The sequence below is a fragment of the Caloenas nicobarica genome, chromosome 1 (genome assembly GCF_036013445.1).
Source record: "Caloenas nicobarica isolate bCalNic1 chromosome 1, bCalNic1.hap1, whole genome shotgun sequence".
NCBI classification, from domain to species: Eukaryota; Metazoa; Chordata; class Aves; order Columbiformes; family Columbidae; genus Caloenas; species Caloenas nicobarica.
In genome coordinates, this window is record NC_088245.1 from 47,327,298 (window position 1) to 47,615,655 (window position 288,358).

General features: G+C 40.8%; 5 protein-coding genes across 13 annotated transcripts; 3 read left to right on the forward strand and 2 right to left on the reverse strand.

Annotated features, from left to right (window-relative positions):
* Positions 1-24,931: 24,931 nt before the first annotated feature.
* Positions 24,932-93,539, reverse strand: VEZT (vezatin, adherens junctions transmembrane protein). Of its 4 annotated transcripts, none has more exons than XM_065627956.1 (12): positions 93,441-93,538; positions 78,338-78,472; positions 70,472-70,561; positions 67,198-67,373; positions 64,727-65,002; positions 59,499-59,648; positions 51,261-51,408; positions 47,833-48,164; positions 47,004-47,197; positions 42,232-42,332; positions 40,851-41,058; positions 24,932-36,896 (listed from the first exon to the last, which is right to left on the reverse strand). In XM_065627956.1, the coding sequence occupies exons 1-12, from the start codon at positions 93,474-93,476 to the stop codon at positions 36,325-36,327; spliced, it is 2,418 nt and encodes an 805-aa protein (XP_065484028.1). In that variant the 5' UTR covers positions 93,477-93,538; the 3' UTR covers positions 24,932-36,324. The 4 variants fall into 4 exon arrangements, with proteins under 4 accessions (XP_065484028.1, XP_065484035.1, XP_065484052.1 ...); XM_065627963.1 differs by having other exon boundaries at positions 59,499-59,636; positions 93,441-93,537; XM_065627980.1 differs by lacking the exon at positions 24,932-36,896 and adding an exon at positions 37,423-37,704 and having other exon boundaries at positions 59,499-59,636; positions 93,441-93,539.
* Positions 93,540-93,841: 302 nt separating this feature from the next.
* On the forward strand, positions 93,842-169,701 carry FGD6 (FYVE, RhoGEF and PH domain containing 6). 2 transcript variants are annotated; one of them, XM_065657026.1, is made up of 21 exons: positions 93,842-93,911; positions 104,063-106,481; positions 119,816-119,963; positions 123,872-123,939; positions 124,032-124,062; positions 132,556-132,707; positions 133,358-133,514; positions 134,732-134,819; positions 141,101-141,151; positions 143,654-143,712; positions 143,818-143,889; positions 148,294-148,362; positions 150,034-150,117; positions 151,286-151,365; positions 156,366-156,468; positions 156,984-157,130; positions 157,976-158,078; positions 160,000-160,127; positions 160,840-160,968; positions 163,071-163,219; positions 166,626-169,701. In XM_065657026.1, the coding sequence occupies exons 1-21, from the start codon at positions 93,899-93,901 to the stop codon at positions 166,660-166,662; spliced, it is 4,287 nt and encodes a 1,428-aa protein (XP_065513098.1). In that variant the 5' UTR covers positions 93,842-93,898; the 3' UTR covers positions 166,663-169,701. The 2 variants fall into 2 exon arrangements, with proteins under 2 accessions (XP_065513098.1, XP_065513106.1); XM_065657034.1 differs by lacking the exon at positions 163,071-163,219.
* Positions 169,702-172,973: 3,272 nt separating this feature from the next.
* On the forward strand, positions 172,974-231,687 carry NR2C1 (nuclear receptor subfamily 2 group C member 1). Of its 5 annotated transcripts, none has more exons than XM_065645788.1 (15): positions 173,005-173,064; positions 189,353-189,428; positions 193,904-194,011; positions 198,939-199,169; positions 202,401-202,482; positions 206,337-206,516; positions 208,981-209,128; positions 209,209-209,299; positions 210,610-210,794; positions 214,627-214,789; positions 216,294-216,415; positions 219,663-219,802; positions 221,299-221,436; positions 225,137-225,242; positions 225,778-231,687. In XM_065645788.1, exons 2-15 carry the CDS (start codon positions 189,375-189,377, stop codon positions 225,950-225,952), a joined length of 1,923 nt encoding a protein of 640 aa, XP_065501860.1. In that variant the 5' UTR covers positions 173,005-173,064; positions 189,353-189,374; the 3' UTR covers positions 225,953-231,687. The 5 variants fall into 5 exon arrangements, with proteins under 5 accessions (XP_065501879.1, XP_065501860.1, XP_065501896.1 ...); XM_065645798.1 differs by lacking the exon at positions 173,005-173,064 and adding an exon at positions 186,221-186,290; XM_065645807.1 differs by lacking the exon at positions 189,353-189,428 and having other exon boundaries at positions 172,974-173,064.
* A 6,530-nt stretch (positions 231,688-238,217) lies between these two features.
* On the forward strand, positions 238,218-253,075 carry NDUFA12 (NADH:ubiquinone oxidoreductase subunit A12). The gene is made up of 4 exons (XM_065626913.1): positions 238,218-238,368; positions 241,445-241,527; positions 242,522-242,609; positions 252,830-253,075. The coding sequence occupies exons 1-4, from the start codon at positions 238,280-238,282 to the stop codon at positions 253,008-253,010; spliced, it is 441 nt and encodes a 146-aa protein (XP_065482985.1). The 5' UTR covers positions 238,218-238,279; the 3' UTR covers positions 253,011-253,075.
* Positions 253,076-257,724: 4,649 nt separating this feature from the next.
* LOC135986284 (ankyrin repeat domain-containing protein 26-like) lies at positions 257,725-265,860 on the reverse strand. Its single transcript, XM_065630253.1, has 16 exons — positions 265,670-265,860; positions 265,251-265,424; positions 265,056-265,162; positions 264,436-264,570; positions 263,750-263,898; positions 263,526-263,602; positions 263,160-263,262; positions 261,540-261,601; positions 261,330-261,407; positions 260,337-260,489; positions 260,019-260,188; positions 259,725-259,818; positions 258,931-259,043; positions 258,372-258,513; positions 257,969-258,017; positions 257,725-257,894 (listed from the first exon to the last, which is right to left on the reverse strand). Exons 1-16 carry the CDS (start codon positions 265,799-265,801, stop codon positions 257,725-257,727), a joined length of 1,908 nt encoding a protein of 635 aa, XP_065486325.1. The 5' UTR covers positions 265,802-265,860.
* Between the last annotated feature and the right edge of the window lie 22,498 nt (positions 265,861-288,358).

Genomic DNA, 288,358 nt, shown 5'->3' on the forward strand with positions numbered 1-288,358 from the left:
TGTTCTGAGTGACTACAAGGAAACAGGGAGAATTGGTATAGCAGGAATAAGTCTTCTGGCTCCTTCACACCATTGAGTAAGTGCTTAGAATTTATACAATTCTCAGTTCAGACCTGCTTCTTTACACACAAACCCTTCCTTGACACAGCAGTGAGGTGGAGAATTTGACTCCAAGAGGATTTGTCTTTAAATGGCTAACCTAGCAAATTCCACCTGGAAAAAATATAGAAAATATATGGCAGATAGCTAAGGTCTGAGTCAGAGAGAACCCGTGTCTTCACTCACTCTACTGGCACGAGAGTGTGTCATTAAAAACCTATGAAGAAGATATGACCAGAAGATTTTATTGAGTCGTTTTAGTTTGATTATGGGTCTGTGCTCTCTAAGACTCCACATTGACTCATTAAGAGATACCCCAGCAACACACACCAGATGTACATGGTAATCTGCAATCTTATTGTCCTCCCTTCTCAAAGCAGATTTGCATCATTTTAAACACTACTGGTCAAAAAAACCCAATTATTTTGAAAGGTCAGACTTTTTTGAAAATGGATATGAAAAGGTGGCATTTGCTTTCATCAGAATACCAGCTGTAGTTAGTGGCATTTTAAATACTTGGATTGGGTTTTTCATTATAGATTAACTGACAACACCAAAAATGGTCTAAACTTTAAGGTACATTAGCATTTGTATTTGTACTTTGCCCTTTGTTTCTTACTAATGAATATTATCTTTCCTCTGAATTTTAAACAGTGCTCCTTACAGTCAGCAAGAATCTCTGTCTCTCAAATAATCTTTTTCTTCCAAAAATCAAATAATCTCCTTTCATAGCAATTAAAATAGCTCTAATTTGTTTTCAGTTGTCAGCAACCCAAATAATTAAAGACACTGCAGTGTAAAACAACATAAAACAACAAATATTTAAATGCCACACAACGAAAACTGTGAATCATTATAGCAGAAGTGATGAATACTCTCTTTAAAGCCAGTTAAAGCATACTGGGCATCTTTCTTCAAGTGGTAGATTCTAAGACTAATACAATTATTTTTGGAGTCCTGTTAGCCTCTGCCTTCATGTCAGTCTATGCTCTCTATGAAGGTTCTTTACCCGAAGCCTCTCCTGCATTAGGCATGGTCACCATTATGAGGAGTTGGACAACAGACAACATAATCCACGTCCTGCTGTTGGCTACACCTTCAGAAACCAGTTAATCTTTTCTGCTCTTTCTGCATTAAGTAAGAACAGCATAATCAGAGATCATTAAAACCAGATATCTTGGACCACCCGTCATTTAGCTGTTCCCTTGCATCTGTATTTTCCACCAGCAGAAAATTATTTTCTTCAAAGCTGAGATAATTTGGACAAACTATTGGAAATTTAGAGGAGATTAGAGTTAATCCTGAGAAAATTCTTCTGATTCTCATCTCTCTGGCCATCAGATATGTTTAGCTACAGAGGCTTGGTATTAGTTTCTTCTGAAAGGGCTACATAAGATCTAATTTGCAGGAACAAATCTGAAAGAGAATGAGGAGATTTAAATTAATAGTCACACTGTGGCCTGGTAGAATCTGCAACATTTTTAGAGAATACAGAATGTTAGCATGCAAACAAAGATTTTGTTAAAAAAAATTTAAAATAGTTACATTAATCTTCAGTGAGTAAGACAATAAATTGCAAGTAAAGAAGCAGGTATTGGGCTGATTTTGATTCATGAAAGAAATTAAGACTAAAATCTGCATAGAATATAAAATACACTTAAATCTTAACTGGAGAGAATCCTACAGCTCTGGAGAAGAGTGGATTATCTGGTTTCTACTCCAATTTAAAGAATTAGAGAAACAAAAATAAAACCACAGTAATCCTGCCCTACCTACCTTTTGTCTGAAAAAGAATCTCAAGGGGCACAATATTAAAAATGTTTATTTTTAATTTAAGGGTATTTTATTTGAGGTATGAAGTAGAGATTCTGTGTGGAATTAACTTTATATTAATTTGAGGTTACATTAATATTTTTCAGAGGAGCCTAAATGTCTTAGTTGTTAATTTTCATTTTCTGTACTTATCAAGGGCTCTTTCAAACGTACACTGATGTATGACTTACTGTTTGTAAAATATTATTACACATATCACACTGTTACTATGTATGTTCAGAACAAATTAAAGGTGGAACGTTTGTTTGGAATGTGAAGATTTAAAAGGTTCTCAGTTCAGTGAAAAATCTACCAGTCGTGTCTGCTTTATGCCTTTTTTTTTTTTTTTTTTGGTATAGTGCGAAGTGCTATTTTCTTTGGCCACTGGAGTTTTTATGAGCCCAGCCATCTGCCATCATCTGCTCTGCTTTTCAGTAATTACAGTTTCCTTTGTCCAGGCTAGAAGGGGGCAGGATTCACTATTACAACTATTCTCCAGCAATGGTTGAATTGGCTAAAAAAGTTACACCTCGTTCTATCAATAACTTGTGCTCAGAAGGTGTTTGTATCTCTGAGGCATTTAATAGTGTTATGCCTGTGTCAGCACCATTAAACACCAGATGGAATCATGAAGTTCTTCAATTTGTTTTTCCATTGTTATCTTTTAAAGCCAAAGTTGACAGAGCAGTTGATGAAAAATGAAGTTCCAGAGGCAACTGTGAGCCGCACAGATGACTTCATTGCAGCCAGAGACCTGAGGAATTTGCAGAGGAAGATCCGGAGCATTGTGGGTGCCTGGATGCGGTATTATCGCACAGCCCTAGGTCAGGCACACCAGAAAGCAGCTGGGGATGTGGTTTTATGAGCTTGTTTCTATATCAGCCTGACACTGCTGGCTTGAACGCTGGACTAGAAAGGAAGCCAATGGGCAACCTGTTACTCAAATTGGTGAGAAAGTACTTGGGGTACATGGTTCCTCTGGGCTCCACAGATATGTCCGTGCTGAGTGTTTCCATACAGCCAGGCAAGTGCTGAAGAAGCCCACTCCACAACGGAGAGCAGCAGAGCTGCAGCAGCGCCACTGCCTTCAAACTGATCAGTCCCACAGGGGTCGGGCCATTTAGCACAGACGGAGCAGCACGTTGATGTGTTGTACTGTTCCCAGTGCCAGGGTGACACCTCTGCCAGGTACTGCACCGAGCCAGGCACGTTGACATGGCCAGGGATCGCTGCAGTGAGGTGCATTGCACAGTACCGACATGCCTCAAATGAGGCCTTAAATGGCCTCAAGTTGCACCAGGGAAGGTTTAGAGTGGATATTAGGAAAAATTTCTGCATGGAAAGGGTTGTCAGGCATTGGAACAGGCTGCCCAGGGAAGTGGTGGAGTCACCATCCCTGGAGGTGTTTAAAAGACATGTGGATGAGGTTCTTAGGGACATGGTTTAGTGCTAGAGTTAGGTTAGGTTATGACTGGACTCGATGATCCTGAGGGTCTCTTCCAACTGAAATGATTCTATGATTCCATGATTCTATGCCCTGTCTAGATCCTTGAGATATATTTGGGCTGAACAGACAGTGGATTCTGGTCCTGTACTGAGGAAACTACTGGGGACGATGGGACAGGTGGTGACCTCTCTGATTCCCGACTTCCCTGGTAGTGCAGCTTTTGTTAATATATGACTGTGGAGATGGAGGAATAAAGTTTTGGAAAAGAAAAGGAAAAAAAGGTGTGTAGTAACTACTAACCCTTTTTGAAGACCGTTGCTCTACATGCATTAGCTATAACGTTTAAATGGACTATCTGATAACATAATCCACTGTGAGTTCATATAACTCCTGACAGTATGAAAGCCAAGCCTGAGCAGAAGGCTAATATAAACTTGATTTCAGCCTTGAATTGAGTGAAATTGATTTAGAGAGCTCATGCTGGTGTATGACATGCTGTGGGAATCATCCTGCGCATGCTTGATACATAAAAGTTTCCTTAATAACACAAACAAAAGCTGTAAGAGCACACTCTAATTGTCACTGCCCGAATTCTATATCTTTACTGGTAAAATTAGCAAAATATATATTCGATACATTGGAGTCCTCCTATGGGGAAGACAGACTGAGCGTCGCAATGTTCCTTTGGCAGGATTCGTTTTCCCTCTTCTACCTTGTCAACACCATTGTCAACACTAATAATTTTTTTCTTGTGGATTGCAATCTAGCCACCAGAAAAACTTCCAACCTGCCAATTATTTATACTTAATCAACAGTAGATAACTGGTTCTGGGCAGGAAGAGGGAGGTATAAAAGGGTGAGGATCAAATTTAACATCTACCACCTGAGTTTAGACTTTGGTCAAGTGAGGTGATCCTTCTGCCCCACTTAGCACTAATGAGGCCATAGCTGGAGTACTGTGTACAGTTCTGGGCTCCCCAGTACAAGACATGGATATACTAGAGACAGTCCAGTGAAGGGACATGAAGATGATTAAGGGACTGGAGCATCTCTCCTATGAGGAAAGGCTGAGAGATCTGGGACTGTTCAGCCTGGAGGTGAGAAAGCTTGGGGGGAATCTCTTCAGTTTATGTAAATACTTGAAGGGAAGATACATAGAGGATGGAGCCAGGCTCTTTTCACTGGTGCCCATTGACAGGACCAGAGGCAATGGGTACAACCTGAAACACAAGAGGTTCCCTCTGAACATCAGGAAACACTTTAAACTGTGAGAGTGACCAAGTACTGGCACAGGTTGCTTGGAGATGTTGTGGAGTCTCCATCCTTGGAGATATTCAAAAGCCATCTGGACATGGTCCTGGGCAACCAGCTCGATGTAACCGTGCTTGAGCAGGGGGTTAGACCAGATGACTTCCAGAGGTACCTTCCAACCTCAACCATTCTGTGATTTTGTAATTCTATGATAAACTTTCAGTATTACCTTTCCAGTTTGGATCACACAGCACAAGCTACATTTGTAAGTGCAAAACCACTGTTACCAAATCAGGGCCTACTTTGTCACCGATTTCAGCAGTGGTGGTATATTTCAGGGATTGACTGCATACGCCTTCAGAAAATGTCTGACCTTCCTCTGCAACCCTTAAGGAAGGGCATAACTCAGTCTGCAGATGCTCTCCCAGTGACCTTGGACTTGCAGAGATCTCAAGGGAAGAGGAAAGAGAACAGCCGAGTTCCCAAGTTGGAAACTCCTCTCCTTCTAGATCAAGTGCAGTCGGCTCCTCCTTGCAGCATGCAGCAGGAACCATACTCTCATCCTTTCAGGTAAATAAGGGGGACGAGGGGAGAAGATGAAAGAAATACTTTCCCTCCAAGTCACAAGTCACTAAATGGTTCTTTTATGATCACTTACATATACCACACAGTAAGAATTTACATCCTTTTTCCATGAGATGTTATTATCAGTACCTCAGAGCCTTTATATATCCCTGTATAATACTCTAAAAGCAGCAACAACAATGAAGCAGCAGTTGAGAAAGTTTGGAAAAATGCCTATAGAAGATCTTTAAGTACTACTTCAGGAAATAAGATTAACTCTATTGTTATTATTATTATTATTATTATTATTATTATTAGTCACATTTGTGACAGTAACATCCAAAATACTCTGGGAGCAATGCCTCCCTACACCAGCATTTATGAAGATTCGAACCCCACGTGTCATACACTTGACTGATGCTCTGCTCTTCCAAGTGCCACCATCTGCCAATTATACAGAAAATCTGAGCTTCAGACTTGCTTTCTAAGAGTTTGTGTAGAGTCATAGTCACACTACTTTGTTTCACTTCTTAAAAATACAAGAGAAGTCACAGAAATTGAGGGAATATTGTTTTCAGCATCTTTCCTAAGTCCTTGCCTTTTCAAGTACAAAACATTCTGTATTTGATTTCAGATTACCTGTTAGTCTCAGACAAATGTCTTTTTTTTTTTTTTCAATCCATTAAGGCAAAGAGATTTGCAATAGCCTGAGCATTTATCTGAAACCTGACTTCATCCATCCATGGCACGTCTTCCTAATGCAAGATGCTTGCCTGTTTTGTTTTGACATTAAACACTCACTTACTTGCTGTTATTTTCCCATACAGGGCTCGTGTTTTACTGAATAGCAAAACCAAATCAGAGAAGCTGCATATGACTCGGTTCAATTTAAATACAAGAAGGAATGTACCAGATGTCATTAATTCATGGTAAGGAAATCAAAGCTAAGATTGGACAATGACAGCTCCAGTGTAAACATTGATGGTGGTAGTTTACTAGCAGTTCATTTCTGGATGTGATTAAGTAGTTCACCTACGCCTACAAGCCATTACACCATTGCACAGGATGCATTGCATGCGGATCAAAAGCATTAGTAACTTTACAAGCCTAAGTAATCCACAACTGCCATTCATGCTGTGCCTGCAGTACCTCATAACAGGAAAACAAGGTGACACGATTTCTCACTGTATTTTTGGTGGCTTAGGGCTTTGGATGCCCTTGTATCTTTGAGGCAAGTTTGCTTTTGGTGATTCCTTTCGTACAGGTGAATGCTTTTCAGTGCTTTTTTACAAACTCAGCAGTGACTGAAAACAAGCAAAATTAGAGGAACTAACTACTTTTAATTTCATATGACTAGTCTGTAGCTCAACTAATAAAGTAAAAGTACCATAAAGCTGAAGTATTTTATAATTGCTCCTAGTATGCTGAAATTGTAATCTTATTTTACATATACGTGAAGCTGAAAAAACAAAATTTTGCCCATCCTCCTGCTGTATGTGACATTACTTCTGGTCTTTTTTCCCTGATCTATTTATTTTAGATTTCTTTCCTTTTTCCTTGTGCTCCCACCAGCACAATATGGCCCCAGAAAACATCTAATTCAGGCCAGTGCTCCTCATAGCTCTCTCTGTTTTAATGCTTTTCTCTTGAAATGGCCATTTAGGGATTGATCCAACATCCTCAAATACAGCAACAGTCTTTCCATTAGCTTCAGAAGGCCATGAGGGAGGCTGGTGGCCTTTAGAGTCTCTCTCTTTTTTTTTTTTTTGTTTTCTGGTCCAAACCTCTCATAGGATTTGTTTTCACTATGAGGAAGTTGTGTTCAAAAGATCCCATCGCTTAGAGCTGTGTGGAAGGATCTTATTGACGACATTATGTCATCACTGGAAGTGCGAAAGATAAGGCTCTGGAACCTGGCACTTCTGCTGCCTGCTTTATGTGACCAAACAACCTACAGATCCCCCCTAAAATGTCAAAGGACTTCTCAAACACATTAGTCTTCAGCGCACTTGTGAAAGACAACACCAAAACAAGTACATACACGTGAATATAAAACGAGTATACTACAATCAGCCACCAGGCATAAGAGGTGCCAATGAGACCTTCACATAATTAGGGAGTTTGCCTTTGAAGTTTGCCTTTGGCTGCTACCAAAGCCTGCCTGGCTTGCTCAGCTGGTTAGAGTGCATCCCTCTTTCTCCTCTGGGTGCTGGGGGCTGTGTTTTGGCAGAATCCAGGAGCTCCACAACACTCATGGTTGCATCAGACCTTAAGAAATACCTGAAACACTTAGATGACTGCACACCTCAGATAACAGGGGACGACTAGGCCTAGGCCTGTCATTTCTAGAGATGATTTGAAATGGTTCTTCAATCTGTACTTGATTTGTTTTGGCAGTCTAACTTGCTATCACTTTCCCCTGTATTTTCTCTTCCTCGTGACAGGGACAAGTTGTGGGGCACATCCCAGGCTGCTTGTCCTGCTGTGCTTCGAAGGGTTATGATGGGGGAGGAAGGGAAGACATGCAAGTGTAGTAATCATCGGATTCCCTATGTGTCAGACCTGGAGTATGATCAACTCATTAACAATAAGATGTCCTCTAACGAGCAGATTATTGTGGTCTGTGTCTCGTCTTCACAAACAAACAGGGATCAAAGTGAAGACAAGATAGAGCAGCTGTATGAAAGAAAGAACAAGAACAGAAGCATGCCTTGTGCTCAGGTGGGTTTTCTCAGACAATAGATAGTTTTTCCAACACATGGATGAAAACTTTACAGTCTTTTTGGAATTATATTCTGTTTATCTGGTTGCTAAAGTATCCGAAAAGTTGTCTCACCAGAAATGTCTAACTGGCACCAATTCCAAATATGTGTTCTACAGGAAATTTAACGTTAAAAAAATACTTCCAAAGAAGGAAAAATGTCTAGAAATGTTAGAGTTTCCTACAAAAGGGGTATTTCAAAACAGATTGTTTCTGAAAACTAAATATTACTTGAATCTGTATCTTTGAAGATGGAGTAAATCTCTATTCCCAACCTAGAGGAATTCCTAACTTTTTTTTTTTTTTTTTTTTTTTTTAAGTGGAATAGTTGAGGGAGTAACCCTGAATAATCCATTGGTGTAGAGCAAGAAACTCAAACCTTGATTAAAAATCCCAAGAACTGAGTCTTGGGGACCTTTCTAGCTCTGTGGCACAGTACCAGGAAACCTGGAGGCAGCCTTTGTGTGTGTGGCTACTGTGGCGTTGCAGGCCCCAAGGATTAGTAACCACAACAATCTGTTGCATCAGTTGAGCAGAAATCTGTGATTTGGTAGCAGTGTGACAAAGTTTCTTTTGTTGTTGAAACATTTTGGCTTCTAGGAATCAGCACTTTCTAGTAAATGTGAATGAAAAAAATTCCATGCAAAAGCATGCTGATAGAAAATTTCAAACCAGCTCATTTTATTTACAGTATAAACTTAATGAGTAGTGATTTAATACAAACTTTGTCCTTACATTCATGTAGCCAAGCACTAAGGCAACAGACAGCACAAAGTATCTTTGTGTAAGTCTGCATTTAGAAGGACTGGAAATATGAGTAAGTTAAAGTTTAGAAGGGCAAAAAAGCAAACGACAGGTGATATGATAAACACTTTAAAACAAGGAATATTTTTTTTTTTTTCAATTTGCCCTGGACATTGTCTATTCTTACAATTACCTGAAAATTTCTGAGTAAAGCTAACAGTGGAAGTGGTAGTAGAGACTCAAGGGCCATTTTTGTCATCTTGACACAGTGGGCACAACAGTAAACATCAGTGAGTGCTGTATTCAAAATCTTCCTCTTTCAGTGGACATTAGTGGAGCTGCACTGAAATGAAAAAGTTAAGAGGATTTGAGTCTGCATAGATGCAGCTTCAGTACCAATTAAGGCATTAAAATGACTTCTTTCACTATGTCTTTTTTATCCATTCCTTGAGAAACTGGTCACACAGCAACTATAATTTCTGATTTACATTTGAAAAAGTTAGCATAGGAGGGGTCAAATTCTGCTCTTCATGAAGTCTTTGGAAAAACTCCCATGCATTTCAGCACCATCAGGGTTTTTTAGTCCAAGAAGCAAAGGCTAAATCTGAATTAAATACCTACATTTTATATAAAGAGAAGAGGAAGAAAGGGTCTTTCCAGACCTAAATTTTCATCTTGTTTCTTCCTGGAAGCCTGACCCAAAAACCTGTTTGGTAAATCAGTGGAAAAAAGGTTTGTGTGTTGTCTCCTTGTCACACAGTGTGGTCCTGTAGTTGGCCCCTGTCCACTAATGGCAGGAGCACAAGACTTTTGGAAGCCAGGATTCCAGAGGATTTTGACAAATCCACGAGGAGGTTGCACAGTGAGTATCTGCCACCACTGTTCTTGCAACTATGATGTCTAGTTTTATATATCAGAGGAGCTGTTTCTTTTAAGAAGAGAGAAGTATGCCCACAAAGAGAAATTGAGAAATTTAGAAGCCTGTGTCATCAGACTTACAGTGTAAAGAACATTTGCTGCCTGGTCTGAAAGATAATTCAGCTGAGTTCATAGGAACTTGTTTAGAAGGAATTTTACTAGTTCGATTGGTCAGGAAAAAATTACCAGCTATTTAATTATATAATTGTATTTCCCTTTTTGCTTCAGGGTTGTCTGGATTCCTTTCGCCTCCTCAGATATGACATCACTTCTGCAGATGCATTTACAGATCATAAAGGTTCCTTACTGGAAAAGAGACATAATGTAGCTCCTGGCGTGTTTTTGGTATGTTAAAACTCTTCCAGTCAATTATTTAACTCTTAATGCTATTACTGTGATCTTCTTACAAATGAGTGACTTTGGGATTGCCAAAAGTCGTGAGTATTTGCACCATCAGGAGAGCGGAATGCTCGTCTTCTTCAGGAGTACCAACTAGTGTCCCAGCAGCCCCAACTCTTCTTTATCTATTAGCAGTGCAGGATTTACAATGGTCAGGTCATTCTCATTCCTTCTGCAAAGGGCAAGAAGAACAGGCTAGTTGCCACAGCATCAGAAAAGGAGTATGATTTCTTCCTTTGGGCTTCATAGGTTAGATCTAGCCATCTGTGTATGCACTTTACCCCACTCCTGCTTAATCTGTGGCAAAAAGTCTTGGAGCACTTCACACAACAGCATGTTTCAGGCTTCAGAAAAAGACAAAAACTTCTGTTTTCCAACATTCTGAGCAGTACTCTTTGCAAATCAGGAAAACGTCTCAGATGAAACATGCACTTGTGTCAGTTTTAAGTACTTACATAGGTTTCATATGTAGTCTGGAAACACAGAATTTCTTGTAAGGGATTAATTCGTAGTGATTTATTCTATTGACACTTTGCATGCAAAGCACACATTAAATGTTTTGAAATACATTACTGTTGTAACACTGTGAAGAGAGGATTCTCCAGGTCTTGTTCACCTCCATTGACAAGCTGTTATTAGACTAAGAAAACTCAATCTTGTATTGAATCACACAGAACTGCATTATAACTGGATTTTAATAATCCTCTCATCTTTCCATAAAAAACAGCACAAACACTGTTTTGCTTGGTTATTTTAGTTACTTTCTCCCAGTAGGAGAGAGTGCTGACTAATTATTGTTTGGTTATTCTTTGTCTACTTCCCAATAACAGTGAGGAACAAGTACTGCTTCCTGTGTTTGCTCTGCATATTTTTAGTAGCGCCCATGGCACTAGAACAGAGGACCTTTCAAATATCATCTCATCTTAACTACTGTAAAATTAAGGCTATTTTTGTCAGTTAGGGACGAGCTGTTCCTGCAGAGCGAAAACCTTCTCTACATGACATGCACCTGTGATCAACTTTTCTGTCCACTGGGTGACACCAGCAGCCTACCCGACATTGCTTAGCTGTGTATTCTAGTACCACAGAACACATGTCCTGAAGAACATTAAATTTGTAACCACACGGCTTCTTTTTTCTTGGTAATATTAATAACATTTTCTTTCCTTTCTGGTGGAAAAGTGATATAAATAAATAGGAAAAAAAAATGCAGAAAACCCGAAACTTCTTCCGAACCTGCTACATGTAATTTACAAAGCTGAAGGAGACAAAGCAGAAAAATACTCTGTAAAATATGCAACAAACTGAGGGTCTGTTGTAGAAAAAGATGGAGATGACATGTTTTAGTGTGAATGACCCACAGTTGATGAAAATGATGGTTAACAGCTCTGAATAATCCAGGTAATCAATTTCAGAGATGCAGTTTGATTCTCTTCCTCTTTTTGCATTCCCACATGGAAATTATGCATTGTTTTTGAAACAAAAATCAGGATAAAAGCTTTTTTTGTGTGACTGATGAACTGATTAGTCCTTAAAACAGCTCACAAACTACTTTTGTTTTTAAAATAATTTAAAGACATTCTAAGGTATGTGTGCAACATTTAGTTTTGATTTTCCTTGGAGGTTTTTGGTTTGTTTACCTGTAATTTACTGCTACAAAGATTAGCCACCGGTACAAGCTCAGTTTCAGTCATTACCCAGATACAGATGGACAGACAGAAAAGATGCATGAGGAGTAAAATCTGAAATCTCATTAGCCTGTCAGCATGGTCTTAATTACTGTTTTTAAAAACTGAAGGGTAAAGGCAAGGTGGCTAGTTCTTTTGCTTGAACAAGAAACTAGCCATTGTTTAAGGAAGAATGGAGTTTCTTTTTAGAAGGAATGTGTTAACAGTCCTTTCTATCAATACTCCTAATGTCTCTCAGCTGACAAGTAATCAGTCCAAGCAAACAGCAAGTCCAGAAGGTATGAGCCTATTTCACCTTGTTACAAGCCCTACACCCTTCAAGTGAGACACTGAACATCCTATACAGATGGAGCCTTCTTCGCTGTTCCTAGAGAGGTATTCAGCCCACCCTCAAGCAATTCCCAGTCAGACTCGCTCAGCTGTTACCATGCTGAGGCAGAGCGGTTTCATCTACCAACAGGGGCAGCAGCAATTCAGAACAGTTTCCCTGGTCTGGTTTTGAAGGGCAAGACTTGAACAGCGCCGTATGCATCCTCTGTGGACAGGGGGTCACTAAGGAAACCTGCCAGAGGTAGCAGCTCCAGCTCTCCTTATATTATCTGCATACACTGGTCACTTGCAAAGCCCAGGAGAAAGAGAAGAAGCCTTCAAATGCAACTCTACCAGAAGTCACAAATTGGAAAGGGCCATTATAATTTCCAGGGCAGCTCAAAAGCAAAAGAATAAATAATGTTCAGAAGTTCTGGAACCTAAAATAGGCTGTGGTTATTTTCCTTTGGACAACAGCACAACCTCTGCTGAAGAACTGGGATTGGCCTGATTGCACTTTAGAAGTAATAAGCATTAAGAATGAAGTGACTACATTTAGGGTAGAATACAACTCTCATCTTTTTGTAGTTCTGAAAAATCTGTCATGTGTGAGAGATGATGAAATTCCAGGTCGCATGGATGTTCTGGAATGTTCAAAGCTGATCACAGAGAGTTCCAGAGGGATTGTGCAATGCTCAGTAACTGATAATCAGTTGGTGTATGAAATTCACTATCAATAGGTGGAGATTCATTCACATAGGGGGAAAGAATCGTAATTATTTATACAGATGCAAAGATGGACACAATAGCTCTTCACAGTGAAGTAAGAGGTGTAAGACTTGTTCGTTGACATACTCCTGAAAACTTCTGACCAGTGCTCAGCAATGGTCATAATGCAAGCAGAATGTTAGTTAAAGGGTAAATAAAACATTCCTGAGATTCTGGTACACAGCACGTGACTGTCCTCACCACATCTCAAAAAAGGATATAATGTGGAATGGCTGTTTGTATAAGGAAGGACTAAACAACAGAGTGGTTTACAAAAGAGACTAAGGCGAGATACAAGAAAGCTTTATAAAGCAAAAGTGGTGTGGCAAAGGAATAAGAAATAATTATTCATTGTTTCTTGAAACAGGAACGGTCAGGCACCAATGAAGAGATAAGCAGCAGCTTTAAAACAAAAGGAACTTCTTTTTCTCACAGCACATCATTAAATTGTGGAACTCTTTGCCACAGGATGTTGTGGAGGCCAAAAGCATAAGTGTGTCCAAAATGGAATGAGATACATTCCTGCAGGGTAGCTCCACTGGCAGATATCAAATGTGGTGGCCCAGGCACAGCTTTTGGTTGAGGAAATCCCTGAATTTCTGACTGCTTATGGCTGCGATGGGTCAGAAAGAATAGGATTTTCTTATAAATGCTCTTCCACTCCTTCCACAGCCTCCAGCCACTCGCAGGGACAGGATACTGGACGGGTTAGAGCAGCCTTTGGTATAATCCTGCACAGCTGCTTTTACACCAGTACCTGCAAGGTTGTTGCTTTAATTTGGGTAAAACTTTAATAAAAGGATTAGGGGGGAAAAATACACAGAGTTCATGAGAAGAAGGTTCTTTGCCTCTGAAATCATCCTCAGCTAAATATATTGAAGAATTTTATATATATTTTAATTTGTAAAGCTTCAATAAAGCAAAAGTAATGTTCCCAGGAAGGGAAAGTCTCTCTCGAACTGTGTAAAAATAGGATTAAAAGTTTCCTTAATTTTACATGCTTTCTTCTTGAGGCAGATAACTGATTTCCTCTGGTCCTTGGGAATTTCCTCAGATGATCAGGAAAAAAACTTCATAATGAAACACAATTGGCCCCTGTGTCTAATGAATCAAAGGGCTACCCTTAGTAAGCTTAGGAGGAGAGAGCCCATCCTTAATTTCCTACTAAAATAACTGCTGTTCAGCTAAATAAATACAAGTGAGTTTAAGAGAAGGAATTCATGGCTTCAAAGAAAAAGAATTAAGTTCAAGTTTTAATGAATGTATTAGGCAAGAAGGAAATGTTGTAAGATATTAAACATTTGCTTTTAGACAGCTTTCTATATAGTCTTTTAGATGCCTCGAGGAAATGGTTTTACAGAAGCATTACAATAATGCAGTTGCTCCCAGGGGCAGTTGCTTCTCTCTGATCATGGCATGTATTTCCTGCCATGCCGACAATCCCTCTCTCTTCCCCTGCGCCCTATCTAAAGATCTTCAGCCAGGACTTAATTCCTGTGCCTTCAAAATGGTGTTTGAGGGGCAGGAGGCAGAAGGGAAACAAGATTTTTTTTTTCTTTCCCAGAAGTGGCTTTTCAAAAGTGTTGTGCTGTGTTAAAAACAAAACAAAAACCAAACTGAAACAAAAAACAAACAAAACCACCAACCACCAAACATTCCTGCTCTTTTCTTTCCCATAGGATTTTCATTCCTCTTTTTTCGAAAGTAGATGCCTTTTCTGTTACAAATTTATAATCATACATTATTTGTGAAGAAACTACTAGGATAACAAACGTGAACCTAACAATAACAAAGCAGGGTGTGCTTACATACCCACATGCACTGATGGAAGACCATCACATTCCAGTATAAGAATGAATTTAAGCCAATATACTTACTTTCATCCTTCAGTGCTGTACTCCATGGAAAGATGGTTAAATATCATGAGAGATAGCTGAGCGAAACTGCCATTGAATGATTAAATATCTAGATTTATAATAATCTCTGGATGTGACTGAGTGCTAGCAGCACCATTCTTAAAGATTGCATTGTCCAATTTCTGAAGCATGTCAGACTGACACTGATGCAATTGTTGTCCCAAGAAACAGGGTTCTGTCACCCAGTGTGCAAAAAAAAGCCAAATCGTAGCACACTGAGACAAGATATTGTTTATTACAGAGTTGCGCAAGTCTGGATGCTGGAATAAAGCCAGCACACCAGCAAAAAAAGTAACAGCCATTATATATAAAGTCTTATCACTACATTCACACCCTAAAGAGCCAGTTGGTTACACATGGGCACATTGGTTACATAATCATTTTAGTGTATAACGTTCAGCTGAAGGACACTTTATCCAACAGTCTTGAGACAGGCATTAAAAGAAAACTCAAGTAATTGTACAGGCGTCCAAATGTCTACAGCTGCAAGGTCAGGAGTGTGTGTAGTTTCTGATGAGGTGTTTTGCAAGTCACTGTTAGAGGAGCAGACTGACCTAAAACTGAGAGCATTTACGTATCTTTAGGTTAGCAATTGCTGACAGGATTCATTCTTTTAAGTGGTAATGACTACACAATGGAAAGGAGAAGGCTACTTGAGGTCAAAACCAGGTCCAGGGGCCTGGAAATGTGTTCCTGTGCTTGAAGAATGCAACATGGGCTGTGAAAGTTACTTATGTTCACTTAACTCTCAGTTGCAGTGTGGCCATGTGGGCACAGATGGAAGGCAGCAGCTTTAGATTTCAATCCATTGGTCCGGATTCCGTGTTTATCCCAAACAACAAAGGTGATTGGCTTCCCCGGCAAGCAGCTGTGTGCCCAGTTTGTGCTACTGGTAAACTTCTGCTAAGTGCGAAGCACAGATAGAAGTCTCCCAAGCACGCGAGGAAGATAGAACAGGAAAAATAAAAAGGAAACAAAGCAGGAAGGGGACAAAGCTTGCCCTCAGAATACCTGCTGCATTTGCCATTGGTGTTGAAATTCATACACATTTATAAACAGACCTCTGTGGAGAGATAGGCCATCAAGGCATACATGGGAGGCCTAGGAGGAAAAGCAGGAGAACCCACATTTTTTTCCGCCCAAGATGTGAATATGTACAAGATTTCCAGCAAAGGTCTGGTGAAACTCCAGTCTGACTTCAACCTATTCCAAACTTCCCCAGCCAGCGTTCTAGCCTGCAGGTTTGAGATGGGAAATGTAACAAAGATTTCATTAAACCCTCCAGTGACTTTATTGCCATTTCCAGACTACTACCAGTTGAAAGTATTGAGGCAGCATAGTGGTAAGGGGTGGTACACACTTATAACTGGTTGTGCAGGTCAAGTTAAACTTCATATGAGAAACTTCACAGATGAGGTTTTCATGATTCTTCTCCCTTGATCAATAGAGTACCGCCCTGAAAAATGTGAGGGAAAGTCACACCAATCCATTTAATTCCAGCTGACCTCAAGATCCAAAACATTTTAAAGGAAAGCTGGGTTCTCTAATTGCATTTGCCTTGCGGTTGACTAAAGCCTTGCCAGCTTCTTAAGTGCACTCATTACAATACAGGCTGGACGTTTCAAGCTGATTCTGCATCTTATCAACAGCATAGAAGGAATTTGTGCTATATCAGGCCATTCGGTGAGTTTGAACTTCTCTGGATTCAAGAGCTGAATGGAAGTCTTCTGGGAATATAATTCAAAATAGTTTCTGCCATTTTCTGCTGCAGATAATCAAGATGACATTGGTTTCAGTCATTTTTCTCGAGTAAAAATAATGCTTATGAATTAAGCCCAGGATGTGGAAGCCTCTATTTATACATGGAACGTGACAACACACCCAGCAACTGTTTGTACAGTTTTCTGTTTCACAAAAGCTACTCTAGAAAGCCCATAGTCAGGAATTTACAGGATAATCAGTCTCTATACATCTTCTATTCTTGACTTCTTTAAGAGCGCTGGTTTGCTCATTGTGTGGTGATGATGAATTGTGCACTTATTAACAATTAAATTATTCATTATCTCATTCCAAATTATTCAGCCAAGCGGCCATGAAACAATAATACATTTCTGTTACTCTCATCCTACTGAACAGGCAACTCTTGTTTTCAGTTAGTCCTTCAGTTAGGCAAACCTTCTGCAATGACAGCTCATCATAGTCCAGAAACAACCTGAAGAGATCATCTAGCCTCGCCATTATCACCAGTACAAAATCAACTATGTCAGAGCTTTAGACATACACGAAACAGACCTTTAGACCTGAACTGGTTTTCTAGAGTCTTTCACAGCCTCTGAAAAAAACCAGGCACTTCCACAGCGTAATTCATAGAATCAAAGAATAATTTGGGTTGGAAGGGACCTTCAAAGCTCATCTAGTCCAACCCCCTGCAATGAGCAGGGACATCTGCAACTAGATCAGGTTGCTCAGAGCCCCGTCCAGCCTGGCCTGGGATGTCTCCAGGGATGGGGCATCTACCACCTCTCTGGGCAACCTGGGCCAGTGTTTCACCACCCTCAGTGTAAAAAATTTCTTCCTCATGTCCAGCCTGAATCTCCCCTCCTTTAGTTTAAAACCATCACCCCTTGTCCTGTCGTAACAGGCCCTGCTAAAAGTCTGTCCACATCATCTCCTTCCAATGTATAATGGAAGTGGGTCAAGTGAATCACATGCTGGAAATGCCTGTTTCTCTCTCGTGGGATTCAGTGTAGGTGAGGTGAATTCTACTCCTGCTGCTTAACCTGTTCATAAAGATTCGGTGATAGAGAAGCCATAATATCCTCACAAAAGTATATCTGAATTCTTTATACTCATATTGCTTGATAGCTTTTCCTATTTAATTTTCCTTCCTGTAGTTAAAGCCCATTATTTCTTGCTTTCTTCATCATAGACATGGCAAACAGACCGTTCTCTTTCTTTCTGTAGCAGGTCATCTCTTTCACTTCCCTTCTGTCTCCCATAACTATAAACCCCCACTCAGTCTTCACGTCTGTATACTAAACAAACACAGGTTACGCAACCTTCCTTCATAGGTCATATTTTCTGGAGCTCTGGTCAATCCCCTTGCTTTCCTGCAGATTCTTGCTGGTCGATGTGCATGTGGCCACTCCAGCCCTGCTGAGCTTACAAGTTATACTTCGTATTTCACAGGTTAGATTCCTATTTGCACAACCCACAATGATTAGAAGTTGTATGTCATCATCACCACAAATAATCTATAAGATGAAAAGGACAGCTCAGCCATTTTGTTTGTACATTACCAGCCCAAGAACAGTGGTTCTACGAAACCCAAACAGATTAAAAAAGCTTTCATTAAATGTATTTCAACTCTGATGATTCAATTTAAATGAACTTTAGTGTTTTTACTTGAACATCTGAATGCGCATGCACATATACACATGGATTCATCAAGTGGCTTTTCTAAGGGGCAGTTTGAATCAATAGAATTTTTTCTATAATATGAATATGTGAAATTTGTTAATCTGTATGAAATATTCCTAGGCAGAAGAAAATTAACCTCGAGAATGACCATCTCAGTTCAAAAAGCTAGGCAAAGAGAACTTGTGATAAATTTAAGACAGCCCCATTTTACTCCTTTAGTCATCTGGAAAGAGGCAGAAGGGCACATAAAGGGAAAAGCATGGGCTGAACTCCCAAAACTCCTACTGTGGATTGCTTAATGTCTGTGTTAAATATCTAAAAGTTCCCCTTGTCCCAAAGGTTAAAAGGAATCAAGACAGAGATATATATGCTTATAAAACCAACCTACTGTTGCCAATAATAAAACATTTTTTATTTTGACTTTTTTTTTAATGTTCTGACATATTACTGCTCTGAAGTTCAGAGTTTCATTAGTATTAAAGTTCATCTTTGACCTTTCACCTTTTTATGTGGAAGAATTAGTCAGGGAGAAAAAACATTCCTCTTTGCCCTGGCTTGCTTATTATGACTCCCTCAAGAATTTCAGTCTGAGGCCATTTGCCAGAACTGTGTTTAGCTCTGAGAGAAGAAAGAATCTCCCTCCACTTCAAAATGCCACCATCGAAATTTATCTCTTGGCTTTCACTAAAGACTTCGGTTTTAAACCACTCCCAATTAAATTTACCCCAGTAGGGGTAAAAGAGATTTGCTATGCGAGTTTACACCTACCGAGAAAAGCTGACCTTCAGAGCTACTTGCTAATGAGCCTTCTTATTCTATACATTCCTGGTGTTTTAGGAGTGAACCAAGCCAGAAAGATACCCCGTAGAAGATAAAATTCTTATGCCATAAAATACCAGCCTGTGAAAGTCTCATGCTACAGAAAGCCATACCAAGAGTGACAGGAATTAGCAAAACACTGGAAAACTGGTAACATTTATATATTATGCAAGCAAAGCAAAGCGTCAAGCATACTTGAATTTCATGCTTGAAGGCATAAACTGATTGCTTGTGGTGGAAGGAATAATGAAATTCCTGTGTCATACTATTAGAGTCAACCAGGTGAATTGTAATGGAAAGGGCTACATTCCTCTGACAGCGAGGGTGATTGGCAGAGGCAGCCTTTTCGTTTGTATTCACTTAGAAAAGTTTCAGTGCATTGTGTACTCATGCATCAGATCATCTTTGGAGTAGATTTATCTACCTCTTCTATCAGCCTCTTCATTTTGTACAATCACAGAACACGTGTACCGGAGAATAGCGGTGTTATTTTCAGAGCATTCTGTAGACAAGTCCCACAGTGGCAAAAGGTTCCTTCCGTCTCAGCTTGTGATATGTTTTCATCATTAACCACGACAAAACAAGAGTCAGAGTTCTAAGCGGAATAACAAAACTGGTATGCGCCCCGCCACATTTTGGCAGTCGGACAATGCCGGTGGTTAATCAAAGCCAATGTGAGAGGCGTGTTGTGTGTTGTTTCCTCATCCATGTGGCAGTGAAAGGCACTTCAGTTGGACAACATGACACGTCAGGGCTTGCAGCAGCAAGAGGCAGCTAATTCAGATTATCTGTACCAGGAACCCAAAGGCTGGAACAGACCAGGGAGTGGTGACCAAACCAAAGCACAAATTCCTGGCACGTGGAGCAGAGGCAGTAAGCTGGGCTGTAAATGGCTGGACGTTTCTTCTCTTATTCTCTGTGCTCGCATCACAAGCAAGGAAAGAACGTGCAGTATTGAGGGAGAACAATAATAGAGATATAGAGAGAGACTGGCTGTCAGATCAGAAGGATCTGTGTAATGAGAAATACGATAGGGAAGGGGAATTAAGACCAGTTATGGGAAGCAAGATGAGGCACCGATTATGAAAAAAAGTAGGAAGCAGGGAAAGAAACCTAGGTGTAACTAAAGTATGAGGAAGAAACTGGAATGAGAATAGGAAAATCGAGAGGGAGTCAGAACAAATTCAGAACAAATGAATGCAAAGAGTTTGCCTCAAGGGGAAAACACACAGATATAAAGGGGTATACATAGCCAGAAAATCAGTAGCTGAGGCCAAATGTTGCTATCACTTCCATCTGCTGACATACACTCAAAACTGTACCCCAAGAAGAGCTTACAGGATCCCTTTGTTGTGATGCCAACGCTGCTCACAACATTGGATGTAAGCAAGGGAGCGGGGAAATGAGGACCCGTGTCACAGTGTAACATGCATTAAACTGGTCATCGCTTCCAAATCCGCACTGCGTTGAGTGCTCCTCTCACGCTCAGGCAAACAGAACTCTTCACAGTAGTGAGACAAGGTACTTGTGACACTGACAAGAAAAATGTTTCAGAGTTGAATAAAACAGTGCTATCATAACTTCTGCCGTGATAGAAAATGGTTTTTTTCCCTCTCCATTACCCACAGGCAAAAGCAGCGTTCTACGTCATGTTCATTAGTGGTTCTATTACAGAGGAATACATATTGGTGTGAGCACAAGATGAAGACAATTCAGTGGTCCTCTGGATTTCCTTCTAGTGAATGCATCCATTGTTACTCAAATATGCATTACCCTGAAGTATTCGGAGAGTCTTGACTTGGAGTTCTACATGCTGAGAGCTTCCATGAAATAAGCCAGATGTTTCCAGTTGTGTAACACTGGGAACATCCCACAACACAAGCAGCTTAAATGATTCTTACAGTTTTAAATTCAATTAAGCCATTTTTCACTTAAACAAAGGCTTCTTTACACTCCCAGAACAATGACACAGGCTTTCATGTCAGTGAGAATCTGGCCCAACCATGTCACTATTTCTTTACTGACCAAGAAAAGGCTGATGCTCTCACATTAATTCTTTTTATATCTAATATTTCAACAGGCTTTTCTTCAAGCCCTAATTCTGAGATCATCCATATGTTATAGTTGTGTGGAACAGTCTTTGCAACATGTTGAAAAATTATTTATCTTTGCTTGAACTTGCTCTGGGAATTTTGAGTCTGGGGACATTAAAAACAAAAGGCCCAACCCAACAAACTGATCCAACCCCAAAAGAAATGCTCTAAAAATGCAGAAGGCTGCCTCCTTTCAGTTGCTGAGATCTTACTACAAAATGCATCATTAATGTGACTTGTTTAAGAATTCTAAGTTCTAGCACAAAACAGAATTTGGCTTTTAACTCATCTGTTTTGTTGAGGATGTCATGATAAGATAATCATCTACAAATGCCAACTTCAGGAAACATGCAAATGATTGAGACCTCATGAAATACACTTCAGAATCAAAAGCAAGTTCGAAACTGTGGAAACAGAGTTTGAAAATGTTTCTGGATCTTTCTGAACAGCTCTGAATTAGCTTTAATCCCCTGGTTTACTTTTCCAAGGAGATAAAATTACTAATGTTTCAGAATTTGCCCACATTTTGAATCTTTATGGCTTTAAACATCAGGCATCACCTTTCTTCTATAGAAAACTGTTTCCAATGAGATACAGTATTTAAACAGGAAAGTTCATTGCTATTTATAAAAGTGTAGAAGTAGGATACTCCTTCTTAGTAAAAAAAAAAAAACACCCAGAAAAAAACAATCAAAATATTTAGTTAACATAAGCAAAACAAAAAAACCCAAACAAACAAACAGCTGTTTTTTCCTATGCCTAACATACGTGCCTGTGTTCATCTTCAAATATGTCATCTTATACCTAAACTGAAATATTACGGGGACGGATGGTGGCGGGCTTTGGCAGTCCATGCAGCAGCACGCAAAATGTTGTTTTATACACTCTGGTATGCAGTGTGTCTTGGAGGAACTAGAAAAATATGAGTTTTATTTTTTTAAATTTCTTGAATGAAATAAAATATTTTCTATAACAAAGTCATGAAGATGAAAGCTGTAAGCCGTCTGTGTAAGTCAAGCTACCTAACAACTTAGTTTCTCAGCCTGTCATCTTCATTTAGAATAAGAGGTTGCTTTTCCCAGCTCTGCATTTTTTTGTTCTCTTCTTTGGCAGATGTACATTCAAGGAAAGCTACTCTTTGCCAACCGTATCTTCAATGGGTACAGCAAGTCAACTAAAGACCTTCAAAAACAAATAGCTAAGACAAGGAGTGATTATCGCATGGGTTACTGTCTTCCAACTGATTTCAAGTTCAGGTATTTTCCTTTCCATCATCATGGGTTTTAATCTCTTCATTCTGAGACCTTTGGCTTCCTTGTTCACTTTCTTAAATATAAAGCAGTGTGACTCAGAGCAGCAAGTACAGCAGTCTCAATATCAATGCATTTGCACCTTTTTAATGTGATTTCAAGTTCTCCATCTTGTATATTCCTTCCTGTCCCATTCAGCAGTTAGGACTGTCTAACCCTAATTGCTGAGCTACAGAATAATTTTAAGCCAATCCTGCCAGGTACCGGCAATAAGAAATAAGAAAACAGAGGTGAAGGTCCTGGGCATGTGCCCCGTTTCTTTTGTGCATGTCTGACTAAAACTTACTTGTTTCCTGTGGGGTTATATTTATTTTGGCACTATCCGTAAAAAAATAATGGCAGTTATAGGACCAATTACTTTAGCTAGGTGTCTTCCAGCAACTAGCTTCTTCATTTAATTAATAGTTGCAGGGAAGCTTTGAAAGCATAACCTGGAGAAATTGCAGCAGATGGTGAAATACTTCAGAGCTGCGTATTGAGCATTCAGCTCACAGAGGGAGCATTCCCAGGAGCCAAAGCGTACACTGCAACAGTTTGCTCTCTTGTAGAAGTTTCCAAAGCAGAAACAGAGACAGGCAGAAAGGGGAAATAATCACCACTTTTGCAGTGTATTTCTTACATAGCTTTTGGGAACCATATCATTATTTGTAATTTAGTGGTGCTGCAATCCAGCAATCAAACCAGAACTTCAGAGTACCTGGTATGAATGAGAAGTCCACTGCATTCCACTACGGATTTAACCAATATATCTTGCAGGGTGTGCTGATTATGATCATCTATTAAACTCCTGTTAATAGCTGAGAAGCAGCTGACAGCAGTGACAGCAAAGAAGAACACAGGATATAGCCCAAAATGAAGTGTGCCATCTTTTGCTGAGCTGCTCTTAGCTGGCTTTGACAGGTCACAGAAAGTCTGTTCCTTTCTTATATTTCTTTTTACCTTAACAAAACAATGTATTTCACTGATATTGAACCACAGCAGAAAACAGCACATTTTATGGCTGTAGGCCATTCTTCTCTGAAGGAAGCTTGTCACTTCACATGTGTACACAAAACAATTACTGGAGTAGTAAAGTCAGGGATTAAATATGACAGGTAGTTAACAGTAGCATTTTCAAATGCATTAATTACCTACCATGCTTTCCCTCTAAGTCGCTAGGGAGCTTTCTTGATTGCAGTCAGGACAGATTGGCTTTAGGCTGGTGGTGTTGCAAACGCTGCTCCAAGTGACTGGAAAGGCTGCACTGGCCTGTGGAATTCCCTGTGCTGGTTCTTCTCTACACCAGAATTTTCCTAAATATTTCCCACTGTGGTCTCATCCCTAAACGCAACTTCAGAAGCAAATGTATGCAGTTGCATAGACAGGCATTTACCTAACCTAAATCGAAGAATAACTGATGACATGTGGTCAGAACAAGCATGGTTATTCTACATGGGCGTTTCTGCTCCTTGCTGCCGCAGCACCATGACAAGAAATCCTTCGGTGTTACCATGGGGACATTCCACAGGGTTCTTTCATGCACGGGTTGTGAGCACATGAGCAGGTGCAAGTAGGGGTGCAAAAACAGTCTTAATGAAGGAGAGGGTGGTGAGGAGTCTGAGAGAAAACCACGGCCAGGTGACATAGCTATTTCCATATACACTACTATAATTATACAGGTGGTGCTCAAGGTGTGATTAATTTCATCCTTAAGTGTCTAATTACAGATGAAACAGCAGGTTCTCCAAAAGCAGATGCTCCTGGTATTTTCCCTCTTGCCAGCTGATCTCCTGACCTCAAAAACTGCCAAATACTCTACACAAAGGTGCACATGCATGTTCTGTTCACTTTATTTCAGTACCTTGGGTCCACTGGGATGGACCTTGGAACTGTTTCCTCCTGCATACCATGCTGTGGAACAGATACTATTGGGAGTACAGCTGTAGGTCAAGGAGGATTCTGTGCTGCTAAAAAGAGATTAGCATCAGTGAAACATTGAAAATCTTGCTTTTCACTAGGAGAACCAAAGCAGCACTATCATTTCTCTGTCTGTTCAGGGAGTGGTTTCTTGACAGACGGTGTTTTCTTGTTTATAAATCTAATGGAAGTAAGCAAACAGGTCCTACCCTCTGTTCATTTCTTCCTCTTCACCTAGCTGGAAGATGAGTTAAGCATGGAGACAGCATAGAGAACTCACTGACTTAAGTTGAAGGACACATTTCTAGAAAATAAGTGCCCTTAGATTCCTCTCCCAGATCTCTCCTCAAAACCTGCTACAGTCTGGAAGACCACAGGTTTCTTACAATATGTCAGCAGAAACAATCATCCACAAGATGTACAGACTTCATCTCTCAGTACATTTTTTGTGGCTTGTTCCTTTGTTTATACCACAGGCATTGCATTCTAGGTTTCTTCTTCACTATCTTACAAAAGTACGGACTGTGCTGCAAAAAAACCCTAGGGAAGCTTAATACAGTAGAGCTGATCACATGTTGGCATCAGTGGAACAATCTAAGTCTGAATGACTGCCTTTTTAGGACTGGTCTGGTTCCACCTCAGCCAGACCCATTACACTAGGCCAGGTTACCTGATATGGTGTGAGTATTTCCAATATGAAGCAGCACAGTAAAAGGATGAGAAGAACAGGTTTTAATGAGAGAAAGGAGAAATACAGCGGTACAGCTGATACAAAAAAGTACACAATATAACACAAGTGTCTAATAAATTAGCAGAGAACTTGAGAAACAGGAAGAAAGTTTCAGATGGTTGAAGAAAGAGGCTTGCTCAAAAAGATACAATCTTAAGTCTTCATAGATATATATACATTCTTGGCAGTATAGGAAACGTACAGTTCTTACATAGAAAATATTGACTGTCTGAAGTGGTAGTATCAATTCCTGAAGAATATTTGCATATGGTACATTATGAAGAATACACACAGGCAATTTAGCATTCAAAAAATCTCCAAGAAAAGGAAAACATTACAGACCCCTCTTGGTAGACAGGCTTCTCCTTTTATAATAACAGCAGCCATTAGATCTGTTCGGTATTCCATAGGAAAACAAACAAACAAAACAACCTGAAAATAGCAAAGAATACGCAAGATCTTTTGTACTGCACAACAAACTATGCACTGATTAGGCAGCAAGATTCAATACATAAGAATAAATACTCCTGCCTCACCAAGCTTCTTCCTGCCTTTCGAGATCAAATTATATCGCTTCTTCCCCAGTCACCTCTCAGCTTTCCTTCCTGGGGTTGTGAATTAGGTGAGAGTGAGTCATACCTAAGTGAGAAGAGCGGTCAGTAGCTGTTAACCTTAAAACCAATACAGGGAAAGTTTACAGAAAGAGGTGTGCGCCAGCCACAGCTCCTAACATCAGCAGAACACAGCCTTTGCTCTGATAATAAAGTCTATTATTTATGAGGGAGCCACAAAGCTTCAGATAAAAGGAGCCAGTCTGTTCTGTTGCCACTATTTCGGCACTTTTGAAGTGTACAGAGAAAGTCTGTTTCTTAGAGTCATACAGCTGGACAAGCAGAAGATACCTGCAGAGCACCTAAGCCTGGCTCCTAGGTTAAAGATCTACTTGCTGCTAGTTCTCCTCGACTGACACATTATTGTCTCCCTAAAGCCCCCCCTAGCTAGCCATTTATGTGATGCTAAAAGGGATTTTACTAATAGTTGTCACATGATTGCACAGCATACAGGTGTCTGAAAGATGATGGGAAGGTGCAACTGAAAGTTTATGACACAAAGAAAAACATCTTTTGTTCAGTCACCACTTATTTAGACAAGAGTAGCCAGTGTTCATTACTAAAGTGCTTGTACTAAGGAGCCAGCAAAATATACTGCAGGAACTAACTATTGCCAGGATTGCTTAAAATTAATTTCATCTTCAGGATGAAAGAGGAATTATAAATAAACTCCTGTCCAACGAAGTGCTGATACAGTCTTTATGTGTCCCTGTAAAAGCATTCCCTATTCCATCCAATCATTACTAATTGAAGGATGGATAAGCCACATCCACACCACCTAGGCGGCTGTCAGGAATACAGGATAAGGAGAAAAGGCAATATATGCAGTCACAAGGCAGAATTTTACTGCAGATGCTGAAGAAATGAAAGCAACCAAAAAGACTTTGAAAGCGATTAGCATTACAACTGAGAAAACTACTTCTGAAACGGGGGAAACCCATCCAGTTTTTTTTTTTTTAAATAGTCCTGGTGATGCACATCATCAAATATGTAAAAAAGACTTTAGGTCCTCATTCATATCCATGGGGAAAAGGAAGGAGGTAAAGCGGGAAAGTAAGAAAAAGAGCAACAAAAGAGTTTGGGTGAGAAACTCCACCACAAAGAAAGGGCAGAACCCAGGAATGTCATCCTGCTCCTGCCTACATCCAACCCAGAACTTTAGTTCTTGGAGCCTTCACACAGCCAGCCAGGCCCAGGCTTCATTCCTGCTTTAAGGACCTGCTGAGGCTGATCTCATCACCTGTGTTTAAAGCAGAACCAGCAACCGGCAGGGCAGGTGCAGAAGAGGCTCCCACTGGAGCCAAACCACACGGGTTCCCAGTGCAGTCATAGGAAAGAGACTGACGTCAGACAGAGCTTAGAGGAAAAGATATGGAGATGGATTTACATACAGCTTGATACACCAGCACAGCAGGACCGAGTCGTCCTGTGGAAGTGAAATGTAGATAAAACCAGTTTTTTTTAAGAGCCTCTGAAGACTGCCAGTCTGGTGAATGTTTCCTGTCTCCACACTGAAGAGAAATTGCGGATCCTTCCCAGTGCCTGCAAACTTCAGAGTGTATCACATGTGATTTCCCTCTGTAGCCCTGCCAGACATCTCTTGCTGCAGCTTATTCTTTTAAACATTTCCTCTTATATTTTAGCTCTCGTTTATTAACCATTTAAACAGCAGCTTATCAAGTTTCTTTTCTTTCCCTTCCCTGTGGTTTCCTTGGCAATCTGTGCTGCCCTTAGGCCCTGTTTTAGGAAACACTAAGACTTAGCAGGCAGGAAATGCTGAGGAACGTGTATTTATTCACGTTTAAGACAGGGCAGATGGGCATACGGGCACTCACAACAGCTCTGGTGCAAGCCTTGGTAAGAGAAAAAAAGTTAAATAGCTTTTCTAATTAAAGGTGTAAAATCAGTGTGCATTTAAAATACCTCCACACAGCCTGCTTGGTAGAACAGAATTCTGTTCTTTTGCCATTAGATACTATAGCAGGAATTAAGATTTTGTTTACCTTCTGAGTAATTAACTGGAAAGTTTGATATGAGGAAAATACCACCTCTTTGCTAGACAAGCCTTTCAACGTGATGCCTGGCAATACACATGTACAATATGAAGTGTGTGTTTGTGTGTATATATGTATATATACATATATGTATATCCATATATATATGTATAAAACTCACACAAACCCCTCAAATTAGGAAACAATCCAGCAATGCTGCTCAAGAAAAATTCAAAATGGTTCAATTTGGGGGAGATTGAGTAGTAAATGTGTTCTGAAAACACGTGCTCTTTGACAGTGGGAAAGGTTTAAGCACAACTGCTAGAACCCAGAGCTTCCAGAGCTAAGTGGAACACAAGACGCTCCACTTAAATATGAGAAGAAACTTCTTCTCAGTGAGGGTGCCAGAGCACTGGAACAGGCTGCCCAGGGAGGTTGTGGAGTCTCCTTCTCTGGAGACATTCAAAACCCGCCTGGACGCCTTCCTGTGTAACCTCATCTGGGTGTTCCTGCTCCGGCGGGGGGATTGGACTAGATGATCTTTCGAGGTCCCTTCCAATCCCTAACATTCTGTGATTCTGTGATTCAAGGCCAGGCAGCTGTGGAGCCAAAGCACAATGGCACAGCAGCAGGAGTGCACGTCTCCAACCTCTCCTGCAGGAACAAGCAAGCTTGTTTAGGGGAATGCAGACTCAGCCATAATTCTGCCATCCTTCTGTTGGAAAGAACAAGTAAAGCTCACGTAACGAGGAACGTGTGTTGAAGGATCGGTCTTGCTGGGGAGACACTACCATCTTCTGATCAATAAGGAGAGAGATTTCTGGAAGTCAATGTTCTGAAGTCCAGGAAAGAATAGGAGGGCCAGGTTGAAATGTAGGTCAAAGTGCTCTGGAAGGAAAGTCAGGACAGACAAGTTACCAGCCCTAAGTATCCTCCTGTTTATGAGTTTATGACCAGGAATGCACAGCAGCACCTTGGTGTGAATTCCCCCTAACCTGCCATTTCATAAAGTTTAGACAACAGGTTCAGAAATGAAGGGAAAAAGCACCCAAGTTCCCATAGAGTTGGCAGCAGAATGCTGGAGAAAAGCTGAAGACTGCTAAGAGAGAGACCACCAGAGGAAAGAAGGGGCCTGGCAGAAACTGGAGCTTTAAAAGATTCCTGCAGAGTCATGGAGCCTTAGTCAGCACCCCCAGAGTCAATCACCCCAGAACAACCCTTCCCAGAAATGGGCAAACCAGAAGAGAATCTCCAGCATCTGTGTGCCCAGGCTCCGCCTTTTGCAGTGTGGCCATTGACGTCTAAGCTTCTATTGGAAATATATTACCTGGTGCATTATAGGTTAGTAACCTAGGTGAGAAGTGAACAAAAAAATCCCTCCACAATTGGTTTGTGTAGTCTGTGAAGAGGAAAGCTGAGAAGGAAAAAGATAATGAGTGGGATCGCACATGGCATGGATGCTGCAACACACCAAAACAGAGACAATAAACCCAAAATGCATGTGGAGCATCCCACTCACGTGCAGGTTTCACTCAGCACTGTTCCCTGATCTCCACAAGCTTTGCAGAGCTTGAGCACACAGGTGCATGTGGGTTGTCTGTGAACACTCACGTTAGGACATTAAAAACCTTGAGTACAGTGTCATACTGAGCAGTGCAGGAACAGTCAACGTGAACTTGTTTAAATTCAACCAGCTGTGGCTTTGGATAAAAGATCTGCAGGACGATTCACAGGTTTCTGGCTTTTATCCCATAGTACATTTAAAGCCCATTGTTATTATTATTTTAGAAACACAGAAATCAAACATTATCAACAGTCCTCATTTATGGTGCTTCCACTGAGATCAAATGCATGATTCTCTATTAGTCATGACTACTGAAGATATTAAACACTGACTTTTCTCTTTTTGTTTATTTAGGAATGGACCTCTTTTTAATAGCACAAAGTAACGGAAAGCATTGGTCACTTTCTATTTGGAAATTGGAGATTATTTTCAGCTCTCATCCATGCAGCTGGAGAAGGTCAGGAAGCAATCTTTGAATATTAAGATTAGAGCACAAATCAAGCCAACTAATGACACTTACTTTGAGACCTTGTACTAGAACAGCAGTTATTTCTAAAACACAACTGGGGTTTTTCAGTAAGCCAGAATTACTTATAAAAGCCAACATACACCACGAGTGTGGTATACATTTGAGCTGCTATACATTATCGGTTCTGTTTTGACTGTAGTACTCATAGTACGTACTGTGTCCACCTTCTGTTTCAGTTCTCAAATCAAGAGGGAAATCAGCATACATTTCTAGATCTAGTCATTCCAATGTTGATGATGCAGAAGAATAAAGCTGTGTTACAAACACACACAAAAATAATTTTTGTATTATTTTAAAATCTGAACCTCTTAAGAGCGGTGGTAAAGGGAGAGGACCATGGGCGTCAGAGGAACCAGAAAGGTGAAAATAGTAAGCAGAAAAAAAAATGTATGATAATTTCAGTTTTACTGGCAGTATAATAAACAGTTTTTAGAGAGACTGTGAAATAAGACACAACAGGTCTTGGGCAGCCTGGGCCTGAAGAACAAAAAAAGTGGAGTCAAAATGAGTGAGGAAAATCATGAGTGGCATCATCCTCAATCAACAGAAAATACGGAGACGAAGGAAACTCAACTCCATGTGTTGCTTATCTCACTTCAGTACAGACACTAATGGTCTCAACTCACAGCATGTAAACATTAAGTCAAACTGATTTCAATTGGAGCTCTGGCATTCCTCCCCATCGCCCGGGCACGTGTTCCCTCCTGCTCCCCTGAGATGCTACCAATGCCCTTTCAGCCACACGATGAATTAGTTGAGGGAGGCAGCTGAAAGTTAAAGCCGTGATGCATTTTCAGCCAGATCCATGTCCTAAATCACTAGTGGCTACCAAAGGCAGCCTGAAGGAGGGGCTGAGATTGCACGGCCACGGCAGGGCCACGGCAGCCTGGACCTGCGCTGGTTTAAGCTGCTGTAGAATTGCATCCCCTACAGCAGACTGTCCGTGAGGCCTTTAACATTTAAAGCTGAGAAGGTATGAAGGTCAAAAACATGCTGATTGTGTGAAAGTATTCCAGTTTTGGTCCTATTCAAGCCTTTTTCCTCATCTACTAAATGATAGTCTGTTCTTCAGAATCCTGTGTTCAAGTCAGAAGGTGTAACATGGGCTAACGGAGTATTCAAGTTGTCGGGTCAAATTTTATTCAAACAAACTTGCCAAAATCTTGGAGGTGGCAGCGTGACAGGTGAGGCAGAATATCAAGAGCCGTTACATACTGATCTGTAGCTCAAACTACAATATATTGCTGTATCCATCTACAAAGCAAAGTTCATGGTACGTAGATTCTACCCCTACGTATGACTGTGCCTTGTTATCACAGTTACGGAACCATTACCTCTTATCTGATTACTGCACACATTTCCAAGTCAAATAAATCACAGTGTATTTTTTGGCATCTAAAATTCAAGGTGGTAAAATAAAAACATCTATATGGGGGAATTAATTATAATGAGCAGATAGATTAAGCACACCTCCAAGCATTTTAAAAATTAGCCACAGAAGCTTTCAGTTCGACCTCAGATATCCATATATCCATATTCTTGTGTGATAATAAATTTTGTGACACATGCTTATTCAGAGATCAGAACAGCTCTGAAAAATCAAGATGAAATTTAAACAAGTGTTGTTTGGCGTCTTTAGTTTGTGTTAGACCAGGTGGCAGCTGTTGGAAGATCATTTTGATTTAACAACTTTTTGTTTTGTTAGCAAAGAAAAACATTGTCCAGCCAAATCCTGCTGACAGTGAATAAATATTTCTCCTCCATTAGACCAAATATTTTCATTTGTCATCCAAATAGCTAGGGGTAAAAGATCTGAAAAGATTTTTTTCCTATATGGACTCAAACATATTTGAAATGTTCAGTGTTTTATGGGAGGTGATTATTACTCCATGCTCAGCGCTGCTGAGGTTATGTCTGCAGTACTGCACTGCACTTTGGTCACGATACTTCAAAAACTGGACAGATTTCTAAAGAAAGCAACCAAATCCTCTGGAAAAGGACTGAGAGAAGTGGGCTTGCTCAGTTTAAATACGAAAATTTAAAAATGTTATCGACAAATCTTCTTGTTGATAAAAGACTGGAATAAAGATGAGCACATACTGGCATTGGGACCAGTAATAATTGACCAAACATGAAACTGAACAAATTTATGGAAGAGGATTCCATCAGGACCTGTTAAGCTGACAACCCCCACCAGTGGCTCAAGAAGTCCCTGAGCCACAAATTGATGGGGAGCAGTCTGGGGGAACATCAGTACATGATCTCCCTTTCTCACACTCTTCCCTCAGCAACTGCTATTAGTCCCTGTCACAGACAAGATCCCCGAGTAGCTCAACTCTTTACACCGACCAGGTGCCTTTCTCACCCTCTGCCGTTTTTCAAATGAGACACTATGAAAACCAGTGACTTCTAAAGAGTAGTTAGCCCTGGGAACAAGCCACTTGCAGAGCAACATCAGCCCTTCACCTAAATACTTTAAAGAATAAGGGCAATTCAGTATGCTTGACCCCTTGTTTCTGTTTAAAAAAAAAAGACAGACTGCAAGATTACAAAGTTCAGTGCGGGCCAACAGCTCCACAGAGTCTACCATTTAGATGCTTTTTTACTAGCAAATAATAAGACGGTTGCAAATTCTGCACTCAGATGCATATAAAATTTCTAATATTGTAAACAGTCAGGTCACGAACACATAAACGTGCTCAGGACAAAGTCTGAAACCTCAGTAAAACTGGCTACTCTGCCAGATTTCATCAAGTATTTGGATAAAGAAGTGCACAATTCAGTGTTGCCCAGCAATCCTCTGTCAGGAGTAAAACTACCTCATCACTGCAACTGATAGCAGAAACTTTCACGTTTGTGGATCTTGCGTATAGTTGATGCAGGCACATTTGACACCATTTGAACGACCCTCCTTTATCTGTAATTCTCAAAATATGCTTCCATTACAGCACTGTTTCATTTGTCATGAAGGACACTTCAACAAAGAGACAAGTAATCTTTATATCATAGATCTTTGTCTACATTTAAGCCTTTACGTACATCTTTAGCTGTAAAGGTGACATAAAACATGTAGTGTTAGATTGCAGTCCAACCTAAGAAGGAAATATCACCCTTGGAGTGCTGTCCAGGTAAGTCAGGAGGATAAGAAATTATTTAACCCTGTATAATTACTTGCTTCTTTACAACTTCACAGAGCTGCTAATTGGAAATGGAATAGGGAAGATGCATTTCTCGTTGGCCCTGCTCTTCATAAAGAACTTTGGCTGCTGCTATCCTTTGGCATAACCCATTATTTAGTGTGGATTTCCTGATTAACATGTTTCAAAAAGTTTCAGAGTTCTAGGAGGTAAATATTCTGTTTTCACAAAAATCCCTATCTAGGGTAATGAGCCAAAGAACACAGGGCAGCATTCAGACCTCAACAAGCTCAATATATTAACACAACTCCTTAGCACTAATGCACACTTCAGTGTGGTGACATATATTATTTTAAAAGCAACAATAAATTGTGATTGCCAAGAAATCTGTCAGGTTCTTGAAGCAATCTACAGCATGTATGCACAGTCCTGTCAAATGACATAATTATGAGGAAATCTGGATTACAAGAGACATAATATATGTAGCTGGAACCTGGTTATCAAATCGAGAGAAGCCATGCTTTGTGTGCTGTACACTGTTAGCCACAGTTTTCTGCAGGAGAATATTAAATAAATCAAAATAAATGACCTGATGGCTGATATATACGGATGTGTTGAGAGGCAGAGAAAGCAAGTGAGCCCAGGTGTTCATATGTGCAGCTTCTAAGGCTGCATTGAGCAAGACCATGGAAATCAGTTAAATTGCTTGTAGAAAACCTATTTGTTCAAAGGAGGATCAGAACTTGCTCCAAAAAGTCATCCTTTGATCATACCCATGTCTAACGTCAAGCCTGTAATTTCACACTACCCCATCTTTGCCAATAATGTAAACGTGAACAATCCGGAGTCTCCTGCCAGCAGCACAGTATGTGCTGACACAGCTGGTTGGAGGTAAATGCTGTGAACTGCTTCACTGCAATAAGAACGGTGAAAAATAACCCCTAAAAAGGGTGGATTTTTGACCAAAATGAACTCAGCGAGCTGGTTTACAACATGGCCACAAAGACCTGTGTTGACCCAGCTGATGGGTGAAAATGAACAACTAACGATAGATGGAACTTCTTAGGCCAGTTTCATCACCAAGACCAGCATATGACAAAACGAGGTCCCAAGTGAGCTGCCAAAGTCGGTTCTCCAGGTCTTTTACTAAGTGCTGCAGCAAAGGAATAAAGAGCTACCAACTTTTATAAAAGTGAGATCTGAAACCTATTTTAGTAGCAATGCAAAACACTTATGCTACTACTGACTTTATCCAAAACTGTGAGGACAGTGATCATTCACATCCTAAATCTGATCATTTTTCCAAGTTGGTATCGTAGCTATACACATTGTAAATAAGATTTGGATCCCGTGGGAAAAGTTCAGGAGTATCAGCTCTAGGATACACAACATCAGATCACGAGATGCTGGTGGATTAGGTCATGGAAAAATATGAATGGAACATACATTTAGGCAATCAGAACAATTAGGTAGGAACAAAAAATATCTGGGCACTTTGTGAACTCAAAGATCTCAAGTCAAGGATGAGGAAGACTTCTTTTTCAGAAGCATGGACAATGCTTCAAACATGATTTATCCAAAGCAGTTGTTCTAGACTTGATTTAAAAAAAAATTGCTTACCACAGAGTATTTAAAACAACGTTTCATCAATTTAGTCTAACCTTTACAGATTACAGAGGAATATACCACTAAGAGGAGACTTTGCTTCTGAATACACTATGAGGAGCATCTATTTTTTTCTTTTACAAGTTCCCCAGGACATAATTCATTCAGCTTCCAGTCACTTACACAAAATTAAGGGCACAGAACACAGTGTTACTGGTTAATGAAGAATGGCAAAACATTCTCTTCCCCAAATCTGTGTGTGACGGAGAAGACAGGCATTATATTGTGAAAGAGTAGTGTAAGTCACATACTCCCTTCTCGATCAGTTGATATTTACCTCCTAGGGTTTGTAAAAAAATCCACATATTTAACAGTGTTCATACGAAATCACTCATAGAAGAGAGAGAGGTTGAAAGAAAGCACTTGTTTTCTGCCATATGGTGAAGAGTTCCACCCTAACCTGCTGCCCTTCACCAGCTTCCCCACTCCCCACGACAGCATCCTAGGAAAGATCCTGCTTCAAACCACTTCCATCTAAAACCCCTTTATTCCATAGAATCAGCAAGAGACAGTAAATACTCTAAGTAACTGATGAGGTGTTTTGTGACTGGAAACGTATCCAGGTCGGAGTAGAGTATTCCATAGAAAGGGGCAGCTCTCTCACCATGAGAGACGTGAGACCTTTGCTTCATTTGGTGCCAGAGGGCAAAAGGAAGAGAAGGCAGTGAAACCATTAACCAGCTCCTCTGGGGGGTGAGCATCAGGTTGCTGCTCCTCGTAACACTGCCACAGAGAAAAAACCGAGCTGCATAATCTCATACCAAACATCCAGACTTCACCGTCAACTAAGTTACAAAATACACTTTAGAAAACACACAAATTATGTTCTCTCCATGGATTCTTAAACGCACAGGTTATAGTTGTGATCTAAGGAATAATGAAAGAACATTAGGGAAAAGCAAACGTTGTTAAACACTCAGACAGTTTTGCTTTAAGAAAATTACTTCAGGACATAAACAAAAATGTACAATCATTAAATCAAACAATTATATTAAGGTTCGGTTTACAAAAGGTTAACAAATAATTAATAGCTGTTTTAATAAACAGGTATTTACTTCTTATCTATTATCAATCCAACAGATAGCTTCTAGCTGTCTATAGTACTTTCTACTGATGTGCTCATAACCCTCCCTAACATATACTACACATTCCTCTAACATGAATTACAACATCTAGAAATCATTTATTAACCCTTCATAAAATTCTAAATAAACCTTAATATGAAGCATGACTAACTTCATACTATTTCAGCCTCATACTCCAGGACACATTGAATACTAGTTCTTTCAAGTTTTTATTTAAAATTCTACATTTTAGTTGGGAGCCACGTCACTAGCCACGGAATCACAAATGCCTACGGTGGCTTTGCCAACGCACTGCACACACCAGAAGTGAAACCAAAGTGGTGGGGGAAGATCACAGAGAACAGTTCAGGTTCTTCCAAAAGAAATGTTCTGGCTTTTTTGTTGGAACAAACATTGATACCACAACAACAGAATCAGAGAGAAAAAAAACCCAACAAAACAGAGTCTGTTGTAATTCAAGATGTTGTTTTTCCTTCTTTTTAGAAAAACAAACCAAAAAACCCCACAATACATTATCATATAAATAAATAAAACAGAAAACACAAAGGTAAATTCCAAAACCCACCACTAGGATCTTAAAAAGGCAACAGCCAACTATTTCTTGGATGCAGCCTAAACTTCTCTTACCTGCAATTTTTCAGTGTACTTAGAAGTCCTATTTAGTGTATCAGACTTAGGGAACAAGATGTGTTAGATTTAGGTCTCCTCCTTTTCCCTCCAGTATTTCCATCTTCAACCCCCCAGTTTTTTCGCATCAAATTGCCCGCTATTAGTTTAACAAAGTTCAGCTCAGACTTATACTTTTCCTTCACTTTCAGAGCCTCTGTCTTCATTTTCACAATTCTTCTCAAGGTCTTTACACTCCTGTGTCTTCTCTTCCTGTTCCTCTTCCTCATCTCCAAAAGTCTCTTCTTGCATTGTAGTAAAAGCAAAAGACCTGGCAGCAACTTGTGCAGCCAGACCAGATGCGAAGTTTAAATCTGTTGATATGTGGAGCTGGGCCAGCCTCTGCTTGATTTTTGAATGTAACGCATCCTTAGAGGGAGACTGTGAAACCTCCACTCCATCCGTATCGCTCGGCTTGAGTTCTTCAACTTCCCTTTCATGCTGATAACACATTCTTTCTCTGGCCCCTGTAGGAACACCTTCAGCAGTAGTATTGTCTTTCTTTTTCTCCATCTCAGGATCTTCATGCAAATATTCTGTCCTGCTTTTATCAGTAGCATTCACTTCTGGATTAGAGTCTTTTTCTTCAGGTTTATCACAACTTTGGCTGCAGTCCTGCTTTTCTGTATCTGAATTCGTATGTGATTCCAAATTATTTAGTAGCTTCAGCGGCTCTACAGGAGACAAGGGTTTCACTGCAGCTTAAAAAGGGGGAAAAAAAATTAAATGACAACTAAAAGCAAGCTGCTATATATAAATAATTTATTTGTGTCTGAAAAGATGCAAGGGTGTAAGGGTCAAAATGGCTTTAAAAAAAACAAAACCAAAACAACAGAAACAAAAACCACAATCAAACAAAACTTAAAATAAACCAGTGTTTTCTAATGACAAAGCTGAAGTGAAATGTGATAGCTACTTGTTGTAACTACTCCTTCAAATCTTTGAAGTAAAGAGACAACACGAAATAGATGATGTTTAGAACTGGCATCAAACACAGATGATGCATTCAGTGTTAAAAGTAAAAAACAAGTAAAACTACTGCACTGTATACAGATTTGAACTGTCTTCATTTTAAACAACAGTTTACCTAATCCGATAAAGACAGCTGGTACAGGAAAAAGTCTTTATAGGCAGTATCTGATCTCATACACCACAACATAGAAATACAACACATATTCGTACAGGCAGGTAAGGTGTCCTCACAAATAAAGTCTGGTTTAATTTAGCCTCTCTTGAAGTTAGTAGCAGCAGCGAGTCCCATTGCCAGCAACGGGATGCTTGCCAGGAAGTGTCTCCTCCCAGTGTTAAGGGTTAGTATAACTCGGTACAATCACTTCTTGAAGAACAGACGTCTTTCTTTTTAAGAAAACGATATAATGTCCATTTCCAAGTAAGAGATTCCCTAAACTGCAGTAGCTCCATTACAGTAGCAGCACGAACATAAATGAGAGCGGCAACAGCAGATTCCCAAGTAGCATTTCCCTTTCTAATTCCATTCTGACTTTATCCCTGTAAGCAGAGATGAAAATAACTCTGGGAAATACATAAACTTTTCACGGGAAACAAAAAGTACCATATTAGGGTTTTTCCATCGCATCCTATTTCAGTAATACTTAGATTAGCTAGCTCAAGGCAGGCGCATCATTATGGTTGTTACATTGATAATTATCATCATTAGCATACTGAGAGACTGTGGCTTCAAATTTGTATTATATTGTTTGTTTTAAAACCTTACATACCAAAGGAGCACTGCACCAGATTCATCTCAGTTCTTAACGGAGTAGTTCTTTCCCCATCTTGTAAAAAACATGCTGCTGCTTATTTCTGCCCATTTGCTCGAAGAGGCAGGAATATGCAGAGTAATCTTATCATTTGGGAACAAACTTCTTGCCTGCTTCCTTCCAAGAAAACTTCCAAAGCCAAAACTTCTCAAACGAATAGATACTTCAGATTGGTAGCTGGCCAATTCACTGAGTTGATTAGGTAATATGCAAGGTGGAACTCCTCAATTCTCAGAGTGTAGCTTTCCAAATCTGAGAAACAGCTGTAGGAGAACTGTTGTATGGACAAGGTGGGAGCAGGGGAAACAGCTGGGTACAACGCAACCACTGACAGAATGAACTTTTCAGGGGGGAGAGGGTCAGGGAAAGGCTACAAGTGACTTTGCACCAGAAGAAAGTTGTTTGACAAATGTCTGACAAATGAAAATGAAGCCAGTAACGACTTCAGAGACCTCACTGACTCGCTCAACACGGTGCCAAAGGACCCAAACCAGAAGCTCCCCTACACTCCCATACATTACCCATGCCCAGACTGTAGGCAGTATTACCACAGTGCTGGCCCTGGGCAAATGTGCTTTAGCCTGGTGCTCTGCTAAGATGATGTTTTCCTTCAGGAATCCAACCTCTCATCTCCAGTTGACTTCATGCTTCATTCTTTGAACATATTGATTTGTTTGGTTCCCTCTTTGACGTGGAAACCCTCACCAGCCCTTCCTTCAACAAACCAAAGACCCTAACAAATCAGAATGGCTTGCTGGGTGCCTTCACTAACAGATTAAAGCCTTTGAATGTTTCAGGATCTTTGTTCATAACAACCACAAGTTAGGAGAACACGAGATTTCTGGAATACTATTGTCCTGTAAAATCAAGATTTAAGAAGGCTATGGAAATGTGTGATATCACGGCTGTCCATTGGCTTGGGCCAATGGAGACAAGAATATGAACATTTCTGGGTTTAAATCCTCAAGATAAAGCAAGCCACAAATGTGGGAAGCACAGCTCACAGGAAGTTTCTTTAAGGAATGACTCGTGTATGAATCAATTAAAGTCTGCAGCGGTAATATGCTGGGGTCCGTTATGTCATATTTAGCTGACTTGTGGGGGTTTTTTTAAGAAAAAATGTAGAAATTCCTTAAAAAACAGTAGAAGATGTTCTGTCTGCCATCCATATCAGTCTTTCAGATTAGACACAGTCTCTGAGCCAAAAGGAGACAATATTATTTCATGAACTGCCCTCATGTTTTCCAGTTTTGTACAGGATGGAAGTAATCAATGATTAGTCTTAGGCAGCTGGAGGAAATCACACTTTCCTCCCTCCCCACCATTGAATCTGTAATCCTAAACCAAGGTAATGTCTATATAGGGAAGGAAAGGAGAAATGGAGAGGAAAGGGAAAAGGAAAATGAAAATGAAAATGAAAAGGGCCACAAAGGCTTTCAGGTGAACAGGTACTGAAGATGACAGTCAGTTGCCTCTCTCCGGCTGCAGCAGCAAATGGCCCGAGGATACTGATACAGACCGGCATCAGGTGCTAACCAAGATAAGGACATACCCTATGCAAGCTCTCCTGATAAGGACTCTTTCTGCAGCAATCACTGGATCTGTCAAGACTCGAATTAGAGGTAGGATTCCTTCTTCCTCCCTTCGACAGGGAGGAAAGGAAGACTTGAAGATATTTATGTGAAGAGTTGTGTGCTTGTCACATCTAGCGCCAGAAGTACAATACGGAATTCCCACTCTTGAGCAGGCTCTGATGCAATCTCATACCTTAGTTTTTTTTAACTCAACTAGGAGTCAAAACCAACGGCCAAGTGATTTCTTTGACCATAGTTGTAGCTAAATGGACATAAAGAACAAAGTTGTGAAGAAGAGAGATTTTTGTGCATTTGATGTCAAAAGAAACGGTCTCATAAATAGGTATGGTCTGTTACTCTGTGTTCCCACTGAACTACAGAACGATGCAATTCATGGTCTTTTTTTCTAGTACACTAGCAGAGGCAGAATCCTCAGATATTTTGCCAGACTTCAGGGTTGTTTTTCACAACATAGAGAACGAAATTTTTAGAGGGCTTTTCCTAACCTATCTTTAAAGAGGAAGGATTGAAGATGGGAAAAAGGGAAAGACAAACTAGTGCCAGTTTTAAAGATAATAAATCAGTCAGCTCAATCAGTGAAAGGAATTAAGTTGTATTCAGTCTTACTGCTGGAACAGAGACAGACTGTCGTGTTGAGGCAAGAAAAGTGTTCATATTCCTGCCTTCAAGTGCAAGTGGATGGAGTTACCCAGCAGTCCTCAGAGTTAGTAAAGGCTTGTTTGGAAGAACTTCTTGTTACAGTTTTTATTTTCAATTGAAAATATATTCTGTGTTCTCTCTCTCTCATAGAAACAAAAGCCAGTCTTACTCTTTCATGAGCCTTAAATATTTTGAAGTCTAAGCTCTTCACTTCAACCTATATATTTTTGTAAGTCTGGGATAATTTCTGACGGTTTCTTTAAATTCTGAAAAGTAATTTGTTTATGTACCCTGATTAAAATTCATATTTACTGGAAAGCCATGAAAGAATGTTAGTTCAGTTTGCATCATTTATAGCCTGACAGTTCTCTTTATGCTGTCTTACTATTTTTGTGTGTTTAATACTTTAGCTCGATATTTTGTTTAGAGCCAAATTCCCATTTCTCTGAATTCTTCCCAGTATATAGTAAAATGATTGCAACAAATAATATAAAGAGAATACCAAACTGAGGCCACACAGCTCTATCAAAGAAACTACTATAGCTCGGCACTGTCCAAATTCTAACATAGCCAGAAGCTGATGGCAGACAGACACCTACCCTTTCTTAAAAAGGAACTGATTTTCAAAAGCAGTGCTTACCATGGTCACTGAATAGCAGCTGTTTCCATTTCTGTCTTTCTATTTCTGAAGCTTTAAATCCCAGTACAGATTTCAATTCTTGTAACACCCTCTTAGATTCCTGTCTCTCTCGTTCTTGTCTCTCTCTTTCTTCCTGGGAAAAGCAGTAAAAATCTTCCCTTTTGTATTCGTTCTCCGTATCTGAATAATCAACATATGCTTCCAATTCCTAAAGAAAGAAAGAAAGAAAGAAAAATTTGATCTTCACTGTCAGTGTAGGCCCTGTCCTACAATCTGGTGCACGATCAAGTGATCTCAACACAAGCCAACCACAGTAACAGGATGGGGCCCTGTTTGAGCAGACCAGTGGACCCGACGCTGCTCTCAGTTATATTTGTATAATTTTAGAGCAAGTCCACTCACTGCAAGTTAACAATACCAGAGTCACCTAAGATTTGCTTTCATACACAAGTATGATCAAGTGATACATCTTGAAAATGGGAGTCCATTTCCCCATAATTACAGGTGGAAATAAGCAAGGCCAATGTGGGTTTCTTTTTTTTTTTTTTAAATTTACATCTTAAGCAATTCTTCCTCAGTCGGGCATCTTACTAATTATTTAACTCATGTAAATCCTTATTAAGAGGATGTTGAGAATAGCAAACTCAACCTCCAATTTTAACTATATTGGCTTACAAGGATGAAAAAACAGAGCTCCATTCATGTTATAACAGACAGCCAGTAAAGTCATTAGTCCCAGCTCTTTGATATGGAAAAAAAATAGAGAGAATACTCAGGGGGTAGGCTTGGGAGAAGGCGAGGGAGGGACACAGCAGAGCACGGGTGTTCAATCTGCTTTCTGAATGCATCTGCCACTCAGTTCTGGGATGGAGGAGGCCAGTCTCTCTTTAGGACAGCCCAATCATCACACACAAGTTCCCCAAAAAACTCAAAACTGTTCATTGTCACAGTCTGGTTCAGGTATCCAAAAATGCAGAGATTACTCAAACTGAAGACAGGCTGGTTTCTTCTGGAGCTCATCACTTTTGCAGCTGTGTCAGTTCATCAAACAATATGCAAGTATTTTATATATTGCCTTTCAGCACTACACGGTTTTTACTGAATTCCTCTGACTTGTGTGGCTGCCCTCCTTTTGTCACTTGTTTCTAATGATATATTTGAGAAGAAGTGAATGCTAGTGCTCTTTTTTCCAGGATGGGGAATACCTCCCCATGGGACTGCAAAAGGAATATACATAATTTTTTTCTCTAATTCCAGTTTTGAAATAGCACTTGATCTGTCTTGGCAGGACAAGAAGGTCATTGTACAAGCAACTGAAAAAGGAATGGATACAGCAAACAAGCCCAAATTATTATTTTAAAGAGTCCTTTTTTTTTTTTACCTGTTCTTCAGGAATTGGGTCCTTATTTTCTATGTATATAGCAGGCTGTGTTAAAGGTACTGTAGTATGCTGCAGGTTGTCACAGGAAACTTCAAGTTTGCCTTTAGAGGGAAAGAAGAAAAGGGATTTTAAAAAAAGAAAACGGTTGAGTGATGTTTTTGACTCAGGCAGGGTCCAGGCATTTTCATCAGGCACAACTGACACACACACAAAAAAAGGTGAGAAGGCTGGTTATTATAGAATACATTGAAACACCATGTGAGAGAGCTCTTAAGTAACTTAGCTATTTTGATATAAGCTGGCTCTGGTGAAACTCATCTTGAAATACTTCAACTAACAAATGTCAAAATTTTTACAGACTTCGAAAACCTGCAGATGGCAAGAGAAATTGGTAAAACCAGAAAAGAGACTTGGTGCCCAAGTTTAAAAAGAGAAGTAAACAAAAAAAATTATAGGCAAATCAACTTCAAATCATTGGAAAATACTGGAAGAAATAATCAAGCAAAATTTACAGGTAGCTATTTGGAAGGTAGCAAGGAGAAAATTGACAGCCAGTGTGGGTCTGTGGAGAACGGAAGATGTCAAATCAATCCAGTTTCATTTTCCAGTGCAGTAACAGGTCTTATGACTAGAAAGAAGCCAAAGACGTTCTACATTTTGCTTTCAGGATGGCTTTTGACACAGTGCCATGACATACTCATAAGCAAAATGCATAGGCCAGGAGAATTTGCTTTAGGCACACAGGACAATCTCTTGGACAACCAGAGTATAGTTACCATTTTCAGACAGGAACAATATATTGAGTGAGGATTTGTCTCAAGTCCAATACTCTTTAATATTTCCAATGGGTGAAACAAGAGTGTTTCAGCTCATTAAATTTGCTGTCATTTGGATAATCTGCAAGGATACTGAAGGGCGCAATTAGAATCGAAAATAATACTGGAAAATCAGAGATACAGCCCAGGAAGAACTGGATTTCAGATACAGCAGTCTGGTGGCAGTGGCTGCAAATTTTTGTGCCTTGGAATAGTGAAATCCACAAATGAATGACAACTGACTGGGCAGCATCAGTGAAAAAAAAAAAAAAAAAAAAGATGTGAGGAGCCTATTAGTCAACTATACCCTGCTGCAAGGAAAAAGCCAAACTACATACTAGTTAGTATGTGTAAACAACAGCCTTGACTATTAGACACACGAAATTACATTTCTACTCTTGCACTGATCAGGCTGTGGATGCAACATAGTGCTCAGTCTGGGGCTCCTTCATTCAATAATATTGTGGACCAAGTAGAGGGAGTCCAAAAGAAAACAGTGGAAATCATCAGAGGACTAAATAAAGTATTAATATAGTTGTCAGGGAAGAATCGAAGGATACAGAGTCATGCAGAGAACATAGGAAGAAACATGTTAACTGTCTTCAAAAATGTAAGAGCTATAAAGAGGAAATGAATTTCCATTCTGCGTGGATCAAATTACCACTTTTAAATTGCAGCAAGAGATGTCTATATCCAGTAGTAACTTTTTACTGGCAATGCTGTGAAGTGCTGGAATAGATGTCTGGCAATACTGTAAAATGTCTCTGAAGAGAGGTTTTTAGGAACAGATAAACAGCATTTATTCACAAACACTAATTTACCCTTGAGAAGGGTAATGGGCTAGATGACCTTGCCAAGCCTCACCTATCCTTATCTTCAGTTTCCAGCTTATACATTGAATACTTAAGGATGGTATTCTGAAAGCAGGCAGTTCACATTAGTGACAATTTTTGTGGTGCTCAGTTACCTGCTTTTGCAAACAAGGAAAACATGTAATTCCCTACTTGCCTGGGCTGAGCTGAAGATTTGACATTCGAGAAGTACCTAAATGCAAAGTTAAAAAGAAAGGTGAAGCATGCAGTTAAATTTGAAGTAGAAAATTGACACGAATAGGAACTAAAAAGGACAAGCAAAGATACTGATATCGAGAGCAGGCCAGCGGAGAAGGACTTGAAGGTACTGGTGGATGGAAGACTGGACATGAGCTGGCAATGTGCACTTGCAGCCCAGAAGGCAAATCGTATCTTGGGCTGCATCAAAAGGAGCCTGACCAGCAGGTCGAGGGAGGTGATTCTCCCCCTCTGCTCTGCTCTGATGAGACCCCACCTGGGGTCCTGCGTCCAGCTCTGGAGCCCTCAGTACATGGACCTGTTGGAGAGGGGCCAGAGGAGGCCACAAAAATGATGAGAGGGATGGAACAGCTCTCCTGGGAGGATAGGCTGAGAGAGTTGGGGTTGTTCAGCCTGGAGATGAGAAGGCTCCACAGAGGCCTTATCTCAGCCTTTCAGTACTTAAAAGGAGCCTGTAAGAAAGATGGAGAAAGACTTTTAGCAGGGCCTGTTGCAATAGGACAAGAGGTAATGGTTTTAAACTAAAGCAGGGGAGATTCAGGCTGGACATGAGGAAGAAATGTTTTACACTGAGGGTGGTGAAACACTGGCCCAGGTTGCCCAGAGAGGTGGTAGATGCCCCATCCCTGGAGACATCCCAGGCCAGGCTGGACGGGGCTCTGAGCAACCTGATCTAGTTGAAGATGTCCCTGCTCATTGCAGGGGGTTGGACTAGATGAACTTTAGGTCCTTTCCAACCCAAACTATTCTATGATTCTATGATACATTTTTGCTCAGTATATAAACATGGTAAGAACGAAACCCAAGCAAACAGTACATTTAAATACTGGATACATTTTGTATCTATAGATGAAGAAGCAAAAAGGACTTATTTTGTTTAAATACTAAGCACAATGATGAGATACTGCTAACAATATTAAACAAATAAATCCAGCTTTTATGTAATGAAATATTTCCCCTCAAAATTTGGTCTAAGCCATCAGAAACAGCTCCTACGGTGTTCATAACTGACATTGAAAACGGTATTCCCACTGCTCTACTGGTTGAACTACTTAGTTGAACTAAACACCTATAGCAGCAAAAGTGCTGGGCATTCACTTAGACACAATGTTCTTCTACCACGGGAATCTCCACAGCTCTTGTCAAAAGACTCATTTGGGTTTGGATAATCGTGCATAAGGACACAAGAAATATGTGCTTAGCTGCTGTATTATTTCAGCAGGAAGGCATCTTCTTCCAAAGAGCTTTCAGGAAGCATTGGGGGAAAAGAATGAGATAATTTAATGAAGTAATTCACATAACCATGACCAAAAGACCAGCTGTTAAGAGTTGTAGAAAGCAGAAGAATCAGACTTGTTTTCATGCACAGCTTGAAAAGGTTAACTTGCAGAAGCTAGACTGCTTAGAAATATATCAGGAAAGACAAATTTAGTCAGATAAAAATAGTTTTCAATGATCAACATAATTTAAAAGCAGTTCCCGTGGAGTAATTCAGTAAACTTGTTGCAAAATAGAGATTCAACCCCGCCATGTTTCCAGGAAAGTCATTGGGCAAAAGTGAAAGTGAAGGATTTTTTTATTTTGTATTTCCCATGCAATCCTTCCCTTCTAGATCACACACTAGGTTATTTTTGTACTGAACTTTAAAAGGAAGCAAGTTATAACAGAAGTGCCTGCTGTGAAATTTATACACAAAGTAAAAATAAAACTAAAATAACTAAAAATACTGCGGCAGTCTGGAAAGATCATTTAAGGAAAGGCGAAAAAAAAGATCAATGGAACTGCTGGTTGTGGAGAGCATCAAGACAACACAACAGGCTAGCACACACAAACGTATCAGACTACATCGAATATCCTCACAGGTTGTTTTACGCAGCACTGAGAGGGAAGCTGTTAAGGCTAGACTATCAGGCAAAGTACACACAAATTTGGTTATATGGTGTCTGGACCTGCACGGAGCCTGTATTAGGCCTCCCAGTGCTCCCAGTTCTGATGTAAGCATGAACAAGGTCAACTTGCACGCCTCTGGGCCCACAGCAATATTAATCCATCTACTGGATATACCATCCATGTATTATTAAAAGCTTAGCTCACTACGAATGTAAGATTTCTATAGGCAACTTGCTGATACCCCAAGTCATAATTTTCCTAATGCAGCCTCCATTACCAGCATTTTTCAGATGCTGGGCTGTGCCTTCCTAGGATGATAAAAAAAGCTTCTGGAAAAAAAGAAAGATTAGAAATTACAGGTTCAACTCCACGTCAAGAGAGCCTAAGTTCACTTTCATTATTTAAGCTAGCTGTGATTCATAAGGAGAACAGCATGGGCAGTACAGGTCACTGAGGAGAGGGACATAAGGCAAAATATTGAGATATGCTGCTCAGTGTGACTTTCAAGCACACAGAACATTATCTCACTCTCTCTGACAGTGCAGGTAAGTGGGTATTATATGCTCAATACATGCTCAACAATTTAAAATGTTCCAGGAAATGTCATTGTCAAGGAAGTTTCATGACAACACCATTGTCATTTTAATTAACTATGTAACTTTGATACAGCAAAAAAGTGAAAATCTCAGGGACAATTCATCAAAATCCTGCCGCTTCACATGTGATTCACCAAAGGCAAAAAGCCACTAAGTCTACATCTGGAAATGGAACAATCTAAATCCAAAGGTCTAACAGACTGAGTTAACACGTTTACATTTTTTGCTGAAACAAAACCTTCAAGGTCATTGCAATGAAAAAGTTTGACATCATTTTTCAAATTGTATGATTGTAAGACCTTCTTCAGCTAAAACTCTGATACATGCTGTCTTTGATTCATCTGACCGTTCCCTCTCTCATGTGTATCCACTTAGCTGCTGAATTAATCTCTCACATTTACCTTTTTTATTTGGGTTTCTTCCACTCATTTTTTCCACCTGAGAAATGGCTTCTTCCCAGCAGCTGTTGCTTGCCTGGATATGAGGCTGAATAAACTTTAGTTTTTGTTCCAGAACTTGATGGGCTTCTGTTGTCAACTCAGGTGTCTCCTTACTGCTAACAAGTTTTTCAAGTTCATCCTCAAGAATTATTACCCTGATGAGGAGATGAGCAGAAATAAGTAATAATAAATATTTGACTTGACCATTCAAGTATTTTATTTAATATCCTGTTATTTTCTTCAAGTTTTAATAATCTGATTAAGCCAACTCCTCAAAGATGCCCCGAAATTTAAAAAATAAGATCCCTTTCTCTGCATCATACATGGCTCACCTGCATTCATTATAGTAATTCGTATATGTAAGATTAAAGTACTAGGACAGTTTCAACTATTTCACCCAGGCAGTGATGAGCCTTTAAAAATATTTACCAGGAAGTTACTACGAGCTGAACTTTCTTACAAAGCATTTGGCATGCTGCAAAATCAAAGAAAGGTAAGTATGTTTTCAGGTTTTTTTTCAAGGGAGTGACAAAAGTGAGGCAAGATCTTAATGCACTGCTTAGCTTTGAATTTTCACCAGATACTTCAAGAATAACCAGGAAACAATATCAGATTCCATAATGAACCAAGGATCTTTGACCCCATACTATGTGAAGATATGCTTATGATTGCAATGACTATACATTATCTTTTGTGTTTTTAATCCGGGATACAAGCTGACAACCCAAAGAACTCAAGTCTGGAGCCTTCTCCCTACAGGCATATTCTCTTAATTCACGTGTAAACTTACTCATTGAGCAGTGCCTTGAGATGAAGCTGCAAGCTGCGTACCGCTGTCTGAAGGCTGTTCAGCTCCCTGGACTTCTGCTTCGTTCTGGCCGCACGTTCGAAACCCGACTGATGCTGAGTTTCGAAGTACCGATAAAACTCGTAGCTTCGCTTCAGCTCCTCTAAGCAGGCAGCGTGTGTGTGAGGTAGGCCTTGAGTCACGTCAGACAAGATGTGATGAGGCAGCCGTTCAGGGGACACCAAGGGCTTGGGGGACGCGTTGGCTGGGGAGAGGAGCAGCACCAGCCTCCTGAAGAATTCGGAACTCTGCCCAACCCAGAGCTGGAAGAGGACCTGCAAAACAGGGCAGGGTGAGGCCTGTGCACCTGGGAAGACAGCCAGCCTCCAAAGTACATGTACGGATACATCATGGGGAAACATTCCTTGGCCAGCAACAGGAACTCCGAAAAACTGTGAAAATCCGCTGAATGTTTTTGAAAGGTATCCCAGACCATGTGAGGTTCAGATCTTGTGAACCTTAGGTGACTGTTAATTCTTTGATGAAGGATATTATATACAATTATGCTCAAAAGGTTGTCAGAAGCCTAAAAACTCATATTCTCATCAGGCAAACTCATTATTTGCTATAATCTCCACGTGCCTTATAGCTCACAAAGGGCTGCCAAAATTCGAGTGGCGGCAAAGACATTTTCTCCTTTATAACACCAAGATATAATTTCTGTGATCTGCTAACTAATGCATTGCCCCACACCCAACCTTGAAACGTGAGTCTAATTGCACTGTACAAAAAACATTCTACATATGAAGAAAGCTGAGCTGCTAACTTTTTTTTTTTCCCCAGCCAAAGTGAGAAATTTCACCAACGCCACTAAGGAGCGAAAAGCTTGTAAGAAAGGAATTGATTGACGATGTTACATATATAGAACAAAAGCGGTCAGCCAACCTGGGAGCAAAGAAACCCACAATTTCAATTTCTCAAGAACTTCCACTTAAATGGAAAGAACTGTTTTCTTAGTTTAGAGAAGACTGTTGGCTTAGTAGACCATGGCAGAACGGCAGTATCTTACATCTCAAAAATGAAAAGGAAAGGTTATGATACTTTTCTCTGCAATACTGGTCCTTATTGAAAGGGATCAACTGTAGGTGAGGATGAGGTTAGTCTGAAATCTGTTCCCAAGTATTCCAGACCAAGGAAGACAAAGTAATTACCATCGTGCTTTTTTCCACCTCTCTCAGCTACAGAATAGGACTAACAATTCACTTGTTCTGAGATTTTGAATCTACAGGATTTGTAATAATATATTTACATCTTTGTACTCATACTACAATGGACAAGTAACAGTTTTTTCCAGTGTGTGAATAATCAAGAGCAAAACATTCAGAACAATAACACAAAAAATTAAATGCTTCCAGATAGATATACCCAAGGATATATTAAAAATACTTGGACACAAACCGATAAAATATTCCAAAAGAAAAATACAATTTTCTATTTAAAATAGATGGTTGTGAGAAGAACACAGAATGCTGTGAAATTAATTTGGGGCGCACATGCAAGACGGTGATCTGGCTGGGTGCTAAAAAAAAAACAAACCCAAAACCAAATGAATGGGCAGCAATCACCCAAGTGTCCCTGAAGGTGTGATGCCCTGGACAGAAAGTCAAGAGCTCATGCTATGATAAACACAACAGAAGACCAATCCCCTCCTCCAGACAAAGGGCAAAAGCAGTGAAAAAGCAGCACACAAAAGTAGTGAACTTCAGGAACTGAAAAGAATAATCCAACACCTACCTGAAAAAAGGCACAATGATGAGAGAAAAGGAAATTCCAAATGTATTTAGGATTGCAAATAGCTTGCTCTGCCAATAACTTGTGATGGTTTTACTGACATTTAAACTTCACCCATAACATGCAGCTGGTTCTCCTCAGCTTGAATCAGTATTTTTTCTTAAGCCAAACATTTTCACTCTTTAAATTGGTTTAGTTGAAGGACAAGGTAGCCAAAAGATAGAGGTTACATTTGTCATATGGCCTAGACATGGACTTGAAAGAAAATTAAAATATTAACCTAATCTAGATACACGTCTGCATTCTACCTGCATTTTAATATAAAGACAAGTTCTCTCAAATAAAAAAAAAAAAAAATCAGACTAAAGAGAACTGTACATAAATCCAGGACTTGCAACACAATCCATCCCAAGGTTATCAAAGTATATCTATTTTATGATCTACTCAGGAATCTGCTTAGGATTGATTTATGTTCATTTAGCTTGGTTCAGCTACACCACACCCAGCCTACATCACTGGCTGTTACCAGTTAACATAAACTGAGATTTACTAGTTGTACCCACAAAGCACCCCAACCAGTTTAACTGAAACAGATTTCAGTTAAATTACTGCAAATTGCAGGTAAATAAAGACCTGGCTTACAAGCTTGGGCAACTCTGGCTGGCTTCTTGTGCTTAAAAAGAAGTGGGTAAATAAGTGGGCTTGCATGGTCCAGCTAATGAAAAGGCAAGAATAAAATGCCAAAAGCTTCCATCTGATGTAGCTCTTAGCTTACAACTAATTAGACAAAGTCTCAAAGCTTAGCAACCACTATTACTGGTAACATTCACTGTCAGAACAAAAGAAGTCAAGGTCTAGGAAGTAAGTGAATAAAATACAACAAGAGCCAACCCCCTAAAAATATATAAGTCACATAATAACTGAATTTTCCATTTAAAAAATAATGCTAAAAGGGAACTGCTTTGGCAGAGAACCATGAGAGAAGGCTTGCATTCAAATTAGATCTTATTTCCAATTGCAAACATTGACTCACGCAAATTAGAAATACTTAACATCTCAAAACAAAATAGATAAAAAGACCATTATGTGGTTGTCATCCTGTTCAGTTAAATGTTTTTCAGAGATCAAAGAACCACACTGGCTCATGGCAGCAGGGGTCTAAGTTTATGATTTCTACTCCTCAGTGTAACTAAATGCAGCTATTCCCTTTGGCAATTACAACTAATTTATATCTTCAGCTATGTCTCTTTTTATTCAAGTCAAGAGATTAGCTAAAAAGCCGTAAGTACAAATCTGGAAATTATTTCATTCAGCTGGGATCAAGTGAAATCAGAGAGCAAAAAATCATGTTTAAGAAGGAGACTGATCAAGCTGATTATATAGCACTGACTTGAATTTACATGATTCGCAGAAAAAAATCCTAGTGTTGTATTGTGCAACTCCTCTTCAACTACATGCAAACAGAAATCATCTCAACGCCAATAAATGCAGAAACGCGATACGAGACCGATTCCACCTCCCCCTCAGCTGACCGTGTTACTACAGGTCAGTACGTACAAGCCACAGGGCTTCGTGACAACTCAAAGAGATGTTCCGAGGGGAGCCTGCGTGGATGTCTATGTGCCCCCAGGAGAGGTTACCTTGAGCGCAGGCAAGCTGAAGCCATCGGTGAGGTTGTGTGCCTCCTCTTCAGAGACCTGCTCTTCGCTCAGGCCCAGGCCCAGCTCCTTAAACGGGACGACACAGATGTAGCTGGTCACGTTGTCGCTCTCTGAGTTCAGAGGGTAGGTTTAGCTGGAGTTAAGGTGGTTAACAGAGTGACTTTTGCATTAAACACACAGAAAAGGGAAAAAAACACCTAATAAGGTTTCTTATTTCTGGCAGTTTGTACGAGACCACATACATTCCATCCAAATCCACCTGAATGACGTTTATCGAACATTTTGAAAACCTTATTCAGAGTTACAAAGGCTCTTAGAAGGATGAGAGATAAGACATTGACAAAACACCTCCATCTAAATACAAACACATAAAAAGAAACAAAACAGATGAAAAATCCCCGCATCCCTTTCAAGTGAGGAAAATATCTTCTCTTTAAATAGTAAGTTTCCAAGAAGTAGCTCATGTCAGTCTTAAACCAGAAATCATGTATTTAACAGAGGAAAGAGGAGAACAATCGTGCAATTTTCAAAGGCAGCCAGTGTTACAGACCAAACTCAGGATGATGGGAATTCCCTGCGAGTTCGGTCTGTGGAAGGACCCCTCAGAGACCTCTACAGTAACCGCTCTTTGACATTTCAGATAGTACTGTGAAGAAGAGGAGCTCCCCGATTGTCATACCATTCATTTTATTGATTACATCACTGTAAAGCCACCATGATCTTGGCAGGAACAGCGGCAAACTGTTATCTATCAACACTATTCAGCACGTTTAAATTCTGAGTAGGAAAACATACATTTCTAGTCCTCAGAAATGCTTAAAAAATAGGAAGCAAGCACATTATAACTGATATCAGAAGAAAGATAAAAATAATTCATAGACTAGGCAGCATTTATTTTAAAATAGCACTAATTTTAGGCTAAACTCATGCTGGGGAAGGGAGAAGAGGAACGGTTCAAGATTTCTGCACTTTTTTGATACTAACCCAGTCACAAAATAGTAAAATTTGCTTTAAAACAGAAACGTACAACTTACGGTCATAATCCCATTTGTTTCACATAAATATATATACCAATATTTCTAAAGAATTCATGAAAATAAGGCCTTAATTTAAACTATATGGTGGGTTTTTTTTCCATTTGTATTTTGATTTGCAAGCCAAATGCTGTCATCTCTTCGGGAACATAAAGCCAACTGAAGCACTTGTCTCTTGTCTAACTAATACATTTTCTTGGGAAGCTGCAAGTTCGACCCACTTTCACTCCCAAATTTACCACGTGCTAAACTGTCATGGGATTGAACTTGTAAAAGTGATTTGCTCAAGAAAATTTTTACCACTTGAATAGAAGAACATTGCATTAAAAAAATGAATATTCCGAGTCCCAAGAAACAGCAACGCTAAGTGTTCAGGCTCTAAACAAACGAATATGTTTCTCCCTAATTTCTCCCCAAAGTCCAGGAAGAAAGAAGCCTATTAAGTGTTCTGACAAAAACTTGCAATGCAAATTAATTACAAACAGAATATTATTGTTGCCATCAGCAGCTGCCTCACACGAATGGTGTCTATTCTAAGCTAACCTGATAGCATGCCCAGCAGATGGAGCACACGGGATGAGGATGGGAACTCCACCAGAGATGGAAAAGTCAGGTCAAAACCCTTCAGGAGCAGTTATCTCTCAGACTAGTTATATTCCTTGTTAATCTTTTCCCGCAACAAGACATTTCCAACAGCATGAACACTATAAAAAGCACTTTGGGCACATGTGAATTGCTAAGTCATGCCAAAAAAAAAATTCCAGAGAACCTCTCAAATGTATGGTTTGACCAAAGGAGCCACTTACTGATACTATGTCTCAGGTGAACCATAGACTCATAGAATAGTTTGGGTGGAAGGGACCTTCAAAGCTCATCTAGTCCAACCCCCTGCAATGAGCAGGGACATCTGCAACTAGATCAGGTTGCTCAGAGCCCCGTCCAGCCTGGCCTGGGATGTCTCCAGGGATGGGGCATCTACCACCTCTCTGGGAAACCTGTGCCAGTGTTTCACAACTCTCATTATAAAAAATTTCTTCCTCATGTCCAGCCTGAACCTCCCCTCCTTTAGTTTAAAACCATTATCCCTTGTCCTACCACAACAGGCTCTGCTAAAAAATCTGACCCCATCTTTCTTATAGGCCCCTTTTAAGTACTGAGAGGCTGCAACAAGGTCTCTGTGGAGCCTTCTCTTCTCTAGGCTGGACAACCCTGTGTACTCCTGCACTCCCTGCCTTGCGCTCCTCTATTGCAGCCCTCCCATTTTTATGGGACAGATGAAAGCAGAGAACTGATCCCATGCCCTCACTGCCTTCCTAAGAACAAAACCTTTAGAAAGTTTAAACACACACATACACACAATCACACTTCCTTCATGTGCTTTGCTCTAAACTACAAGTATTTTTAGTGCTAATGTTTTCTATTAAACCCAAAATACGGTAACTAACCCTAGGTTAGTTCAAATTTCCTACGCCTTTGTGAAAATATTTCATTCATCTGTTTAACTTATGTTCTTTATTAGCTTGGAAGAAGAGAAGGTAGAGCTACTGAATAATAAATGGTCAAATCCAGAATAAAATGTCTGTCCAGGGAATGTCTGACCTCTGTCAGGAGGCTGACCTTATTCACGTGCAGAAAAGCAAGAATACTAATGTACCCTTGTACTCAACAATTTAATATTCAGACTTCGTTCTTCAAAAGCACATTCCCATCTATAGATACATCAGGAGGGCTTCACAATATCTCTGAGAAATCCAAGCTGCTCTTTTACAAAATTCTCACCTGCTCACCAGGCGGGAAGGGATGAGAAAGCATGTGATGAACTGGCTGGTCACAGAAGAAACATCGCACTGAAAAATGCCCTAAGTACCTTTACTCGGACCTCCCAGCATCGGATTTCTGATTTAGGCTTTTATGACCCAAAGAGGGTACTAATTTTTGTTTAGCTTACTGTTTTCTTCTAACATCTCATGATGCAATAACTAGATTTTAACAGAGAAGGAAGATTTTTTTACTAGATTTACTAGACAAAATTTTCAAGTTTCTCTGTGCTCAGTGCATATTGAAGACATAGAATGCATTTCCATTCTACCTTAATGGGTAAGATATAATTCAGTTTAAAATACTGCTATTAAATATCTGTTTTTATAGTACTATTTACACCTTACCATCAGAGAACAACACCTTACACTTACAACAAAATTAAAGTTTTTTTGGTTTATATGGTCCAACGCCCAGGTCCCACCTATCAATTTAGTTCAATGGAAATGGAGTATCATACTATCTTGCTGAGGATAAGACTATTAACATCATTCAGTAACATAAGCTACAAATTTTCCTCCATCCAGATTGTACATAATTAAATCAGTAAATAAACCCATGACGCAGAACCCACAAGGCTCTCAAGTATAAAAATATTAAGCAACTAGCCCGCCGAATGAAGTATTGCCTGAGTTATTACACAATTCAATGGAGTATATGCAGAGATTTGTTGACCTAGTAGTAACTGGTTTGCAAAACACCCTATAAATACTTAAACCAAAATGCCTAATTTCTAGTTTAAGCTTTCAGCCATTGCATCCTGCCATACCCTTATCTTCTAAATAGATTCTCCCTTCTGACTTTTTCTTTCATGATTTTGCGCAATGTACTCTCACCAATATGAACAAATCAGAATAAGAATGGCACAAGAAAATGCCAAATTGTTTCTGCAAGCACCCAGCTGTCCTTTTGCGTAAAATGTAAGGAATATGACTTTCCATCTCATTAAATTACTGGTCCACCAAGTTTGATACAAACACCTGGTACAAGGCTAAAGTAAAATTGTATATTTATTCTATTTTACGTGGGAACAAATTTTAATTAGGGTGGTATTAATTTATCCTACTCACTGAAGGCAGCTGTCTAGCTTTAAGTGGGCACACTAGACACAAGCAAATATTACTAAACTTGTAGTTTTATTGAAGCAAGGCATGATAACATCACATTTATGCAATTTGTGTTGCCATGAATAAAAGTGTGAATTAATGTCTTTAATTCTCTGTAACCGGTTCATGAGACAAGACGCCCTTCTCACACATTTGAGACATATGTTAACATAAAAGCCTAATTTGCTGCAGATATTTTTTGGTAGGAGAAATAATACTGATGGCTATAAAATCTACACTTAATGGATTAGCATAGATCAACATATCCCTTAACATTTAAGGTGTTTTTACTAATCTATTTTTACTTAGTCACTCATTTATATCTACAGTTAAGATTAATACTTAGATTAGCCAGTTTTTAAGACTCAGTCCAACAGTTACCAGCTCAGCCCCTCAAGTATATTTTCTTCCTTGTCTCTCTTGAAGTTATAACATAAAGCAAATGGCTTAAGTTCAAAGCAGCTTCCCTTTGCCTTCCAATAGGTTTTACTGATTCAAAGTATGAATTTGAGACTTATCTCAGAAATAATCAAATACATTAAAGTATATGCTTAGCAACCTACTTAAGATTACCAATAACAAAAAAATCTCTCAAGGCAGTGTAAAAAAAAGCAACAATAATCTTTGCAGTTTGCATTTGTTGACAAAACGAGATACAAATCTATAGATGTTTTTAAGATTAAACATTTCTTTATTTTACTGTATAAAGTCTAGCTTTAAAACAATGTAAGTATGAAAATTCACAGTAGAATTCAGCTCAAACATCTGTATGTACAACATCATTCACTGAAATGCCTTTTTCTGGAAAAAAATAACCCATTGAAATAGATATTGCTTATTTCTGAAGACTTTTTTGACTTAACGTCACATATATGCAACCTGCCTTAGAAAACAGTTCCTGTAAGAGGCTGTTTGGCTGATTTGTTAAGCACATTTAAATGCACACTGTCAAAGTAGAGAAAATGATCAGTCCTTAGTAAGCCATAAAGGAGTAAATTGATCTTGTTGCAAATTATTTTTGAAACGGATATTCTGACACAGTAAGCTTAAAAAACAGTTCAGCTACAGATATTTCTAGTAAGTTCTGAATATATAAGAATGTTTTAAATGAAAGCTTAAATCAAAGCATACCTTTTACTACATTAGTAAATTTAACACCATTTTCTACAATACTTTAACCATTGTATCTAATAATAGACATCTCCGTTCAAGAAACATTTACCATAGCCTTAAGGCAACAATTACCTTCACTGCATTAGAAACTTCAATCTCAGATTTCCAGGTTTTATTATAAGAAACAGAAGGATGAAGGAAAAGAGGACACAGTTCACATTATCATCCTTTTGTAGGCCTGTACACCCCTCAGAAGGCCCAGTTACAGACTGGGATCTTATTTTGATGACTGGACATCACATAGAAAGGGTTTTTGGAGTCAAAGGCTTACCACTGTTGTTGAATGACAAGCATCACGCCCACGTTGCAGCATCAGCTGAACACTGTCAACCAAGGAAAGCAAACTGTGACGTGGAAGTTAACTTCCCATTCATACATGCACACAAATGTTTCCATTAAATGCATATTCTGTGGTTCAAAGCAGTGCTTGTCTTACGTATTTGCTCACAGTCTTAAGAAATTACTACTTATTCTTCAAACAGAAGAAGCGCCATAAAGAATGATAAACCGTCAGATAAAAGGAACTAAGATTTGATCTTTAGTGTATTAGCTGGGAAGATTCAATTTTTGTTGCCCTTGAGACTAGGAGGTGTTTTGCATATTAAATTGCTATTGAAAATTGTTCCAAGCAAAAATAATTCAGTTTTTTGCTTGCCTAAATACAGAGATACATCTGCTCTGCAATAAAAATACAAAGCAATATCCAGTAAAAAAAAAAAAAAAAGCTTATTTAAACAGCATTATGACTAACCAGGTAAAAGAGTGTTTGGTTTTTTAAATATAATTTTGTAATATTAATCCAAATTTTAAATATTTTTAATGTTTATCTAGTATCTTTTTTGGCCTAATAAAAGCATTTTGTTTTGCTGTTGCCAGTATAAATCAGTAATAGTGCTACTGGATTCATGGCTCTCTCAATGCTCAGAAAAAGCAAATTTCAAATAGCAATTCATTAATTCCTACTCAACCTACAGGAGTTATAGTCTAGAATATCTTCTGATTTTGTGCAAAGCAGAACTTACTAAAAAGAACTGTGAAAGTCAGAACTGGGATCTCATTTCCAGACTTTGGATGGAAGTTCCTTTCCCTTAATTTATCAACATTCCTTTCTTTCAGTTTATCACGTCACTCCTTTATTTAATCTCTCCAGCCCCTCTCTCTCCTTGCTGTAGGCCAGATTTGTGCTAACAATCTGATGACGGACAAGGGCATTAAAGTTGTCACAAGTGGCAGCTGTGAATGCTTTTGACATGAAGGAATCTTTGGCCCCTACAACCTAAGAGCCCTATTTGATTGTACAAGGCACTGGAATCTATTTGAAAGATGCTCCTTGCCATCAATACCCATGTAATTCATGTGATTTTTTCAGGCATTCACGATACACAGGGAAAAATTCAAACTACAGCAACCTGGAACCACCTTAAAGCTGCTCTTAATTATCCTGGTGGGGAGAAGGAATCCTTTACTCACCTTCCTTACATTTCAATTCCTTACTTTCATGTTTTCATGTACTGCGGAATTGGCCCAGCCTGCATCTCGGCTCACATGCTGCCACTGTTTTTGCCACTACGTTCTGCACAAATATAATGCTTATTTTTTCATTTGTCAATAACCTATCTGTATACATGCAACTTCGGTAAATTTTTGGTCATTTATTTCTGCTGGCCGTTACTACTGTGATATCTGCATGACAATTCTCCATCTTAAAAATTTCTCAAAGACAGATTTAAATGTCAAACTATCCAAAGTAAACAAAACTATCTTCTCTCCCATTCCTTAATTTAAAAGCCATTCCTTAAGGTTAGCATTTAGAAAACTAGTGGACAGTTTAACACACAGCAATATTCCTTGAACCTGTAACCTCCCCAGCCACAGCAACAATCGACACACCTGTTGTAACCACTGCTGGGCTGACTTCATGCTGGAGGATATTTGGGAAGGCCACGTTAACTGATCCTGTTCTCAGATTTCTCCTCCCATGTTCTTAGAAGCGATTCTTGATTATTTCCAAGCTAGCTTTCAGTTGCTCTTATCAGCATGTCTGAACCAGTCAGAGTATTTTTTCTTTCTTTGCTATGTAATTGCAAATACACCTTGTTCCTCAGAGCCAAGCCTGAAGGCTTCAGCACAGAATGAGGATTCCTCTCCTACACATGAAATTATTTTGCAAACACTCAGTTCCTTCAAAGTGAACGCATGCACCGGCAGCTTCGTGTGTGCCTTTATGTGTGCACACGTCATCATGCAACATATCCATCCATTTGCCAGGCAAGATATCTCAGTCAAATATTATGATGCCGGAAGACAAAACAAGTAATTTGTAAAGTCTGATTTTCAACACTCACATTACCACCAGCTTTTGTTTCTTTGCATGTGTTTTGTTTTAGATCTGAAACATATCTGTTTCATTTTTTGCTATAATACAGGATGAGGACCTTGTTATTTCCTATGTGGTACAATAAGTACAATAAACATAGAAAAACCCCTTGAAATGCTAATGCCATTAAAGAAAGTATATACAATTCACCAAAGAAATACAGATGACGCTTCACAAAATGGTATCCGAACAAAGTGTTCCGCTTTGATTAAGACTAGAAACTCCTTGCTCTTAAATGTTCCTTTTGCCTAATCAATGTAATCAAAGTTTCACCCAGCATGTCTGAAACAAGAAATCAACTTACCTTTGAGCACAGGGATGTCAAGTGAAAGGCCATATTGTTCAGAGAAGAGAGTATTTTGGTGCAAGGGGAAAAGATGGCTAAGAGGAATTATAAAACAAAATCCTGAAGGACTCTGAAACGCATTATCAGTACTTACACCAAAGGTACAGTTGTCAGTAACTGGGACAATGTTTTCAGTCCACAGAATCTTAGCTGACACTGCACAGTACACCAAAAGACAAAAAATTTAAGAATGTTCCAAACCAAGCATAAGCTCCAACTTACTGTGCTACCTTTTCTTTATCTTGTTTAGATATATTGTTAGATATCGTATGTTTCTAGACATACTAACTCTAAACATTGGCACAATTACATGTAGGCAACATGGAATGTCTGAACTTGTGAGTTTTCACAAAAAAAGGATATTTTTTCAGCATGTATAGAGTAGCCAGTCTTGAAGCTCGGAAGCTGGCTCTGACAGATCGATAAACAGCTTTCCGGAGACCAATAAGATGCTGACTAGGATGCTGTCCAGCTTTATTAAATGGGCAAGCGGCACTGACCCTGTCAAGCAAACTTGAAAAGTAAAATGTGATACAACTGTACAGATGTCCTAAAGTATTTTTAAAATACAGTATATCAGTTTTCTTATTCCATTACTTAAAAAACTTTTTCAAAGTTTTGAGACTATGACAGCAAAACCAAAAATCCATCATATCAATGATACATTTAATCAAAATTTCAGATAAGCAGCCAGGATTCCCCAGTAGACAGACTGATTCTACTCATCTGAGCCATGGCAAAACTCCCGAGGACGTTTGTTTTCTCCAGAGTTTTCCAAAATGATACACTAACGGTAGACAGGCCGTAACATCATCTCTGCTACAAAACTATCACAAGCCCACTGTAAGCTTTGGAAGTTTTTACACACATATATTTAAAATATGCTTCTTTATATGCAAATCTGTTATTTAAATAATTTTTGCACCAAAAAACTACATATTGTTTTTCATGCAGAATACTATATTCTTCAACCTTCTCCATGCAGAATCTTCTCTGGGTCAACAGAAATATTATTTGAGCGGTGACACAGATTTTATGATCATACAATGAATGGCAACTGTGTTTGTGTGAGACTGACAGGTAAACACATGAAATGTATGCAACTATACAAGCATATTTGAAAACATATTTTGGCATCCACATATTCAGGTGACTCTATCATTTAAAAGAAACTGTACCATTTGGCTATTAGAATATACTTCAGAATGGCTTTAGAACTGCAAGAAATTGTTTCATCTGGACATAAATTGAATTGTGAACTGGGTGAATGTTAAACATGTCTGTGTAACATTAAGCTGCAGAAAAGAAAAAAAATATTAATATCCAGTTATATCTATTCATATACAGTCTGATGCCAAACCACTGAAAATAGCCCAAGTGCACTCTACTTGCTGGGACTGTTTTCACTAGAATCAACTCAGGAATGGACATAGTGTGGACAACGGGATGATGAATCGTGATGAATTCTTTGGGGACTGGAAGCTGCTTCTGCTCTCACCTTTCCCAGGGCACGGTGAGGAGGTGATTTCATGGCCACAGTCGCTTAAAAGGGAAAAGCACACAGGACACCTGGCAAGAGTGAGGTGGGTTGCTGCACTGGTAACTATTTCTGCAGAAAGCTAAAGAGCTGAGCAAGGCAGCAGACCCGACCCTGCTGGAAAAATGTCAGTCCTACCGCATGTGTGTAGCTGGACCACGCTGCTCATTCACCGGGAGAGGAAATAGCTTATTGTCTTCACTGTCAAATACGAAAAGCAATGCAGCCCACCCAGTGAGCAAGGCTGGACTCGTATCAGTATGTTAAATACGATTAACACAAGGAGATTCATGCCAAATACTGCAGTGTATTGAATACACTAGTTGAAACACCATATTAAAATATCTGCGTACCATATTAAATTATGTGATATTAAAATGGTTTATACAACATCTCATGAAGTCCTTTAAAATCTGAATAAAATAAAAACAAACTGTTAATTTCCCTTTCTAAATGTAAATTTAAAAGGCTAGTCTTGCCATACGTTTCACTAGGAAACACAGCATGTAATGTAGTACATGCCAATCTCTAACATTTCCCCAGCTTTTGAAGGTAACAACTGGAAATGTTTATGGATAAACTCTCACATCAGTTTGTAGACTCAAGCCCTGGGTGAATTGTCAGAAGCAGGCTCAAAGAAAAGGACCAACATTTTTCTACCATAAAAAAAGAGATGTATGTTCTGCTACAGTGATGTAAGCATTGCCAGCTCCTAAACAGAACAAATTTAGCACAACTCATGCACAGCATGTACCACCAGTATTCAGCAAAACAATTTGCTTTCCCTTCTGGGAAGGCTCGTTGCAGTGTTTCTAATAAAATAATTCTTTATTCTAGCAATCTTAAATTAGTATAACTTGATATAAATGTCTATGTGCCAGGCATGCCATATCCCTAACTTCCTAATATTCCGTTTATCTTCTACATACTTTAATTGGACTTACAAAATGTTATCAGCCTTGCCCATCAGCCACAAATAGCAAGAAGAAAAAAAGGTTAAGGGTGAATATCCTCTTTATCCATACTCCAAACCCATTTTACTTGTAAAGAACAGTGACTTATTTCTCCATTAATCTCATAAGCCAAATTTTAAACAGGCTCTCAGCTTTTACCAAACTTGTATAGACACGTTAATAAAAACCTGTTACTGCACTTCAACATGAAAACAGTTCTATAAAGATGCTGCATACACCAATATGTGCTTGTAGAGCTTGATTCTAGTTCAAAATACAGTAGAAAGGGAGAATTTGGAGAAAAGCTAATTATTTGAGTGACAGACCAGGAAATAACTACTTGCTGCTTATTGCTGCAGCCTTTCATTATATATTCCTACATTTTCATTTTGTAATGTGCAAGACAATGGACATAGTTTCATTACCCAATGGAAATTCCAGGCTGCAACCTGCGATCAGGCTTCATTTGTCTAATTGCAAATGAAGCAATTAGACAGAAATACTGCCATTCTGCCTGAGTAAAGTACTGCCCTACCCTGGCTATACAATTACTGTAAGCTAAACCACCCTGGTGAAGACTTGGCCGCCTCTGCATCGCAGAGCTTGTACCACGCAGACACACCTGAAACGCCACCAGCAGTGTTAAACACTTCTGAAGGCCAGTCTGCAATCAAAATATCCAGTTGTCTTTGCAAGCACCTAACGTAAGAGAGGCCTGACAGGGTTCTTAGTTCTTTTTCCAAGTGGCTGCTGTGGGATTTTTTGGGTGGGAGGAGGATGAAAGCAAAACAACGCTTGAAATGGTTACCCGTATAGCAGTCGCTACCACATAGTAGCAAACCAGTGAACCAGTGGACAACTGACCAAAACCTCATCAAGAAAAATTTAACGTTTACAGAGACAGCCAAATATCCATCAACATTGGGCAAATATGGTAGAATAAAGCAAACCCACAGATATTTCAAAGCATATGTAAGTTATCCTAGGAGAATGCAGCAATGGATGGTGCAAGGGGAAGAAAAAACAGTAGTGGAATGCAAGGAATTTCAGGCCAAATCTGCAGGCCTGGGCTTGCCATATAGACTTTAGCTAAGTGCAGCTAGCCAAAATCTGAACTCAGTACTATTCAAATGTCAGCTTCAGTACCTTTCCATTCGCAACATGGTTAAAACACAGTCCAAGTCATGCTGAGCTAGCAGGATATTAAAGCAGCAGCATACATATATATCATTGAGCAGGGTGCTGTGCTACCTGATTAAAATCCCATTCCTTCAAGGACGTAAAATGACACAAGTAACTTTTCAGATGCAACCATTTCTATTGCCACGTGACTCTTTCTGAACAAGCATTAAGGCTTTGACAAGGTTACTACAGGAGAACGTACTAAACTTTGTTCCACTAAGGTTTATTGTATTTATATATTAATAACGTATTATTAGCAAAATTCTGGAAGAAAAAAGGGGTAGCTAGTTTTTTTTGGATCACACATGAAGTGCTGTCTCAAGCAAAGAATTTCATGGTGCCTTGTGCAGCAGCATCTCTTGCATATGTGGATGCAGAAAGGAGACACTCTAGAGTTGGAGCTTCCTCCAGGCTTAACCAAACCCAGTCTTGCACAGCACTGACTTCTTCATACTGGACAATTGTTCCAACGAGGATGCTGGCAGTGTCAGACTTCTCCCACTCCATCCATACTCCCAAGTCTTTTGAAAAGCTTGCCAGAGTTTTAAGTAAAGAGGCGATTAGAACAAGCATCAGCTTAAAGACCAGTCTGTTTTTTGTTAATCTGTTATCTCAGATATGTAGTAAAAGAACAAGGCACCAGCAATTTAGACATTGACCACAAGTTCATTTGCTTAAACTTAGGAAAAGATCCAAATGTTTTTCTCATCTGTAATTTGGACAAGCCCTAACAATAATTTCTTTTGAGAACCCGTTTGCAAAGATAAGACAGCCTATTGCTTAACTATATGCTTCTTCAGCAAAAAACCAAAACAAAACAAAACACATAGCTAGGCAGACTGAAGACATGCTTATGCATTCCAAAGGGAGAATGAAACATTTCTTCAGTAAAGCATACTGAAGGTATCGCAAGCTGGAAAATTAATTCAAAATGTTAAGTCTACAGTTTCAAGCTTGCATGTAAAAACATGTGCCTAAGTGCAGAGTAGTTCGTCTGGCACGAACAAACAATTTCTTGGTGCACACAGGGGAATTCTTTTTGTTGTTTTTAGAAAGAAGTCGACTGGAGTTCAGCTGTCCCACCTCCTTTAACCTTACGTCTAACTGGCACAGGTACATATAGAACCACAGGCTGTTACAAGGGAAAAGCGTACACGGCAATGAGAGCGCACAGAAGTGGCCTGTTGGCTTTGGCATCATTGCATTCACTGAACACATTCTGATGTTCTCTCACATAGCAAATAAGCAAAAATTACCAAATAGCTACAATAGCTAAATAATTAGGAATACTTTCACATGCCTTAAGTGGATGAGAGGCAAATTCAGCAGTAAATAGTTCAAGATTTTAAGCATCTCAACAATTGTATGCAATAAGAAAAAGTATTGTAAACTTTTTCTGAGGTGGGAAATGACCTTTGATGGTCTTTGCTGATTGCTGTGTTCTCATTACTTCAGAATGTTATTTGCTAAATAAAAATAGAATGGTTTTCACATCCTTTTGTTTTCTAAAATATCAACAATTACTTGCAGGTCAGTTTATTTACATAGATCTGATAAAAGAAGATACAAAAACCCCTCAAACAAAAACTCCTCTAAATGACTCCCCAAAATAGTTAACTAAACGGGTTTAAAATTTATTTCTTCATGTATTTCATTGCTAGCAGAGCAGGAGATTTTAAAGGCATATGAGTTTTGTGAGACTTAATCCTCCTTCAGGATGCAGGGTTTTAACACTGACTTCTTAGAATTCATACTTTTATTATGAAAAGTAATTATACCATTTTATGTAAAAGAAAAGCTTAAAGTATTATGCTTTTCTGTAATTCCACTTGTTATGGGAGACGGTGTAACAAGACAATTTTAGAAGATGGCTGGCTTGAATGGATCTGTATATTAAACAAAGTGAAATACAGACTCACAGGGTAAATCCTCTGGAAATTACTTCAGTCTCTTGAATGAGTCGTAGAGCTTTCCTCACAAGATTAGTAAAAGCTCGGCTGTTCGCCACTGTTTCTTCCAGCTGGATGCAGTATTTTCGCAGGGACATTTGCAGCTTGGCTGTCCTCCATGTGCCCCACACTCGAAAGACAACATAGACAAGCAGAACTGGTCCCCACAGCGGCCACGATGAATCCTTCCACCATGAAGGAAGCATAAGCAGCGCACTTACAAACGCAAGCAACAGCGAGACGTCCCTGCAAACGGAGAAAGTACCGTCAGCCGCAAATTCCTGAGGTCAAACAAGTGGGAAAATCATGAAGCTTTCAGTCACATTTGAGATTACGACACCTTATTACAGGGTTTTTATGTAGGTCCTGAAGGCGGCTATAAACACCAAAAACTCCTAGTAGCAGATTTAGATGTATATATACATGATATTGCTTGGTCAGTATACTCTAAGGAAACATTTATCCAGTTTGTTAACGGCCCGAGTAAAAGAATAATATACCACTTTGAAAGGTCAGTTTCTCTTGCACGTATGAGTTTAAAAAAAAAAGAAAAAAAAATAGAAAAAGAAAAAAACCCTGGCTACTCAGCATTATAAGCCAAGGTGGGTAGGAACTGGAATATCTGTACTTCCAGGTTCAAGAGTACAGTAGGGAAGGGCACGTTTATTTTGGTAACAGAACCCTCGAGTAGTACCAGCTTTATTTTTTCCAGATTCTGACTCATTTAACTTGGACAGCAACGCACCACTAGTTTTTAACACATATTTGTAAAAATGGCTTGAATAATAATTTTGAATAATTTGGCAGTTTTTGAAAACCCTTAAAGAACAGAGTTACTAGTATCTCAGTTCAGTTATTTCTCAAAGACATTTCAAAAACTTCATAAAGCTGTTATTTTCGCCTAGAAAAATTCAACAAAAACAGTTATAGCTGCTAGAAAATACACTGTTTCATATGTAGCATGACGGTCTTCACAGAGTTGGATAGGATATGGGCTTCAAGATGCAAAACAGCTTTAATTTTTCAGAATCTTTTAAATGACAAATATTCACTTTCTTCACCCCTTAAAGCTGCGCATCCTGTGTTTAGTTTTGGAACTATTCACAAGGAATGCCTTCCCATTTCTAAAATAAGACATGATCTCTGGGTTTCTATTTTCTGGACAGTTTTGTAGTCATATTTCAACAAGCTTTGCAAGTGTTAACTCTTCAGGGATACTGACAGGTTTCAGTAAATGTCAAGGGTTAAAATATTACACATATGTAACTAACTTTGAAAAGGACAGACACACAGTCTATAACTCCCTTGGTACACAAAAAAAAAAAAATCAAAAATCCCCCCCACAAAAAATCAATTGCAACAATGAAAGACTGGAAGGGATTTAAGAGCTCACTTTGTCCATTTTCAGTTTCTGGTTAATCCAGATCATCAGAAATAGACAAGAAAAAAATGGAGACTCTACAACCCACCCAGATAGCTATTCTATCTCATAAGTATCTTTAGAGTTCAAAAGATTTTCCCCAAGTCCAATCTGAATCATTGGCAAATTAATTGTATTATTTTTCCTCATATCCTTCCCTTTTCTGAACAGAACAAACAACAACTGATAACCACCTTCTAATAACTACCTTCTACACCTTGTAACACTGTTCCATCCCACCTCGATTTCGACAAAACAGTCCTAACACACACTAAAGTTTCTGCAAGATTACATTTTCTATAATTCATTATTCTTGTTGTTCTTCTCTGGACTGTCTCTAAATTACCTACGCCTCTCCAATTGTGGCATCCCAAACCAGATGCTGTAGTTTTAACACGAGGCTTAGGGAAACAGGCAGAAAAGTAAAACCCCTGTATCCTGCATATAACATGGACTCCAGGCTGAGATTTCCCATTTTTTGATAATTTGATGCTCAGACGCTGCTGCAGCCAGCTCCTTCAGTATTCTGGGCTGAATTTCACCAGCCTCTGAATGCATCATATGTAAATATTCTTTAGTCTGTACCTATGGTATTCTACATCTGTGAAAATTAATTGCCTTCCCCTACTATCAACATACTTTATGAAGACCACAGCACAGAAAACACTTTCCAATTCAGTTTACACAATCACGTGTCATTTATCAAAATCACTACTGTATAGCTTTTGAAATTCATTAATTAATCGACCATGTTAGTTCTTCCTTATAGCATGGATTAGAGTTTGTAAATATCCATTTAAGTTCATGTAGCTATCTCAGATTAAAACTCATTCTTTCAATAAAATGCCCAAGGAAAAAAACCACGCTTATCTATAAATTTGAGGACTAGTGGACTGAAGACTCAAAAAGACCTGAGAAAAAAAATGGTGACTTTATTGCTGCATTTTATACAAAGAACACACAACATTTTTTTTTGTTTGTTTCTCAGTGAATACAGTGGTAGATATTCTCTGTACAATACCAAATATTAGGAGTTGCTAGGGAGCGTAGCGTTGGAAGTTGTCCATTTTCCTGTTGCTTACACTGCCCTGCAGACAGGATACTGGGGTCAAGGAACTCAATCAGTTCCACATCCTCCTGCAGCAGAACTTCCTGTTGCAGGATGGTACGGAGCGTGTCAAATCGAAATCCAACATCCTTACCACAAACGGGCGAGAGCAAAAACAGGCATTAGTAAAGAATATGCAAATTCTTAAAATTAAGTTAGCAGAACAAGGAAAACACCCAGACACTCTACACTTTACTGACAACAATCTCTTCCCAAAGACTACAGGAATATTTCAGATATATCACAAGTAGCTACTTCGTTTTTATTAAACGTGCTTAACTTCAAAAACTCACATACTACCTAACAGTGCAGACTTGCAGGATTCATCACACTGACTTTGAGACATAACCTAGATAGTAACAATACCTGGAAACAAGCCACAGATTATGCCAATATATATTTGGAATCAAAAGAATCAGAGAGGTACTGTATCTGTTAGAAGATCATTAATAAAAGGGCAAACACTTTTTTAATGTCATGACATAATTTATGTCATCCATAAACAAAAATTAGAAAGAGAGATATTACAAATTAGTTAACAAATGTCACCTGTGGACACTTAATCACAGCAGGGTCAATGCACTGGACTCAAGCCGCCTGCCAAGTCCTCTCCTGCAGGATTCTGTGCCTTTCCCAAGGGAACTTGATCCAAACATTAAACAGCATGGGGCTCTGAAGACCTCACACTTGCTGAACTCCAAGAAAACTGCAGGGAGTTACTTACTTGTGGATTTGATGCCATGATAAGCATTTGCTTTTTTTGTTCCCTACAGCTATAGTTCTTCAAGACAAATACACAGATCTTGAAGACAAATATATCCATCAGAGAAGCCCCCTGAAATTTTAATTTGCATACTGCACCAAACTATAATTACAAAACACTTCAAGTTACAAATGCCATAACAAACCCCAAAGGATAATATTCCTGTAAAACCCCCTAACAGAAGCTGTTAACAGAAGTATGACAACTCGCAGTACTAAATCTGTTTAGTTCTGTTATTGACAGAATGAGATTCTTTATGAAACCGCAAGATAGCTAGTCAAAAGTTTAATTCCATACATTGATGTCACTTGAGATAACTTGAATTCTACTTTTAATGGAAAACATTTGTTTCAGGAGTGTGCAAGAGGAAACTCTGCCCTCCTCTGATGCATCCTGTGTCATTTCAGTACTCTACTGCAGCAAGCAGCAGAAGAAACATGTTTTCCATGTTCTTCACTTGTGTCTCCATCTCAAGAAAGTAAGGCTAAAAAAAGCTGTTAAGATAATACTTTTGATTCATAGGGGAAGATGGAGGAAGAAAAAAGTCAACCAAAGATCAGTATTGAGAGGTTTCAGAGGGAATTTCATCCTCTTGAGATAAAGCAGAAGACATAGCAATTGGACTTGGCAGAACTCTGAAAAATGGAAACCCCTAACTTCTCATGTTGCTCAACATTTTTAAGCTATGTTTGAAGACATCATCCCTATACCATAGTAGAAAAAAAAAATCAAAATTCTAACTTTTAGATTCTGACTAGTGTGACATTTGCAAACCAGACTAGGAACCTGAAGCAGCTAGTTGCACCTGTTAGAGAGCAGTGCAGGGGAAAGGGACCTGGGGGTCCTGGTGGACAGCAGGATGACCATGAGCCAGCACTGTGCCCTTGTGGCCAGGAAGGCCAATGGCATCCTGGGGTGTATTAGAAGGGGAGTGGTTAGTAGGTTGAGAGAGGTTCTCCTTCCCCTCTACTCTGCCCTGGTGAGACCTCATCTGGAATATTGTGTCCAGTTCTGGGCCCCTGAGTTCAGGAAGGACAGGGAACTGCTGGAGAGAGTCCAGCGCAGGGCCACGAAGATGATGAAGGGAGTGGAGCATCTCCCTTATGAGGAAAGGCTGAGGGAGCTGGGGCTCTTGAGCTTGGAAAAGAGGAGACTGAGGGGTGACCTCATTCATGTTTATAAATATGTAAAGGGCGAGTGTCACGAGGATGGAGCCAGGCTCTTCTCGGTGACAACCAATGACAGGACAAGGGGCAATGGATACAAACTGTAACACAAGAGGTTCCACTTAAATTTGAGAAGAAACTTCTTCTCAGTGAGGGTGACAGAGCACTGGAACAGGCTGCCCAGGGAGGTTGTGGAGTCTCCTTCTCTGGAGACATTCAAAACCCGCCTGGACGCCTTCCTGTGTAGCCTCATCTGGGTGTTCCTGCTCCAGCAGGGGGATTGGACTAGATGATCTTTTGAGGTCCCTTCCAATCCCTTAACATTCTGTGATTCTGTGAAATTAAAGTAGATCTCAGACAAGCCCGGGCTAGAGACCGAACTGGCTAGGAAGTGGTGCTGCAGAGAAGAGGTGTAAAGGCAGAATAAAACTATTTTTAACTATCTGGGGTAGAACTATCACCCTTCAGGTCTACCCCACGCAGTCTGACTTGGGTCCTAAAAGTTCCTGTAGGATCCAGGAGCAGGAGAATACAACTTCTGGTGAGGCAGATGGACACACAGCCTGCTTCTGAATTGCTGAGATGAGAAAATATAGGTATTATATGTTATGTAGCCAGACCACTATAGAGATGTCATCTGCCCTTAATGTGTATAACACTATGCTGAAGCATCATAACAGAGGTGCCTCAGTTTGCTTCGCTGTTGTCAAATGCAGCAGCACTGTGGAGAGCAGAGACAAACAGGCCAGGCTGGCTCCATGGGTCGTACAGCTGCACCACGGGGGTGGTGGTGCTACACCTGGGCTAACAAGCTCAAACAGAGGGTGAAGCAGCACTCAGATGAAGCTCTGGAGCTTCTGTCTTGAGCGGTGTCTGCAGGCACGAGGCTGCAACAAGTGGACTTCCTCAGTCGGCATCTCCACACTGCCTCCCACCGAAGCGGGTAGCTGCACTGTAGGTTAACTCCTTCCAGCTTTTATGAATTTATTTAACTTCTCACACATCTTATTGTAATCTCTCTTTCACATTTTGAACATCTTCAACCTGGCCACTGATATCGTTCCTGTTCTTGTGTGCCAAATTTATCTGGCACGGTAACTCTGAAAATCAGAATCAATATTATCTGAAGAATAAGTAAAACTCTTAGAGCCAAAACCAACAATACAGACCAAAGATAGTGCTCAGATGATGAGGTACAGGGAAGAAGACGACTTGTGGATTAGGAAAGGAAATGGAAAAAAAAGAAGTGATCACTTACCAGTCGGTGAAGTATGTCATCATTTTTCTTATACTGTGGAAAAGGAAGCCAGCTTCTAAAGAACTCAACTAGTTTTGACAGGATGCTTTGCTGAAGGGAACAGAAATTACTCCAATTAAAAATAACCCTAAGCCAAAACCAAATAAATAGCAACAGACAATTCCTTTATTTCTGCATTTGCTTTTTGTGTTAACTCAGACCCAAGTACCTGTAAGGAAGTTTCGCTTACTGTGTCTGGCCTGACTTCAGAGAATGCTAAGGGAACATCTGCTTCCCGTCAGTTTGCCTGTACACAAGAGTGTGAAATAAAGCTTTCAGTAACCCCACCTATTCAGAGCATAATGGATTGTTATGTTGGACTGTTAAAAATAACTACAGCTAGAATTAGTTTGATCTCAAGTTGACAGCTACTGCATCGATAGGAAGGACTTTCTCCTTGAGGATAAAACCAAGCAGTGAAGTTAAATGGCTGACAGGGGCTGAAGAAAAATAAAAGACCAGGAGAGAAACAACCTCTCCTTGGCAGATCACTGCAGCTTGAGGACAAGGCTCTGGAGGAGCTGTGAAAAGAGATGGGGCATCCTAGAATCATAGAATAGTTTGGGTTGGAAGGGACCTCCAAAGGTCACCTAGTCCAACCCCCTGCAATGAGCAGGGACATCTTCAACCAGATCAGGTCGCTCAGAGCCCTGTCCAGCCTGGCCTGGGATGTCTCCAGGGATGGGGCATCTACCACCTCTCTGGGCAACCCGGGCCAGTGTTTCACCGCTCTCGTTGTAAAAAATTTCTTCCTCATGTCCAGCCTGAATTTCCTCTCTTTTAGTTTGAAACCATCACCCCTTGTCCTTTCACAACATGCCCTGCTAAAAAGTCTGTCCCCATCTTTCTCACAGGCCACTATTAAGTACTGAAGGGCTGCAATAAGGTCTCTGTGGAGCCTTCTCTTCTCCAGGCTGAACGACCCCAACTCTCTCAGCCTGTCCTCACAGGGAAGAGCAACTATAAGAAGAAGAACTGTTCCAGAAACTCCCTGTCCCAACCAGCATGTGCTATCAGGTACTTCCTTTCCATGCTGCTTCCCATGCAACCTAAATCCACACTTTCATCTGAGCTACAAACGTAATTTTGAACGCCACTGATTAGAGGGACTCACTCTCCATTATCACACATTTTGCTCATGTATCTTCCTAAAATATGATGTATGAAAGATTATAATTTAATAGATGTGTGATTTTGGAGCCATTCAATGAAAAAAAGAGGTTTTGACACACACTGTGTATCTACTTTCCTCAGACTGAGCTGACAGGAAGTATTTCTCAAAATATTTACTTATATATAATTCATTAATTCTAAGGCCTTACTGCTTAATTTTCAGACTGCTGACATGTAATACTATCAAACTAAATGTATGCCAAAAAAAATTAATTGTGGAGTACTTACTGTTTCAAAATTAAAAAAAAAAAAGAAAAAAAAGAAAAAAGACAAACACAAAACCCCCAAGCAGATTATAATAGCTTAATGTATAAAGAATGTCTGCATTCAATCACCTTCTTCCATTTGTCTCATGTTTTTTCTGTTCATCTGGTTGCTTGGTTTGGTTGTTTTTTGTTTTGGGGTTGGTTTGTTTGTTTGTTTTTTCCCCAAGTAAAAAGGTGGGAAACAGAATAGTAAAACCAAGCAACAGGAGCTGGAGCTTTGCAGTTTGCCCTGTGATGAGCCAGACAGGCCTCTGAAAGCAGCGAGACAAGTTTGAAGCAGCAAACCAGGGCAGAAAGGCTTTGAGTCATGTCAGAAATTGTCACCCTAAAGTCTTTATGCTTCACAGAACAATTTTTGAAATAACTTTAGTGTCTAGTTAGGTAACCTAACTCAAATGTTTCTTTACATATGCCACATCTTTCTGTGTACAGTTAGAATTGCAGACCTATGCCAAAAGGAAGAGTTTTTAGGTCGGTGGAGAGACAAACCAATAATAGGAGTTTCATAATGATAACTCTTCCCGATACACAGACATCATCGTTGCTTATTAGGAGGAGCTATCCCAGCAATCCACACTTCTGAGACCACGGAATAAATCCAAGTGATCGTATTTTGATGTTGCTCAAGGGCACCGATGTAAGTTGGAAGAGGAGAAGAGTGTCACAAACTACAGCACTAGATTATCCTCCAAGTTTCTTGTAAAGTGGTGCAAAATAGTACAAAATTTTCTGATTACAATTTGTAGAAAATCGAGATTAACTAAACAAAAGCCCTTGCTCAGCATTTGAGTTGCAGACAGCTACTTCATTCAAAAGTACCTTTCCCAGTATTTTGAAAGCAAAGGACAGAAAGAGTTGTCTATTTACTATTTAAAATTATGCCTCTTGGAGCCTACCATTTTCAAATGCTTAGCCTTCTTAAGTCCTTGAATTTTTATCGTGAACATTTAAATCTTCACCAAGGATAATTTTTACTGCTGCCAGCTGACTAAACTAGACTGTGGAATTACTGAAACAGAACAAAACATATAGTGTGATACATAAGCAATCTTTTGGTTTATTTTCCATGTTTTAGTTTAAAAATAAAAATCTGAGCTTGCACAAACGCTCAACAGGCATGTCAGTGCTTGAAAACACAAAACAAGACAACCCACTGTCTTGGGCTGTGACGCAGAAGAGCACAGTAACACATCAAATTATTCAGATCCATGGAATAGTATCTTACAGCTTGCACTCCCATTGGGAGTGTTACTGACAAGTAAAACAACTTTCATCAACAGACAAGTCAGGTCATGTTGCCAACACTTCTGGAGTATTCTTCTTACAACTTTAGAACACGGCTCAGTGAAACTCTCTGTAAACTGAATAACAAAGATGCATAACTCCTAACATTTAAAAAAATAGCATAGGACATGCACATTTTAGGTACGTTCATTTGAATCTAAAATCAAATTCTAAGGACTATTTATCTTCTGTACAGGACGAACCTGAAATGGCAAACTAGCAAGTATCTAAAATATCATCATTCACATTAGCACCTTTCAATTCTGTGCACTTCAGAAAGAACGTAATGCTACATATTAAATACCTTCCAGCTACTCAGAGCTAGCATTAGGTGGGTGGGAGCCCTAGATAAAGGCAAAGGACTGGTCCCTCTGCCTTTCAACACCAGGTTACTTGCACAGGCCCAACACAATCCTCAGTAGCTGCCTCCAGTACCAGCCTTGTTCTAGTGACAAAATATTATCACATCTGAGATGGGATAAGGTGTGACACTATAATCAGTTTTTAAACACTCAGATCTGCATGGCAGTCTAGGAAAATGAGTGAGAAAGGAAAAATGTAAATGGGAAGAAAAGCACTCCTTAAAGATCAAGCCGAATTACCCAAATAGGATTTAATTCCAGAAAACAGGTCTAGGAGCTCTTGCGAACAGTGCTTTTGAGTGTCAAGTGATCATGAGACCAGAACTTTAGCTGTAACTTTCTCCAGAGATTGGTACAGCCAGGAACACCACACCTATAATTACCGTGCTAAATCACATCTCTACACTCCCTCAGATGGGCACTTGGCATTTCATCAGCCCTCAGAACACAACCTTGAAGCACCTTTACAGCTTTTCGGCTCAGTGTTCATTAAGACCATGCTCCAGTTTAAAAAAAACCTACCAAAACCACACACCCTCAAAACTATTCAAAACGTGCTTCAAATTTAGCTGATGCCTCTGCGATTCATGAGGCCTGAACCATGTGCTCTGCTTGGCGGGACAGCAAGACACAGCAGTGACGTTTGTACCAGTCACTAAAAACCTCTTTTTTTTTTTTTTTTTTTCCCAGATTTGCTTTTTCAGTCCCTGAACATCCCAAACTAGATCTTTGCCTTGCCTAAACCTTGCTACATGTCACCAGATTGTATCTGGCTCCTACTTGACTGAATACAAGAGTAAACATCCTCAACTCAAAGCAATACTGCAGCTTTTCTACTTTTATTTTAACAAAATGTTTAAGGCATTTGTAAACTTGCTTTTCAGAACAGAAGGAAAATGATACACACCTATTAGGCATCAATCGGCATGGAACATCATCTACTCCCTGTGATGATATTTTGCATTACGCTAAGCCTAAACTATGATCATTTTATATTAGGACTGTGGGTAGGTACATATTCAGAACTCAGAAACCATTTGTTTTTCAGACATTTTATAATTTCAGTAGACTAGGCCAGTGAGAGAAGGGAAGTGATAATAGTCTCCTGTAAAAATAAGGAAATGATTGGACGGGAATATAAATGATTTGCCTGTATGTCATACAAAAGTTGCAACAAAGCCTCAGATCCAGTCTACTTCTTTAAATGTGTGGCCAGCTGCCTCTCCCTCATTCTCCTTCCTTTTGAGACACCTTGTGAAAATGGAACACAGAAATTGAATGACAAAAACAGACTTTCTGACATCAGATTACAAAAGAAAAGTATTAATGTTCCCAAACTGGTATCAGAACAGCAGCAGGAAGAACCTATTACATTTTATCACTAGAAACTACACACAGGTTTCTTCCTTATTTCCACCATGTATCCTTGTCTAGACAGAGATGAGACAATGTGAATGTCATCCCAGTATTTGTCAGAAAGGGACGGTGCATTTTCACACACCCACTCCCTTCATGTTGCAAGGCAAACCATGATGAATTACGGCTACATCTGACACAATGCTGGAGGACTTGCTCCCAACACAATAAAAGTAAGCGTAAAATGCTTGAGGTGCAGAGAGAGGGAAAAATAGAATAATTGAGGCTTTTGAAAGCAGTGTATCTTAATGCTTTTGAGGTTCTTAACCCCATAGCACTTTTGTATTAAATTTGGTGGAAATTATGTACAACACAGCATCACACTGCTTTACTGACACTCATAAAAGTAATTATGCAAAACAAAGTATTGCAGCTAACAAGCGATAGTCTATGCATTACTTCACAGTAATGAACAGATAATCAGCCAATGAAATATGTCACTGTAATTTTCAATTAACAGTGGTTTAATTAAAGTCTTCCTGCACTAAACCAGAACAGGTACCTTCAATTCAAATGTACCACAAAACTGCCAACAGCTTTAAAGGGAAGATATATTTTCAGGTGGTTTCTTGAGGATTATGGTGAGTGCCAGCTGACAATTCTGAAAAGCAAGGGTAGTGGACCTAATATTTCCATGAATACTTTTAAAGGTAGTTGAAATTAAAATACAAAATATTACGAGTTAATCCCGGAATTAAATTCAGCTTTGCCTTGCGACCAGTGATAGAAGCAATCATTATTACAAATGCAATGGCTAGCCACAGCAACAGTAACTAGAAATCAATTTATTCATTAAATTTAAAATAATCCTGCATTAGAGAAACCAGTCAAACCATGGCGACACTGCAAGCATCGCTTCTCCTCCCCCCTGTAGTTAATCTCTTTCAAGGGCTCACAAATCCTCCACACGTGAGACTGGAGTTCTATATGAAGCTCCTTCGTAATTTTTTTCTACAGGATTGCTGAACTCTTTGAAAAGCTGTAAACACTACAAGAAAACATCTGAACAGCACTAAACTTAGGGATTCTTATTATAGGATGACTATTTTTTACAGGCTCTGTCTAATCCATGTGCTGGGCACGCAGTGGTACTTACTGGTCAACTCAATGGATATGAACCCTGTATCTTATCTACATGGTCACCTTTGATCAGAAAGTGAGGCAGGAGAGAAGTGAGACATGGCACACTTCCATAAGTTTATAAGCCTCAGAAACTGGGGATTGAGCCTGTGAAGCAAAGAGCACAGTGTACCTGCCCAACAGGTAAACATCAACTATCCATGAAGAAAGACTCCAAGAGGACTGAATACCAAAGCAAAATGTTTTACGTTTTATTATCCCATCTTTTCAAACAGACTAATGAGAGTGTGAGGAAGTTTATATAGTCTATACAGAAAGTGGTTGAAATTAATATCACTATACAAAAATATGACCCTACCAACACTTCTTTGAATACTGCCAGATGAATAAGCTTCACACTGCAACTTCTAAGCTTTGGCTTCAAAGATTGTGCATGTCAGTCCTTGAGAGTATACCATACTACTGTAAACATTACTGTGCTGGTTTGACTGAAAATGAGTTAATTTTCTTCATGCAGTTAGAAACCTTTCTTTTTCATAGCTAGCACGCTCACTATTTGGACTTAGTTTGAGAACAAGAGATAACACCCCTGCACAGAGCTAATGTTTTCATTTGCTCTGGGTCTGAGAGCCAAGGATGTTCTGAGCGCTCTGCCCACAGGTGTGAGACAGCGAGGAAGGGGGGCATGGATGGGGCAGAGCCTGACTGACATCCAGATTGAACAATAAAAGTATTCCATCCCATTAGCGTAATGCTAATTATTTAAGGAGAGTTGGGACCTTCCAGTTGGCTCTTCCGCTATCTCACTTCTCTCTCCGCTCTTTTTTGTTGGAGCTGGGGGAGTTTTTGGTGTGGGACGTTTAGTCTGGCTTTTGCCATTTTGCAGAGGCCTCTGAGCTTTTCTGCTTTTTTCCTCTTTTTTCGCTGTTGGGGACCGGGTGCTCCTTCCTGGGACCGGCTGCTCAGTGTGGATGGAGTTTATGAGGAATTGCCTTGAGTATCTTTTGTTTCTCTTATATATATATATATATTTACTAGTAGTATATTAGTATTTAGTTATTTTATTAAGCTGTGTTTATCTCAACCCAAGTTTCTCCCTTCCCTTTTGATTCTCTCTCCTACTGGGGGAGGAAGTGAGAGAGCGGCTATCATGGTTGTATTGCTAGCTCAGGTTAAACCACGACATAACCCATGAATGCTTGGTTTGGGTTCTTACCGCTGAGGTGCTGCTCACATCAGCCTGCAGTGGCCAGGACAGAGAAATCTGGACAGAGGCCTCTTTTTCCTCTTGGCTTAGCACATAGCTGGAGTATGTCCACTGAAAACTGAGCTCTCCATTGTGGAAGTGAAAGAGATGGGCAGAAAATGACTGCTGTTTGCACGCTCCACCTAGGTGCTAAGGAGAAGACAGACTGCCTACTGAATTTTCAATATATCTGTTGCAAAGAGATTCCTACATTTGCTGCCTTAGAAGAGGAATTTCCTCACCCACACTATAGCTCCTCATCTGAGTCACATGGCCCATACACTACCAATAAAAGTAAAATACCATTTATTTTTAATGAGGAAAACAAAAAATGTGTATGTCATAATAGATATTAAATGGCCAAATTCTCAATCGTAATACCAAAATGTATTTTAAAAATCCACAAGACTTTACTTAAAACAACAGAGAAATAAGAAGTCTGAGCTAATCAGTTGATGATCCCTGTCAGCTGTTACTGTTAGAAAATTGGCATAACCTAAGCACAGTTTTACTATCTTGTTCAGATTGGTTACTGTATTTATACTTCCCAGAAATCCCCTTTCTTTACATGTTTTGTCACAGAGTAAGTGATATTTAGTAACTGAATGCCCGAGAAGGGCTGGGAACTATAAATATTCTGTTCCAGAAAATTACAGGTTTTGTTCCCAGAATGTAACGCTAAGCTAACATAATAATAGCCAGTAAATAAGATAATTTACAACACTCAAAAAATTCACTATCAAAGCCTCTTGCTTCTCTAGCTTATATAAGGACAAAGAAACACTTCAAGCTATGCTGGCAAACCATGCATTTCCAAACACATTTGCAGACAAGATATGACAACTGGTTTGGGTTTTTCATTTGTTTTCTTTCTTTTTTTTTTTTTTTTGGTTTAAATACAGTAAGAGATTTATCTTTATCCCTTCTGATTTTCCCTACTTTTGAAGTAATGCGGTTCTATTTTGAGAAGATAAATACTCAGGAACAGGAGAGCGCTCACTTTCTGGGCAGCGTGCACAGTCCGCTCTTTCTGGCTTTCCGCCACTGCACATTGCTCTGCCTTCTGCGACACGGATGAACATACTTCAAAATCTGTGTGTCCCAAATCCTGCAGATATTGGTAGAGTGGGGAATTCTGAAAGAGAGTTAAAAAAGAAAAATGAGGAAAAAAAACCCCAAACAATGTTAAAAATCATTCCCTGTTTCCCACAAAACAGAACTGTGAATAAAGCCGCCACATAACCAGCAATGAAGGGACTGGAAGCAGCCCTGCAGAGAAGGACTTGGGTATAGCAGTAGATGAAAAATCGGACATGACCCAGCAATGTACGCTTGCAGTCCAGAAAGCCAATTGTACCCTGGACTGTATAAAAAGAAGTGTGACCAGCAGGTCAAGGGAGGTGATTCTCGCCCTCTACTCTTCTCTCATGAGACCCCACCTGCAGTACTGTATTGAGGTCCAGGGCCACCAACATAAGAAGGACTTGGACTTCTTGGAGTGAAACCAGAGACCACAAAGATGATCAGAGGGCTGGAGCACCTCTCCTGTAAAGACAGGCTGGGAGAGTTGGGGTTGTTCAGGCTGGAGAAGAGAAGGCTCTGGGAAGACCTTATGGCAGCCTTCTAGTACCTAAAGGGGACCTACAAGAAAGCAGGAGAGGGACTTTTTACAAGGGATTGTAGTGATAGGACAAGGGATAATGGCTTTAAACTGAAAGAGGGTAGATTTAGATGAGACATAAGGAAGAAATTCTTCACCATGAGGGTGGGGAGACACTGGAACAGGCTGCCCAGAGAAGCTGTGGATGCCCCATCCCTGGGACTGTTCAAGGCCAGGCTGGATGGGGCTCTGAGCAACCTGATCTAGTTGAAGATGTCCCTGCCCACGGCAGGGGAGTTGGACTAGATGACCTTCAAAGGTCCCATCCAACCCAAACCATTCTATGATTCTATGCAACAGGAAAAAACCCCAACAGTTAGTAGCAATGAAGTCAAATTTTTCCTTTAATTATCTCCCTTAAGTTTTATCCTGACCATAATGAAAGGGGCTGGAAGAGAGTCAGCATACAAAACTATGTGATAAGAAATCAGCATGCAACCAATCAACTTTTCCCATAGCAATATTTTTTCTAGGTTACCTGATAGGGTTCTTTAGATTATAACTGACATGTTTTCAATAAATAAACTATGTATTTGGCAACATCTTTTAAAATATTATTGTGTGACTCTGGAACACTTAATGACACTGTTTTCCTAAAGTTTATAAAAATTGCATAGATTATACTTTGAACTGCTTCTACTGAAACAAACTTTAAAACCAGAGCATGTTTCAAACTTCAGTAAACTAAGCCTCAGTATAACCTGATTAGGTGCCTACGGAGGGTTTTACAGAAATGGAAAACAAATTAGAAAAAGGCTTCTGCTCTCTTCAGGGATGGTACTAGCACTTCTGGCAAAAGGGTATCACAGTTATTTAAAAAAACAAACAAACAAACCCACAAACTTTTTAAGCTGCTGGCTACTAATTTACAAAAAGTCCTTAATTAAACTCTTTAGAGGAAGTATGGAATTCTGACTGCCAGAGCATGGGTTTTTATGTGTTTATATATTTATTGATACAGACTTGTGAAATTTCTTGTTGTCATCTGCCTCAGATATTTAGACTTACTTAACTCTTATTCTTCTGTTTGCATGCACATATATGGCAGTATCTAGGATAGATTTGATGTAAAGGATATTTATGCTAACTACAGTTCTACTCAGGACATGTAAAGAGACTTTGTTTTTCAAGAAAAATCTCTCAGAAATCAGTCTTAAATAGCCTAGTTGGTTAGGGATTCATTCTGACCTCTGAAAAATTTTATCGACATCCCACACTAGTATGCGAACACTAGCAAACTGCATAGGAAGAACACAAACCATTTTAAGAACTAGAACATATTATCAATGAGGTAACAAAAGTACTGTAATAAAAAGTAAGAACTTTACAGTAAATAATGTGCAGTTGTGGAGGTCTGCAGAAACAAAAGAACATCTACTACAAATTGTTACACGAACTATTATTAAATTGCTGATGGCCCATCCACTATGGTCATGTACCAACATGGCCCAATCTCAAATGATGGCTTGCTGTACAATAAAACTTTGACGCAATCATTCATACTAGCTGAACAAACTAACTTGTTGCCTCTAGGGATTTTTTTAAACCCCATCACCAAAGTGCTATTTTGATCACTCTTACCTATTTAAAGCATGCAAATTCATACTTTTGCATGCTCAGCTTGAGTTACTCACAACAGATTCAGTGTCCAGTCACTACCTGAAACTCAAATATTTGTACCAGCTCACAGGTACAGACAATTCCCCTCACCTACAATGACGGTGATTGTGCAAAGCGCCGGGATAGGTTATAGTGATTCATTTCCTTGTGGGAATTTTTCCAGTGTGACAACTCAATCCTGTCATTTTTCCGAGTACCCTTCCTCCATGGTTGAGTATTTTTTCAAATACGTCTAAGTCTAATTCAACAATGTGCTGTTCTGGACTGGCTGGAAAGAAGGTATGTTTCTCTCTAAGTAGAACATGCCACTTTACCAGAATTATTTAATTAAAATGGAAAAGAAAACATAAATAAGAGAAGAATTCTAGTCTATTAACACACTGCTAAATTTGCTTAATAACTTCAGAACAAAACTCAGAAAATGAATGGATACGCATAACCTTGTTGTCTTAAAATGCTTTTCACCCAGAGCCAGGGTGGGCACTGCCAGCACATCTGGAACACGAGAGGCTGCAGGGCAGCAGGCAGGTTTCAGTCAGAACGAGCCAGAATTTTCCCCACTTAGACCAGGACACATAGATAAACTAGTGGGTGAACAGAGAACTTTTTATTCAAAATCATACTTTGATGCTCGCTGCAGGCAGGACTCCAAAGAAGTTGTATCTCTTGACAGATCTGTCCATCATCTTGACCATACTTGTCCAGCATCTTGATCATCATCTTGATCATCCTTGTCACAAGCAAGGCCAGCCATCGTTTGACACATGACCGCTCTTGTATTTTATTGGTGCTCACCTCCATACAGACAGCTGGCAAAATAATGCAAATATACCAAGGAGTTTTTCCACTAGTATCTTGGTGCTTTGGGTTCCATGATGAGATAATTTTCTAAAAGCTGATCAAGAAAATTGGTCTAATGCTCTTTAGACTGGTTGCATTTCCTCACAAAAATGGATGACCGAAGGTAGAGAGAAACACAGAGAACCTGTCCACTGAAGACAGAGAGAAGTAGCTAAAATCCTGAATGCCACATTTAGTAAGCGAAATACTACACAGATGTAAAAATGCCCAGTTCTTCCCTCTTACTGGGTATTTGACAACATCAAAATCTTCCATATAACTCTAATTAGCACATTTTCTACTCTACATAAATAGTAAAAAATACACTATCTCTTCTAATGTTAATGAAACTTTAGCCCCTGACTAGGATAAATAATTTTATTACTTCTCGTAATAAAGGTAGAATACAGGCACCCTACTAGGTTTCACATAGATGCCTTCTGATTAACTATTCAAAGGCTTTTACAAGATCTCATTATGGGTAGATTTGCAATTTTTTAATCATTTTATCATTATTATTATTATTATTATTATTACTACTACTGCTCGGAATTGGAAATCAGTTTTCTGATTATTGAGTTAGCAAATGATAATGGATTACCACTTAACTTGAACATTTGTCACATATTCCTTCAAGTAGGTAAGGGTTCTCTTCTTTCAGTTTCTCAGAAAGTACTAAGGCTACGATAATCCTCCTTTAACACTTTTCTCTGGCTCCACATGCTTTCTCTTCCCCATTCTTTTCTAAAAGATTATTAGCGACCTGAAGTGCACATTGGAAAACCTCATTTTTTATTAACTTAAATGACCAAGAACTATGCTGTAACTAAAATCCCTTATGCTATAAGTAAAACCACCATTGTCTCCTTTTCTAAATCCATTAGCAGCATGTAAGATGTGGGTAAAGAAAGCACTGAATAAAAAGTGGGTTGAGGCCCTTGTGAAATTAGATTGTTAAGAACCTTAATGAACCGATCATAAAATTCTTCCAGTAACAGTGAGGTCTCTTGTGTAGCACACTCAGCTTCATGTCTTGTTCAGAAAATTTGAAGATTATGCTCCTCTTCTATTAGAAATATCACTGATGACATACGTACATTAGCCCATGCTAAGATAAAACCACACACTATTTATGTGTTATATTTAATGTCCTAGATACTGCCCAACTTTAAATGATGCTGACAAGCCCACCATTTGCAAAGCTGTGTGGTCTGTGTAACTCACTGAGCATGTCTCCAACAGTCTGTAGCAAATTCCTCCCATGACATGTGTAAGTAATGGCTAGAAAATCCAGTAAAGGATTTTTTTTAAAGTTGAAGGGTAGATTTTATGTATGTGAACATTCACACAAAAGTTCCAGTATTATTAAAGAATCAGAAAATTATTAATTATGCAACTATAGAATTGCAATATACCATTAAAATATTCTATATACCGCTTGTTTCAATACAAGAGACAGAAGTATTATACTTAATGCTTACAAAGCATTTTTCACCCTCACAAAGCTTTAAAAACAAAAATTAAATCTCATAACGTGTCCGATTTCCTACAAATTATAGCTCTGAATTTCTAGCTTGCACCCTTACCCAAGCCTCTCACTCCTAACTGCCTTCTTTCCCATAAAACAGATCATATTCTTGCATGTGCACTTCTAACTGTGACGAAAGTTCCTTGGTTTCAATTCATGCTGTCATTCATCAACACTGCCAGGCTCAGCTGTTTTCACCTGCAAATGCCATGATAGTATAAAAAAAAAAAATCATCTTCTTGGTTGGGGAAAATAGGAGGCATCTGTCTTTTTTCCTCCTAATTTTCTTTGCTCAAAATTCATGCATTCCTTTTTTCAACAGTCCAACATTAAAATAAAAGTAAATGAAAAAGCAACTGATTTTACAAAGTTTGTAAAAACATGTAAAAACTTTCTGCAATTAAAAAGTATACATAATTTAGACTTGAGAGAAAGCTTTTATGTTAGAATGTCAGGTAAGGGCACAGCAAGGTTGTTTCAGCGGACAGCATGAAATGGAAATTTAAAATATAAAATCTCATCTTATCAATACAGCATTGTATTATTCTGGAGGAGTCTATTTCCATGTATTTTTTTAATATTTTCAGACACTCTGAACTTAGATAATAACTATAATAGTTAGTACTACTCATGTTTGACAAGTTCATTTATTTATCTCTAGTTGTCTCTGGTAGAATGACATGGTAATGAATAATTTACGAAGTAGAGAAGAAAAAAATTAATAATTCAGCTTATTGTTATGTTACCACCATACTGCCAGTTACTGATGGGAAATACTATCTAAAGCAAGTGAGGATACCAAGACAGGTTTCAGCAATATGCTGTCTATTTTTCTGAAGTTTCTTCTAAGTTTCTTCTTTTTCTAAGTCACTTTCTGAGACCACCTAGACACAAGAGACAGGCCATGGAATTTACAGCCAGGACATTTTTTTATTATACTACTTGTCCAAAATGTGTGCTGGAAACAGAAAACAGCTCCAGGACAGCCAGAAGACAAAATGCCATTATTCGTTGGTGCACTTCTTATAGATTAGACATGGAAAAACTTATTAAGAAGTGAAGCAAGGTAGTCTGAAACAGTCCGTGTTCTAAGTAGGAATATACTTTCTGAAAATTTTAAGAATTACGGTTTTCTGGGGACTCAGAAGAGACTGACAACAAAAAAAAATTATCTTTCTATGACTTTTCTAATTCACTAGTCAGGCATACTGCAAAGCCATTCAATTGTAACCAGACATTTATATTATGGAATAGGTTTATATAAGTTCCTGTTTCCAGAATCAAGAAAGAAAATTCTTTCCTCCTCATTCATAACCACTTGATCATATTTATTTTAGATCCATACTAATAAAAATTATTTCACTCCAATATATATATTTAATTATAACTCTCCTTTTCTCATTGTTGAAAATGGTTGAGTTTCATTCTAGACTCAAGAAATATTACGCAGTTTAAGAACAGTCCACTAAATTAGTTTTGTTTTTTAACCCCTTCCCAATGCTTATTTTAAAGCCACTTGCCATACAGCACTGACTTGGTTAGGAAAAAAAATAAATCACTTAAACTGAAGACCAAGTATTATGTTTGCAACTCTAAGCCTACAGTAAAAATAAATACAAAAAAATCAAAACCAAGCTAAACACTAAAAGCTAATCAAGCATATATAAGCTTGTGTATTGCTACATGATGGAAAGGTTGTTACAGTGAAGAATTTTCTAGCCTCAGAAAAGAGCTTATTTTGATAGATATCTACTCAAATACTTACACCTATTGCAGCCTTCAAGCACAGATATTGCACTTAAATACATGAGGCATTCTGTGCATATTCTGAGAAAAATCTTTACAATCACAAATTGGATTAAGACACTATTAGCTTTCACGGTCTTGTTACAATAGCAGCTGAAAATCAAAGCCGCACCCAAATTATTTTTGCTGATACATCATGAAGTAAATGACTCAGGATTTCTCCATTATAGACAGGGGCTTTCCACACCCGATGTTCTTTACTACGATAAAATTTACTGCCTAGGTAAAGCCCTGCTCTGGTTTCCAACTATAGCTAAAGGAGCAAATTAACTTTACAAATAATATTTAATGACATTGCACAAAATCAGAGGTTTAACGATCTCTTCTTAAACATGGATATGTTTTTCCAAAGCTGACGTTTCCAATATGCCAAGAAACCTGTGGGAGCTTAAACTACCTCCAAAATAACTACAAGTTATGAATTAACAGTTAAAGAAAAAAAAAAGAGATGAAACATTTCTACCAGTGACAGCAAAGGCTAAGATACGCTGAACAGGTGGTTAAACTCAGGACAAAATAAACAGTATTGAAATCTCTCCCCCCTCTCTCAAAACACAGCTTGGAAGAAGTTGAGCTAACACTCACAGACAGCGCGATCTTTGTCTCCTGGAAGAGAGCATTCCATTTTTCTCTTCGGTACTGCTCCCATGCACCTGACAGAATCTCACCCGCCTCCCCGTTTCTTGCTGCCTGTCCCTCCAGGGTGACCCGAGCCGAGGATGAGAAGCAGCCGTCAGTGTAACTGCACCTGTGCCCCTGCACAGTCGCATTTTCCTGACGGCATCAGCGGATGCAGCTTGAAACTTCCCAGGGCCGTGTGATTTCTCCTGACTAATGTGGCTTTCTAACCAGGGGGGAGGGAGATGAGGATGACAGATTGCTAAAGGCTTTTAAAAAGATGCTGCTTGGAAGAATTATTGTGCATCGATCTCATACGCAGCCATTAATAAGACTTTCCAAGCAACAGTATTTAAAAGCCTTGGTGATATTCCCCTGGCTGGTAACCACCTCCTCCTGTGCTCCGACTGACAGAGAGCCAGGCGCTGACAGGGCTAATCTTAGACAATGACTTCAAGGCAGCAAAAGAGTAATTTAAATTTCCTATTCTGCATTCACTGCCACAGGAGCACAGACCTTGGCTTCTCCAGAACTACTGTACCACCTGATTTAGAAGCAGGCTCTGAAAACTACTTTGAAGCCAATCATCTATTACTGTTCCCGGATATTTTCTGATACACAATATGTATCTAATTCTGCATGTACTCACGTGTCGCGAAGAGTTAGGAAAGTTTTATAGCCTCTGTGTAGTTCTGTATCACTGGACCTGTGACAGGAGAAAGCTCTTTCCTTTGCATTTTCAGCAGGTGGTTGGAAAAGTCTTAGAAAGGAATATTACACACTAGACAAAGCTCTGAGACCCACCTGCAATGGGATCCCTGGATTATTTGCCTGTTCAAAAGTGGACCTGCGATTACAGGTGAAAAGCTGAGCAGGACCTTTCTGACAAGGACAGAGATGAAAAATACCTGAAAAACTGAAAGTAAAAGTGGTAAACGCTGCCTTCCCTGGAGGACAGGGTAACAGGCCAGCCAGGCTCCATACCTGCAGCTTGGGGCGGTAAGTCACCGATCATGCAGGTCACCAGCCTGAGCTGACACAGGAAAACTGCTCTGGTTTAGTTACTAACAACTCACAGATTTTACCCTTCGCTTACATTCAAAACCAAATTAATGAAATTAATGCATCTGACTGGTAAACTAGTGGAGTATTTCTGAATCATCTTGGAAACCTCTTTAAAACACCAGCTCCAAAGAACTAACTTGTTTATTCACTATAAATTATGTTAATTCTGACTCCTAATGACAACACGCCATAAGCAAACATCTTTACTGAAGAGCATCCAAGAAACAAAAGAGACAGTCACATTATAAAGACTAAAAGAAAAGTACAGTGCGGCATTTTTTTAAATTCGGGTGTCTCAAGGAGGCTGATTCATGACTTGAAGTCGTGAGAGTAGTACTGCAGTATTAACCCTCCTGTAAACATGACCCCAGAGTAATTAATACAGAGGAGGATTAAAAAAATTTTGGACCAACAGACCTCAAAATTTACTATGGATCATCATGTACTTTTGTCTTCAAATTTTCTATTAAAAATAAGAAAGGCAATGTGGGTTCACATACCATATGGCCCATACCTGTTCAGATACGACATTAGCGTTATCCAAAAATGCCTGATGAGTTTACTTGGCCTCCGCAACAACCAGACTGTTCTTTACACAGTTTTAAGCTTGCAGTTTCTTTTATTTTCTCTCTGGTATCACCTGCCTCACAGTCATGTGATGAAAAAAGTACAGCCTGTCCTTTTCTTCCTCTTAGCAGACTGCTGAGAAGGAAAATCTCAAAAAAGTGCGTCCATTGCTAGTCTAGGTGCTGGTACAGTACACTGCAATTTGCAGCAGAGACATCTCCCCAGGCTGCAGTTACACGGTCAATTTAATCTGCCATTACCAGCAGGTGCAGATGAAGACTGTAGTAGCATTTCAGAACACTAATGGTAATATTTATACAGACAAATGGTGAGATGGAACAAGGAACCGATCTAATGTTAAAAAAAAAAAAAACAATCCATCTTTTTTTTCTTTCTTAGCCAGGTTAGTTTATAGCCTGATCAGTCTCCTGATTAAAGCATCACCCACAAATCCAGGTGCCAGCTGAAGGAAGAGGATGGGAATAAGCTGGACAAGAAGAGTAAAGCCCAAACAGCTCTCCTGGCAACAGCCCACACTTCAGGCAGAGAAAGCACAAGCTCAGAACCAGCTCATTACAATGAAAAGTAAACTTTAAATACACAAAACTGTGTATTTAAAACTGGCTTTATTTCATGCCTATGTATAAAACGAGAGTACTGTATCTTTAGTCCACCCAGTATTTGGTGAGAAAAATCCTCTTGAAGGAGCACTACCAACACCACCATTGAAGTTGTGTGAATGTTCTTCTGTTCTGTGAATGTTCTTCTTCAGCTGCCTCTTTTTCCTAATTTATGTTTGAGACATTACTTTTTAGAATCCAACTTTTACAATCCCGATGTTTGACAAAAGTTGTGTTATTTTGCAAGTCTTAAAAGTTTTCAGGTTTTAGAATGAATGTGAGTTAAAAGTTTTGTCACAACAAAAGTTTCTGAGGTTAAAGTTTCCTGGGGTTTTCATTTGTTACTGTTTCATTTTTTAAACAAAATAATTTTAAACCAGCTCAATTTGGGTGGAGAAAGCATTTGTGAAAATAAACGTCACTGAGTGTTTTGATAAAAGCTACATTTGGTTTAAAAGGGTTCAGATGAGGATTTGAACATCTCAATTTAGTGACACACTAGTATTCTAAGCAAAAAATACAGTATTTTAGACATGTTTAACTATTGTAGGCATGCAGAGAACACATCAGCTAAAGGCTGTTCTGTATATAGCTGTATTATGCTGGGAAATGGTGTTGCCTCTTGCTGGAATCTCTCTTAAATCTTACAGGAATCTGTATATCAGAATATTATATGTAGGCATCCTCCATACCCCTCGGCACCAAGCAGCATCTTGGCTTGTTGCCTAAATATGCAGCGAGAGTTTTCTTTCTGAACCTGACATTTGAACGCATTATGATGTTGCCCAGCATTTCCCAAGCATGTTTGTCCCACATCCCTCCTAAACAGACTCCACCATTTCTACCTTCTGCCCACACGGGCCAGACCCAGTGTTAGGGAATAGAATTATTTATTTTAGAAGAAATTCTGGAATCCATGCCTGAGCCTCTGCTATGGGAAATTGAGGGAAAAGGAACTTCTCTAATATCCAGTGCCATGTAGTTGCCAGCTCTGCTGAGCCCTCGTGCCTCCTTTCTCTCTCAGGATGGCATGTTGCTTGTAAAGTATTTCTCCCCTGTTTTCAGGACTCATTTTCCACATTAGCTTCTTCCACTACAGCGAGACGACAAAGAACCCAGACCATGTGTCTTCAAACTCTGGAAAGGGTAATTCCATTTCTGTGCATAGTTTCCCCCAACGATGGGAAGATGACTGCTTGAGCAAGGGCTAGCTATGAAATGAGAGCACCTATTATACATTCCAAATCTTGGTTCAGAGATTGTGGGTTCCCATTCTAGGTTCAGTAGAGCCATGTTCAACATTTCACATAGATATAAAACTTCCAAATTTGGACATGAGATTTTTTACCCTCTTTGTGTTCATCCCCAGCCTGTTTCCTTTTTAAAAATAATAACTCATGAGTTATTAAACCAATGTCTCAAATGCAGTAAGCTTTATTTCCTTACTAAAATTAAAAAAAAAAAATTGAGAGAGATGTCTATAGCAATGAAATTAATTCAGTACTACATTTTACACAATTCTACGTGCCAAGCTTTATATTTCAAATTTTGTGTATGAAAAAGCCCTTAAAAATCTACGGTGGTGGCAGTCTGACATTGTGGGTGTCAATATCTCGGGTTTTGTGCTATCTGGTGAAAAGTCTTGCATGGATTAACTTTATCCTGCCAACACAGCACTGAAATGGAAAACAACAGAAGTGAGCTCCAATTCTTCCACCAGAACCACAGAGCTGACCCAGGAAGACTCTCTGGGATTAGGTTCTAACAATGATCTGGGTGAACCTGAAGGAAGGAGCAGCTCACACGTGAGGAGAGGCCAAGACTGGGACTGTTCAGTCTGGAGACAAGAAGGCTCAGGAGCATCTCATAAACATATGTAAATACTCACATCAATGTATGTAAATACATACATATATGTAAATACCCAAAGCAGAGCACAAGGAGGATGGAACCAGGCTCTTTTCAGTGGTGTCCAGTGACAGAATCAGAGGCAATGGGCACAAACTGAAACACAAGAGGTTCCCTCTGAACATCAGGAAACATGTTTTCACTGTGATCAAACACTAGCACAGGTTGCTCAGAGATGTTGTGGAGTCTCCATCCTTGGAGATATTTAAAAGCCCACTGGACATGGTTCTGGGCAATGAGCTCCATGTAACCCTGCTTGAGCAGGGGGGCTGGACCAGATATCTCCAGAGATCCTTTGCTACCTCAACCATTCTGTGATTCTGTGAGTATACCTTCAATATCTACCCAAATGTAAAAAGGAAAATTGCACAAGCTCATTAAAATATAGGACAAATGACTTAGCTGGAAGCAGAAATTGGGAGCAGAAAATGCACTCAAAGAACAGTGTTTGGATCACCTTCGGTGTTCTGAAAGAATGGGCACAGGAGATCAAAGATCCAGGAGAAAGAATTTTTAATGAATCTATAAACTCCAAAGTGGAATAAAGCAAACATAGTGACTACATTTACAAGGAGAAAAAAAGCAATCAGGAATATGCCAGGCCTACAAATCTGATCAAAAGCCAGCATGCTGCTGTGAGTAATTATTCTTGCAAAATTCAAAGACAAAGAAGAAAACAGATGATCATCAAAGAAGATATCACATAGGTTCACCAGAGGTAGATTGTGCCAAACTCACTCGACACAGAAAATTTTTCTAGATAAAGGAAATGCAGGAAGTTTACATGGACTTCTGAAACTGTGCCATATCAGTTAAGATGAAAAAGATAGGAAATGAACCAAATATCCAGATGGCAGAGATAATAGTGGGTTATACCGAATGGAAAGCTATGAGATCAGAAGAAGGTGACTAATGGAGTTCCTAAAAAATGAATCTTTGGACAAAGCTTTTGAATTTTTATCAATTAACTTTAAACCAAAAAAGCATGATAATGAAAGTTCCCAATAATGCCAAGTAGCATCATTGTGCAGAAAAGGACTGAAACATCATACAAAAAACCCTAGATGACATGAAGGACCACTTCTTTCCTGATTATGCATGTATCAGCACACCACTACTGCTTATAATATTGACTGATGTCTTGCTCACAAGGGCTCCAACAGCACAGAGAAAACAGCTGTTGACAGTAATGTAGGTCTCAATGCTGAAGGCTTCCTTGCAACATTGACCACTGAAGAACAACATGGGAAGTGACCTACTAAGGTGCAGAAAAAATGTAGCTGCTTGTCAGAAAACATGAATAATTAAGGGGGAGAGTTTGGGGCCCAAGAAAAAAAATAAAACAGTAATTAAAAACCAAATATGTTGTAGCATTAACTACCCAAATACTTTTTGGCTTCTTACTAATTCCCATCTCTGTGGAGGATGTTGATAATTCTCTTTGGAGCCCTCATTTTGCAATAGTATGAACCCTGCCGAGCACTTCTGAAGATAATTTTTATACGTATTTTAAGGTATGCGTTATTATGATGGTATCTCACCCAGCTCTGCACCTCAACCAATTAATCAAAAACATTGGTATTTTTCCTACTGTTGTTTACCTGATACTATAGTTGTACCCTAGTATATGAAAGATATGTTACTATGTCACTCAGTATAGTATAAGTGTGCACACATGCTTGATACAATAATGTATCAAAGAGCCTTTACTAGTGAAGGAAGTCCACTCCCAAGTGCATATGCATATGCTGGGAGATCTTTTACTCCCTATGGAGCAGAACATTTTCAATCAAAACAGTAACTGCTGCATGAATTGAAGAACCGTGCACTTTTACTGAAGAAGGAAATGCAGAAGGCAGGCATTACACCTGTGAAATAAATTTTCACCATGGATATATGCTATTAGAGATTTAACATAGCAGCAATATAAATAATAGATTTTATTGCTAGGATTCAAGCTTGGTTGTGGATAAACACAAAACTTTGTGGTACAGACCAAAGACATCCACATACAGGTAGTACTTACACAGCTGAGAAAACCACTCCTTTTGTAAGGAGCTTTTTGCATCCTAGTAAAACCAGAAACCTTATTACTACCACAATAACTAATCATTTTAAAGACAGTGTTTCTCTATAACTACGCTGTACACTTGTAAAAATAGGTGTGCCCTCCTTGAAGATGCAATTACATTTATCTACTGCAAACTGATCTGATTCTGTTACTGAACTGCAACAGCAGATGTATTTAGCCGCTGTTTTAGATAAGGCCAAGATTATACTGTAGCCCCATTATCTAACCAGACATAAAATATAATTCTAAAAGTTCCATGCAAATCCTGTAAATAATGCAAACACTAGAAAGACAGAGTCACAGAATAGTTTGGGTTGGAAGAGACCTTCAAAGCTCATCTAGTCCAACCCCCTGCAATAAGCAGGGACATCTGCAACTAGATCAGGTCGCTCAGAGCCCCATCCAGCCTGGCCTTGAATGTCTCCAGGGATGGGGCATCTACCACCTCTCTGGGCAACCTGGGCCAGTGTTTCACCACCCTCATTGTAAAAAATTTCTTCCTCATGTCCAGCCTGAATCTCCTCTCTTTTAGTTTGAAACCATCACCCCTTGTCCTGTCATAACACACCCTTCTAAAAAGTCTGTCCCCATCTTTCTTATAGGCTTCTCTTAAGTACTGAAAGGCCACAATAAGGTCTCCCCGGAGCCTTCTCTTCTCCAGGCTGAACAACCCCAACTCTCTCAGCCTGTCCTCATAGCAGAGGTGTTCCACAGAATCACAGAATGGTACGGCTTGGAAGTGACCTCAAAAGATCATCTAGTCCAATCCCCCCACCGGAGCAGGAACACCCAGATGAGGTTACACAGGAAGGCATCCAGGTGGGTTTTGAATGTCTCCAGAGAAGGAGACTCCACAACCTCCCTGGGCAGCCTGTTCCAGTGCTCTGGCACCCTCACTGTGAAGAAGTTTCTTCTCATATTTAAGTGGAACCTCCTGTGTTCAAGGTTGTACCCATTGTCCCTTGTCTTATCATTGGTTGTCACTGAGAAGAGCCTGGCTCCATCCTCGTGACACCTCTCTAATAATCACGATAAGGTAGTTTCAGCACTTACTATAGAGATGACCGCGTGCTGAAATCTACCTTTTACGTGAATTATACTGATTTAGAACCAGGATTTATTAGCTACACATCGGTTTTTCTGCCTTTGCCCCCGATCCCACAGCTCAGCGGTCGGTGCACAGAGGTGTGAAGCTTCACACCGGCCCTGCGCCTCCCGCCCCAGCAGCCATGCGGACGTGCCGCCAGCAGACACCCCGGCGGCCGCTCCCCGCTCCCCAGCCCCGGCGGGCTGCCCAAGGCCGGCTCTGGGGGAACACCCGCCGACACGGGCCTCCCGCCCCGCCGCGCTCCTTTCTCACCGCCCTCGCAACGCCGGCAGCCCGAACCGCGGGGGCGGGTCAGCCAGGCAGCCGCCCCGCCGCGCAGCGCAGGCGGGCGGCCGCACAAAGGATCGCGCCTTCCCCGGCCGACCCTTCCTCGGCCCGGCTCCCGCTCCCGCCAACGCTCCCGCCCTCGGCCTGCGCGGAGGGGCGCGGCGCGACACCGGTGCCCAGGCTGCTCCGGAGCGCGGGACACCCCGCGCCGTCCCGCCGAGCACCGCCCCGACCTGCCGCTCCCGCCGGCTCCCGCCCTCCCCCGCCGGCTGCCCGCGGCCCCCGGCCGGGCCCCGCGCCCGCCTCACGCCCAGCGGGCACGTCGGGCCGCCGGGCGCACACCGCCCCGGGGACCGCGGCGCAACGCCCCGGCGAGGGGCGGAGAGACACGGGCCCAACCCGCCCCGGGTGGCCCCCGCGCCCACCTCAAACACCACTTCTTCGTCAAACTCCGGTGTCATCCTTCTCCGCCATGCCACCCCCTGCGGGCACTCTGGGAAACGGAGTCCGCCGCGCCGCCGGCGGCGCCTCCCCGCCCGGCCCTGCCTCGCGCCGCGGGGGACTACAGCCCCCAGAAAGCGCAGCGAGGGCCCGTTTCCGGGCGCCCTGTGGGAGGTGCCGATTGGTGGGCGGGCCGGGGGCGGGGCCAAGCCGAGGCGGGACGCGGGTCCGGCAGGGGGCGCCGCTGCGCGGTGGCGGCGGGCGCTGCCGGCGCTCACTCCGCCGCCAGCCGCGGGGCGTTATGCGGCGGCGGGCGGGGGGTGCTGCGGCTGCGGCGGCTGGGTGGCGGCGCGGGGGAACAATGGGCTCCTTCTCCGCGGCCCTTAGAGGGGCCGTGGCGTAAGGGACGAGGGGGAGGACGGCGCGGCGCGTGGGGAGCACCATGAGCTCCGCCGGTGAGTGCCCGGGGAAAGTTTGGGGAGCGGCGGGTCCCTTCCGCCCGCCCGGCGGGGAGTCCGCATGTCCCCGCGGCCAGGGAGCGTCGCCTCACCCCACGGCGGCTGGCGAGGCCCGGCGCCGCGGGGAGGGCATGAGGGAGGTGCGGTGCCGGCGCGGGACGGGACGGGAGCCGGAGCCGCCGCTGCGCTGCTCGTCCCGGCGGCGCCGGGCAGCTGCGCGCCGCTGTCCCCCAGCGCCGCGGCGGGGCCGGGCGCCGCGTTCCCCCCTCGCCCCGGGGCGTCAGCGATTCCCCGGGGTCCGCTACGGGCGCTCCGCTCTCCCTCGGGGCTGTGCGGGCACGTCCCTGCCTCGGCGCTGCCCGGAGCTGAGCCGGGATCTCCGGTCACCGCTCGGCGTGCGGCTCTCGCCGCTCTCGCCTGTCCGCGGCTTCGTGTCCGGCGGCGGAGCCGCTCGCTCGGCGCGGGGCTGAGCTGGCGGCGGGTGAAACCTGCCGAGAGCCCCCGCCGGCGACCGGGTTTTCTGTCAGGAAAGCCAAGAGTGGTACTTGGGTTACTGCTCCGTCCGACTTGGCGGAGCTGCGAAAGTTTGTCAGAGCTGCGGCTCTGCCTCCCGGGGTACCTGCCCCGATCCAGCCCGGACAAGCTGGAGCCCTCCCGCAGGGGCAGCGACGCGGGGAAGCCTTCACTTCTGGCCTTTCCAGCTGCTGGCTTGAACTGCCCTACTTCAGTGCTTTGCTTTACCTTTCCTCCCCCTTTTCTTTAACCGCTGCCGATTTTATGGCTAAAAGAGCTGCGAGGCAAATTCTTGGCTTAAAACAAGAGCTCCCCATGTTTAAGGGAGTTGCTCATAATTTTTGTTTGTTTGGCTACACGGTGTGTGCTGTGCTGTTAGTACACCCGTCTGTTAGATTAGTGGATTCCTTTCTTAGTCTGCTTGAAGATGAGGATAGGGGTCGTTTCTGCGTTGAAAAGATGTCGTGTGTAAGTTATGATGTATTGGGTGGAAACATAACTAATTACAGTGTAAACCTGAAGCAGCAAAGTGCTTCCTGTAAGGATTTCAGGAGGTGGGGGTGTTCTGAAGAAAAAGCAATACACGGACATCAAGCAAAAACATCAACTTAACTCTCAGTGTTTTCCTCTCAAATACGTCAAATTGTTAGCAAGTCCAGCATTAATTACCTGGGCTCTCTTAGTTAAGCAGAATTTACTGGAAAATAAAAAGCTATTTAAGGCATCTTTCTGTTCCATTTAATATATTTCCACTTTTAATATGTATGATAGGACTGATTGCATTTAGATCTGGAAGAACAAGTAATAAACCAGGATATCGTTTCTACTTAACAGCTGCATTGTGTGTTTAGTGGTGTCAGTGGTTGTACAATTCACCCCTGCTCTTTTAAGAGTTAAACAGCTGTGCAAATAAATGATACATGTTAGGGGGTGCTCAAGAGCTTAGAGCTGGGCTGTTAAAATAAAATTCGGTATGGTACTAAGTTTCAGAAAGTTAGGCAGATTTTCAGCGCTAAATGGTGATTTCAGGGCTTCTAGAGCTGATGCTGTGTGACCGAGTCTGTTGTTTTAGTTTATGTTGGGGTGTTGGTTTCAGGGAAGGTGAGGAGGAAGGGGTTCTGGTGAGCAAAGTCACTTAGAAGGCAAAAGAGAAAGGGATGCTTGGGAATACCAGTAAGAAGAAAGTGTGACAATTTCATGGAAAATGTGAATTTTAGCTAAGGCATAGAGAGAGTCCTGGTGGACAGGAAGAGGGAAGCTGAGGGGTATGTGAAAGATATTGAAGAGAGGATGAAGAATATATTCTTTGTGATGGATTATGTGAGAATAAGAAAAATATATGGGGAACAGGTGAAATGGGATCAGAGATTCATGATCCTGCTGACAGTATCATGACAGTTTTTGACGTTTCAGTTAAGGAGCTCACAGGGTATGAGGAGACTGAGGACTGCCAGAAGATAGTTCTGAAGGTTTAACATCCATCATTTCATATTGCTGCAAAATTTAGCTCCTGAAATATATAGGCATGCTTTATAAAGCTATCGCTCAAGTAAAAATGTACAAACTGCTATATTTTAATTGCAGTCCTGTGACCTATAGTATCTATTTCCTACATTGAAATTTAGATTGTGAATTCAATTATTACTCTGGTTTGTACTATGTAAGCTGGCTTTCTGGCAACTGATTGGTAATACAGTGTTTCCATAAAAATATTATCCTGTATGAAGGCTTCAGATGGAACTTTAAATGCCTAGAAATCCTTCTGCTCTTCCTTCAGTTTAACTTGAAGGGCTTGAGTGTCTCTCTCTTATGTCTTCTTTTAATGTACCTTTAGAACAAAGCAACCTGGTACAGCATCATCAGTATTGATTTAATATTTTTAAGTAGCATTTGCAGATACGAGTGACTTCAACTTGATATGCAGGACTCAAGACAGCTTCTGTCCATGGACAGAAGTTGTGAAAGGTCCAGCATTGATAACCCAGCCTAAACTCTATTCCAGCTTGCCTTTTGCCTTTCTAAATAATGCAGTGCATTTTCAGTTCATTGCTCTATATCTTTTCTAGTTCCGCTACAGAATTGTTTCATTTAAATCTCACTCTGGAGCTGGACGTATGTAGGTGAAGCAGTTCTTTCATAGGTGTTGCTTACATATATGAAGATGTAGGTGTAAATATGGACTTGCTAGAACTAAAGAACGATAGCACTTGTATTTTAAATACTTCTAGATAATTTAAAAATTGTCTTATTGTTGTGATCAACCTGTATGTTGGTTTCAACCTTCATACAGCTATTCTTCTCTCATTGCTTTCTCATGTACTGCAGATTCCTTCAATATGATGCTGATGAATGTGCATTTATTCATTTTCTGCCTGGAACTATCGTGCTGTCTTCAACTATGCGCTTTGCCTTTAAAAGGGAAAAACAAAACCTCAGAGTTATGACTTTGACATTTATTATTTATTGCTGAAGGGACAGTCCTTATATGTGAATCTATACAGCTTATTTAATGCGGGCAAAATGTATAGCTCAGATCTAAAATCTGATTTGACAACAGCAATGACAAATATGTAGTGTATTTTAATGTCAAAAATGTCATTCAAAGGGAAAAAAAACACATAGGAGGAACAGAATAAACAAAATCAACATGACTTTTCCAATCAAATTTCATTGCTTTCAAGGATTGAAAAAATGAGGCCTACAGGGTTTAATGTCCCTTTAACCCTCTAGTATGTCAAGTCTCATTAGAGTTGCTCAGCTCTATCTCCACATGCAATCTTAAAAGGTTGTTTATTCATCTCTTGTCCTTACTCTAAAGTTATCCTCAACTTCTCTGTTTTATTTCAACAAGTCATTGGACAACCTGAGATTTTGAAATTAATGTTTTCCTTTTGCAGTTTATTTAGGATGTTTTCTAAAACTGTAGTGGCTTGGAAACCATCGTTTTCCCTTGTATTTAAAAACTACATGTGTTATCTTCCGGGATGTCATGACTCATTCATTTTTTGTTTTCTTTTAAGCATTGTGGCACCTGAGAAAATCAGAACTTCTACATAACGAGAAAATAAACACACGTGTGCAGGAAATAAATTAATGATCTCAGAATACTTTTCTGAGGTGTTTACCTAATTAAACTTTCTTTCTGTAACTGAAAGTGAAGTAATGGAACTGAAAAGCCTTGTTGTGTGTCATTAAAACTTGAGTTGCTGGAGAATAGAAGGTTTAAAATACTTCATCTGTTTCTCTGTGTGGTGTGTTAACTGCCATCGCAATAATCTCTGAGCGTATCCCAAACATATAGCAATAATTATCTCTCTCCCTACACGCTTTTTAAAAGCCAGATTGGTTTTGTTGTTTTGTATCTGTGAGTTGTAGTGTTCGATGCCAAAAGTAGTCCCAGGAACAGTAAATTGGCTGTTGGAGCGAGCTGCACCTTCATGTAAGAAAGAGCACATCATTCTCTTGGTAGATACCTTCTGGGCATCATATTATTTTCATATATAGCCTAGAGGTGTGATTTCCTAACTCGGAGAATACAGTATGCATATGTAAACAAGGTGCCATGAGAAAGCCAGTATGTACATTTACAGTAGGCCAACTGCTAAGCAGTAAAGTCTTTCAAGCACTTTTCTTAGTACAGGTGAAATAGATTTCACCTTGTAGTTGAAAAGGAATAAACTACCCCTTATACTGTGCGGTAAGATAAGAGTATACATATGGCCAGCTTCTATAGAGTAGCTGATTCGTTAAATTCACGCCTTGGCTTACCCCATAGTAACTTGATTGTGTACCTGTATCTTAAGTTTAGGCCCAGCTGCTGTCAATCTTATGTCACACTTATTGTTTTACTGTCTTCACACCGTTTTGTGGTTCAAAAGGAAAATAGCTTTAGGGTGGTTGTAGGATTCTGCCATGGGGATGCCTCTTCGGTGGCAAGAGATAGTCCCATAGGGGACCCCGAATACCAGGAGAGAGACCTCTGTTCATGTGGAGCATTGCAAGAAAAGGAATATCAAGTTATGTTTGCGTGACTGTCCAGAACCAGTCATCCTTGTTTCTTGGACAGATGCAGGTGAACAAAACTTGTTCTTTTGCTGTTCCCTAGTGCAGAAGTTAACATAATTTCAAAAGTATGAGCATAAACATAACCTGGGAAAACGTTCCTTTAGCAATAGTAGGGTTTATTGCAGAAGAAGTAGTGCTATTTGATTTTTTTTTTTTCTCAGTTCAACTTCATGTATCTTATTTTCTTCCTGTTCTGTGCTGAGCCGGCAAGATATCAAGAGGTAAAAATTTGAGGAGAAGATTTAAAGTTGTTTAATAATAGTGCTTAAGACTGTGCTGTCTTATTTGCTTTCCTGCTCATTCATGATATTGCGTAGGGAAGGACATGAGCATTTTTAAGTGAGGTCCTCAGTTGCCAAATTTTGCCATCTGAAGAACGGAAATGGACACTTTGAGGCCAAAACATTGAGAAGTTGCTCCAGGGTGTTCTCATCTTTCTCTAAAACAGCTTGAAGGTAGGACAGGAATGTGCTCTAGTCGAGGAGGAATAATGAGTGTTAGTCGAATAATGAGTGTTAGTCGCAGAGGAGCTCAGCAGGATGAGAATGGGTGGGTGTTGCTTTTTTCCTGGAGGAGATAATTCGCCAGAGGGCAAACGTCCGTTCTCTGTGCTGTGACTCGAAGTCAGACTAAGAGCACCTGCATAGGTGGTGCTGATGGCTATTTATTATTAGAAAAATATTTTTTTAAGGGTGTTTGGTGCATTCATATTTTTGAGCATTTATTTTTTTCTTCAGCACTAAACATGGTGTTGGCTGTTCCTAGATGAGCAGTAGGCTTCCTGTTGGTGTTGGCAGCTTCGTTAGTCACTTTATTTATGGATTTCTTCCTTTGCCTAGGCAAGCAATTCAGAGGGTATACCTGGCTGCTTCTCTGGCTTCTAATCATTTAATCTGTTTATGCAAATAAAACTTTGTTTCTGCTATTACATTCAGTTTTATTACTGGTAACCAATAACGCTAGTCTGAATGCAGGGATCCTCTCTGAGAAATGGGGTAAGATTGGAGGAGGGAGCGGAGGAAACCATGGTGATTCCCTATTCTAATCTCCTGAGTAAGACAAGCCAGAGAATCCCAGGTCCAGTCCACAAGTTCCTCTGAAACCTCTGCACATCTCAGAAAGTGAGTTTAGGTTGACTGTTAGTTGATAGTGGCTCCACCACATGTTCCTGAAGTTAATTATCCTTTGGGTTTAGTAACAATTTTAAAGCTTTGTTTCTAGTTTGAACTTATCAAACTTCAGTGGTCAGCTATGGGATCTCATAGCATCATTCCCCCCCCGCCCCGATTACAGAGCCATCTTTTATCAAAAATCTTACACATATGCAGAAGTATATATACTATTACCATCTCACTTCTTAAATTCTTGGTTAAATTAAGCAGGATGAGCTTTCTTGGGGCTTGAGGCATGATTTTTAGACCTTGGATACTTCTGTAGTTTTTGCATTCATCCCAAGTTTTCATCTCAGAATGCCAGAAGGTGACTGTCACAGAGGCACCCCAGAAGTCAATTTAGGCAGGCAACAAGCTCCAGACAGACTTTATGCTAGCCAGAACTGTTTAACAAAGAAACCAACTAGAAACAGGGTTTATCCAAAATTGTTGAGCACTCCAGCAACATTATAAACCACACATTTGGGTACCAATTGAGGATGTTATTACTGTACACACAAGAATAATGAGGATTCACAGCATGCACTCACATGCAAAAGCAAGAGGCCTCTTTCACTCAAGGGTACCCAGAAGAAAATAATTGCTTGTCTGATGTGGGCAAAGGCTCACTCAAGGATATATCCAGAAGAAAATCACTCATCAAAGAGAAGGTGAGGGCGCTCAATCCCAGGAAGTCTTCTTAGATGGCATCACACATGTTCTCAGACCCACTGCTCTGAGAAGACCACTCTAAGGGGGTCTTTGTTGGGAGCCACATTTTATGGCCTGGTTGGATCTGGCTGTGGTCATTACAATCATGGGCTGGAAGCTTCTCAGGTTCTCTAGGCCTGGGCACCTCCTTGGCTGAGGACCCTGTCTGTTGACTGAAGGTTCCACCCCTCCTGCTCCCCTACCTGGTGAACTTGAGGAGTCACTGTGCCCTGGGGTGGGTCGTTGTGGGCCAACCCAGGTGTGAGGCACAAAAGGTGCTAAAGAGCCATCAACTGCCCTACTGAAAGCTCCAGACCTCATCTCAGGGTGTGCAACTGCCACAGTGATGACATAGCATATCACTAGTAGTCTGGCAAGTGCTGTGTACAGAAATGTTTTCAGCTCCCTTTGTCTTTTTATACTTATCTCCCTGAAATTTGGAGGGTGATTTACAGCTTAGCTGCAGACCTGCATGGAGCTCATGCAAAATAACTACAATGATTTCCAAATTCTTTTCGGTTTCTACTCCCCCTAAGCATAACCAACCATCCCTTTTCTCAGGTGAGCAGTTCCATATGGCGCCGGGAAAAAGCCCATTGTCCAAACAACTTGCCACTCCATGCGTTTGTTCTGTAGCATTTCCTTGGTTATATTTGTTTTTCACCAAAGAGGCTTGCTTATGCTTATCATTTAACAAAGTCATTCTCATATGACTCCCAGTCATTCCTTACACCTTTATATATAACAGTTGCCTCCTACTTAGTTTTCTTTCTATTCAGAATGGGAAATTGCCCCTTTTAAAGCACTGTGTTATGTAGAACTGGTTTTTAACCACACATGGTGAATTGAATTAGTTTACAATCAACTGAACTTCAATTATCTATTTCTAATCAAAATCTAATATACTTTTACCCTTGTCTAGCTGCCATAATTTTTTTTTGTAAGAAGTTAATCACTTGTATTTTTCAGAAACTTAAAGATATTTTGTTGAGGAAAATGACTGGTATGCATTCCCTTCCTGGAGTCTTTCCTCTCACGTCATACTTCTGTTTGAAAGGGCTCTTCATCACATTCCTTTCTGATTGAGCTGTTGACTGCAGATCTGTATTGATACCGAGACTGTAATGTGCCTGTTAATACATTGACCCATATCTACTCTAGATGAAATGAGCCATCACTTTAAAGCAGATAGTGGTGTCTTTATTATACCACACAACTCTGCCTCTTTTGTCTGTCCCAATGCTTTATAATATTGAAGTAATCTGAAAAATTCTAGTAGGCTTCAGAAATTGTATTGAATTGCACTTATTATCAGAAGTGAGTTTTTCTCACTCTGTTCATTATCCAGGTTTCCCCTCCTGGCATATAAACAACTGGTTTGTTTTCTTTGCATCCCCTTATATTTTCATGTTTTGGTTTTGAATCTTATATTCAGGTAATGGTACCATATCATACCTTCTGAGTGTCCTCTCTAATGAATACTAATTGAAAGCCCTGCAGACTAATCTAGTTTGATTGCTATCCAAAATGTTAGGCAGTTCTGCTACAGAAACTTCAAAGGTTTATGGACTTAAATTTGCAGAGTGGGACAAATAATCCATGGGATATCACTTACCTAGCCAGTGTTTAATCTCCTGTATCATCTGCAATCTGTTTCTCTCATTTGGGCCTCAGGAAGGGTTCCTACTGCCTCTCTCCTGTTTTCAGGGAGCTTTAATAACTTAATGAATATTACTGAACATGGCCCAAGACTAGTACTGTGTTGAGTTCTGTGACAAACTGGGCATCCCATCCTTCTTTTTACTGCAGAAAACAGGCTCCTTTATCGCCATCACTTCGTTCTCCAGCTGAATAGACAGTTGCTGTGTCTGAAAGAGAGTGTACAACTCCCTTTGCTGTTCAGGATCAGTGGTTGCCCATCCAAAGAGTTTTGTTTTTCTAGCAAACTATTGACTCTTCACTCTGTGGTAAACCTCTGTCTTTTGGACAGGAATCAGAAGGTGTTTCGATCTTTGCAGTAGCTGGTAGTTGGGTCACTCTTGGCTGTCATTGGTGCCTATAGGGAGCTGTGCCTTTGGAAAGAAATTGTGTTCCCTCTTGCAAAATGTCTCAGAAGTTATCTCTGCCATCAGGCTCACCTCTTTGCTAGTGTAATTGCAGCAAGGGCAGCTGTTCTAAATGGAAGTGGAGTCAGTCTGGATACCACTTAATGATTCATGTCCTAGAAAAACATGGTTTTCCTGTTTCTATAGTAGAGACATTGTTTCTGACCGTCTGCTTAGAGCAGTGGCTTAGTGTCTGGGAAATGCTAGCAACTGGGGGCATCTGCCCCCCCCCCCCCCCCCCCCCCCGCTTTTTTTTAAAACCATCTACATCTCTTCCAAACAAAAAATCCAAACCAGAAAAAAAAAAAAGCCTGAAACTTTATTCTCATATTTCTAGGCTACAAATTAAGATATAGTTGTACATCTCTAATAATGGTGATAAAAAACAACTGAATACCAGATCCACGGTTCAAAGGGAATAAAAAGTCAATGTCTTACTCAATCTCTTCGCATGTGAAACATTAATTAGCATGTTTTCTTGAGAGTTTTATTTAACTTGTATGACTTCCTGAAAGCATGGCAGAGTATTGTTCAAAACAAAGGTAATAAACATGTTTAAAAGTACATTAAATAAAAGAAAATTTTTTAAAAATATAAGTCAGTTTTTGTATGTCAAAAATCAGTCAATGCACTTAGAAATCTGAAATTATTCCGGCATATGGAACTAAATTGGTCATAAATGATCTCCTGCAATATTAAAATGTTTTAAAAAAAACCAAAACAAACAAAACCAAAACAAACAAACAAATGAAAAAACCACTCAAACCCACAACACCATAAAACTCTCTAATCTCCAGGTTCCTCATGTTTTCCTTTTCCTGCCATCCACTAATCCCAGGGTTTATCATCTTGTAGTGTCAAGTGGGTCATAAGTCATGGCTGTGGTGACTGTTTCTAGGTCAGACAATAACATATTGGGAAGAGTAATTTTGTAAGATGCACAGGAAGAGTATTTACTTTTCCAGTAGGAAGGTACCGACTTGCTAAAAGTTACTGTGTTAACTTCACACCACAGACTCATTTCACTGAACTGACAGTAGTGACACGCCAGTTTTACAACTGGTACAGTAATCCATCTCAGTATTGTTTGAAAAGGAGAGGAAGGGAAGGGGGAATTTTTAGATCACGCATTTCCAGAGGTGGCAGGGGAAGGAAACGGACTGTCTTGGTAGTTACTCTAGCTGTTCTGTTATCTTTGTGGCTTTTTATACATGAGACAGCATATTTGCATCATTTTAAAAAGGTATTACAATAGTTCAAACTGCAAAACCAGGCTAATCTGCTCTGTTTTTATTAGCATCATATTTTAGCATCTGAGCAAGGACATAGAGTTTCATAAAGTTCAAGTGTTTTTTAATGAACAAGTTACCTTTGCAGACTTTTCCTACCACTCCTTGATTGTGCCTGTTAAAAACAAGGAAGGCAACTAGTGGCGGTAAGGAAGGGAGGCATGCTTTTAGGAGGAAAATGTATGCATACACACACCAAGATCCTGTAGATCATGTGATTTAAATGTTACAAAGCTCTTAATAATACTGTGGTGCAGGTGAAGTTGTTCTATGGGCTGATGGTGACTAAAGTCTTTGCTTTCAATCCTTCCTAGAAATTAAGAAGCCACCGGTGGCACCCAAACCAAAATTTGTGGTGGGACACAAGGCGACACCTCCACCTGTTGCACCGAAGCCCGATGTTGTACTTTCTGGTGTTATACAAGCAGCAAGGAAAACCAAACCAGCAATTGCACCAAAACCAAAGGTTCTCAAGAGCTCGTCTGTTCCAGAAGTTAAACCTCCGTCATCTACAAGAAAAAGCACAAAAAGCTTTGAGGAGCACAGGGGAGATTCTTCTCAAACTCTAGACCACTTGAACTATAAAAATGAAGCCTCAGAAGAGAGTATTGGTAACACAGCCTATATTCTACCAATGTCTTCTTGCAAATTTGGATGCCTTCATAAGCTTGGAAATGGGGAGAACACCTGTAAAACTCAAATAATTTTTGAGCACTTTGAAAACTTAGAGAACATCAAAGTCGGTGAAAAAAACGCACTAGGTCTGGGGGACAGTCACAGTCAAAAACTGGCAAATAGAAATCAGGTGGTTTTGAAAGCCAGCATTTTGGAAGAGAAACTTAAGGACGTTCTAACTCATAGTGTGTTTCCTAACAGCAGTCCTGTGAGGCACAGGTATGCAGACAAACTTGACAAAGAGGATGGCAGCAGTTCCAAGAACGATGTTAAGATAGAGTTTATGGAATTTGTGCAGTCTTCAACATCTTCTGAGGTAGCTAAAGGGAAATACAACCAAAATACTGAGGGTAAACTCACTGCTGGTGAGTTTCAGATATCTGAAATTTGCCCTAGTTTGACTGAAAATAACCACAGTTGCTCTTGCCCATTGGACCAGGAAATCCTGGAAAACGAAAATTTAAGTAGCAGTAGTATGGTGTCAGGTGAAATGGGCATAAAAGCAGATGCTGATAAAGCTTCCTCTGAAACACCTTCAGTCCTGAGCTCAAAAGTGCTTCCTGTCCCCAAGCCAAGAAAGCCACGTGCTGCATGTCTAGTCCGTCAGGATGGCATAGACACCATGGGAGAAGGAACAAAGGAACCATCTAATTCAGAGAAAGATTCCTTTGGGCTTGCAGAAGAAAGCTTTAAAAAGCCAGCAAAAATTAATATCCTGGGTCAAAGTGTTTGCTATAACAATAATACAGAAGTGCTTCATCCTGGAAAATGTGAGATAACTCAAAGCAATGCAGACAAAATGCATCAGGTAAAGGAACCTGCTGTGGAAGAGTCAATGTCACAAAATCTTTTGCCTCAGTTGTCACACAAGACTTCTGATCTGGTAGAAAGTGTTGAATGTTCTTTAAATGCAGACCATAACTTAGTTAACTCCATGGATGAGATGACAGATGATACTAGTATGCTAGATGCTGCGGACAAAAGGGCTAACTTTGTCAGGTGTGATGCTTTGTCCATGAGTTTGCCAAAGCAACTCAAGTTAACTAGCAGTCAGCTCTCATCTGCTTCCAATAGCCTCCATGTTTCCCCACAAAAATTGGAAGATAAAGAAGTTAAAAGAAAGGATGAAAGTTCTCCGAAAATAGTTCCTAAAAAACCACAGAGGCACAGCCTTCCAGCTGCTGGCCTGCTGAAAAAAGCTGCATCAGCAGAACTTGTGGAGAAAAGTTCTTACACCTCCAGTGAGGACAAATCGAACAGCATCCTGGAAGGATCGCACTTTACACATCCACCCGCCAAGGAGCAAGACGCACTGTCATCCTGTGACATACCCAAACGTTCTTCTGAGAAACCCGTCTGGAAGTTACCTCATCCTATTCTTCCATTTTCTGGTAATTCTGAATCATTAAAAACTGCTAACATTGCTACCAACTTCAACCACTTGACTGTTGTGACAAAGCCTAGGGCCAAATCTCTCTCTTCCGTAGACATAGAAAGGACAGACAAGCCTTGCAAAGAACATCAAAAGAAAAATACCTTGAAAAAGTTTCTCAACATGAAACTGTCGGTTTGCTTAATGAAAAGCGACTTCCAAAAATTTCTGTCTAAAGGCAGCCAGTCAATGGATAGTGCTATTGCCAAACTTTCCACTGGGGATGGGTGTGGAAGTGGTAGCAACCGGAATATAGCATCTGTAGGCAGTGAAAGGAAAGCTAAAACTGCCAAGGCTCATTCTGTAGAAATAAGTAGTCCGGCATTACTAAAGAAGAGGCAGAGAAACAGAAGTCAACCTGAGACGCGAAGTAACCAAAGGCTGGAGTCTTTAGATGGGCATGTACTTTTGGGAGAGAACTTGTCACAAATGCATTTGAATTCTCTAACCAGCACTTGTGCCCCAGAGTACGAGAACGTGCGTCACTATGAGGAAATACCCGAGTATGAGAACTTGCCTTTTGCGTTGGGTGCTGGGAGAAATCAGCACCTGGAAGACCAGAACCCTGGTTTCTATGAGGTCGAGGACCCTTGTGAAGCTTCAAGCAGGCGTTTGAGACTTGGCAGGTAAAATAAAAAGAAAAGGGAACTTAACTCCATTGTAACTCTGGTTGTAAACATGTTTAGGTGATGACTTGAAAGGCTGTACCCCTTTCATTAAATGTCAGTAGGACAGTTGTTGCTGCGTATCTTTATATGGTTTTGCTGTTTTGAAAATGGTTTGCACTTGGTAAACAGTCAAGAGGAAAAATAAGCTAGTTATTCCTTGCATATGACAAAAATTTGTGAAACTAACATATGTGATTTTACAGATTTAAAGCAAACCAGATAGAGTCGTGTATTTATATCCAGTGATACTTAAATGGGGAGGAATGAACGTTATTACAGTCTCAGGATGAACTTGAATAAGCATCCATAGAGTGCAAGTGCATAATTGCTAGGTTTGTAAGGGAATTAATATATTTTTAGATCAGCTGATAGAGCTGGTAAAAGCAGACAAGCTTTTGGGTATGCAAATTCTTCATTGGATCTTGACAACTTTTTGTATGTAAGAAAAGATACTGCCTGTCCCTGAATATAGAGAGTCTTCTTTATCTCCCTGGGCTCCCAGCAAGGGCCATACTAGTGCACAAGTTCTGCATAACTCACACAGAATATTCCTGAGAGGGTTTGGTGACTCTGCAGGTTGGTGCTGTTTCATTGTCTAGGGAGGTGGTGAAGGCAAATAATATCAGCAGATTCAAAAAAGGGATTGAGCCGATTCATAGATAGATCCAAACAGATGCATAAGGGAATAGGCAAGAACAGATATTTTAATATCTGTAATACTGTGATCATGGATGCTGGGAAGAGGAACGGGCCACAGAGAGTGGCGAGGCTCTTATGGTCTCCCTAAATAGCATCACTTACCGTGTCTCTCAGAGTGTGGGAAGTGGAGAAGCATTGTTTTGACCCAGTACAGTATTATTTAACTTCCTAACTTCAGCAGATCAGTTGGTCTTACAGATCTTCAAGATAGGCAGCCTCTATACTTCATAGTCTCCAGCAAACTTCTTTACACTTGAGTATATGCATAATGACAAGAATAAATGATATACCTTATAAACAGTACATTTAACAGCATTTTTCACTGAGAGTTACTAAGCTTCCTTTCATTTTGTATGTGTATGTAGCAAACACATGCTCCAAAGAATCTGAGAGCTGGCCATTATTTAGGGGACTGTGTCCTCATATAGGAGGAGACAAATATTTTAAGTGGCACCCTGTATTAATAGTTATTTATATAGTTGATATCCTCAACATTGGGCTGTTTGATGGAAAGCATGGAGTAGGATTTTTGGTTATGGACTTGGTATATATATTTGTGTGGTTGTTGAGTATTTTTCTTGTTTACAGCAGGATGTTTCTTGGTTTTGTCTTGGCGTAGTTTAAGTTCCTGACTGAGTGTATACTTTTTGTTTAAATTTAATCTTTGGGCATCTTTTGGGGGTTTTGACCACACTCACTTAAGTATTCCCTTGAACTGATTTACCTAAAAAGGGTGAGACCCAGCTTAAATAAGAATATATTTTCTGTGTTTATGCAATCTGTTTTGCTTTGTGTTGTGGTTCTGGAACAGGTGAATGTATGTCTTTGCTTTAGGAAAAGAAAAGGACTGTTTTGCTATATGAAGAGCAGTAGGCATGAGACCGCAGTTGCTCCTTGAGTGAAATTCCACAGTTTTCTTACCTGAGTGCGAGTTATTCCCTCTTCACAGAAACCTTCTCCAGTACCAATGGTGATATAAGGGTTTAAGAGGCCTCTTGCACCCTGGCACATCCGCAACTGTAATTGCTCCCTAAGCTGGATGATCTTGACATAACTGAGTTTTTGTTGTGTTTTCTTTAAAAAGCACAGAAAATCACAAGCAGAACCCTTTCTGTAAGTGTTTATTTTAAACTAAATTACATAGTCAGAAGCTACCTTAGGAAACCATTAATGCATGTGGTTACTTCAGTAGATCTCAGTGAACGAAGAAATCTCTAGGAGAAGAAGGGACACAACAGGGCAGTGGTTTCCTGACCCAGATCAGCTGCTGCTGGAGGAGCAGATACAGGTTTTAATTTTGGCCCTGGCTTGAGAGGTGTGAGGGTCCTCACCCAGTCAGAGCCAGGCAGGCAGCTGCTCCAGTTTTCCCATCTCTTGTTACCTCCGATCCTTTGAAGCTAATCGATCTTGTCTTACCTTTTCTGCATAGTTCTTTAAGAGTCTTTTATCATTTTCCAGTATTACAAAACCGGTTAGAGAAACAGTGCTGATGTTATTGAAATAATTGCCGCTTGCCTTTTCCCCAGCCTGTCAGAACATGCACTTAGCTCTTTTTCATAGATCGTGGCACATAAAACTCCTGTCATGCACTGCTAATGGGGATCTCAAAGCAAATTATCTTATGATTAAAGCCAACGTAGAAATGAGATTGTTCTTCTGAGAAATTCATGGACCGATTGCCTACTTTTCTAGTCATAGTAGCACATATTCAGTATATTAAGTCTGAATGCCAGGCTTGCCATTCTTCTGTCAGTCTCATTCAGCCAACAAAATTACATCGCATTAACCTTTGGAGCACATGCAGTCTATATGCATTGAAAGAGCCATTTTAGAGGGTAAATGTAATATTTGTTACAAACCAAGCAATAAACTGTGCTATCCTTCGTTTCCCACTCGAATTTCTTGCTGCAGATGGCAAAAATGTCCTAACTGTGCTGTTCCCATCGATATCCACGGTACAATAGGAGGATGTCCTCGTCCTTCCTCCCAGTGACGTTGCCTCAGCTTGGCGTGTTGGCTCTCACTTTCGGGCCCAAGGGTGGCTTAGTGCGATGAGGAGGAGCCTGCAGTCAGCACAGCAGCCCGCTAAAAACTCTGTTTTAGCCTAACCCCCCTGTTCATGGATAACAGCATCTCGGGTGTCACGCTTTAATCAATCTCCAATGCTTTGTCTTTTCCTTTCCTCTTTTATTCCACTTCCCCCGCCCCCCCCCCCCCCCCCCCCCTAATTTTGGCATTCTTTATAGGTATTTCCTTTTCCTTAAGACGGAGGAAGCTAAGCTGATGTTACGTATTTGTCACTGGATGTCGGCCTTTCTCCCCTGCCTCCAACACACGTGCTCCATCTCCAGTTGCCAACAGGGGTATAAATTGCAGGTTAAGAAAATGTAGCTGAAGAGAGTAACTCAGACATAGAATGGAAAGTCAAATGCGACATGTGAATTGATGAAAGACCCATTTGTATGCTCAACAACAGCCTTTTCCTGTGGGTTATTTTCAGCGTTGGCTCAGGAAATGTGCTTGTGAAGCTCCGTAGTACTCTGCTTTGTATGGTGCAGCAAGGTCTAATGTAATTGTATATAGTAAAACAGTAAGATTTTGAGGGGGAGTATAAAATAAATGTTAGGAAGAAAAACAATCAAAATAGTAACATCAGCTTGTATTTCAATGCCAACAGAGGTATTATTATGTCTCATTTACCCAACATTTACATTTGATTCAGTTAAAGATGATTTAATGAATAGACTTATAATACAAAACTGTATCCAGCTAGGTTGTTTCAATGCACCAGACAAAATTTAGGTTAAGGAACACAGGTTTTATTTTAGCTACTGGAATCCAAGAAGTTTATTTTAAGAACATCAAGTTTACTTAAGTTTTAATTTTCCATAAAATGATATCTTTGTGCTTAGGAAAAACTGTTTCACTCAAACATAAGTGGACTAAAAAAAAAAAATCCAAGGTGCATGTGATTAAATAAAAGGAGATTTTATCAAAACTGCCATTTTGATAGGTTCAGCCTCAGCCTGGTGGCTCAGTGATTTCAACGATGCAGAGTTCAGTTGATTTTTCTGGGGTTTTTTTGTGTGGTGTTTGTTTGTTTTTCTCCCAGTGGTGTTCCTGGGGATCAGATGTTCTGCCTTGATTTTGAGATGAGCTGAAAAGTTTAGAAAAAGTGTCTAAATCCAGTTATTCCTCTAATCTGTGCAGAAGATTAGAAGAAGAGAGAGCACAGATCCAGTCTTGCAAACAGGTCAGTTATTATTTACAGCTAGTCTGTGTTGGCCTCAACGAAACTATTTCATCCTCTGTTTTCCAGAAGACTACCCAGGAAGCTGCGTCAGCTCCCGTGCATGCAGACAGTCGTGTGTTTGAGAGTTAAATCACTCCATGTTTATTTTAGACCTAAGTCACTACCTTTTGAGTGCTCTGCTTCTTAGCGCTCTCTTATCTTCTAGGTATCTGACGTGAAAAATGGAATGCAATAGGTTGTCCGTTATTTCTAAATTGAACGAGCAACTTTTTGAAGAGAGGTATTATAGCCCTGATTTCAGGGATAAAGTCACCCAAAAACCATAAAAATAATGATGAGTCAATACAGAAGATATTTAGGGCCTTGCATTAAGTCTGATTTTAGTGTAGAGAAGTAGTTATACATTAGAATGTCATGATAGCTCTGGCAAGGTAGAATCAATTTTGTTTGAAATGGGTGTTAATAGGGGGTTTTGTTCTCACTTGTTTTCCCTTTCCTATTTGATGCGTTTGGTTTGAGATTTTCATCACATTTTATTATAGTTTTCTAGAAGTCTATTCAGTGTGTGTTGGAGTTGTGTTTTTTCTTTTTTGTGTGTGTGACTGGAAAGTGCAGTGTTTTTCTCTTTATCCTGCCATCCTTTCCCCATAAACATTTTCCCACTAGTGTCTGTGAACTGAGAGAAGTCAGAATAGCAGCTCCTGATTTTGAGTGCCATACCTTGGTGGTCCTGTTTTATATTGTTTGTCACTTTCATGCCAGGAGATTTTTCCAAAGGTCTTGGCCATTAGCATTGCAGTTCTCCCTACGAAACAAGAATTAATGACAAGGGAAGGCAAAAAGCTGTAAATTCTGCGGTGACTTCCCTCTTTGCCTACCCTGGGAGGCAGGTAATCCCTCACAGTTTTGGGTGGTGATGGGAAGAACTGACGCTCTGACTCCTTCCCCTGCACGAGTCTCCAGGCAGGAGTTTAGATCCTAGAATCATAGAACAGTTTGGGTTGGAAGGGACCTTCAAAGGTCATCTAGTCCAACCCCCTGCAATGAGCAGGGACATCTGCAACTAGATCAGGTTGCTCAGAGCCCCGTCCAGCCTGGCCTGGGATGTCTCCAGGGATGGGGCATCTACCACCTCTCTGGGCAACCTGGGCCTGTGTCTCACCACCCTCATTGTAAACAATTTCTTCTTCATGTCTAGCCTGAATCTCCCCTCCTTTAGTTTAAAACTGTTACCCATTGTCCTGTCATAACAGGCCCTGCTAGAAAGTCTACCTGTGTCTTTTTTATAATCCCTGGGTTTTGCCACAGTTGTTTCACTTTCCAGTATCAATGCTCAGGACTGTCCCCTTGTATCCTCCTGGATTATATTCTGCTACTTTCGTGTCATCTCCTTTTGGCACTTTTGCTGAGGCCACCCCGAGGGACGCAGGGCGATGCCACCATCTCTCCTGCTTGTCACAACGTGACTGTGCCACACTGCTCGGGAGATGAAAACGGGCCTTGTGGGCACCAGTTTTCTCCAAGGCTTTTGAAACTGAGACCTCTCTTTTATTTTTTTAAATGTGACTTCTCTATGGTGAGTGTGGAAATATCTGAGGTATGCGTTGTGTGTTTATGTAGAACTTTCCGAGGAACTGAGGAATTGTCAACAAAAGGTCTGGCTGAAGATGGCTCCTGTGAGCCTGCGAGGCTGCCGGCCGCAAGAGCGGCCCTTGGGCGCCTCTGGCCGCGGGACCTCGTGATTTCAAATCCCAGCTAAATATGGAGATAATCTGAGAGCTGTTTGCACCTTTTCTTAAACTGTGCGATGAAGAACGCTCACAACTGTACCGATTGTAGTATGCTTGAAGCAGGGTGGCTGCCAGAATGGATTGCTTAAAAAAAAAAAAAAGGTACAAAATTGATTAAGTGTGAAACGCATATGACAAATGCCTTGCTTATTTTTTGCCTAGAGTGCGAGTCGGATTTATTTATTTCTTCTTGTTGAGGAAAGAAAGAAGTGCTGTCTTGGCCTGAGGATAACAAATGCTAAACTAAATGCTGCTGGCTGCAAACGCTGGGATAACTCGGTTCCAGCAAGTCAGGTGTTGCAGTTTGCAACATGCTCAGCCAAGTATAGAAGGAGCTGCCAGTGGCATGATCCAACATGCTAAATGCAGCGGCAGCTCTCGGCAGTGTTTGTGGCATCCTCCTTGCCCAGAAAACCCAGGTGTGAGCTGGGAGCGCCAGAGGTAAAATCTGGGATGAAAAGGGTAGATCTTGGTGTTTCTCTTGGCAGGAGCGAGCTCCCAGCATTCCCACCTGGCCTCTTTCTGCAGCCAGCCCTTTGCCCAGGAGGCAGCCGACAGCTTTCGAAGTACAAGCAGCTCTGAACCAAAATCCGTTTAAAACATATTGTCTTGATCTGCTCTTTTGACACTGTATCATGGTCACTAAAGACCCTGGCTTCCTATAAAATATGTAGATGCTTATGCATTTGTACACTACATATGATATTGCTTAAAATAATTCTGCTAGAATTCTTTAAGTCTTTAAATTGAAATTTGAAAAAGTAACCTGATGTGCACAAAACGTTTTTCAGTTGGCTGGCTGCAGTTTGTTTCTGTTTTCTGGCTGTGATTCTTGAGGAGTGTTTATAATTGCATTCTCAAAGTTTTCTAACCAGCCCAGAGAGAATAAAGCACAACAGTTGCAAGTAATGCAAATAAGCGTAGATTAATTAGTCTAGTTTTTTGTGCCTCTTGTTTTGTGGTGACATTTTTTTTAAAGACTGTTGTAGAGGCCTGTATCATTCCTCAGCTGTGTCACTTACAGAAAGATAGCTTGCAAAAGGAACTAATGAATTTCGCAGGCACAATTGGTTCAGGTAGTCTTAAGTGTATATATAAGGGGGATCAAAATGAACTCCCTGTCATGTTCCTTAGCATCAGACCAATAAAAACTCCTGGTCTGTTGCCTATTTTGTTGTTAGTAGTCCTAATAATAGCAAGAACTTACTGAAATCATGGAGCTGTCTCTGCAGAAGAGCAAATGGCATAACTCTAATGCTATCGTGTAAAATCCTGTTTGAGAGGACATCTTGCTATCTCACCCCCTCGCTGTGAAAAAACACCATTTTTGGCAGAGAAGGTGAAGCCCCAGCAGCTTGGCTGTGGTAAGGCACCCAGTCCCTGGTGCTGGCAGCCAGGGCAGCACTGGGAGAGCCGCAGTGGCATCCGCCGGCCCTTGTCACGCTGTCTGCTATGCCGAGAGAGGTGAGATGTGATCTCAGCTTCAGCTCTTCCCATCTGTGCGCCTGTCGTTAAACCAGGGAAGTGACTGATGCTGTAGGAGCAACTCAGATAAGTAAGACACCTGGTCCAGGCTGCATTTCATCCTCATTTGCTGCTTAATGGTTCAGTATGCCTGAAGGAGAAAGGAAAGGCAGGGGGACATGAAGGGGATGATGAGGGAGGGAATTTTTTTAGCTGTAGTGGTAGACAGTCTCTGTTGTTCAGAGAATCTCAAGTTTAAACAATGAGGTGAATATGATGGGGTAGGGCCCAAGTGCACCTGGAGTGATATCAGGCTCATCTTCATGCTTTCCAGATGGGTTTGCAAAGGGAAACATGGGATGGTGTTGTCTTCTTCAAGATGATTGTGAGGCTGAGGTATTGCAGCAAAATGTAACTCATCCAAAAAGTACATTAATTGATAGTTTTGTTAATCTTGCTGATCACTAATTTTCTTAAAACTCACTAGTGATCTTTGTTAGTATTCATTATTATCTTTGTGTTTTGCCAAGTATGCTCGCTTTCAAGAATTGATTTCTTTTTCCCAAAATTCTACAGTAAATAGATATTCAATAAAGACATCAAACTGTCTTAAATAAAAGGTATTAAATTAAAGCAAAAGGAAGTTCACTAAACAAAATCAAGTAATTATTAACCATGCAAAAATTTCACTTTTGCTTTGGCTTTCCAAGAGGATCTTCCATTGTCCTGAGCACCCAAATCAGGTAATTGCTTCCTAAATTGTTTTGGGATCTTAACTTGATTTCTATATTTACAGTCCTTCTTTCTACCTTGGAAGAGAGATTCAGAATTTAGATAGGACCTAACAGAAAAGATGCCATAGAACTTTTTTTTTTTTCTTTTTCCCCCCTTTATGTCTCTTATCATTGGGGTTTCCCAGAAGCATGCACCTAGGATGCATTGATTGGAACCTGTCAGTGTGGAACGCTGCCTTACCTACAGCTATTAAAGTATGCGCTGCTATGAGAAAATATAACAGCCTTATCAGCTATTGTCTCCACAGAGAGCCAGTGTGCTTTTAGGTCTTAAAGAAGCAGCTGAACACACGTTAATTATTGGTTGCTGGTGATATTAAGAACTGAAAGTGGATGAACAGCAGTAGCAATTGTTGCCTCTCTGGAGGAAACTGAGATGCAAGCAGCTGTGAAAGGATTGTGAAATTCTGTAGCAGCAAAAAAAGGATTTTACATGAAATATTGCAATAGGGTATGCTTATTGGTGCTCTGATGTTTTGGTGTGTATTTTTCAGTAGAGTGGGAACTTCAGTTTGTGTAATCTTGCCTGTATGTTGAAAGCTTTATTAAAAATTAAACAAACAAAAAACCACAATGAAATACTGGAGGAAGAGACAGAAGAAGGACAAAGATGCTGGGACGCTCCTACAAGAAGCAGCGTAGATGGACACTCCTTTTAAAATAACAGACGGATAAAAAAGGAAGAATTTAGCAATGTTGTGTACAAGATTCTGTTCATTCAGCATTCCTACATATTTATTATTTACTATAATAGAAGTAGAAAAAACATCTAAAAATAATTCACAAGGAGGTGTGTAAAGCAGCAGCATGGATCAATCTATTTTAACAAATACTTTGGAGCAGTGGAAACTTGCTTTTCAGTAGTTATGGTGATGCTAACAGTTGAAGTAATACCAATACTTAATATTGGGGCATTCCATGGCAGAGAATCTCTCTGAATCATCTCAGTCAGGCTTAAAATACTAACTGCCTTCTAAATGAATTAGGAACTGAGACTGAATGTTAATTGTGACTTCAGGCTATAGTGTCCTATGCAGTTTGTAAATCAACAGTGCCTCAAAGTGATGCCTCAGGTGTATTTGAGGCTTCTACAATAATACAAATAAACTCATCTGAACTAGTCTTGGTTATCTTTTGAAGACAATAAGAGGTTTTTATGCTGGTTAGGATTTACTTTTCTGGCTGTAATAGCTTGATGGCAATTTTTAGGTTTTGACAGTTGATCTTGCTGTATGCCTGACCGGCATGTTTTGTTTCATTAATATTTTACTATCGCATTAGTAAAATACAGCACAATGTACATGCGTCATCCCATAAACTGCTCATTCCAAGGCAAACTAACACTCTCTTCATTTTATGTGTCAAATAAAAAAGCCCCACATCTATATTTAGGTAACTTGCTCACGAGATGCGGCAAGATATTCTTACTCAGCGGGCAGCTCAGTGAGTTGGCGGTGATGGTGTTTCACATGACTGATAATGCAGAAGTTTCTCTTGGTAGTGCTATGGGTAGGACAAAGAATCGTGATGAAGAGAGAACAAGATAGAGATAGTTCACAGTATCCCCAAAATACCTGTCAAAAGAGCTGCTTAAAAATAGCTGCTACTGCGTGCCTGTGGTATTTTGGAAAAGAGGAATTGATACGCGGTAGAAAAGACGCTGTTTATTTAAACATTTACTACTATTGTCAAACTCACTTAAAGGCTACAAGGCATTTCACTTTGTCCAGAGATAATTTTGGGAAACTATACGCTTATGGTGTAGATGACTTCAGAGGTAAAAGTACAGAAAGAGTCGTCAGTAAATACAAAACTGCTTTCTGTTTTGACAGAAAAGCCATAACATTTATGATGAAAGGTTAAGGCGCAAAGTACAAGGAGAGTCACACGTTCTCCAGCATACAGCTGATAAAGGCAGACCAACAAACACAGTGACACTGTTAGTCTCCTGTGAAAAAGAGGACAAAGCTGCAGATACCACCAGTGGTGCATCTGTCCATGGCTACAGCATCACAACCTGTCCCTGAACCTGTGACTTGTTTGATTCTGGAAAATGCCTGGGTGTGAACTGACTTCTGATCATTAACCATCTAATCACCCACTGTGTTTTTTTTTGTTGTTTTTTTTTGTTTTGTTTTTTTTTTTTTTTTAAAAAAAAAAAAAAAAAAAAAAAAGGTGGGGGAGGACCAAACCCAACCAACAAACCCACCCAAAAATGTATTGAGTAGAAGAACCTGAGGTTTGCATTAGGCTGTGAGCTGGGCAAATAAGGAGAAAGATGTATAGGGATTGCTCTGAGGTGCTTTGGCTCTTGGAGGAGATACTGTAGACAGGATTTGGTAGATGGTGCTCTCGGCTTTCATAGTTTCCTTTACATGAATAGTAGGTACGTGTGCACCAAATGCAAGAGAAGGAGTTTAGTCCTTAAACGTTGTGGTTCACAGGAAGGAAAAAACGTATATGCTGAGAGGCTCTTATGTGTGGACACTTACTAAACATCCTAAAGCCATCAGTAGTGAATTATTAAAAACTTTTGGTAGTTTTTACTGAAACTGTCTATTAAATAAGTCAATCTTTCATTTAGAAAATTCTTCAGCCAACAGGCCAACTAGTTTGATCTTCATCTTTCAGTGGCGATAGGGTTATGTTTGTGCAAGCAGAATACAGCTTCACTGAGAAATATGCTTGTTTCTGACTTCAAAAAGGACAGGTTTTCTAAAACTTTAAGTGTTGGCACAGTTGCCCTGAAATGTTTAGGTGGAAAATTAAGCGAAATCTGGGAATGGGCATCCTGTAGAATGTGCTTGGGCAAAAGAATGGTGTGAAAATGAACAAGTGTGAAAATAATGTTTTCTGTGTGGGAAGGAACCCTAGTTTAAAGGAAATTAAGGCAAATATTAAGGATAGGGAAAAAGGCAATAAAATATCCATTATAAAAGTAAATGTTGACTGATAAGGGACTGAAAACTAAATTCTAGTGTGGTTAAAGCACTTAATACATTTTTCAATGGAAAAAAAAATGCCAGATCAGATGTAGATTCAGTGACAGATGTGGACAGTAGAACTGTAAATGATATAGTAAAGCAAGGAGTAGCAGTAGTTATTTATGTTGCAGGTTTCGGATAAAATAGGAATATATATTTATCTTGTATAATGCTACAGGTATAATAAAGATGTTTGTCGTCTGTAAAATAAGAGAATAGGAGATGGTATCTGCTAAAATAAACATTTTCAGGCCAGCAGGTCATTTGACTGTGAATTAGATAGACTAGGCAAGGAGTTTTCTGAATTGCTAAAGTTAACAAGTTACTGCAGAAATCTTTGTATCGTGCTTGTGTGGTTCCAGGGGAAGCTCTAGTGAAAAGCTGCACTTTTTCATTCCCAAAGCACATGGAGGTGCCGTGGGAATCGTCCCTTGTGTACTCCATACCCTGTTGTCAGCAGCGATCCTCTCTTAGTGGGCACTCCCTGGTTGCCACGCGAAGTTGATAATTTCCAATCTGAATTAAATGGGTGTCCCTCTGCACCCTGCATGCTGCAGTCTGGGCTCAGGGTCTCGTTTGAATTCCATGATGAGCTTGCGATCGCCTTCCTTCCCCCATGCCATTAGGTTCCGGGAGACGGTAACTACTTGGGTGTTTCCCGAGTCCTTCCTGTGTTGTCTTAATAGAACCAAGCTATTTTAGTCTTTTCTACGTCTTCATGGCTGACCAAAGTCTGTCCACAGGGCAGCTTATCTTGTCTTCATCTCTAAATGTATTTCTTTTTGGGATGAGCCTTTGTGCACTGTTTTGTTGTTGGTTTTGTTTTGTTTCGTTTTTTCAACTGTGCCTTGAGCATTGAATAATCAACTCCTTGCTGTGGCTGCTGCACACAGCAACTATTCCTTACTTCTGCTATTCATGTCACAGGCAGCCACCTCTCACAGTATCCACACTGACATGTTTTTGATGTTGTTTTCTTTTTTTTTTTCTTTCTTTCCTTTTTTTCCTGGTAACTGTGACAGTTGGAGGTGTTGAGTCCGGAGAGTTGCCCTCCCTCCCTGCTTCCTTGTGATTCAAAGTGAGGAAAAGAAAAGTCGTGACCGTCCCTTGCGTAGGGAGGCAGAGGGTGGCTATATGGAGAAGTGTGTAGCCCTGGCAGATGTTGGTTGCACAAAATTAGGTGTTGATCAGCACAGTGAGATCTCTGCTGGCTCCAACAGCTTGAGGGCAAGAGTTTCTGGATTTGGGTTTTTTTTGCAGGGTAGCTAATCCTTTTGGCTCATATCACAATAAGCCTGTGGCATCCCAGCATCTTTTCGCAGGCATTTAGCGCAGATTATGTGAATTTAGACACAGCTTTAGTGTAACTGGCAATTATCAGATGTTTTAAAGGATTAAAATAGGAGCCCAGGGATTTCTAGGTAACTTTACCAAAACTTCAGGCTCTGTTTCCTCTATTCTCTTTTTTTCTTTGTTATATTTCTCTACTTCCTTTTTTATTTTCTTCTAGAATTGCATTTTTTAAATCTCTACTGAAGTTGTCAAGGCTAGTTAGAGGAAGAAAGTTGTGTGCCTGTCTCATGCAATTCTGTGTTGCAAATACAGCTGAAGCTAATGAAAAGATACCTCTATAATCATTGTACAGCAGCAGAACAAGGTTATATTTTATAGCTTTGACAGCTACCTGGAAGGTGTCTATCTCTGGGGGATGGGAGCTTTCAATCTCAAAAGCTTCTGCTTTCTTGTTTTTGAGAAAAATTATTGGACCTAATGGTTATAATATTGCCATCCTTGATGCAGTTGTTTAGCGTATGCATTGAGAAACAACCCTATATATATACATGCATCTAAAATTTCAGACAGAAAGCTCCAGTCTGAATACCATATCTGGAAGAAGTCCTGAAGCTATGGGGTGGAGGAGAGCAAAATAGCCATGATCTTTCTTTATCCTTCTGGCACACAGTACAAATGTTGCACTATACATGCACATAGAAAGAAGGGAATAGATTTATCGAACTTTGCTGTCAGGCAAACTCTGGTGGGCAAGAATAACAGAAATATTCCAAACGTACTGTGGATTTTGCTTGCTGTCAGTGAGCATTGTATCAATACCAGCATAAATAAAACACTGCACAGTTATGAGTCCACTGTGGAAAAGCATACCGCTGTCATCATCATCTTCAAATTACCCACTACTGTTTTCAGTGTTTCGTATACCAAGTGGACCACTTATTGTGGGGTAAACCAGAAAGCTCTTTACATAAATAAAGTATGATATGTTTATTGACTATACATATTTTAATTTTAGGTCCATAGAAGAACACCATGATCATCCTAACATGGTAATGGGAGATCTTCAGTCAGATGAAGAAGATATCATGAACAGTTCTGATGAAGATGATGACACAAATTCTGATTCCAGCAAAGGGGAGCCTGATCCTCAAGAAGATAAACAGGTATCTTTTAATCTTTATCTTCTGAAGCTATTCCTCACTCTTGCACTATTTTGTAATTTGTAACCTGTTGGGATGTTTTCATACAAAAGGCATTGAGTCAACATAACTTTATAATTTTGTCGTTCTTATTGTTTAGTGATTTTTTTTTTTTTTTCCCCTAAAATTTTAGTTGAATATGTGTATGTTAGCCTGATATTAAGAGGTCAGGTTTAAAAATATCACACTAGAAAGTGCGTGTTGCCTGGCATATTTGTTTTTAGAGTCATGGAGCTGTAGAGCTGCCTACCATGCCTCTCTAACAGAGCTGTATGCACAGATGCATGTTTAGAGCTTCAGTTTTGAGACCTGTAAATGCCTTTTAATGAGGCTGTCTACACCTCACAGATCCTGCAGTGCACAATGTCTCTTGTGCACCGATCATTTAAAATCAACCTTAGATTTGTGAGCCTGGATGAAGCTCAAGGAAAGGGGCCAGGTGAAGGTTGCAAGGTCTGAGAAGGTCCTTCTGGAAAATCTCTTGGAAGCTGTAGTTTTGTCCAGATGGTCTTATATTGAGGTTCTTGGCCATGAAGCAGAGGCTGTGTCCCAGTAAGCATCCCTGTGCAGACAGCTTTCTTGCATTCGCAGGTTCTGCATGCTAACCTGCCAATAACTGCTTAGTGCACAGGGGAACAGATGGCTGAACCTGTTTTTAATATTTCCTTTTCAATGACTTGAAACACCTTAAATGCCTTTCAGCATTTAAGTTCCTTAATTCACTTCTTTGGTGCCGAGCAGAGACTTTTTGTGTGTGTGTGAGATTTGTCATTATAGGGTCGCAGAGCCATCTCTGTGGCCCTTGGAGGAGCGTAAGCCACACTTGACTGTTGTGGTTGAGGTCTGACCTTCTGGTAGCTTCTGCAAGTGCCAGCTTGGAATGATTTCCACTATTTTAGCCTTATTTCTTCTTCAAATGAGGAGCAGGAAGACAACACTAACTACTTAGAATGAAGGAGGGCCACCAAGGTGATCAGAAGGATGAAACACCTCTCCTGTGAGGACAGACTGAGAGAGCTGGGGTTGTTCAGCCTGGAGAAGAGAAGGCTCCAGGGAGATCTTATTGCGGCCTTTCAGTGCTTAAAGGGAGCCTGTAAGAAAGACGGGGACAGACTTTCTAGCAGGGCCTGTTATGACAGAACAATGGGTAACAGTTTTAAACTAAAGGAGGGGAGATTCAGCCCAGACATGAAGAAGAAATTGTTTACAATGAGGGTGGTGAAACACTGGCCCAGGTTGCCCAGAGAGGTGGTAGATGCCCCATCCCTGGAGACATCCCAGGCCAGGCTGGACGGGGCTCTGAGCAACCTGATCTAGTTGCAGATGTCCCTGCTCATTGCAGGGGGGTTGAACTAGATGACCTTTGGAGGTCCCTTCCAACCCAAACCATTCTATGATTCTAGGGGTCCTCTCCCTCTCCTTGGGGATACCTGCTTTCTTACTTCTTAGTACTGAATGTCTTGACACCAGACTGCCCTTAGACCAATGCCTCTCCTCAGTACCAGTCCTGGTAGCTCTGTTTTATTTGATAGTAGTGCTAGTTGCATCCTTCCCTTAAAAATGAATAATAATACAAAAAACCCCCAAAACAAACAAAACCACCACCACGACCAACATAAAACCAACCAACAAAAATGAGACTTTTTAGTACTTGAAGAGAATACTTGATGATGTGTCAGACCTGAATGTCATTTAACCAAATGGTGAGAGGAATGAATTGGAAGAGGGAAAGGGAGTCGAGGGAAAAGCGAGTTCCTGTGAAACTAAGCAGGACTGTACCTGTACAGAAGGTAACTTAATCTCGCGTGCCTCTAGAATTGCCCTCAACCTTTCACAACAGAGTTTTACAGGAAAGCATCCCCAGTTAGGAGGCTTCTTGGGCAGATTTCACAGCCTAATTCAGCGCTTGCTGTGCAACATCTGCTGTCAGCTCGGTTCAGCCTCTGGTGGCACACGTGGCCAGCAGCTGGGGATCAACAACCAACTTTCCAACAGGGAGAGCACCTGCGGAGGAGAGTGAGGCAGCCTCTGCATCACTCATCAGCTGGGCTTGTTTTTATTTTTGCTTACCACAAGCATCTGGCTGTTTTGATGCTTTTCATCTATTAGAGCAGGTACAAGGTTCCTTCCCAATGCCACACCTGAGAGCCCAATTTGTGTTGCTTTGGTTCTCCCATTAGAGATTCTCTTAAGCCCAGCCTATCTTGGCTGAACAAATGCAATGTTGCCTTTTCAGTGCCAGCTGGTGTATGAAAAGTCTTTCAAATGGACTGGAAAACAGACTGCGATGTTTTGTTTTGTGATTGTTTACCGTTAGTGTCTTGTTCTCAAAATACTAATTTTCTTCTCATTTGCAACTGTCACATCTACCCCGATGGCAGATACCTTGCTCTGCATAATTTACTTGTAAATTCAGTCTTGTAGGGAGTGTGTCAGCTGTGCTTTCTAAAAAGGCATTGAGGCCTGAGGAGGAGTGTTATAATCTCTCCTGAATCTGATTGACCCTCACAGGGTAAGATCTAAGTGTTTTTTGGAAATAAGTTTCATTTTAGAAGTAAAATACCAGCTCTGTGTGAAGATATCTCTGTAGCATATAAAATAAATAATGTACTTTGCATGTATGTGATGCAACACCACGTTATTAAATTTAGAAAAGAATTTTATTAATTTGGCAATGTGTCAGTTAAATTCAAATTGAAATTATTTAAGTTTTATTTTTTATTTGGAATATAACAATGTCATTAAAACCAACCTATGAATATCATTGGTTCCCTGGTTTGATTTCTAGCACGTGAGACTTGTTTCTAGGTTCAGAAAAGACCTAAAATTCCAGATAAATCTTGCAGCATTAGTGCTTATGAACCAAAGGTTCACATATGCAATGCCAGAGGTATCTGCTTTTCTAGATAAACTGTTCAAAGCCTGTATTAAGCTGCCATACTCCATACAGCCTCCCCGGGAGTCCCATGTGTTGTATATCCTGTGATGTCTCGGTGCTCCTCATCCGCGCTCTTTCTTTGCAGCCCATTGAAATGAAAGCCCGAATATCTAATAGATGTGGTGGCAGCTGGCAACCGAGAAGCATATGGCAAACCACGAGAGCTGTTACAGAGAAAGGTGTTTTATCTGAGGGAAATCGTAAATGGGAGTTACACTGTGTAGGAAACGTATTTGTATCCTGACACCTGCCCCCTTTTGCTTTGCTATACCTGTTCCTTATATCTGATGTTGAGCAGTAGCATTGATTTTTTTTTTTTTTTTAAGATAAACGTGTGAACATAAAAAACATCATAATCTCCACAGTGTTTCAGATTGATGACAAGGCTCACACTTCTACAGCTTTGCAGTACGGTTGCTGCATTTTCCTTAGTAGGTGGTCAGAAGCTGACTCTTCTCTTCAGTGTGATATTTTTCTCCTTTAATCTTTCTCAGTAAAGAAAATGTGTACTTCTTTTAAGATGTCCCTGAAGCCCATTTGAGTTTATTGCAAATATTACTGCTGCTGTATTAATCAGAAAAAAATTGAATAATATTCAATATTATCTGTACTGCTTTCGCTAACTAATAAGTGTCACTTGCTAGGACTTCATTTGTTATGGACTTCATTGCTTCCTGTAATAAATAAAAAGGCCAATAGTGTTATAAAAACTATTCTTGGCTAACGTTGTTTGCAGCTACAAGCTAAATTGGTTTTGTCACAGATCCTGAAAAGCCAAAAGATTCCAAAGCCAGGAGATTACAAAGGAGTATAAAACATTTTTATTAGAAATAACTATAGAATAACTACATTGGATTTGAGGAACTACTAGCCTGAAATGATCTTTGCAACAGTTTTAGTAGGTGCATAGTATAACATATAATTTTATTTGCAGAGCAAGGCAGCTGGAAAGAAAACAAAGGTTTACCATATTGCCAAGGAGATCATGAGCTCAGAGAAAGTGTAAGTGTCAATGCTAAACTTTACACCTACTCAGTTGATTTTAATCGGGCAATTAAAATGTAACTATTTTATTTTTCTTGCTTTTCTGATAGGTTTGTGGATGTGCTAAAGCTCTTACACATTGTAAGTATCAAAAAAAAAGGCAGCGTTCTCTTCTATTTGTTTAATCTGTTAAAGTTCTATGTTTAGGCTTTATTGTAGTGAATGTGGCCTTTTCCTGCTGTGTTTACATATTCAAAATATAAAAATTAATTAAGCAGAAGTTTAAAGTTTCAGATTTTATATGATGGATGAATATTTTGTGGCTCCTTCTGCATCTCCTTAATTAATGTATACAGTCTTCCAACTGAGTGAGGGTATTGCTTGAATATTGAAAATTGAATATATATCCATTTATGTTAATCAGCATCATATTTATGCGCCAGCTTGTACCATAGCAACCAAAATACAATCTTTTGTTAGAATAACTTTTAAAGTAAAGGGAGGGGAGGTGGGAACAGTTTACTTTAGAAATGGCAAAAAAAATACACATTCTTTAGGTAATCTAATTAATTAGCTCTAGTGTTGCATCCATCACCATGGCAGCATATTTTTGGGCAGGAATTCTTTGACAGATGCTTGCTTTTCTGGTAACAGCTGTGATTGTAGTACATGCAATGTGTTGTGCACAGCAAGGGTTAAATATTTAATCCATGCTTATGCAGACCGGTCATCTGTTAAACAGGCTGTGTAGAAGGTGATAACAGAAAATTAATAAAGAATTTAGCTCTCTTTAGATCCATTTTATGTGTTTTCTGTCAGCTTCTAAGTGATATGTGTTTGTACCATTTTGTCACTCTTTTACGTGTAATCATAGTGATTTTTTTCCTTGGGCAACAGCAGTGGTAATATTGCAAACAGATGCATTAGCCTATGTTAGTCTCTTGAGAAGCATGTTCTGTGAAACTGGCAACAAAGGCTCTTCTAGATGGATGTATATATTCCAGTAATATGGAGATCTTTCAGGAAACAAAGAACTTACCACACCACTTGCTGATTCCTCTTGCCTTCCGTTTTAGTAATTGGTGTTCTTATTGTGTTGAGGCTTGTTTTTTAACAGCTAGGGCAGCCAGTTGCGGCCGATGTATAATTTATATTCAACATGGTTTCTAGTACAGTACTCAAGCTTAAATATAGGTTAAAGGAAGATAATTGTTCTAATGAGTATAGGCAAGTTTTAAGCTGTATGATTTTTAATTATCATATTTTTCGGGCATATAACATATCTTAAAGGTGTCTTCACTTTTCAGTGTGCTGTTTCTTCATGTAACATGCGCAGTACTGGAAGCAAAGGCTGTTGGTGTGGAGGATGGAGACAAGCAGAGGAAGAACATGGGAGAGGGAGAGTAGTAAGGGAGTTTAGGAAGTTTCTGGACTAAACTTCAGGTTGGCCGTGCATTGTAAATGTGTAGTGCTGGAGGATGGAGTTTGCTTTGTTTTAATGGATAACTCGCAACTCTATTCGTGATGGTATGCTAGTTTCTAGCCGCCAAATAAAAAGCCATTGGAAATGTTTTTGGTGGCTAGCAATAACAATCAACATATATTCAGCCTCGTCTAACAGAGAGGATGCTAGGCTAGGAGTCGAGGAAATAATTTGCCCTCGTCGGGTGGCCTGCAGCATGAACATTGGTGAGTGTCCTTGTCAGAGCGGGCACCAGTTTTCAGGCTCTGTGTGTGCGCATTTTTCGTTAAAAAAAAATTGCCGTATCTGAGAAATGTTGCAGAAACACATTGTTTTATTTACACAAAGTGGTATGCCTGAGGATTTGCATATGTTTGCCAGAGACATTCTTAAATCTGTTTATTTAATTATGTACTTCTTATGTATAGTATTTAAACATTGATAAAACTGCCCTTGTGATTTTACCTGTACTGAACCACTTGGTCTTCAGTGTCAGGATTACTAACTTCAGGCAGGCAAACTCTGACAGGTTCCTGGAATGAAAACTTAGATTCTCCCCAGGCTGGGCTTGTTTTACTGATTGAAAAGATTTGGCTAGTCATGTGAGGCTCCGTTACACCTTCTGAACCATCTGTTGGTGGTTTTCCAAAGAGTAAATACTTGAAATTTAGTGACTAATTCCATTAGCGATGGTCTGAAATTAATAGTATTGTCCTCAGCCTGTCTTACCCATGCCAGTTAATGCAGCTCATTGCTCTTAGTACAGCCAGGGAACAGGACTTTTGATGTAAGAAAAAGGTTTTCGAATTGCTCCTGCTGAGAGCATTTGAAGTGGAGTCTAAAGCAGTTGAGAAGGTAGGAATGTGGCTGGAAACTGGTTACAAGTTGTGTTTGGAGTTTTTTTGTTTGGTTGGTTGTCATTGGGTTTTTTTGTTTGGTTTTTTATTATTATTTGTTCTGTTTTGTTGTTGTGTTGGTTTTTGGTTGTTTTTTGGTTGGTTGGGGTTTTTTTAGCATTTTTGCCTTTTTATATTGACAAAGTCCAGTTAGGTGGTGCAACTCTTCCAAGATACCAGAGTGAGGTGGTTCATACATGGGCTCTGGAGGGTAAACAAGGGTTGAGAAGATGCGATAAGTGCTATTTCTTCCCTAAGGGAACTTGCAGGGGGAAAAAAAGGAACCATGAACTGAATGTAAAACATAAATGACGTAAGAGAAGCAAGCTTGTCACTGCTGTCTGAGATGCTCTGTGCCAGAACACCCGGTGTTCCTGCAAAAGGACTAAGGCAGGACTGGTGCCATCTGTGCATCTTTCTTGTGGGATGCTTTGGAAATGGTTTGCTTTGCACAACCGAGAGGGACCTCCTCAGCAGCACCCTGGTGCTGTAAGGATGAGCTGCCTGGCTTACTTGCTGTCATTGTTTTGGTCCATTTTGTCTTCTGAATTTTGTTCTTTTGCCAAAACCCACCACTCTCTTTTTTTCTCCCATCCTTTTCAATTTCATTTTTCCCCTGCTGCTATGGTATGGGGAGTGAGGCTTCTGGTCCAGCAGAGGAACATGCTTTTTGGGATGGCTTCTTCCACTGCAAGGTTTAGTGTGTGACTTTGTGCTGTGTGAGCAAAGAGGAGCTTAGGCCTGTGGGTTTTTTCCTGAGCCTTTAGATCTGCACTTCTGACTTAGACCCCAGTTCTGCCCTTTTTAGGATTCTTGAGAGCAAGTAGGAGGTTGAGAGGAGGCACCTCTAATTTTTCTTCAACCACAAGATCAGCTTCTTATTGGAGAAGGCAGATAATAGGTCGAACATTTTTCTTTTATCTATATTCTGTATCCTTCCAGAGACACTTAGAAGGGTGGGAAATTCTGGTTTAATATGTTTCCATTTTCAGAAGACAATTGCAAAATTATATATATACATATATAAAATCACTACATATATAGTTTTATATATCTATGAAAACTTAGACTTTTTGTATAGTGAAGCTAAATAGTATGAAAAATAATTATTAGTAGATTTTGAAAAAAAACATAATGTGCACATTGAGAAATAAAATAGCTGTGCGTTTTGGAGCCAGGGAAGTCCTGACCTATGGTCTTGGCTTACAACTGACCTACTGTTTGTCTGTGAAAAAATTCTCTCAACCTCCTTTTTCTCCAACTGTGAAAATTCAATATTTGACCAGTCTGAGGTGAACATGTTGATAACTTTTTAGTCTATGAAGTGCTTTAGAATTGCTGATTGAGGCATTTGACAATGAATTGCAGCTGTAGTCATCTTATTAAGAAGGCTAATGAAATAGTTTTGGTTTGGAAGGAAATACTGTTTTACTACCCAGCCTATCCCTTGAAATAACATCCTGGGAATATGTCAAAGTCAAATCATTGATTATTGTAAAAAATTAACTATCTTATATTGTTAACGACTTGGAAATGAAGGTGTGGAACTACTTGCCAGCTTTCCAGAAGCAATCTCATGTGTGCAAAAAATGTCACGATCCACACTTACTCATAGGCTTCATTAACTATCGTTGCTACAGTTTAACTTAAGAGTTTATGGCTAATAGTCTAACTGTAGTTAAGGCTGCCTATTTATATTTTAAATACTGTATGTGTGGAATCTCCTGTAGCTGTATTCCTAGCAGGCGTGTTTACAGTTTGTCATATACAGCAGCCGGGCTCTTCCCCAGAGCGTGGAACTCTCTCCCCTTCCCTCCGCCCTCCTGTAGGATGGAGGGGTGTGTGTGTTCCTTGAAAATCATCCAAGTGCAAATATATTTTTTTCCTTAAATTAAACTGATATTTGAGCTATCTGCAGGTGTATTTAGCTGGGACTTCTACCTCAGTGGAAGGGATTATGGCTTATTTTTGCTTTGCTGATGGTATGTTCTAGGAGAACAGATCCAAGATGAATATTGGTTGAAGCCTTAGGAGTAAAATACGTGACCATGTGTAGATCACGTAGTTCTTTCTCTTCTGGTTAAATTTACAAGAAGTTTTAATTTCGTCCGTTTGAAGTTATCTTTATTCAAGCTATTAGATACCTGAAGGTACACTGAACCCAGTCAGCAGCTGAGCGAGGGTTTAGTCTGGTCAGCACCTATTTTGGTTTACAACTAAACTTGTTCCTTTGCTCCCTAGACTGAGGCGGGCAGGTCGCCTTGCTGGGAATGCTCCGGTGGAAAGAACCGAGAGGGACTGTGAGTCAGGGCGTTTGCAGAGGGGAAGTGCGTGGGCTGGTCACAGATGATTCACAACAGGATCAGAATTATTTCAGATATCATGGCCCTTTGCTTATTTAAGGAAGCTGCATTGAAGGAGAGGTGGGAGGAAACAAAAGCAGCGATGGTGGTATCCTCAGATATTGTTTAAAAACTACAGAGCTCCGGGGGGAGTGTATAGGATAAATAAAATTCCCTAAACATTTTCAAGTCAGGAATGTTTTATCAGGCAGTAATTCAGCAATGATATGTACTCAGAAGCCTTTAAAACTGCCTAAACTAGATTTTCTTATGCACAAGTACCCAGTGGGATGCTGTCTTAGTTAAGAATAAACTAAGACCGTTTCTGGTTTGGAAAGAACGTGCTTTCCAGAGATGGTGATGAGTGCCGTCCTCTTAGAGTAGCTATGTGAAGACAGTTGCCTTTGCTTAAGCGGTAAAAAGTGGAATCAGAAGATTATTATTGGTCCAGAATATAATGTAGAGCAAGAAAATGTAAGCCAGCATTTCAGAAAGTGTGCAATAGCCTCCTCCCTTCTGAAAGGAAAAATTATCTTGATAAGAAGCTGGGATGATTCAGTATAACTAGTATAATCTTTTGTTTTCTGTCATGCAGCATATGAAACGTTTGCCTAGAGTTGCAAATGTTATTTCTCAGTAAAATAAGCACATTAATTCCCAAGCATGGCAAGTGGGTTTTTTTTAATGAGTAAGGCTGTAGTATTTGAAAGGCTCATTTTAAATTAGAAAATATCTGTGTTTAAAATTCACTGTAATGGATTGCTGCATTGCTTCAAACAGAATAATTTCTAGGACGGCTCAAGTGACTGTCTTTGAAGAGGCTGATGAAAGCAGTGCTCTTCAGCAGCGTTATATAGTACTATATGCTAAATATGTTTGTGATATGAATAATTTCTTGCAGGTATGTATAGATATTAGAGCATTTTTTATTTAGCAGTGAATGGATTTAGTTTTAGAAGGAATTAGCATTAGATGGCTATTACTGCAATTCCTAATTTCTAAGTCACTCACCTCCTTGTATAAAAAGTTGTCCTTATCTGAATACCGTGCACCCTTTGGAGTGAAAATTCAGTGTTTACTTTTAAGTTAACATAGAATCATAGAATACCAGGTTGGGAGGGACCACAAGGATCATCTGGTCCAACCTTTCTTGGCAAAAGCACAGTCTAGACAAGATGTCCAAGCACCCTGTCCAGCTGAATCTTAAAAGTGTCCAGTGTTGGGGAATCCACCACATCCCTGGGGAGATTATTCCAACGGCTGATTGTTCTTGTCGTGAAAAGTTTCCCTCTTGTGTCCAGTTGTAATCTCCCCAGGAGTAACTTGTGCCCATTGCTCCTCATCTTTTCCAGGTGACTCCTTGTAAAAAGGAAGTTAAAACGTATTTTACCTCTGGTAATTAAAACAGACCTCTTCTGTGTTTTGTCCTTTTGGGTAAGAAATTGCTTTCTCAGAAGGCCAGTACCTTCAAGTGTAAACACTGTTAACTCCAACCTTTGTTTGACTTTTCCTACCCCCACCCCTCAGGCATGTGCTCTCTGCCTTCAGCTCTTCAGTTTATCTCAAGATGAACTTGGCGTGACAGTTACTTCACACCCACTGCCAGGTTAAAAATAAATCTTAATATGATTACAGTGAAAAATGCATTGTACTGAAGACTTGATAATTAGGAAAAAAAAAAAAGAAAAAGAAAAAACAGCGTTGAAGTTTAGCTCTTTTGTTGTTTAGCAGGCTGGTTTGCATCATTTGAAAGCTTCACCTTATCTTTCTTCCCTGCGTTTCCTCTCTGCAGGGCTTCCTCCGTTTACTCAGTTATAGAGGGGGACGGAGGGAGTGATGAAACAAAGTTTTGGTTGGTTGTTTTAATGATAGAGTCTTTCGTGGCATGGTCCAAAGCCTGGTGAAGCTGGTGGACTTTGGATCAAGCAAATCAAAAAACCAAATCTGTATTTGGAAAACATCCTGCAGACTCTTTGAATGCTGTATCTAGAAGTTAAATAAATGCTCTTAACTACGAATTACATTCCTGTCTTATCTACTGGTACTTAAACCTGGCTCCCTGCTCCCCTTTTATTGTTTGGGAAGGGAAAAGCCTGGGTTGTTTATTATGCTACAGACAAAATTTTTTTCTTTTCATCGTGCAAGTAGCCTTATAGCATTTCGACAAAATTCTTGATACATCCCATGGCAAAGTACATACAGTGTTTTGTGTGTGCATGTGATTAGGGTGGGGAGAATATTATCATAATATGAGGATGCATTTTGCATGAAGCTCTCCAGAATGCCTCATTTGAGCTTTTGCCATTGTAATTCCATGTATAATTTCAGTGTTAAGCAATGCCCTAGGGTCAGGAAAACCCATAAGATGCAGCTGGTAGTTAACCTATGTGTCACTAGTCTGCACAGAGGATGTAAAACGGAATATTTCCATATGAATAATGCCATCTGTTTTTTAGCTCCCTTGCATTTAATCCTCAGCATTCCCCCATCACAACCATCGCCCTGTATCTCCTTTCTGTTTCTTGTCATAAGTCTGCCCAGTCACAGCCTTGGTGACCCAGAGGGTCACAAAGCGAGAAAGTGTGTCTGGAGCTCACACTGCCCAGAGCTGATGTAATGAGGAGAGAGGGCAGGGGAAAGCTGAGGCTTAAGTTTGAGAGACCCTAAATAGTGCCAGATGCAGGACTGCTGAGATAGCTGGTAAGACCTATAGTAGTAGACCTGGGAAGAGGGAAAGAAGTGGCTGCTTTTATTTTTTTTTTTTTTTTTTCCCCCACCTGAGGGCCCCACAGATTTTCAAGGACAAGTGTGGACCCCATCCACATTTAAAATATAACTCATCTTTGTACTTAGGAAGATGTTTTGGTCACCTTTTTCACCATACGTGTGCACACATTATCGTTTCAGAGGCCACAAAACACGGAGTTGTTACGGATTATCTTTTTTTCACTGTTGCCCAAATTCAAGTGAGACATAACACAATGCACCACCTAATTTGGATTTTTTTTGGTCAGTTTAGACTGTTATTTTTCAAGCAAAATGCTAAATTGCTAACCTTTTTAAAAAAATGGTTTGCATGTGATCAGGGAAAATACCTTGTTTAAAGGATACTGAGTTTCAATATGGATACAATCCTGGCCCTACTGACTCGTGTGGGGCCAAGATTTTAATTCTAAGTAGTTCAATGAGGACCAATAAGCCTCAGCTCTGTCCTACTGGGAGCTGTTTACAGCATTAAAATGCTGTAAGAAGATCCTTGAAGTGTAAGTGGGATTTTCCTCCTCCCTGTAAATGTTTTGAATGTTGGTTTTGTCCATCATTAACATTTGAAATCTCATGGTTCCCATATGTTGTAATGGTATATTTTTGTTAGATGTTTATTTTCCTGTATAAAGAAGAGCTGCTACATACAGTAATTTTTTGTCACCCTAAATTTTTGTCCAAAAGGCATATCTTCCAAAAGGACGTTTGTAGATGACTTAGGAAATCTAGTAAGATTTTTAAATAAGATATTATGATCATATTAACTGATGTAACATTTTTGCTTTTTGACTCTAATATTAGCAAGAAGATACTCAAGGCTGCCAACAGCCTTGCAGATAGATGATGTTTTCCCCCCCCTGCTTAGTTTCCTCATATATAGTACCAGCAGATTTCTTAAGGGCATGGCATAAAAATTATGAACAACTTCTATGTTACGCATACAGGAGCAAGAAAGTAAAGCTCCAGTGTCAAACTGAAGGGATTAAGGCAGTCCCAGGGGAGTAAGTTGAAACTGCAGAGAAACATAACCCAGATGGTACCCGCCTTGCCTTTGGTAATAGGGAGCCGCGCCTGGAATGTCTGCAGAGAACACTGCTGTTGTCTGTCTTAGTGCTTTGAAGGCTTTTGGCTGATGAGAAGGGGGGTTTCTGTCCTCTTTGTGCTCCCGCAGGATTTCCGGGACGCTGTGGCACACGCCTCTAGGCAGCTTGGGAAGCCGGTGATTGAGGACCGAATCCTGAATCAGATCCTGTACTACCTACCTCAGCTGTATGAACTCAATCGGGACCTCCTGAGGGAACTGGAAGAGCGATTATCTCACTGGTGATTATCAATAAAGGGATACCGTTGCTTTGATGTTGTTGAAATTTATCTGTGGGGTGTACGTGACTCGGTGTGACCACGGTTTGACTCTTGTTTGTGTGTCACGTGCCTTCTTAAATGACAGAATTGACTTTGAAAGTACAGGAGACAATTTTCCGTTTAGATGTACATTTTGCCATTTAGATGTATCCAGAAAGGTCCAGAAGGCATGTCAATACATGTTTTTAGCAATCACACTTTTTTATTTAAAAATTCATTTTAAATTTGAAAGTTCTGGTCCCTGCATGGGCGTAAGTGGACTGATTTAATTAGAGGACAAGGAGGCTGTCCTGAAGACCCGTTTGCATTTTAAAGGTAGTTGATATCTACTAACCAGACACAGCACTGATTGACAGCTATAATCTCCTTGAAGTCCATTCTCAGTTAGACTGGTGGGTGGATCTAAATCAGCTGTACAAAGGCACTAAAATGGGTAAAGGCTGCAATCTCGTGCTTGAGTAGCTACTGAGATGGATGACTATCTGCTGAACTGTAAGCTTTTTGTTCAGGACATAAGCTAGCACATCTTACTGTGAAAAGTATGTTTTGCTGTGGGGTTAAGATATATGCTATTTTTAGCTCTTCCTAATTGCTCTACTTTTTGTTCCTAGGCTTGAACATCAAAGAATTGCTGATATATTTGTTAAAAAGGGTCCCTACTTGAAGATGTATTCAACTTACATCAAAGAATTTGATAAAAATGTTGCACTATTAGATGAACAGTGTAAGAAGAATGCAGGTTTTGCTTCAGTAGTGAAAGACTTCGAGGTACTGTAGTCTTTTGTAAGATATATCCTGTTGTGTCTCTTCAGCAGTTGTGATCCTCCATAAGGCTTTACAGACTATCCTCCAATTTGTGGAGTTCTCTTTGTTTCGGGTTTTTTGCTGCAGTTTTGGCTTGAGACTTAGTAGGAAAGTGGAAAGGAGTGAATTCAGATTTTGTGAAGTAACTAGTGATTTTGGCTACTGTGAGATATGATAAAGGATGTTGATTTTCAGAAAATGCAGCACTTGCTACAAATTATACCAAAGATACATTAACAAAATATCTAGCTGCAATTTTTAAATTTTGTCTCCTGGTTGTACTATGCATGGATTAACTGTCCTATTTTAACTAGGTTGATTTCTCTACCACATCATAGAGCAGTAGCTAACTCATGGGAATGGTGTTTCATTTCAGTTGGAAACATAAAAAAGTGAATTTTCTCGTCTGCGTATTACTAGAAGTTTCAAACCCAGCACATGCAGCAATCGGATGAAAGCTGATTCATGTCCCTAAGAGCATTGCCAGATTTTTTACATAACTCACTTAAAACAAATCAGAGAAGAGATGCAAGCTCCCTAAGCACATGATCCACGCAAACTGTGAATTTACCTCCTATTACATGGGCTTCCCCTGGGGTAATCCTTGCTCAAAAAGCCACTTAGAGCGGGCAAAGGAGGAGCTTGAGGTAGTCCGCAAAGCCAGAAAGAGCACTCTTGTCCTTTTTAAGGACTTGGTGTTTCAGATGCACATTATTTTGAATGCGAACTCAGGATAATTAACATTTTGAAGCATGGATCTCGTAATTCTGTGTTGTCTTTAGAGGTGTGCGTTAATTAAAACTCCGCAGTGAGCACTGCTGTCTTCTCTGCCTTTCTGCCTGATGGACACTGATGGCAATTACAAAGCAGCATTTTGCCCTTGCCACCCGTATTTATTTTATTTCTGGGAAGCTTCACCTCTCTTCCTCATAAGCAAAAGCACCTGTTTTGAATCCACAGAGTATGAGTGCTTACCAGTGTCTTTTAACACATAAATTTTGCATGCAGTGTTCCACACAGAACTGCTTCCGCTGTAGTGTGGTGTTTAACACTGTCACGGTCACACCTTTTTAAGATAAAGCTTATCCAGTGCAATCGGTTATTTGTTTGTAGGTGTATTTTCTTTTGCTGGAACCCTTGACTACCACAGAATCATTACTTATTTTGGTTGTTTCTTTCAGATGAGCCCCCGCTGTGCCAGTCTGGCCCTCAAGCACTATCTGCTCAAGCCAGTTCAGAGGATTCCCCAGTACAGGCTCCTGTTGACAGGTACAGTCAAGCTCTTTCACGGGGGCTTAAGCAGCCAGTCTTCACACGTCCCAGGAAACTTGTTTTCAGGTGCTTGTATCCATCTGTAAAGCACGTTTATCTGACTTCAGATACGTGAAGCTTTTTTAAAAACATGGCATGGGTTTAGAGGCTTTCTTTGTTAATATTGATTGCATTAAAATATACAAGCCATGTGCTAATATTCCCAATGCTGTGGTGTGCTCTCTGGTCTTCGATTCAGCAGTACGTACTTGGAAAACATGATACCTGTGGTGGTTTTCGTTTGTTTCTGTGGTAACAGAAGCCTGTAATTTCCTTGGAGGGTTGGAATGTGCCTGTTTTGCTTTGGGTTTTGGTTTTTTTGAGGGTTTTTCTTTTGGTGGTGGTGGCGATATCGTTGGTGGTGGTGGTTTTTTTGTTGTTGTTGCGTTTGGGGTTGGTTTGTTTGTTTTTAATGAAGGGAAAAGGTAGTATGGAAAATTTGAGCTAGGAGAAGGAAGTGAAAGATGTCTATGCAACTGGGAACTTCTGCAAGTAGCTTCTCCATTTCTTCCCCACCCAGGTGTTTTGTCTGTAAAATCCATTCTATTTTAAAGGCAAAACACATGTTTTTAGTGTAGGTTTGCCAGCTAAGTGTGTAATTCTTGCTACAGGGGCATTGTAGGCTGAAGAGCTGGCTTGGGACTAGGAAATCTGGGCTCTATACCCTGCTCTGGCACTGACATGTTTCGGGCAGCTTGAGCAAGTCATCTCCATGATGCAGTGCTTTTCTGTAAAAGGAGGGCAATGATAGAGGCTTCCTTTGTGAAATATTTTGAGATGTGTTTGTTGTAAGCGGGGCTGGCTCCTGCAAGGATTTGGAAATACTTAAGGCATTGTTTTTGAAAGCCATTGCTTCTCGATGAGCAATTTAAAAATAGCCTCTGTTTATGTAGTAACTGCAAAATAAAATGCTCCGTGACCTTTTTTTTTTTGGCTATGTAGCAGCTTGTTGGCATTTCCCCAGCAACTACTTAGACTAGTGATGCTGTGGGAGATACATCCCTAAGTGTTATACAGCAGTTACCAAGTTATTAATGTTGACTGTTTTCATTTTAATCATCTCATTAAAGTCACAGGTGTTGAAAAAAGGGTGAAACCGCGTTATTAAATGGACTGCTTTGTAGGGGAAAACCTTAGTGACACTTGATAAAATCAGACCATAAAACGTCATTGGGGAGTTGCTTTATTTTAAAAGGATACTGACTTAGGGCATGGTGTAGGTGTGATATGCACTCCAAAATCAGGAGAGCTTTGGATAAGTTCAAAGGTTTTAATTAAAAGGGTTGAACAGAGGATCAGGATTGAGTAAATGCCATTGTCAATATACATAGGTCAGCGAGAGATGTCAGGGGTGAATAGCATTGAAACAAAACTCCAATGTTAAAGGGGAATTCCTCGTGGTCATTAACTGTCGTTTTGGCTGGGACAGGCTGTTTTAGACCTGAAAAAAACTTACTCTGTGGTGACGGGAGTTGCTGTGGGTGTCCCAGTCTGCAGATCTTACTGTGGCTGCCCAGCTTTAAATACACCTGCAAATGCTTTTGACAGGAATGGGATTGCAATGCTGGCTGCTGATTTAGAAAAGTAATTTTCTCGTGTTCTATGGGAGCAGTAAAGGAGGTCACACTAAGAATTTAATTATGCCAGGGCTGGGGAGTGCTATTTTGGATCTGTTTTATTTTCAGTCTGTTCAATCTGTCACGCATTTCTGTTGTCCTTGAGATTCTCTCTCTTCCATATCTCTGTGGATGACCCGTCTGCTCTGTTACCTTCCAGTCGCTCTGTGTAATATTAAGCAATCTCTATGTAAACTTGTGCTGCAAAACTTTTGGAGGATACGCAAAATATTTGAGTCTGTTGTTGCAGTGGGTGAGGTGCAGCGATGCAGCAGCTGCCCCAGCCAAAGACAAGGGGGTCTGTGGGTGAGGGGGCAGCGGGTAAGAGCGGGGGAGCGAAAATAATCCAGGGAAGAAGGCTGGCAGGCATTAGTCAGCAGGGATTTCTTCCTATTTAGCCGTTTTGTGCCAGTGCGACAGCTTTGTACTGGTAATCTGCTGCTACACGGTCACATCACGAGCTTGTTGCTGTGCTTTGAAGTGGAGTTACTTTTCTGCTAACAAAAGCAGGAGCAGGTGGACTCGTAAATCAGGTAAGGAGAGGCGCAGCTGAGTTGTGTTTCTGTTTAATTATACAGCTTCTTCAGTCCAGCAAGACTTCCACTTCTCCACACACCATCCCTGAGCTCTATACTGCAAATATGAGATGGGTTTCGGGGGAGTTTAGAGGCCTTTGCTTTCTTCTAATAGAAAGAAATGAAAGAGAGGTGATTTCTCTCGTCCTGAAAAACTCTGTTTTGAGTAGATGCCTTGAGACTGCACAATATTAACAGGGTCTTCATTGTCATAGAATAAGCTTCTCTCCCCTTTCTCAACATAAGGTTTGCAGAGTCTTTTATTATCCTTAACTCTGGGTTATAGTGAGGGGAGGCTGAGGAGGGTGAAAAATCAGCCTTTGAGCACACTGCCCCTTGGCAGATTGCAAAGAGAGTTGTCAGACTTGAGGCCAATTACATGTTGAGGAACGATTGCTTTGAGTTTAACTTGATTAAATTAGACAAGCTGAGACAAAAAGCAGTTAATGAAGCAGAAGAGAATTTCCAGCAGGAGAAGCGATAGTCACTGCCCCCAAAGCAAGAAGGAAGAGAGAATTGCTGGCTGCTGTCAGATAGAAGCAGGGCATAAGGGGATTTTGTTCCTCACAGAAACAATACTTGTGTGCATTTGCATTTATTTTTGTTGTGTTTTGGAGTATCTAGCAGAGTTATGAGTTTTAATTTGTACGTCCACCTTTCTAAAGGTATGCTTAAGGTCTTCCTAGTCTGAACAACTAAAGTATATATTTTTCCCAGAGGGGAAAAATTTTGGCAAAGACAGCAGATACCATTCCACCTTAATATTTGACTTCTATATTTATTTTATCTAGGAATATTTTTGCTAAGTTTTTACTGTAATGTTTTTCATGTCTGCGAAGTCCTCTTGTCTGTATAGTTTAAGCCTATACCTCCAGAAAGTTGTAGCAAGCACAGCGTTTCCAGCGTGTATTCACAGAAGAGACAAAAAATATCTGTCCTGATGCTTCTCTGAAGCCGAGTTTTAGCTGTGAACTGAGGTTGACTTAACAGATCTACAGGAGAGTATTAAGATGAAAATTATGTATTAATAAGTACTTATCACTTTCAGGATTTTGCAGTTGCAAGTTTTATTTGCTACTTCAGTCTTTTAGTGCGAAAGCTGCCTTTTTAAATACAGAATTTTAAACGAATGTAGTTGTGTTAAAATCTCTAATTTTTTCCTATTCACTGATGGTATGATTTAAAATGATAGAATATACCCATCCAGAAAATGTTTTTCAGTGATGTAAAGTGGTGGTGTTTTGGGGGACATGTCCTACAGCATGAATATACCAAGAAACCTTTTTTTTTTTTCCCGTGTTGGGTCTCTGGATTTAAGTTTTCAGTGCAATAACTTTGGATATTAAATTGGATGTCTCCGTGCTCTAGGGACAGTTGCCTAGAGTGTCAGCAGTGTATTTGGAGACGAGTAACTTATACCCACCTCACCTCTTGTTCCCATCCCACAGAGGGGAGTGTGTGGTTGGCAGCTTTAAGCAGTCGATGTTCCTGTATAAGCTGTAAGGACTTGTTCTTTATACTGGGAGCTACCCACCGGAGCCCTTTGTGCTGGCCCTGCTGAAGATCAAGTTGCGATTGTGAAGCTTTACCTCGTTTGCTTTATGGTGGAATCCCACCAGTGCTTTACCTGGGCAGGACGGCCCAGCTCTGACCTGAGAGAGCAGCCCTCAGCAGGCAGGGTGGGAGAGGGCACCTGGTCTCGTATGTGCGACAGGTTCCTCCAGGTTAAACCAAGTCAAAACCATAGAATCATAGAGTGCTTTTGGGCTGGAAGGGACCTTTAAAGATCATCTAGTCCAACCCCTCTGCCATGGGCAGGGACACCTTCCACTAGACCAGGTTGCGCAAAGTCCTGTGCAACCTGGCCTTGAACACTTCCAAAGATGGGGCATTCACAACTTTTCTGGGCAGCCTACAGTGTGAATTCTTCTCCGTTCCTTTCAAAATACCTCCTGTGGAGTGTGTGTTTGGTTGTTTTTTTATTCTCTCACACCAGCTTCTTAGCAGCATAATCTAAAGTGAAGCACGATGAACTTTGTTTCTAATGGAATATGTGTCCACGTAAATACTGCACTGGAACGTCTGGTAGCTACTACAGCACAAGATCTTGAGGGACACGAAGGACACAATATTTGTGGAGTGTAGCCAGAGAGGTTTTGGTGCCACGACATTGTCTTAAAGGATTTAATGTTGACCAGCGCCTGCTAATGATCAGACAAAGCTTCGAGGAGAGCAGAAAGCCGTGGGTGTTCCTGTGGCCCAGCCAGACCTCCCAGCGCTGCCTCCCCGCTCCCTGCAGGGGACCCCAGCCGGTTCCCCCTCCTTCAGCCCAACCTGCTCCTCGAGCTTCTCCCTTGGATCCTCCCTTAGGTCTTTGCCAAAAACGAACATTTCAGTGCCAAGTATTTCTCTTCCTGTAGTTCTGTTTTTCTCAAAGCTTTCATTAGCTGTGACAAGATTTCTCACTCTTCGTAGCATTGCTACTGCAGAAACGTGTTTCATAATTTTTTTTTTTTTTTTTTTTTTTTTTTTTTTTTTTTTTTTTTTTTTGGCATAAGGAAAAGATTACAATACACTGAGCGGTCTCTGAGGGGCATGCATGAAGCAAGACATCTTATGAAGGCAGGAACAATTGGCTCCTGATCCTTCTTTACTAAAAGGATTAATTTGGGTAGGGCAAGCATATGGGAATTGAATTATTTCACTCCTACATGAAACGTGTACAACTGCGAAGCTAAAATGGAATGCTTGCTAGGTCATATATGATTTGGTTTTAGTAGATCTGCCAGAATCTTAATACCTTGTTTAAAAGGTAATTATAAATCAGTATTTGTTGATCTTATCAATCTAACAAGTAAATTTCTTTGAAAGTTTCTGATTTGGTTTCTTTCCATTTTAAGCAGTTCAGAGCTGTGGCTTGTAGATAATAGATGACTGACGTTTTACTGAGGATGTATTTTAATCTTTGACAGAATATTGTATTGTTTGGTGAACCAGACACTCGACCAGGTTATGGAAACTCAAGGGGGTGTTTTCTTGTATAGTCATACATTTGGAGTTAATTTTAGCTAAGTAAAATAGATTTTAAAACTACCAAGACTTTAATGGATTGAGGGTGCCATCTCGTGGTTGAGGAACTAAATTTATAATTGACAACCAAAAATGCCTATTTGAACATTGGAAGGGCGAATAATACTTTTATTATTGAAAAAATATTAATCATAATCAGCTCTTCTGTAATGAACTACTATGTTTTTTTTCTTAGCTCCTGTAGATAAGTTAGGCGCTCAGGCAAATATGTATAACTTTCAAAATTTTTTGCATCAGCTTAAATGTAAATGATTGCAAGTATGTATTTATGAGAGGTGGGCCCAAGCAAACCTCATCAAATTCAGCAAGGCCAAGTGCAAGGTCCTGAACATGGGTCAGGGCAATCCCAACCATGAACACAGGCTGGGTGGAGAAGGGATTGAGAGCAGCCCTGGGGAGAAGGACTTGGGGGTGTTGGTTGGTGAGAAGCTCAATGTGACCCGGCAACGTGCCCTTGTAGCCCAGAAAGCCAACTGTATCCTGGACTGCATCAAAAGAAGAGTGACGAGCAGGTTGAGGGAGGTGATTCAAGGTCAGGTTGGATGAGGCTTCGAGCAACCTGGTCTAGTGAAAGTTGTCCCTGCCCATGGCAGGAGTGTTGGAACTAGGTGATCTCTAAGGTCCCTTCCAACCCAAACCATTCTATGATCCCATGATTTTTCATTTGCTTGTTTTGTTCTGGAATAATATATACAACATATCATTTTTCTTTGGAGAAGGCCACTGCTTCAATAACCTTTTCTTCCCTGAGCAAGATACCATGACATACTTTCATTGTGGAAATGCTAGTTTTCCTTTTGTTATTACTTTGACAGATTTAAAAGATTAGGTAGTACGTCTTTGTGGCATAGATCTGCCTGAAAAGCAGATTTCAAGGAAAAACGTGGGATTTACTACTTTTTTATTCTGTTTATTTCTTTAATGATACCATCTCTGTATTATTTTTTTCTTTACACAGATTATTTAAAGAATCTTGTAGAAGAATCTGCAGACTATAGGGATACTCAAGGTAAATGTCTCTTTAGATTAAAGAAATAACAGCTTATGTATGTGTGATAATGTTTCTAAGTTTTAAATGCATGCAACATGCCAAGCCAGTAACAGAAATGTTTTCTATTTAGTTCTAGGTTTCTCGGCAGAGATACAGAAAGATTGCAAATTTGTGTTTAAAAAACGTTTTGAGCTGACAGTTGTATCAGCTCACCCTTGAGTTGAAATCAAGAGATAAGAGTGAAGTTCCACAGGCAGCTTAAGCAGATATTTTGGGCACTGCTATGAAAGAGCCAGTCCTTGCATCCGTAGACCTTTCATGATAGGCAATCTGGTCTACCAGCTGCTCCCTCCCAGTTCTGAGCCTTTCTGGCCTCTTCCCCTGTCTTTGTGCCAGGATAAGTGTTCATGTGGTAGGAGTGAACAAGATCAAGGAGCTGCTCTGGGTTATATTTAACTTGAGGAGTTCTCCAGTTTGACTTTCCATAAGTTGCAGAAACACAAGTGACTTCCACAAGTTTGCCTGCAATGCAGGGGGAAAGGCAATAAGAGGAAATGAGAAGGAATAGTTGGTGATGGAAGAGGACAGGACTACGTGTTTCATGGTAGCAGCAATGCAATGCACATTCAGACTGTTGCCTTCTTCCACATGTGCCTCAGCAGTACTATAAACGCTCCCAGTCAATGTTTCCATTTCATTTGCATGAGCCCCTGTCACTTATTTCAGCCTCTTTTGTGACATTCATGCAAGCCCATTATCTTTAGGAGGGTTGCACAGATGTAGTTGATTGGACCGCAATAAATGAGTGCCTTCAGTGCACTGAGTCAAGTTTGCTTTCTTATAGGCTTGTCTACTGATACAATACCATAAAATTTATGAGTAAAGATCCTTCTTAGGGAATTTAGACATATTTGCTTGAGTATGTTGAAAACATAAGCCAAAAATATTTTAAATAATTCTTTGAGAGGGAAAATTTTATCTTGCACTTCTTATGGCCATGAACACACTAATGCTTGCACCATGGTTTTTTGTAGTTGTACTTTCAACAGTATTTTTCTCTCCCTTCATACATCAAAGATAAAAGCAGAAGCTTAGCTGTAAAAATAACAGTGTTGATTTAATGAATTTGGCATGTTTAATAGTCTATCTTTGAAACCGGGTAAGAAAAGAAAATCTAATCTTTACTCACCAAGATCTTTCTTGTAATAATTAACCTTAATTTAGTTCTGATTTGCTTAGTTGTTAAATTCCATTGCAGAGAAGGGGATGGAGCAGACTAGGTTTGGTTATGGTTAGTATTCTTGGAAAAAAACCCAAACACCACAATTCTTCTAGATGACCTTCGTTTGAATACATTACTCTAGCTAAGTGGTATAAGAATGGGAATGTTCTACTCTGCCAAAACTCACTTTGTTTATGGATTTTGACCCTATAGATTATTTTATGTTGTTGTTTAGGTTTGTTTAGTCTTGGCTCTATAAGTAGCCCTGAGATCCTGGAACTTTTTTTTTTTTCTTGGAACTTTTAACATGCTTTCTTTTTGAATATGAACTTAACAATAAGGGAAATATATACATTTTACAATTCTATTAATAATACTCTAATGATTATCTGGGAAAAAACCCCAAGGCTTTGGTTTTGCCTGGTTTGGTAGGCTTCTCTGTGGACTTCTAAGCAAAGGTAGTTCCTTTATTTGAAGTGCCTGACTGCAATTACTCAGAAGGTGTTAAAAGCTTTAGAGACTACATTTTATCAGAGCGGCTGTTCTAGCTTTCAATTAATTGAGTCTTTTTTGGGAACTTAAGTAAATTACAGGGTTTTGGATAAGATCCTTGGATGGGTTCTTTCTCATATACACTCACAGTTCAGTAATTTACGTAATCTTTTTATGTAACCCCTTTTTGCAGTTACACCTTAGCATATATTACAGACAAGTTGCTAGCTATTAAATATCAGTACTTAACAAAATCTATAATCTTTGGTAATGCTTCACTTTCAGAGATTTTTTTTTTTCAAAGTTTGAAATTTAGAAATTTGAACTTTATACTGTTCCGTTGAGGTGCAGCAAAACTAGAGGCAGAAGAAAGAAATCACAAAGATTTAGAAGATTTGTCTAGGTAGTATTCCATGACTGGCACTGGATGCAGTTGCGTAAAATGGAAAAACCATGATTTCTACGTAATCTCAGTTAAAATGTTGTTAACTTTTATGCTGTTAGTAGAAACATTGATATTGAAGCAATTTTTTGTGTGAGAAACTAGAATTTGTTTGTGGATTGTTTTGATTAGCTGTAGGTAATGATTGACACTGTTGGTTGAAGCAATGACTTGCTAGGTCACACTTATTAAACCATGAACCAAAGACTCTGGGATCTATGGGAAGTGCTCCTGAATGCAGTGACTGGTCCATCAGGTCCCTGAATCTTGGCATGGTGTGGAAGGGCAATATTGTACCTGTGCTTTACAGAATACCAATGCCAACTACTCTGTATAACCAAAGCATCATTTCTTTATCCTCCAGATGCTCTAGCTGTTGTCATAGAAGTTGCAAACCATGCCAATGACATCATGAAGCAAGGAGTAAGTATTTTGACTTACGAAGTGGGTTGATTAAATCTTAAAAAAAAGAAAAAAAGTCATGGATGCAAGAAGAATTACTTACCTTTTGCTTTTTTCTTCCTGTAGGATAACTTTCAGAAACTCATGCAGATTCAGTACAGTTTAAATGGACACCATGAGATTGTACAGCCAGGAAGGGTAGGTCCTCCAGATGGCATTCAGCAGATTGCAGGAAAAGTGCAGCACAGATGATATGCAAGCAAAGTACGGAAGCTGGCATACACTGCGGAGAAAAATGGTCTATCGCTTCATTATTTGGTTCTAACAGTCAAATGAATGCTGCCTCTCCATATGTGTGCGGTTTTTATTTTCTAGACATTTATCTGATGAAAACTTATGATTTTTAGAATTATTCCATGCCAGATATTGAAGGCAGGTTTTTCTCCTCACGCTTAACCTTGTTTTTGTCATGGTTTCAAATGCAGCATGGAAAATTGTATTGCAGCCATTCACACTTTCAGAGAAACGTAAGGATGAACAGAAAGGGAACCTTTCATGGTTGCAAAACTTAAGGAGGAGATTGAGACACTGAGGTCCATCAGGGAATGTGAAAGGGAGATCGACTGGTGGAGTAACTCCTTGGCGTGCCAGGCAGACAGACGCCAAGGGGGAACCCCCCAAAAGGTGATGGACCCCCTGCCCTGTCGGGCAGAGAAGGAAGATCTGAGAGAGCCCCTGCCCTGTCGCTGTCAGGCAGAAGTAGGGGGCCAAACAGCTGAGGAGGGTTGGAAGCAAGTTCCAGTTAGGCGTCGCGGGCAACCCCCCTCCCTACCTGCTTTGCTTCCCCGGGTGCCCCTCCGTAATAGGTTTGAGGCCCTGGATATTGAAGAAGATGTAGGTGGGGATGTGGTGCAAGGGCCGCCTACGAGGTCACATAGGAAGAGGCGATCGACTCCACGCCTCAAGACTGCCTCCAATAAAAAAGAAAGAAGGGTAATTGTGGTAGGCAATTCCCTTCTGAGAGGGACGGAGGGCCCGATATGCAGAGCTGACCCTCAGCATCGGGAAGTTTGTAGCCTACCTGGAGCTCGGATCAGGGACATCGCCAGGGCGCTCCCCAACCTGGTGCATCCAACAGACTGCTACCCGCTGCTGATCTTCCAGACAGATGGGGAGGAAGCGGCATCCCATAGTCTGAGGGGAATGAAGAAAGACTTCAAGGCCTTGGGACAAATGGTGAAAGAGTCTGGGGCTCAAGTTATCTTCTCTTCCCTCTTTCCATTTTTGGGTGATGATGTGGGATGGAATAGAAAAATTAAGTCCGTAAATGATTGGCTTCGGGACTGGTGCTACAGGCAGGGCTTTGGGTTCTTTGATAACGGCTGGTTTTATAAGACACCGGTCCGGTCAGTGATATGTGGGAAAGGTTTATCCCACAGGGGTAAAAGGATGCTGGGACAGGAATTAGCAGGGTTCATTTGGAGGGCTTTAAACTAGATTTGAAGGGGGATGGGGTTGTAGCTGGGCTTGCATCAGTGGGGCAGCATGCTGGAATCCATAAAGACCGGGAGGCCCCTCAGGCCCCTAGGGTGAAATCGGTGTACTCGGCTCGCTCCCTGAAGTGCCTGTACACCAATGCGCACAGCATGGGGAATAAGCAGGAGGAGTTAGAAACCTGCGTTCAATCAGGAGATTATGATCTGGTGGCAATCACAGAGACATGGTGGGACAGCTCGCATGACTGGAATGTGGTCATGGATGGCTATGTCCTTTTCAGGAAAGACAGGACAGCCAAGTGAGGTGGTGGAGTTGCTCTTTACGTGAGAGAGCAACTACAATGTATAGAGTACTGTCCAGGTGCGGTTGAGGAGCGAGTTGAGAGTCTGTGGGTGAGAATTAAGGGGCAGGCTGGCAGGGGTGACACTGTTGTGGGTGTCTATTACAGGCCACCAGATCAGGGTGAGGAAGTTGATGAGGCCTTCTACTGGCAGCTGAGCATGGCCTCGCAGTCACAGGCTCTGGTTGTTATGGGGGATTTTAACTACCCTGATGTTTGCTGGAAGGACTACTCAGCCAGCCAGCCTCAGTCTAGGAGGTTCCTCCAGTGCATTGACAATAACTTTCTGATACAAATGGTGGAGGAGCCGACTAGGAGAGGTGCGCTGCTGGATCTCGTCCTCACTAACAAGGAGGGTCTGGTTGAAGCAGTAAAGGTGGGGGGCTGCCTTGGTTGCAGTGACCATGAGATGCTGGAGTTCAGAATCTCCTGTGGTGGGAGCAGAATACCGAGCAGAATTGCAACCCTGGACTTCAGCAGGGCCGACTTTGGCCTTTTCAAACAATTGCTGGAGGAAATCCCGTGGGCAAGGCTGCTAGAAGGTAAAGGGGCCCAAGATAGTTGGTTAACATTCAGGGACTGCTTCTACCAAGCTCAAGATCAGTGCATCCCGACACGCAGGAAGTCAAGGAAGGGAGCCAGGAGACCTGCGTGGTTAAACAGGGAACTGCTGGGCAAACTCAAGTGGAAGAGTAGGGTTTACAATTCATGGAAGGAGGGGCTGGCCACTTGGGAAGAATATAAGGCTGTTGTCAGAGGATGTAGGGAGGCAACTAGGAAAGCTAAGGCCTCCTTAGAGTTAAACCTGGCGAGAGGGGTCAAGGACAACAGAAAGAGCTTCTTCAAATACGTGGCAGATAAAACTAACACCAGAGGCAATGTAGGCCCACTGATGAATGGGGTGGGTGCCCTGGTGACAGAAGATACAGAGAAGGCAGAGTTACTGAATGCCTTCTTTGTCTCTGCCTACTCTGCTGGAGGCTGTCCTGAGGAGCCCCGTACCCCTGAGGCCCCAGAGGAAGGCAGGGCAATGGAGGAGTTTGCCTCAGTTGATGACGACTGGGTTAGGGACCAGTTAAGCAATCTGGACATCCATAAATCCATGGGTCCAGATGGGATGCACCCGCGGGTGCTGAGGGAGCTGGCTGAAGTCACTGCTGGACCGCTCTCCATCATCTTTGCCAAGTCTTGGGAAACAGGAGAGGTGCCTGAGGACTGGAGGAAAGCAAATGTCACTCTGGTCTTCAAAAAGGGCAAGAAGGAGGACCCGGGCAACTATAGACCGGTCAGCCTCACCTCCATCCCTGGGAAAGTGATGGAACACCTTATCCTTGGTGCCATCTTAAGACATATCAAGGATAAGAGGGTCATCAGGGACAGTCAACATGGCTTCACCAAGGGGAAGTCGTGTTTGACCAACCTCATAGCCTTTTATGAAGACATAACAAGGTGGATTGACGATGGCAGAGCAGTGGATGTGGTCTACCTTGACTTCAGCAAAGCATTTGACACCGTCTCCCACAGCATCCTCACGGCTAAACTGAGGAAGTGTGGACTGGATGATCGGGTAGTGAGGTGGACCGCAAACTGGCTGAAGGAGAGAAGCCAGAGAGTCGTGATCAATGGGGCAGAGTCTGATTGGAGGCCTGTATCTAGTGGAGTGCCTCAAGGGTCAGTTCTGGGACCAATACTATTCAATATATTCATCAATGACTTGGATGAGGGAATTGAGTGTACTATCAGCAAGTTTGCTGATGACACCAAACTGGGAGGAGTGGCTGACACGCCAGAGGGCTGTGCTGCCATCCAGCGAGATCTGGACAGGCTAGAGAGTTGGGCGGGGAAAAATTTAATGAAATATAACAAGGGAAAATGTAGAGTCTTGCATCTGGGCAGGAACAACCCCAGGTTCCAGTATAGGTTGGGGAATGACCTATTAGAGAGCAGTGTAGGGGAAAGGGACCTGGGGGTCCTGGTGGACAGCAGGATGACCATGAGCCAGCACTGTGCCCTTGTGGCCAAGAAGGCCAATGGCATCCTGGGGTGTATTAGAAGGGGAGTGGTTAGTAGGTCGAGAGAGGTTCTCCTTCCCCTCTACTCTGCCCTGGTGAGACCTCATCTGGAATATTGTGTCCTGTTCTGGGCCCCTCAGTTCAAGAAGGACAGGGAACTGCTGGAGAGAGTCCAGCGCAGGGCAACAAAGATGATGAAGGGAGTGGAGCATCTCCCTTATGAGGAAAGGCTGAGGGAGCTGGGTCTCTTTAGCTTGGAGAAGAGGAGACTGAGGGGTGACCTCATCAATGTTTATAAATATATAAAGGGTGGGTGTCACGAGGATGGAGCCAGGCCCTTCTCGGTGACAACCAACAGTAAGACAAGGGGTAATGGGTTCAAGCTGGAACACAAGAGGTTCCACTTAAATTTGAGAAGAAACTTCTTCTCAGTGAGGGTGATGGAACACTGGACCAGGCTGCCCAGGGTGGTTGTGGAGTCTCCTTGTCTGGAGACATTCAAAACCCGCCTGGACGCGTTCCTGTGTAATCTCATCTAGGTGTTCCTGCCCTGGCAGGGGGATTGGACTAGATGGTCTTTCGAGGTCCCTTCCAATCCCTAACATTCTGTGATTCTGTAACCTTGAATCCCAAAACTTCTGTGGCATTTCAAGTGTAATAATAATTATAACAATAATGATGAAAATGTCAGCTCATTTGTATGGCTTCTGCCCTGAAAAGCTAGGTTTTGAATTGCTTCTTTTAATTTTCTAGGTCTTTCTGAAAGAGGGAACACTGATGAAGCTGTCCCGGAAGGTCATGCAGCCACGAATGTTTTTTCTGGTAAGACGCTGTGTATGTTGCTGTGTGCCTAACACTGGTGTAATTTTAAGTGGCTGAAACATTATACTGCAAACATAAGTAACTAATAACTTCAGGAAGTGGAAAAAATGACCAATTGTTCTACTTGCTCAGTTCTGATTTAGAGAGATCATCTGTTGCATATGCACCGATTTTAATAGAAAACCACTTCTTACTAGAATGTACTGTTTTGAGCAATGCTCATTTAAAAATTGAGCGCTTTTAGGAGAAGGAGTTATCCATGGTGGTGCAAAAACTAAAACAGTTACTCCATCCCACTTAGCCATGCCAGATCTTAAAACCTACAACTCTGCTGCCGCTCTTGCACCCTTCCCTCCCTCTATCCCTCCCTCCCTCCTCCTCTCCTTCCCCTGCCCGAGGCCGTTCCATCCTGCGCAGGGCACTGGGCTGGAAGGGAAGTGCTGGGTTCCCTTCCTACCTCTGCTACTGTTTTGTTCTGAAACTTCTGTGCATCTCTGAAGTTTCTCTTTCCACTTGAACCTTTTGTTTATCTCTTCTAATTAGATAGTAAAGCAACTGTTGCCCTGTGTGATTTGTGGCATTATTTGTCCACAGTCCTGGCTGAAATCTGTCTTTTAGTTACTGCAGTATGAATAAATATTTCCCTAGGCAGTCATGGGGTGTGTATTCTAAGCTTGCAAGTGCCTGTTTTACAATCCAGAGATGACTTTGTAGTGCATAAAGCACTGAGATAACTGCAAATGATACCAGTTAAGGTAATACTCTCAAAAATCTGGTGCTATCTTGAGCTGGACTTCCGAAATCACATGTAGCTAATTTGAGTGTCTCTAGTTTGGATTATCTTTGTTTGTTTGTTTGTTGGGTTTGGTTGTTTTTTGGGGGAGTTTTTTGTTGGGTTTGTTTTTTTGAGGGGAGAGGGGTGGCTTTTAGACTAGTGTTTATACCTTTAGACACTTTAGCAGTGAGTTTTCCATTGCTCATGTTGTGAAGATTTAGTACAGCTCGTGAAACATTTAGTTATTTTGCAAAGAATCTCATAGCAAAAACTTATGAGACAATTCAGTTTTCTGGTCTGTGTTTATGTGCAGTAAATGAAGTTTGGATCCATGTGTTGAACAAAACAGAAAATTTTAAAAATCTAAATAGCCGTTCAGTAAGTGCACTGAATGAAGCCAAGTCTGGTAAAACAGGAAATAAACAGTAGATGCACATTTAAACTGGTGAAATTCACATGGAACATACAGATAAGTTTGTCCTTAAAAATCATAAATTGCTAATCTTAATTCTGCTATCTCAAAGTTTCTGGAATTTTTGCTTTGTTTGAATGGCTAATTCTAATATCCTTTTAAAGTAGTTTATTATACAGTATAGCTGTGTACAGGAGAAATGTTTTTGTCCTTTTTGACATCTGTTTGTTGACATCTGTGCAGTGTTTACTCATGTGCCAAATGTATATTTACACAAGGAAGATATAAACAGATGCCTATTGTTATCTAAATTCATACATGAAAATGTTTCTTGGGTTCTAAGTGAAACAATAGGAAGTAGAGGATTCCCTTCTAGGATAGTTGATCTCTGTGCTGTATGAGTTCTGTACTTCCGATAAAATGCATCTGAAATTATCTGTCTCTAAACAGTCTTTAGTCATTAAAAGTTGTTTCTGTATTACAGTTCAATGATGCCTTGTTGTACACTACTCCAGTTCAGTCAGGGATGTATAAACTCAACAACATGCTGTCACTGGCTGGAATGAAGGTAAGTCACTTGTTAAAATGAGTCTTTTCTCCAAATCTGTTTAAACTCAGGCCTACAATTTTTCAAAATGCTAATAAACTATGTTTATTGTTGGCAAGAGATATTAAAGATGCTTATGTTCCAGAGCAATCCTACTGGCTTCATGTTTCTTGCATAATATGGCCTGTGGGATCGCTGTCTACGTTTCCCTAAAAAACTGTTGCCACAGGATCATCTCACCTGCATTTCATCATGTATTGTCCTACTCTGAAGTAGTCTGGCTTCTTGTTTTTTGTCTTGTATTTTCTTTAGACAGCTTCACTTTTGCCTTGTAACTGCTTTTTATTGCCCACACCCAGAGATTAGGCATCTCTGCCTGATAAGCTTCTGGTGTATCAAATCTCAGTGGTTAATAGAGATCTGCTAAGTGTGAGGGGAAAACGGCTTTTGTTTCTGAGCCTCTGTGAAAAGCATCAAAGTTAAGCCCTGAGCCCCTCTGGGTAGTGATAAGGGACTTGCACGTCATATATTGACACAGTCTCTGACGCGACTGTTAGTGGGAACAACAAACCATCGCCTCGGGAATCAAGTAGCTTGTCTCTGGTCCTGTCAGAGGAAAGCACTCAGTCCGGCTGCAGTGCACATCTGGCACCCAGGTCCAAGATTTCACAGGCACAGCTGCAAAATCTCTTCTGCCAGTGCACGTTTTGTGGTGGCTCAAAACCACTCTTAACTTTTAAACCTCCTTTTTTTTGAAACTTGGTAGCTCAGAAGGATCAGCGGGGTAGTCCAGCCCTTGGGATATGGGCCAGATACTTGTTTTGGGGCTCACCCCTGGGCTACATCTTGTCCTGCAGCAGCATCAGTGTCTTTTTCTGCCCTGTTGCAGGAGAAGTTTCCAAGGCAACGGGCCTGGGCATGTTGAAGCACAGCTCGAGGTATCTGACAGCTCTTGAGCTTCATTCCTCTCTACATCTGCAGTGTTTATATGGGGCCACAGTGAAATGAAATACCACATCATTTTACTATGGCTGGGCCCCCTAGACTGGTGTGTGATCTCCTGTCTATGAGATTTTTCTCTCCATTGTACCCCTTCTTCAAAAATAAGAGATTTTACAGTAGTTGAAACTAAAACAACTAGAAAAGTAGCATTTCAGTTTCAATGTAAAGTTTTCTCTCTCAACTGAAGGTTAAAAAGCCAACCCAGGAAGCATATCAGAATGAACTGAACATTGAAAGTGTAGAGAGATCCTTCATTCTTTCAGCAAGGTGAGTCTTACAAATGAATAATGATTTTTAAACCGTGTGATGTCAAAAAGGCCACGTAAGCTTTTTATAGCTTGTTTTGCACTTATGTAATGAAAAGTTACCCTTGGCTGAGTAATTACAGAATAGAGGGAGTGACAGATGGGTTTCTGGAAATGAGGTAGGCTTTGTTCTAATTTACTTCTGTTCACATTCAAAATCTGATTTTGAAAATTTAAGTTTGTTTTTAAAGGTGCTGGCAGAAAGGAAGCCTGGTCACATGTAATAAGTTTCACAGATACCATAGGAATTTGTAGTCTCTAATACAGTTCACCGTGGCTTGTGAAGACTGCTCATTGCGACGCGATGGATAGAAGCACAATAGCTGTAGTAAATGTGGCTGGTATTTGAGCGATTTGGGCTTAAGGCTGCAGCTGGTAGGGATTCTGCTGTCCACAAGACAGTTGACTGTTAATCAGAGGGAATAAAACTTTTGCTTTGTTCCTCCTTTTCAGCTTAGCTACACCTTCAGAAAAATTAAGTAAATTGAAACATTATCCTCTCACTGCCTTTCCTTGAGAGGAACAAGAATTAAAATAGTTTCAATTAAATTAATTTTAGGCTTTGTTTTTCAGTACTTTTTTGTTCTTCCAAAGTTACTGATATGCTCTATCAGTGTGTTAACACGACAGGATGTGAAGCACAATACATTTTGATATTATTATTATTATTGGTAACTGATATAAATTGGAAGAAGTCATCCTGGTCTTCTAGCTAAAGTATCATAGAATCACAGAATGTCCTGAGTTGGAAGGGACCCACAAGGATCATCGAGTCCAAGTCATATGTAATTCAACAGTGTAACTGAAACAAGAAACAGATCTCAGTAAACCTGAAATATGGATTCTCCATATAGCAGCAAAAGCATACACAGGTAGCAAACCAGAGCGACTCTGGTCCGCCTTCACTGAGATGCCTTTAGCAAAGACCCGGTTTTGTGGATTGTTGTTTTTACTGTGTTTGACTTGGAGTTTTACATGTTCTGACATTTGTGACAGTGCTGATACCAATGAAGACAGACACGCTTTCTCTTTTGTTTAGCAAAGCTGAGCAAGGGCAGGCTGCTTCTTTTTGTGTGACCTTGTAAATACCAACATGAGGATGTCTGCACAAAGATAGGAGTATCTCTAGCTGAGAGGTAGACTAAGGTTAACCTTGTCAAAGTAGCCAAAGGAAATAGCTCAATTGTCTGAGCAGTAGTTATTTATAACAACAGACTTGAAAGGAGTATTTTTGTGTTGGTTTGGGTTTTTTTTTTTCCCAACAAATTTAAATGTTTCTTATGGTTCTTTTACACACTGGGAAAAAAATATGCATTTCACAGTTTAGGGTACAATTCTGCTCCAGTATAATATGAGCAAGTCTGTGCTCCTGAGGTGGTTTGGTGACTGGGTATTACACAGATACATGAAGATATTTATGGGATTGCAGTAGGCAATGTGGATTTATCTCTGCTTCACTTGAAACAGCACTTCACTTTTAATTCAGTTGATTCAAAAAATTGTAAAAAATCCTTGGAACTTCTGAAAATATTATCATCTTGAAATACAACCTGCCTATTTTCCCCAAAACAGAACAGACTTGTCTTTTTGAAGAACAGATTACGTGGTAAATTAAATGCAGCTCCTGTGAAATACATGCTGGTCCATAGAGGAAAACCCCTATATGTGGCATTCTCATCAAATGGAGTAGAGTTTGTGACATGCTTTTGTCTTGACCTTGAAATTACTGGAATCAGCCTCACATTACCAATTAAAGCTGCTCCGATTTGCTCTCTCTTTTTTAGTGTTGTTGATCTTGCATTTTTGGAGAGCGTTCAGCTCTGTTATTTTTATACTGGCTGGAAGCTACATGTGTGCAACAACCCTGAGTCACACAACAGTGACAGAGAGAGGTTGCATTTGCTTGGGATGAAGGAGATGCTGAGGGCCCCAGGTGTAAATGGTGGTTTTTAGCTTGTTACCTGTCCATAAGTGAGGCCTGGGTAGGAGGGAAACAAGTAAAAAACTACCAGCAACAGGTGCTTGCATATGTTTTTTTCCCAATTAATTATACTGCTTCTGTTGATAAATATCCTGGATGTGAAGAGAATCGGTATCTTGTCAATACAGACTGCATCTTCCTTCTGATGATACCTCATCTACCAGCTTCTTGGCTCCTATGTGGTTAAAAATCTCAATTACAAAACTCTTCAAATTAATCTTACAGACATCGTAGACAAATTTCACTTCTGTGGTTTTTTTCAAAAAATAAGCATTCTGTGGAGTGTACACGAAAGTAGAGATTCTGAAATGATCCTGGGGGCAGAGACAGGGAGGAGAGCAATTAGGCTGCTGAAAAATTGCTAGTAATAAAAAGTAAGCCAGTTAATAGTAGATGTATAGATTAATGCCTGGAGAAGACTCTTTGTCATTTCAGGTTTAGTTTTACTGATGGCATTAGTATTCTGCTTTATCTAGTCTGGGCTGAAGTTTCAGTTTTCCTGGGGTATCTGTAGGAACGTGTATTGTTTTATGTGGTACAATGCAGTATTGTACTAGAAATCCCTTAATCAGAGAAACAAGTGAGCACATCTGCATGATACAGCACTGTACAGAAGTAAATAAAGCTTTGGTCCTGAAAACAACAGCCGTGCCAGCCTGACGTGGTCTGGGGCCAGCTGGCCCTGTCCCCCTCCATAAGGCAAGTGAAGAGCTACCCCAGGCAGACGTGGCTGCATCGCATCCCCTAGCACAGGGGGATGGCTCATGCAAGATGAGCTGAGCTGGGAGAGGTGCCCTGAGGCTCTGGTCTTGGAGACAAGAGGGGTAAGATCTGTGAGCCCTCCTGGAACCACTGAGCTGCTCAGCTCCATTGGGCAACTGTGGCGGGTACGCCCAGCACACACGTTTGCCAGTAGTAACAATTGCTGGGGCTCTCTGCAGTCTGTTTAGTTTTCTACTGTTTTGTGAAATCTTCAGTAAATTAAAAAAATAATAATTTTTTAAAACCCTAAGAAAACCCTGGAATTTTAGTAAACAAAATTACAACCCTGCTATTTTAGTAAACAAAATTACTTTTGGAAGGATGCAACGGACACTGGTCCTGCAGCGAGGGAAGTGGTGGGGCTGTGCAGCTGTGGGGGAGGGCTGGGAGTGACAGCAGAAGAAACACTGCCTGTTTTGCTGCAGCAAACCATTACATCAGTTCAGTTGCCAGTGGCACCGCCTTTGCTCTTAAATTCTGAAGGATTGTAAACAATCTGAAAGGCCAGCGCTAGCAAATGGACCAAGTGCAGGCTCCCAAGTGAAATATAGGGTGTAAGCCATGTAGCTCATTGTGCAAGCAGCTTGATCTCCAAAAACTGGGACAACTTGAAATGTAATTATTTAATACAGTTTTAGGAACCCAATTAAGTGTAGCCAGATTTTGAAAAAGCCAAAGAAGTTGATTAGAGTTATGAATGTTATGTAGCTAATGCAGACCAGTTGTTCTTTCCGGATGAGGAAGCAAAGGTAAATAAACTGAACAAAATGTTCCAGAGTGTGAGATATCGGGACAGACAATAATACATTGCTTTGCCCTTGCTCGTCTTATTTCCTCTCCTTTTGTTCTGATTTTTTTGCTGTGTGCGCTAGATCCTTTTTCTGCATGCTTGACAGGCTTCCCCTGTGTTTACCTTACCAGATTTGTCCTCTCTGATTCTAGATGATACTCAATTTCACCTAGTTCAAAGCCCCAGCTCAAAGTAGTTTCCTTAAAGGTTCAAAGATGCTCAAAGCTTCCAAATTGAACTACAAAAGCCTTTAAAAAATAATGGGCGTTGCACACCTAACTTGTGTAAATCATTGCTTTCCTCTTCCCTAACTTGGCTTTTTACATATTCATCATGTTCAATTCCTTGGTTTAAATAAATTAATTTATTTGATACTATTTAAGAAGTGGGGAAGAAAAAAAAAGTTGGTAGTAGATGGTGATTTAAATTTTAGAAGCCCCGTTTAAGCTGGCGTGATGTCTTAAGCGAGCGGTCTGGCTATTCCTCTGCCACAAAACTGCTTCTTCCTTCCTCGAAGCACCGTCCATGGCGCTGGCACGAGGAGTTGTTCATGTGTGATCAACCCAGGTGGTAAATTGATCCAAGGGAAGGGCAAGTGGATGGTTGGACTCAATGATCTTGAGGGTGTCTTCCAACCAAAATGATTCTATGATTTGTTTTCCAGTCCAGCACTTATGCCCGCTGCGTAGCCATATGTGTTCTGGCACAAGGGAGAAAATAAGACCTATGTGGCTGAGAGGGAGTATATAGGCTGCCCTTTGTAGCAGCAGTATGTATTTATATTACAGGAAGGTAATACAGTAAGCTCATCTCTTTATCTGTTTGGGTTAGCTAATCCAATGGAAAGTTTTGGGGAAAAAAAAAAAGAATTAGTTCAAAGCAGCTCGATCTGTTAGGAGCAGTCAGGAGCACAAAGCTGGGGAAGAGACAGCATGGTTTTTTGTGACAAAAGCTGGGGGTTTCACAGGTTTGGATATAACAAACTGGACCCTGAGACAGAAGAGAGGGAGGGAGGGGGAAAAAAGGCTTGCTGAAGTTTCAGAGTCTCTTTCAAGAGGGAGGGCCTGTGCCTTTGTTCTAGGAGCACCATTTACACCACTGTTACTCAAGCTATTCAAGGGGCCAGGGAGAAGGGGGAAGCAATGACATACAAACCTTGAAACAATCACACGGTATTTTGGAAGGAGGAAAGGCAGGGAGGGAATCCACATTGTAACAACAGACAAAGAAATCTTTTTTAGTATTAATCAACACAAATAACTGAAACCGTGCGGACAGTTAAAAAATACCAGTTTCAGTAGGAACCGGAGATGGTCTATAAAATGGAAACTGCAAGAGAGTTAAGTCAATGCATAATAAAACTAATGGAATTCTAATCAACACTTGCTTCTTAGTTTTAAATGTTAATTTTTTTTTTTAATTCCAACAGTTCTGCTACAGAAAGAGATGAGTGGTTAGAAGCTATCTCCAAGTCAATTGAAGAATATACAAAAAAGAGAATCACATTTAATCCTAGCAAAAGTCTTGAAGAGGTATATCACACCATTATTGTTGGTTTGTTCCCTTTTTGAATATAAAGTTTCTTTGCAGGTGTTTAGAGAAACAACAGGCATTCCATGATGAATAATAAAATAGAATGGTAAATGATAAGTGAACAGATGATAGAACAGAATGATATTTAATAATGTTATCTACTTCATAAGTTAAAAATTATTTTCTTAAAAAAAACCCCAAACCAGCTTTCTCAGTTTTCTCTGTAAGATTGCAAACAGAAAGATGAAATGAAAAATTTTTTTTAAATAGCAGTTTATTATGTAAATAGTCTGTTAAAGCTTGAAAGTCACACAGCCTTTTTGAAGTAATTAAATGCAGCTGTCATCAGACTTGCATTAGAATGGTCACCGATGAAATAGCAGACAACATTTAAGACCATGACAATTTATCAGAGAAGGCTTTCCAACATAAATAGTTAACCTATAATCACTGATAAATATTAACCATATTTCTCATCACTGAATGTAATGGTATTCTGCTGATGTTCCCTCAGGCAGATGCAGAGAAGCAGGAAGAAGATAGTCCGCTGGGATCAAAGGCTCCGATTTGGATCCCAGACACTAGAGCCACCATGTGCATGATCTGTACGAGTGAATTCACGTTGACATGGAGAAGGCATCACTGCAGGGCATGCGGAAAGGTTGGGCAATTTTGTGATTACTGTTTCCGTTAATTAGTCATTCAGGTTCCTTGTGTGACAAATACAGATGGAGCCTGATCACAACACAACTACTCTTTTAAGGGAGCAGTGTACTATGACACAATTATATGGATTAAAATCAATATGTTGGTGTTGTTTGGTAGGGGTTTTTTTAGAGTGAGGTGTTATGACAGTGTTCAACTTTTTAACTTGTTACATGGTTCTTATTTTGCATTGTGGAGTACTATATATGTTTGTCTTCTGCTTCTGCAGTTACATAGTACAAACGAAGAATGTTAGCTGAAATGAGAAAAAATATCTTCTGTAGTAATTTTTGTAAGATAAATAATGAACTTTTTTTTAAGTTACTACCAATCTTATTTTATATTTAACACTTAGGAAAGGTATATCTAATAAACCTTTATTTTTCTTGTTTTAATCAAGTGAGAGTACAGAATTCAATGTAGTTGAGACATCCATGTTGTGGAGAAATTCTCAAGAGAGCAATGAGTATTTTTAGTTATTTATCTAAAATCTTATGATTTAAACAGTTCAGTAACACAATAGGCTTATTCTGCTTTTCATGGATTTTTAATGTTGGCTTATTGACTTGTGTAATTCAGTGATTTTTGTTATATTTAAATTTTTATCATTTAGAGGAGGAAAAAGCATAATGTTGAATGTAAGCACGCAGGGAAAAACCAAGATCTTAAACCATTTTCGATGTAAAATGGTGCCTGTTTCAGGTTCTGTTACGGACTTAACAGTGCTTAAGTGAACATCTTTGAGCATTTGGTGATTTACAGGTGTACATCACATACAGTGATGCCTTTATCTGTTTCCAGATTGTCTGTCAAGCTTGTTCATCAAATAAACATGGTTTAGACTATATGAAAAACCAGCCAGCAAGAGTATGTGATCATTGCTTCAGGGAGCTACAGAAACAAGGTAAAGAAAATCTTCACAAACTATCTTATTTTTGTGGCCCTTATTAACATGGTATAATATGTTTGTGCCTTGTCTTTACTGCTGGGTTCAAGTGCCTGATTTGCCTAGTGCCCAAAAAGCAATCAGAATCTGAGGTTGTAAGAGCCCGAACAAGTTTCTATGGAGTCAGCTAGGAAGCAAATTTGCAATACATTGGCTCTTCTTTCCCGAAACATGCATGCATTTGCCCTATGGTAATGACATGTAGCTTATGCTGCTTTCTTTTTGAGATAACTAGTGTTACATCACTTTTCATTAATCACGGGGTACAAATGTGTATTAAAGTCCTTGCAGCTTATCGTGACCTCCCAGTGGCTTCCTGTGTACTTTTACTCTCTGTAACTCGTATGGCTGTGAACTTCATTTTTGCCAACTATGCTGAGATAGCTGAAGTTCTGTAAAGACATACATGGGCCTTCATCTTGCTGAAGCTGAGTCTCTTCAGCCTCCAGCCTTGGCTCATCTGGAATTCAAGAGCTGGCATATCTGCACCTCTGTGGGCAAAGTCCTCACTTGTTGCCTACTGCACACTGGCAACATGGATTTCAATGTAAAACACCACAGCTAGAGCTATATTCATTGAAACACTTTCAGAGAACATGGTACTGTTGATGCCTGCTGGAAAGCAAGGTTTAGATAGCCTGGTGGTAATAACATTTGCTTAGAGAGGAGGCCCAGGGTCAGTTTCCTTTTCATCCTGAGAGAACTGAAATCCATCTCTTTGAAGGAGCTTCATATCTTTATGCAGAAACAAATGTCAAATCAGTGGAGGCACCTCCCAGTGAGGTGAGATTCCAGTCCCACCTCACAAGACTTGCTCTGAATTCTGTCCAAAGACTCTAGTATAAGATACACCAACAAGCCATAAGCAGGGACTGAGTTTGCTGCCCTTCCCTCCAGCAGAGGCTCTGGTTTGACACAAGCTCTCTAGGGTATCAGGAAATCTGTGATGCCCCAGTGAAATAATCAAGCTATGGCTGGGGCTGACATTGCTCATGGGCATGTGGAAAGCAGCATCGACAACCCTCCAAGTGGTGATGGAAGCCTGCGATGGTGGGAAAGGTGGATCGTCTGGACCACTCGCAGGTCTCTGCCTTGGGCACTAGAGGCTGCTGTGCTGCAGGTGACTGCAGGTGCTTGTAGCTGGGAAAGAGCTGCAGAGCAGGTGCAGTACAGCTGGCAACCCGATTACTCACCTGCTCTGCTGGTTATTTCATGTTCAGGGACAACTCTAGAAGTAGACTTAATGAAGTACTGTTTGCAAGCTGGGCGGTGAAGCAGCAGTAGATGTTGCTAGAAAAGGGTGTTTCAAAGGAGTGAAGTGTTGCAGAAGTCTTCCAAGAGAGATGATGGAACTCCCTGTGGCAGTGGAGAAAGACACCACGTTCTCTGGAGGTGGGAATCTCCAGAAGTCTGTGTGATGGCATGATGCTGAAGAGGAGCCCTACAGCATCCATACTGAAAAAAGCTGAGGAGATAACGGATGTAGAGAATTAAAGGACGGAGTTGGGGAACAGAGGTAAAGCACAGACTGGACTGCTCTAAAAACCTGGTGTGGTTTTTAAACGGTTGAATTTTCACTCCATGTATGGGCAAAGGTAATTCACCATCAAAAAAACAGGCTTTGAAAACAAACTAGACCAGTCCCTTTAGTTGTAAATTTCTTGTGGATTTTTAGCCTGATTGTGATTTGGAAGATTTTAACTCATGGTGGTGATGAGTGACAAGTTAATTCAACACTGAATTTAATGTAATGAGGTGTTAATCTGAAGTACCATAATCAGAATAAAGGTATTGGCTGCTTCTCAGAAAATAAGTCCAAGAAGGCCTGTGTTTAGTCATCTGTGACATGAAAGCAATATATTCATCCCATGCATTTTAGATAACCAGTGCACTCCTAAGAGTGGATCCCCAGTCAACCATAAATCTCCATCAAGTGCCTTGTCTACAGTATTACACAGTATTCCTTCTGGAAGAAAGCAGAAAAAAATTCCTGCAGCCCTCAAAGAAGTAAGTGTTTTATTGGTCAAAAGTAATTATTTGTTGCTATTATACCATCAATATTAACAGTGAAAAAAAATATTCCATATTTTAGTCATCTTCCGTAGAATCAGAAGTTGAAATTCACCTGTAACAGTGCTTTGGGCCTTAGTTTTATATAGGCAGGGACCTAAACTATGAAGCTCAATATAAACTGTTTAAATACCTGTGAGACTGTGATTCAGAGGGATAGCCAGAATTGTAATTTCTTTCTTGCTTCCCTGTGTTTCAAGAAATTGTGACTTACCTCTGCACCAACATTCAATCAGGAGACTGCTACACCAACTCAGCTCTTGGCTTATGATTAAGAAAGGTAGAGCTAAATTCTACCTACCTAGACTGGAGGTCTTGGGAGGAAGTAATTTTCCTTCTTATATAGGAACGTCTGTTCTCCAGCTGTACGTGGTCCTCAGTGTTTCAGCCCTCTCTTGTCCTGTTGCGTCCAATTTAAGTTCCAACCCTTAGTGTCTGCAGTAACCTCTCTTCCAGACCAGGTAGATGGTGGCAGACAAAATCATTTTTCTTTCAGTCATCTGAGTTAATTAGCAACATTAACTTGAGATCAGGTAAGACTCTGAGTCTTTGACAGGACAAGTTTCTGGAGATCTGTTTTTAAAAAGCTGTACTGCAAAAACCTAGACAGATGCATAACTCTTAGGTGTCGGGGTTTTTTTCACTTCAGGTTTCAGCAAATACAGAAGACTCTACAATGAGTGGCTACCTACACAGATCTAAGGGCAGTAAGAAACCATGGAAACACCTATGGTTTGTTATAAAAAATAAGGTGCTATACACATATGCTGCTAGTGAGGTAAGAGCCTACATATTAGAAATCAAATATCCAATGATAATACTGTATTTGTAATTAAATTGTTTATTTTTATGATCTAGAAACAAGCTATAAAATTAGATCACCTTGCAGTAATGGATCAGATTATGTTGCTGTATTTTGAAAAGGCCTGGTGAGCTTGGTACCCTAATATGCTGATACAGCTATGCTGTTTCTGATTCCAGACCTAGCTTTGAGTTATCTCTGCACTGCACACCATTGCACAGTTGTAGGTATGTTCTGAGTCAGTTGAGTACATGGAGGTCTCTTTAGATGCATCGCACTGAACTAGTGGCAAAGCCAACATTGTAAAAGCATCTTGCAGTGTGTTGTTCTGCAGTTCCATAAGGTATTTTGAATGCTTGGAAGATGATAAAACTAAACCTCTTGACTTCTCAAACTGTCTTCTTCAGCCTGGAGTTATTATTTAATACACAGTGCTGCAGTAGAAAATAAGAAATGCATCCTGTCTAATGGCATTTGCTTTGTTATTTAGAATGTATAGGCCTATTGCAGTGTGGAATAATCTCTAAGCTATATATATATATATAAGCTGTTCACATCCCAGTGTGTGCTGAGGGTGTAATTTTATTGCACCTTATAATGTTTTGCAATGTACGTGGATGTATTGTAGCACTGGAAGATCTTGAGGTTTGCTTTTTTTATTATATGTTATAGTTTGCTAATAGGTTTCAAGAGCAAAATATCCAAAGCATCTGTTTAAAGGTACTGCCATCCCTCACTTTCTTTAAAAATGGCAAGGCCCAAGCTATCCTGACTGTGTGGAGAGTTCAGCCTCCTTCACCCCCACATTACCCCCACTCTCTGGTTATTTCCTGGTTTGTGCTCAGTTTTGTTACTGGGTTATTCCTGCTGTAGTGCCAACCTTTATTTTACCACTTCTGAATTATGCCCAGAACATGTGATGTTATTACCACCACAGCACTGGCAACAGTGAAAAAAAAAACTAGTTCTAATAATATCTTCAGTAATTATGTACAAAACAATTACTTCTGCAAAGATGGGTAAAATATTTTAGAGCATGGTGTCTCTTCTGGCAGTTGCAAAGGAGACTTTGGCAACTGTAAAGAAAGCCATATTAGCCGGTGATGGTCACCTTATTTTCTTTTGCTTGGCTTCCTCTGGGATGTTAGCCTTCTAGAGTAGCTTCAATTTGCAGCTCGCAATCACAAGTTTAACTCTTTCCTATTTTCTTTAAACTATTTTTCATCATGATGAGCCATTCCAGGAGACACTGTTTGAAGAATCTCAAGGGAAGGTTACAATGGTTGCTCCAGTGCGGCCTTAGCCAGGAAACCCCATTTAAAATACTTATACTTGTTCCAAGTGATATTAAGATAAGTGGTAAAAACCCACTTATTAGTGGTATAAAGACTTTAGATAGTAAAACAGATTGCTAAGCCTTACTTGACTGTTTTCCAACACCAAGAAATGCTGCTTTCACAAAATACTCTTGTTTCTAATGTAGAGGCAATTACCAAAGTCTTTGTCTGATGTATCAGTGTTCATGTACATTCTTTGTTTATTTTTTCTATTCAGAAGCATTGCAGGACCCTGCCTAGTTACAAAACACTATTTTGCAAGTTGCAGAGAATCAAAATACTTCCTTTTTTTTTTTTTCCTTCCTAAAATGCTGTGCATCGTATTTATTAATTAAAATACAAGAGGATAAAAAAGGGAAGTAATTGAGATGAATGAGGAAGGGAAGAGGTTGCCTTTTTAGCCAGGTTTTGAAGTTAAATGAAGAGAAGGTGAAAAGGTCTAGCTGCTCTTGCCACTTTTTCCTAGCCAAACAGAGACTATACAGTGAAAGACAAGGTAGATGTTATCAGGACAATAGAAAGAGGAACAGCAATGTTGAAGTCTGCAAGGTTTTGTTATTTCCTGTTCCTTGATTCAAGCATGGAGACTAAAAATAGGGGCATTTTGTGCATGACTATTTGTAACAAGTTGTATAATCTGTTGCAACGGTATGGTGCATGAGTAGAGTATAAATGCATTGCTTAGTATGTCTTACAAGCTCTAATTTTGTCTTGTTTGCTTTTTTTTTCCCCATAAAATAGGATGTGGCAGCATTAGAGAGCCAGCCTTTACTGGGATTCACAGTCAGTGAAGTAAAAGATGAAAACTCAGAGTCTAGAGTGTTCCATTTACTGCACAAAAACACTTTATTTTATATATTCAAAGCAGATGATCCCCATTCAGCTCAAAAGTAAGAAACTATTTGAATTACTTTGTTACTTATTTCTATAAAATGTTTCAGAAGTCATGAATATTAATATTCATAGATTAAGCATATGTACAAAATATGCCTATTATATAATATGTAAATAAAACTTTTGAGTTACTTAAACACAAGGTCCTGGTTTCATCAGGACTTCTGAAATCCTTTAAATGGAGCAGCAGTCTGTCCTCTGCAAAAGAATGAGTGCAGGAGAAGGGAAAAATCCAAAATAAAATAAGAAATCTTTCTTTTTCCTAGCGCATTCCTCTCTCATCTGCTCAACTGAAAATTGAATGTTACCGTTAGAGAAACCCAGAAAATATATTTTAAGAGTTAATTACCAATAGTTGTGTCCCTTTTTCTCCAGATGTAAGGTTTAGTTATTTTTGATGCCTCTGTGGCAGTGACTATAAAGCAAACCCCCAAAAGTTAAGGGCATAAGTTTGAGGTGTGTGTGCAGATGTGCATGAGCACATAGACATGCTTGATATATTCAGACCAAAAGCTTGAATTCAAAGAACACTCAACCTGTTTCATTTCATGTCCTGCTGATGTGTCTGAGTCTGAAGTCATATTTATCAATTTATGTATTATGTGCATTTTATATAAAATAACCTATGACCTTGATCATTAATCAGTAGAAAACATTTGCTATGTGAATCATGGAGAAAACTATTACAGAAACAAGCACAGGAGCCATACATTTATCTTGCCTATATGCCTAGCTTATCTGACTGGTTTCACTGCCGTTTTCCTAAGTGAATTTTACATTAATAAAATAGATTTTATGTGCTGACTAGTCCATTAGTAATACTTAAGCATTCAAATGGCTACAGGTATAGTTTGTGCAAATAGAGATACTCTTAAAAAAAAAAAAAACAAAGTACCCAGGGCTACTGAAAATTTTGCACAGCTGAGAATGTGCTTAATGACATTTCTCTACACACAAAATATGGAAGTTTTCATTTGATTTTGGGGGTATTTTGTCTTGCAGATGCACACAAAGGTTTCCTTGTTAATTAAGATAGTATTCTCTTGTTTACACTGTGTCCTCCTTTGTGCTATATATATATATATTAAAAAAAAAAACACTAAAAAAATCCAAGGCATTCAATAGCTTTGTTTTCCTATTCAGAAAATGGCTTTTGTCATCAGTAGGAAAACTTGAAATTGGACATACTCTGTTTTATTTGGGCTAGGAATAACATGAATTACTTTAAATTGCAAGCTTTCTCCAGGTATTTAATATCCTTAGGAGATTTATGCTGAACTTCCAAATAAATGCTGCTTTGATAGCATAAAAATAAAAAACAGAGAACATACTGTTGACCTGTATGCATCAGTGGACACTACTTTCTCCTGTTAGGGCCAGAGATTTCTGATATATTTGTGCAAGTACAGTAACGAAATTTAGCAGATGTTTACTTTTTTATGAGCTCTTAAATTTGTTAGTCCAGTACTATGTTCAGTGCTTGAGCTGTTTATGAATTTGTTGTATTTGTATTCCATTTTAGTTATTTTTAATTAATATATGGCTGTGGAAAATCCAGTAAGCCCTAAAAAGCAAGGGATAGAAGTTTGAGTTGTGTGTGCAGACAAACATTTACACGCGCTGAATATGTTCCTACCAAAAGCTTGAATTCAAAGAACCTGCACACAGTTACTAAGCTAAACACTCAGGGCGAGGAAGAGCCAACATTTGTGACTAACATTTAGATACCCTGTGAATACTAAAACAGAGTTGAATTTCCATGATAAAGATAATTTTACAATCTTTGTCTTAATCACTTATTGTAAGATTTTTCACTTGGGAAAAAAAATCATTAGCATGTGGGCCCTTAACTTTACACGCACACAGCTCAGCACTCACTAGGAAGACAGAATTATTCAATTTTTTTACTGTATTTGTCAGTGTAGCATCAGAGTGCTTCAGAAACATTAACTTCTGCAGCATCTTTGAGAAGGTGAGGATATTTATCACCCTCACAATCAAGTAGGAGCAGAAACCACAGCTATAGGGAGTAAAGGTATTTGAAAATTAACTTTGAATTTCCAGTTTCAGACACCTTGGATCAGCTGTTTGGGACTTTGCCTCCCTTTCCATATACTTGTATTTTCACAGATAGAATGTGTAGGCTGTCTGTTAGTATGTGATTCATTAGCAGCACACATTGTGTGTGTGAATACAGGAGGAGTCGTGTCATCGTGCAACAGCACCATTCCTGCACCCCAGCCCACGTGCCCTGTGGCTTCTTTCCTTCAGCCCCACTAGTCATAGAATGATAGAATGTCCTGAGTTGGAAGGGACCGACAAGGATCATTGAGTCCAACTCCTGTCCCTGCACAGGACAACCCCACAGTTCACACCATGTGTCTGAGGGTGTTGTCCAGTCTCTTCTCGAACACTGTCAGGCTTGGGGCTGTGACACCTCCCTGGGGAGCCTGTTCCAGTGTCCACCACCCTCTGGGTGAAGAACCTTTTCCTAATGTCCAACCTAAACCTCCCCTGGTACGTCTTCCTGCCATTCCCTCAGGCTCTGTCTCTGGTCACTAAAGAGAAGGGTTTGGCACCTGACCCTCCTCCTCCCCTTGTGAGGAAGCTGTAAGCCACCATGATGAGGTCTCCCCTCGGTCTCCTCTTCTCCAGGCAGAACAGACCAATTGACTTTAGCTGCTCCTCATACGGCTTCCCCTCAAAACCTTCCCCGACTTTGTAGCCCTCCTCTGGACACTCTCCAGTAGCTTTATATCCTTTTTATCCTGTGGTGCCCAGAACTGCACCCAGTGCTCCAGGTGAGGCTGCACCAGTGCAGAGCAGAGCAGGACAATCGCCTCCCTCGCCCGGCTGGCAAGGCTGTGCTTGATGCACCCCAGGACACAGGTGGCCCTCTTGGCTGCCAGGGACACTGTTGGCTCATGTTCACCAAGACCCCTCTTCCGGCTGCAAAAGCCATGGGCTGGGGTTATGCAGGTGGCTGCCTCAGTTATTGTAGTGTCCTGATTCATCACAGGTCATGTTTACAGTGAAGTAAGGGAAGGGAATATTGTATTTTTTTTTTTTAAAAAAAAGGTATGCTGTCATGTTATTAAAGTTGACAGAACCTTGGCATTTCCTACTTTTTGAGCATTTGATTGCCCAGCTTTGCTTGTTCTTTATGCATGTAACTTCAGGATGGAAGAGGAATGGAAAAAAGTTTCTATTATCTGGCCTTGCACTGATACCTAATACCTCGCCAGCAAGCTTTGTATGTTTGGATAGATTTCTGGCATTTGCACTAACAGACCAACTGGTAATGGAAGTACAATGTTACTACTTCTGTGAATCTGTAGCTAGTGAGCAGTGTGATTTGTACTTTTCCCAGCAACTTCCTAACAGTGTTTAATTTTCTAATAGGTGGATAGAAGCTTTTCAAGAAGGCACCATCTTATAGTAGTGTCCGTATCATGTCTGCAAGTCTAAAAGAAAATGTCCAAGGATGGTGGTAAAACAGAGTACAGCGGCTGTTCAAAGAAACGGAACCCTACCGTCTCAATTTACACAAAATTGTATATTTGTCAGGATTAGGAGTAGTTGCATTTTTAGTGTGAGGTAATATTTTTTTAAAGAATTGTATGCATTTCTGTGTTGCTACAAAATGTGTTATTTATTAAATTCCAATGTTTACTTTAATGGTCAGAATTATTTGTGAGGTCTGCATTGAGGTTCTAAGTGCCCATGTCTTCACAATGGCAGGTGGTTGGTCAACATATTCCTCAAGTTTGTGGGTTTTTTAAAAAACAACAAAAAAAATCTGTTGCAGTTGTACAGTTCCTCGTGTGTATAGGTCTTGAGTTGCTGATTCTCAGTTTGCAATTTAGCAAGAACAGATCAGAATAGGAATTTCAAAGGTTTTGGATCTTTGTTGGCTATGTAAATTCCTTTATGAGAAGTTACATAATATTGCTGCTCCTTTTCTTGAAAGGCAGTTGAAATCTTGCATACTAGTACATTAAAACAGTACAACAAATTCTGTATCACAGAATCAATTGCAAAGTACAGTTCAATTATAAAAAAAAAAAGGGAAAAATATTTTAAAACAGACTTTGCAATTACAGAGATAAGACACTAGAGCTTTTACAGTACTACAAATGTCAAAGACACTAAATGAGTTCTCTTCAAACAATTGCAGGATATATTTTATGTTTCCAGTAGTAATTTAAAGCAGAGTAGAAAATACATTTCTGATACACAGGGAAAAGAAGAAATACCATATTTGTTTCAAAACTTTGTGGCAAATGAGTTCTGCACGCAGTATGAAACACTGTATAAACTATTGTTCAAAGAACGTTAAATGAATATATACACCCCTCTCCCAAAATTTTAAACTATTGTATATTTAAATATTATGTTTTAACTGGAATTGTGCCGTACCAAGAAAACCCAGGTTTTTTTAGTGCAGGTGGCATTGAAATGTATGCCATTCTTTGAAATACCTTTTGTTTACACACTATTATTTGTTCTGCATGACACTTTAAAACACAATTCAGTTTCAGGTGTTTGGGTTTTTTTCTTTAAGAAAATTGTCAGTATACCTCATTAGGAAATACTTACTGATGATTCTGGTGCATTTATTTAACTTTTGAAAAATTTTTAACACTGTAATAGCTTAAATGGAACTAAAACTATGAAAAACACATGAAAGGAAGCCATTTTTATGCCAAATGCGATGCAGATGTAGCCAGTTGATTTTACTGTATGAAACACTTTTCAGTAGTTCTCTGAATCAAGCTAGTTGTGGTAGCAGAATTAAGAACAATTCATTTTTAAGTAACAGTTTGAATCCATGTTAATAATTTTTCTATGGCCTCAAAAAGGGAAGAGAATAGATGGTAGTTTAGTCATTATAGAAACACCAAGGATGAAAATGCAAACCAAAATTCTCTTATTCCCTCAAATACCTCAAGATCAGGTCTAAGATACTAACATAGCTCTGAAGAAGCTTGATTCTCTAGAGCTTCTGTTAAGTTACTAGCAGGCTTGGAAGCCTAATGCTTAATATTAAGTATACAAGTAATTTCATTGACTTCAAACATTTCAGTAGAGTACCTTTCCAAATCAGGGACTTCAGGCTGTAGATCTGGCTTCCCTCATGAATGCTGGAGATGTGACCAGAGTCTGATCAAAGCCTTTATTCTCTTTTTATTTTAATACAAACATGATAAATGAATATTTTTCTCTTGTTCTATATAAAGGGCTTTTACTTAATTTTTAAAACCAGCTGCTGACTGAAGCCACGTAAGCTACTAGCATGTCTCTTCAGGGTGATTTCTGACACACTTTTTACTGTATCCAGAACAAAACTGATATCTATGTAATATAGATGTGATGTGGCCCTTCCCGTTGATATTATCAACGGGAAGAGCTCATTAATATGTTTATAGGGACTGCACACTAACTAAGATAGAAGGCCATGAACCAGCAAATGAATCAAATTTGGCTAGGAGCAAGCTAATTTAATTTCAATTTATGGTTTCATACTGATCTCCCTGCTGCAAAACAGAGCAATAAAAGTCAAAATGCATATTGAATAAGGTGCCCAAGTTCTGCCTTGTGTGTGGCGTCAAACTACCTCTCAAGGATTTGGTGCAGAGTGAGAAAACAGTTTAAAATGTTCTGTAAAAATCAAAGGACTTCCTCCAGAAGTAGTTAGTTGATCAATCAAAAAAAAAAAAATCTTCTGTGACAGAAATAGCTTAGAAGAGAGCCTTAAAAACAATAGCACGCATATCGCAGTCTAATACTGTGTGAAATAAATTGTCCTTGTAAACATGTTTGAATATCTCTTTTTCTCCAGCACTAGTGTTTTGTGTTATAAGAAGAACACACAACATCGGCGTTTTCATAACATTTTCAGATTCATAACATTTTCAGATGGTTGCTTTCCAAACCCTGTTTCTCAGCTCACCTCCCATTTGGATTCATTACCATCAAAAATATTCACTTCTTGATTTGACTAAACACTAAAATAAGATTCGAAGTTTTTAAACACCTGGCTACCTCCTCTTATGAAAATCTATCGTTAATAATTAATTTAAGATTGGTTAGTAGAGACAAACATTAGCATTGAATATTAATTCTAGCATCTTTATTCTTGAATAAATGAAAGGTTCTAAGATCCTGAATTTTCTTTAACTTAAAACTATTTTTATGCCCAAAGGACTTAAATGGAAAGCTGAGCAGCTACAGAACACATTTTACTAAATGTTTTTTGTTTGTGGAAACTTGATTACTAAATTATGTATATTACATCATCATCACATAAAGAGATGTTTGTAAAGACACATTCAATGCATTTGTTTGCCATAACTGCTGTCTCCTGTATTTACCATCTAAAGAGACTTTTATTTGCAGCAGCCCTAAAATGTCCTGTCTAAATAAAAGAATAGAATCTTTATTTTGTAAATGAAAACAGTTTAAAGTTGTTGTAAATATTCCTGTGGATATGTATCATTTTTTGTATAAATAAATTCACATTAGTTGAGTCTGCACAATTTTTTTACATTTTCAGTTTTTTATGTATTATGTAATTGGTGTATTCATTGATTTTCAAACGGCAGAATTTGCCGTAATTCTCCTGCACATATGTCTTGCTTTAGAATTCCTGCTGTTTTGCTCTTATGAACAGAAAACAGCCTGAAAAGGCACAGACTGACACTGCTGCTGGGTCTGACCACCTGAAACAGATCTAAGTGAATTGTCATGCTTACGTCAACCAAGACACTACACACTCTCTTTACCAAAACTGGTGTCTTTTCCACAAAAATTATTTCCATCTTCCTGACGTCCCGTCTTTCCTTAGCTGCGTCTTGCTGTGTAGTTCTTCACCTTCTGTTCCCTCATCCCCAGCCTTCAGGAGTTCTTGACATTTGTTTTCTATAAAGCCCTTCCATAACTGGGTGTGGAGCCCGTGCTGGAACAGAGTTTGCAAAGTGCAACAATCCAAAAAATTCCTCCTGAGCAAGTCCCACCTGTAGGACACCAAGCAGTGGGGTTTTATCTCCTGAAGCCACCTCCCAGCCCTGGGGAATGACGGCCCTTCTGAGCTTCATCAGCCCAGGAATGAACTAGGCACTCTATGCCACTGTCTTATTTTTGAGAGAACGTAGGATTTTTACTCATCTTACCCCCTCTTCAGCCACAAATGTGAATTTACCTATCCCAGTGCTGTGGTCCTGTTTGTCTTTTGAAAAAGAAAGTAATCCCACCAACCTACTCTTAATGGTTACTGCATCTGATTTTCAAGCTCGTTTTTTAAAAATAAATTCTTTAGCACGTTGTTACGGAAAGACATACCAGTGGCAAAGAAACCATCATTCTGAAGAACTGAAGGAGTGTGTGACGGTCAAATGAAGGGTGGTAGATTAATCACTCCTTTTGCAAAACCCAGTTCTGCTGTGTCTACTGAAGTATGCCTGAATCGCAGAGTTTCTGTTGGCCTCAGTATTTTTGCAGGGCCTGTGAGGGAGAGAATTGCCTGTCAGGTTAGTTATGCTGCCTCCTCGTACTTCTCTGGCAGATGTTTGAAAGCAGTTTTTTGATAACTTGCAGGAACAGCAAAAAGGCTGCTGCTTCTCTCTATATTTTTGATAGGGATATGTCTCATGTAATCCTGGCTGACACAGCTCCACAGACGTGTGTTTGTAATACAGATCAAGTATGAGCTGGGTCACTTGCTAAGGAAAAAAACATGTTTTATTGGTTAAAGCGACATTTCTGCTCTATTGAGGTATCAGAATACTTGCCTGAAATAAGCTTTGGTGCAAATTCCATGGTATTTGTTAAATTAAACTGCAATAACCTCCTTCATTTAGAAAATGGATGTGCAGCTCAGGCTAGTCTGGGAAGTGACAAGTACTGTAAATTCAGAGTGCTGTAACATTTGATGCTTTCAGGAAATGCTTAGCAAGTTAATTGCTCCAATTTAAAAATTCTTCATAAGTTTCATTTGCATTTGGATTTTAGGAATGCGTCTGATCAAAAAGCAAAATACGATGCTTCTAAGTACTGAGTGAACTAGTGATCTTGAGCGAGGGTAACAAGATGCAAGTGCAGCTGTGGGACTGGGGTGGGAAGAAAAGCAGGAAAGGAATTGGCAAGATAAGAGCATGAATGGTTTTATTACTGCTAACACATAAATTGCTTGTATTCTTCAGGGTTTTTTTTCATATCCCTGCTTCTCAGATGTTGATGCTTATATCATCTGATTAAGTAGAAATTGCATAAAATGGTCTAAACGAGTTTCAGATAATGAAATTGCGTGTACAGCCCCAGTGGCCTAAATGATCTTGAAGTTTCTGCTGATCTCTAACTCCAGCTAAACAATCTTCATTGAACAGGCGGGAAAAAGCGACATATTTAAGGTATACAACCCTTACTTAAACTCAAGGTCAATAAAATCATCAGCATAAACTACATAATTAGCTAACACAACTTTAGCACAAACGAACGTAACCAGAACAGCAGTTAAGTTGTTCCTTTCATGCTTTTTTGAGAGCCCTACCCTAGCCCGGAGCACACTAATTAGCAGCCAGGCCAAGCCCTGTTCAGAGAAGTGGTGATATTTAATGAAGTAATTTGCTGCTGCCATGCTAGCAGAGAAAGACAGCTCTTTCCAACACTGCTGATTGAACTGTCACAATCATTGCAAGCGCAACGCAGTGTGATGAAGCAGTTTAGGTCTTCATCATGTTGAACGTTTCAAAACGAATCTGCAAGTCTCATCTATATCTTTGCCTCACAGAATCAGTTTGGAAGGGACCTTCAAAGCTCATCTAGTCCAACCCCCTGCAATGAGCAGGGACATCTTCAATTAGATCAGGTTGCTCAGAGCCCCGTCCAGCCTGGCCTGGGATGTCTCCAGGGATGGAGCATCTACCACCTCTCTGGGCAACCTGTGCCAGTGTTTCACCACCCTCATTGTAAACAATTTCTTCTTCATGTCTGGCCTGAATCTCCCCTCCTTTAGTTTAAAACCGTTACCCCTTGTCCTTTCACAACACGCCCTCCTAAAAGGTCTGTCACCATCTTTCTTAGAGGTTTAAGTACTGAAAAGCTGTGATAAGGTCTCCCTGGAGCCTCCTCTTCTCCAGGCTGAACAACCCCAGGTCTCTCAGCCTGTCCTCACAGGAGAGGTTTTCCCTCATCATTTCTGTGGCCTCCTCTGGCCCCTCTCCAACAGGTCCATGCCTCAGTGGGAAGACCGCACCGTGCTACCCAAAGGCTTTGCACCCGTGATGCTGAAAACTGAAATATTCCTGTTTCCTTGCAGAGAACGGCGGCGAGGATCTGCAGACTCGAGTTCTCTCGACCATGCCCTCGGGTCAGGCAGAACGACCCGGGGCAGAGCCACCGCTTCCCCACCTGTGAGGGAGCTTCGCCTCAGGCGCCCCCTCCCGAGGAGCGCTTGTGCCAGGGCCCGGCCCGCTGCCCGCAGCACCTCAGCTCTCGGTGCTCCTCGCGGCCTACGCGCGGTGGCGGCAGCGCCCGCCGGTGCGGACAAAGAGCCGGCACCCCCCGCGGGGCGCAGCCGCAGCGCTGCCGCCGCCCCGCCCTCGGGCGCCGTTAACGGCCACCGGAAGGGCAAGGAGGGCGAGGCGGGCCCCGCCCCGCGCGGACCCCTCCCCAGCGGACGCCCCGCGCTCTCGCCAGGCGGCCGGTCCCGCGCGCAGGCGCAGCCGCCGCGGCGGGGCGGGGCCGGGCCGAGCGGAGGGGGCGGGGTCGCGAACTCTGACCTCCGGGAGCCGGAGCCGCTGCCGACAAATAAACCCGCCGGAGAGGCCACGGCGCCCGCCAGGTGAGCGACTCCCCGGCAGCGGCCGGGCCGCGGCGCGGGTGGGGGCCCCGCTCCAGCCGTGCGCGGCTGCCGGCCCGCCCTCGCCCGGCGGAGCGCGGCGTGGGGCGCCGCCCGTCCCGCCTCAGGCCTCGGCGCGTCCCGCGGGCGGCTCCGCGCCCCCCGACCTTTCACCTACAGGAACCGCTTGCGCCTCCCGCCGCCCCGCATCCGGGCGGCGCCGGCTGCCGCTTCCCGGCGTTGCGGCGGGCTCCGGGCCCTCCTGCGGCGGAGAGGGAGCCGCGGAGGGAGGCGGCGGCGGGCGATGCCACCCTCGTGCTGGGCCCCGGCCCCCCCGCCCCGGCCCCGCGCAGCCATCTTGTGCCGGGCGCCGCTCTGCGGCCCCGCTGCCCGTGGCGGGGGGCGAGCCCGGGCGCTGGGCCGCCGCCGCTGCCCCGCGAAGCCTCCCGGGGAGGGGAGAGGAGGGGGCGGCCCCCCGGCGGAGCCGGTGGGCTTGGGAGGGACGGGCTGGGCCGCCGCTCCCTGGCTGCCTCCCCGAGCTGCCCTGCGCCGCCTCTGCCCTCCCGGGGCGGGGGAGGGTGGCCGTGCCCCCCGCCCCGGCCCCTCCGGTCACTTTGTGCCGGCTTAGCCCAGCCCCCCGCCGGGTCGCTCTGCTCAGCTCTGGCGGCTGGCTGGGTTTATTTGGTTTGCGGTAGCGTGTCCTGCTAACACCCGCTATTATTGTTGTTGGGGCAGGTGGACCTGTCGCTGTGCTGTATTTTTGTGACCTTGGGTGGGGTTTTTTTTCTTCTAAGCTGCGGCGTTTGTGGGTTCATTTCTCAGTGCTGCAATATGTTAAATGTTAAAAGCACGGCCCTGTATCACACGATGAACTTAGATTTGCATGTTGAAGAGGGGAGATGGCATGTGTTGTGCAAATCAACTTGCGGAACAGGAGAATAAAGTCTTCTGATACTGGTTTTACTGCGAGACAAGTGTGTGGACGTGATTCTTGAAAAACTGAGTTGGGCATTCTTCATATGTGAAATCTCTGATCTGAAGGTGCTGGTACCAGCATCAGCAAGGTGGACTTGGGAAAGCGGTGTAGTAAGAAGAGCTGCAACCACACCTAGCATAGAAAATAAGGTGGAAGAAAATTCAAGTAGTTTTCTGTAGGACAGCTTCCTGGTTTTGGAATCATTATGTAAGTAGAAATATAAGTATTGAGGGGAGGCAAAACATCACATTACCATGCTGGATGAGGCAGTGGTCACCTGGGGACTCTTTCTTCTACACTTTGTAATTTTGGATGGCTTTTTCTGTAACAGTATTTCTACCTGAAGATAATTCTGTAAATATTGCCCCCCACCTGGTTAGTCCATGGTAGCCATTTGTGACATGAGGTGTCCAACAGAGCATTTAACCCACACCTTACTCCTTGCTGTAAATCTTTCCTCAGGGACACTTGTTTGAGGGAGGTCTTAAGGTCTGTGAAATGTTTGACTATTTCTGTCTGTAGTTCTTTCTCCAGACGCGTTGCAGACCCTGTCTTACCAGAGGATTAAATATTTTCATGTGGTGGTGGTCAGCTGCGTGTGTGCACTTGCATGGGAGTATAATGACCATCGCTGATGTCACCCCGTGGGGTGTACAGTCCTTAACTGCTGCTGCAGTTCATGCAAACTGCTCCAGCTGGATGGTTAGACACCACTTGCTAAGTCTGTTGCATTCTGCAACAACACATCAAGATGCTTATTACAGAAAAGAGCTTGCAGTAGATAAATTAACTAGCTTTAATTTCCCCCTTAATTCTTACTAATATTTGTTTTTCTTGCTGAAATGTTGTCTTGAAGGGAACAGATTTTGTTGGAGTTCTGATCTTTAAGAATAGCTGTAGCCTGGGCTAGATTGTGGCATAGGAGGGGAGATTGTATTTAAAACCTACTTCGATTTTTCAGAACAAGTTTTTTAGCCTCTGAAGACAAAGCCCTAAGCAGCGTGTGTAAATCTGAAGCTGACTCTACTTTGAAGGAAAACAGTTTGGACCAGATTACCTCCAGAAATAACTTCCAACATTAATTATTTCGTTATTGTATTCTGTTAATAAAGTTGGGGCGGAATGACATGGGGAACCAAAACCAAAGAAAAACGTGCTGATACTGTAGCATGCAGTTAAATAGCTCACATGCAAAATGTAATTACAGAATGCTTGAAGCTAATGTGCAAGTCCTGTGAAAACTGGCTTTCCTCTATAATGTGAAATCTAAATATTTACACTGGTAAGATTAGTTTGCTTGTTCCTTATGCTGATACTCAATTTTCATTTTGATTTATTGTGTGCTTATCGTATTATGCAATTAAAGTTTGTGCAGCCAGTGAAATTGCCAGAGTTGCCTTATAGTTTGTGAAGGAAAGCGGTCTCCCTAAAGTAACCTGTGTCTGATGTCTGGGTGAAAAAAACCTGCAAAAAAAAAAAAAACAACAGTAGCCCTTCCTTAAAGTAGAGAGTTTAAACTGTATATAAGGAATAGAGCAGTGTTTAACTCGTACTTGTTTCTTCTGCTGGCAAAGTGTGGCTCTCAGCTGGCAGCACTGCAGCTGGCAGAGGGTACGTGTCCCTTTCCTGCTGGAGCAGTTTTAATAGTAAGCTTTACTAACCCGAGTTACTTTGTTTGAGATCAGGTCAGGCAGCTCTCCTGTGAGGATCCGCTTTCCCAGGCCTGTGGGGGTATCAACACCCCCTATGAGGCAGCGGGGAGCAGCTGGAGTGGGCGTGGGGGCCACAGGCTCTGGCTGGCACAGCTGTCTGCCTCTGCTTTTTGGTCACACACAGGCTGCAGCGTGCAGCCCACCAGTGATCATCAGGGAAAACTAAACAACACCTAAGTTACTCTCTGGTAATCTTTTCACCTGGTTTTTCCTCAGTGCTGTTTCAAGCTGCTTTTAGCACTTTGAATTTGTGCCTATATATTATTGGCATAAGGTAGCTGCTGCAAAACAGAATTTTATCAGTGTGAGAATGATGGATAATACTGCAAAGGTGCAATTAATCAAGTTCTTTAGTGTATTCAGAGCTCTCCATATTCTTACCCTTCAGTCAGCAGTTTCTGATTCCAGAGATTACTGCATTGGGTAGTACTTGCCAAACTCTTAAAGCAACAAAGGATTTATCTTCTGAAGAATCAGACTCTTAAAATGTACTTTGCAGGATCTGATCAGCTTGCTCTTAGATCTGTAGTTAAAAGTGCATTAGGAGATCTTATAAATGTTCTAAGATTTTATAACAATACAGGCACTAATCAATGCAGTCATATGACTCAGTGGCAAATCATAACTTTCAGTTCTTCAGTAATAGCGGTGGTTTTCCTGATTTTTGATGTGTGACTATTTATGTACCTTAGAAAAACAGGATTTTCTGCAGCATGTTTGATGCTTCTCTACAGTGTCTTAAATTGCTAATTTTTTAAATTTGCTTCATGATACCATCAGTGTTAGGCATTGGACTCGATGATCTTAAAGGTCTTTACCAACCAAAATGATCCTGATTCTTTGTCCAGTTCTCTGAGACTGGAAGGTTGCTTGTGCTTTCTGAGTGAGTCCTGTGTATCTCAGGATGCAGTGCTGCAGATTTTGTAAGGAAGTGCATTCCTTCCTGAAAATCATGGTCTAAGAACTGCTGTTCTGTATCAATATTTAGATTAATTTTGTTGGTTTGGCCAGGCCTTCTCTGAAAGGCTGTTCAAGTTTGTTTAACTTAAATTACTTTTGTTAAACTTGATAATAAGACAGGCTGGACTAAGATAAATATTTGACTACTTTTGTAGGAAGTTAAACCAGAAGCTTGAAAAACACTAAAAAACTAAAGCCAAACCCTCTGCTATTGTCCTATTAGCTATAATTACTGGTTATTTCATTCCAAATAAGCTGAGGTTGCTGTTTAGAGCTTAGAAGTGACTTTGTGGTGTGAAAACTGCCCCATTTGTTTTGGTAATATGTTTTCTTTCAACTATCAGCAGGACAGTGTAAGTGTCAACATGACTAATGTATTCACTGTGGACTAACTTAATCTGAATATTTTTTCCAGAGTGCTTTAAAAAAACCACACAAACTAGCAAAATCTAATCCTGTGGAGGTGATAAAGGAAAAAAAAAAAAAAGAGAAGAGGTGGGTGGTGATATTTATAAAGGGATATTTTTGTCTGAAACCATGTCAACACTGATTTATGGGAAGGATGTGTATGAAACACAAGGTTTTTTCTGAAGGAAGTTGCTGTGGATATGAACATGTGCAAGTTGTAAGGGCAGAGCGGTTAGTAGTGCTGTTGAACAGGTTAGAAAGTCCTTTCCATAGTTACACCTTAATGTATCAGGTCCATTGTCTGTGGCTGTAGTTCAGTGAATGCTCTGAGCAGTCACATCACACCACGCCTATATGGGCAATTTGGTGTCATACATAAGCTGATGTAACAAATATGGGTTTTTCCAAAAGAAATTCTCTGATTTCTGCTTCTGCCTGCTTTTCTTGTGTTTATATAGCAATTATTAGCTGCAGGGTGATTAAATTCAGAAGACAAGCCTACCTTACAGCTACACAACCATGAGGTCAAATGCAGAGAGGGACAAAGCTGTCAGTCAGGAATGGGGCTGCTCCTATTTGTGAAATGCTGTAATTATACTGTAGTGGATGTAATGCCTCTCTGCGTTTGGAAAGAACGGTTTACACTCGCAGTGCTGTGTTAGCGTAATCTTTGTGTGCCAGGCAGAAGAACAGATCTGGCTGAACCTAATCCAGCGAAGGGGCAAGTCTTCAGTCAGATGAACGCCTGGTCTGGTTCATTGTGCTCGTACAGGGAAGCAACTTGGTTTTTTTTCTTCCTGTAGCAGTTCAGGATTTTGCAGGTTTCGGGTGGGGACGCGGGCTGTGGGTGACATCCCGCAGGGCAGGGTGACCTGATGAAATGGCTGTCTCCTTACCTCGCTCTGGCGTGTAGCTAGCACTCGTGTGAGTGGGCTCAGCTTGCACAGCCCCCTTGCCGCCTCCTTCCTTTCACCTGCCGATGGTGAGGCTGGTGAGCTGAATCAGCTCTGTTAGGCAGGTTCGAGAGATGTCGTGATAAAAGCAACAGGAGCCTAGGGGAAAAGTGAGACTGTCCATTTGGTGACTCAGACTCCAAGAATGACTTGGCAGTCTCCTGAAAATTTATCCTAGCAATTGTGTTTTCTCACCTCTCCTCCCACTGTACCACTCACATGAAAAAGCAACAAGAGCAATGATTCTAAACTAATTGTACAGGCATGCCTGCTAATGCACCTCTTTATTGCTGTGTGCTTTTTAATAATCCCTTGCGCTTTTACAAGCATCTCATCTTCCCTTGCTTGCCTGCAGGTTTAGTTGCTTCGGTTTCCTATGATTATCTGTCTCTTAAGGATGTACTCTCTAAATCTCCATGTCATGCAGATTTAATAAACAGTAACGGGGTATCAAGAGTCACATAAATATTCCTTAGTTCATTGATACAGAGAATATTACTCCTTTAAGTCTGCCAACTGTTCTACCATCTTGAGCAATATGGCTTATAGAATGGTAATCCTAGAATAGCTCATTCAGTTTGCTGTGTTCATTGAGCTGTTCTTGTATTAAGCATTGAGCAGAGTAGTGTCATTTGTTTCACAAATGTGTTTGGATTCCTTGGCTTAATATCTATAAAGCATTGCAGAATACTGTTCTGAAACATAAACAAATCTTGGTGCTCAAAACAAGTAACAGAACCCCTTAACTCTAGCACTTTTAATCTTAGAGGGATTGTAAGTGCTTTTTATTTTATGTGTAGGTATTTATTAAACAAGTTCAGCACAGGTTATGCTGAATTCTTAATTAGTACATGGTGAGTTTGAGAACAGAAATGAGGACTGCTTTCCATTTTAAGGTACAGAGCAGCTGTAAGCCCAGTGTGATGACCTGAACTAAAATAGCGTATCCTTCGTTCATTTTCTGAGATCCGTTGCAATCATTTACTGTTGAAGCAGTATGACTATAGAGATTAAGACACTTTCTTCTAAGAGGGAACACTTTTCCTGTTAGCTGTCCATTTTATTAACCTTTTGAGCTTTTGTAAAAAGACGTGTTAATCTTCCTGTATTTCTCTTTACTGTGATATCTAGAAAGTTCTTACATAACTTTATTAGTTTAAATGTCCATCTGATCTTCTACAGGTGGATTTAATCTAGGAAAGACCCCTGTATTAATACCCATTCTATACATATACATAGTCATTACCAGAATCATTACACATTCCATACGTAGAGTCAAACTGATTTGACAGTGCCAGCAGGGTTAACTTAAACTACTCAAATTTTACAAGCATCACTTTGCACCAGTAAAACTACACTGGCTGGGATTATGACATTTTTTGAAAGTCACCTGAAGATCTCTGGGGTGGGCAGAGTTTTCTCTTGTTGTATCTTCATGCTGATGCAGTTTGTTCATACTCATTTAAAGGGTATTAAATCAGAATCAAAGTACCTCATAGTGGGGCAGGTATACCAACAGTGCAAGGTAATAAAACAAGAGATTAACGTTACAGTTTATATCCAGTGGAGAGTCCAAACATAAAGAAATATTCTTCCTGCTACTGCTTTTAAAGTTTGTAGTTTGCACCGATATAATATTTTGAGATAGTATGAGCAGGAACTTCCTACTAGGAGAATTGAAGTTGTGTAACTTTCGTCCTTGGAGAAGAGTGTGAGTTAAACACTGATGTCTTCTGAGCATAACTGTACTAGTGGAGAGGTTAGTACTGATTACTGGCCCTCAAATCTGCTGGCTATTCTTGTGGGAAGGTTTCCTAACCCATTTCAGTTGAAGTAAGCCAAAAGCAATTTGAAAAGTAAGTCTTTTCTAAGTTATTTTGACTAAAACAGGGGGGAAACTCTGGCACATAAAAACTGAGGAAGAAGTAAAGAAGAATGGTTGAAGTAGTGCAAGCTCATGAAAGTTTTCCACAAACACAGTGGCTCATGGAGTGCTTGTCTAAAGTAGCAATGGAAAACTATTGGCAATGATGTCAGGTTCAACACCAACAAGTTTGGGCTAAGACTGATGATAGGGATGTATTTAAAAATTACTCCTGCCAAGAAGGCTCACTAAGTCATTTACTAGTGACATAAACTAACAATATTTACATAGGATTTACATACAGAAAGAGATTCTGCTTGCATTTCATTTGAGTGTGAAGATTGAAGAGAGATGCAATAAATGTATTTTAAGTAACACAGAGGGAATTTAATTTCTGTCTTTTGTCAAAATGCCTGCTTTTAGATGCTGCTTCTGATAAATTGGGTTGGGGACTTGAGGTTTTGAAAATGAGAGATAGATATATAATTCTGCCTCTCTGTGAGTTAGTTTGTTTTTCAACTTTTTTTTAAAGAGCTTCATTTTTTTTTTTTTTAACTGTGTAGGAAGTAATAGTGTCAAGCACTCAAGAAATAACTTTGAAAACAAATGCAATTATTATACTTGTAAAGTAGGTCTAATAACTATAGATACAGATATAAATATTTGTGTTACTCTGTACATAGAGCAAGAGGAGCTTTACTGTGTTTGGTATCTTCTAAGAAAGGGCTTTTTCCCTGGCCCCAGATACCTACCACTAATGAGAAGATACACAAATGGATCATCACAGACTGAGGGAGTACAAGGTTACAGAAGTAGAATATGTTAGACAGTTGGAGAGGCAGTGATCTAATCATGCTGACAGTCTAAATGTTGTCAGTTTTGACATTGTTGTCAGCAACACATTTCCTCTAAGGCAAATTAAAGGAAGGTTATGTGTTTGTTTTGTAGAGTTTTAGAGTGTTTTCAGTCTTAATGGCCTATCCGCAAAAAGTTGTAGAAGGAAGTAAGGGCCTAAGCAGTGAGCAGTGTCATTAGCTAAATGGTCATGGGACAAAGCATTTCTTATTGCTTAATTTTCCAGAACCTTCATGGTAAAAGACAAGGGTCTTAAGTCTGTTGTGAAGTGGGGAAACCAGTAGAGCAATTAAGCAATAATTGCTATAAGCAACTATAGACTCACTGGTTGAAACAGTGAGCAAAGAAAATAATTTTTGCAAGAGTATTCAGAGTGAGATATGAATGAGGCAAAATTTAAGTGAGCAATATTTGCAAACAGCTTAGTGCTTGATATATTGGCAAGAACATTGACTCTCCTCCTTCCCCCTTTTAGAGTGATAGTGTAACTGTAAAATTACCATTCTTTTAATAGTGGGACATTATAAAGAAGACCCTGAAAGTACATGCAGTTTTCTTCATGTTGTCTTCTCTGGTATCTTTCAGAATTCCAGTTCTTGTCCCTTCGTTGTTTCAGATAACTAGAAAAGTATTAATGTGATTAGCATTCATTAACTAATATCTAGATAAAGTACAGTTTATCTTGATTTGTCTCCTTCCGTTTGGAAGGAGAGCAAAGCATTCTCAAGGAAGACATCAATTATTTGACTCATTCTACTTCTTTCCTATACTAGCAATAAAAAACATTTCTCATGTGTTGCCTGATCCATGCTTTGAAGGTGCATGGCATGGTTTGGACAAGTGTGGAAAAAAGAAGCATCTCTGTAATCAGGAAGATTGACATTAGGTGAGAACACCTTGAAGATTGCTGCCAGTTATTGAAGACCAAAAGTCACACTGTGATGGTAGTTGGTTAAATCTTTTTCTTTACTGGGAAATGAAGGTTTGTTTTAAAGTGTTTAAGGTATATTTGCTGATCTCAGAAAGCTCTGAGTTCAGAATATATTCATCATTTCACATGAAACAATTCAGCCTTTGGGAATGTTGGCTGGAGTAACTCAGGGAAAATAAGCTTTTTAAAACATGAAAGATGTGCTAAATTTCTAAGTTTACATAATAGAAGAGAAAACAGCTAAAGCATTTTTTTCCACTTAATTCTTTGCAGGGATCTCTAAAGAGCAATTAAACATACCTGATGTGAAGTTTAACATAGATACCTTAGGTAAGCAAAAGGTGAACTACAAAATGTTTTACATCTGTCCCAAAGTGAGCTTAGAATTTGTTGACAGCCAGTTCTCCTTGGCATGTCCTGCCCCCTCGTCTGCAGTGTCAAGATGCGCAACCTCACAGGTGGCTAGGAAGGAAGGAGGAAGAGGCTTAAAGGAGAAGGCAGCCTTGCTCTTCTGCACAACTGCAAGTGGAGCTTGTCTGACTCCACGAGGAACTGCCTCAGGCAGCTGGACCGGCCGAAAACAAGGGGTACAGTTCCATGGTGCAGTTAACCGGAATTATCAGCTCCCCACCAACAACGATGGAAAGAGAGGTTTGCTTCCTCCCTAATCTTCCTTTTTTTTTTCTCCCTCCCTTGACTTCTAACATGTTCTCCCTTTTGTCTGCAGTGGAATGAATCTGACCTCAAAGCAAATTAGTTCAGTGTGCTTATCTAAAAGACGTTTGATGCATTTCTAGCAGGTTAGTATTCTGCCTTTTTAGTGAGTTGAATTGCCCTTGTGTGTGGTCAATATCACCGCAGCTTGATCAGGTCGAGCAAGACCTACTCCCTGGGGGTGAGCTGTAATTCTGTTTAAACTGCCTTTGAAACTATGCCCTGACTCTACAAGTAAGAGGTTTCTGCCAGTTCAGTTCCTTGAACTGCCTCCTCAGGGCATTATGTGTATAAGAATGCCAGCACAAGAAGAGATGAAATAATAAAGTGAAAATGGGGAATGGGATGAGAATGCCTGTTTCAGCAGTCGAGCTGTGGTGTGAAATGCTGCCTGGAAGTTCATCAGTTGAACACTAACAGTGGTGAGCTCTTTCACCAGTATGCACGGTCTTTAGAACAAACTCACATGGTTTATTGGAGGTGATTTAAGGCATTCCAGTACACAGCACCATTGTTACAAACACTGTATTTGTCAACTGGTGGCCTGGTGTTTAGGGATCACCAAGTTAAATAAAGCAACTACACAGAAGAACCTCCTACTGAATGTTTATGCAACTTGAAATTACAAGTGTCAAAATATAAAACATCATGTAATTGTCTGTAGTTTTTTGTCAACAATACTCTTTAATTTCACATTACTAAAGTATATATATAAAATATAAGGGAATAATCCTGTAAAATATATTACCTTTTTATTGTATGTAATTACAAGTCACACTGGTTACAAAGTATGTGTTTGCAGTGCAAGGAGTTGTGTAGCAATATGAGCCATAGCCTTGCGTAGGCCATATCAGGTAAATGAGGGAGGAACCTGATTTTCATCAGCCTTTATTTTAGGATGTAGTTGAGCATGACATTTGCAAGTGTCAGAGACACTAATCATTTACAGTTTGTTTCTTAAAGTCCATGGAAATTCTACCTGCTCGGGCCAAAATTAAGATTACACTCTTCAAGAGCTCTGTAATGTGGGGAAGGACCTCAGCGCAGCTCCTGACACACTCCTGGCTGTCACCCCACCTACAATATATGCATAATCGAGGTGCTGTTGAGTCAGTTGCAGAGCAGCACTCTTTACTGCACGGTGTTTTAGCAGAAATGGTAAAGACAAACCTCAGAACAATGTGCTGCTCTCTGGTGATTCGGCAACCAGTTCAGAAGTAGCTCATCCACACATACACTTCAAGGGAGATGATGTGAGGGAGCATTTAGTAGAGCGTTCCAAGCTATGCTGCCTCTGCTTATAAGTGCTGTTAAAGTCTGACTGGTGTTTCAGACGGGTCACCTGCTTCTGAGAATATGAAGCAGTGCTTTGCTTGCTAGCAAGAGCCATAATGGGACTGGCTGCCAAGGAGTATTAATTTGCCAGTTATTGTTTTGTACTCAAAGGAATTTCATCTGCTGATGTGAAGCCAGTGTAAGATCATATTCTCATAATCAGTATAACTTCACACATCAGGCCTGATGTACATCGGTCTTAAGAAGTCACTGTGTTTAAAAAAAAAAATCATCATCAGGATATGTTGGCATTCACCCATTTTAAACAGCATTATTTTAGTTTTGTTTAGAGCCTTGTTTCACTACAGAAGTTTAAAAATGTGATGTTGCAGCAGTATGAATGTACAAGTACATTTTATGTCTATAACAGGACAGTTTCCAACTTAACTCTGAGCTTTTAAACTTAGCAATTTGTGAGTCAAAGCAATTAAAGTTTCACAGCTTCTTTGTAAATGACTGTATCAGTATATATAACTCTAGAACTTCACACCTGCAATATGTCCTTGAAAACGTGTAATCACAAGCTCAATACCCTCAAAAGCTGAATTCACAATGAAATAAATAAGACTTTACCAGAAGGATGGTGCTTCATGCCAAAAAACTTAACTATGTATTTTTTTATATATTATTATTTAGTGCTTCAACACAAAAATATGAAAAGCTAATATCCTCTTCCTTCTTCCTTTTGTTCAAGTGATAGGTTTTCTAAAAAGAATCCAGTAGGATTAAAGTCACATCAGAAGAGGTTTCAAATTGCTGAGTTCTAATGCATACACAAAAAAGCAGAGAAGCTGAGTACACTCTCCCAATGCACCAATTACTGTTGTAAACCCTAATTAAAAATCTGCTGTCATAGCTCTTTCATAACGTAGCAGTTGTCAGCTGGTAGTGATATGAATTCTATCTAGGAAATAACCTAGTTATTGTGTTAGTGAATTTTTTTTTTTTATAATTGTAAACATATACAAACAAATGCTGTCACTTAATTATCCCACTTAAGTCCCAGAAATTGCTGTCCTTATGTGGTGATTGAGACCCTCAGTGATGGACGCTTAAGTGTTTGATACACGTTTTTGAGGGATGTGGGTTTTTTTTTCCTGAGAGCTGTGCTATTTACAAGTCATTCTCTAAAAATCATAGTTGTTGAGAAATACCTCCTTGAAGGTGCTTTGAATGGAGAGGTGAGATTCTTCAAGTCCAAAAATAGCTGGGTTTGAAAACACTTGTGAAGGCAGGTTTCTCTTTCTTGGTTCTAAGAATCACATTTCAAAGAAAATCTTTTCGACCAATGAAATTATTCTGATTGGGAGAGGATAAGAGCATCACTTGTTTAGGGAATATTAAACTCATCAGCTTTCAAAGTCCATTGTAATTTCATTAGGTTCAATCATCACCTTTAAAGCAGTTTGATTCTAAACAGTTTCTCAAAGGATTTCCTTACCACCGCCCTTTGGGTTTTATTAATTTTGCTTATTTTGGGGGCATCTAGACTGTATTGTCACAATTGAGTACATCTTCGAGCTTGTGGTTGAGTAACGCTAATCTGTTCCAAATTCTTTCTTACTTTTTTTTCTCATCTTTAGTATAGGATTCCTACAAAAATAATACATCAGCAAGACAGGGAATCTCCTTTAGAGAACCTCTTCCTCTGCTCTTAAAACAGAGTATACTTACATTGCTCCTAACAGCAAAAATAAAGGATGCCTGTGGCCAATTCTGGATTGAGAGCTGAGCATTTTCAATAGTTTATGAGCATTGTGTGATAACACTGAATTAATAATGTAAAAGTACCAGCGCCCATAGCCATTCATCTTGGTCACGAGAGAAATCTTGTTGCAGACAGGTGTTACCACTGATACAGATTTCTGCCATAACCAATACAAGCTCTCCTTGTGGTGCTGGTGGAGATGTAGCAGTATGGCAAATAACACAAAGCCCAACATCTCAGAGACGAGACACCATTTACCTCTGTGGTGGGACTTGAAAAATTCAATATCTGTTTACTGGAGGACTAAAATCTATGACGAGGTTGGAAAGTCTGTGCTGAAGAGTATTTCTGCTAGAGAATATGAGGGTTAGCTTATAAGTAAGATCATGTGTGTGAAACTTTTATAATTGCACTGCTTTCCTTGTATCATTTTTTAAAGTAGCTTTGGCTGTTAAGGTGATCATAATTAGAAAATCATACCCTTCCTAGAAATAGTGTGTGAGGCAAGAAGAAAGATCCCTGTCAGTCTCCTAATTATACAGTACTTTAACTTATGGACCAGAAGTCTCTCCTAGGCCACTTCATCATCATAAATGTTGCCTGTTTTGTCCCGTGGCTGCATGTTGCTTTATTTCATCATTTGTTTCTTGTTTCTTCAACAGGTTCATCTGTAAGATCCAAAAATAAGTGTGTCTAAGCTTCAAGGTTCATCTCACAACAATTTGTAGAGCTGTGGGAAAGTATGGGAGACTTAAGATGATGTAAATTGCTGCTGCTGTGGAAAGGGGTGATCTACAGTTCTCCCCACTACTGGTACAGCAGTGGTGTTTGCATGGCAATATAGCAAGTGCAAGTTATTCCCTGGGCTGAGAACTAACACGGACAAAAATAAAACTTTGCTGCTGGCTGTGAAGTTACAGATGTACCGGTGCTGGCACCAGGGAGAGAGGCTGGAAACTCAGGCCAAGAGACGGGTTGGAGCTAGCCCTTTTGGTGTCAGAATGCTTTTGAATAAGGTAGTAATGAGTCTGCAACGTTAAAAAGAAAATATCTCTTTCTTCCTTGTTAAAGTACTCATGGAGGCTTGGAGAAATCAGATCTCTCCATCTGTCATTTACTGAGTTCGTGGCAAAAATATTAATGTGTTGATAAAGTAATTGTATGACATAGAGCATTAAAGAGAATCTTTATAATTTTGCAGTGCCACAGATATGATAGGTAAGAATTTTCTTTATTCTTCATGTGTGAGTCAATTTATGTAAAGGTTATTTTCCAGATTTTGCCTCCTGCACAAGTTCAGTATTTGACTGCAAGCTTTTACTAGATGAACAATAAATTAAGCTTTTCACTCTACTGTATTGTTCATTTCCATGTGCTGCTGAGTTGGTGCAACACAGCTACAGCAGTAATAATTAGTATTTGATATTCTTGTTGGAACATGCCAGTTCTGCAGGCTGAAACACTGGAAGTTTTAGAAAAGCATAAAATAAAGTAGCCACAGGCTCTGTTGGTAAACGCTACTAAAATTGAGAAGGTCATAATCATACTTGGTTCTGGGAAGGATTATAGACCTGGCTTTTCTGGTGGGAAAAGGGTATTGATGTAGTCTAGTTTCTTTTGGGAAAGTAGTGTAGAAGTGACTGCAGAATGGAAGATGTTACTGCTGTCTCAAAAGGCTGACACAGCTGAACATATATTCTCCATAAAATTGGTTTAAACCGCTCAAAATAAGCTTTCTTGTGCATAGCTCCTTAAGCTAGACATGCAGTGAAGTAAAACTTTAAAATTAGATAGTCGTTTATTGTGTCCTTGAAAATATCTGCACGGTAGACCTATATGGAGGTAGTCAAAAGATTCTGCAAATCAAACTGCTTTCAAAATACTGTGGATTTTTTTGCAATGGCAAGCAACTCTTGTTTTGGTAGCTGAGCAAATAGTGCATTTTTGAGTTGTAGAATATTCCATGTGGGAAGTGACATCAGGAGGTATTTAGTCCAAAACCTTACTCAAAGTGGGGTTCAGATCAGACTAGAATTTTAGCATTTTACTGTTTATTCTTCATTTTTGCAAAATATCATCATATGCACAATATTTCTGATACATCAAATTGTCATGAAGCAGTAAGAACTTCCTCTGAAATAACTCTTTGCAAAAAGTACATCTCTTACCGAAAAGTGTCTGTCTTATTGAATAGTTTTCTAAATTGCTTTTAAGACATTCAGCTTTTCTCATCTTTTTTTTTCTTTTTTTCTTCTTTTTTTAAATGAAGTAGTACTGATTTCTGGCACTGTGTGTGTAAGCTGCCCTTATTTTGTTGCAATACGTTGTTAAAAGAAGAAAACATCTGATAGAATACACTGGCTGACTTGAAAGTGCTCCTTGAATAGTGATTGTGCTGCAGCTCGGTGTGTGCAGACCAGGGCTAATAGGGTGTTCCTGCAATGGTGCTGACATTTATTAGATCTTTTAACAAAATAATACTTTTCGACATAAGCTTCAGCCTCAAATGTTTTCTGTGTACGCCTGTCATCCTTTCTCTTAATTTAACTAACAGTGCAGCATGCTGGTGGGTGATTAAGAATGGTCTATAGTGCCCAAACATTTCTATGGTGTTCCCTTGCACACATCTGTCGGGATTTAGTGTAGTGCTGTGCTCGCTTCCAAGGCCTGCAGTTCTTGCTCTAGTCAAGAGAGATCTCTCTTTCCAATTGTAAGAGCAGAATGAGCTCTAAAATGAGTTAACATTTTTATTTGCATAGTTGATGGGGAAAGCTTAGAAATCACTGGGGTAGGACACAGTTCCTAGGAGTTCTAGCAAAGTTAAGGTGTGAAAACCAACTAGCCATATATACGGCTTATGTACGTATGTAACTACTTTCATTAGTATTCTGCCTTTTAGTATGCTTAGGCAGCACTGTTCCAGCTTATTAAATAAATCTTTTACACCATGTAAAAAATCCTTTATACTGACTCCATTTGTTCTTAATAAAGGAATATGTGTGTTGGTATTAAACACCTTTAGAATTTTGTCTGCAATGAGGAGTTGGTGTAACCTGAGTACATTGTGTATTGGAAACAAGGCAAATTTAGTACACAGACAAATCCTTTAGTGTAAAAGTACTGTCTTCATTCATGTAAGAAGTATGTATTTCAGTGTTTATAATACAGCTTTTGTCAGGAAGATTAAGTGTTTATGGTGCTTCATTATCTGTATATGTTCCTTTTAAGTACTGCCTAGTGAATATTCGTAAATCGATACCCAAACAAACAAGGCATACATCTGAATACTTTACACTGCATTCATGAAGTAGTGTCTGTTAAATCCTACAGAATTCTTCTTATGAAGATCTAGATTTCTTATGCTGTAACTGCAGTATTGCTAATAAAACAGCATCTCATCTTAAACATTTATGTTTTCTGCCTCCCAAGTAGTGCCTCCTATTAATTACAAAATTCACCTTCAAGCACTCCTGTAAATGCTAAAAAGTCAGTATGAGTTCAGAAGATGTTAAATTCTGCCCCTTCATTTCCGTGAACAAAATCGTCTCTCTTCCAGTTTTTAAGATGTTAATTATGTCCCTGCCGATGTCACGGTCAGTAATATGCTTCTGTTCTCACGGGGAGTTTATTACATTGTTGCTCTTTGGGAAAGCAAAGGAGGAAAAATAGGAAGTCTCAATGTGAGTTATTTGAGTAAAAAAATACAGAAGTCTACAAATAGAAAATCAGTTATTTTATAATATAATCAAACTTTAAATTCTGCAGGGTTGTCACCTTCATACAACATACATTACTTATGTGAACTGTATTTTCCCCAAGATATTTTTACTATTGAGGCTATAGATGTTAAGCATCTTCTTTCCTTTCTTTGACAGGAAATTCTGGTGGTTAAAGATCATGGCAACCATAGAGGAACTGGCCTATCAAATTATTGAACAGCAAATGGGAGAGGTACATAAATTTTGAGTCCTATTTAAGAGACATTGAATAATAAAATGTATAGACTGATATGCAAAAACCAAAATTTCAGGAGAAGATAATTCTTAGTTCACCCAACGCTTCTGGAGACTCTCCCATGGAAGACTAGAAGAACTGATTATGTCCATTTTAAAGTTATGCCACAAAGTCTTTTTTGCCAAAGTTTGCCCCACAGAAATGAAGCTAAGAAAAGTCTGGCAGTGTTTCCAGTAAGAGACTAGCTGTTCAGATCTGCTTTTTGGGCCTGTAGTGGTCTTCAGAGAGCCATCTGCTTGTATAATTACTTTGCTCACTTTCAGTTAGAAAATTTCACTAATAAAGATCTGCCATGGTCTTCACTGTGAAATATTTGTTGGCGTTTGATATAAGTCACTGGTTTCTGCTAACTTCTGGGTTTCATTTTCTGTAACCTGTGTGCAAAATCTGTGTGCAAAATCTGTGTACTGCAGCCAGAGAACTTCCAGAGGCGCACAGATAGTTTGGGAGTGTGGATAAGAGTTTACATACTTACCTAGAAGGCTTCATCATAGCATAGCCTATTTAAAATTAGGATTGCTTTAAATTAAATAGAGGCAGTATCTTATTTATCTTAAATGGTATTTTTTAGCTTGAAATATCCACGCTTGGTTTCTTGTCTAGTCATAGACTTACTTTTCAAGTAGTTTTATTTCCTGTCAGTCTTGATTTCAAATAGAAAGGTTGGGGGTGTGGGAGTGAATTCGATTCTTTATAAATTCTTACGGCTTTTATTGTAGCATCTGAGTGTTGCTAAGGCTACCTCAAAGGACATAAATGATTTATGTGATACGTGGTGTTTTCTTTCATTTGTCCTCCTTGTAGGTGAGAGTGGCATGTCTACTGTAGTTTTGTTTTGGTAGTATAATTCCTTGTGGCGGTCTAGGGCTGTATTTCCTGTCTAATTTTTTTTTTCTTTTAAAGTACAGGCTAGTCAAAGCTAGCTGAAGTGTACATTCCATTTGGAATGGTGTGATGATGGTGTTTATCCTCTGTGAGGGTTGTTTCTCAATTTCATAATATGATTCCATCAGACACTGAGCTCACCTAGTATCTCAGTGCCATGGGAAAGGGAAGGTCCCTTTTCTTTTTCCTCCCTTATTTAATTTCCACAACTGGAAGGTTTTCTGCTGGGTTAGTGCATCAAGTAGGGTCTGAGGAGGCTCTAATGAGTACCGGAGGTGGCTGGTGGCCAGAGGAAGGCAGGGGAGAAGAGAGAGGGAGTGGAAGTGCAACACTGCAGGGAGCCATTGGCTGTTTCTGTTCATGGTGAAACTGCTGCCTTACGGTTTTCATGGATATAATTCTGTCAGCAGCGTAGATTAGGATTTGTCCTTTAACGAGGTTTTACTGAGCCAGAGACCATCACATCTGATTTGGCAGCAGTGCAGCTTAAGCATTCCCCAGTCCTCACTTAGCCACTTACTCTCACACTATGCTCGTCGTGCTCATGTTAAGCTCTCCATGGCATTGTGTGGTGGACAAAAGTGGAAAAAAAACCAATTACAGGGCAGTGGAGGAAGGTCTTCTCCCTCCCATTTAGGGTCAGTTCCCTTGCCTGGTACGAAGTGCAGCCCAACCAGGCACATGGTTGGAAGGGCTGAAAAGCATCACCCAGGGCAGTGCCAGGTGGGACTCTATTAAGCCAAAATTCCTGTCAAAGGAGTGCTCATGAGTGCACTGCCTGAAAGGTGGAGTCAGCAAGGAAAGTGTGCTTACAGAGGCCTTCATGTAATATCCTACGTTCCTACCTACCTGCGACCTACCAGCTGTAATTGCTTGGTGGTGTTCCTATTCAGTGTGAGCACTGAAAACCATATTGTAAAGTCTATGGAACTTTAGCAGTATTTTTGCTAGCATTTGTAATTCTCTTGAATGTTGAAATAGCTTTAATTGAATTTACAAGAAAAATTTACATGAGTGGAACAAGAAAGGAAAAAGACAGGCGTTCCCATTCTGAGGAGAATGGAAAGTGCTCCTATGTCTCATTGAAATAATGGTCAGAAGTGTTCTGTGACGTAGGTTTTGATTTCTTTATAATATTAATTCTTTCTTATGAAGCATTTTAAAACACAAAATTATCACAAATGATTTTATGATGATGTTCACAAACATGTACTTTTGTTAATTTAGGCCTTCTTTGCATAGAAGCAAAATTTATTTTTTAAAAAAAAGGAATTTATAGCCTTGCCTGTACAGAGCATTGCAGAATGCTTATATTTTCTCAGATTCTGCCAACTGCTAATCATCTTTTGCTGAGTGTGAGATAATTCATATTTCTGCATCAAGATCACATTCCGTGATTCATGTAGGGAAGTTGTGAAGAGCCCGCAGCAATCTGCTTTCTTTAATTTGTGGCTGGATACACTAAGTATATTGTGGTTTGTTCTCACAGTCCTACCAGGTAATAGTAACAGAGGAAAGCTGCGTATTTGTTGAAACAGAGTCTGTCATATGCATACAAAATATAATGTTTGGCAAATATTGTGGTTATTCTTAGCAGTATTTTTTTAAACTACAATAGAAAAACTGTATTCTGTATAGAAGTAAAACAGTCAAGCTGACATTTTGTGGGGTTGAAGATCATTTTTACCTTACACAACATGTGGATCATGACATTTTAATATGGAATATGTAGCTTGTTTTGTAAAGCAAAGATAAATTTACATATAACTCTGCCTGTAAATCACCATGCGTACATGTCATTTGAAAGGCTGATGCAGAATTTTAGTGCTTCAAAGTATCTCTTTCAAACCGTAAATGTTGCTGTATAACCAAAACTTCTTTGTCCTTTACTAAGCAAAGAAGTAGATGAATCGTTTGAATACGGAAAGTATTCATAGTCATGAAAAATTGGGTATTTTTAGAAAGCCAGTGTTCGAAAATGGCTCAGGCAGCAGTTTGACAAGCATTTCTTTTGATGGTGCTGGCAGCTTAAGCGATGCCCCCAGCAGCTTAATCCCACTCTCTCATTTGCTGTGATGCGTTTGCTCCTGAGCAGTGTGGAGATCTGGGCGGAAGGTTTGAGCTGCGCTAAGAATAGCCTGGGTCTGTCTGTCTGTGTGTCTGTCTGCCGGGCTGCTTTTTCGCCTGCATCAGTGTCCTGTTCCAGATCCCTGAGTGACTAACCGACCAATTTTTACCTACCAAGCTGAAGCGATAGGAGCAAGTAGGTTATAAGAGCCAAGACTGGTACCAAAACTGTTGCCTTGTCGGGTAAAATTTCAAAATCAGCTCAGGCTGATGGGAGCTTGTATTTTTCCCCTTCTCATACTCACCTCCAGCTGTGTGTTCTTGCCTCATTTCTCCTGTTCGTACGAGCATGTACGTGGTGGTGTGTTTGCAGAACTGGGAAGCTGATCCAGGAGGAATGAAAAAAGCTCTCATCCTGTTACGAAATGGTACCTTTACTGCACACATCAATATAAGTTCTCTGTATTAATTCTTGGAAGTGTGGGAGGGAGGACAGCAGTTGAAGAGGAGCATTTTTATAATGGTGTAAATAAGGAAAATTATTATTAATACAGAATTGCAGAATGTTCCAGAGCTTTTAGAACTGAAAAAAGTTTGGGGAGTTAGGAATTTTAAGATAAAAAATTCAGTTTGAAGGTGTCTGTCTCTGTGAAGACAAACTTACTGTGTACTACAAAAAGTCCAGTCTTTCTGATTAAGCCTCTGTAAACAGTAGCTGTACTTCTAATTTTTTATTGACAAATAATGTCATGAATAATACCGTCCTCCCATATACCTTTGGCTGTAGCATGCGAAGAATTTTTAAAATACTGATAATCATTAAAACGCTTCCACAAATTGTGTCTAAGCACAGTCTGAGAGATTAGAAATTGTTTTAAGATACACTGCTTGTAAATGTTGTGTATTTCATGAATTTTCTCTTTCTTGATAGTTCCCCAATACAGAATTCTGTTTTTCTGATTTTGCTGCTTTAACAGAAGAACAGCAACAGGACAGAAAAGGCCAATTGCTGTGTTTCCACACCAAAAAGTAATTTTTCACTTAAGCCAGTAAGGTAAAAATATTTTAGTGTAAGTGTAGCACAGCTATGATGAAAGGTATCGTGTTTAGTATGTGTCTCATGAACATCAACAGTAATAAATATTCACTCTGGTTGACTTACATGGACTTGTCACAATGAATTGCTTTAATTGATATGTTTCTAAATTTCAGATTGGAAGGTATTTCAAAATGTGTTTAAAAGAGTGAAAACAAACAGAATTTTCTAACTAGCAAAATTAAGGTATTAGATTACAAGCATTCGCATTCCTTATACAGTATGAGTGTCAGACTTTGCATTGCCTTGTGCAGAGAAATCCGAAGTTGGTGAAACCTTAAGGTTTCATCCATTAAGGTGGTGTATCCATCCTTACGGTAGTATATCCATTGTCAATCCATTACATTTCTTTCTTTTTTTCTAGATTACCCATTCCCAGGGAGCTGCTACACAAACACTAATGGATGGGACAGCACAACGAATACAGATTGTCCCTGCGGATTCAGGCCTCTCTTTACCACAACGCATACAGGTAAGCTTCATCTGATATATTTTAAAAGCAGAGATAAACTATTACTTCTGCTAGTCTTTACACATGATTCTTTTTTATTTGTGTCATATTATTTGCTTGAATGTAAATATTCAACCCTGGGTGGCAGAGACCATTTCTATGTAAACAGGAATAAAACATCATTCCAATGCTTCACCCACTGTTATTTTCTTTTTTTCCAAGAATGTTAAGGTTTAGAAAAAAAACGTAACTACTGAATGGAAAAATACTTTGTCCAATAATGTAATAATATTGCTCTTTAAAAGCTGAATAATTTTTAGATTGGGTATTACAACTGAGTTGTTAAAACTTTCCTGCATTTTGAAGCAGGGAAGGAGGGAAATACCGCATTGAATTGTTGACACAAGTCATGAAAAAGTGCAAGGCAACTTAATGTCTGAGAAGGATACTGGTTCTTAGTTGTCCCAACTAATATTATATGTCCCAGTATGCTAATTCATAGCCTTGCCAGGTAATAATCTCCAATTCAAGTGAGGATAGGAAGTTTTTTGAAATGTGGGTAGTTAAATCAACATAGATACATGTATATAGGATCAGGAGGATTTGGGGAATGGAATTTTATATTTTATCCCTTAAAAGTCAGTGCAAGTCCTTGCAGATGTTTTATTTTTCAGTTGCATCCTAGAGAAGAAAACATCAACTGCAGAATAAATTTTAAAAACACTCTTAGATATATGCTATTGCATACAAAACCACTCTCATTTAAGTGAGCCAGCTGCTAGTATAATCTTGGCTGCTTTTTCTTTTGCCGGCTTCACTCTTCAATATTTTCCACTGTTTTTTCCTGTTTTGATGCATCGCATTCAAGCTTTCAACCTTCCAAGGCTCTTCACAGCTGCCCCCATACATGATCTATTGTTTTGTTTTATCACCTGTGCTCTAGTCACAGTACCAGTGTTATCTGTCCGGTAGATCTTTATTCTTTCAGCTACCTCCACGCCTTTTCTACACTTCATGTACAGCTGTACCTTTTGTTAACCAATTTATGTCAATCGATTAACCACCCTCTCTTTATCCTCTGTTTTCATTGTCTGCACCTGTATGCCATAATGTCCCTGTAGTGTGAAGCCGTTTAATGTAATTTCAGTATCAGTGTCTGAATGTGGGATGACGACAGATAAACCCACAAGCTTTTATTGTTGAACAGCAGGACAGTTCTGTTGGTGCAAAGCCAGGGGCAGACTTGGAACCCTTTTGTGTCACCCCTTTTGCGGGGCAGCAGCTGTTTTTGGTTAAGGCACTGCAATTATTGCAAATATGATGAACATAGAAGAATTGTATTTCTAGGGACAGGGACCTGTACATAGTTTTTCATTGTCTCATGTAGCTGGAAGATCACTTGTTTCTAACCTGGCTACTTTGTCCCTTGTCTTTTTTTCACCACATTCATTGATTCTTGCTTCAAAATGGGTGGTAAGCACTTTGTGTTGGTGGTTGTCTCTTGATATGTGTGGAACAGCACCCAGTCAAATGGCATCCTTCCCACAAATATGTCACCAGTACAAACAATAATAAATTAGAGATGAGATAGAACTTAGTAATGATAGCTTTCCTCAAAGCAGAATTTATGCGAAGAGTAAAGTAGTTTGTAGGAACAAACGCATCTCAGTGAAGTGTTCAAAATAAATGTTAAATTGATTCATTTTGAGTTTATATTTTCAATCAATATTTTTCCCTTTATTTTATTATTGTTGAATGCACATAAATAATTATCTGAAATCTTGAAATACAAAATTCTCAATAAAACATTCTTTAAAACATATTTCGTTGATCACCCTTTCTAGGGAATGCTAACATTTCTCTGCAATAAAAGCTGAATGTCACCTTTGTTTGTAAACAGACATTTCTGTTCAAAACCAGCTATATTATGAAAAGGTGGATTAGACCTCTGTGTTTAAACACTTTTTTTTTTCTAAAATAGGAACATGGAATTATTGAGGTATTGAATTTATTGAAATGATGTTCAAATGGAAGTCAAAACTTGTGAACAGACAAGGCTTAAAAGCAGTAAAGGAAAATACTATCCTCCATTATCACCAGGGTGCTTAAATTAAATACATGGGGGAAGTGTATTTTTTAAGCAGACAATCCTAAAATATATTCCTGTTTTATAGCATTATCCCTTTAGTGATACTGAGTTTCAGATTATTAAGAAATGTAGTGTGTAGTCACTGAGCCCTGAAGGATTCCCTTGAGTGGATAAGTGGTTTTATTTTTCCCTATGATTACTTTTTTTCCTCTTATCTGAACATTTAGGTGTCGCAAGTTGTTATAGTTTGGTGGACCGCTCCACTTTTCAGATTCCCATGGTGGTTGAGGTGGAGTTCTGCAGGTGTATGGCCATAAGAGGTCAGCTGAGACAGACTGGGCTGTTTAAAACGCTTTCTCTTATGCCTCTGTCAGATGTCAAATGCTTGACAGCTGCAGAAACCAATTGTGCAGATTGAATAGCTTGGTATGGATATTAATGTGCCACTAAACCTACCATACCATGCAGTGAAAACTCCATGGGCATCCCCCTAGAATTGCAGGAAGCCATTTGAAAAATTGGGACACTGTTAAATAGGAGGTGAAATGAATTGTGTGAATCACAGAAGAAGCAATGGTGAAGTAGCAATGGTTCTTTTGCCTGCTGTCCTGCCATATTTATCTACAAATACATACTTTTTTAAAATTACGGATCTGGACTACAATAGGAAAAAAGATCATTTAGCATATATATCCAAACACTCATTTCAACTTTAGTTTACATTTTTACCTTCACTTTTTGTGACATGCTAGTTTTTAAGTTAGTTTTGTACTATACTTTGTATAAACCTAACTAAATCAAGTATATGACTTTTTTGACGTACATATAGCTGCACTTTTAATTTTTGATAGAGAGACAGATTTTAGATATGAATGTCCTTCAAAGAGCTGGTCTAGAAATTCCAGAAACAACACAATATTCTGTGTTTGGCTTTTGTACACATATGCACCCTGTTGAGGATAACATGCATTGGATTTCTCCTAATCCCAATAATGTGTTTGGAGAGAAGGGGAAGGGAACATCAGCTACTTTGAAAATAGCCAGAAGCGACACAGGAGAAATAAAGATTGTAAACGAAGAAAATAGGAATGGAAAGAGAAAGTTAAGCAAAAAGCAAATTAAAAGGGCAAGGAAGTTTGCCTTCGCAAGAGTATAGAACCAACAGAAAGGAATTGAAAGGAGAAATAGGGGACTGTTGAAGTCATTTGTGATCCCGGACATGTGGATGTCTCAGAAAACTGAATGGAAAATCGTGTATTAATCATGTTGATAATATTGTGGGGGTTTTGCGTTGTCTTCTCACCCTACACCCCAAATCTCACGATAATTCACATTCTTTTCTTACATATTTAGTGTCTGGAATTTTATCATCTTACCTGGACTTCTCTCTTAAATGAGCTTTTAATTGTGTTTTTCAGAGAAAAAAATTGAAATTTGATCCATTAAAATGTTAATAGCAAAAGGCCACCTGAAGAAAACACATTCCTTTTGTGTATTTTGAAACTCATAATTTCTGAATATTTGAAAGTGCCAATATTGACTTATAACTGCTGAAATAAGATACTATATATCTCTTGCTGCTTATCTTTTCAAAAAATAAGCTATGCACAGGTTTTTGAAACAAATTTAAGTATATTGAACATTTAGAGAAAGTAGTAAAGTAGCTGTGAAGTTGCAATAGCAAAGTTGATAAAGCCTTGTGCAAAATGATGCCGCCTTCAGTTTCTTTGTCCTCCTGTTCTCCACCTAGATAATAAAATTAATATTGCTGCCATAATTACATGAAACTAGTTATGATATGTGTTAGACCATGAAACAAATTATTTCATCAGTAATAAGGATCATATAAATGTTAGGGATGGATAGATGGACAAAAATGTTTGGTTATAGCTGAAAAGAAAATTTAATAGGAGCTATTTTATTGATTTGTAATTCAAAAATTGCAGGGAACAGTCTTTGCAGGATGATTCTGCATAGTCTCCAGAGTAAACCAGACAGATTTCCACACAGGCATTTTGATGGAGAAAGGCAGGAAGTACTAAAAGTGAGATTTATAATGGAAGATATATGGAATCTTGATTATTTTCTCTGAGGATTATAATCTTCAGACAAATTTGGCAAAAGATGGGAGTTTAGTGGAGGATTATTTAGTAAAGTTCTGCTGTATTTGTCCTTGAGAATAAGGATAAAACAAAAAAAATGAGCTATAAGTCTGTTCTTGATTATGAAATGAAACATGAAAATCGTATTTTCCTTTACAAAATGTCAGGGAGAGAGATTCTGGTTTATTTATTTTATTTGGGAATATATTAAAAAAAAAAAAAGGCCCCCCCCAAAACGAAGCCTAAAATGTATATACAGATGCAACACGATTATTTGTTTTCTTGCTGTTTGATGCTTACTTTTTTCACCTGGAAGTCTACATTTGTGTTTTCAAGAAGTTTTTTGTTAGGCCACCAAACCTGGGAGGTGCTGAACACTTCACATGGTATGCAGTGAATTCAAGAGTTAAGATTTCTCATAACCTGATGGGTCCTAGGGCTGAGCTACAGACCTACCTCAAATTCTGGATTCTAGAGTTGTCAAGGGTTTCAGTAGTGTTGTAAAATCATGGGCCAATTGTAAAACTTGAGTATGAACTCAGGGTTTGACTTCAAACATCCTCGATTGAAACGTGTTTCAAATACAGTGAAAATCCAAGGGTTTGCCTGAGTTTACTTCACTCTTGTGTGACAGAGGGGAAGATGATCCTGCTTCACAAATGTCAAAGGCAAAATGCCCGTTTTCTTCTAGTGCCCAGACTGGGCCTCAAAGGTGAACTTAAATTACCATAACAATTTGAGATAAATGTATTATTAGATTGTCACAGATCAGCAGACGGGCCAGAAGATTCAGATTGTTACAGCACTTGATCAGAGCTCAGCAGGCAAGCAGTTCATCTTAACAAATCATGATGGCTCTACCCCAAGCAAGGTGATCCTTGCCAGACAAGATTCCACTCCAGGAAAAGTTATCCTAGCAACTCCAGATGCTGCAGGTGTCAACCAACTGTTTTTTGCATCCCCTGATATATCTGCACAACACATCCAGGTAGATAATCCACTTTATTTCATACTTTTGGTTCAAATGGGATAAGAAGAGATGTTTTATTTCCAAATATGTATGTCTGGGTTCTCCTTTTTTGAGTTTGTTTTGTTTTGGTTTTGTAATGGTATGCTTTTTCTGGCACTAGGACTCTGCATTGATACTTAGAAATTATGAAGAAAACTTTTTCTTTTGTAAAAGTATTGCTTTTAAAATTTATATCCTGGCTCATTACATTAGAAAGAATACTGTTATTTTTATTGTCACTTCCAGCTCCTGCCATAGCAAGTCCTTCTTTGTTTCTGCTTCATTGACTCTCCATCTGTTTTCATGTATTCTTAAAAAATATACTCTTCTCCATTGTCTTTATCACTTAACATTCCCTTCTGCTTGTTTTCGTGTTGTACGCTGTTGTAACTACTGCTCAGCTGTGTGGGTTATACTCCAAGCTAGTTTCTCAGAGAGACTATTTAGCAGGGAAGTACATTACTCAGTGGAGGTGGAAAACTAATAACATTAAAGATTTGGGGTTTGCTGATGTGAGATTGTAACTACGCAGGGTTGTAACTCCCCAAACTGGTCCCCAGTGCAACTTACTCCCATGGACAGTGTATGAGCCGCTTCCTTAGTCCTCACCCTCCAACTTCCAAGCTTTCTGCTCCATACCCTCACCTGGCAGGGATGGGATGGTACTGATGGGAAGAACGTGAAGAACATGAGCAGAAGACTCTGGAGATGGGAGCTTCTTCAGCATGAAGTAGGAGATGACTGCACTCCAGCTAAAGTGTACTTAGTGCATATTGTTTACCCATGTACATTTATGCTGCTGTTAAAATGCATCAGTGTGGTAGGCCAGGAGATGCTAGGGTGGTTACAGCCCATTTAGCCTTACATTAAATGATGACCAGAAACAGTTACTTAAGGAAAAATGTTAAAAACTGGACAAGTAAATAATGATCCTTCAGCGAATATCTTTTCCATTAGTTAGTGGTTTAGAGCAACCTCCTGATTTGGAGATCGCAGTATTTGATAGCTGCCATTAAAGTTTAACAACCTTTTTCATTATTTATATAGACCATATATGCTTTGTTCGGTATATAATATCCTACAGTATAATTGTATGTTGTGCAAAGAATACTTTAGTTGATTCGATCTTCTGAGAGAATTATTTAATTAGGTGTCTCTTGTGCTATAAGAAACAGCTATAAAGGATGCTGTTGTTTTTATAAATCAGAATTATATCCTCTTTCAAGTAATCTCTTTTCAACTGAAGACCCCTGATCTTTTTAGCTTGTGCTCTGGGAGCCTGATTCGCTAGCCACATGTTGTGCAAGCTTGAGTCATCTCTCTTTATTTTATATATATATTTTTTTTAATCACAAATCTTTGCAAATGGACATCCAAGATCATTGTTTCAAAGATTTTGATTGCTGTGAATAGGGGAGCAGTAGCAAAAGCCAATCCCATTGAAAGGCATTTAAGTATATTGGGTGATATCATACACTTTGTATTTTCGGTAAACCCCAACAAAAGTATAAACCAGTGGGATATGATTTGAAGTGCTCCATACAGAAACAGGTTAGTTTGAGAAGCAACAACGTATTCTGTCACTTCAGTTAGATTGTTCTGTTGTTACCTAATATGTGTAGGGAGTGATTTTTTTTTTTTTTCACTTGAAGTTCGTGAAATACAAAGTACCATTCATTTATTGTTCAACTCTTTGGGATCTTTCCTGTTTTCTCCCTTAAATGGTCTTTCCATCTACAGTTTCACCTGTTGTGTTGTACTTCTGTAGCCTTCACTTGAAATGCCCATTCATTTGCTCGACAAAAAACTTCTTTATTTCATCTATCTTTACATCGACTCATTTGGCAAGGCCCTTTCTCCCATCATCTCTTTTACCTTCAGTGGCTCTTCTTCATCTTAATAACCAATTTTTATTCTTCGTGTTCCAGGTCAGTTCTCTGAGTCTGGGATTTTTATCTCCTCATGGGCCAAATTCTGTAGACCTTCCTTATGTGGAACTTCCCATTTCAGTGCAGGTTTCATTTATGGAAGGACTTATAATTTGTTTATATTTATTTTATATAAAATCATGAAAATATATAATGTTAATAGTGGAAATTAGGAAGGAATTAAATCCTAATATTCTTTTAAAGCACCAATATTATTTTTCTTAAATAGATGTTATATTAAAGGAAAACTTAATCGACGAATCTCTGAAACAGTATTGTTAACAAAGGGTAACTAGAGATCAGTATGCTTGTTAAACATTCCCCTATATATCATCTATGCTTTCAAAGAAGTTATTTCTTAATTTTTCTCTATAGAAGATAGGCTATTTTCTCTTTCAGTAAGTAATATTTCTTTTTATCAGAGGTCCTGTTTTAAATATCCGAAGCAAGAACGGGAGAGTCTGACTTCCAATTAAGATATAGTAGAAGTTAGAAACACTTAAAACTTCTAATCTGTCATAACTTTTTAATGGGAAGAATAATATTTTCTTTTCTGCTTTATGTAATTGTTAAGATGACAGTTGTTACCTGTGACATGTGTTCCTTTTCTAAATTGAATTTTTGCTGTGCTTTATTTATGTTGCAGTGGGATAGAGGTTTTATAGAACAAATGGAAGGCTCTAGTACCTGCCCTGTAGTGCAGGGGTTCTAATATTCTGTGCTTAATGTAGCTTTACATGTACCAGAGATAAATGAATGAGACAAGATGAGAACATTGTACTGATGTCAAACTGTTACTGAAAGCTAAACTATATAGCACTTGATAGTTAATAGCAGTGTCCAGAGTACATTTTCTGTTGTCCACCATTTGTGTGTATTATTAAAAAATGAACTGTTTAATGCCTCTGTTTCCTTTGTACTATGAACAAGTCATTAGGATATAAATACAAAATTGAAGAAAAGGTAAGATATGAGTATGCAGATGCTGAATGTTTTTCAAAATGTCAGCCCATTCTGCAGAGGCAGTATTTAAATAAATTAAATCGTGAAATCTTTTCAGTAGTATTAACAGTAAACTTCTGTTCCATCCTGGAAAGGAGCACAGTGGCATGGCAGGTAGCTCCTTTGCATTTATGAAGACTGTTAAATGCAGTCAAGAAAACCTCATAGTTCGTAGATTTGGTCGCCTGTCTTAGAGAAAAAACACAAGCAGGAGATCTGTTTTTATCTTTCTTGATGGTAAGAAAAAGAAAAATGAAATTGTGTCACACCTTTTTTCCAGATTTTAACAGACAACTCTCCCAATGAGCAGAACCTAAATAAAGTGTTTGATCTGTGTGTTGTATGTGGCGACAAGGCATCAGGTATTTACTTTTTTCTTTCTTTTTTTTTTTTTCCTAAGGTGGTGCAGCTTTATAAAAGCAGTTTAAAATTCTTCTGAAGCTACATATCAGTTTTCATGCATATACATTTCTGTATATGCATCCATGAACAGAAAGGATACACTACTCTCTCAGGGGAGAATTACATGAAAGGTTACTTTAGTGTCCATGAGTGGGACTTATTTATTGTTGGTTTACATCGTAAAATAGAATAGAAACTAGAATAGAGAATAGAACAGAATTAGAACAGAATATAGTAGAATAGAATAGAATAGATGTGGTGTGTTGACCCTGGCTGGATGCCAGGTGCCCACCAAAGCCACTGTGTCACTCTCCTCGTTGTCTCTGCCGTTCCTTCCCCCTCACAGGGAGGACTCCTCACACTTCTCCCCTGCTCCAGCGTGGGGTCCCTCCCACAGGAGACAGTTCTCCACGAACTTCTCCAAGGTGAATCCTTCCCATGGGCTGCAGTTCTTCACTAAGAGCTCTCGCGTAGGTCCTTTCCATGGGATGCAGTCCTTCCAGAACAGACTGTGCTCCAGTGTGGGGGGTCACAAGCCCTGCCAGCAAACCTGCTCCAGTGTGGGCTCTTCTCTCCATGGGACCACAGGTCCTGCCAGGAGCCTGCTGCAGTGCAGGCTGCCCATGGGGTCACAGCCTCCTTCAGGCACCCACCTGCTCTGGCGTGGGGTCCTCCACGGGCTGCAGGTGGATCTGCTCCACTGTGGACCTCCATGGGCTGCAGCGGAACAGCCAGCCTCACCACGGGCTGCAGGGGAATCTGTCCTCCAACACCTGGAGCACCTTCTCCCCCTCCTTCTGCATTGACTTTGGTGTCTGCAGAATTCTTTCTCTTCCATATTCTCCTTTCTCTCCTGACTGCTGCTGGAGTTACGCAGTTTTTTCCAGCTTCTGTGTTATCCCAGAGGCGCTACCGCTGTTGCTGATGGGCTTGGGCTTGGCCTTGACCAGCGGTGTGTCCATCCTGGAGCCGGCTGGCATTGGCTCTGTCAGAGAAGAAGCTTCTAACAGCTTCTCACAGAAGCCACTGCTGTAGATCCCCTCACTACCAAAACCTTGCCATGCAAACCCAATACAGTACAATGCAATTTCATTGTTTTCTATCAGATGATTATTGCCTCTTTTTCTCAGTCTGATACATTTTATTTTCTATTATAGAAATTTGGCTGATAAAATTACTTAAGCGACACCATTGAGAGCTTTTTCTTCCTTAAAATAATATTATGCAGTGAACTTAGTTATTGACAGTTCTCTTAAAATGTATGAGAAACCTGTTCATTATTTTAAATATGAAACCGGTAGGTAGGGAAGACTTTGCAAGGATATGAAAACAATGCTGACGTGAGATTTATGCAGGACAGTCAGTTAGTTGAAGAACCATTATTAAAACTGTAAAAGGGCATTATAATTCCAGTAAAAAATAAGCTTCAGAATGGTATATTCTTATATTGCCACCAAAGTAGATCGCTACAGGAAGAAAAATGTTTCATGCACTAAATTTTGTTTAATGATATTAAGACACTGGAAGGAATTATAGTGGGAACATTGTGCTGGAGAACTCTGTCTCCCACATTCTCTTTGCATGTGCATCTGCCATCAGGTGTTCCAGATAGGTCAGTGGTGTAATTACTGAGAGAGTGTCTTGTCTTTTTGTTTTAGAGAGAGAGAGAATTAGACTGTTCCTCAACATGGTTTAGCCAAAAGCTCCTTTGTCTTTGCACTTTCTTTGTTACAGAAGATAATGGGGTGTAAGAGAGATTAGATGTTTAACTTTGCTCTTCACTTAGCTAAAATTAGACTTCTTAGGGAAGTCATAGAATCATTTCAGTTGGAAGAGACCCTCAGGATCATCGAGTCCAACCATAACCTAACTGTAGCACTAAACCATGTCCCTAAGAACCTTGTCTAAATGCCTTTCAAACACCTCCAGGGATGATTACTCCACCACTTCCCTGGGCAGCCTGTTCCAATGCCTGACAACCCTTTCCGTGAAGAAATTTTTCCTAATATCCAATCTAAACCTCCCTGGCGCAACTTGAGCCATTTCCTCTTGTCCTATCACTTGCTGGTTGCTCCAGCAGAAAATTCTTATGGTTTGTCAGTCAAGTCTGTGTGATGAACCTCCAGTAATATCAAAATATGACAGCTGCAGTTAAATGCTTTAGGGAAGTGATAGGAATAAAGTGTATAAAAATCAGAGGGCAGAGGAAAGAAGTAGTTAAATGTTAGGAAATCATCATGAAAAGTAGTAGGAGGTGGAGCAAACTGCTTAGAAAACAAAACCAATTTAAAGTTTTCTACCACAGTGAAGTTTGGCAGAAAAATGTATAGTTCCTAGAGCTCTAAATACGTGTCGCATTTCACCTGTCTCAAAGGAAATTTCTGCCAAACATAAGGCAAAGACCTGGCTGGCCTGCACTGAATGGCAAGACTCCTCTGGCTTCCTCAGGGAGGCCTGGAATATTCCTTGAGAGACTGGAGATCCCAGGATCTGTTCCTCCTGTCCTGACCCAGGGAAGTCGAGCACTAGCAGTGAATTCGGGGAGATTTCCATGTGTCCCTGAGCAGCCGCAGGTTCTGGGGAGCAAGAACAAGCAGTGTGACAAGCAGTGTCGTGCAGGCCCCTCCAAGCTGGAGCCCAAGAACCTGCGTCAAAGAGCGGGCAACGAAGCAGCTCCGGCTCTTTGCAGGATGGAAATGAAGTGCTCACAGTCCAGCTGCTGTTAAAACGTTTCACTTAGTGATATTCTTTTAATATATCTGATGGTTTATAAATTTCACATTTTAATAGCGTCATACTATGGTTCTGATAAAGGAGTCTAGAAAACATACCAGAATCTCTAGAAGCTTCAAGCAGACAAGATTGATGTATCTAAAAAAAAAGGTTTTGAGGAATGAGGAAAGAATCTAAAAATATGTTTTCTCTTGAATTAGTTCATATTTCAGATTTATTTCTGTAATATGGCCTACTTAGTTCAGAGAGCGGCTTCGGTGCCTCTGTAGTATGTATTTTGAGTGTTTGTCAGTGATCTTCAGTTTTAGAATTGTGTTTTTTTTCTTTAGAATCATAGAATTCCATTTGTTGGAATTGCCGAGCATTCCTTATCTAACCCAGTACTTTTTAGTAATATTTGTATTTTTTTAACAGCAGAATCAAAACAATGTACTTCTGTAAAAGTAATTTTTTAACTTGACTTTTTTCTGTAGTATATCCTAAAAATTTTTATGTTAGTGTTATTTTTTAGAAAATTCACAGAACTGATTTTTTAAAAAATTATTTAACTCTTTTAGATTGCTTATCTCATTGAACTTTTACTGAAAGAACTTTTAGGAAACTGGGAGGTGAACGTAGAGCTTTGAGGTGCTTACCCGCTGCTGTCAAATGCCATGTTTGCACTTTCTGTGGTTCCATTGGATTTACTGCATACAGTTTCGATATCTGCATTTGTAATGAGTTTGACTGTAGAAACATTTTTTTTAAATTGCTAAAGAATGTATTAGTCAGGACAGTTTCTTGTGTGTTCTTGCTAACCTGTTTTCTCAGCTTTTTTTAACACTGCTGTCAACAGAGTCAGCAGGAATTTAACAAGCAACTTCGTTATTTACCTATTTGTAAAGTTTGTCCTGTTTCAGTGCTTTAAATTAGAAATGTCAAATCCAAAATATATTTTAAGATCTGTAACATACCGGGGGGGGGGGGAAGTATTATCTTTTCTGGATGAAATAACAAATATTTTGTTTTCAATAAATATAAACTCTAAGAACAAACTACAATGTAAAATTGACGTTGTGGTTTACGTTTTTTCTGTAACTAGGGCGTCACTATGGAGCAGTAACTTGCGAGGGATGCAAAGGATTCTTTAAAAGGAGTATACGGAAGAACTTAGTTTATTCATGCCGAGGAACGAAAGACTGTGTCATTAACAAACACCACCGGAATCGATGTCAGTACTGTAGGCTGCAGAGATGCATCGCGTTTGGGATGAAACAAGATTGTAAGTCTGAATAAGTGTAAATTATTTTAGCTGACAGTTATGTTAAAGTTCGTGCTATGAAAGATATGCTTTGTATTAATAAAAATTGTTATCTCGATTTTATATTTTTAAATCATTGCATCTTTTTCCTTTAAAGAATTGTACAAGTTTGGTGTATTAGAACTCTGAAATGTTTTCAAGCATACATATTGCTTGACATATTTAATAAGCACATTGCATGTGGTAAAAGTGAATTAATTGTTATTCCTGGGTGGCAAATGTCCAGCATGTGTCTTTGTTTGTTTTTTATATATGCAGTCAATTTTTTTATGTGTAAATGAAGCTACTGAGTGTTTTGAATCCTTCTACCTTCTTGTCACTTTTCCATAACTGAGATTACTGCCAATTGCTGATGACTCTTGGCAAAGCCCTGCAATTATTCACAAGGCAGAGATCCACAGTGGTCTAGAGTTCAGTTCTTACAATTCCTGCAGATTTCAAGTTCCTTTTTAGATTCCTGCTCCGGCGAGGGGATTGGACTAGATGATCTTTTGAGGTCCCTTCCAATCCCTAACATTCGGTGATTCTATGATTTCCTAGTATTGACTGTAGTGATATTGCAATACCACAGCAGTGTCAGAATACTAACTACTTAGAAAATCAAGCAATGCCTGAATTATTCAGCCCAGATACAGCCGGGCTGTTGCTGTACGCACAGTATTAGCCTTGTGCTCTGCTCTCTGCCGTCCAGCTCTGTTTTGCTGACCCTCTTGAACTCCTGTGGACATTCCCCTCCTTACAGCCCTGCTTCTGTCAGCAGGACCCAGTAATGCTTTTCCAGCACAGAGGAAAACAATTCAGAAAGGGAGGAGAAGCTTTACTCACCAGTTCAGTTGGCAGTACTTTGCCCCTATACAGAAGGCTTTTCAAAATTATAAAATTGCTGGAGTGGGGGTTCAGAAGGCAAGAAAAGGACTGATCAGAGGAGAGGAAGGAAAACTCGATGGAGTGGGGAGAGGAAAGAAAACTCAGCACCCTCTTGCACTGTATCTCCCTCAGTGGGGTTACTGGTCCCTTAAAGAAGTCTTGGTCCTTCTTCAGCAAACTCCCAAGCTCCAACTAGGTAGCATAGAGTTAGCAAAGGAAGAAGAAGACTTTTGCCTCCATCTTGCACCCTTTCGAAGCACCGTTTGTGGATTACAAGCTAGCTCTAACGGCATTGTCAATCCTTGGTGATATTATGATGGTTGGTTTTATGATACTTACCAATGTGAAAATTTGAATAACCTCATAGTCTACTACTAACTTGAAACCTTTTTGCATTTTTTCTTTCGTTATGCATTTTCCAAAACCATGTAACTGAAGAAAAAAATTAGATTTTTTTCCTATTTGTCTTTGTATTTTTAAAAAAATGAACATTCAATATTCTCTTTATAGGCTGAAACAATTTCTATGTGCAGTACAACATTAAAGAGGCTCTGCTGGCCAGTAGCCAGTGCTTGTCAGGCTGGTGAATTGATGCATATTTTGAATTACATAGAGGCCTGTTTTGTGAATCTCTTCCAGTATCTTATTCCAATCTATAAAATGACTTGCACCATTTTAAAATTGTGGAAGAACAAATTACTGGATATTTTTTAAAGATTTGTACTTTGTAAATAACTTTTATTAAGTTTAACAGTAAGAATGTCATGTTACTGTTATGTTATTTTTTCCAGAAATTACACTTTCCTTTTAAACTTGTAAAATCAAACTGTAAACTGATTTCTCTTGGCTTTATTCTGTAGAACTGAAGAGTTCCCTGTAGGGTATAATACTGTAAATTTTGTTTTAATGTTCTCTGATCCATCCAAAGCAATGTGATGTATCTGTAAGCTAAAGCCCAGATTCATTCCACCTAGTTCCACTAAGCTATTCAAGTTCAAAATCTTGTTCTCTACAAGTCAGTGATTTGGGGTATTGCTCAGATCTTAAATGGTCTGAACTGAACTTTGTGAATGTTGCCTTCCCGCTGTATTGTCTAAGCTTCTAACTTGGGAAGCTTCTTCGTGTGCATAAAGTTGGGTGGTTTCAACCCAGACCCACAGTCTGTGGAAAAGGTACCGTGAGTCCTTTAGGTATGAACTGAGAGTGTGAGCTAGTGAATTTGAGAGGGAGAAGCTGTAAACTTCCAGGTAAAGATCCGAGTTAAAAATAAGGTGTAAAGGGATTTAATCTCTTTATTGTAACTTGAAAAATTATTAATTGTCTGTATGTTTGGTCTCAGACTTTGACTACTGCATCATTTCATTAAGAACAAATCAAGTGGGTGTGTTGTTTTTTACCAAGTTTTTAGCTTATTGGTTATGGGGTTTTTTTAGTTATAGCTTCTGCAAATATTCAGAAACATTATTAAAATTGCAGATTAAATAAAGAGAGAAAAAAATATATATATTTTAGTCTGTAATTTGGGATGTGACCTAATAGTTGTGTATTGTTTTGTTAGCTGTTCAGTGTGAGAGGAAACCCATTGAAGTGTCAAGAGAAAAATCTTCAAACTGTGCAGCTTCTACAGAGAAGATCTACATTCGGAAAGATCTTCGTAGTCCCTTAGCCGCAACTCCAACTTTTGTAACAGACAATGAAACGGCAAGGTACATAATTCTTCTTAGAAGCAGCTCTCTCTGTTTCCTGAAAGCACCTCAAAATTAAAATATGTGCTGTTTTGCGTCAGATCAACAGGTCTGCTGGAATCGGGAATGTTTGTTAACATTCATCAGTCTGCAATAAAAAGTGAGCCCACTGTGCTGATGACTCCAGATAAGGTATATGATGATGTGACTGATATGTTAAGTAGAGCTAATGCTGTGATTGTATATGTAGGGAGGGAAGGTGGTTCTGTTTTGTTGTATCTCTGTTTTCTTAAATTCATTTTTAAACCACTCCTTTACATTATTACCCAGTGTTGCAAATGCCTTCTCTTCACAAGAATGCTTTTAGCCTTGCATAGTAAAAAAGATAGAAACTCTAAAAAGTAAATGCCTTCCTCCTCTTTTTCAGAGAGCTTTAAGGGCTGCCTTATTTTTCTTTATGCTGGGCAATCCTGACACTTTGGTATTTCTCTTCTACCAATAGAGTGAGGTGTTTGTGAAACTTCACATGATGTTATCACAGTGCATTTTATAAATACTGTTAGGTTTTTTCCCCTGAATCACTATTTTTTTTGCAAAGCTAATAATAGCTATCTCGGCAACAGTACTATTTCTGAGCTGGTTTTCCTTTGTTTCCATTTTGTTATATTTATTGATCCACTCAAGCCATGTGATAACCTCCCTACACATGCACAGTAGGAAGCTTTTCTATTTTTCTAGCTGATATTAAATTACCTCAAACAGTTTTCATGCATTTTGCCTCACTTGCTCTGTTGGCAAAGGGCCCATCAAAAGTTGTTTATTCAATTTCACGTTTCTGGCTCTATCTGTAGAGTATGACAACACAAACTAAATGACATGTAGCATGCTGCTGTTAGCAGTAGTAGCATACTTGTCTGTAATCATGTGCTTTATATTTTTTTTTTTATGGGGCAGGGTGGAAAACGCGAGTTACTGTGTCTCTGAGTCGCTAGTCACTACTGAATCACCTTGTTCCCCTGCAGTTAAATAAAGACATAAAACCCAAAAAGGCTGCAGCTTTTTTTTTTTTTTTTGCTTGCTTAAAGGTGATGTTTTAGCCGTCCCTTCTTTTCAGACATTCTCCTACCCTATTGCTTGTGACTCATTTGCACAAGGAAGGAAGGAAGATGCTAAAAATATAATGTAGTGCGGTCTTATAGTTCCAGTAACAGTTTGACTAGTGAATGGAGATGATAGATTCTCTTTCTGCAGTTGCTTACTGTCTGTAGTGTTCTTTCTGAAAGAAACAGATAGCTATTACTTGTCAATGTCTAAATATTTCATATTTTAGAAGCAGCACAGTGTCTAATTGCTGCATTATGATTGCCCATTTACTGAAAACAATAATTTTCTTACGGGTCTATTCACACGCTCAATTCTTCATTTATGTAAAAATTAGGTTCTTCTATTGCAAGTTAACTGCTGCCAATATGAGAGAATTAAAAGCTATACTTTTCCCTTAGGTTGAAGCATGTCAGGGAGATTTAAGTACGCTGGCAAACGTGGTGACTTCACTAGCAAATCTCAGTAAATGCAAAGACATGTCACAAAGCAGTACAGAGCTGTCTATGATTGAGAGTTTAAGTAATGGAGATGCGTCATTATCTGAACTCCAGCAAGAAGAGCAAGCTAGCAGTGATGTTACAAGGTAAGGCATGTTACACTTGAAAATGTTATTCTTTTTGAGGTCTCTGTCAATTCAGACCATTAATTAAATCATTACAGTGTAGGTAATTTATCTGCATTAAAAATAGGAGTAATAGAAGCCTGAGCTCATAGAATCATAGAATAATTTTGGTTGGAAGAGACCCTCAAGATCATAGAGTTCAACCCTAACCTAACTCTGGCACTAACCCATGTCCCTAAGAACCTCACCTATGCATCTTTTAAACACCTCCAGGGATGGTGACTCCACCACTTCCCTGGGCGGCCTGTTCCAACGCCTGACAACCCTTTGTGTGAAGAAATTTTTCATAATATCCAATCTGAACCTTCCCTGGTGCAACTTGAGCCATAGTAGTAGATAAATCTTGTAAGATTTTTCCAAGTGAAACCATAAGGAAGTTCCCTTTGAGAAATAAATACTTCCAGTTGCTTGTACTTGAAATTAATTTCAAGTAAATCTTGCAGCTGATTTTCTTACCTTTAGATTGGCTTGATAATGTGTGTTAGATCTTGTACTACAGGGTGTTTCAGAAAGACAGACCCAATTTGAAATCACTTTGCTTTGAAGTTGGATCTATCTTTTTGGAACACCCTGTATAGTCTTAGTACTTTGTATCATCCTGGAAAACTGTTTCTTAGAGATCTCATCTGTGTAAGTAGTTAAATGCCTGTAGCTATTAATCGCCTTAAAAGCTTGAAAAGCATTTTCTTTCTGCACAGGACAGCTCACAGAATTCTCACCATCAGTACAAATACATACATTGAATATCTTACAAACTTGTGTTTGCACTGGTTTTAACTGAGCCATTTTGGTGAGCGGATGTGTAAGATATTCTGTGTAGTACGTACTGTTGTTCCATCTATCACAATTGTATTCTTCCTTGATTGCCATCTCATACAGGTTTCTGACAGCTGTCCCAGCAATATTGCTTCACATACCACGTACATTGTGCATGCTGTTCTGAAAAATGTGTATGTGGAATAAATCCAGAAAGGAAAAAAAGATTGGGGTATAGTAAAGTAGTTTGTACTAACCGAAATACAGGATTTCCCCTGTAGACTCCACTGCTTGGTTTAATTGCAAACAGAATGCAGTTGTTCAGTTCCTTTCTTTATATGCTGCTTGGAAAGTCAATGTGATTTTATATAGGTGCTGATTTGGGCCTTTGCTCTGTCCTCCTAGATAGACAATGCAAGAACATGCTGCGTAAATAGTATTGTTGTATTGCGCTGATAAAGTTCCTTCAATACTATGGCTGTTCAAAAAGATGTAGTAATAAGGTTGCACAATCATTTTTCATTTCTTTATTTCCTGGGGCTTTCAGATGCTTGCTTTTGCCAACTTCGCTGTTTCTGTTCAGTTTTCAAAATGTGACTATGATGAGGCACCATGTTCTTTCAGCCAGGGAGCTGGAAAGAGCCCTGGCTCAGCTGAACACGTACTCTCGTCTGAATTTACCTAATGGATTTCCAGTGAGGGAGTTCAAGTTAAATATTCCTGTGAAGGGGAAGTTGTTACCCAAGCAGAAACTAAAATTTCAATTTAAATCTTTGATTTCCTTGCCAAGCCTTATGCCAGCTTGATTGAACAGACACAGATTTTTACTGAGAAAAAGGAGTTTAAGGGATTTCAGGAAGCATGTTTTATCCATCCATGTTTTTCATGTATTTTATTATATTCCATTGCTTGCAGCTACCCTAGTTACACTTTCACTTTTGCTGACACAAACTTAGCATACAATGTTGCTGCTAGCATTCCACTGCTTTTATATTGTAATGTTATATGCCTTATTCTCTAATGACTTCATTGTCTATGTTCATTATTTTACAGTTTGTCAGCAGTCCTATGTATCTGTTAGCGACTGGGCCTGACAAAAAGAGAACCAAAGTTGTTTCTAGCAAAGGATATCAATACCATGTATTTTAATGTTGATTATATCTTTTTTTTCTCACTTTATGGGCCAAGTTTTCGTAGCTTCTAGGCAAGCTTTGTTCTAGATCCTCTTTTCCTTGGTGTTTTACCTCACAATCAATGCTCCTGTTGGGGCTTCATGTTTGAAAAGGACTCAGAGTGCTGAGCAGTGAGGACCCAACGTGTCTATTGACATCTGCTGTCTTACTACTGCCAGTTTATGAGATGCGAAGGAGAAGATTTCTTTGAAAGCAAACATTCCAGAATAAGCTGGAAACAGAGTCCAATGGGCAGACACAGTTAACCAGTGAACCTGCCCACCCTATTTAAAAAGGACTCTCCAGCCTGTACTAGGCTAAACACAGGAATGTGGCAGGTGCATGTGACATTTACCTCTTAGGGAATGTTGTTCTTGTTCCTGTCTTACATCTTGTTCCTCTCTTACATTTCTGTCCCTACTACATGAAGAGCCCTGCAGAGATCTTATTTTTCCTAAGAAGCATCTACCACCGAGCTGCTGGGTTTGCATGTTCTCCCTAAGGCTGCCAAGAGTGAGCCATGCAGGGCCTGAAACTCGCATCTCCAAGCAGGAGTCCAATAATATAACTTCTAGGGCTTACCCATGAATGCATTCCCTTTACACCTACCTTCCGTATACCGGAGACAGAAAATGTCCCAGGTGTATCCGTGTAGTTCATTTACATCTGTTTAGTCCACTTGTGCGTGTCCTGGTCACCCTCGTGTAGACACATCAAGGTATGCAGGCTTATGCAGGACCAAAAACTAGTTTATTTACCACCTAAAGCCTGAGTCAGTGTTAGCAGGTCTTTTATTGTGGTGTTTCGTATGGTTGTATGTGGTTATGTCAAACATAGTAATCATTTAGATTTTTTTTAGCATGTTAATGAATTTAGATAGCTAGAGAGGCGGGGGGGAAGATAAGGTGGCAAAATTCCACTCCAGACTTTGGCATTAAATCGGTGATTTTAGATTCTGTGGTGATAAACATGTCTCTATAAAATGAGAATCAGTTCTACATACAGGCTGTTAATCAGCTTTTGTAAAGTTTTCAGATCTCTGTGTATAAGTTTTTCACACAACACTGTATACAAAGGCTACCTCTCTCACAATATGTTATCTATCTGTAGGCAGCAATCAAATCTGTATATTTTTGATTGAAGGTATATCAGTTTTGGTTCTCAGGTGTATTCATGCACAGAAAAACAATGAATCTGTTATCAAGCAGCAAAATCATGAATAATATATCTGTGCTCTTCCTGGCGTCTCCCCCGTAACATTTCTGCGTGTGACTTGGTCTCACAAGAGTCACTGTCCCACATCAAAGGATACTAAGGATGGTACTGAAAGCATGAGAGTGCTTCCTTTTATGTATTTCAGAAAAGTCTTCAAATTAAGCTGAATAACCTCAACACAACTCATTACTTAAAAAAAAAAAAGGAAATAAAAGAAAAAAACTTGTTCAATTTGTTCTTCTTAGCAGCAAAATTCTGTAAAATTTACATGTGCATTAAGTTGCTTTAACAGCATTCTGATGATCCTGTGCTCAAAATGCTCATGGCAGCATCCTCAGTAAACATCACTAACGAGATCTTGAAAAGCAAACTGTGATTCAGCAGCACAATCAAGATGTCAAAACTGTGAATTTGTTGGCAACTGGTGTGAATCTGCTGCTAATTTTTGTTTCAGAGCCACTGCAAGTTGGGGTTTTCAGGGATTCTGTTTGGTGGAGTGGCAGGAAAAGCATACTCCTGACTTTTGTTTTCCAAATCTGATTCTTTGAAACAGACATCTAAAATACACATTTCAGATGTGCAGGGTCCTCCTGAATTGAAATGGTCTCTTTGTTTGTTTGTTTGTTTATTTTTTTGTTGTGATCTTACAGGGCATTTGATACACTTGCAAAAGCATTAAATCCAGGAGAGAGCGCAGCATGCCAGAACTCTGACAGTATTGAAGGCGGTGTACAGCTCATCGGTGGAGAAACAAGCATGAACATCGTTGAAATAGAGGGGCCACTACTCAGTGATGCACATGTAGCATTCCGGGTACTTAATACTTTTTTACTGTTGACTATTTATAACAATTTTGACATAGTAATATAAAATAATGATCTGATTAAATCTTATTTTGAATTTCTCAAAGAGTAAGTATTTGTTTAGGTATTGGCATTCATTTCTGATGAAAGCACCGCTTTTGTTCACAGGTTAACTTTTTTTTAGGAGAATGTACAGCTCTGATCGGCGATTTAGCTGCGCCGTTTATTTTGTAGCTTCTTACTTTAAAAATACTGGGTAATCTGTGCAAAAGGATTTAGATAGACATTGTCACACAAAGCAGACGGTCAGCATCCACATTCTCACTTGTTAACAGGTGGATCTCGTGCAATCCGCAGCTGGATTTTGAGACTGAAGTGTATTGATCAGTTTCTCCTTTGTGTATATACCTTATTTGAGTCTGGTTTTAATTGACTTTAATCATTAAGGGAAAATACGGTTTCTTTGTTAGTGAGCCATATATTTACTGGCTTTATTTTTCATTTTACGAGCCTGCAGAAATTTTTCTATCCATTTTTTTTTTCATCTTATTATTCTTGGACAAATCAAAAAGCTTGCTCACCTGAAAACTTCCTCGGTATCAGGCATTTTATTAAACTTTGCCCCTCTCATCAGCACGTTTTGAGCGCTCAAATAAACATATGACTAATGCAAATGTCAGGGGTTTTTTTAAAATTGTGTTAGCCAAACCATTATATTATGAAGTATTAATTTCTGCAGATAAAACTACAACACTATAATTAGCAGTATGGGGTCAAATCCCACTCTCTTCACATGTGCCGGTAACGCCACTGATTTTACTCAATACATGCTGAGAAAGGTAGAGCTGGTCCTTTCTGATACATATTGATTATAGATTTAGCACTTGGGAGCAGCTGGATATTAGTTATTTTACACACACATCAGAAGATTTTTGATGTATTTATTTGTAAAATATTAATTAAAAGTACAAAGAAAAGATGTTTTGTGAAATAGAATTCCCATCCACACACACATACTCCCCAGGAATTGTGGTAACTCCTCTAATTTTTCAGGCCACATATTCTGCTCCTCTGGGAGAAGCTTTAGAAAGTAATGATGCCTCTGTGCTTGTATTTTTCATGTATTTATCTAGATAGAAATGTAAGGAACTTCATTCTAATTACAATGATTCTTCTAAAACTTTATTCTTTGAATGTGTCTCAAAAGTTGAGTGTTATTTGGGATTTTCCATGTCCAGGTGTCCCAAACATGAATATTTATCTAAAGTAAAAATTCAGAATTTTTGCCTTTTTTTTGCTTCGTAGTTACTATAGGGTGTAACAGTGTGGCTAATAACGAAAAAGGCAGTCATTCAGTTTTATTTCAGGATTATCTCATGTTTATTTAAAAACCAATTTTACTTAGTCACTTAAAAGGAACTCTAAGGCTGATTTTTCCTTACCATGTTTTTTAATGAAGAAAGTAAAATAACTGACTTGCACTTTTTTTTCTTTTTTTTTTTTTTGATTGCCAGCTCACCATGCCTTCTCCTATGCCTGAATATCTGAACGTTCACTATATCTGCGAGTCTGCCTCCAGGTTGCTTTTCTTGTCCATGCACTGGGCACGTTCCATTCCATCTTTTCAAGCTTTAGGGTAAGTGTTCAGTTACCTGTTCACTTACAGTGTGAAAAAGCACTTTTTAACTTTTTATTTTCACCGTCTTATTCAGGGACATATAAAATACAAATCTACTTACTAAAACCATTTTATGAATCATCATGAAGGTAAATTTTCTGAATCAAAACTGCTCCCAACTTCAGTCCAATTCAGGTACTTTGGTTGGGTTTTGAAGGAAAAAGGAGTAAGATATGTAACAAAGGCCTACACTCTGCTACTTCTTTACTCAATTTTCAGAAAATGAGATTCCTGTCATTTTTTTAATAGCTACATCCTAAACTAAGATGCTTATCAGGCAGTCACCATAAAGAAGCTCCTCTCTGGATTCCCAAGTATTGTTATCTTTGTAGATCAATTAGTAGTAGTAATGTTTCCTTTAATAACCTGTGAGAAGAAAATGGTTAGCTAGATTCAGCAAGCATTCGGGATGAAGTTGTTTAATTTCAGGGGATTATCCAAAAAGAAAGAGTTGCTGTAACCAGAAAGTAATTCTTGCTGTTCTTTTTCCAGTTTGTGTAACATCCTGCTTTTCCAGCAGAATTCAGTGTATCACTTAAAATTCTTAATCTAAATGTAGTAGTACCTTGCCAACTATCATGAGAAAACATCTCAAAAGAGCATGGGAAAAAGTTATTTTATGAAGACAACATCAAACAAATAAAGATACTGTATGAGCTCTGACACAAGTGGAGTATAAGTCACGTTTGTCTGTTCTCATCTACAGTGTTTTTCTTTAATTCAATATCAAAACAGTGTATGACTGTGGCAGCCAAGAGAATTCCTCTTCAAAGTGAGCGATTTTTCCCCTTTTCCAGGGAGGCTGTCAAAAGCAGGATGATCTTTGATTACCATTTGTGTTTACTCAGATGTTTAAGTGAAATTATTCTACATTGTTTAAGGGAAGATACTATATTGTGTGCAATTGAAGCCTGTGTTTTTGAGAAGGAAAAATTAAAATTCTACAAAGTTAAACAATTTCAAGGGTAAAAAACTCAGGTAAATATGTTTTATTTTAGTAGAAATTGTTGTCCTGCAGAATTTCAAAATAGGTAGCAAATTAACATAGTACATTTATATCATTACACATTTTTCAAATGTTTTTGTAACAGAGACATTGCAAATTATTGTTTTATAACAACAAATGGGAATCGCTTTTTAAAAATAAAATGTTGCACAGAATACCTATCTCTCTGAAAAGATATAACAAGAAATGCTTACAAAAAATCTGCATATTTTTAAAATATGTTACTTCCCATGATATTTTTCTGTTCAAATAAAAAAGGGAGGAGTAGGCTGTCTTAATAGTGTTAATATTCACCTGTACTAGCATTTACAGTCCCAGTCAAAATCATGGGCAACAGTATATTTAAAGACCATTTAACATAAATATACAGGTTTCCTTTTGAAGAGCTTAAATTACCAACTTTTTCAAGTAGAGATTTATTTGAAATTAATGCCACTGTTTTAGTCTGAGCACATTTCATACTATAATTTTGACTTTTACAAGGGTGACTCGTTTCACTTTTTAAATGAAGAGAAATACATGGTAGTAGTAGTTGAGAGGAGCTGATGAGCCAAAACAAAGCCATAGTAGTGGTTTTGTAAGGAAGAGAAATAATTGTACCCAGGTGGTTCCCTCCTCAGGCAACGTGTTCCTTAACTAGCAAGACAGTTGGCTTTGGCATGATTTAGTTAATGGCACCAACTTATCGCTTCGTTCACCTTCCTGCATGAGAATCTTTGTAGGCAATAGAGATTCCTGCTGAAACCTTCATCAGGCTGGTTACAGCCTCGCAGTTTTTTGGGGCTACTTAAGGTTGATCAGCTGGTTCTGGTCTAAGTTTGATGAGCTATAAAGTTGCTCTAGAGCAAGGCTGTCAAACTCATTTTCAGTGGGGGCCACATCAGCCTCACGGTTGCCTTCAAAGGGCCAAATGTAATAGATGTATAGATGTAACTATTCCTGTATTTATACATTCCTAAAATTACATGCTCTAGATGATACATTTATCTACATATACCAGCTGAGTAGCCAGTACACCATATTTTCACTGTTCCTCACCATCGTCCCTTTGACAGGAGATGAATGGGGATGTGACAAATATGTGTAGAACCCGCATGTGCAGTACCGTGTCTACCACAACAAGAGCTGGTTCGTAGTAAAAAATACTGCCCGAGGTAAACTCTGTGTAATCCAGTACAGGACAAGTCTACATTACCCTGTCATTTGGTACATCTGTATTGCAGTAAATTCTCAGAGATGTTCTAGAAGATTACATCAATGTTCTTGCAAAAATCCATTCCGTTGTATTTTTGTAGTTGAAATCCTAGCTTTAATATGCTTTTCTTCTTTGATAGGTCTTGTGCTTCTTTTAAATTTTCATTATTTATATTTACTGGCTAAAACTGTTGAAATATGGTATCTGAATTTGACTCCTCACTGGTAGGATTTCATTTTTAAGGTGCTGAGCTTATTAAGCTCTATGAGTTAGAGATGCTTGGCAATACTGAACATTAGGTTACTAATATGGAAGTGCCTGAATATGGATTTATATACCTAATTTTAAGCTTCAGCATTTGAAAAAAAATACTGACTACACATGAAACTTAAGGACTAATTCTTACAGCAAACAAATCCTCATGACTTCTATTTATACTTTGAAGTCTGTATTTCAAACCTTATTCCAGACATGACAGAGATACAAAAAATAGCAGTCAGGAAGCTCAGGAACTTGATTGCTTATGTTCCATTTCACATGTATTTTTAATGAAGAAATTAGACCGAGCTGCCAGATTTCAAGTAAAAAATTTTAAAAGGGATCTTTGAGCCTGTTCTACGTTCACAATACAGGAACAATGAATTTTTTTTTGCCCATGCATGTAAATGTTATTCAAAAATTACTGTAAATCCTAAGAAAATTAGCATGAGGGATTACACCCAGACAGCTGACATTTACTGTAACTTCACCATGCTTTTGTGATAGAAATCTATCTCCTTTTAGATCATTAAAACAAAAATTACTTCTATACGAAAGTAATTTTAAAACAGGTATTTTAATCCTAGCGTGCAAATAAAAATATCGTTGATGCAGGACTTCATTTTGGTTCTGGTTGCAATGTTAAATTAGATGAATGTTTTATGAAGTGTTCTTCAAATTTAAAAAAAACTATGTGAATACAAATGGCTGGTTTTATTAACTGAAATTATTGTATTTTTTAATAGACAGGATAACAGCATATCATTAGTAAAAGCCTGCTGGAACGAACTTTTTACGCTTGGTCTTGCACAATGTTCACAAGTTATGAATGTGGCAACTATCTTAACTGCATTCGTTAATCACCTTCATGGCAGTTTACAGCAAGGTAAGGTATATACTGTACATTGCCAGACTTGGGGAATTACTTCATGTTTTTTAAGTTTTGAACTGTGCGGAAGCTTTTTACTTACCCTTCGCTCGTTAATGAAAATGTACTGTTTATAGAGTTTTGTGGTTAATATTAAAACAAAATAATACTAGAAAATACAGTTCACAAGATGGAATTTTTTAGCAATTTTGCGGAAGTCAGCTATGCTAATACTTACCTTCAAATTAAAAACAAAAAATTAAAAATTAAAAATTACCCATCCTTCTAATATAGGTTAGCATTTACTGGGGTTGTTTTTATTTTGTGTCTATGTAAAGTCTAATAGTGTACTGCTGTTCTGCTGATATATGTCAGCTCAAATCGGGAATATTTCAGGTAGCATCAATGTTAAGAACACAAGTGTCCTGTGAATATTCCTCTGTGTCAAGGGTATAAACTAAAAAAGGGTGTAAAGCCATTGCTGACCCAAAGGGAACAGCTCTGCATCAACCACATTCACAGAATCACAGAATGGTTGGGGTTGGAAGGGACCTCTGGAGATGATCTAGTTCAACCCATCTGCTAAAGCAGGTTCACCTGGAGCAGATCACACAGGAATGTGTCCAGGTGAGTTTTGAATGTCTCCAGAGAAGGAAACTCCACAATGTCTCTGGGCAGCCTGTTCCAGTGCTCTGGCACGCTCAAAGTGAAGAAGTTTGTCCTCATGTTTAGATGGAACCTCCTGTGTTCCAGTCTGTGCCCATTGCCCCTCATCCTATCATTGGGCACCACTGAAAGGAGTCTGGTCCCATCCCCTTGACACCCACCCTTGAGATATTTATAAGCATAAAATAAAGATCCTCTCTCAACCTTCTCTTCTCCAGGCTGAACAGACCCAGCTCTCTCAGTCTTTCCTCATAAGAAAGATGCTCCAGATCCCTCATCATCTTTGTAGCTCTCCGCTGGGCTCCCTCCAGTAGTTCCCTGTCCTTCTTAAACTCGGGAGCCCAGAACTGGACACAGTACTCCAGATGTGGCCTCACCAAGGCAGAGCAGAGGGGGAGGATGACCTAGATGCAAATCAGGAAAGGTGTATAGTACACCTTCTTTTTCAGCAGTGGCTTGGCCTTTGACAAAATAACCCATGAAACTGTACATCAGCCTCCCTCATTGCACCTCTTAAGTGTGGAGCACAGATCTGCAGTAGCAGTGTATTCATTACTTATAAGTAGTCTTGCTCTTCCTTGATCATTTCTAGTCTGCCTCTGATTATTGGAAGTTTTAGTGGCAGGAAGAGACCTAATTGTATGATACAGGGAAAAAAAAAAGATCGTTATAGTCCAGAATTGTTAGTGTCAAGGTTATTCAGACCTCGTATGTGAGTTTATAGATGGCATAGATTTCCCACTGTTTGAATCTAATACAAATCATTATTTTTAAAAATCCTGTGTGACCACATTTTTTGGATGCGGGTTGATTTGGGGCTTTTATATTTTATGTATGTGTTGACTTAGATAAGCTGCCAACAGACAGAGGAAAACTAGTAATGGAGCATATCTTCAAATTGCAAGAATTCTGTAACAGCATGGTTAAGCTTTGCCTAGATGGATACGAATATGCATATTTGAAAGCAATCGTCCTCTTCAGTCCTGGTATGTAATTATTCCCAATTTAAAACTTTAATCTATGCTATTTTTTTTCCATATAACTTCTGCCTGTTTCATTAAATGCAGTTAACCTGTAGAATTCCTGCCTCACTTGTGGAGGAATCTTGGAAGGCATGTAATGAGGACTGTGGGAAAAGGAGGTTTAGTCTATTAATATACATAATTAAATGCTGCTTTGGAGACATAATTTTTATTCGTGCCTCTGCCATTGATCTTTTATTTATTTATTTATCTATCTATTTATTTACGGCTTTTAGTTCTGTCCTTTCTGGGGTAGTTTTTCTGAGGACCTACAATTCAATTTTCAGCAGTGTTGCTCTTGCACATCCAGCTGAGATGGATTGAAGTTGGGTTTTTAATGTATGAAAGATTATCTCTCTGGGCATTTATTCTCATATGCAAAATTACAGAAACACATGACCTCACTTCACATAGGTATTTTGAAAATAAATATTACATATAGCATTTCTGGTGAATGAACAGCACAAACATTCCCTTATATTATTATTTCTGTTTTCTGAACAGTATTTGTCTAATGTATCCCAAGTAACATTAATAGACATAAATTAGACTGTGAAGATAAAGTAAAATAATGACTATTTTTTCCTTCTGGGAGATTAGTCGGCAATATGGAAGAAGAGTCCTCTGGTTAGGACAGACAGTGACTGAGTAGTTAGATTACGTAGCACATATGCTTAGACTGTAGAAAATTACAAAATTAATTTTCTTTCTTTGAAAATTGTAGAATTAGCTTTTCACCAAAGGCAGTCAGATGCTATATCTCTATGCTGCAGGTCTTAGATTCATCATTCAGAATTCAGGGATTTAATATAAAACCACAACCAAATCTTTTGATAAAAGAAAAATGGATATGCCTTAAGTACTTTCTGTATCTCCAGGGATTTTTCACTGTCACATTTAGAAAGTAAATCTTCAGTCACTCCATTTTGCATTAGAAAGTTTTAAAAGCATCAACAGCTTCCTTAATCCTCTTTGCTCTGCCTTTTTTAGATGCTGATGTCCCATAGAAAGGATCAGAGCAAATTGTAAAATGCTGTCTGAACCTTAGTGACCTGCCCCCCGCCAGTAGTGTAGGATACGCAGAATACTGGGTATTTGCTTCTTGTCAGTTCTGTAGGTTTTTTGGATCTGAGAAGAACTCTCTCTTTTTCCGTCAGCTGCAGTTCACCCTTTCACAGAAAAAATAGTTGAGGTGAGAAAATATTTTGGAACTTGGACACTTCCAAAATGTAAATTTTAAGCTGGTTTTCTTATATATATATTTATATATATAATAAAAAATAATTGTGAGGTTCTTGCTTTGCAGTTTCCCTCATAAGTACATGATCTTTTCCATACATAGTATCTGCAAGGAGTATCCACATCTCCCAACATCAGCAGGAATTCATAGTACTTATCTAAGTGCACAACAAAACCCTGCAGATCTTCCATTGTGGTTTTTGGGGGTTTTTTTGATATTGCAGTAATGGAAGACTTCTAAGATGAAAGACGTTCTTTCAAGTAAGAGGCAGTATAAGTACTGTCAGAACCCTCCAGGAAAGATAATAAATTCCCAGAGGATATTCCAGTGATATTCCTCTGTTGTGGATCATAAGGAAAATCAGCTCCTGAGTGTTTTCACTATAAAACACAATCCTGCTGTCAGTCCTCATGACTGGGAGAATCATGCACAGTTTCATGTGGTTGCTTCTACAGTCCACTGAAGCACAGGGATGGTTTCAGTTTTCTGATAAGCAGTACCCACCATGAGTTTAGTTGCAATATTAAGAGCACTTGAAAGTGTTTGCCTTTTTTTTTTTTTTCTGTTGAGGACTGAAGAGTTGCCCAGACTTTTCACTGTTATTTCAGAAGAAGCAGAGACTTTAAGTGGAGGGTGAGAGGGTGTTTGCTTCTTTAGATAATGCTTGCAGGACACATAACTCTCCTTTAGGTGTTCTTTACCCCTAATTAGTCCTTTCATGGCTTTCCCATACTCAGAATTGGTACAGGTTGCTCCAGGAAAGCAATAAAATGATGGAAGAAAACATCAAGCCCATTTTTCTAGTACACCTTCTACTAGGATTTACAACAGAATCTCTCAGCCTGTCTGAAGAAATCATCCCTGTTGGACACCAGAAGATATTTCTCTAGGAACCTTACACTTGCAAAGCAATATTTATTTGTTTAGTCTGAAATTAATTTGTCTCCTTCCAATTAGATTTGACAACACAAAAGGTAGAAGGAAAAATGTCTTGGGAAAACACTATATCCAGACACATGATTGAGATGAATTTTCTTTAGCTGCTTTAATGGCAATGTCTTGATCCTATGAGCCATGTCGCAGAATTTTCATATCCCCGGAAGTCATGTTCACTACCTTGAACAGAAGGAGTGTTCTGGCAATGATGCACAGCCCAGAAATTACAATTTCAGGGATTTTACTGCTTGGCCACAGGATGGGACTGGGCTGCAAATGCAGCAGTCTCATAAGGTGAGAACATCTGCTTTAGTAGGCCCTGCTGATTTGCTGTCTTCCACAGCTGGACAGTTAAAGATTACTGAAAATTGTCTGTGCCAAGCCAGCTGTTTGTCACAAGGCAGCCTTGGGCAAAGAGATGAGCGTAAAGGGAGTGCCTGGAAGACTTTGCATTTTTATTAATGGCTGTTAGTTACTAGCCCAGATCTTCAATCTACTGTTTTTGCAAGTTGACTTCTAGCTGTATTTCTGGCATTGCTCTAAAAGCTACGTCATGAAGTGATGCATATTGCATGTCAATGGCAACTCTTCAAAATGTGTTGCTGTTTTACGAATTTGTTAACCTCTTCCGCATAAATCTGAACTCATGCTTTCAGAATGACTGAATTACTACATAGGACAAAATATTCCTCTGTGAAATGATGTGCTCGGGGGGGGTCTAATGTATCACATAACTGCTAAATTGCTCTGAAAGCTTCTGTATCTGCAGAGCTAGACCAAAAAACTCCTGGTTTTGTTGACAGAAGGCCATGTATTTGGAGAGGAGGCATAACTGTTAGAAATAATCTTTTATCTGACATAATTTAGCAGCTCCTTTATGATCCCATTTCTGAAAAATGAAATCTGCATGATTTGTCATGCTACTATGACAGTAAAATATTTACATCGAGAGAGGTGGATAATAAAAATTACAGACCATGTAAAGTATTCAGAATTACTGGATAATAATTTCCAAATGTGACTTTCCAGTTAGGTTAATAACCTTTCATTTTAGCAAGATTGAAATGTCAAGTGTTTAAATCACTACTGGAAATTAGTTTTAGCATGTTGGCAAATTTTGCATCAAACAGTTGAAAAAGAACGCTATTTGTGCATATAGCATTCCAATAGATGTCAGTGTATTGAAACAATGCTGGTTTACTGCTACACAGAGAACAGAGCCGGATAATCAAGATTGATGTAAACATTGCAAGCGCTGCATTTATTTGAACTCTCTGAAATGTCTGGTTTTATTTATATAAAACTAAATAAAACATAAACATAGAGGAAAAGGAATGTAAGGAGGTAAAGCAGCGTCTCCCACTGAAACTGTGAAGTTTCTGCAGCTACCACATAATTATTTCAGTATGCTTACAACTGGATAATCTGTAGGGATTTTAGTGCATCTTACATAGAATAGGTATAACAATGTAGAGTGGTTTTTTTCAGATCACCCAGGTCTAGAAAATGTGGTACAGATCGAGAAATTTCAAGAAAAAGCTTACATGGAGTTCCAAGACTATGTAACAAAAGCATATCCGGATGATACTTACAGGTCTGTAAAATAATACGCTTCTTTGATTGATTCTCTTTTCAGAGCATCAGTGATACTGATTTGTACAGTATTTCTTCTAATAAATATGTACATTCTTACCTCCTTAAAGATAAGTAATTACCTTTGGAGCACTTCAAATATTATGCATATACTCTCATACATATTATGAGTATTATTTATCTACTCATTCATTATTAATTTCCAAAATTAAATATTGGAAATAAAATAAATATTTTTAGTATTTTCATTTTGAATTGCACCTACTTTTAATATTTTTTCATTCAGTCTAAACATTATACAGTCCATGTAATTGACAGGCATATTCACATTTTTTGTACTGTTGAAGACATGACTGGACATAAATTTAATACTCTACTGCTTTAAATATTTAAGCCTTTCATTAACTAGATACAGCGAATTTTGACCAGTATTGTCCCTTGTTAATTTTTTTTACTTTACTTACTGATAACATTATTGTGAATAACACCAAAATCTCTGCCCACAAGTAACACTTTTTACCCAACTTATTTTCCAGACTATCTAGACTCCTCCTCCGGTTGCCTGCTCTTAGGCTGATGAGCGCTGCCATCACTGAAGAGCTGTTCTTTGCAGGACTGATCGGCAACGTTCAGATCGATAGCATCATCCCGTACATTCTGCGAATGGAGACAGCGGACTACAACTCTCAGATAATTGGTCATGCCGTATAAAAGTAGCAGTCAAGGATTCTGTACCATGGCAGTCATGGTGATGTAAATGCGTACCCTGTCTCCAAGAGATGGCAAGAAGCCTTCCCATGCACCTTTCCAAGAAGGCTAATATTCCTCCTTTCCAGTACGCTTGGGAAACACGGCGGAGTGTATTAAAGAATATAGGATCGCTTCCTATTTTTCATCTGATCTCCAAGGACTTGTAAATTAACTTGATATGTGAAGAAAGTCAAGAATTGTCCATCCTATTTTTGTAGATAGATGAACTTGGAATATTTGTTTATGAAGCCCAGGCTTGTGAAGAAACTGAAGAAGCTTTGACTGAACTAAGGTATCTCAACTTAGTTTGATGTTTTAGACAAATAAATTAACTTTCCTCTCTGAGTTGTGTTTTCAGTGTTTTGCTACTAGTTCTTTCTCATTGATCAAATGGAAAATACATGATCAAACATCCTGAAAAGGCCAGGGTTTCCATGGAAACAAGACTGTTACAACAAAAGTTAGTTTTTCAACTGTTGTTTTGAAGAGAGACTTTTTTCTTGTATGAAACACTTGGCACCATTACAAGTGCAGGGAAAGTAGAGGAAGTTCACATTTTAAAATGTTCTGATCATATGTTGATGCAGTTGACCAAAAGTTAAGCAGCAAAGGCTCAGTACTGACTATTCTGTGGCTGCAAAGGAACACTGTGTTGTAGTGTTATGTCTTGGTAGACATCAGCTGGTTTACATGATGAAAAACATGGAGGTGTACAATTCCTTTCCCTATTAGAAATGGGTCTAGATAACTTCATATATGTTGCGTGAATCATACACCATAGCTCCATCCAAGGATGAGTTTAAATGTTTTTCATTCTTGGGGCATGTGCCTCACTGACAAGTAACGTTGACATACGGTTGCTTCTTGCTTACTTTTGCAGCAGGAAGTTATACATCCCTAGCACATTTAATACCTGTTGCTTAAAAGTAGGGAAGTGTTCTAGTAAAAGTGGTGTTCTACCTCTGACACTAACATTTAGGATAATCTACATCTTGGATCAAGGCTGAGTTCTGTTTACCTTGAACCTTCTCATTCTCTGGCAACATTGGATGAAGAAGCAGCACATGGTTGCACCAGAAATTGCTTAGCCAAAAGATCAGCTTAAATGGGGGCCTTTGCCCACGCTGCACTAGCAGCTCCAAGGCCACCCTAACATCAAGAGGCTACAGATGAGGCTTGGGTGAGCTCTGTAGTTTTTCTCAGCACCTGAGGATCTCAACCAGCCAAAAAACTCAGAGAACGGCTGCTGACACTGAATTCCTGTGTTCTTCTCAATTCCACTGACTGAGCTGCTTGAATCTTCCTCCACCATCCTTCCTCCATCATCTACAGGATCAGTCCTTCCCAACACCACAGACCCAAGCACTCAGTGCCGAGGAGCCCTGATGGGACGGAGCCATCCCCCCGGCTCTGCCTTGGCACTTACTTGCTGGAGGACAACCTGCAGTGATGGAGCTGGCCATGGCAGCTGAGCTCTTCCCACATTCCACCTCTCAAAGGGTGCAGGATTCAAACTCTTCATCTGGAGAGCAACATGAGGACTACTTCTCTGCACCTCATCAGCAGGGTTTATGGAAATACGAAGGACAGTTGCTGCCAGTCTGCTATGCTCGTTCTCCCCCCGGGGGTTAGAGGCCCATCTTGCTATCCGTAGGACCAAGTTGCAGATGGGAGGTATATCATCCTTCAGTTCACTCTCCTTAGAAATTCTGACCCTGCTTTCTAGCCCAGTGCTAACCCTAACCCACTTCTGGCCCTAACAGGCATGGCAGATCTACAGTCCTCTGCGTTAAAGCTTTTAAGGAAGCTGACAGCATGTTACTCCTGAATAGTCTGGAAGCGGTTTCTCAGGCGTTCCGATACTCTTGGAAGAGTTTTACTCCAGTATTCTCCAGATTCATGTAATTCAGATAATAGTAAATGGAAATAAAAGCTTGTTTTCCTTAACACAGTACATTGTGCAAATCTCTCTCAGATCCTCGCAAAAATAATTTACTCCATAGCTTGAGCCTCAGGTGTGATATGCACTTTTTTGTTTACAGCTGGCCGAAAGATGCAGGTGACGCAGCCTCTCCTGTGGTACAGTCCAGCTTCGGAAACAGCTGAGAAAAGACCACTGTTTCTACAGATATAAATCTTTAGCAATTGAATCTCTCAACTCATTCATCTTTATCATAGAACAGCCCAGGCTTGGAGGGACCTTGAAAGATCATCCAAAGGGAGCCTAGATGAGATTATCTAGCACCCCGTCTGATCACATCTTGCAAACCTCCAGTAATGGGGACTCTAGCGCATCCCTGGGGAGGTTGTTGCAGTGACTGATTGTTCTCAGCGTAAAAACTTCTTTCTTATATCGAGTTCTCCAAGACTTTTCAAAGATTGCAGACAGTGGCCTTGCACCAATGTCAGCTACTTCTCTTAATACCCTAGGGTGGATTTCCTATAGGCCCATGGATTTACATGGGTTGAGCCCTTGCAAGAGGCTGCAGACCAGCTGCTCCTCTACTACTAGTGGGTTGACACGTGTTGTTGTAGCTACTTGATCCTGTGCTCTGTGGTCCAGCTATACTGGTAAAAGCAAAGTAGATACGGAGACCCTCTGCCTTCTCAGCAATATTGAGGAGCTTCCCTGCCCTGCGTAGCAATGGGTGATGTCTGCCCTGTGCTTCTGCTCACTGCTCACATATCTGGACAACCCTTTCTTGTTCTTGACATCTTTGGCCAATTTCGGTTCTAGCTGAGCCTTAGCCTTGCTGACCTCATCTCTGCATGCCCTAGCAAGGTTCTTATAGTCCTTGATGGGTATTTAGCTGCCCTTCCATAGCTGGTTGGTTTTTGTTGTTTGATTTTTTGTTTGGTGGTTTGTTGTTGGTGGTGGTTTTGGTTGGTTGGGTGGGTTTTTTTGTTTTGCTTTGTTTTTTTTTTCTTTTTGGTCAGAGCACTGTTTTGGAGGAGGTGGCCTCAGAACTTTATTTTCCCTGGATTTGTGTTCTGGATTCCTGTTTTTGCTTCCTCTTTGTCCCTAGTCTGCTTAAATACGAGCCCACTTCAGTAACATGTGAACTGCCATTACCACTGGCTGCTGGGTCAAGACTATTTTCTTAGGATGTGTCAACTCGAAAACACAAGAACTTTGGTCATGCTTCACATCAGGCTGTTTAAATTCAGGTGTTTGAAACAGGTCCTTGCTGTTCTTTTTGAGGCCTGTCACCTCTGCTACACAGCAGAAGATCCAAATCCCCACGGCTGACTTTTTTCCCTCCCACATACTTTACTATTCTTTTCCTGGTGAATCCTTTGAACTTCATCTGGGATTTCTGACAGGTCACCAAATGAGGAAATTAACCCATCTGTGTTTTTAAACCCTCTATTTTCAGGTCTGAGATTTCACATGTGGGGTAGTGAGAGAATATCGTCTTCTTATTTGCATGGGACAGAGACTTTCAGATTGTCTTGAATCTAGTTATCTTGACCAGCTGAGAAAACAAACAGCATAACCATATCCAAACTAGATACCGGACTGTATTACCTCTCTTGAAAACAGTATGGTTGAGTTGCCATCGGTAATCAGGATATACTCTAATGTTTCTCAGACTACATTTGGGGCTTTGCTCAATGACATCTCTGTTTCATGTCTTTGCAAACTGGACAACTAGTTCAAGAAATCTTCAACCAAAGAACCAAAAAGTCCCTGCCAGCCACCTTTTTCTGAGAATACTGGGACACTTAATTATCCGTGGCGTGGATATGCTCGTAAAGAAAAACTGCTTATCTCAAAGAGATTGTGTGGGTTGTCCATATATGTGGCAACCATATATCCTTCTCCTTTGCTATGTGTGGCTGGCAGAGTGACGTAACTCTATACTTGCTGTAAAGTCAAGGAAAAGGGGAGAGATGAGTCCACATCCACAGTGCTGTAAGGGCCAAAAAAACCCCATTTTATGATCTTGGATACCTCTGATGTTTGGACCTCTGTAGAGCAAATGTGCATACACACAACACATTGCAAAGGGCTCTGGCTGTTGGTAAGTAACCTTTTTTTTCCCCAAAAAAAGTTTTCTTACATTTTTTCATAGTAATAAATTTTCATGAGAAGTTCAGGATTGGTTTAAAGGTCGGGTGAGCTGGTCTGTGCTGCCTGGCAAGTAACCTCTCTTGTCTTTGTGATGGTTGAGAAGCTGGATCCCATACTGCTGCTTGTTGCTTCAAGGTTGTTCACTTTGCTCATCAAGATTTTTCGTTAACCATTTTAAAATTATTTCCTAAATAATTCTTAAATTATAAAGTCATACTTCTGATAAAGAATGAGGCATAACTGGGTTTTCTCAGGAATGGGAGCTTTAAAACAGGTAAATTAATGCAGGGATAAAAGCACTTTTTTCTTCTTTCTGCCTGTTAACCATTGCAGTTATCTCTGATAATAATGCAACATTTCATGGAAAGGCTGAATAGTGAAGTTCTGGTTTTGATGGTGTGTTTTGGTTTTGGTTTTTTAAGATAATTGCTGCTCAGTTAAATGCAGCACATTAAGTTACCCTCAACTCAGGCCCTTAGTGTTTCTAACAGCAATTTTTTGTGATTACATGATCTCACATTACCATCTGTGTGATTTATTGTCTTTTTTAGCCTTGTGAATAAATGTTCTTTGCTGCTGAATGAAAGGCTGGCTAATATTACCAATTTCTTTCATGCTGTTCAGTGACATTGTTAATCAGCTAACAAAAATGTGAATATTGAAGCTCACTCCACCATGGATGTTAAAATACCTCATTATTTTGTGACCTCTTCCTTTCACATTTAATTTATTTTTCAAAGTTTTGATCTTCAGCAGTCTGTTAGTTTCACATCCAATCAGGATTTAACCAAATTGTGGCATTTACTAGTCAAAAAGCAAAAAGTCTTTTTGCAAATGAAAGGACAAGTTTAATTTCAACAGCTTTAAAATTTTCAATGTCAACAGCAAGAAAAACCATTTTAATATATATCACATGAAAGGAAAAACAATCTTATACATTTCAGAATCTTGTCATTTAAAGATGGGAGCAGTGTTACAGATAATAACCTTACTAGTTCAAACATTTTTCACTAAAATACATTTTGTACATACATATGTGGGTTTAGGTTTCTTGTTTCATACTGGTAAAGTTTCTGGTGCATATAATTGTTATATTTTAAATGTTTTTCAAAAGTACATCCATCGTAATACCTTCTGCAGTTACAAACAACCTGTCCATACATTTATTCTCTCTGTGTGATCTTCAGTGTCAGTGCAAGCCAGTCTGTTCACGTTGAAACTGGTCTATTCATTTCGTTCAGCCTTTGCAGTTCCAGTGTGAGCATTACAATGTCACTGTAGTTGTCTTGTTGTTGCATAAAAAATAAATCGCTGTAAATGTCTTGAAACCTGGCTATATTGGTAAATTCTATTTTGGCTGTATTTTAAAAAATAGACTGTAACTTTCTATTATAGAAAACAATTGCAATAACCTATTACTTTGTTAGTGTTTTATATGGATTGACTTATAGACCTAAAACAGTGTATATGGTTACAAACAGTTTGTGGATCTTTCCCACTTTTATTACACAATGTAGCATTGTCAGTTATGTTCAGTCTCTGGAATTTGTGGTAATTGCAATATATTGCTCTTCCCTATTCTTCGTTGCTATTAACCCTTTGTTTCCATGCTTACTACTTTTTGCCCTATGAATCTGAAAATGTAATAATTTATTGTAAAATTTGGTTTACCATTTTTTTGCTTTTTAAAAGACTACATAGAAATGTGTATTGTAATGAGCCCTGATCACAGATCTTCATGTCATATAATGCAATAATGTATATTTGGGAATGCTGATTTGATTCATTATGGATCAGTTTTAGGTTGGAAGTTAGAGTATAGTTGAACACAGATTGTTTTTCTTTTGAAAGAAATACAGACTTCAGATGTCCAGGTTTAATTATCTCAGTTTTAAATATTACTGGATAAATAATGAATTTCTTCATATTTAAAATTGTGAAACTATTGCAAGTTTTGGTCTGCTCCAGAATTGATTTCTCAGTGATAATTGAAAAAGTAATTTTTTTAGTCTTTGTCTTCTATTGTAAACGTGTGGTGTTTTCATGAATGTGCAGATAACCCAGAATAGCATCCCAAATGAGAAATGAGCTTCTGTTCTTTTCATGTTTAAATTCTGAAATGTTTTCATCATGAAGTAAATTAATTACCCACTGATGCACTGCAGAGAAAATGTTTGTAAGGTGCACTGGTAAAAAACAAAGTTTGCATGATGGAATGAATTTAGTAATTATGAGAGCTGGAAATGAGCATTCAGAGTCTTTTCCCCATCAAAACTTACTCCAGGCTCTCTCTTGGCTCTGTTTTAAAAACTTACTTTCTCAGTACTTTGACTCACAGAACTACTGAATGATTTGGGTTGGAATGGACCTTCAAAGCTCATCTAGTCCAACCCCCTGCAATGAGCAGGGACATCTGCAACTAGATCAGGTTGCTCAGAGGCCCATCCAGCCTGGCCTGGGATGTCTCCAGGGATGGGGCATCTACCACCTCTCTGGGCAACTTGGGCCAGTGTTTCACCACCCTCATCATAGATAATTTCTTCCTTCTGTCCAATCCAAATCTACCTTCTTGCAGTTTAAAACCATTGCCTGTCATCCTGTCACCACAGGCCCTGGTAAGAGTCTGTCCCCATCTTTCTTATCGGCCCCCTTTAAGTATTAAAAAGCTGCAATAAGGTCTCCCTGGAGCCTTCTCCAGGCTGAACAACCCCAACTCTCTCAGTGTTTCTTCATAGGAGAGCTCTTCCAGTTCTCTGATCATTTTTGTGGCCTCCTCTGGATCTGCTCTAACTTCTACAGAGCCCTGTTCCCATTCAGACTGCTAACCAGTTATTCTCTCTTTCTTACACCAGTAACTTTGCACAGCCTTCTGGTCACCTAGGAAGGGAAGAGGAAGAGCTCTCTAAGAAAAATTGCTTTTCTGGTGAACAGCAAAAACTTGTCTGGGAACTCTCCAACTTTTGTTTCCTCATGGCGTCTCCCTTTTTCCCTCTACTCAGCAAACATCCCTAGCACCCAGTCTTGCCTTTCCTTCTCACACCTCTGTCAACCCCAAAGAACATTTGTACTTCATCATCTGTTCTTTGGGGTTATTTGACAGAGGTATGAGGAGGAAAGGCAACACTGCTCTAGGTGGACCTGCTTTAGCAGGGGGGTTGGACTTGATGATCTCAAAGTCTTGCATTAAAACAGGCCTGTGAGCAGCCCTGCTGAGCCACCACAGTCATCCTTTACCCTCTGAACTCTCTCATGTAAAGCCCAACCCTTGCTCTGATATACAACAGCTCATACAGAATACTATTTTCTACTACATGAATCTTTATCACAAGTCAAGGTTGTGCATTTCAGCTTGAGTGTAGGAACCAGGTGTGTCCTCTGAGTCACTGCACTGGAGATGAAAGCAAGTCATTGGGACCACTTGAGTATCACCATCTTCAAGTATCAGCATCTGGATGCTTAAGGGTTTTGTGGCTGTTGGTACTGGCTGAACCAATGCATTGAGTGGCTAAAGTCGCTTGGTTTGTTCAGCCTGGAGAAGAGGAGACTAAGAGGAGACCTCATCACAGTCTACAGCTTCCTCACAAGGGGAGGAGGAGGGGCAGGCACTGATCTCTTCTCTCTGGTGACCGATGATAGAACCCAAGGGAATGGCAGGAAGATGTGCCCTGGGAGGTTTAGGCTGGACATTAGGAAAAAGTTCTTCACCCAGAGAGTGGTGGAGCACTGGAACAGGCTCCCCAGGGAGGTGTCATGACCCCAAGCCTGACAGTGTTCAAGAACAGACTGGACAACACCCTCAGACACAGGGTGTGAACTGTGGGGTTGTCCTGTGCAGGGACAGGAGTTGGACTCGGTGATCCCTGTGGATCTCTTCCAACTCAGGACCTTCTATGATTCTATGATTTCCTCATTATTCTTCAGTAACTGGATCTCAGAGTAATACTTGCTCAAATATATTTTCAAGTTAACAGTGCTTGGATTAGGGGAAGATGGGTGGGGTACTAATTAGAGAAGAGTATCTGTAGCTTGTGTGGAGTGGTAGGGGAAAGGGGGGATAGCACAGAAGCGACGTTCTGGGGATGCTTTTAATTACACTTCTGTGGTGGAGTTGCCTGCGAGAGCACAGCAACTAGACAGAGCCGCTCCACCATGGGTTCTTCTGAATTAATACAGTGCATTTCATTCAGCACAACTGTCCACTGGACATCCAGAGGAGCAAACCGCCATGCTCTGAACCTCCCAGTGACACCAGCTTCCCCAACAAGACAGTTGGTTGACAAGGGACTTAGGAGCAGCTGACCATGTGGCTTTGGTGCTGCAGGCTTCTGGTGCTCTGCAGACCTGCGGTCTAATCCCTTCCAAGAAGCTGTTCATGAGGTGTCCAAGCTCCTTTACGATAACTTCAATTCTACTTCATCCTGGAGTTTGACTAGGGAGCAAACTGAATGGCCACATACTTTGGTTAACGAAGGCTTGCTAAGGAGCAACTATAAAATGAGTTTTTCTTTCATCCTGTAACCAGTGGAATTTTGCCATTGGGAAATGGAAGATGAAAGTAGAGTTACTGCCGGAGACATAACCCAAACAAACCCCACGAAGTTGCAAGTGTTTTCTAAAAGTGCTGGTAAATTTATTATTGGGGGGGGGTTTGAATGTTTTGCTGTTGTCACAGAAGTATACACATATTTAAATGTTTTTTGAAAATTATAAAATATATATTTTTTAGTAGCATTACACCTTAGTTCCGGGCTTTGAATTTACCTTTTCAAGTAACTGAACCCAATTGACAAAAAAAGTTTTCATTGTGCTTTTCGGAACTAATATGGATTAAAGAACTGGCTAAAAAATCCATTAGTGAAAGCATCAGAGATTGCATTGTTTAGACTAGAGGAACTGTGGTTAGAGGCTGGACTTGAGTATTATGGGACACTGAATCATGGAGGCTTGGGTTGTGGATTGGACTTTGCTTCTGGAACTTTGCCATTTTAGAAGGATGGGGCAGGAAGTGATAACATTTTCAAAATCTACATTTGCTTCTTAGTTTAATTAAGAAAAGGAATTCCAATAAATGTTGCAAAGGTATGTTCCACAGCTGTGAACCATTGCAGAATAAATTTATGTGACTTTCCATACTAAGAATAGAGGGAATGGCAGTGGAATAGACAAACTAGTTCTTCTAAGGTAAAATATAAATACTGAATTACTCTGGAGATCAGTTGATTTTTGCACTTTCTGAGAATATATGAACTTAGGTTTTTCAAGATCAGTTGCACCACTGAATAAAAACTAAACTATGTAGGATTTGGTGAGACTGTTGTGTGCTATCAAAATCCAGGGAAGTTGCCTGTCATCCTTTGAGCCATTCAGGAAATTGATTTGTTTATCTTTGAAAAATATGTTCTTGTTTGTTACACTCTGAATCTGTATTAGAAAAGAAGCAACTAACTCATGTGTTCGGACTTCAGAGGGGTTTTTTAGGCCTGAAAAAGAGTTCTGTCAGTAATTCTGTGCCATTTACTTGGACCACAGCAGAAAAAGAAGGCAGCATTAAGTGTGTTTAGCAAGAGTTTCTGAGGCAGTGAGGTTCACTGTACCAGCTTTTGGGGAACAAAAGCATCTAACAGTCTTAAATTTTAAAAACTGGGAAATAGAAGTTCCTTATGGGTGCATGAGTTTTATAAGTTACTTGAGTGACAAGATGCCCCACTAAATTCTTAGGAAGACACTATACTTGCATTTGCACTCCACTGTATTCAGCCATGACCTCTGCACTGATTTCAGGGAGAATTTTGAACTTCATAGTAAGATTCTTTTTTCGTGCTCACTGACCAAATACATTGACAAGAGCACTTTAAGTAGATGTGATGGGACTTCAGTAGTTATGAGCTAATGAAAGTCTCAGTGGAGATCTCACTTGACCCAATTAATGCAGAAAAATAGTACAAAAAAAAAAAAGTAATTCAAAGATGCTGCAAAATGTTCCTGCTATTAAGAATGTATTTCCACAAAATCTTCTGTAGGATCAAGGTCACATTAATAAGTTAATACTTCCAGCTTTGTGTCACAATGTCCTATCCTCCACAGTGGTCTGAGAACCATGGTGCCACGTGAATCAGTGAAGTGATCCAGATCTTTTTAACCCTTGGGGAAAAAAAAATAATACTAAAAAAAGATATTTCAGTGCCAGCAGAGAAAATGCTCATGGAATCATACTCTCAGTCAACGAAAATTATCCCAGTTACAGGAATCAGGAATAGGCTTAGAAATTGGTTCACGAATTGAATCTATCCAATGCTTCAAAAGCTGGCTGTCCTAATGTAAACTACGTTTCTTTCATACTTTACACACCATCATCAGTTGTTTATATCAAAATAATGGTTTCTGTGCATGAAGTTACAGACAATAATACAGGTGAACTCTGACTGTAAATGTTCCTTCCTGTTTTTCTGTCTGCTAATGTACAATTACCTGAGCGTATTTTACATATTTAATAAATTTTCTAAGAGTTTTGATTGTGAAAATGCAAATAACCTGCCGCAAGTGTCCTGAAGCCTGAGACTTACCATGGAAAAGATGCTGTGGTTAGAGGACCTAGCACTGAATCAGCGGGGCTTGCATTTTGTGTTTGAACACAAAATCACTTGTGTTGAAATTAAAAATTTTTGAATGGGAAACTTAGACCACTAGACTTTACACTGAAATGAGTCTTGTATTTCCAAACTTCGAACTTGGCTGACAGACCTTTTTTCCCCAGCCTCATTTTCCTTTCAGGTTTAACACCACCTACTTCATTTTTCACTTCAGCTCCAGCTTTGTCCCTTCCCGAATCCCCACTTCTGACAATGTCAGCACCCAGCCGCTTTTCTCTCCATGCTGACGGACAGCCAGGCTCTGCTGATCGGCCAGGGCCGCTTGCAGCGCTGATGATGTGTTCACTGGGTGCTTTTCCAAGTCCTGCCTGCTCTGACAAGGTACCGCAGATCTATTTCTGGCTGGCCTGCGTAGTCCTAGCCTTGTGAAGGTCAGTGAAGTCTTTTCTGCACCCTGCCAGACCAGCCCTGCAGTGAGAGCAGCAAAGTGCTCCCAAAGGGCTATCAAAAATACTTTTCCCTGCTGGTGCAGATGCAGGAGAGGACAGTGGGACGAGACAGAGATGGCAGGGTGGAGAGATGAACGAGATAAAAGATACACGTTCCTGAATGGACCGTGAGAGCTGGGAAAAGCCAGAGAGAGGCAAGATTTTGAAGCTCTTCTCTGACCATCACCCACAGTCTGCATGGGGTCAGATGTCACTTCCCTTGTCTCCCAGCTTGATCTAGGCGATCCTGGACTCCTCACTGCCAGTCTTCTGAACCCTTTTCTCATTGTGCACCTTGTGACCTGTGTGAAACAAGGGACAGACAGGAGAGATTTCCATAAAAAGGAGGGGGAATCCCTATCCTGAAGTTGTCTCTCGCTGGTCTTCACAAGTGAGCTGTAGGCAAATGCTCTTTTATGGACCTGGACACTACGCAGACTGGAAGCCCGAATCTCTTGTGTCTTCATCAGAAAATCCCCTTCAGCAACTTTAACAAAAGCCAGAAGAAGGGTCTCACTGCTGGGTATATTTCTGGATAGTTGCCCTGTTACCGCAAACAAAGCTGCACTGGGAGAAGCGTGGTCTGCCAGTCCAGGGAAATTATCGTCCCCCCGGCTGGTCAGGCTGTACGTGGGACAAGGACGTTGAGACCCTGCTCCAGCAGCAGGGTGTGAACAGCCAGGGACATAAGCATTTGCGAACACAGGTTTTGAGGGAGTCGCGCCCCTACTGCCTGGCGATGAGGGGCCGGGGGCATCTGACCGCAGCCCGCAGCTGTTGGCAGGAGGGTTAACAGGGGTGATGGAGCCACATTCCTCATCCGAGCAGCTCACCGAGGGGACGGCTGGCGAGCTGCTTGTGAGGCCGGACTGTAGGCAACGATTACCTCGCCAATATAATAGGACGTGGCAGCATCTCTCAACAAAGCGTATTTTATCAACGATTTTGCAAGACCGGGTGTTCCACCTAAAGGCCCGGGCAGCCACCTCCGGTGCCCCCGGGGGACTTGGCAACCACCAAGTAAATGGCGGCCGGTGCCACAACACCTCGACCGTGCCGGCCGGACGAGGCGCTGCCGCCCCGGCCGAGGGGCGGGACGCGGGGCGGCCCCGGGAGCGGGCGGCACCGCCGCAACATGGCGGAGTACGTGCAGCTGGTGAAGCGGGCGCTGAACCACCTCGGCGGCCATGGCGGCGTCCGCGGCGCCCTGTGGCAGCTGCTGAGGTAACGGCGCGCCCAGAGCAGGCGGCGGTGGGGGGGGCTCCCCGCTCCCGCTTCGCTGCCCCGGGGGTCACCTTGGCGGGTCGCGGCCGGGCCGCCCCGCACGCTGGGAGGGCGGCGGGGGGTGGGGTGAGGTGAGGACGGGGCGTCCCTCGCCGGCGCCGGTCCCCGCCGCCCCGCGGCGGTCGGGGGCTCTGGGGAAGGGCCTGTTGCCGGGCGGGGCGCCGTGCCGGGCCAGGCCGGGCAGCAGGAGGAGGCCGGCCGGGCCCAGGCGGCTGGCGGCGGCGTGCCGTGCCCTGCAGCCCGCCGTGCGCTGCCCCCGGGGCGGCGGGCTGGCGGCTGCAGCGCTCGCTGCCAGTCGGCAGCGTTCCCCGGGGCGGCTCCACCAGCGCTCTCTCTTCTTTAGGCATCTGAGCAGGTTGCTCGATGCTGAGCTGTCGGTATAGCCCGGGCAGGTTTTCCTGGTGTCCGACTTCAGCCTCAGAGATAGAGAATCAGACTGTCCTGAGTTGGAAGGGACCCACGAGGATCATCGAGTCCAACCCCTGTCCCTGCACAGGACAACCCCACAGTTCACACCATGTGTCTGAGGGCCTTGTCCAGTCTCTTCTCGAACACTGTCAGGCTTGGGGCTGTGACACCTCCCTGGGGAGCCTGTTCCAGTGTCCACCACCCTCTGGGGGAAGAACCTTTTCCTGATGTCCAGCCTAAACCTCCCCTGGCACATCTTCCTGCCATTCCCTCGGGTTCTGTCATAGGTCGCTAAAGAGAAGGGTTTGGCACCTGCCCCTCCTCCTCCCCTTGTGAGGAAGCCGGAGGCTGTGATGAGGTCTCCTCTTAGAGAAGAATTAGCCCTGTTGTTGCAGCCGTGTCTGCTGTGGTGCCGCTCCGCTCTGCTGCAGCCACCTCCTGCGCTTCTGCTGAGCACCGTCGCGCTGGCCCGACGGCTGTTTACTCCAAATCACCTCAAATTGGCAGCAGTCGCCTTGAACTGTTGGTGCACAGATCTGAAAGCTGTGCTTCTGCTGAAATCCTGCGGTACAAAGCAGGGAATTGGTTCATCTGCCTGATCAGCTATAGTTCTTTAACACTTCAAACCCTACGTCTGTATCTTTGGCAACAGGTTGTCACTATTGACCTGTGCCCAGTTTTGGATGTCCTCTAGACCTAGTGGCATTTTCTGCAGAATTAGATACAGCCTTTGTTTCCAGTTCTGTCTATGCACTTTGTTCCCCAAACACAGAACCTTGCACTTGTCCACGTTAAACTTTCTCCTATGTTTCCCCCACTCATATCTCATCTCTACCTCGTGAAGAGTATTTTGACTTGTGATACAGTGGCTTGAAGCTCCTTCTGAATAGGAGCTGCAGATTTACTAAGGTACTCTTTCATTCAGGTCCTTGATGAAACATAGTGGAGCACTAGAACAGGCTCCAAGCCTGTTAGTATTCAAGAAGTGACTGGACAACATCCTCAGACACATGGTGTGAATTGTGGGGTTGTCCTGTGCAGGGACAGGAGTTGGATTCGATGATCCTTGTGGGTCCCTTCCGACTCAGGACGTTCTGTGGTTGTAGGGTAGAAGTCTGAAAGCCACATGATCCAAATTCAGCAGTGTCAGCAACCTGTGTTGTCTTTGTAGCTGGTCTTGGAAAAGTTATGGAACATTTTCTCAGGGTACAGTGAATATTGTAGGCCTGACCACATAGCCAAAAAGGCTTTTTGAAATCATTAGTGGGAAGTCAGGAGTATGGGATAGGGAGGTTTCACAAAATTAAAGTTCCTTACTATATATCAAAGGCTCTCTTAGCTAGAATAAACAAGCCAAGCTTTCTGAGCCTCATTGACGACTCTTTTTTCTAGTCATCATGATAGCCCCTTTTTCTGTTATTTCTTGTAGTTTAAATTGGTCTGTTTTGAACAGTTAAATGTAACATTTTACACAGTTGCTGATGAGACCTCATCAGTATTTTTATACTGTGGCTTTTGTAGTTGCTTTGTTCACTGAAGACAGCTCAGTTCAGCCGGGCATCCTAGGATCAGCTTATCTTTTTTCCCCACATGTCACTTAATTGGCAGCTCATTATTGCCTTGTGACATCCAGATGTCTTCCTTGTGATTACACACACAGTGCTTCAGATATTAGTGTCCAGGTGCATCTCCTTGTGCTGTGACCTGCATGCCACTGACTTTCATTCTGGTGGTATCACTGCAGCCCTGAAGAGGGTACAATAATGTGACCTCCCTCTGTATGGTAATAGCATAATCTGTCAGACTCCTGTGCTTTTTGGGGGTGGGGTTTCTGTTTTGGTGGTGTTTTGGCCAGGAACCCTGTAAAGTATTAAATAAGGCTACTGACATCAATGTTCTTTGTGGAACTTCGCTAATAACCTTAAATCAGTTCTGTTATCTCTCAGCTGAGCATGTTATCTTCTTCCTGTCACTCCATGTAGTGCTCCCTTTACAGTTATTATACTCAACTTTGTATTCCTACTAGCTGTGGTGACAAGCAACTTCTGGCTTTTCTATCTCCACTGTAGAAGGCTACAATGGCTTAAAATATTACTATTGTTCTCCTGGAGATTAGTGCCCACGCAGATGTGTGAGATCTCTTAGGCTGATTTCAGTGCCGACCACTTTCCATGGCAATTCATGCGGAAATGGTGGTGACAAAGTTGAGAAGGATGACAACATATTCAACTAAGTGAATTAACCTGTGTCTCTGGGACTGTCTTCCACAGTATTTAAGGTTTTGGGGGTGTCAAATAGTGCTGTATTGCAGAGTTGCTTTGTCTTGCCCTTGAAAGAGCTTTTAAATAAATAATGGGCCCCAAAAGCCTTTTTGTGTGATGCTTATTATCCTGTCAGTGGGGCACACAGTAAAAGCATGCTGACATTAGTTGAAGGAATTGGTGATTATGTTTTGCAATCCTTAAATTTGAATAGTTTTTTTAAAATGGCTTCACATAGATGTGTTTAAGAGTTTTCATAACAGGTTTTTACCAAACTCTAAGAAACTTCTATCACAACTTAATTCTGAGATGATGTCAATTGAAACTGTTGTCTTGGTAATTCACAGGGTCAATGATTTGAAGACTGGTACGCTGGTAGGAACTGACAAATATGGAAACAAGTACTATGAAGACACAAGGAACTTCTTTGGTATGTGTATTAACGTGAACACCTCCTGACTGACTGTCCGAGTATGTATAGATTGCGTAGTTTCTGCTGGTGACATAGAACTTGTGGCCTGCCCGACTTCCTCGCACTTGACTTGTGTGAGTCTTCGAGAGGAGGCTCATAGAAATGCTCTGAAACCTTCTGCCTCTCTACTGCTTCCCTCAATCCATTTGCAAACATATTCAATCTGACATAATAATCATGGGATAAATCTAAGCCAGTCAGGTGTTTTCCATGTAGATATGCCTATATGAGAGTGTGGTTGAGTTCATGTGATATGAGATAATGGGATGAGTTTGGTCCTTGACTGAAAAGCTGGTAGCTTAACAGGTGAGGGAAGAAAGAGAACTGTCTTTAAAACTGCCTCGCTGCTGTGCTTATTTATATGATCACTTCAGGGCAAGGAAACAGACAGGTTAGCTTAAACTTCCCGTTATCTTAAGTAGTGGAATTTTAAATAACATTTGTAGAGTACTTAAAAAGGTAGCACCTAAACCAGCAAGGGTGGTAAGTGAGGTCCGTGTGGGGATTTTTTTCCAAGCTCTGCCTACTGTAAGTTAACTTGTAGGGTAACTGGGGAAAGCAGCCGCTGGCAAATGTTGCTTGGTAGTTTTATATGGCTGAAACTTGGTTTAATCTTAGGTTACTAATGGCAATGTCCTTTCGGAAAAAGACTCCTAATGGGGTGAAAAAGCCCCAAACCTCTTTCTCTGCCTGAAAATTTTGTACGTTCCTATTTCCCATTCCTTATACAATAGCTAATATTTGCTTCCTTGTGAGAGTGTTGGATTCAGCCATATAAAAATACAGTAACAGTGGAAATACAGAAGACTTACAAAAATAAAGCTGTACTGACTTGAAATCAGTGCTGATAATGGTAAATACTTTGTCAAGATACTTTTCCTTGTGTTTCCGTGAATTCTCTCCTTTATATTTTTTTTTTTTTTTGAGCTAATACAATGTCTGTTTATTTAAGGTCGACACAGATGGGTGATCTACACTAATGAGATGAATGGCAAAAATACGTACTGGGAAGTTGATGGAAGTATGGTGCCCCCTGAATGGTAAACCATTTAGCTTAATAATGTGGACAGATACCAGTTGTGTAATTGCCTTTATATTTTCTTCTGTTACAAAGCAGAAGATTTAAAAAAAAACATTAAAATGTTATGATAATAAAGTTTTCTTGGATACAGCTATCTTATGTATGGCTGGAAGATTTCAGGCTAGTTACTTTTAATTTGGAACTACCTTCATAATGTTATGTTGCTGCCTGTCCTGACAATTGCACTCACTGCTTCTTGGAATAAGAAAAGCATTTTGCCAGCCAGATTGAGCAGGTCAAGCCAGTCTTTGAGTTTTCCTTATTAGCTCTGATCTCATCTTAATGGTTTGGCAAGACCTACAATAGCGTTGAGCAGCCTGAGGTAGAAAAAATATTTTTATTATCTGTTCTAGACAAGAACCTAAAGAATGTAAAGCAATGATGGACAAACATTCCTTAGTTCACAGCCATGAAATAAGAGGCACTTGGTTGTACTGAACACTGGTAAACATTGGTCTTTATTCTTCGTGTGATAGATACTCTGTGCCAAGGCTGAGAGTGGTTATCTAGACTCCTAGATTGTGGCTCTCATTAGAACATTTGAGAAATCCATGGGTAGACTGTCTAAGTAGTCAATTTTGTTTCAGATTCTCATGGCCATTAAATTATGTTTAATGCCATGTCATGGAGGCATCCCAAATATAAGTTTAGGCGGACTAGCACTCCGATAACATAAGATAAAGGTTAGGAAATTATTTGGGGTGCAGCGAAATAAGAATGAGGATCCACAGCGTGCATACACACACTCACAAGAAAAACAAACCAGAGCCCTCTCTGCCCCGTGTTGCCCATAAAAGATAAACACTAGCCTACTGTGGCCAGGACTTATACTCGTCTGCCCCAAACGAGGAAGGTACAGTCGTCTGTCCCAGACGAGGAAGGTACACTTGCCTACCACGCAAGGACTTATTAAAGCATATATCCAGTAATTTATCGCTCACCCACACACGGAGGTGAGGCGCTCCCCATCCCGGGAGGTTACCTTAGGCGGCTTCTCTGTCTAAGGCGAGGGACTCCGGCAGCACGGCAGACCCGCAGCTCCGAGGAGACCACACCAAGGAGAGTCGCCGGCGGGAACCCCATTTATAGTCTGCTCAGATGTGACTGTGGGCATTCCAGAAGCTTCTTGGCTTCTCTGCACCCCACCCCCTTGAGTGTGGGCCTTCGAGAAGCTTCTCAGCTTCTCTGGGCTGTGGGCGCTCTCGGCCCCTCTTCTGCTGACGACCCTGCCCAGCGACTCTGGGTCTCCACAAAGAGCCGTCAGCTGCCCATTGAAGGCCCCAGTTCTGAGAGGGGATGGGCAGCTACCAGTGCAACTGCCGCACCAGTTCTCAGAGTGTGTGGGGGGGAAAATGCAACTGCCAACACATGCCATTAATGTTTTTTTCTGTCTTCTCCAGTAAGAGCTTAATGGCATTGTTTTTCAGAAGTAATGTTACAATCTCCAAAACTAACATGTTCCTGCCAGTATGGGGCTTTTCCTTGTTATCCGTGTAAGAACTGTTGTTTGGTTCTGGTTTTTATCTTTTCACTAGTAGACTGTGCTGGTTTTCAAGATTTTCTTGATTTCGAGGCATAGTTTTTGTTGGTATTTTTTTTCTTTGCTTGTGTTCATGGTGTTTATTGTGTCCTTACAAACCTTGATAAAGCATTTCTTCCTGAGCATCAAATTCATGTTTCTAGGATTAAGTAGCTTGTTTAGATCACATAAATTAGTGAGGTAGACAAACTTGTTTTCCTATCAACGTGGAAAAAATTGCCCTAGAAGAAATAATAAATGTTTCATTATTTTCAAGACTGCTGAGTGCAATGGAGCATGAAATGGTGGGCAGTCCTGTGTTCTGAGGTATTTTAGCCAGGAAACTTAGTTGTGCAGGACTGCTCAGGTTTTTAGTTCGTTGGTTTTCATTTTGTTGTTTGTTTGTTTTTTCAGTTGCTGATAAATACGTATGTACTATGGCAAACATAGATGTTTATTCTTATGTAGGAATCTGATCTTTGTGACACATCTAAATCACTGACCTGTAATTCTATACTGCTCAGATAGACCTTTAAAAATAGAAGTATTCTGACTGGGAATAAATGCGGCCTTTTAAGACACTAGGGTTTTTTATCTGATGGCATAGTGTCTTGAATTTTTAAGATGGCATAAACTTCTGAATTGAGACTTAATATATTGTACAAGTTGCTGTCAATGTAACACTGGGGTTGTGCAACTATATAGGAAACGCATGGGTAGTTTTGGACCCAAAAGCTCATTGGAAATAAATTCGATTGCATGAAATTACTTCTATTATCAGAGATTAATTTGGTCCTCTATCTGTCCTGTCAGTTGTAAAAAAAATGTTTATTTCTTAAAGCACTAGCCCACCCTTCAACAGATGGAAAGTTGAGTTGGGTCAACTGGGAAGTAGATAAAGTACCACTGTAACAGCTGGGTTGTGATCTGGATACTACTTCTAAACACTGATTTTTGAATCTGGGTAGTTAATTCAGCTCAGTAGAGCATTTCGTGGGTATTTTGTTGTACCCTCTGCAGGTGGAGGGAGGTTTTACTGCATTGTTTATGCAGGTGTTACTTTCAGAAAATATTTTGCAACTGTCATGCCTAAAGATGACACTTCTAACAAAACTGAGGTTTAAGACCAGGGCTAGCCTGGATTTCAGGTTTTCCTTTTTTTTTAAATAGTAATGTTAACTAGTTTGTAATGGTTTAGTAGTGGTCTTATAGAGATCCCATTGTACATGTAGTTACACTATTTTCTTGAGAAGTATAGAGAGCACTAGCAGATGTGCAGGAAAAACACTTATTTTTTCAGTATAAGTTGTAATAGAAGTTCTTTTTCTCTGTGTTTCTGGTTGTTGAATACACTGCATCTTGAAGTATAATTTTGTGGCCAGTTCTGTGCCTTCGGGATTGTGGAATATGATTGTTGAAATACAGTCAGGTGGACTTCGCATTTCATGTGTGATGAATTGGAAAAAAGCATTTTGGTATATTGAAAAGTTCTGGAAACAACTATCTGGAAAAAATAAAATGCAAACTTATTTAGCTATACTTTACCTACTGTCAGATACTGGACAAAAGGAAAAAGCAGCAAGAACAAACATCTCATATGTAATAACGTGTACAATTTTTAGGAACAACTGGATATTTTCAGTATTCTGAAATAAGTGGCATAAGGTCTTTTGACAACGGATGCACTGAAATTGCAGTCTGAAGGAAATCAAAAGAGTTGTTTTGACATATGTCTGCTATACAGAGAATTGAGTCTGTTGCTTTTTAAAAATGTTGCCATACCAGAATATGTAGGCTTGTGGTTTATTCTGATTTAGTTGCGTTATTTAACCTCATTGTTACTCTGGGTTTTCTTGCCTTCAAAATCAAGATGTTGGTATTTACTTTGGAGACAATTAATTAGATTTTTAAAAATTCCCTCAGTACTTGCATTGGGAATTACTAGTATTCTTCTTGTAATGCTGTACAAGATACTGGGCACATTTTTTTCCTATATGAAGACATCTTTTACTGTTAGACAGTTATGAAAGCCAAAATACTTGTTTTGTCTCCTACCGTTCAGGGCAAGTTGTTTGCAGGGACTTAGTACGTCCATTTTTGAACACACAGACCGAGTGTGCTCTGTGAACATCTGAACAATAAAAGTTAAATCTGTTTATACCAATGCCTATTTGCACTCTATTTAGCGCTTTCATACAAGTCTCCATTACACAGTTGCTCTAATTGTTGGGCTGCGTATTGAGCTCGTTTCCATTTTACTGTTATGTTAGCAGGCTCAGTATCACCTTTTGTTCCTCATTCATTTATCTCCCAACCTAAACATGCTACAGTTAGTAAATCATCTCCAGGAGCATCAGATGATGCTGTTTTATACCTCTGGTGTATGCTGCTTCACGCACACGCTCACATTCACACGCGGTCACAACATATGTACAGATGCACTTGTTACAACCAAAACTGCCTTCTCTTTGCTCAAAAATAATCAAAAACCAAGCAAGAAGATGGTACAGGTAAATTACTTCCAGGTTTAATATTTTATGCTTTTGGTTCTGCAGAGAAGTTTTTGAAAGGTTTCAGGGAATAATATGTTAATCTTAAGAGGAACATGTGACACTGTTGAAATCCCTGAGCAGCTTGTAAGTGCTAGTCAGGGAACCAGAAGTACTTTCACAGGCAAAGAGTTTTCATAGTAAAAACTGGCTATCTTGAATGTGTACTTCTTGATAATAAAGGAGTTTGCTGTCTTCCTAGGGCAAGGGCTATAGGGTTTATAGTTCTCTCCATCCTCCCACCCCAGCAGAAGCAGATTTGGATCACAAGCAAGCTGAGGCCTAGGTGAAATGTTCTGGGCAGGTTTGTTAGTAAGGAAGTATGCTTAAAGCAGCATTAGCTGTTTTGTTTGTTTGTTTGTTTGTTTGTTTGTTTTTTACCCTCCTTAATCAAGGGCTGCACAGAAAAGTTAAATATTAAGGGTCTAAAATATAGATAGATGAATCAGAGCTCAGTGCTGCTTTTGTTAATGAATGTTACTACCACCTCCGATTATGTGCACTCAGAGGTTTAGCAACATGGCAAGTTGCATTTTCTCACTTTGCAAACACAAGAGGAAAAGAAGGAGTGAAATCATATGGCTGGATGTAGAGATGGAGGGCAGGACCTTGCTCTTCTAGTACCAGCAGCCTCTTATTTTATGGTGTGCAGGAGGAGAGCAACAGGCAATGCTGCAGGATGATGTAGGTGTTATGGGGATGGCAGATTGGGTGAGTCCATGTTATTGTGCTGCTGGGAAAGAAGTGTGTAATCCAGAGAAGTAGAAGAATTACTGCCTGCACTCATGCACAGTGACTTTTCCTTTCTGCTCTTACCAGGAAGACTTATGTAGGGTATAATGCTCAACTGTGGTACCACGCTCATAAAAAAACCAAACACACATACAGACCAGTGGAAGAAGCCTAGGGAAGAGCAGCAAGAGCAATCAGACCTCTGAGGACAGTTGGAAAGAATTGAGGTTGCTTAGAAAGGAGAGGAAATGGCCATAGATCTTGAAGCATTTAATGTCTTGCAGAAAGGAAAGGCATGGTCTGTCTGCCACAGAGATGTGTAGAACAGGAAGCAGTAGGTTTAAATTACAGAGGAGGTGGTGCAGGTTGGACATTACTATCCTTACCACTAAAAAATTCTACTCATCTTCCCTGGCATAACTTGGTTTGGGAAGATGAAGCCAGTATTACAGCAACCGCGTAACAACTTCAGGAGACGTCTGCTGGGAGTGACATGGATGTAGCTGATACTTCTGTGGGTCTAAAGCACATGCAGAGACTCTAAATCACTTCCAGACTTGTATTTCTGGATTATTTGGCCCTCACAATTAAGGGTTTGTTGGTTATTTCCACTGAGACAAGGTGAGGGGAGATGACTGAGTATTTTACTGGTCTTAATCTGTTTGGGATTAGCAGAAAGAGTAGCATTTTTGCCCCCTATATTTTATATACCAGTCTTGATTTTCAGGTTTTGTTCATATCTCATACAAAAGTTCCCTATTTGTCTGTTAATTCCTGCCATTTGCTATTCAGCGATCAGGGTACGCCTGTAGCTGAAATTTAGAAGAGCACGAATTTGCATTTGGAGGATTCTGGGAGGTTCAGTTTGAGCCCACTGAGGGGAGGCAACTTAGAACCCAATTTTCCACTCTGAAAAGGATTGTGCTGCGGAGTAAGGGTTCCTTTTGAGAGTATATAAAGTCTGTGCAAGTCAAGGCCTGACATCCTGGATGCTAGGTGTGCTTCTCTTGCATCACATTCAAGGCCTTTTGTGGCTGCCCACACACTGTCCCTTTACCATTTATCTAGTTCGGTGTGACTTGATTTGTGTTTTGGCCAAATACTTGGCAAAAACAAATCGATGACTGGTTTATGTATACAAACTAGTTAAAAATAATTTGTTCTTTCACTATGTAATGTTCTGTGCTGTTTATTTCCTTATGGTGCAAATTTGACATCTTTGGAAGGAACTTCAGAAATGCTAACATCATACAATGAAATATTTCAAATTCAGTTGAATAATACGCATCCTCATTGTTAGTTGATCTGACAGCTGTAGGAGGGAGGAAGGTAGCATCTCAGACTTGAAGTGCCAACATACTAAGAAATGTAAAGAAACGTGTTGTTCTCTTGTAAAAATGCTGCTTTTCAAGTCTGCCTCTAAGGAAAAACAAAAAGATTGAACAGATAAGGAAGGGTGGGGTAAAATTTGCATCCTGTCAGTAGCTTCACAATAAATTTGTGGGGTGTATAACTATGTGGGGTGATGCAATGTGGTGTTTTCAGGTAAATAGGATGCTGTCTTATTGCTGTGCAATGATGTCTTATAATAGCTTTCATGAGAAATCAAAATTATCTCCCTTGCGTACACAAATAAAAACATGTTTCTTGTCCCTTTTTTTTCACATACATAGACCTGGAATAATAAGTGAAGACTCTCTTTAAAGTAATGAATTAAAAGGTCACTTCTTCTGGTAGTCAAAGTTAAATCCCTGATTTCTCATTCACTTAAAAGTACTTGGGAAAACACTGAAATATTTTTTGCCCTTTGACCATAACACACATCTTCACTTCTCGTTTGTCTTATTGCAACATGATTAACTTGTTGAAAAAACTGGATGCCAGCAAGTTGGCAAACGTCCTGCACTTATGTAGACGGTGCCTGAACCCCTTGCAGATGCACATATGGCAGTAGCTACGGAGTTTGTGTAGCATCCGTTCTTGTTTGGCAGCTTGTACATCATATCATATAATTGGCTCCCGTCCCTTGCAGCTTCACTTTGAAATCTGCTTGCTTTTAAACATTTGTTGAAGACTTGGGAGAAAATTATACATAGTCTTGAGAGCATTTGAGGGTGCTTTGAGGTGTCTTTCATCTGGGTACCCAAGGAAAAGTCCAGAGGCTTTGCTGGCCTCAGGCTGCTTGGCCTCTTCAGAGCTTCTGCTGTTCTCCTGACTTCTTTGCTCTGTGCAAGTTCTCTGCTGCTTTTTAGGTTTTAGGTCACTAATTGCTTTTGAATTCTGTTTTTCCATGCACGGATTTATAGGCAGAGTTTGTATAGAAATCTGGACATCTGCAAGACACCAGATCTCTTTATTAATGTGGTTCAGTCTAGTGCATGAAAAGCTTTTCTTGAGCATCTGGGATTAGAGTATGAGACATCAGGGCTTCAAAGGACCCTTTAAGGGAGATTGTTAAGGGGAAGGTCTTCCCAAAATACAGTTTTCAGTTTTTATATCTTTTAAGTGGAGAGCAGGAGCTTTTGTTTGAGAGAACAGGCTCTTTGCAAATCAAAATAGTTTTATAACTCACATTTTGGGCTTCTAAGGGGATTCTGTTGTGACCAGGCTTAAACATTGAAACTCTGAAATACATGGATGGAGTTCTAAACAGACTTTTGAAATCTCTTCAGGTATTTCAGTACCTGTGACTATACTGACATGTCTTGTAGGTGAGCAATTTATTTTTCTACTTTCCAGTGAGAAAATAAGATTTAAGGATCAGTTTTGCTGATCTGTTTAAATTTGAGCCTGATTTCTTATTGATGTTACAGAACTTCAGAAAATCCCAAAAGCAAATATATCGATTACTCCAAAATACTGTATTTTAAAATACTTTGTGGATATAGTATTAGAAAAGCTGCAAAACAATATTTTAAACGACAGAATGAAACTGTTCTGGTTTTTGTCTTCTGAGTTAAATGAGTAAATAAGTCAATATTGTGATAGTTTTCCTGACATTTTAAGGAGTATATGATGTAAGTACGCTTGTAACGAAAGAGGTGCCAGACGTCATGCAAGCTTGAAATCGAGTTGATTTGACTGAGCTTTAATAGAGTTCTTGTGCTCCACCTGCTCCAGCGTGTCTTTCAGGGCTTTTGTAACTACATTTCTGTCTGAGAAAACATTTTTTAATTTGTCCTGTCGGCATGCACGACTCTTGGGGAAGCGTGAGGATGGTGAGGTGTGGTGACAGGTGCACAAATTGGGTTTTGTCTGCAGGATCCCTACCCACTATTGCCAGAAGCGTCTCTAGGTGAAGGTGTGTGAGTTCAAGTTGCCTCTGTACGTATGGTAAGCAGGTTTGAAAAACCCACACTCCACCGGACTGATACTACGAAGCGTTTTGAAATGCAGTCCTTAAGTCAGCATTGGCAGAATGTGTCTGGGTACACGGGCTGTTCTCTTCCCCTTCCTCCCATGCCACAAACTGTGCGTTTCTTTGTGTTAGCAACGGAGAGCCGGCTTGTTAGGTGTGGGCACATGATCCCACCTCTGTCAAACTGGTTGTTTTACAGCGTTTCTGCCAACACTGGTGCTGGTTGTCACAGGACACGTGCTATCTCGGGTAGCGTGAAGCCCACTCGTGGTACACAGAATTTTTCTAATGGACGTGAGGAGAGGAGAGGGAGTTCACATAAGGTCTGAGCTTTGCGTAATGTAGCCAGGGCATTTCAGAGGCTGGTAATACCAGGTTTAAAATTGAGTGAGGCCTGATCCTGTACCCTCAGACCCCACAGCGTGATTAGTTGTGCCGTGGGGCCACCTTCTTCCAGACAAAAATCATTACCCAAAATAGTCTCTTTTAAATAGAAGTAATGGGAAATGTATACTTCAAATGACAGCAGATTTATACAGGAGAGCAGAGGGAAGACAAGAGGCATCCCCCTCCCATCCGTGCTGCATTGAGTCACTTCATCTGAATGTGTGTATAACTTTCAGACTCACTAAGTGGATGCTTTTTCCCACAGGAGGCCATTCTTTGCCTCTAAACAAGCTTTTTCTTCTCTTACTTTTAAAGGATCTTATGGTTCTGTCCAGTTTGGTATTCAAGCCAGTTTCCTGGTGGTCCTTAGTCCTACAACATGTGGCTTTTGTTTGTGGGGTTTTATGTGGTTTTTACTTAGAGAAAATGAACATATGGCTGACATTTTTTTTAAAGTGAGATTTTGTACTGAAGTTATATCCAAAGATGTGAGGTTTTTTTTCCTTCTGAAATAAATGTCTAGCATCTATTTGAAAAAATAATCAACCTTCTGTACAGCTCTTCCGATTTAGAATATATTTGTCCATCTGTTTCTCACTACATTTATTGTGGTTTTGTTTTGCTGTTTCAGTGAAGTGTGCCCAATTTGTTGCTAAAGGCTGAAGGTGGAATTTTTAGGCTTTCTAATAACAACTTGAATAGAAGACTCCTTATTTTTAGGTCAAGTCTTTGGCAAAAGCTGATTAGCAGAAGCTTCTTTAATTCTACCTCAGTAAAAAAATACGTAAATTTGCAAAAAAAGTCATAACCTCACTTCTGCCATAATTGTGCATGCAGTGTGAAGTACATGTAAACTGGCAGATAATTAAAGTGTTATTCAGGTTTGAAAGTTGCTTTGGGCGCTGAAATAGAAATGGGATGAAATCAATTCCATTGATCCCTACTGTAGTGTTTCAGTAAATCGTTACGGAAAATACTTTGCTTGATCATTAATGTTGTTTACACAGGGGAGAATTGACATTTAGTTCATAGGTAAAGGATAATCACTTGGTAATTACCCCATTACTGATTGGTATTAATCATTTTAGCGTGGAGTCAGTAAACATTTACATGATTGTTTTAGGTGAACCTGCATCATTAATCCATATCCCACGTGGCAGCCTCATGAATGCTTTGGAGATCATATTGATATTATTGTGCAGCATAATCTTCTGGTAATTAGAATGAAACAAAACAAACCCAACACAATACCCAACAAAAAAAAGCAGAGACAGCAAAACAAAACTTTGTGGTTTTGTCATTTGTAGTGTCTACCTTGACCTGGCTGTCTGGTGAAGGCCATACAAAACCATTAAATATTCTGTGCCCAAATACGAAGTGTGCAAAGGAACAGGAGATTCAGACTCAGGTGTGCTTTCAGTTGTTTGGAAGCAGAACTGTTATTTATCAGTTATGGTTGTGTAATTACTTTAAATCATTAGTCTCATTCAAAGTCATACTAGATTAAAATTCTTTTTCTCTCTCTCAGAGCAAATACTAGTGTCTCTTCAGAGGAGAATCCTTGGGAGTCGGGAGGAAGGCTTGTTACAGATCATGTAATGTTCTCGATAACAACGTGTCTTTTTCCTCTTAAGGCACCGTTGGCTTCACTCAATGACGGATGACCCTCCAACTACTCATCCACCAGTTGCTCGTAAATTTATCTGGGAGAACCATAAGTTCAACCTGAGTGGCACTCCTGGACAGTACGTACCTTACTCTACTACGCGCAAGAAGATACAAGAGTGGATCCCACCTACAACAGCTAGCAAATAAGAACAACAGAAAATGTGATCTGCCTCAGCTTTGGCTTTTGTTCAAAATAAAAGCCTCCTGTAACAGCTGTCATTTAGTTTATTGAATTGGAGGGAAAACAAGTGAGAAAACATTTGGAAGAGGTAGAAGAGAGAATACATGACAAGTCTTAATCTCATCAAGATATTGGGCTTTTTGTCATATTGTCAGTGGCTCTTGTCTTTCCATAAACAGCTCTCAGACTCTTTTAGCATGATAACCAGTCCTGTGACAGTCACTTCTCACATTTGTACCATTCAACAGAATACAAATTTGAAAGACAGGCTTCTTCTCTTTAACATTATCCTAGTATAGTCTCTGCATGGCAAATAATGTACTAATCGTGTACTATTTTTAGGAAGCCATCTCTTTAAATATTTATAAGACAAGTTAGAATAATAAGGCAAATAAGAGATTATAGTTTTTATTCATAAATTCTTTGCGAATGAGTATGCATGCATTGCTGTATTAAAAGATGGTGTGATACATAATATAAAACTTGTAAGGCCACAGTAATTAAATGACCTCTTACCCCCCTAAGGGAACTTGGCCATAAGCAGAAGGCCCTTGTCACAAAAATATTTTTTGTTACTTCTGTTACCGAGATTCATTAGGAAGATGTTCTCACAAGGGTTTGAGATGGGCTGTTTGCCCTGTTGTGACAGGACTTTAAAGGTCTTTGGAAGTTTGAGAACGCACAGTTTTTTTGGAGGTAGAGAAGTAAAATGTACCAGAACCTACTCCCAGAAATGTGAAGTTTGCAAGTTCACGTTTGAAAGAGAGTTGGTTGGGGCTGTGGCTTTTTTCTGTGTCTTACAGTTGGTTGATTCTTACTCCAGCCTGCTTATATTTTTTTTAGCAGAGCTGCCCTCTCCCCAGGGCTTTCTATATCTGATGGCCTAGTCTGTAGATAACTGACAGTGGTGGGATGTCCACGCAGCTCCTCGCTCATTTCACTACTTCAGCTGAAGGGGGGAGAAAATAGAAAGTTTATGGGTTGAGACACAGATGGGGAGGCTGCTTGCCAGTTACCACCATGGGCAAAAGAGACTTGACTTTAATTTATTGCCAACTAAAATAGATTTGCATAGCGAGAAACAAAGGCAAAAAAATGTAAACCACCACTTTCCCCACTATCCTTCTTCCCAGGCTCAACTTGCCACCTTCATTCCTGTCCCCTCCGGCTCTCCCCGGCAGCAGCAGCTGTGTTGGGCAATGGGGCTTGTGGTCAGTCCGTAACAGCTCCTCACAGAGGCCCCTGCAGCCCCTTGGTGCCACAACCTTGACAGTTACACACAATACAGACTTATAAAAATCGTTGTTAAAGGCAACTAGGAAGGGATTTGAATACATTCTATGCAGGCAATTGCCTGCTGAGAAGAAAAACCTGCTTTGCTCCCTAATAGCCACAGCAGTGGCTGCACTGCTGGCTCTATGCTGGCAGCTTTTCCTTCTCATCCCTGCCTGGCTGCATCATTTAACCCCCAGTTGCTTCCTTATTAAATCAAATTCCATAATAATTCATTATTTAAAGGTGGGGGGTTTAGCTTTAATTGCTTTAAACCAGTTCTAGTCTTTAAATTAGTAGGCAGCAGCACTTCCGAAGCTATCGAATTAAAAAATGATAATGTTTAATTTACTTTAAAGTCAACAAAAGCACCGAGCACAGCTGAAGTGCAATTTGAGCCATACTGAGCGGTGTACATGGAAAGGACTCTTTCAGCCTTTTCATCTTGATAGATTATTTGACCTTAAGAACCAAGTTTCCCCCAGCACCGTTGAAGAGCTTCATTACTAACGCTCATCTATACATGCCCTATGGGCACAAACCTGGGTATAGTAATTACTTCTTATTAGTTTTAGCCTCTACTTCTTTTTAATGTGTTTTTTACCTATTTAATTCCTCTTTGTCTTGTGGATTTTTTGGATTGCAGCCTGAACACTTCAGGAGGTACAGCTGGGAATGAGACTCTGTATTCAGGGGACAGACAGGGATGTGGTGACTCTTCCTGCACGGCCTGTGCTGTGCTTAGAGCTGGTTTGTCCTTTTGGACAGAACAGAAATATTGAGGGAGGAGGCAATTTTGAGCAGCTTTCTGTGCAGCAATACTGCACAGAAAGGCAGGAAAATGGGCTTGTCCTCCTGCCTTGGCTGGGCTGAAGCAAGCCTAGGACTCAGTAGCATTGTTTGGGAAATATCATCAGCCTTGTTTTTGGAGAGGACAGAAACCTAGTCATCCTGCTTTAATCAACCAGCAGGAACTACAAATGCTGGAGTTTAAATGCAGAATGTCACTGACATCTCTTGAAACACTGCTTCTCCAAGGTAGATTGCATAAGGCATGTACAGGAAATAAAGAATATGCAGAAGAATCAGCAGTCTTCCACAGGGCTCCCTGTAAATGCTTCTGCAGTTCAGTCCTTTTATCAGCAACCTCAGTCACTTATGGAAGCTCACCTTTGCTGATGACATCTGCCTCAGTATCCAAGCTCAGTTGCTTTCTGGTCTAAATGACATTTTAAATGCCGAGCCGGCCAAGTGTCGCAGCAGATGGTGTCTTCAGCCAAGTGCAGCTGAAGCACTGACAAGAATATTTCCCTTTCACTAAATGTGACTTTAAAAGAGGCAACTTTCCGATACGAGAAACATATATTAAGAAGACAAGTATCTCTTCCAGGAGATACCCCTTTGCTGTAGCTACCCCTGGGCTGTTGCTGTGCTGACAGCAGGCTCAGCTCAGCCCTGGTCACTGGCGTGGACCCTTCCCTCTACAAAGCACTGCATCCTCCCTCGCAGCTGCCCAGGGATGCACCTCTCTGCCTGACACACCTGAAACTGGCTGTGAGACATTAGGGTGGAGAATGATGGAGAAAGGAGCTTCAGGAGACCATCTGCGCTGTGTTTAGCCCCACTGCTGATCCAGCTTGTGTTGCATGGCCCGGACACGCTGCCCAGTCCCCATCGCCGGGGTGACTCTGCCAGCAGGGTGTTTATCTGGTAGTGCAACAGCCCAGGTCAGCACAACACAGCATTAAAATAATTAGAGTGGGCTCCATCAACAGGACCCATAAGTGGCACATCACTCACTAAGCCTACAGATTTTGACCTTAAGGACTCAAAATTGCCCTGGGTGCACAGGTCTGGAGCAGCTGGAAGTTGCCTTTCACACAGAGGACCTGGCTGTAGGTGAGTATGAACTAGACTGTTCAATGCTCTTGAGACTCAATGCTGGCTGTGATGTTGAAAGCAGCTCATGAACCTGCTGTAGCTGTTTGGCAAAACATTACTTCACCAGATGAGACAGACTGAGGGGAGAGGCAGCACTAGCACTGCACTGAAGAGCTTGCAGCAAAGAGTTAACATTTCATAACCATTTCTAGCTACAGCAAGAGAAGAAATCTTTGACAGCCGAGGACATCCTGGGCCATTTAAGAAAGCTGGAAGGAGAAGGGCGGAGGCCTTGTCCTTTCCTACCCAACCTGTGCTGTACTGCTGACTCCTGCACGCTGTGCCCACCCTTGAGGCCACACTGAGAACCCACCACCTCGCATTTCTAGGTCTCACAAACTCAGGCTTCAAATCTTGAGATGTTTCCTGCTAAGGCTGGTGTTGGGAAGCAGCCTGGGAATTACAAGAATGATTGTTTTGGATACAGTTGGAAGTCACCAGCCCAGCAAGCTGGGGTCTATATTTTCCACAGCTGTGATGTATTCAGAGTGAAACCTTTGAGTCACTAATTCTGTGGCAACTGAGAGGAAGAGAGGGAACAGATCCTTGCTTTCTAGGAGGTTAAAACAGCTGCAAGTCTAAAGGATCTCCTTCAGGTGAAGTTCGCAAAGGATGTACAAAAGCGGGGACTTTGAGGTGGGGGGACAGTGGCAGCATTTAAATGGCACTTCAGGTTGCTCATGCAAATCCCACGGTAAATGCTGGGGTATGGCAGGGAAAGCCCACGTCAGTGGGAGAGATCAGAGCGATGAATGTAGTAGCAGTAGCTCAGTGCTAGTGCCCGATCTGAGAGCAATCATGGCTCAGGCCTCCCCAGAGGAAAAGGACACAGATGTGTGCACCCTCTTGGAGATGTCTACACGGCTGATATTCCTTCAGAGCAAGGGCAGAGAGAGACCTGCTAACTGCCTGCATGGGCTGAAAGCCTGAGTGAGCCTTCAAAGATAGGGCTGTCCTCATCCAAACCTGCGAGGTCTCAAGCACTCGAATTGGGCAGCAAAACGAAGACACGGACTGGACGACACAGTTCATTTAATAGCAACCTGCAACAGAACAGCTGGAACTAGATGCAGGGCAATGGCTGCATAAGTTAGAGTGTAAAGGTTTGCAGGCTTCATTCCTCTCTCTTACGACCACTCTGTTTTCTGTCGCAGGCACTTCCTCTGCTCTGGCATCTTCTCATTGCTAATGGCGGTGGAGGCTCAGCTGTGTCTGGGGAAGGATTAGTGTGGTGTGTTAGTTTATACAGCAGGCTGGGCCCAAGGTGGCACTGGAAACTGGATTCTGGAAGTACAGCACTAATGTGCAGATCCAGATACCATAAAGCAAACACTCAAACGTGTCAACAACAAAGCTACAGCCTGTGGGCTACAGCCACAAGTGGAAAATTGCGTTCCATGGAGATAGGGATCAACCTCTTGTGGTTTTTGCCTTATTTCTTGTCCAGCTCTTTCTCCCGTCTCTCTTTCAGACTGCTTTACTTGGCTGTGACCTACCGAGGGAGGCCCAAATGACTTCTGAGGCTAAGCCCAGGTTCCGGACTGGTTCTTCCGGAGTCCCACGCAAAGTGGAAAAACCTCTCACAGGTCCTGGGTTTCTCTCGCCTGCTGCATTTGGTGTTTCAACTGTATCTCCAGCTGTTGGGAAATGTCACCAACTTGTAGGCGGCAAACCAAAAGCAAGTCAAAGGGAGAGCTCTAAAGGCACTCACTTCTGTGGGAATCTGCAAGGTAGGAGGCCATTGAGACTGTATTTGTCACCTGTTGGCAGAGTATTAAAACGTATTAAAATCCTGGGGTATGACGATGACCCGCTCTGCTCTTCTCGTTCGGGGCCCCTGGGACTGTGTCCTGCTTGGAGAGGCCATGGAGCTCAGCAGCCCTGCTGGGACTCCTGGCTCACGGTTTTTAGCCATCAGGGTAACTACATCCGTGTTCCTCAACGTCATCACCATCTGCTGCTAAAACAGCAGCAAGAGCATCAAGAGAAGTCAATCAACTGCAAAATACAGCTAATAGATAACTAACGACATGGAAAAAGTATAGGATGAGAATCATACAGGTTCCAGCAGAAAAAAGAATCACCTCCGATCCACCAAACAAACCAGAGCTCACCTTTCTTCTTGGTTTACCAACTTGCTTGGCCACCTCGGAACAGCTGTTCTTCATGCCTCTCTGGACACTGGGCCGGGACTCTCTCTTTCTCTCTGCATATTCCATCAGCTTTGTCTGATGTGCCTCCAGAAGCGCCTCCAAGCTGCACAGCAAATTAGTAAGGAAAGCGTGAAACAAAACAGCAGTCGGTCTTTTTCACCTCCTCTTAGGTAAGCAGCACAGCCATGGCTTGCTTCATCTGTAATGCGCTTGACGGGCCAGGAAGTGCTGAGAGCAGCCAGCGCTCCAGTGCCACACATCATTCGGAGGGCCCAAAGTTTACCTGAAGAGAGGAAGAAAAGCCTTCCTTCCCTCCCAGGAGAACTGCAGGCAGCCTGCATTTGCAAGGCCTTGTGTAACTTTCTCAAATCATGGACTCATGCAAAGAAGCACCTTACAAGATGGAATGTGAGGCTTGAATTTGCTCACAAGTGGTTAGTGTGTGCTGTTACATTAGAGTTCAGTAACGCTTGACTACTACTCAACATGCTGGTTTTTTAAAATCATTAAAAAGCCATGCCTGGTAGGTTCTTCCTCCAGTGCGCCATTACTTCTTTGTGTTTTGTCCAGAAGCGCTGCCAATTGGTGTTTCTTTTCAGCTGGCTTCTTCAAGTCCCTTCTTTCGCTCCCATGCTTTCAAAATAGCAAAGGTACGTCACACACAGAGCACAGGAACACATCTTGCCAGTATCAGCGCAACACAGTGTTTGCCTGCCCCGCAACGCCACCCAAGCACACTAAATACTGCCTATGAAGCTGTCGTTCCCTCGTTACTTGCAGATTCTCATCTTTGGTTGCATTATGGACCCACATCTTGTGGCCAAGGAACCCATAGTCCCTAAAATAGGAAGGGCACCAGAGCAGAGGCAACTGAAGAACTCCCGTCACAGTCCGATGATGCCAGTCAGGCCTTCGGGATGAAGCGCTCGGCACCACCAGAGCCCAAGGAACGTCTGCAGCTGAAGGTACCAAATGCCTCTATGGCACGACTGTCTGAAGTGCTGCCTGAGGTCTCAACCTCACAAGTGTTCTAAAGCAGAAAATACCGAAGCCAGTCTCTGACTGACAAGTCCTTAACAAAGATGGCATTAGGTAGGACTGAAGTAGGTCCAGCTATAGTCTCATGGGGCAACTCTCAAAGCCAGAAAGCTGGGGAATGGGGCAGCAGGACTGTGAGCGCAGCCTGTGGTCAGTAGAACAGAGGAAATGATCTCTTCCAAGCTCTCTGGGAAAACCTCTTCTTCAAATTTCCCCACGTGAAGATGGAACTAGGCTCTGGTAGCTCGTGAAAAGGGAAGGTTCTGACTCGCTTACTGAGGCAGAGGCTTGCAGGTCTTTCTGAAGGGCTTCGATGCTCTTGGTTTGTTGCCGGGCTGTGGCTTCCAGCCTGGCCATTCCAACTTGGAGCCTGAAAAAGAAGCACAGGTCTTATCACAGAAGTCCACAAGAGCACAAATCCCAAAGGAAGAGTGGGATAGGACCTCATCTAAAACAAAAGCATCTTTGAAAATCATGTAGTATTATCTTGCTGGCATGCGGGAAGACAGTCCGGTTGTTTTCTCACAATCGCAGAAAGCAAAGCCTTGCCCCACTGTGTGATTTCCTTACTGTTGCATGCGTTCTTCCAGCTCTGGGATAGCCGCAGTTCCAGAAGACGTGACCAGAAGGCTCTGCAGGTTCTTGGAAGCTGTTAGCTCCCTCTCCTTATCCTTTATGGCCTTCTCCAGGGACTGGGCATAACACTCGCTCCGGATAAGCCGTTCTTGCGATTCCTGCAGCTGTCAAACCACAGCAAGAATCCCAGTGGTCAGCTTAGGTTTGATAAAAAGGAGTGGACCCCCAGCTAAGGGTCTGTTCCTCACTCTGGTTTGCAACAGAAAAGGCCTGGGCCCCTGCCAAGAGACAAGAGACAGGCTTTCTCTCTACCTGAGCTTTAGAATGGTCCAGTTCCTTCTGCAGCTGCAGTTTCTGTTCCTGCAGGTCCCTGCTGTAGCGCTTCTCGGCTTCAAGTGAAGCTTCTGCTGTGAAGCACCTTCTGAGAGCGCTGGCCAGCTCCTGCTGCAGCCACGTGACCCATCCCTAAAGAAATGGTGTTCCATGAGCATGGAGAAGTCAGGAAGAAGATGACAATAGGACACATGCTTTTAGTCATGGGATCATATCATTAGGTTGATTTTCTGCAAGGCCAGAAGGTGGAGGGAGGTGAGTCTCCCCTTCTGCTCTGCTCTTGTGAGCCCCACCTGGACTACTGCCTCCAGCTCTTGGGTCCCCAGCACAAGGAAGACATGGGCCTTTTTGAGTGGGTCCAGAGGAGGGCCACGGAAATGATCAGAGAGATGGAACAAGGGTGGTGGGACACTGGAGCAGGCTGCCCAGAGAAGTTGTGGATGCCCCATCCCTGGAATTGTTCCACGTCAGGCTGGACAGGGCTTTGAGCAACCTGATCTAGTGGAAGATGTCCCTGCCCACAGCAGGGGGTTGGACTAAATCATCTTTAGAGGACGTGTCCAAACCAAACCCTTCTATGCTCCTGTGACTCAGTGAATTCAAAGATGAGAGATTTGGGCCACCACCAGCAGGCATCTGCTGGCACCTTTCTCAGCTGAGCACATCCAAACTATCAGCAGCTCGTCACGAGGCTTTCTCTTTCCTAATACACAGAAAAGGCTTCTGTATTTTCCTCCTCCGAACACAGGCTGAGAGTCTGTGCCACTTGCTTATTTCTAACTGAATGTTTCCCTCTTTATGCAGCACCTCTGCTTCACAACGGGAACAAAATGAGGTCCAAACTAGGCTTCAGGTCCTGATTCAAAAACTGCCTCTCTGCAGCACTCCAAAAGGAACTCAGTAGCAAGAACAGGTCTCCTTAAACTGACGGGCTCGATTTACAGATAATCTGCATCAGACCCTGAGAGTCACCTGACTTTCGCCTTCACGGTCGGTTTGTGTTGAAGCCTCCTTGTTGAGCGGAAGCTCTTCTCTCTCCAGTGCAAAAACCTGAGCGAGCAAGAACACAGACCGAAAGACAGTGAAGAGAGGAATCCACAGCAACACAGCAGCATCACGCTGCATTTCAGCAGCTGGGCTTAAGAAGCGTAAGAATTTTGTCAGCTCAGGAAGACAAAGTACCTCATCCAAAGAAGAGAAGTCAAACTCTTCTTCTTGTGCTGCTCCTGCTGCTGGCAACACACCTACAAAGGAGGTAAGAAGCGCCACGCTGCTGTGAGTGCTTATTTCACTCTGCTTTTCCCCATCCGCTTCACTCCAGAGAAGCTTACAAAGGGAACCATTTAGTCCATCAGGAAATTACCTTTGTGGCGCTCCTCTGTAATAGACTGCGCGCACATTCCTTGTTGGTTTGCAGCATGAAGCGACACGACAGCCGACAGTTCCTCTGGACCTTCAGAATCCGTCTGTGTAAATTAAAAGGCGTGCGTTAGAAGTGGCACAGACTCCTTCTGGACCTGTCTCCGCACACAAAGCTCCCCCTTCATCCAACATGCATAACGTGGTATCAGGGGATGGAAAGACTGTAAAGGGCAAACACAGCCAGCGTGTTACTCATCTGTGTTCAGCAGGGCTTTTGAGAGGGGCCAAAGTACACCTGCCCAAGACAGAGAACACCGAAGGCAGAAGCAGCTAAGTGTCTAGATTGTAGGCCCTACAGGCAACCATTTGACTCTGAGTGGATCTGGAGAAGAGAGCTGTGTGGTGGAAAACCAGCCACCCTCACAGCACCAGCCTTCTAGGATTGCAAAGGAGCGCAACCAGCAGGAAGCTTGACTGCTTCAGTCCTGGACTAGAACTCCAGCTCACAGGCCAGCTGCTAGGAGACCCGGGTCATTAGCTTGGCCTCACCTCCTCCCAGTCCCAAGTGAACAAACGGCTTGCTTGCAGTACCACCATGCCAAGGTCCCAGTTACGAGCAGGAAGCGGCAGCAGCAGCAGAGGTAAAAGAACCCAAAAGCCAGTGAGCCCAGTGGGGCCACAGTGCCTCCTTCAGAGAAGGGGAAGAGTGACTGGAAAGCTGCCCACAGAAAAGAACCTCGAGGTGTCGGCTGTCGACAAGTGACTGAGCAAGAGCTGGCAGTGTGCCCAGGTAGCCAGGAAGGCCGATGGCATCCTGGCTTGTATCTGAAATAGCATGTCCAGCAGGACTAGGGAAGGGATTGTGTCTGTACTCGGAACTGGTGAGGCCACGCCTCAAATACTGTGTCTAGTTTTGGGCCACTCACTACGAGAAGGACATGGAGGTGTCCTGTGATGAGTGGCTGATGGAAGCAGGCTTATTTAGTCAGGAGAAAAGGAGGCTGAGGGGAGACTCCCTACAACTTATCGCTCCCTACAACTTGGTTGTAGCCAGGTGGGTGTCAGTCTATTTGCCAAAGATGCAGTAATAGGACAAGAAGGAAGAGTCTTACGTTGTTTCAGGAAGGGTTCAGATGGGATATTAGGAAAAATTTAGTCACTGAAAGAGTTCTCAAGCACTGCAGCAGGCTGCCCAGGGAAGTGGTTGAGTCACCCTTCAGCCATACACTTGGTCTCAATGACCTTAAGGCTCTACTCCGACCTAAGTGATGCTAGGATTCTACCTCAGAATCAAAAGGGGAGTCATCATCTTCTTCTTGTGCTGCTTCTGCTGCTGGCAACACACCTACAAAGGAGGTAAGAAGCGCCACGCTGCTGTGAGTGCTTATTTCACTCTACTTTTCCCCATCCGCTTCACTCCAGAGAAGCGTAGGAAATTACCATTGTGGCGCTCCTCTGCAATAGACTGCGCACACGCTCCTTGTTGGTTTGCAGCATGAAGCAGCATGACAGCCGACAGTTCCTCTGGACCTTCAGAATCCGTCTGTGTAAATGAAAAGACATGTGCTAGAAGTGGCACAGACTCCTTCTGGAGTGTCGCCATTCCTGGAGCTATATAGGGGACGTGTAGATGTGTTGCTAAGGGACATGGTTTAGTTGTGGACTTGGCAGAGCCAGGCGTGCAGCTGGACTCTATGATCTTAAGGGTCTATTTCGACCTAAGTGATGCTGGCATTCCAAGCCTGTGTGAGAAGCAGCAGCAGAAGGAAAAGAGCCCAAAAGTAAGCAAGCCCAGTCGGGCCCCACCTTCAGAGAAGTTACGTCTAAATCAGACAGGGAGTCAAATTCCTCCTCTTGCTGTGCTCCAGCTTCTGGCAAGACACCTTCAAAGGAGAGAAGAGGCACAATGCAGTCGTGAGTGCTTCTCCCAATCCCCATCCCTCAAGCCCTGCATTTAACAAAGGGTTGTCATTGTCCTTCAGGCCACAGTGATTTGTCCTCATCACCTCCTCCATGGTGAGGGATCCTACCTGCTCCAATCCGCACAGGCGCTCCCACGGGAGAGGCAGCAGTTGTTCTAGAACAAGAGATCTCAGGTACTGCTGGACCTCCTGTGCCTCCTACAGAACATTCTCCTATGCTTTTATGTCTTTCATATTCCTCCAGTGTCTCAGTAACTCTACATAGAAAAAGGAAGGAAAACACAAAGTCGAGATTCGGCGATGAGAGGTCATGGGCAGTTGTTTATGGCTAGTCAAGGCATGCTCGTAGGCATAATGCCGTTCATTCACCCATCAGTAGGCTACCATCACTAGGAGAGAGGGCTATTTCCTTCAGCCTAGTGGTTAAGGACATGTAGCCACCATAGGGAAGGAACGGCCAGGGGAGCAAAGCTACACCCGAGAGGAGAAAAACCGCTGAAGATTTTAACTCATCAGGGGATATCGGTTGGACCCCCTCTGAAACAAAAGGCAGATAGTTGCTAGTCAGTCGAGTGGAGCTTGGCAGCACACAGGTGAATTCTCAGAGAGAGCTGTGGAGGGAAGTTGTGCCCAGCTTCCAAATCCACTCTTGACACGGAAAGAGATGCATCAGAAGACGTCACTGAGCCCAGCTTCAACAAAGGTCTCAACACCCCATTCAAGCAAAAAGGGCCGTACATCAACACAGACATGCTGACAAGGCAGCTGCTCTAACAAGGATGTAAAACACTTACTCAGGCTTGAAGTGTTGGTGATAATCCATAACTTCAAAGCCATACTTGTCTTGATAAGATGGATCAGCACCATGCTGAAGAAGAAGTCGTACTACATTCACGTTCCCAGCATAAGCAGCAATCAGAAGGATGGTCCTGAAGCATCCAAGAAATGACAGGAAATACATCAGCCTCTGCAGACATTTCCTTGCCATTCCTTCAGTCCTTCTTGGCTCCTCAAACAATTCATTTCCCGTCTTACAGGCAGAGCAAAATTACAGCAAAACATGTGGATGCATCTCACAATTGAGGCTGGTGGGACCTCAGGAGGTCTCCAGAGCAAGCACCTGCCCAGAGCAGACTCGATAGCTCTGTGTGTGTGTGTGTCTGTGTGCATGTGTGTGCACGCTCACGTGTGCGTGTGTTGGCACCACAGCCAACGCTTTCTTGCAGTCCTCAGTGCAGAGATCATCCCCTGCGGTAAGACAGCAGCTGAGTGCAGGTCTGCTTTCCCAAATGGCACAGCAGGAGCTCCTTCTGGGCAGCTCCTGGCTCTTTTTCAAAGCTCATTCCTATAGCTCCCATCAATCCAACGTGAACAATGCTCAGGAGTCCCATGCACACTTTTGACAAAAATTCACCTTTCACACTTATCTCGAGCGTGCACGTCAGCTCCTTTTTGAAGGAGGAACTCGACCATCTCTTCACGGTGCTCGAGGATTGCAACAGCAAGTGGAGTGTATCCCAACTGAAAGGAGAAATCGCCTCCCTTAGAAGAACACAGGAAAGTCAAACAAGTCTGGGGAAGAGCAGCCTTACCCAAATCCCAAGCTTACCTCATTCTGAGCATCAATATGGGCATTGTGCTCGAGTAAGAGCTCCACCATCGATCTGCTGGGCATGACGGCAGCCACGTGAAGGGCAGTGTTGCCGCCAGCACCTCTGTGGTCAGGGTTGGCACCGTGCTCCAGCAGAGCGGTCACACAGTCTTTGTGCTTGTGCTGTACTGCCTGGAAACAAGCCACAAGGGAGGAGTCACTTCCCACATGTACACTTCTGTCTGTCAGAACTCCTGCATCTTCCCAACACGGCAAAGTACGAGCGTCTTCAAAGATTAGACAACATATGCCTCTTCCCCACTGACTGCAACATACCTGTTTCTGTGCAGGCCTACGTAAAGAATCACGCAAGCCAGGTATCGCTCAGTGCATAATCGACAAGTTCCACGTACAACAACGTAACATATTCCACGTACCAGCATCAGCGGCGTCTTCTTAAACATGCCATGAGGGTTGAGCTGGCACTTCTTTCCTGCCAGAAATTGAATGACATCTGCATGGCCATTCGCACAAGCAAGATGCAGAGGCGTCCTAGAAATTAAATACATCCAGTTAACACAGACAAGACAGCTGAAGACATCGTTTCAGGCTGTGGTGCCCCTGCCCAGGACCACAAGGCTCAACTGCCAAAAAAGAAGCCGACAGCAAGCTTTCCCGTGCCAGAGCCGGTGGCAGCAGTTGCACACCCAAAGCCTGGGGCTGGCTAGGCACCATCCTCAGCACCTCTGTTGAGCCAGGAGGCATCTCCTCAGCTGTGACAATGAACCTGCACAACCGGATTCCTGTGCCCAGGCACTGGTCCCTGCCTCCAGCCAGGCCCGCGCGGCCACCCAGCACAGCAAAGGATACGGCGTCTTGGCAGCCTGGAGCCTCTGGAGGCCACGTAAGTCTCCGGGGGCAGCGGAGTCTGCGTCAGCTCCTGTCTTTCTAGCAGCAACAGGAAGACCGTGCCCTGTGGTTCTGCGACTCCATGTCCTGCTTGAGCAAGGACGATAACAGCCAGGCAAGAGGAAAGGAGCCGTCTCTGCTTGCACGAAGGCCTGCGCAGCTCCACAGAAGGGTCGCTACGGGGAGCAGGCTGGCAGAGCAGGGCAGAGTGGCGCATCCGCTGGCTCCTGTCCCAGCTCGGGCGGGCCTCCGGTAAGGGCAGCGCTGTGGAGCCGGCCTGTCCCTAGGGTGCTTGCGATCGTGCTGGGCTTCGCCGGCTCTTGCAGCCAGGGCACGCGGATCTTCGCTACGGACACTGCCCGCTTCTTACTGCTTGTTGGCATCCCGCGAGTTGATGCGGAATCTCTTCCACCACCAGCGCTCCTGCAGCCGGGCCAGGTTGCCGCTGGCAGCCGCGCTGTGCAGCCCGCCCCGGCCCTTCTGCCGGAGCTCCGAGGCCCCGGCGGTGTCGGACGGCGGACGCTGCTGCACTCTCCTGCGCAGTGCGATGAAGCTCTGCATGGTGCGGGGCAGACGAGGGCACGGCCCGCTTCGGGGTGAGCAGCCGCAGGAGGCAGCCGGCGGACTCTGCTGAGTCCCGGGAGAGCAAGGGGAGAGGGCGCGGAGAGGGCAAGAGGAGCCCAGAACCGAGCCCCTGGCAGACAAGGCTACAGGGCACGGAGAGGGCGAGAGCAGCCCAGAACCGAGCCCCTGTCGGACAAGGCTGGAGGGCACGGAGAGGGCGAGAGTAGCCCAGAACCGAGCCCCTGGCGGACAAGGGTAGAGGGCGCGGAGAAGAGGAGAGCAGCCCAGAATCGAGCCCCGAACGAGCAAGGGTCGAGGGCGTTGAGAAGGCGAGAAGAGCCGAGAAGAGGCGAGTCCCGAGCGGGTCGCAGCTCCCGACGCTCCGAGCCACACACGCGCTGCCGGTCCTGCTGCGGCGGCGACAGCACTGAGCGCCGGCGCCTGCAGGGGGCGGCCTCACAGCGGCAGCTCGGGGCGTCACAGCGGGCGGGACGGGGGCGTCACAGCGGCGGGGTGACGCCGGCCCGGGCCGAGCGGGCTGCGGCTCCGGCGCTGGGGCTCCCGCGGGGCCGGGCGGCCGGGAGATGCGTTTGCAAATGTGCCATTTGCACAGCTGCGGTTCGGGAGCCCAATTCGCTGCCGTGTTCAGGCTGTCGAAGGATGCGCCTGTCAGTGACACCCCCTCGGGCTGCTGTGAACGTACCGAGGAGAAGCTGCTAAATTAATGTATACTGTGATTAAGTTACGTACCCGTCGTTAATGACGTAGCCATCATTAACCAACTGACATGAGAGAAATGCTTTCTGACCACCTGCAAAACGAGGGGATACTTTTCCAGTTTTAGATCCTTTTGCATGACAAGAGGGAGACAGAAGATTAAGTAATACATTGTTTAGAAGCAGAGTGCTTATGTTATATTTAAGTAATAATTAATAGTTGTATTGTAAGTAAGAAAATAAACAATTGTAACTAACATCATGAAGTATTTCCTAGCATAGCTTATCGTATGTCAACTTTTCCCAAAATTGTAATGCATATGTAATAATTGTGTGAATATAAGCAACGCAAGAGCATCCAGTCTTTGGAGCACTTATGGAGGATGATCCCCAGTGTTTCCCAGCGTGGATAAAATAAAGAATGCCACTTAACAGTGTAACTGGCTGCTGTTAAGTTCATTTCTCCGTCTCAGTACATGGTGCTGGTTTGATGCATGTGTCTGTGTGGCCGGATTTCCTCCAGTGAGCTCTTCTGCAAGGCTGCTAAAGTCTTGTTAAGATTTGTGGTATACTAATATACTTTTGCCAAGTCACTAATCACTGTAATTTGGATTCCACCAAATGCTTTTAGCAAATTCATCATTGAATTGGACCTCTCGAGTGATTGTCTGTCATTTACTTCACATTTCCATGCAGAAATACTGAGAGTTAACTCACACCTGATCTCACCTGATGGGACAGGACACGTGGTATGTTCAGAGTCAGCTCATCCCTCAACTCACCTGGTAGGATCGGACAACAGGGAGAGCTTTAGGAGGAAAATGCAGTCGGAGCGGACACAGAGGGGCTTGTTGACAGCCGCTGCACAGACAGAAACCCACAGTCACTTGCTTCATGTCATCCACAGGTGAAAGCACCTTGTTTCTGCTGACAGCAACACCCAACTTCGCCCCACTGGGAAATTTCAGGTTGGGACGGTACAAAGTTCTGCAGATGACATGAGAGGCATTCCTCTTCACTGTTTCAGGGAAGGTTCTGACTAGCATACTGAGGCAGAGGCTTACAGGTCTTTCTGAAGGGCTTCAATGGTCTTGGTTTGTTGCTGGGCTGTGGCTTCCAGCCTGGCCTTTCCAACTTGGAGCCTGAAAAAGAAGCACAGGTCTTATCACAGAAGTCCACAAGAGCACAAATCCCAAAGGAAGAGTGGGATAGGACCTCATCTAAAACAAAAGCATCTTTGAAAACCATGTAGTATTATCTTGCTGGCATGCAGGAAGACAGTCCGGTTGTTTTCCCACAATCACAGAAAGCAAAACCTTGCCCTACTGTGTTACTTCCTTACTGTTACATGTGTTCTTCCAGCTCTGGAATAGCCGCAGTTCCAGAAGACGTGACCAGAAGGCTCTGCAGGTTCTTGGAAGTTGTTAGCTCCCTCTCCTTGTCCTTTATGGCCTTCTTCAGGGACTCGGCATAACACTCGGTCTGGATAAGCCATTCTTGCAACTCCTGCAGCTGTCAAACCACAGCAAGAATCCCCAGTAGTCAGCTTAGGTTTGATAAAAAGGAGTGGACATGTCAACTGTCAAAAGCCATGTTACTTCTCCTTCTTTTATACTGGTCCCTCTTTTACATCTGCACTGATTTCCTACGGCCTTTCTTCAATGCTGCCACAACACTCGTCCTCACTCTCCAGACTCCAAACACTCATTTGGTGAAGGATCCGACCTGCTCCGGTCAGTGCAGGGGCGCCCAAGGGAAGGACAGCAGTTGTCCCAGAGCAAGAACTGTCAAGTACTGCTGGGCCTTCTGTTCCTCCCACAGAATATTCTCCTGTCCTTTCACAGCCCGCATGTTGCTGCAGCTGCTTAGGAATGCTACATACAGAAAGAAATGCATTTGGTAAAGATACCCCCACACTTGCATACACTGTGGATTGAAAGAGCAACAGCCATTCATGAGCCATCCTACACATCTTCACAGCCAGCTGGTATAGAGCAAGGCACAGACGCACGCACACGCACACATGCAGTGCTTACTGCACTACTGCCGGAGACTGAAGTGCTCACTGCAGGCATGTTCACGGTACAGGTGCTACTTTCCAAGCACTGCAGGGTTCATCTGGGTTGTGTAGCTGCCTGTCCTTGTGCTAATGGCAGCTCGGGTCTCTCTCCTCTGTGAAGGAGCGATCCCCTTTGTCCCAAGTGCTGAGGTGGAGGCAGCAGTACCACGTCTGTAGGAGAGACAGAGCTGGCGGCAGCTGTGGGGTAGACAGGATAGCAAGCAAAGAAAATATTCCCTTGCACTTGATTGCTGTGGTCTCGTCAGCTGTTGCTGAGAAACATGGAGGGTGGCTGGGGCAGTGATGTGCCCAGAGAGTCTCCTGTATGGAGAAAAGACCCTTGTGCCTTCACCGGGTGCTTCCTGCACCAACACTTGGACACTGCGGGGAACCAGTGCAAGACATGGAGGAACGAAAACAATTGCATTCGGTCAGATGTGTTGTGTTCCCTGACGCTACCTGCTGCCAACTAGAGAAGAGATGCTGAGTCAGGCTTGTTGCAATGCCGGTGTTGGAGTTCAGAAGCTACATACCGCCTAGCAGTGAGCAGGTGGTGGACAGCAGGAGGGAGGGCCAGAACCGTTCTGGTCCTCTCTCATGCTCTCTGTCACTGGAGCTGTCTCTCTCCCTGCACACCCCAAACATCAGGGCAAGTGCTGTGCTCAGGTGTTGCAGAGGGGTTGAGCGGACTGCTAAGCAGCCAGATTTCACCTGCTCCCACATCACCAGTGAGCTTACTGCTGCTTATGTCCTTGGCCTTTATGGGGAGTTTACAGGACTGTTCCTTGGCAGAGGGCCCATTCTCAGTTATGTGAAGAGTGGGGGCTGTTTACAGTTTGAAGATACATTTGGTATCTTCTAAAGGCTGGTTTGGTTTTAGACCCCAGAGATCCCTTAACATTCACCAATGTGAAGGGTTCTTGCCTGGAGGGGAAATGGAACATTATTTCAGTTTGGTTTTGCCAAGCGTGCATTGATGTCTTTGTGAAGAGTGGCTTCTCCAAGTTGTAATGCCTAGCCGTCTGCCTGTTTGCACTTGAAGTGATGAAGACTGGGCCAGGTGAACCTCCAGAGCTGGCTGCTTCCACTGCTGCTCAGCCAGACGTGGAGCACGATGGTTCTTCTGCACTTGCAGGTCTCAAAGTGGGGGTTAGAAATCCTGATTCCCTTGGCTAACTCTATGGCTGTTCTTCACTGGTAGCCAGCATCTCCAGGCATAAAGATGGCAACAACATCCTCAGACACCAAGTCATGTTCTAATGAGAGCCACAATCTAGGAGTTTAGATAACCACTCTCAGCCTTGACACAGACTATCTATCAGATGAAGAATAAAAACCAGTGTTTACCAATGTTCAGTATAACCAAGTGCCTCCTATTTCATGGCTGTGAGTTAAAGAATGTTTGTTCCATCACCTCTCTCAACCGCTCCTCATCAGACTTGTGCTCCAGGCCCCTCACCAACTTCGTCACTCTCCTCTGCAGTCTCTCTAGTACTTCAATGTCCTTCTTAGGATGAGGCGCCCAAAACTGAACACAGGATTCAAGGTGGGGCCTCACCAGTGCCAAGTACAGTGGCACAATCACTTTTCTACTCCTGCTGGTCACACTAGTCCTGATACAAGCCAGGATGCTGTCGGCCTTTTGGCCACCTGGGCACACTGCTGGCTCATATTCAGCTGGCTGTCAATCAACACCCCCGGTCCTTTTCCACCAGGCAGCTTTCCAGCCACTGTTCCCCAAGCCTGTAGCGTTGCCTGGGCTTGTTGTGACGCAAGTGCAGGACCCCGCATTTGGCCTTGTTGATCCTCGTGCAGTCGGCCTCAGCCCAATGATCCAGCTGGTCCAGATCCCTCTGTAGAGCCTTCCTACCCTCCGGCCGACCAACACTCCCACCCAACTTGGTGTCATCTGTGAACTCACTAAGGGTGCACTCAATCTCCTTGTCCAGTTCATTGTTAAAGACATTAAACAGAACTGGCCCCAATACTGAGCTCTGGGGAACACCACTCGTGACTGGCTGTTGACTGGATTTGGCTCCGTTCACCACAACTCTTTGGGCCCGGCCCTCCAGCCGGTTCTTTATCCATTGCAGACTACACCCATCCAGGCCATGAGCTGCCAGCTTCTCCAGGAGAAGGCTGTGGGATACAGTGTCAAAGGTCTGACTGAAGTCGAAGTACACAACATCCACCGCCTTTCCCTCATCTACTAGGTGGGTCACCTTGTCCTAGAAGGAGACCAGGTTGATCAAACAGGATCTGCCTTTCATAAACCCACCTTGACTGGGCCTGATCGCACGGTTCTCTTGTATGTGCCGGAAGGAGAGGGGCGGAGGCCTTGTCCTTTCCTACCCAACCTGTGCTGTACTGCTGACTCCTGCACGCTGTGCCCACACTTGAGGGCACGCCGAGAACATTTGGATACCCACTACCTCGCATTTCTAGGGCTTATAAGCTCAGGCTTCAAATCTTGAGACGTTTCCTGCTAAGGCTGGTGTTGGGAAGCAGCCTGGGAATTACAAGAATGATTGTTTTGGATACAGTTGGAAGTCACCAGCCCAGCAAGCTGGGGTCTATATTTTCCACAGCTGTGACGTATTCAGAGTGAAACCTTTGAGTCACTAGTTCTGTGGCAACTGAGAGGGAGAGAGGGAACAGATCCTTGCTTTCTAGGAGGTTAAAACAGCTGCAAGTCTAAAGGATCTCCTTCAGGTGGAGTTCGCAAAGGATGTACAAAAGCGGGGACTTTGAGGTGGGGGGACAGTGCAGGGACAGCATTTAAATGGCACTTCAGGTTGCTCATGCAAATCCCACGGTAAATGCTGGGGTATGCCAGGGAAAGCCCACGTCAGTGGGAGAGATCAGAGTGACGCATGTCAGCTGGGAAATGCCCAGCAGGGATTTCCTCTCAGAGACCTGCTGAGCTTTGAACACCACCCTCCAAGTCCCAAAGAGACCAGGGCCCATGCACCACAGTTAATGATGGCTCTTGCTTCCAGCCGAATTTCAGCAGGGAGTCCAGGAAGGGGAGCGCTTTGCCACACGTGCTGTTCCCAGCTGCCAGCAGGACCACGACCGTGCCCACGCTCAGCCCACAGAGCATCTCAGAGCCTCTGGAGATGTCCCTTTGCTGAACAGCCAAAACCAGGTCTGGCCATTTCCTTTCCTTATGTTTGTGAGTCACTTAAACCCATGTAATGTTATTTCCCAGACTGATGAATTTTGCAAGCTCTCTTAGCTTTGCTCACATGTGACAAACAAAGGGCAGAATCAAAGCGGTATTATGAGGGAAAAAAAGGAGTGTTTTTAAAATTTATATGTGAACTAATCACCTATAAGATGGTTTGGTTTTTGAAAAAGCATTTAAGACTTACTTTTATAATTTCCTCTATGCATTTTCCTTAGAGGTTTTGGTTCATATTTTTTCTCCTATTAAATATTGAGTAAAAAACCAGAATATAAATATGTGTTCTAAGCAGTATGTGTATACACAAATATTTATATACACACTTTTAGTAGGAAAAAGAAATGCCCAATTTAGCATAAAGTCCATATTTAGCTGGAAATTCACATTACAAAGTTTCCAACAAACAACGCTAGACTTTCTTTGTCGATTTATGAAGATATGCAAAACAAGTTAAAAACTGATATTCAAATCAAAGTTTCTCACTTGTTAATCAAAATAATGAATCACTTCATTTAGATTAGTTTTTCCTGTGCTACAAACCTGGTATGGCAGAAGTGGTTGATTTTAATGTTGCAACCAAAAAACTAGAATTACTGGGTGATTTTTATGTGGGTATTTAGAGCAAAAGCAATGATCAAAAGCTTCTCAGATTGCTTCTAAAATGTAGAGTAGTTTGGAATTTGTTCCCATGAAGAAGGATATGCAGCAAACTGAAGTTTTAGGAGCCTTTATATAAATTACCCACCAAAAACGACATCAATATCTCAGTGCTATTTAAACTCTGTAATAACGACAGTGGTTGCAAATTCTATTTAAATTATCTGTACTACTGTTAGTGTCACTTAAGCAAATTGCAGGTCAAGAGACTTCTGTTTTACAGGGGTTTATATTGCTAGAATGTTGTATTTATTTCTCTTGGTCTATGGTGTAATTTCTTTCCCACTCCTCTAACAGACTACTCCATTTTTCCTTGTGATATAAATCTTAAGTATTGGTTTTAGGGCAAGTGGTTGTAGGACTATTTTGTATCCTTCATAGCCCAAAGGATTTTTAGTTGATGGAATAGCAATCCATCAAAATGCAGCCTGAATGTAACAGATGAAGTCTCATGTGGTTGAGCATTCAGACACAGGCCTATTAATAGTTTGTTTTTTGAGGGTAACCATGCGTAAAAACTCAATGAGGCAAAACCAAATTCGGCAATATCTGTCCATGTGGCGCTTCCCTTGTGTCTTGCAATGAAACAATGGCCAGAGGAAGCAAGAAAACCATAGTATGTTCTAATTTGAGACTGCTGTGTTAAAAAAAAATAAATGGATTTATTTACCTTGGATGTTGAGGAGTCTATGGACCTGCTTTACTTTCCAAAGAAAAACGCTAAGTGCAAGGTTTTTATAGCATGAGACTCAGGCACACCTCGCTTGTGCCAACAATGGTCTTGCTGCTGTGTTGTGGGCCAGTGAGAGGTTTTTGTTATTTGGTACATCTCAACTTGACCTTGGACATCTCCATTCTGACCTTCACATCTCTCTGGGACCCAGCCTGGGGGTGGCTTGGGCCACTCGGCACAAAGCCACGCTGAGAAAAAGAGCCCTCCACCTGTGGTGGGAGAGTCTATCTCCAAATCTCAGTCTGAGCCTTGTTACCGTGGGTCTAAATCACTCTCAGCCTTCTGGGTATATCAAAACTTAATTTCTGTATGTCTGTTCCCCAGAGAGCCCATTAATAATGTGAATCTATGCAGAAGAGTGAGTCTGAAAATAGAAACGGAAGCCAAGGAGGGAGTTGTGCTGTCTTCTGTCTCAAGGGTGGGAGGCGATGCAGGTGACAGCAAGAGCTCTGCCAGGCACCTAGAAGTCACAGAGAGGTCAGAGGTCTCTCCAACTGGAGTCTGGCCAGGCAGTCAGAAAACAAGTCCCTCCATTCAAGAATTCACTATTTGTGGTGACCAGGTATGAAAATGGGGGAAAAAACCTCTACCACTAAAATGAGCCTGTTACAAGTCACAGAAGGGGAGTGTAAGCTTTGACTGATCAACTCATGTTTGTATATTCGAACAGCAAGAAATTAAATAATGAAGACTAAGGCAAGATTTAGATTTTTTTTTTTTTTTTTGTATGAAAGTGTAAAATTCAAACTTTTTACTAATTTGAAAGAGGGAGAGTGAGAGGGATATCTGGCTTTATTTCTTCTGCCTTAGAAAAAGCTGTCTTCACTAACTCAGTATCAGATGTGAGACTTAAAGCCTATAAGAGAATCATACGGAGCTGACACTGACTCAGACATGGAGTTGAGATAAAAGCCATGGACTACAGGTCAGGACACAATCCTATGCTGTCTGAAAGAGCTCAGTTTGAAGGTGTTCATTCTTTTTAATTTTTTAAAAAAATATTTTTTAGTTATCAGATTGAAATCTATCTGGCTTTCCTTTAACTCCTGCTATTTAATTTACATTCCCCTCCAGTGGGATCTGGTTTAATTTTCATAAATAATCTTTTTCAATTTGGGGCTCTCCATCCTGCAGTGCTGTTACTATAAATACTAACAGGAAATGTTAATTTGTGTTTCATTAACTTCGAATTATTTCTGATGAAGTTCAAATGATAGACTTCAAATAGTTTCTGATGGACTTTTCTCTGATGGATTCTTTTCTTAAAAAAATCCTTATACATCTGTTAGTCTTTAGGCTTTTAAAGCTTGATTTGGCCACTAAAGTTTAGGTTTTGTAAAGCAGGAACAGAAGCGAAGGTGTCCTGGCAGCATCACTTCAAACTGTGCAATAAATAGCAATGTGTCTTATGACACATTTGAAAGTAGAGCTTAGAGGGCAAAAATTAATTCAGCACCTGGCTATTACTTGCTGTAACCAATTATCAGAGCTCAATGAAGAATTAAATTACGCATGGCTTCTTTTTTTGCACTCATCAAAATGGGTTGCGCAGCTTCGGTAGGTGGGTAAGTAGGGAGGTACCTGGCAGCGCAGGGCGGGGGACGTGGAGCTGGCTCCAGGCAGCTCTGTGGGTGCACCGGGAAGGGGCTGCTCAGGAGACGTTGGCGTCTGCTCAGCACTGTGGCTCCCCTGTCCTACGTTAATCTGTGGTTATTTACGTCTCTAACAAACAAAACTGAGGTGCTGAGATTAATCCCGAATGGAACATCCAGCTTTGCCTGGTGACTGGGGAACCATATCATCCATTGGATGTGGGTCTGTGCACACTGTCCCTGCTGTGCTCACACAAATCCACAGCAACAACCCCCCTGCAGCGTATACATTGTCGGGAGGTGGCTACCTGGCTCTGTTTACCCTCCACCCCCCAACAAATCTGTCCTTCTGGAAAGGTGCCAGCAACTCACTTTGATCCAAACAATCATTAGCTCGTCTGTCATCTCTATGCTATAATATCAGCCTTCATCCTCAGAGCTGGGAAACTTCTCTGCAGCACAATCGTCTCTGTCGCTTGCTATTTACCACCACAGCTTACAAAAGAAGGGATGGTGATCACTGTGTAACCCACACCATAACAGCCACCTTACAGATACAACCATACCGCAGCTACAGGGAGCTGGTGGTGGCCCTGTCGCCAACCCCTGCTGCGGCTGCAGGCCTGCTTCTGGCAGCTGAAAAAAAGCACAAACTGTTTTCTAAAAAGCAAACACCAAGTATCTTCATTGCAGGCAAGCACAGACTGGATGCTCCAAACACAACCTGTCAGTGCAATTACGTACCTGCAAAAGAAAAGCGGTGAGGAGCAATTAATTTATGCTATAACACTTGTCAGATTACATTGAGTAAACGTGACTTTCTTCTAAAGCCCAAGTGGCTTCTTATCTATACTTGTAGCCCATGTTAGTTGGGATTGTAATTGCTGTCGTTACTCAGCAATAGGAAAACACAAGCCATAACTGACCATCCAGGCCTGACTGTGGCAGCAAATCTTTTGCCCATTTGTCTAACACCACACTGGGCAAAATGAATGCCTTCATGTCACAATACATAATTCTACAGCATAATTAACTTCATGCTCTGCAATTAACAATATAGCATCTTGATACAGAAAGATATCAAAGAAACAAACAACTTTTATCACCCACCATATGCTGCCTAGAATCAAGAGCTTAAAAGTTGCTGTAAACTGGCAGTTGTGTGTTATAATTTATACAAGTCTTTCAGAGAAAAAGGCATTTCACAGGCATCTAGACAATACCTTTCCTGAGCAGCTTGCCAGTTTTAACAATGAGCTGTGAGTGAATTTGTAGGACTGTTTTGTCCTCCTTTCTGTCCTTCCCCTGTGATTCAATTAAAATAATACTAAAATAAGAATTATCAATTAAAATAACAAGCTCTCCTAAGAGAGACACTAGCCTAAATAGAGTTAATAAACACATGTACCTTTATAAATATGCAATACAGGGAATATTTGTGCTTATCTCTTGAGCTGCACCTTTAATTGTCTTTTGGTAGCTATTCAGTTCTACATTTAATCTATAGGGAACCTATTCTCTCTTCCAGCATTGCCTGGAACTCCTTCTTCATTTATTCCCCAAAAGCCATGCCATGGTGGCTCAATAAAGCCCGAGCCCGTGGGGTACAGAAATGTTTTGTCTCTACGTTTTAGTGAAGTTGTTAAGAGCACTGAAAAGCTTTTCACTCGCTCAGCTGGATTCTTCAGTTTTCACTGGGAAGCCCCACGCTTTTGAGAGCACTATGGCAGTAGGCAGTGAGATCCAGGAGCGAACTCCTCCCTGCAGCTTCGCTTCTCCACAACAGGACATGCTGCTTGTTCAGTGATGACTGCAGCAGGCAGTGGGAGGCTGGTAGTGCAAACAGATTTTGTAGCTGTAATCATTTCTGAGAGGAAAGCAGGGGAAGCTCTCCACAGATAATAGTTTTGCTTCTCTTGACCCAGTTGATGGGCTCATGTGTTATTGCTCTGAGGTGCATCCGTGCATCTTTCCAGCTTCCCTGCAGCTCCTGCACGCTGTATCAGCCGCCTTTCCTCCTGTTCAAGGCAACTCTCCTGCTGTGCTGCCTCGTTCCAAGGGCTGGCACTGAAGGGCTGTGTGCTGCCTTGTGTCTCTCTCCCCTCATCCGCAGCCAAGGGGTTTTGCCACCCCTGACTTTCTGCATCAGACCCTACCCTCCCTTGTGCCAGGAGCTGTCTGCCTCTCCCCTTCCCTAGCTAATCCTGCAAGCTTGCCCTTCTAGGTGTTAATACTGTGCTCATCACTGATGGAGCCAAGTGCTTAATGCAATTGCATCAGTCCAGTCTCCAGTCTAATTAAACCCGGTCTCTCATTTTCTTCCCCCAGACATCCTAACTAACAGGAAAGTTGCATGATTGCTTAGCAGTATGAAGGAACTGAGCAAGAGACACGAGATTTCTATTTTGTCCTGCTAGCACATCATTCTTGGCTATTTTGCTTTCAAATATGAGTGGCTCTTTGTTAGCCCATAGGGACTGGAAAGTTCTCCCCTTGTTCTCCTAATCTGACAGACATCTATGAATTGAGAAAAATAGACTAAAGAACACTTAAAGGCAGAAATGGTTGGGGTTTATTTTGGTTCGATTGGGTTTTTTGTTTTGTTTTGTTTTGTTTTTTTAAATAAGGCATTTGGCCATTCAGTCTGTCCTCCCGGAAATTAACTTGCCTTTATATTTCTCAGGGTTGAGCAAAACATCTCAGGTTTGGCTAAAGCATATCCTTTTGCAAAGCATCCTGTCTTGCTCTGTGGAACCGTCTCTCCTTGGTCGTGTGTTGTAATGAGCAGTTTCTCTCACTGTTACAAAGTTGGGCCTAATTCCTAATGGAATTTGGCTCCAGCTTTCAGCCACTGGATCTTCTTCTTGTTTTTCTCTGCAAGTAGAGAGAAGTGATGGCTACCTGCTATTTTCTGCCTGGGAAAACACTTATACACTGTAATCAAGTCACCTCTCGCTTTTCTTGTTGACAAGCTAAACAAATGGAATCCTCCGTCTCTCCATGAAAAGCACTTTTCCCTTGTCATTTGTGTGGTTCTCTACCCTCCCTGGTGCTTTATCAGCCTTTTCAGAATGAGGTTTACCTAGCATACCAATCCTGTATACAAAGTATAAGAATTGGCTTTCTCCTCCTGCTTGCTTTATTCCCCTCATGCTTGCAGCAAGGAGTCAAGGACATACTATTTTTTGTTGTTGTTGTTTGCTGCAGGATTGCACAGGGAGCTCTCTTTAGGTTACCCTGAAGGCAATGGGTGAAGCAGGTCCCATCTGAGAAGCTTGGCTGTAGTTTGGCACTTTGCACCCACCCCAGGGTCTCCCAGCACTGAGTACTGCTCACCCTGTGCTCCGGACCCACATTTTGTCCTGCCGTTCCCATCTCACCCTTGTCCTGCCGGGTGCAGCTCCAGCTCTGCTCTCAGACACATCCCTCTAGTTTAAGAGCTGCTGAAATATAATAGCAAACACTGAGAGGGAGGACAGGATGGGACATATCCTGAAGACAGAGGTGGAAGAGCCAAACAAAAAACAGAACAAAAGAAAAACACATCCATGGGAACTGCTGAATTAGCCAGTTCTTAAAGCACTTAGCAAGTGCTTTTCTGACATGGCATGTTGCTAACTTTTCATCAGGATTTACACAGTACAAAATTAAACCCCTCGCAATCATCTAGGTGTGTTACCTGTATAAACCTGTAATCTGAAATGATGAAATAAGATTTCTTTGGCAAGTCTGGGAAAAATCACAATAATTGACACTCTGCGTCTGCCATTAATTCTTGGAGTGCTGTCACCTCCTCTCGTCTCTGCTGGTATGTTTTTTTCCACATTCTTGGTTACTGTTAGGGCCAAATCACTTCAACATTTTATATAATAGCACAATATAAGTATTCTTCCAGTCTCCTGGAATATGCCCAGTACTTTCAAAACCAAGGTCAGTGAAAAAAAAAAAAAAAAAGGATCCTCAGCCAACTCTTCTACCATTCCTGGGGTTCACTGGCACCTAAACATGCCAGATTAGAAAAATTCGTCCCACACATCCTCCTTGTCTACTGGTGACCAAAGAACAAATGCTAATTCATACAAATAGATAATCCTATTTCTTTTCAGACACAAAATAAAAATATTCAACTATGTTATTCGTGCTTTTACTGTCCAATTCTGAACCATCTACTGTTCTGAGAAATTTGGCTCTTCGTGTACTTCTGTATTGACCTTAGCCTCATGGTTGGCATGCAGACCTCCTCAGTAGGAACTGCCTCATCTTTAGAGGCAAGGGTGAGAAGGTAAGTGCTTGTATACCTCATTTTTCCACTCGGGGGAACCTGAAGACTGGGGAATCTGCTCTCTCAGAGGTGCAACCAGGCTGATGACAGCTGTGGGGAAGAGCAGGCCATAGAGCAGCATTTATTCACCACCCATCTCTGATGACTGTTAGTTGTTTCAGCTGATTGGCAAACTGCTCACAGGCTACTACACGTTTTAAAATTATTGATGATTCACACCACTCTGTCTGATAAGTGCTTTTTATGGGGTAGGTGTAGTCAGGGCAGGGGGCTGTTAAGGAAAGGTGGAAACTCCTACTCTACTTTTAGTTTCCTACTGTTCCCAGTTTTTTACATTTCTACAGACCTAAAAGCTCTGCTGGGACCACATTCTCTGATCACCATGGATGCTCACCATCACCCTGATCACCATCAGTTTAAAATCATACAGACAGATGGGAAATTAGAATTAAAATGAAACAAAATAAATCAAAGTGAGGATGCTCATTAGATTCTGCTCCCTGTGATACTTCCTGTTATACTAGGTTTCATTTAAGAATAAGAGGATTTTCCCCTAGCACGTGTTTTGTGTTAATTCTTTTAGTGGATTTACATCTGACTGGCATCAGAGAAACTTCAGAGGATTGCAGGTCAGTTTTTTCTGCATTACAAGGATGTAGCAAAGCCAGAATGTAGGAAGCAGCTAATGCTAAAATTACACCTTGTTTATATATTTAATGAAAAATGACCCTGCGGAAGACTTTGCTGTCTGATAGGGGAGCATGTGCATTCATCTCACAGACAGGACCAGGGCTGAAAACCCCAGTAAGGCTGCTCCGGGCAGCCGCTGATCGAGCTGTCATCATAAAACTGACAGGGTGGCTTCGCACCAGCTGTAGCTGCACTCTTAATTTAGCATTTGGTGACTCTAAAAATGTCATACTTTATAGTTGCTTGTAAAAATTCCCAACTGCATTAAAATATCACATCCAACACATCTTACCTGATGTGTTAGACCTTACTTTTTCAGTGGCGCAAGCTTTATTTTGATTCTGCTACTTTCGATTCACCCTGTCATTCAGAAATTTCTGAAGGAAACTAAATTACACTGCCCCTATTTTTGACTGTGATAACTGGTATACATTAGGATTTTTTGTCAACATCGGTGCTTCCTGCATCATTGGCTTCCTAATGTGTCAGCCCCATGAAGAATTTGGCACAAATGTAAAGCTGTTTTTTGCTTTGAAGATAGGCTCTCTTTAATAGCGAAAAAGGGAAAGCAGAAAGTGAGATTTACAGGTACCAGGGATATCAAGTCCCTACAAGTTTTGTGAATACATCTGAGTAAAGGAGACAGAATGAATTAGTACCTCAGCAGGAGGAGGGCTGATGCATGAGCTTCCCAGTCACTCCAGCTGCCTGGCCTGCCCCACACACCAGTCTGCGTGCCCCAGCTAGCCGGTACGCGTGGGATGCGAACCGGTGTGATGGCAGGCAGGGAGCACTGAACGCACAGGGGAATTTAGGGTGTGTGGAGGAAACAGGGTGTGTGATAGGGTCACATAGGGAGGAAAAAGCCAGAGTTATTTGGGTTGGTGCATGAGGCTGTAGGGGCTTCCCTAGTTCCAGCCCTTGTGCAACACTGTTTGTATTTACCTACAATTAACATCTGACCTATTGAAAATAACGAACAGAATCATGAAGTGGAAGGTTGGCTCATCATTACCAGTTCTCCATGCTGTCTAAGATCCCACCTATTTTGTCCTAATCAAAAAGCAATGGCCTTCTATGGCTTGACTGAACTCCACTGCAGCAGGCACATGGCTTTTCCCTTCCCTTCTTGTGCCAGCCTACAAGATCCAAATCAGGTTAGTACATGCTGCCACAGAAGATTTATTTACTTTTGTTCAAAACAAGAAGTCATACTCTGTTGTGCAGAGTAACTGCTAAAAAAAAATTTAAAAAATTCTGTCTCAAAGCACATTGTATGTTGAACTTATGGTTCTAGCATTTGATATACTATTCAACAGCCAAAATACATAACAGCAACATCTGTGATGGGAATTGATTTTCATATGATGGGTTTTATGAAGTAGTAAATATTATAGTACTTGGCTAATTCAATGCAGCCATCCATGGCTTTCCGTTTTGCTCTGCACAGCCCATCTACTGCTCACAGCATAATGTGTTGACTTAAAAGACAGGAAAATGTCAATGCCAACTAAACAAAAGTCATCTTTTCAGTGTCTTACTTTTGAGTGTGCTAGTGCTTGCAGTCTTTTATCTGGTCACAGTTTACATCACTGAAGTTTAAGTGGGGATTATCTTGACAAAAACCTTTTTAAGCCTGAGAGATTCCAATTTTGTATTGGAATACCAGATGTCATCCTGAGATTTAAAATATTCTTTCACTCTAATCAATGGCAGACAAACTGTTTGATCTGACACTACACACTGAAGTTGTATTTTTTTCCATGCTGTGTGCTAAAGATCACTTTAAAAAGCTGTCAGTAGATGCCTGACAGCTTTATTTACACTTGGTAATTAAGGGGCCGAATTAGATGTCCAAATGGCTCTGGAAAATGTTCCATCTTCTTTGCCAATTTTTTACTTTATATTCTTATGACTCCCATTGTTTAAAATAGTCTTTTCTCTGTTCTGCAGGAAGGAAACTGGCTCCAATTATTGGCCTGGGGAAGGGGGATGTTGAGTAGAGCGGGTATTCATGCTACCTATTTTAAGTGTTTGTCGTATAAGGAGCCTCCCTATAGGCAAGGTAGAGGTAAACAACTCGCCAGCAGCTGACCTAGGCACTGAGCATCTGATGTGTGAATACTCACCAAAAGGTACCCAAAGGGGAAAAGCAGAGCAATACTTCTCCATTCGTTCTGACTTGCCATGTTCCTAAGTCCTTGCTGCTTTCAAAAGTAGGTCATCATTGTGATTTTGAAGTGGTCTGTGGTGCTTTATATGCCCCAAGTCATGCCATATTTATAGCTGTATGTGGATGTACACACCTGCAGGGACTGTTGAGAGCTATGTCCTGCGTGGTAATTTGTATGGAGAGAGGGTCTGCTTCTCAGAATACCCTTCATGTGGAGAAGATATTAATAGTGGATTGTGAAGGAAGACAGCAGAGAAACATTTCTAAACTGCATTTCTTCCACAGAGGCGGTGGAAAGCAATGCTAAGAAAGACAGCAAGTCATTTCAGGACAGTCTAGCACTGTACCGTGTGAGTGCAGGAAATCATTTCAATGCATAGTAAACTTTAAGCGCTTCAAGCAAGTGCTTAAGGGACTCAAGGATAGTATTAAATGCTTTCCTGAGTCAGGACTAATATCTGATAATTTAAATAAAATTAAGAATTCTGTAAGCTTAGCTGGAATGCAAAACTGAAGTCAAAACCCTGTTTGATAAAAGATCTACAATCCAGACAGCCTTCCAGTGGGCAGGCGTGCTCAGGTCAGTGCAATTAAGAGATGCAAAATGTTTTCTGGATGCACCAGCACCATATCTGAGTTATCCAACCCTGGGGAAGGCTGGACTCATTTTTATAGCAGCTGGGGGGGGGGAGAATTACTTTATCTATAGAGCAGGTAAAGCCAAATGCAAACATATTTTTGTATCTTTTAGAAAATCTGCAGGCTGGAACTAGAGTATAAATGACTGAAATTGCTATAAATGTAGCATTCTCAGTTCAATGAAGTTACATTTAGATAATCTCATAAGTAGCAGGGTAGCTACCTGCCATTACACCATGAAAGCATTGAAGAGGAGCATAAATTCTGTCTGAGCTTGTTTCTTTAGTCACAGGATAATGTATTTCCATTCATCCTGGTCTGTTGCTGATTGGAATATTTTGTTCCTTTCAATAGATTTTTAGTCCTTGAGTTTACTCATGTGCTTCAAAATCCATGCTTATGTGGTTTGATTGGTCTATATTTGCTTTAATAATAACTGCTGGATACTGGTACTGATGCCATCACTGTAAGAATTTTGATCTCATGCCTGGATAATGATGTTGAAATAGTGATACGGAATGAATATATGTTTGCTACTACTCCCTTTTCTTTTCTGGGGGAAGTTATCTTTTTAGTATCAATTCTTACGTTCTGGTTGAGTTGTTCTACTAAGATTTATCTATCTAGATCTCTCTGACTGTCTGTTGGTCAAAATATATCAAAATAGCAATACCATAACCATTTATTGAGCTACAATCTTTTCACACTTGCTTCTCCTATGAGTAGGCTTGAAGTACAAGTTCTATTTTAAATGCAATGCTTATTTGACAAAGCCCATCTCCTTCATCTTGCGTTAGCTCAAATGAAAATATGCCCATGTAAAACTTTTGACTCCCCTGTAACTGCCTATGGAGACAGAAAAGGCAGTTTTAAAATCTTTACTGGCCTGGAGCACTGGATTCCTGACTACTAGGCAGTTTGCTAATTCATCTAATTCAAATACTCGAAAGAGTGAGTAAGCAATAAACCGTCTCAAATCAATCCATCTGGCAGTAGGTAAAATAGCTATAATGAACAGCATGTTTACAGAGCACATTTCCTATTCAGTCTAGTCATTTGCAGGATTCAGGCCACAGACGTCACAGGTTGTCTGAGAAGCATTAGATGCAAGGAGAGACTGGATGTGAAAGGGGAGTTTGAGGCTAATTTATGATGATGGATATTTGCTGTGTGCGCGCACTTCATTAGCTACATTGGTCTGGCTAGGGCTCCTGGGACTTGTCTGCTTTCCCTACTGCTTGCTGATGGCCATTTGCTCTGAGTTCATAGGTGAGTGAACACAAACATATGTTTTTGGATAGATGTTTTTCTTTATGATGACTAAGGAATGCATGAGGTATCTGCTACGGAGCTGTTAAAAGTTGCCATGTCCTTTGGTATAGAAGCTGGAAAGAATATGTAATAGTATTTTCCTCTTCTGCAGGCAAAGACACAGTGTATTAAGTTTCTACTTAAAATATTGCAATTTTATTCTGACTTGAGATGCTCTAGTATCTCACAATATCCTAAATTTACTCCCAACAAGAGAAGCTCTGTATCTGCCTCAACTGGTACTATCAGCATAATGTCTTGGTGTTATGAATCTTTGGATTGCCTTCAATGGGAACATGTGAGTACAAAAATAATAGCAGGATTTGGCTTTGTGTATGTAAAATTCTTACGCAAATCAGTAGGAGCAGCAAAACCGACCGAGTAGCTGTCTGAGAAGCAAGAGCACGAAGTGCTCACTAATGATCCTGAACACAACAGCTAAATTCACAGCAAGTTAGAAGTTGCACCACAATTGTGGTAGCATACTGTTTAGCAAGGATGAGCCAATTCTTTTGCTTTGTGAATGAAGAAAACCACTAATTTTTTACAGTTATAATCAAATTCCTGCTGCAAACACATATGGAAGCATTCACACAGACAGGAACAGGAACAACTACCTGATCGATGTCATGTAACTTCCAGGATTCTAGGAACAAAGGATACTGTAAAAAAATAGATATTGTAATTGTGTCTCTTTATACTGAATGACAGCTTCCAAGAAATAGTGAAAAGGACAGTTCTGATCAGAGAATTGACTCAGGTTGGTTAGTGCAGCTTGAAAAGCATGATTAGCAAGAGAGCTGAGAATATTACAGTCAGATGCAATATTGCAGGGATAAAACAAACCCCCTTAATAAATTCAACTTATTGGTGCACCATTTGCCATTGTCATCAAGGCACTTCTATAGGTGAGACCAGACAACCAGGATGCATCAGCAGGAACTGAGGTTACGTGTCTACCACACAAGCATTTCAGCAGGAAAATTGCTTGAAAGATGTGCTCCCATGTATTACAGCAGTTTAACAAGTTCAGTATAAGAACTGAACAGACAAAACACTCCAAGGTTAGGCGCAACAGGAATAACCTGTTATGCTGGTAACAGAAGTGTTTTCATTGGAAAGACTTGTCCTTAAAACCAATATTCGCTATCCTGGTATAACTGTCTTATACCAAATAGCTTCCTTATTGTACCCATATTTTTAAAACTAGGATAGCTGCAACAACAAATGCTCATACTCCTAACTGACTGAGCTAATAAAACCATGACGAACAGAAAACGCCTCAGGACCTTCTTCTGTACTTATTTAGAAATGTCTTCCTTCTCCTTTCTAAGGTGTTATGATTCACACACTGCAGTATTGGGCATCTCCTCAGACCGATGTGGAATAGAGGTGAGGCAGCAGTCCAGTTTGGTCCTCTGCATGCTGGGCATTCCAGTGTTCAAAGCTCTCCTCAAGCCAGATCTCTTAATATTCACTCACTAAAACTTGGTGACATCCAAATGCTTTGGGCTGAAGTCTGCTCAGGAAACTCTTTCTGCTTCTCTGGCTCTTTATGTTGTACAGATGAACAAAGCTGTGCATCTGTCCCATGTTGCCCACCCTAGGATTTGCACTTCCCACAGTGACAGAAGATCTTAATATCTCCGCAGGATGGGCTAAGCCTAAACCCTGCCCTCTCATTCTGCATTAGCACTGCATTTGACAGCACCCTGGCTTGCATGAGAAGCACTGAAGTCTTACCATAACAGAGACCGTCGCAATTTTCCTGCTTTAAATCTTAGTACCAAATCAGGTTTAGCTAATTTTAAAAAGTTTATTTAAATAATGCTTATATTAGACCTGAATATAGGCTGATCTGAAATGGTATCATTTTTGTCACTATAATTTCCTGTGTACCTGTAAGAACCACAAAGCACAGATCATTCTCCTGCCTTGGGTATGAAGAAAATAACTAGGATGATACTCAGATTTTATTTTGGTTTTGTGCATATGGTGTTATTTTATTTTTATTAGGGGCCTTATGAGGAGACAGCAGCTTCCTTTTTTTCTGTGGACTGTCTCATAATGTTAAATTAACAGCTCCTAAAGGAGAGAGACAGCATGTGACAGCATGTGACGTGTGTGCAGAATCCAAGATTGATAAGGGTGTGCTTTCATTCATTATAATGACTAAGATGGAGTGCAGATTGACAGTTCAATCACTCATTAATAAAGACTTACTATACTCCCATTCATGAAAGCGTTAGTCAAATTCTAAAACATTTTTAAAAGGATATTATTATTATTAAAATTTGATTTAGTACTTCCCCCTCCTATGACAGTGTAGAAAAATCTCTATCAATAAACTGAATTTTGATTAGTCTGAAAACTACCCCAAAATTACTGATCTTTTTCCTTTTTTAAAAAAATTTTGGGAAGCATCTTTTCTCCTTACAGACTGCTGAGGCAGGACTTAAATATATGCTTACTGTAGTATAACAGGTTGCTAAACCTCAATGGAGCCAGAGGACTAATACAGCACTCCAGACAAGAAAGAAACAAGCTAGGTTATGTTGCTTCTAATTTGCTGTGGGCAGAGGTCTCAGACTCACATTGACTGAATTAAAACATTAATGACAGAGACTAATGACAGGGTCCACAGTGAAGGACTCAGTCGAGCAGGGTACGAGCCTTGTCTCACGGAGCAGCTCTATCCTCAGCCCTTTTTCGTGGAGGAGCTGGTGCTCAACAACGGGCTGGTCCGTGCTCCTGTGAAGCAGCAGCATGTCACACCGGTCACCGAGGGATGCCAATGTTGGCCTTGGCTTCTGCAGGCTGTAGCTTGTGTGAGAGCAGCCTGGATATCCCTGTGGTGGGATGATCAGCACAGCTGCTGTCTCGGGATACACGGTACAAGCTCATGGAAAAGGAAGTCATCGCATTAACCCAGTCTCAGCATGCATGCAGGGTAAAGGAGGTCATCACACAATCATGTTAAGTCTTGTCCTTTGTTACAACTATTCCTCTTCCAAATTCTTTGAGAACCTCTTCAAGCTTTCTCTCCCAAAACAAGATTTAGTTAGATTTGAGCAGTTTCACACCTATTTCTTTCCTTGATTCCATTGCCAAATGGAACTGATTTGTCAGTTGGACTTAGTGTCTACTCATGTTCCACAATAGGATGGCAATCTCCTATCCTTAAAAAGCTTATAGGTTGGGGGTTTTTTGGCAGTGAACAAGTCATATTTTTTCACTGTTTGGCAGTGAAAATGATTGTTCTCTGTCTCGTGTTGACTGATTAGGTGAAGTACAGATATAGACAATCATTATTTTAGAAAACCCACCTCTTGCTTCAGCTGATTGGGTGAAGAGAAGGTTTTGTTCCCATAGCAACATTTTGCAACTGAGCCTGCAGAAATGAGGCTGTCTAGAGGCATTTCAAACACGTTACTTTTAAAGAGCGGGTTGTGCTCTACGGTGTGTTTTAATTTTTGCATCTGACAGAATTATTTAGTAAATACCAGAGAAACAAAAAGAAAAATCTTTGCATCCCCATAGGTGAAACCAGAGCTTGCTAATTCTGAGTGCGCTACAGAGCATTGCTTGAACTGCTCTTGTGAAATGCGCTCAGG

Excerpts from the sequence above, each read along its gene's own strand:
- NR2C1 (XM_065645788.1), top strand. The coding sequence starts at position 189,375 with ATGGCAACCATAGAGGAACTGGCCTATCAAATTATTGAACAGCAAATG. Across the intron at positions 210,795-214,626 it reads GCTAGCAGTGATGTTACAAG|GGCATTTGATACACTTGCAA; the intron begins GTAAGGCATGTT and ends GTGATCTTACAG. Across the intron at positions 225,243-225,777 it reads TATCCGGATGATACTTACAG|ACTATCTAGACTCCTCCTCC; the intron begins GTCTGTAAAATA and ends CTTATTTTCCAG.
- VEZT (XM_065627956.1), bottom strand. The coding sequence starts at position 93,476 with ATGACACCGGAGTTTGACGAAGAAGTGGTGTTTGAG. Across the intron at positions 70,562-78,337 it reads CTGTGCACGCTGCCCAGAAA|CAAAGCATCCTGTCAAAACT; the intron begins GTGAGCGCTCTC and ends TGTTCCCTTCAG. Across the intron at positions 65,003-67,197 it reads CTAGCAACTCCTAATATTTG|GGACGTCTCGCTGTTGCTTG; the intron begins GTATTGTACAGA and ends CTCCGTTTGCAG.
- FGD6 (XM_065657026.1), top strand. Across the intron at positions 119,964-123,871 it reads ATCCTCAAGAAGATAAACAG|AGCAAGGCAGCTGGAAAGAA; the intron begins GTATCTTTTAAT and ends TTTTATTTGCAG. Across the intron at positions 143,890-148,293 it reads AGATTGTACAGCCAGGAAGG|GTCTTTCTGAAAGAGGGAAC; the intron begins GTAGGTCCTCCA and ends TTAATTTTCTAG.
- LOC135986284 (XM_065630253.1), bottom strand. The coding sequence starts at position 265,801 with ATGTATTTAATTTCTAGGACGCCTCTGCATCTTGCTTGTGCGAATGGC. Across the intron at positions 258,018-258,371 it reads TTGGTAAACCAAGAAGAAAG|GTGACAAATACAGTCTCAAT; the intron begins GTGAGCTCTGGT and ends CTCTGCCAACAG. Across the intron at positions 257,895-257,968 it reads CCTTGCAGATTCCCACAGAA|CTGGAGATACAGTTGAAACA; the intron begins GTGAGTGCCTTT and ends ATTTCCCAACAG.
- NDUFA12 (XM_065626913.1), top strand. The coding sequence starts at position 238,280 with ATGGCGGAGTACGTGCAGCTGGTGAAGCGGGCGCTGAACCACCTCGGC. Across the intron at positions 238,369-241,444 it reads GCCCTGTGGCAGCTGCTGAG|GGTCAATGATTTGAAGACTG; the intron begins GTAACGGCGCGC and ends GGTAATTCACAG. Across the intron at positions 242,610-252,829 it reads AGTATGGTGCCCCCTGAATG|GCACCGTTGGCTTCACTCAA; the intron begins GTAAACCATTTA and ends TTTCCTCTTAAG.